Here is a 214,826-nt window from a genome sequence, read left to right on the forward strand (position 1 = left end):
CATCTTGGCATGTTGACAGAGCAAAGCTTTCTTATCCTGGACCATAGATTCTAGTTAGTATAAGCTAAAAATTTATCTGCTTCTATGAAAATTGGCTTGATAAATAGTTGCAATGCTATAACATATCATGTAAATTATAGAAATTAGGTTCAAAATTTGGGCAACTGTAAAAGATGCAGGTTATAATTGCCTATGCAAAACATATGCAAGTTAGGCTTAATATTATGCAGTTCGAAGAGATTATGTAAGTTGAAGTAATTATGTTATCGCCTAGGAAAATATAGATTCGAGTCATCATGTAAATCCTGCTCACTTCTATTGTATAGTAGTCGACCGATATGGGAGCTTCTACTCTAATGAGGGATTCAAAGATGACAAGTTTAATGGCTGAAACACTGATATTCCCCCCTACCTTCAACTTTAGGAAATGCATTTTTCAAGCAACTTTTTTATGCGCAGTTCTAAACTTTATTAGAAGCTGTAGACGAAATTCTGCAATTTTATTTTTAAAGTTTGTCCAACTGCTCTATACAATTGTGCAGTCTATGAACAAAAATTGTTTAATGAGTTCATTACCTTGTTTGAACCTGCACAATTAAGTTCCATAGTATTTGTGATGGAACTATCTCTAAAAATTTGTTGAAGGGCGATATCAGATAGGTTTATACTGCCCTCCTTGCTGAGAAATTGTTCATTCCTTTATTACAATTTCTGCATGCCTTTCTAGTAAATTTTGATATTAAACTTGTTAAATTGGCTAATTATCCGAGATTACAAAATATTTTTAAGGGTGATATGATCATATATATCTTGGAGTTGTTCATAATAATAATATTTCATTCACAGAAAAGTATTCATCCAGTATCATATATATCAGAATTTAAAATCAATATCAAATCTGCAAAATGTTAAAAAACAATGAAATCTTCTTCTCAAGGGCATTGTGAGCATTACAAGTGAATAATCCCTTCCAATGTTGGAAACAAGTCAGGCTTCAAAAACTAATGATGAAAAGTTCAGCACAACATATTCAAATAAACTCAGCGAATCGATTCTTGACATCCCTTTCTTTCCTCAGCCCTTGTGTTAGGGAGAGATTCTGACATCATATCTTCACATATTTTTTTGGTGAGACATCTTCACATATAAGTGATGCTGCCAATCTATGGATGGAAAAGAGTTTGTATGTTTCATGAGTCTAATCAGCTAAAAGACAACATTTTATTCCAAAATGTAAAACTGCATGTGAGAATCCATATAGGCATATGTTTTGAAGATATTTCTCTTAGTAAGATGATATAGTTTACAGCTTTTTTTTTTACTTTTCTCCAACCATATTTCTGTGTAAAATTCCCCAAGAAATTAAGGTAGCCAAGCAAAATATTCAAAGTTAATCATGGTCTTTGGAACCATCAATTCTGAAAAAAGCCGGTTGATCAAGTTGATGGCTGAGGAGTTCATCTCTGAAGGACGACGGCTAGTGGACAGGAACCAGAGTTAAAGGAAGGTAACAAATGTTCAAAGAATAAGAGATAGCAGTAGATTTAATGCTTTGTCCACTGAAAGACTTGCATCACCTAATTAAAGCATCTATAATCCCTTATGTTTTAAGTCTAAAAGTTTGCATCAAAAAAAGGAAATCAAAGGTCTAAAAGATGACGCATCACTGTTGAAAACATGGAACTCCAGAACTCATTCTTCCAAGGATGAAATCAGATAGAAAGCTCCATTACTTTGCAGCCAAAGGCAGAAGGATCCGACAATGACATGATACCAAACAAAGATTATATTTCAAGAAGAATGCAAGCTAAAGTCCGAATCCATCACCAAGTGGAGAAAAGAGCAGAAAACAAAAGAAAAACTTAACACTATCTTACATTTTAAGCTTAATAATTGAGTATAAATTATTATTATTATTATTATTATTTTGGATTCAAAATGTGGTCCTCCTTAAGAATATGAAGTGGGTTACATAGGGGGTTAATCCAATATTATTGAGCAAGAACTGTGAGCACACAACTAGAGTGGGGGATGACTCACAAATTATGGCTAATCAAACCACATTGAATTGTGCTCAACTGTGCTCTCGAACTGTGCCTTGATTAAAACGTAAAAAAAATCAAAAGACATGTTGGAATGGACCTGTTGATCCAATCAGCTTCTTGCAGTGAAGCCTAGCATAAATACTTGAGACAAAATTTATTGAGGCAGGGCCAAGCTGGGTCCAAGACTAATAGCATGGTCCAGTGCACAATCCACATCACAATGTTGCCCCAGTTCTTTAAGATAGAAAAACAAAGTTGATCTTTAGTAACTCAAAATACATAGCACAATGAGTCACATATTGAAGCAATGTGATTAGTGGAAAATAGTTGAGTGACTTTCTTGAGTGATTTCTTCCTAGTTATCATAATATTGCTCTAGAATAAATAACCAAGTTCGCATCTGTCATCTCTGGTGCCATGATTTGCTATTAGTCTAGAAATAAGAGTACTCGTCCCTCTGGAGGCTTTGCTTGCTTGTAACTTTAGTACCAAGAGTAAAGTTTATTATTTTGGTACCAGATTTCACATCGGTACCAACTATTGCAGTATCAATATATGGTATAATGAGGCAGCAAGATGTACTGAATATCGAATAATATTATATACCAATTTGATATCAGTATGATATGGTATATTTGAAATAATATGGTACTAATTGACAGTGAATCTTGTTTAGATGTTTAAAAAATCTATAATCTAAACACAGCAGATGTGGAAAAGGACAAAAGAGTCGTGAAGTTACACGCACGTGTGGATACATCTGGGTTTTCCAACCTAACCTCGTAGTACATGGGATCGCACGGAAGACAAATGACCGTGTATCATCCAGATGCGGTGGACCAATTTTTTGGTTTGAAGTTTTTAACATTCTGTAAACTTTTATTCTTGTAATAAACCTTCAAGTACAATTGGCAAAATCTAAAATTTTGTTCTATCGCAATCATGGTACCTCTTCAGAAGGATTTTTGACAGTTCGAAATATCTGTGACTCCTCTTTAGCTCAGATAGCATCTCGTACGGTATTCTTCACCTGGGAGCCTCCATCCCTAAGCTTTCTTAAGCTCAATTTCGATGGGCCGGTACTGGATAGAGGGTATAGAGGAGGTGCAGGTTTTGTCATCAGGAACCATATTTGAGGGTGGTGGCGGCTGGTAACTATCAAATACCTGATACCTCGATTTCCGGTGCTGAGTTGCGAGCTATATAGGCGGGTCTTCGATATGTGCGATGCGTTCTGCAAGCTAGCTCTATTATTATGAAGGGTAACTCGACCACAGTGATAGGATGGATTCAGAGGAGCCCGAGCGAGATGGGGGGACCACCCCTTATCCGAGAGATATGGGCGATGGGCAGAGATGGGGAGACCTTCCAGGTTAAACATATATTCAGAGAGGCCAACGGGGCCGCAGATTGGGTGGTTGTTTACTTGGCCAGCCGTTCGGACAGTACTCTGTGGATCTGGGAGGAAGAGCTGCATAGGGTACTTCGTGATATTTTGTTTTCATGCTTTATTGGATGTGCCCATAGTCGTGAAAAAAACATACACAAAAAAAAAAAACACTCTATTTTTTCATTAAAATTGGTAAGAAGACGGGTAGAACTTTTGGAAGAGTGTTTTGAAGAGCATGTATGCTGGAGGCAGGAAGATTTGGGGATATATCTGCGAGGCTAGATATCTCTCGGTTTTTTCTTTTTTTTCCATTTTCGCCGAGAGGTCAACGATGAGGGATTTTAACTGCGACAACATTGTTGGAGCATTAAACTCATAAAGCAATGGCTACATAAGTATTTGACAATGATATATGTGACGGACCAATAAAATTACAAATATGTCCATGGAAATTTTAATTGAACGCACGAAAACGGCCAAACGGGTGTCTAATGTCTGAATTATTTTATCCCGGTACCCGTATCCTGTTTATATCCTATCCCTAGTGTACCGGAGATGAAGAAATGGACCTCCATTCGTGCATGCTCCTATGCGCTTTTGGCAACCCTCACAAATTGCTCTTAAAGTATATTATCTAGTGTTTGCTTGAATGGTATCGAGCCAGATTAGGAGTTTGATTTCAATTGGGGTTAGTCTTCAAGAGATAGAAAAGGTACATAGTCAAAGGTAAGGATAAGCCTCTCCTAAATTCAGAAAAAGAAAATATACCATGACATCACTTAATTATGCCGAACATTATATCTAAATAAATTATATATAATGCTTCCTGTTGCTGGAAATTGGACCCGGGGGCCGCCGTGAAGCCGGGGAAGGAGGAGCTCCGCTGCTGTAGGAGGCGGGCGGCGGTGCGCCGGCTGGCTGCGTCCTCCGCCGCGGGGGGTGTGCAAGTCCTGCAAGGAAAACCGGTGGCCGGGCTCCCCGGCGCCGGCCCTCCGATGCCTAAGTCAGAGGGGGGCTTAACTTTGAAGAAGAGAGAGAGGATTGTATGTGGAAGTCCGAAATAATCTCCTTGGGAGGAAGAGGCCTCCCCCTTTCTCAGAGGGAGAAGCTCCCCTTTTATAGGGAGAGTGGCCGGATTACCTGTGATGTGACTGGGCGAATTAATGGGTTACCGTCACTGTCAGGGAGCTGTCACGATTGATCGGACCCGTTGGGGTGGTTGAACCGCCGGCCGTGGTGGGCTTGGGGTCCGTAGATGACAAGTGCATTGATTGCTGAGTGAACCGGTGGTCAGAAAGAGCCGTACGCGTTGATGGTTCAGTGATCCGGAGATCATCTTGAGCCGTGTTCATTTAATGACTGAGTGCATTGGAGGCCTGAGGGGGTCTCATGCATTAATGATAGGGTGTGCCGAATGCCTGCGGAGATCTTGTGCCTTGATGACTTGGGGATGGTGGCAGATTGAAGTGGAGTCATATATTTAGTCGTCAGATCCTTTGGAGGGTTAGGCGGAGATTGGATATTTGGCTAAGGCATGGGCTCGGCGGGGTTGCCTTTCTGGTCGGCGCTCTCTGGTCTCGGCTCTCTGGTCTCGGCCTTCTGTGCTCGGCCTTCTGTGCTCGGCAGCCTTTTGTGCTCGGTAGCCTGCTGTGCTCGGCCTGCTGTGCTCGGCAGCCTGCTGTGCTCGGCTCGCTGTGCTCGGCAGCCTGCTGTGCTCGGCTCGCTGTGCTCGGCTCGGCCTAAGAGCCCGATCACTTGGATGAGCTCGATCTTGCTGACGGATTTGGGTGCTATAATTGCATTTGTGGGGTGGTCCATTTTACCACCAACACTACCCCCCGACTTCCGAGTTCGAGCTGCTTTTTGGCTTGGACGAAGGAAGTAGTCCAGTCGTCGATCATCCTGTAATATAGCCAAATATGTATAAAGATGTACGTGCCAAGTAGGGTGTACCTCTCATGCAGTTGGAGTTAAGTGCTCCAGGTTGACTCAGCGGCCTTCTTTGGCTTGTCGTAGGAGGCGTCGAATGGCGTTGAAAGGCGTCGGATGGCGTTGAATGTCGTCGAATGGCGTCGAAATGTCGTCGAATGGCGTCGTTGTCGTTGAATGGCGTCGAATGTCGTCGAATGGCGTCGAATGTCGTCGAATGGCGTCGAATGTCGTCGAATGTCGTCGAATGGCGTCGAATGTCGTCGAATGGCGTCGAATGTCGTCGAATGTCGTCGAATGGCGTCGAATGGCGTCGAATCGGCGTCCCGAGCTTAGCTAGAGCATCATTGGAGACGCATACAGGAGACGGACCTCGTCCGTTGGCGATCGTGCGCCCTTTTGGAGATATTTTAATAGCTTCCGAGCTTCGAAGCCCCTTAGGACTTAGCTTGGCACTAGCTTTCTTTGGCTCGATTTTCTGGGGGAGGTGTTCTGCATTCGGGCTTCTGAGCTCGGGCTTCGGAGCTTGGCAGCCTTCTGAGCTCGGCGGCCTTTGGTGCTCGGCCTTCTGAGCTCGGCGGCCTTCGGAGCTCGGCCTTCTGAGCTCGGCGGCCTTCTGAGCTCGGCAGCCTTCTGGACCATGAAAGGATTTAGCTTCATAGTACTTTCTTGGGATCTCCTATGAATCTAACCAGAGGAGCGCTCATCCTTTGGAAGGCATACAAAATAAGGTATCAGCCGAGCTTTCATGATGTACTAAAATCCTTTTTTTTAAAACCTTGCAATGATGAGGGAAATAGCTACAGCGTCGTCATAAAGAGGGCTCAACACCCTTTTGGTCTTCATCAGAAAAGGAGATGTGACTTTCACAGAGCACGGATGCTTTGAGGAAGCTCCTTTTTCCGAGCTCGGAGCTTCTGGTACCTCTAGTTGCCCGCCCTCTGATGGTATTGATGATGCCCGTGAGAGGTCAGTGGTCATTCTGCTCCTTATGCGGCACTGGATTTTGTTCCTCGGGCTCTCTCCTGTAGGCATGATCACGGACAAAATAACTCAACCGACCTCGGCGGACAAGTGCCTCGATCTCATCACGAAGCTCGTAGCAATCCTCCGTATCATGGCCGCGATCTCGGTGGAAGCGGCAGGACTTTTTCGAGTGCTTCCGCGACTCTGTCGAACGCATTCTCAATGGAGGTCGGAGGTAGCCCCGACCCTCAATCTCCATGAGGATTTCTGCTCGGGTGGATGTGAGAGGAGTGTACGTCTGAAATTTTTGGAGGGGAGACCCCGGGCGAGCTAGGCTCTTGGGCCAAGGAGGCTCTTTCTCATGCCAGGGGAATCTGCTACTTGGTTGGGAGTGCTCCTGGTGCTTCTTCTGCATCTTGGCAGGTCGTTCGGCTTCCTCCCGCCGAGAGGCCATGGCTTCCTCAGCCTTGGCGTACTTGCGAGCTCGGGTCAACATTTCGGTGAGGTCCGCAGGGAAGTTTTTCTCGATAGAGAAGAGGAACCTGTAAGACCGGGCTCCAGTCTTTAGTGCCGACATGGCGATTGACTGGTCCAGCTCCCGGACTTCCCATGTTGCGGCAGTAAACCGATCCAAGTACTCCTTGAAGGACTCTCCCTCCTCTTGTTTGATGTCAAGGAGGGAGTCCGACGTCCGCCGCTGGGGCTGGCTAGCGGCAAAATTACTGGCAAACTGCCTGCCGAGCTACTCAAAGGAGGAGACAGTATTCGGCTTCAACCCGGTGAACCAAAGCCGGGCCGGTCCTCGGAGCGTTGCTGGAAAGGCTTTGCACATCATGGCCTCCGAGGCTCCTTGTAGGGCCATTAAGGCCCGATAACTTTTCAGGTGGTCAAGGGGGTCGGCCCTGCCGTTGTAAGGCTCCACCTGGGGCATCTTGAACCGCAGCGGGACTGGTTCGTCATCAATTTGCTGGGAGAAGGGGGACTTTGTGGTGAACTCAAAGTCACCATCACGTCCCGGTTTCCTTCCATGGAGTGCCTGGATCTGGCGCTCCAGCTCCTCGACCTTCTTGTCGAGTTCATCATTCTGGGGGATCGCTGCAGCGGTCCGTTCTGGTACAAGTTGCCCTGGAACTGACTTGGCCTCTGAGGGTTGGGGCCAGCCACCAGGGCCTCTAGCTGGGTGTTCTCTCCAAAGGGAGGCCTGGACTTGAGAGTCCTGATCTCGAAAGGGAAGTCCGCTTGTAGGAGGCTCCGGTTGAACTGGGGCCGGAGGGGGCGGTACCGTCGGGGCGCCCCTAGGTTGCAAGCCTTGGACAACGGCAGCCAAGGCCTGCACCTGTTGCACCAGGGCATGGAACTGCTCCGGTCGAACTTGAGGCGCTGACTCGGCCGGAGGTGGTGAGTTCCGAACGGAACGTTCTGGACTTGATGGAGGACGTCGGGAGGCGTTGGAAGCCCCTTTGCTTCTTAGCTTCATGGCAGCGAACTCGGGCCCTTCCTCTAGCGCCAACTGTTGCTGGAAATTGGACCCGGGGGCCGCCGTGAAGCCGGGGAAGGAGGAGCTCCGCTGCTGTAGGAGGCGGGCGGCGGTGCGCCGGCTGGCTGCGTCCTCCGCCGCGGGGGGTGTGCAAGTCCTGCAAGGAAAACCGGTGGCCGGGCTCCCCGGCGCCGGCCCTCCGATGCCTAAGTCAGAGGGGGGCTTAACTTTGAAGAAGAGAGAGAGGATTGTATGTGGAAGTCCGAAATAATCCCCTTGGGAGGAAGAGGCCTCCCCCTTTCTCAGAGGGAGAAGCTCCCCTTTTATAGGGAGAGTGGCCGGATTACCTGTGATGTGACTGGGCGAATTAATGGGTTACCGTCACTGTCAGGGAGCTGTCACGATTGATCGGACCCGTTGGGGTGGTTGAACCGCCGGCCGTGGTGGGCTTGGGGTCCGTAGATGACAAGTGCATTGATTGCTGAGTGAACCGGTGGTCAGAAAGAGCCGTACGCGTTGATGGTTCAGTGATCCGGAGATCATCTTGAGCCGTGTTCATTTAATGACTGAGTGCATTGGAGGCCTGAGGGGGTCTCATGCATTAATGATAGGGTGTGCCGAATGCCTGCGGAGATCTTGTGCCTTGATGACTTGGGGATGGTGGCAGATTGAAGTGGAGTCATATATTTAGTCGTCAGATCCTTTGGAGGGTTAGGCGGAGATTGGATATTTGGCTAAGGCATGGGCTCGGCGGGGTTGCCTTTCTGGTCGGCGCTCTCTGGTCTCGGCCTTCTGGTCTCGGCTCTCTGGTCTCGGCCTTCTGTGCTCGGCCTTCTGTGCTCGGCAGCCTTTTGTGCTCGGTAGCCTGCTGTGCTCGGCCTGCTGTGCTCGGCTCGCTGTGCTCGGCTCGCTGTGCTCGGCTCGGCCTATGAGCCCGATCACTTGGATGAGCTCGATCTTGCTGACGGATTTGGATGCTATAATTGCATTTGTGGGGTGGTCCATTTTACCACCAACACTTCCTGTTTTGAATAGAAAAAGAGAACGAACCCTAAGAAGTAGAGTACACGCACTTTTGGGCATTCTCGTTACAGAGAAACAATAGCTTGGATAGAAAACATGTCAATCGGATTTGTCTAGCAATAGAAGTAGAAGACCAATTTACAAAATAACCTGTTAAAAAATTTCTTCCACGACATATATGGTTGGCTTAGTAGCTATGCAAGGATGGAGCAAGCTGTTTTATAATGATAAGGTGAAGAGACGAGGAACTCGGTATGCCCTATAACAATATTATGATCATAGTCTACTCGCCCCTCCATCCAAACATATTAAGCTTTCAGTATGAGAATAGCAACCCATATATATATATATATATATATATATATATATATATATAATAGAACTAATATGTAATGTCCGGGCCCACAACCTACTAGGCCCAATAAGAAATAGGCCCAGTTAGGGGTTTGGGCCCAAATTTTTACTGTGGACAGTACTATCAGAGTGGCAACCGGGAAGAGGTTGCCACCTCATGCTGAAAAGAGAAAGGATAAGGCCACAACTGGCCGACAGGGGAGGGTCACCTCATGCCCCACGTGGCAAGGCCAGACGCAACGGCAGAGCAAGGGGGGGCAGCTGGAAGCTCCCGGAGCTAAGAGGGCAGGGAGGATGGGACCTCACTGAGGGGCCCCCCCAGCCATGCAAAACCTGGAGCCGCCACCTCAACCCCCCTACTGGCAGCCGATTCCGGCGCGCCTGAGACCGGGGGGGGGGAGCGGCTGACAGTCTCGAAGCAAGGAAGGAAGGAGAGGATGGGACCTCTCAGAGGAGGTCTCATCCCTTAAACAAATTATTTAAGCCTCTGCCGGCAACCCCAAGCCACAGACCCCCTAGAACACTGAACGAGAGAGAGAGCCGAAGCCCTGAAGCTCCAAGAGGAAGGAGGGACTACCAGGGGGGAGGTACTGCCCGACTGCAACCGGCTAAGGTAAGGAGTATTAGGGTAAGGGTTTAACAGGGGTAAAGAAACTCCACTGTGGGGTGCTCTTCCCCTCTGTGTCAACGGTGAAACAGAGGGGAGGAAGCCGGCACAGGAGAGGGGGGAAAAGGCCCACAGTCCACGGGTCAGGCCGGACTCAAAGGTCGTGCGCTCGACGACCACCTGGGCCGAGCCCAGCCGGGCTCGGCCTACGGACGAACAGGACACCGCGGCCTCGGCCGCGGGTCCCCTGGGGTTCGGGGGGCAACCCGGGCCGCCGGATCTAGCCGGGACGGCAACAGAGGCAGCCACAGGGCCGCCAGCCCCGGCCAGACCACCACCTCTTCTCCGGCAAGGGGTGGTGGTGCCGGAAGGAAGGACCAAGGAAAAGAAAAGAAAAGAAAAGAAAAAGAGAAAGAAAGAGAGAGGAAAAAATTAGAATGAACTCATCGGACCGTAGAGGCTTCATCCTCGGACTGCGGCCTCACCTCGCCGCGGTCGGAGCAGGTGGAGACCTCCCGGAGGAGATCCAGCCGTAACCCCACCTCCCGGCGCTTCTCCTCTTCTCCGGCATCGCTTCAGAGAAGAGGAAGGGCCGGCCCTCCTTCCGCCGGCCCTCCGGGGGGAAGCTCCGCCTCGATCGGTGGATCGGGGGGAGCCTCGCCTCCCCGGCCGCCTGCAAAAGAAGAAAAGGGAGAAGGTGGAGGGTTACGGAAGGGACGAAGGGCCGGGATCTAGGGTTTCGGTGGGAACAACAAAAGAAGGGAAGAAAGACCGGAGGACCGGCCGGAGGCGTGGGTTCCGGTGGAGACGAAGGAGAGAAGAGGGAGAGAGAGAGCGGTCGGAAGAGAGAGAGGGGAGCCGGGAGACGAAGAGGCGAAGCCTCTGGAAGGGGGGGAAAAACCCGGATAGCGGGTTCGCGGGTCGGATCCAAATCCGAACCCGCAACCCGTTAGGCCTAAAAGTCAAATTGGGTTAAGTAAACCCAAATAAACCAAGTCCAATCTGTTTGGGCGAACCCAAATGATGAATTAGGTCAAATCTGAACCCAATTGAGACCAATTTAAGCCCAGTCCGAACCCAATTAAGTATGTAGGTCTTAACAGACCAGATTGAATGAAAACCAGGCCCAATTCGAGCCCAAACCAACTAATTTGAGGCCAAATTGACCTCGGGCTGACCCTGACTCAGGCCCAAATAGGCCACATTGACCCTAAACCCAAAATTGAACCCAATTAAACTTGGGATTAAGCACATTGACCAAATCAGAGGATCCAATTGGCTAGAAAAGGTTGGACCCAATCATGAACCAGGCCCAATCCTTTAATTAAAAACCCAATTAACCTATGTGGACCTAATTTGGTTTTAAACTGAGCCCCAAAGGCTCTAAATTGGGTAAATTGGACTTGGGCTAGATCCTTGGATGGGATCCAAGCAAGTAAGTTCATAATATGATGAACTAAGAGATTTTATAATAAATAAATGGGGAATAATGTAAACCCTATGATGTTGTTTTAGGTGATTAAGGATTTGCCACCTGGACTTGAGCAATTTGGAAAGCGAATTGATGTAAGTAATCTGTCTTAATCTTATCGTAGATCTTGTTTTACGTTTTATAAGATGAACCAGTGTTTTTCATACAATTTGAATTGTATGCATGATTTGTGAAGAGAGTAAGTAACCTGTCCTAATCCTGTTATGGATCATGTCATGTTATTAATGTTTTCCTAAGCATTTATTTTAAGTATATATGTTTCATGCATGATATGTTACAATGCATAAGTAACTTGCATGATCTCAGAAGCTATGGCTATGTATGCAACATGATGATACTGATAGTTTAATCATGCATGTAAGTTTATAAAGTCTTAGCTAGCCCAGAGGCACTATAATGGGCTCAAAGATGCTACTGAGAATGACTGAGCCGCCAGTGGCTGAATAGTAACTGAGCTGCCCCGCCAGTGGCTGAATAGTAACTGAGCTGCCCCGCCAGTGGCTGAATTGGAATTGGGCCTGCCCCGCCAGTGGCTGAATAGTAACTGAGCTTGCCCCGCCAGTGGCTGAATAGTAACTGAGCCTGCCCCGCCAGTGGCTGAATAGTAACTGAGCTGGCCCCGCCAGTGGTCGAGTCTGACTTCGCAGTAGCATCCGAGAGAAAAAGGACCACGGCATGCCGGGGGCACGGTTTCATATGCATATTTTATGAAAATTTTTGTGATTTGCACTACTACTTGTTTAAATTGCATACATATTATGCCATGATGATTATTAGATAATACGCATGTCAACTTCTCAAACCCTGCATAAACATGGTTACCATTATGTTCGATCCGGTAAGATTATGTATGATTACTTACTGAGCCGTGTAGCTCATATCCGTTCATTTACTTTTTCTTTCAGATCCTTACCACTGATAGCTGCCAGAGACACGTTAATCTGGTATCAGGGCTTCTTTCTTTTGGGGTGAAGCAAGTATACTATTGTGTACATAAACTACATAGAAGCTCTGTATTTGGGTACTGACCAGCAGGTTGTACTAAGAATGCTTTCATATGAAAAGATTCGGTTGGTTTGACTACCCTGTTACCCAGGTATGAGGCTGCGTGCTATTATGGACGGTAGTCGGCAATAGCACGGCCGTGTCACGGATCCGGGTCCGGGGCGTGACATAATATGTAGGTGTCCATATCTTCAAATCATATGATTTTTTTGACAAGGTAATTTGGATATAATAAATCAAATTGAACCACTCTTGGTGCATATGAAGGTTGTCCAACAGGACTAGAGTTGGGCATCGGGCCGGGCCGGCCCCACCGGGCCCAAGGTCTAAACGGGCCGTGCCGGCACGGCCCATCTCGGGCGCAAAAGGAAGCCCGGCCCGGCCCGGCACGGCACGCCACGGGCCGTGCCAGGCACGACCCGTAACGGGCGCAAACGGGCCGTGCCTGGCACGGCCCGTCTAGAGAGGGGGGGGAGGAAAATAGCCGTTTCCAACGGCTATTTTGGAAAAATGACCTTTTTACCCCTCCCAACAGTCCAATAACGGCTGAATTGAGGGGTATTTTGGGAAAAAAAATTTGGGCTTCTATAAATAGCCCTTTCCTCCCTCATTCTCACCACACCAAACCAACTATTCTCTCCTTCTCTACTACTATTATTTCTCTCTTCTAAAGTGCTCTTCTAGCAATTTAATTTTTAGTTTGCATTTAGCAAGTGTTCAAGTGCTATACAAGAGGAGGTTCCTGTTGAGAAGAGGTCACTCCTGTTGAGAGCACAAGAGGAAGCTCAGAATCTCAGCTCTGCGGCTCTGCCTCTGCCCTCCGACCCTCTACTCAATTCCTCCAATCCTCCTTGTGGTTAGTTTTTATTTTTTGAATTCATCAATTTAGATATGTCATCTTTTGAGGAAAGTCAGTTTGGCATTCCTCCTGTTTCTGAGGGAGAAGAAACTAATCCCCAACCCCATATTCCTAGTTCCTCTAGAACTAGTGAACCGAGTGAAGATCAAACCTCTTCTCGTAAGAGGACTAGTGCTGTATGGAATGAATTTGATAGAGTTATGGTTGATGGAGTCTGAAAAGCTAAATGTAAAAAATGTGCCAAACTTTATAGTTGTAGTAGTAGTGGGGGAACAGGGCATTTAAAAAGACATCAAGAGAGTCATAGGATGCATGATTCTCATGCTCAAACTCAAAGTACCCTTAATATACAAGGGGGATTACTTATAGGTAATTTTGCATATAATCATGAAAATCAAAGAAAAGCACTTGTAAAATGGATAGTTAAGGATGAATTACCTTTTAGTTTATGTGAATTTTTTAATTTTGAAGAATATGTTCACTTAAACCTACAACCTGCTTACAAAAGAACTAGTAGGCGTACATTTAGAAGAGTAGCTATAACTAACTTTTTAGCAATGAAACAAAGTTTAATTGAAACACTTTCTACTTTAAATGTAAAAATTTCATTAACTTCTGATATTTGGTCAGCATCTGTAGGTAGTAATTGTTTTATTGCCATTACTGCTCATTATATTGATAATGATTGGCAATTGAATAAACGTATTCTTGCTTTTCGTGCTTTTGATTTTCCACATTCTGGGCAACAAATTTCAAATATCATTTATCAAACTGCATGTTTATATAATATTAATGATAAAATTATGTCTATTACTTTTGATAATGCATCTAATAATAATTCTACTGTTTTGCATTATTAAAAGACTCATTGCATCCCATGTTAGATGGAAATTTATTGCATATTAGATGTGCATGTCATATCTTAAATCTTTCTGTTCAAGCTGGCATGGGTATGATTCAAGATGTGATTGTTAAAATTAGAAATGCAGTTTCTTTTATTCATGCTTCAAGATCAAGACTTCAAGAATTTAAGAAACTATGTATAAATCATGGTAAACGTTTTAAAAAATTTAAACTTGATGTAATTACTCGTTGGAACTCAACATATAGCATGATACATGATGCATACCCATATAGAAACTTATTAAGTGCATATATTAATGATCGTGGATTAGGCTTTATATTGACTGAAACTGATTGGAATAAAGGAAAAATTTTGGAAGATTTTTTGCTTAGTTTTTATAATGCTACCAATGTTCTTTCTGGTATTTATTATCCAACTTCATGTTCATTTTTACAACAAGCATATATAATTAGTCAAAAATTTTCAGAACATAGATATGATGATGTTTTAATGCCTATTATTGACCTAATGGAATCTAAATAGAATGAGTATTGGGACAAGATATGTCCTATGCATAACTTAGCTGCTGTATTTGATCCTAGAGTTAAATTAAATGGCGTGTTAATTTTACTTGATGCATACTGTGAAAATATAATTAAAGATCCTGAACCTGCTAAAAATGAGGTAAAACAACTTCTTTATGATATTTATGCTATATATGATGAAAAAATTCGTGGATCTAGAACACAAATATAAACCTCTATTCCTTCTTCTAGTAGTTCTCGTTCGTCATCTATTTTTTCATTCATTGCACAGAGAAGACACACACATGCTTCAAGTTTATCTTCATCTTCTTCATCTTTAAGTAGTGAACTAGAATTTTATTTACGAAATGATCTTCAGTCTGCATATGATGAAAATCAAATAGAGAATCTAGATGTATTATCTTGGTGGAAGAGTGTTAGAAATCAATATCCTGTTATGTCTGCAATTGCACGCGATATTTTAGCTGTGCCGATGTCCACGGTAGCATCGGAATCCGCTTTTAGTGCAGGTCGGCGTGTTCTTGACGAAAAGAGAAGTAGGATGACGGGCGAAACGGTGGAGATGCTTCTCTGCTTCAAAGATTGGTTGGATGCTGAGGCAAGACTTCAAGATAAAGGTGGACATAATACAACATCCTCTGATGATGATGATACGAACACTACTGAAGACTGAAGAGTGAATACTGATTCACTGAATCACTGATGATTAGTAAGATTTCTTAATTTTTTATAATTGTACATTTTTATTGTATTCTGGAGGTCAGACCAAGGTCCAAACCTCGGCCCTTTCTTATTGTATTCTAGAGGTCAGACCAAGGTCCAAACCTCCCTTCATGTACCATTTTGATTTAAATTAATAAACTGGTAGGGGTCTATGCCAAACCCCCCACCATTAAGGTGGCTTTATATTCATAAATCCTTAGTTTTCAATATTTATTAATTTATTAAAAAAATTTATGAAGCATTAATTTTTATCGGGCCGGGCCGGGCCCAGGCCCGCGGGCCAGCCCGGCCCAGGCCCTTATGGGCCGGGCCGGGCTGGCCCGCGGGCCGTGCCGTGCTTGGCCCGCGGGCCTAGAGCGGGTCGTGCCGGCCCAGGCCCGAAGCGGGTCGTGCCGGCCCAGGCCCGAAGCGGGCCGTGCCGGGCCCGGCCCGCGGGCCGTGGCCCGCTTCGTGCCGGGCCATGCCGGGCCGTGCCGGGCCGTGGCCCGCTTCGTGCCGGGCCGTGGGCGGCCCGGCCCAGTGCCCAACTCTAAACAGGACCAACCTTATTTAAACTGTTGTATGGAAGCTCCCATATTAGCTCTACTCATATGTACATCCCTAAGTATATATACATACACATATATAAATTAGATATTATTCCTGATACATAACAGAAGTCTAAATAAAGCCCCATAATTATAATTAACACTGTATAATATAATTATAAAAGAAGATGATAATGTAGTTATAATTTTTTAATTATTTGACTAAAATTATAATATATATATATATATATATATATATATAGAGAGAGAGAGAGAGAGAGAGAGAGAGCTTGCATTAGATTATGAAAATCTAGAGATATAGATGTTCTCTACTAATATAATAAGTATCTAAATATCAAGATTTGAATGCAGAGAATAAAATACGATACTTTTTTTTGAGGAACAAAATGCATATTTATATCCAACAAATTTTTTATTTCTTTATCTGAATTCATATCCAAATATGATTGATCACAACTTTATGCATTCTTATTTGACTGGATTTGAATATGAATTCAGTTTTGATCAGAATTTATCCAATGCACTTTCAGCCTGCATGTTCTTTTATAAATGGTTTGAGTAAAAAATAAAGAGCCTAGCTTTTCAAAAATAATTTGGAAAAATTTCACGCATTTGTTCCTAGTCAACTGAACAGATGGAAAATTAATATCCTTTCTTCTCGTTCGGCCGTCATCCTTACTGGAAGAGGGAAACAAAAGCTTCACCAAGAGAAACGCGTGCGTTTGTTAATGTGCCTATCCATCTACTTCCCACTTTGGCGGTGAAAATCTAGAAATATAATGTAAGCAATTGAGCATCAAATCACAACGGATCGTACAACCTGTACAGGATCATGTGGCAGATTTCAACAAGGATGAATTTTCTAAGGTGAAAATTAAACATATACGTGGCAACCAAGCTTATCTGGCCAGCTCATTATAGTCCCGTAGGCGTCCGGCAGTACCGAGACACGTGTAGGCAGTGGATTCTTCGGAATTGGCCATGAGCTTGATGATTGTTGTCGGCAGAGGCGAGCTTGGTTCATTGTACCAAACGATAAGAGATTTTTTTTTTTGCATGAATATTTTTTAAAATCTTAAATTTTGCATAAATAATATTTTAAAATTAATATTTGTATGTATATTCTCATAAAATACTTGTTTGGCTATTCTATTTTTTTTATCTTTATTTTTGCATATGTACTCACGCCATCTAACATTGTTAAAAAAATTAACAGTTTCAAATTAAAACAACTAAAATATCCTTAATAGGTATATTTGCAAAACAAAATATTTATAAAACGATCGCGATGGAGAACAGAAGATAATTTCAAAATTTTATTTCATTTTTAATTAAAATAATTATAGTTTTTATTAACGTTGTTAGAGGAATCGTTATATTAAGAGTATTTGTGCAAAAACAGTATTTTATATAAGTACAAAAATAAATATAAATTTTAAAAGGATATTTATACAAATTTAAATTTTTAGAAAGATATTCATGCAAAAAAAAATTTGGCAAAAACCATAGGCCACCAGATTAAACCTGGTGGCTAAAATGAGAGAGGATAGCTGACACACAGGAAGAGCAGGTGTATTAAAAAAACACAAGGAAATCGTGCAGTTCGACAGCAAATTGAGACTAACCTGCTCAGCTTTCAGCTCGGCGCCTCCTTCAACATAGAAGACAAGTTCGATGGCCAATCGCCGAGCCCGCTTCACCCTGATAGATGATACAGGGGTGCTTAATGATTAAAAAAAAAATGGGAAAAAATAAAAGTGAGAGTACGCCGATCGAGAACAATTTTCCCCGAGAAAACAGGGTGGGAGTGCTGCTATCCCGGACCTCGCGAACTGATTGAGAAATATCATCGGGTGACGGTACGTTACACGTCCGAAAGGTGCGAGATCCGTATGAGCTTGTAAGCAAACAATCCTACAGGCTCCCAAACATTTCTGTATGCCATGTCGGTCCCATATCAGCAATTAGATGGAATACAAAAAGATGGGGTGTTTTGGAGGCGCAGAGCAGAAGTGCTTTCCTGCAGGTATGCAGATTGAATATTCCTACAAGAAGTACCATTATTAGTAGTACAGAATCTGACTATGACACAGCAACAAGGAGCAAGAAATGCTGAGTAAATGGTTTCACAAATCATAAATCTAGCCAACAGGCTCTCACCCGTTCCCTCCGACGGGAGACTGGTGATCCTACAGGGCCAACTGTTTACACAACTTGGGAGAAACCTTTTTATCAGCCAACGTCAAAAATCAAAATTCTATATACTAGATTCTGCTTAATTTTAGACAATTACCCATTTTTATTGAGCAAATAATTCAACAAATATAGGTGATAAAAGTTTTCCCATCTTTTTTCATCATAGAAACTTAATCAAGAGAATAATATGTTACAATAAACCACCATATAAAATATAACATCAGGACGGGAAAAGGAAAAGAAAAAGAAAGGAACTGAAGACCAAACATAATAGATTCTCTTCTAGTTATAAGGCCAATAATCCTCAAAACCATGGCACCTGGCTGGAATAATTGGAATAAAAGAAAGGATCAGTAACTGCACTCCTTTTGTGTGCATCATTCGGCATAGCTGATGTGAATGCCACTTGCTTTCACTTGCCCGAGAAGAAAAAAAAATTGCGCATAGGAAAAATATGCGATTTGGAATCAGAACTGTATGGTGAAATTTGTAATTAATCATCAATAAGGTTGGATGCAGCTGCCAAGATCCTTCAAAGAAGCATGCCACACAATTTACGAAGCCGCTTCTGGGCCACCTTTGAGCAAGCATCCAAAGGACCATAGCATTGTTTCAGGTACCTGCAAATGGACCGCAAAACGAAGTATGAGGAAGATCAACCATCAGAAGCCGATTCAATACTGGAGAAGCAACAGAAACATGTTAATTTTATGTTAGGCATGCACATTCCTACAACCAATACAGAAGGGTCCCCAGTCTGACTAGTTAGGTCTATACTAGCATGTCAAACGAAGATGCCTAATGTGACTCTAGCATTTTCATTATAATACAATCCTAATAAGAATGGAGAAAGGAGTCTGCCAACAAAGGAGAACAGAGATGGGGTAAACCTACTGCACTCAGTCCCAACAGGCGTTCGAAGCTTGACTGCAAGAACCTCCAGCCTCAGTCTACATATTCCAAATACTTGTTCCTGCCCTAGCACGCTATACCTTCTGCCCTAGTGCTAATAAGTAGATAATTCATTGAATTTATCAAAAAAAAAATTCTTTTTCCCCCCAGAAACCAGTGCTCCACTTTCTCCCACCTGTCTGTATCCTGATTCTAGAATCTTGTAAAAGTTAACTAATTTAATTAATTGTTAGCATGAATTATCATGTCTCAATATGTTAGTCCAATAATGCTTGGGCCCCCTCGTGCAACCAGGGACCATAGAAGTCAAATTAGAGATCGAAATCAAGGAAAGAAGTCAGGTTATTAATTTCAACAGCAACAACTTAGCCTGAAACCTCTAAAAACTAGGATATATCATCGACCACAATGAAAGCAAACAACTTAAACAAACACGGATATGAAAAATATACCTTCAGATTTTGTGTAAACTATGAATTTCTGCACAAGATAGTAGCAAACCAGAAAACAGAATTTTGGGGGAAAAAAGAGTAGCTCAGTGCTTCAAAAGAAAGAAATAATTATCAAAATGACATGAGGGCATACATGATGTACACTATGGCACACTCAAAGGAAAACTAAAAGGGCAAAATAAACTCATAGAAAGTATAAGAAAGGTGAAAGAAAAAACCAAGAGAATCAAAGTAACGATGGCAAGATGAGTATGAAGAAAAATATAACCAGCATGATGTACATGCCGCTCAAGGAAGAGCTCTTGCAGTCGTCCATGCTTTGCTAAAGACAATGTTAGGGATGACTCGTCCAACAGCACTGGAGCAAGAGCTAGAAACAAAGAGCATGGGGAAAAAGAAATCATCATTTGGAAGGTCTCAGAGCTTCCCACGCAGATTAGCAATGATAGAAAAGGGAGTGAACTGGTGCATGGATAAGAACAGCGGATCTCACATGAGAGAGAGAGAGAGAGAAGGGGCACCGCTTATAAAAGAAAAAAAGGGAGAAAGGAGAGGAGGTGAATAGCAAACAAGGAGGGAAAAAAAACAAAGAGTTGCATGGGTCAGAAGGGACACAAGCAGAGGATGGGAAGTCTGTACATTTTACCACATCAGCCCCTAAATTTAAGTTATGATGTAAGCGTGCTTGAATCATGGTCTATTCTCATCCAGTCTTGACTGTTAACAACACCTTTGCTTGGTGCTCCTCTTCAATTGTTAAACCATGTCATATCACTTAAGTTTGTCATCTGAAGGGCATGGACAAACTTAAGTTGGTGTAAAAGACAGAGAGGTGAAGAAAAAAACCAAAATTAAAGAAATGTGTCTGAGTAATAATCAAAAAGATGAGCTATAAAGCTAACAATTCTAGATCAAACTAAGTGGTAAACACAAGAAAAAAGAGCATGCACATATAGTTCCAAGCAAGGATTTAATTGCCAGAGCATACTCGTCCATACCACCAATACCAACTTTATCAGTAAGGTATCGGTAACTGTATGCCTCCTGGTACTGCTCCATACCAATAGCTGGTACATCAACTCATTTATGAGGTGCCTCCACCAAAAATGCTAGCAAATTCCTAGATCAAACTCAGTGGTGAACATAGGAAAGGAAAAAAAGAAAGAAAGAAAAAAGATCATGCACCATGGTTCCAAACAAGGATTTAAGTCCTGGAGCATACCGGTTCATACTAGCCATACCAATTTTATCAATAAGGTACTGGTACCTGTATGCCTCTTGGTACTGCTATGTACTGGTAGTGGTACATTACGTCATTATTGATGTGTCAGCATGGAAAGAACATGTGTTGGCACAACCAGTACAAATACTGTTACTTCAACTCTTGGTTCCATGTGAAGGTTTATGACCATAAAGCAATCAACAATCTTACCAAATAAATTGATTTGTAAACTCGACCTCATCATTTTTTTAGTTACTGCAAGTTAAACTCTCTAATCCCTTTTATACGACCTCAACAAGCCTCATCAGATTCATATGTCCACTAATCATGGTCAAAGCCTCATTGGATCTTATGCAATTTCTAGTCACTCATTCTGGCTACCTGGGAAGGGGATAGGGGAGAGGGAGGGAGGGAGGGAGATAAAGAAGTGGAGCTGGGGGGGAGGGGGGGTGGGGGGAAGTGGGAGGGAGGGAGGGAAGTGGAGAGAGAGAGAGAGAGAGAGCATTCTGCACCCATAAATTATTAACGAAGAAGGAAATCAGTTGCTCACCTCAGTTCGATTTTAAAATGGAGCCTCAAGTGACTCATCCCAAACATCTCCACTCCCATTAGAGGCATCTTCAGCTTCTTCTTCCATAGAGAGCCTAATGTATTCTCTGTGTGCAAAACGATCCCATTCAGTCAGAGTCGGTTCTTCGCGTTCCTGCATAAACCATTGCAAGCAGACTGAGACTCCATTTTAGGTGTAGCAACAGTCACTCGAATGTGTCATGCCACTGACTTTCAAAAGGTTCATCCAAACAAACAGTGCACTTACTTGACGAATAAGAAATGGATCACGAGTTTCAAATGCCATGAATTTGTTCAGATTGAAAAGGATGTTAAAAACATTTCCTGAAAGTTTATTGCCTTTTAAGTCACGTAGTGTAAAGTAACTCTCATTCTGCAGAGAAAGACATTGTCAGAAACATCTAAATTATGCCTAGATAAATGATAAAATATATGTTGTGCAGGCAGCAGCTGTAGGGTGACCTCTGGCGCAATCATATCAATCATCTGGCATAAAATGTCCTCAAAGAGTACAGGTTCTTGTGCCATGCATTCCATACGATGCAACTGCTCCTCATAAAAGAATTGCATTTCATTGGGAGTCAGAATTCCATTTCCATCCAAATCTATGCATTTGAACCTGAAAATATCAGTGTATAACTTTAGTTGATAGAGGCATTCAGAAAAACAAATTCAAATTAATAAAAAATCATATCACTTATTAAAGGCTGTCTTGAAGCAAGATTTAGTAATTGGTAGGCCCCAATCCACCAGCTATCACTGAGCAGAGATTTTAACAACTTTATGGTATGTTAAAACCCCCTGATGCTGATCCGTGCAGGTCTCTTAGAGTGATACAGTCCAACAGTCCATAGCTTTTCATTTAGTTTTGTCTAGCTGCTGTTTAAGAAAGTTTTTTTCCTCGTCATAGTCAATGCCTGTCCAGAGTAGTTCCCGCCATGGTAAAGAAATTTTTAATATGAACAACTATGTAACTATCCCATGTTGTCTTGATGTGGGGATGATCTCCTGATTCCCTCCTCAACTTAAAGTCAAGAGCCTACTAATAAAAATTCCAAACAACACACTAGAGAATGATCAAAGATATTCAGTAGTAGACAGGTGATCGTCCAGACTGACGTCTCTATATGATACACCAATTATACCCTCTTGCAACTCAGTTGCAGCCAGTCACTAAAAAATCATATTAAATACCAGAGTTCTCTCTCATTCATGCCTCTATTACAACTTAAGAAACAGAGAGAGGCCAGGTTTTGAGAGGGAAACAAATCTCGATATATTAAAAGAAGTTACCTATTAAAAGAGGGAAAATATTATCAAAATCTAATGTGTGTTGCAAGAGATCTTCCAACAAACAAAAATTGAACAATGTGATAATGCATTAGTTGAGCAACAATAAAATAATATTATAATAGAAATTCCAGTAAATCAAGTACAGAGGACTTGTAATCTATGAGTTATTTCCCAAGAGTTGAAAATTACCAATACTCAAGACTAGGCTCAGATGATTTATCTTCCTCTGACAGCATAAAAAAAACAAAATCTTCATAACCCATTTTTCCTTCAACCATACTAGTAAACTTCCTGGGTATCTATGGAAGTTAAAACATATACAAGGTTAGAAAGAATTCTAAGAATGTAAATCAAGCATGACCAAACCTTTATGTTATTTTAAGCAATGTCATGACAGCATTAAAAATACAAACCTGGGAAAAAATTCTATCGACGATTCTGTACGTCAATGCATGGTTTCCATATCTGATAAGATTCTCTTTGTCAATCAGGAAATCGTGATCTGTATCAAGCTCCCAAAACTTGCAGTATATTACATAGAAGTGCTCATAGGAGAAGTACCTGCAAGAACAGTCAAACTCAGAAAACTCTATCCCACAGCCAACCACTGATAATAACTTAAGAAGTCAAAGGTTCAAAACTGGCGCTAAAATTTAGCAAAACAAGCAACAATAGAAGAATATGTTGGTTCTTCTCGTTATAAACTTTATGGTTCATAATAGCCAACATTATTAGGTACATGACTGCATATGTGACAAACACCATGACGCAGTTTAGATTTGCTTCACTTTTAGATCTAGGTGATTTTAATTTAACAAGATCTATTTCCTGTTACAATTGTTGTTTTCTAGTGCTAACGAGTCAATATTTCAGCCAATGGGGTCAAATTGCTGCAACTTTCTGAATTAGGCATCTTTCAAGGTAGACTAGATTTTATATTTTTTTTGTAATTCTCGGACTGAGTTTTTGAACTAATTTATAAATGGGTTCTGAGTCTTGCTTTACTTGGGATCAGTCCTGCAGATTCTATTTAAGGTGTGTAGCTTGGGCTGTGGAAGTTTTGAAAACGTTAAGTTTGCATTTCAAAGTGATTCAAATGTTATTCTATCAAGGTTGTCAAACTACCCAGGCGAGGCCAAGCGGTGGACCCCTTGTCTGGTTTAGGTGGGCACCTAAGTGCTTAGGCTACCGCTTAAGGATGAAAGCTCTCCAAGTTTTTATTATGTGTACTTCTAATCATATGCATAAATAAGCATGTGCAAGTATCATATATAGACTCTTTTTTTACACCATATATGGGATCATCAACCTATTTTTCACACTTTAAACGTCTAAAAATTAAAATCATAAAGAAACCCGCAACAGCATTGCTGCCACTGCAGCATCCAGCAAGCTGCAGAACACGGCCAGACAGCTAGCACGTAGCAAGAAGCATAAGGCAAGCAGACTAGAGCTACCAAGAAAAAAACGGAAGGGAAAATTTAGAAAATTTAGAGGAACAAAGTGGAAAAATGGCCATAATAAGAAGAGGTATGCTGGTACTGCAGCCACAGCTGCGACTTGCTACTGTTGGCTAACCTGTCGGTAGATATGGATCAGTCCACTAGCTGTTATTATGTTGGTGGTAGCCCTTGCTACACTCCCAGATTGTCCCATATGGGCCTCAAATTGGGGGTTTTTTTTTTGAAGGGGGGTGGGGGTGGTAAGGAAAGTGGGACGATTGGGTTTCAAGCAGGCTTGGCCCAAGCCAGTCCAAACAAATTAAACATCTAGGCGGCCACTTTGACCAACATTGAATTCTATAAAAGCTTTCATGCAAAACCATATTTCACTATTTTCAGAAAGTCTTTGGTCGTCTTTTTTTAGGAAAGTTTGAAGATGAATCAATATGATCCTTAGAAATATTTGAGTCAGGTCTTAAGTTATAGAAAAGACAGAATAATTGAAATATCTGAATTTAGTTTTGAATCTCTGCAAAAAGAACGAATCTGGTGACAATGGTGAAGTGCTCTCAACAACATGAATTAATTATCTACATCTTTTCTATGCCACATCTTCTACAACAAGATGACAATGGTGAAGTGCTCTCAACAACAACCCCCCCCCCCCAACCGACCGGCTGGGGAAAGGGAAAAACACAATAACTTTATAATATTAACAATGCACTTTCATGTCAACTAGAAGGGACTAATGCTTGATTCTAGAGCCACCAAGCAGAACAAGGATATTTACAAATATTAAGAGCATACATGTGTATTGTATCACAAATGTGAGTCAACCAAAATTCGCCGTCTCAGTACCGGACCCCATATCGGTGCCACACTAGCATAGTATCGATACGGTATGGTACGGTATTTTTTGGCCGTACCAAATATCGGTACGCCGCCCGTACCGATATCGGTACGGTACGCTCCGTACCGTCTAGTTCGAGATGGTACAGCATACCATGGTCACAACCACTCTTAAGGGCACGTAGAGTAATATGGACTGAGCAAACCATACCAAATTCTCAATAAACCAGATGAACTGTAAATTTTTGTTTTAAGGAAAATTACCTCAAAACTTTGTTTATATCTTCCTCCTCATCAGCATGCTGCATTGCAGCAATTAAATTCCCGCGTTTCAATTCTCTGAGGGTAAGCTGGCCATTTCCCGATCTATTCATGTAGTAAAAGATTCTGTATATAACAGTTTCCGCTGGCACCAAGGATTAGAGATCATATGCATTAGAGATAGAAAATGCTGATGACATCAAGTTGAGAAAGTGTAATAAGCAGTGAGTGCCAAAAGTTCAGACTAAGCTACTATCCAAGAGTGTGAAATAGAATATGTGATAAGCCATTATATACTGAATGACATAACATTGGTTGCTCAATGTAGATGTTTTAGTTGCAAGAATTGATGAAAAAATAATTCACCAAGCAAATATTTGAGAAAATTCCAGCAAAAAATTGGAACAAGATATGAAAGAAAAACCATGCAGCAATATGATCAATCACATATCTTTCACCAAACACATCCACAAAATCGTGGGCAGGCCAGCTACAAAACATAGTCCAGTCTGATATAAATGGAAACAATCCTTCTATATGAACATTACTTCTATATAACGCCATTTGATGACAACTAACAGTTAGCAGGACGCATACCACCAATAGAGACAAGAAGATTGGCAGAATTGGAATGATGAGCATCAATATGCGAAACCCACCTCAATGGAACAGCATTTTATTTATTGAATCAATCAAGTAAAGACCCACTAATCCATGAAATGCAATCTTAGTATATTTTTTTAGGATTGTCATAATATTACATTCCTAACTGGATTAAATCCTAAAAAACGAAACCAACTTATCAGAAAATTTAATTAATAATATGAGACAATTTTGTTCTAGCTAATACAATGTTTTTTTTCCTATTTATGATATGGAAAGTGATATGGAAGAGGTATGCATATAAGCTGAGATGTACACAAGTACACAACTTGTGTCAAAATCTAGAAAGTGATTTGTATACGCGCCGACATTGCTTCACATGCCATCACGATCTACAGAAACTCCAGCCTACTACTCATCCAGTAATGAATGTCCTTGCCAACAACTCTCAGACTTTTTCTCTTACCAATTAACATCAAGGGAAACGTATGTTAAACTAGAAAAAGAAAATGAAGCATCAATGATTGGATAGAATGCTTACATGTTTTTCAGTTATCTCATGTCCACAATAAGTGTAAATGCTGGGACATTTTCTTGCATCACACATGTTAAAACTATATGCAAGTTGGAATAAAGTAATGTTCACAAAACCATGGACCTTCCACTGCAGGAGTATCCACTCTATATTCTTATGCAGATCAATTATTTAAAAAATAATAAGTGTGCCTTGCAGTAATCGACATGGCTGCTTAACTTATTCCACCACATGAATCATTCCCTAATGCATGACCTTGTTCTTTCAAATTATAAACTGACTTCTTACACTTTTAATTTTTTTCCTAATCACTTTATCATCCCAAGTCGTATAGGCCAGAAACAAACTTTGGTGGTTCTCAAGTTAAAGATTGAGCCTCTACAAACATAAGAATGTAAAGAATAAGAATAGCACCAGCAATGACATGTAAACATGTTTTTCAGCTTAAAAAGATGATGCTGTTCAGCCAAATAGTAAATCCCTCTGTCAAACACTAAGGATAAATTGGATTAACAATTCTGTGATTATAAACATGTAAAACAATAAAAGAACTCACCATATCTTTCCTGAAACTCAGGCGTGCCCTGTAAGAATTCCAACCCTGGATGGGTCACCAAAAGTTCTCGAAGGACAGGTTTAAAGTCCTCCTATATCAGATAAACTTGAATTAAATATATATATATATATGTACATATATACAAGTAGGTAAGCTCATGTAGAAATAAACTAAGCTATGCAACCCCAGCAACCCATTGTCATAGGTTAGCTGTACAATGATTAACTGTACAAGGGCCTCAGTCTTTATGGCATGAAGGTTATAGAGACAAAGAAGTGGTAGAAGTGGCATCTTCAAAAGCTTCAGAAACATGGAAGACAGACCTGAGTGAGGTACTTGCGATCAGGTTGCTTCAGAATGGTAAATATCTGGGTAGCTATATCTCTTGTCATCATGTTGCTATTGACCCAATAATCAACAAATGCATCCCTAGAATCATATCACAGTCCAGCTAGTTAAGTTAGGATTTAGGAAGAAGACCTGTAATGAGAAGATAGGGCAGGTAACTAAGAAATTAAGTCCCCAGCAACTCCAGTAAAATTGGAACGCAATATATAATTGGAGGGGAGGAAACTGTCATGACCAAGAATTCCAGAATTCACCTATACCAAGTAATTGCAGCATCTATTCATATGAAAAAAAGAAACAGCATTACGATGTTACCTCCTGGACTACATAACTTTCCGACCAACCATATAAAACAGATATAAAACAAAAGGCATTAATAATTCAGAGTTTTATACCAACTGAAATAGAACTACAGGATCAAAAATGCCTACCAGAGAAAAAAAAAAGAATCAAACAATAGCTGCAAAATTCAAACAAGATTGCCATACAGCTCCACCAGTCCAGTGAGTACACAATTATATAAAGGTTGTTGAGGCTTCTGAGGACTTGTACAAAGATAGGGATACAGTCCATCACACAAATCACAACTAGTTGCCAGAAACTTCAACACCGTCGGAGGTATAATTCAGTAGAAGTGAACTTGGAGAAGGCAACACTTTCAGACCTACCATGTCTGTGTGAGTAATGTGTCGACGTGTAATTCCAAGGAATAATTTGTCATTCATATGTTAATCTGGTAATTAGGTTATATCTAAGATTATGTCCAAGTTCTTTGACCAAGAAATCACATTTATGGGCCTTTTTTTTCCTTAAACCTACCATTCTACCAAGTCAGCCCATTAACCCAATGGGTCAGAACAACTTACATTGCATGCCTAGGTGTTAAGATGAATGAATGACATCATATCAATTTAGGAGCATAGCTTCTCAACAATCTAATAAATTAATGGTGAATGGTATTTTAATATAGTCCATTACTTGAAGTAGTTACTAGTCATTTAAAACAAACAACCCCTTAAATGGTAGGCCAGTAAATTTAGAGCCCTACCGCACAAGAAAAACAGTTAGGGGTTCAAATGCACAGATATAAAGGCTGGAAGCTACAAATACCTTGAAAAATGAAAGAAACATTTTTAGTTGTTAATAAGTTGCAGCTGCATATTTCAAAAAGGGAAAAGCCAAGTCTTAAGTTTGTCCTTAATTGACCAGAAAGGACCACTAGCACTCCCATAGTACAGGAAATGTGGGCAAAACAATCATCAGAATAAGGAAGATCTAAAGACTATCACCCAGCCAAAAAAGAGAGTAAACATGTAAATATTCGAAAATCATAAACAAAAATTGAACTGAGTTTAGCATATGAACTTGCATTTTAAATATCAGAAAATACAAAAATTGCATACCTCGTTACAACTCCAGTACAATCAACATCAATTTTTCTAAACAGAGAACTGGAAAAGAATGACGGTAGCTTGCAGATGTCCTTTGTGATGGATTTAAATTCTGATATGCAAAAACAGAAAATATTCAAATGCCTCAGATGCAGTTTAAAATTTGAAAAAAAAGGGGCATCTCAAATGAGTGATTCACCATGAATTTGTAGTCCATCCATGTGGGCAAAGAAAAGATGATCAATTCTAGATAAGCAATGCTCTTTCATTTCTTTGGGAGGTGGACGCCCATATTTGAAATAGAACTGTAACAGTATGAATCAAGCAGTGAGAACCAAATGTGGCTTTTAACTCCAGCCACTTGGAGAAAATGTTAGTGTCTACACATGGTAAAATTTAATCAGAAAATAGTACCTGAGGTATGACTTCTCTCATTGGCTCACTAACTAATTTTAGTGGAGATCCAAACGATGAAACTCCAGTTCCTGCACCACGTCTCACAGCACGAGGAGATCCAGAAGTGCTTCTAGGTGAAAGAGGAGGTGCACTGCCAGCAGGGAACATGGAAGGCAATGAAGTGCCTGCTGCAGCATTTGTAGTATTAGAGCTGCCAGGAACATTTAGGGGTGCACCAGTTTTTGCGTCCTCAATTAATGATTTCACCTACATCAAAAAGGAAAATGAAAGAAGCAAAATTTTGGCAGGTGTTGCCTTCATTTACTCTAAATTTACAAAACCAAGGAGGAATATAGAAGCATAGTGAGAAATGTAATGTTACAACAATTTGTGACCTCTTACCGCTTAATCACTTGTTAAGCAAGTTTGATGAACGATCATGACATTAGGATTAATACAATGGCCACCTTAAAATCATAATAGACAGACTACAAGTTACTGACATCCAAGGCTGGATGGACAGTGTAATACTGGATAGACAGATGGTATATAGCAAATCAGGCCTGAAGCACCCCATATTGTGTGGTATTTTGGCCTATCACACTTCTACATTTGTTACACCTTTTCTTTATTACTTGTATCCTCCATGCCACCCCATGGCAACATATATACCACATCAGCTACTGATTAATGCACGTCCATATATCAAAACTTAAATCATTGATCAGTCAAAAGTGAGGGAAAAAAAAAAGAGGGGCGGCATGTTGTGTGTCCATCTTGTTCAAGATTATTTGTTACTAATACAATGACAAAAAGTAAATTAAGCAAACAAAAGATTAGATTTATCAGGGCAGATAATCAAAATCACATGACAATTTGTGCATAGAAACTCTTAAGAGCAAGCTAACATTAGGTTTTTTTTTTTTTTTTGGGGGGGGGGGGCAGGGCGAGGTAAAATAAATTGTTTTGATAACCAAATATCAACCTTCCAGCAGGTGCTCCTCTAGCAGATCTTTAACTAATGAATTCTCTACATTTATTTTTTTTGCTTCTTTAGCAATTGCACTTCTGATTAGAAGACTGTCAACCATTAGATGTCACGACTAGATAGTCCTCAGATATCCGCTCCTCAAATAGAGCATAGCCTAACTCTTTCACCTTGAAGTTCACCAAAATATGAAGGAAATTATAATAATAAGCCATCCATATTCACATCAAAATTGTCAAACCTGCCAACATTTTCTTGCATCTTGTAGGATCTCTTTGCTCTAATAATAATGTGAATAAATCTATAAACAATAGGCATTGGATTCTCGGATTGAATCTTGAGGAAAGAGAGAAAGATAGATTAAATAAAATCAACAAGTGAATCCTTAAGATCAAAGCCTAAATATGAATATATCCAATTTGCAATAGAAAAGGAGGAAAACCAGAAAAATGGACTAACACTTATCTAATCTTCATCTAAAGAAGAAGGCTTCACTCCTACTTGCTCCATTAAACCATCTTTTATACTATAAATAGTCTAACTGAACCTCTCACTGTTTTCTGTCCACTGTCTATCATCTTACCTGTAATCAAATATCAATCTCCTTAAGCCAACCACTCCCTTTAAGTGAATAAGATGCTAACTAAGCTTCCATGCAATGTTCAACATTTCATTTCACAAATTTCAGCTACCAGCCTTCAGCCCAGGAGCCCACCAAGCATTGATCCCCATTGGCTTCATACCGCCGCTTCATTCAATCCATTTTATCTTTGAGCATGGGGTGTTCCAAACACAACCATTACAATCAAAAGGGTTTAGGGTCTTAACTCCCTCCATTGGAATCAAGCACAACAGAATTGACTAAAAATAAGCTTGTGTAATATCTCTATAATAATAGGAAAGCATGAATCCGGAGAATAGAATTTATCAAAATAAAAAATTGGATCCTTTCCCACATTGTTTGGAGTTGAACTATTTAGCAATTAGTATGAGTTGACTAATTCACTTTGTTTAATAGAATTCAAAAAGTCAGAAATAAATTTATTCAAAACGTAACAGCCGAAGGTTCAAGATTTCAGGATATGGTACACATCTAGCCACCGAAAGATTCACCAAAATAGTCATTTAAACACCTAAGCAATTTGATGGCTACCATGAACTGTTGTCAATTGTTTATTCCACTTGGATTCTAAACACTCAGTTAAATGTTTTGGCAGATATTGATAACCATTTAAATAGTGAACTAGCATTGGATTCAAATGTTCAATATATTTGATTATTGTCATAACAATTAATGTAAAATCTAATATATCCTACATAAAAAATCCTTCCTAAAATTGAAGAAGGCTAAGCCAACCAAATGATATCGCGAGCCATAGGAATTATGTGATGCTTATATTGCATCTTCTATTTATTTATTGCTGCACCCTTTTAAGATAAACCTTACCGTACATGTGCTAATGGAAGTGCACAATGGTATGCTAGAAAGAGATAAAATTTGTCGCTCATTGTACTTGCACCCAAGCCAACCTCTGTTCTCATGATATGAAACCCATTTTGATAGCCACAAAGGTAAAGAAAGAAAATGTCTCCTCCCTCCAATTGTATAACTAAATGGTGTGCTCACCTACAACCCCTACTTCGTTTTTATATCAATTTTGTTTCTTTTTCTTTTATCTTTATATTATATGCTAATTTTTTCTTTGACTAATGCAACTAAAACATATCTTTCATTTCTCTTCAGCATCATTGTGACCACCATCTTCTTCTTCTTTAGTCCTTTTTCTTCATCTTCTTCTACTTTCTTATTTCTAATCCTGCTCATCTATCCTTAAACCTTTACTGTTCAGGTCGATTTTAATGTTATGGCCCATATCAAATAGAGAACAGCTGACAGTTTAGTTGCTACTTTTGTTTACCTTGCAGAGATACATACATTTATTTGGATATTAGGATAGAAGACGTGCTCACCTTCTATTATGACCTCTACGCCATTGAGTAGTCCAATAAATGTTCAAGTGATTTAAAGATCAAAAAGCATTCCAGCTCGGGGAATTTGGACTAATGTAGCTCTAATCTTTCTAAACAAACCTACCATCAAGAAGGTCCTTAACTTTTAAAACGAGATTAGGAAGAAAAAAAAAAGAAAGAGGATCAGGTTCCTTCCAAAAACTCCTGCAATTATTAAATTCAGAATCTTGGCTTCCATGATGCTGTATGTGCTATTTTACCCTCTAATGACCTACAACTACAAGCTTGAAAGACCCGTTTTCGATACCAATTAAGTTAAGAACTTAGTCCTGAATCACTAATTTTTTAATGATTTTCTCCGAGTAAATGCCAAAAGAAAGCCAATAAACCAATATGCATAAAAAAATTTCGACCAATTTGCCCCTCCAAAATTTCCAGATGACAATACAAAGTATCCTAATCAGATGGAGCCAAAAAGACAACAAAAGATTGGAGAACGGAGTATATTCGTTATAGGACAGGTACCAGTCTGGAAGTTTCCGGTAGCGTCAGCCACTGCGAGTAGAGCCCTTGTGCAATCTCAGGGCTCTGTTTCAACGCCAACGGAGAAACCTCCGATAGCTGCAGCAGGTCCGGGTCGAGGGCCGCAACGTCTCTTCCTACTTCCGCATCCATGCCCCCCATTCCCTGTCTCTCTCATACACCAAGAACGGGAGCCGATGCAATAAAAGAACCCTAAATCCCCAAATCTCTTCAAGAAAACCCAACAATTCCCTCCTAACAATCACAGCGGGCAAACCCTAGATCTCCACACCGCTCCAATCCAATCCAGGCCTCCTCCATCCCCCGCCACTGGACCACCAGCATCCAAGCCTCCAATCCCGGCCACAGGAGGCGGAATTCAGCAGGGAAACCCCTGGATTTCAAGCTGGAGAGCTGGATTGCACCTCAGATCGTTCCGAATCCCCGTTTTCTCCGGCTCCGGGGCTTCAGCGATTGGGATCGAAAGAGGCCCGCTCGCTCGAGAAGCGGAGACCGATCGGAGGAGAAGAAGAAGACGCCGAGAGGTTAATGTATCGGAGATCGGAAGCGGCCACCCAGATCGCAAGACCCACCGCTCTCGAAGGAGGAGGATGAAAAGGAGAAGCTTTGGCCCTCGAAACCCTCGCAGAAAGGAAACGAAGGAGGGAGGGGGAGAGAGAGAGAGAGAGAGAGAGAGAGAGAGAGCAAGACCATCCAAATCAGCAAACGGGAGACCTGGAACGCCAAATATAACGGCAAGAAAATGCCTCCCACTCCCAGGCTCCGCACAGGCAAGAGAAGGCCAGGGGCGCGATCGTATCCCTTCGTATACATACATGCATCTATTTGTATACGGTACTTATATACGGTGTACGCGTCTGGGAATTGGTCGATGATCTGAGCCGTCCAACTAATAGCATCTCGATCTGGTCTCGTAGTATTAGCAATGGGAGTGATGGGAGAGCATTGATCAGAGGGGTAGGAGAACTTGCCCATGGAGAGACGCTGATCAAACGGTTAGGATTGGGCATGAGAATAATTTTTGTACCGTTAAAGAATTTTTTTTGCCTTATTACTTCCTTCCATAATTACTTTCTAGAGGCTTCACTCGGTCTGGGTTTTGCATGCCCAATTCAAATTCTCTTTACATAAAGAGAGGTATAGACGCTTTAGTTATAATCTCATCAATTGATAGGTCACCAACCTAGCTCATAAATAAGAATCACCTTTATATAAAGAGAATAAATTAGATCTTAATATTGAGGAACGAAGCATTGTTTATCAACCGCTTTGACCGTTAAAATGTTTGCAAAAGAAGAAAAAAAAGAGAGAAAAAATGATTTTTATTTTATTGTTCTAACATATTCGATACATTTCAGAAATTATATATACTTATGTACAGACTCCATACAAAAAAATAATATAGCTTGTTATAGAATCACACTAACAATAGAAAATATTACTCACTGATACAAGTTGTTATGTGATTCCTAAAATCATTTTAACATGATCAAGCTAATAAAAAATAATAATAGAGGTTGATACAGAATCACGTTATTTAAAAAAAAATACGATGCAGCTTGTTACATGATCCTTAAAATTATGCTAATATCGACATTTGTATTGAATTTCCTTCAATAGTAGATGCATCTGCTTTTGATGGCATTGTGAGATAACATAACTCGAAGCCAAAAGTTTTTATTTCTTAATATTTTGGCTGATCACTCTCTCCTCCGTTATCATTATAACAATTTCATGAGATGTTATTCTTAGGGTGAGGCTCATTTTTGTTACAATATTTCTTATTCTTCTTTTGTTATTATCTTATTTTTGTTATTCTTGAGATGTTTTTCTCTCCTCCATTTTACCTTGATTTGCCTAACATTGCTATATAAGACTTTCCTGCAAGGGGAGAGTAGCCGGGGGGAAATAAATGAAGAAAATTTCAAAAGTTGAAAATGATAGATAAAAAGTAAGACGGGAGAAATATATTATTTTGTTGCTAACTATAGATAAAAAAATAAAAATAGACCATTATAATTGTTCAAATGCCTTTAAAAGCATGTCTATGAGCCTTTATTACTTGCCTCTAATTATTACAATGTTTGCCATTTTAATTAAGGATGTTTTTTATCAGAAAAGATAAAAATAATATTTCATTATGTGAATAGTATCGATGTTATATAATTTAATATATATAATTGAAACTTTTAGAGTTGGTTATGTGAAGCTAGACTCCATAATAAAATTCCATTGGATTCATGAACTAAATACATATGGTCTCGTGAATATAGTATTTTTCTTGTCTTAAAAAACAACACCATCGAATCTGTCTCCTTTTCTCTCATAAATATGATACTTTTTTCTCTTAAAAAAAATCCATGATGAACTATCTCTCTATATCTCTCTCTCAGATACTCTCTCCCTTGGTCCCACTCCCTCTGTATTTTTTCTTTAGACACATGCACATCACATGCAAAACACTGGTAATATATAATTTCTATTAGTATCTACTAATTGATAAGTCATACTCCCATCGTAGTTGTGTATGTTCATGCTCGAGATCATCACGAGCAGCTTTAATCCTTTGATGCAAATTTTTATAATACTTCTTATCTTCAAAATTAAAATCTTCAATTTCAAAGTTAAACCTCCTCTTCAAATTGTTTATTTCCAATCCTGTAGCATTTTCATCCGACTCATTTCAATCTTTTTCAAAACGTCCTCAAATCCTAACAACCTCAGATGACATATCTTTACGTCCTAGCATAATGTCTGTATAAGATCTAAGACAACCAGTAGCTCCGATCTCCGTCCCATAATGCGGTAGACCTAATTTATCAGTGATTTCTTGTAGCATGACCTTCGACCAAATTTTTTATGTTTTTCATTTCTACAATTTTACTTAACTAAAAAATTGGCTATCAAACAACAACCAAACATTTAAAAAAAACAATAACAATTTTTGGTGCATTGAGACTATATCTAACTCAAAAGAATTAGCATTAAATCATATTAACATTTAATCTTTAAAATATAATAAATAAAAAAATGCAATAACAAAATTCTATACATTTGAGATATGTGCAACCCTTCTACGAATTCATGTTAAAATATACTATTAACAATTGAAATTTAAAATGAACAGGAAAATACAATTTCCAATTCAAACTTATAAAATTTTTTGTTGCATCTAGATGATATCTAGCTCGAGAGAATCAGTATTAAATCATAGTAGCATTAAATCTTAATTACATAATAAATAAAAAAATTGCAATAGCTAGATTCTATAGCTCCGAGATTTGTGCGACAACTATACAAATTTATACTTAAACAAATTATTAATGACTGAATTTTCAAATAAGAAGCAAAATATGATTTCCAATTCAAAATTCAAATGCATTAACAAAATTCTATACATTCGAGATTTGGCTAACTATTTTATGCATCGATGTTTAAATAAACTATTAACAATCAAAATTTAGAATGAGTGGAAAAATATAACTTTCAATTTCAAATTATAATTTGTTGCATGTAGATGATATTTAACTAAAAAAAATCAGTATTAAATCATACTAACATTAAATCTTGAATATACAATAAATTAAAAAAAATGCAATAGCTAAATCCCATAGCTCCAAGATTTGTGCAGAAACTATATGCATTTATATTTAAATAAATTATTAACGACTAAATTTTTATATAAGAAGCAAAATATGGTTTACAAATTTGAACCAACATAAGCATGCAACTAAAGCTTCTCTTTCGATGATAATGTAAATTTTTGATTTGTCTAGAGAGTGCTCTTTCACCAAATAAAAAGAATAAGTGCAAGCTTGGTATGGCTTGTCCTAATGAATTGGTCTAGTTAGATTAGTTGGAAATTATAGTCACCTATTTTGTTGGTCACACGTGCAGCTTCATATGTAATTTTTGATCTAGTTAATGTACTCTACATAAATCTATGTTCTAGAGTAACAAGTGTTATTGTTAACTTCAATACTTATTGTACTTTAAACTCCCAGTAGATTATTAAATTGAATTAAGTACCTCCAATTTATTTTACCTGAGTTACATCTTACCAAGTTTTAGGCAGCCCCTTAGCCAGGGTGCCTGAAACGAAGTTCCATTGTTAGGTTGGCCTAGGCAACTTCACTGCCAATAGGCAAGCACGTAAAAGGTCTTCATATTGTTTCCTTGGCATTTCAAAAATTGGCTCAAACTCTAGCTTGCAATGAGATTAGCCATAGGGGGTCTTCCCTGTACTAATTTTAAATCTGACATATACAAGTATCTAAAATCTACCCAACAAATAACTGATGTGGGTTTAAACACAAACCTGCACGGATCCTCACATATTTTTTCTATTCAAACGTTGACGTCATTGTCAGGTTAAGGGTTCAAATTTATTCAAATCTAATTACAAACAGCACGATCGGCTCGTGGTCAGTCCCAATGGATCCGTGCTGCAGTATTTCCTAGTCCACATAGGTTATGAATCGGATCCGCTTTGATCTCATTTGTAACAATTTATGATCTTGCCCAAAATGTCTAGCCGGAAAATATTATTTGGGTTATTTGATCCTGTATAAGTATTCAAGATCTATCCAGCGAATAATCGATGTGAGACTAAATACGCATCTGTATGTATCCTCACAGTAACTAATCATTTCTAATAACTATAATATTTTTTTTCCCTAAAAAGGTAATTAATATATGCTGTATCTCTTGACACCGTGACTGCTCTTCTAAAAACAAACGGTTTGGCTTTCAGAACCCGATTCTTCTGGTTTCTGAAAGCTTTCAATCCTATCGGCCTGTTGAATTTGTTCTTCGGCAGCTTCCAAGCTTATCCTATTGTCCTAAACCAAGGCTATCATATTTGACCGCAGCCTTTTATAGTATAACTTCGTTTATTTGAAACCATTTTTTTTCCAACCTTTGTGAATTGGACAGAGTCAAGTAAAATCTGTTGCCCACTATTTCTTAGCCGGTTCTCCAACGGGACTGCTTTAACACTCGTGCCACTATTTGTTAGCCGGTGGGAACTCCGTGGAACAATCCGAACACCGGCTTCCTCCCCACCTTCACCCTGCTCTCATCTCCCTCCCCACTCCATCCCTACGTCCTACAGTACCGAAACCATCTTCTCCACCGCCACCTCGGCGTCCCTCCCTATCCTAGCTTCTTTCCACGCCATCTCCTCCCTCCGCCAGACCTCCTCCATCTTCGCCGCCTGAAACCATCTCCGTCACCTTCCCTCACCGCCCCCACTTCTCGTCATCCTCCTCCTCCAAACGCTACCTACGGAGTTCTCACTCTCCCTCCCTACCCCAACATCTTCTCACCCCATCTCCCTCACCTACCAGACCCCCTCCATTTCCTCCGACCGAACCCATCTCCGGCACCTACCCTCCCATCTCCGACCGAAGCCATCGAGGTCTCCATCACCGGCGCTCTCCACCACCCGCCTGAACTCCGGCAACGTCGGCTTCCGTGGAGGTGCGCCGCCGTCGGTGAAGCAGAGCCCTCCACCACCCGGTTGAATCGCCCCCGCCACCGGATCGCTCTGAGATTCGTGCAAGTATTTCCCTCAATCTCACTTTCCTCTCATCTCCCTCCATATATAGGATCCATCCCCCGCTCCCAACCGGATCACTTTGAGATCATTGCCAAGGTAGCCTAACCCATTGAGCTCTTGGAAACATTCCAGAGAGCTCCGATTTGTTCTCTCACCCACCCTCTTTGGATCGCTTCGAGATCTGTGTTGATATTTTCCTCACATCTGCCAACCTCTTCCTGACACCAGATTGCTTTCAGATCCATGCCGATACAACCTAACCTATTGAGCTCTCTGGAACATTCGAAATAGTTTCGGTTTGTTCCCTCGCCCACCCCTCCCGGATTGCTTTGCGATCCGCGTCGGTATTTTCCACTCTTATGGGATCACTTTGAGATCCGTACCCGCTCCTTATATTGGCTACAACAGTGCTCTGAACTTTATACCGGTACGCTGTCCCCCTACCATCCAATCACTTTGAAATCTGCGCCGGTATAAGTTCAAATTTTTGAGCTCTCTGAAATGCCAGAGTTCCAGCTCATTTCCTCTCTCGCCCTTTTCTGAGACCCGTACCGATACGTTGATCCACCTCTTGTCGTCGGATCGCATTGAGATCTATGCCGGTATAACTTAAAATCTGTGATCTCTATGGTATTTCAGACAGATCCCAAGAAGCTCTAGTTCATTTCTTCTTAAGTGTTCGCCTCCAAACACTCTACCTTGCTATCGTACATCGCATTTCCATCTTCTCACGCTGCTTCAACTCATTTCCTCTCACATCCTCTCCTTTCCTCCCTCCTTCAAACCTTACTCTTTGCTATCGTACCTCACACTTTGCTGCCCTCCTTCCTTCTCCCCTTCCTTTATTGCGCATGCAGAATGGAAAGAGCACGGCGGTCATGGCAACCCCCCAATGTTCCAACCCAAAAAAAAAAGGAGAAGCAGAGAAGAAAACTTACGTTTTAGGTCAGCAATGTCCTCCCTTTCCCAAATGATGATGCGAGAAGAGGATGATTGCATGTCTCCTGCACCAACCCCCTTATACCTATTGAGAAGGGGACATAGGAGGGGAGAAAGAGGCTACGGTCACAATGCTTTCTAGGCAACAACATATAACGTCGCAGCAATCTCCACATCTCACTGCGGCTATGATGACGAAGTGACCGTACCTGCAGCTAGGCATGGCGACGTGACCGCATACACCAGCCTGGGAGCGGAATGACACAATCATGCATGCATGTAGAGTGATATTTTTTGGTTTTTTTCTCTGCCTTCTGTTTTCTTTTTTTTGTTTCAGAGGCTCCACATTTCGGAGGAAAGGCAGGTAGATCACTATTCATTAAAATAGGTACGGAACAGGAGAGACATTTCACCGTTTATTTATTGAGATGGGTACTGTTTCGTCAATTTTTTTCTCTATTTTGTGTTTTTCTTGTTTCCGTATCCGGAGGCAAGACAGACGGATCATGATTCAATTAAGATAGGTACGAAGTAGCGGAGGTGTTTTCCAGTTCAATCATTAAGACAGATACTATTTTTTTTTTTTTCAGACTAGGGTACAGAGTGATCTTCTTTGAACGGCACCGCGTGGGTGTGGTTCAGAGCAACCTCCTTCAATGGATGGCACTGTGTGGGGATTTTCAATGCCAGAAATCTGGGTAAACTTTAGTCCGATATTTATTATTTTCAGAGACCCCCGGGCTCTCTTGTATAGATTTTAGCTGTAGTTTTTCATTGGTTTTGAGTAGTGAAGCTTAGTTGCTGAAAAACACCATTTGATTGGGATCTTTTGATCCGTACTTGCCCTCGAGTCAACTCTCATGACCCGACTTGATCTCACATGGTTAACTCAGGCCTACAACCTGATTTGTTTGAACCCATATGACTGATGAATTACTATGGGGGAAAATCTAATCTTCACTCCAAAAAGATCCAGGCCCAGACCCAGACCAGACTAGGGCTCTGGACGGTGGAGATCAAAATATTTTGCTGTCTGCTGTGCCTGTGATTGCAGCTGATCTGATCGGACCATCCGGGTCCAACCGCGTAAGTCTTCGTTCTCCGGTGGGCCCCTATCTCCCTTCCCGCAGTGGTTAACTGCCCTCCCCGCGTTCGTAATTTTCATCGAGTCAATTATAAAAATCTTTCTTTAACTACACAAAATAAATAGGATTTTTTCTCGGGATCTCCAACGATCACGATCCACAAGCTTCTTCTTCGGGTAGTTCTATATACACCCCCCCTATTGCTCAGGACACCCCCCAAAAACCAAAAAAAAAAATACCCAAACTAACCTTTAGTGTAATTACCATATTGCCCTTGAAATTTTCTCATACACCCCCTTCCTCCTCCTCCGTTTCGTTTTGAAAAGAAAAAAAAAAAACACCCCTCAAACCCCCCTTAAACCCCTCCTCCCCCGTTCCCCCTTCTCCCTCTCGTCGCCGGCATTCTCCCGATCTCCGACCACCTCGCCGGCTTCTCCCGGAACCACCTCGCCGGCTTCTCCCGAATTTTTTTTTTTCACGGTTCGTGCTCCGTTCGGCACTGGATCGCCGAACAAAAGGCTTCTGTTCGGCTGAACAGTGCCGAACAGAAGCCTTCTGTTCGGCAACCCTCAACCGAACAGATCTGTTCGGCTGCACAGTGCCGAACAGAAGGCTTCTGTCCGGCACTGTTCAGCCGAACAGAAGCCTTTTGTTCGGCGATCCAGTGCCGAACGGAGCACGAACCGTGAAAAAAAAAAATTTCGGGAGAAGCCGGCGAGGTGGTTCCGGGAGAAGCCGGCGAGGTGGTCGGAGATCGGGAGAATGCCGGCGACGAGAGGGAGAAGGGGGAACGGGGGGGTTTTGGGCGTTGGCGAGGTGTTTTGGAGGGGAAGAGCGGGGTGGGGGGGGGGGGGGTTTGGGGGGTGTAGAGAGCAATTTAGGTGAGGGGGTGGGGAGGGTGGGGGGTAATTTAGGAATTTTTAATTTTTTAGGGGTGTCCTTAGCAAATGGGGGGTGTAGAGAGTATTTAATTTTTTTTTAATTTTTGGGGGGTGTCCTGAGCAATAGGGGGGGTGTATATAGAACCACCCTTCTTCTTCTCGTCTTCCATCTCTTGCCACCAAAGCCCCGATTCTCATCTTCGATTTTTCCCAAGAAGATGAACATTTTCTCGAAGAAACCAACATCCAGAGGTTTCCGTCTCTCCTTCCCATCCGCCTGTTCTTCTTGAATTATATGTAATTTTAATGAATTTTCCATTAATTTTTGTGTTCTTGGATTGTGTTTGCTTCCCCCTTTTTTCGATCTGTGCTAAGAATTCTAGGGTTTTCTCGCTCCCTCATATGATCAATTTATCGAGTTTACCTTGCAAGATTTCCCGATGAAAAATTCAATTCGATAAATGATTGTTTTGGGGTCTTAAGTTCATCCTGATGCACATTTAATGTGTCTTTTTTAAAATTTTACGCCGTACTTTCATAGATTGCAATTTTGTTGCTACCTTGATGTGTTTCCTCTGAGTCTCTTTCGTTTGGTTTGGATAAAATTCTTAATGCGTTGATAGTGTTCGATAGTTTATTTCTCGATTTTTTTTACATTTATTTTAATTCATGTTTATACATCTGAATAAGTTCTATTTTGCTTGACAACAGATGCGCTTCGAGCAAGCAAGCGAGAAATGTCACATGCCACAAGAGGTATATATGATTCTAGCTTAACTGAAGTCTCTATATATTGGCGCTTCCAAGCCTGGTGTTTTAAGAAGAATCTCTGAATTGCTTAGTTTTTGTTGCTTGCTGTAGAGAGAGAAGGAGAGAGTAAATGTTTCATATGAGAGTCTACTTACTTTATTTGTTCAATTTTAACACTAACAAGCATACGACTATGAGCTAGTAAAAGAAAAGATCCTTCTTAGGTGGTCGTTAATGATGAAAGTTACATCTGAAGAGTACGAACTGATATATCACATAAAAGAAGGTAAAAATCTCTTGTAAAAGGTGCATGCCATATCAACTAATAACTCAGGACTTCTACTTCCACAAAACATCAAGAATTTCAAATTATATTTACAAAATATCAGACTAGAATATATTAAATCTTCAACTATTAAAGATAAGCCAAACTAAAGCAGCAGTCAATATCTATCTGTACGGGTAGGCCTTATGGATCGGTATATGATTCATCATAATTAGGGAATATTTCTTAGTCAGCTTTTAGTATAAAAGGCAACCTTTAAACATTGGTGCCAAACTGTTGGTCATCGACCTCTGGGGGCACCATAAAATTTGGTGGACTGGGAGGTCTACTTTAATTATGCAGTTTAAGCTTGTGAATTCTAGGAACAAACGCCATATTTCTTCTATACTTGGAAAGAATCTAAACTTGGATGGTGAAGGCACTGCAGAGACGTACAATAAAACACATGAGTTTGTTTTTAGGTATTTTAGAATTCAGATATCATAGATCATTATCATCGGTATGCAACCTCAGTATAAAAGGACCATCACTAACATATAATTGAGCTGAGATCATAAACCTTTCAAATGATAAGGACTTAAACTTCACAATGAAGTTTTGGAAGAACATTTTACAATCAGCCAATTTTTGATGAATCCATGTAAGCTGCATAATTCTTTTCAGCAGCACATCCCTCAGTATTTTGGCCTTCTCTTAGTCACAATGTTCTTTCCTGTAGTTTCAGAGCATTAAGATCTTAATTGTTAGAAAAAAAGTGCGGGGTGAATTCAGGTGTGAAAGTGAAGAACTAGTACTGTCATAGTATGGGTGATCTGGGGAAAGGATACCACTCATGTGTTGTTCATTGTTTTTGAGGGAAAAAAACTTCTATTGCATGGTGAGCAAGATAACACCATCCACCTTTTTATCATATATGCAGTTGAGCCATCTGTAAGCTGCTCTGGCTAGGGGGCTTATTCATGCTCATATGTTAGAAAAGGCCGGATTCAATGCCAGATTCAAAACCCACACTTTGACGCATGTTTTTGAACAAGCCAACAAGCTAAGGCCTGGACAGTGTACTGCTTGCAAAATAAGTACAAGCTCAGGCTCTGTTTGAGAATTATCCTGTCTAGGTATAAAGCCTGTCCAAGTGGCTCGTGAACCAAACTTGAACTGCTATAGCTGATCTTGCCTTTAGGTCGACCCAGGCTTGAACACACTTTTAGCTGAACCAAGTTGAGCTTGAACAACCCAATGCTCTGCTTTGCTCAGCTAATCTCCTAGACAGCTTTATACCTCAAAACACTAGTGGACCAAAATTCATCATTTCTGATTCTTCTAAACCATGAATCATATCGCATACTAGTTTCTTGCAATTAGAAGCATGTCATTTTGTAAAGTGTTACAATTTGGAGATCATATTTTGGAATTGAATAGTTTTGGTTTGAATGAGTGTTTGTTTTTGATAAGATTATCTACTTAGTCCCCTTTTGAAATACTTGGAAATATTTAATTTGTTAAAGCCATTTTGCCCAGGGGCTAGTGCCGTTTTGAAATACTTGGAAATATTTAATTTGTTAGACCCATTTTGCCTAGTGACTAGCATAGTCAAGATAATACTACACACTACGATGTGGGGCTTGCCATTTAAATTTTCTTCAGGCTCTATTTGGTTGCTGGGAAATGGAAGACAGAAAAGAGTTAAAAAGGATGGAGTATGCCTAGATCGATGCATTCCCATCCTCATTTTCATTTCCTTTTCCTTATTTATATACCATCCAGATGTAGGTAAAGAACAAGCCACTTTCATGCTACACAATTATACAAACAATTAGCTGGTTTATGACTGTTTCTCTGACCTTAGCTCATCATTTGCTTCCTATATTTGTTGCATTAAATGTTTGACAAATTTATCAAGATCTCACTAGCTTACTTCTGCTGACTCTTGTTTGCTGCAACCATGTCTTCCATTTGAAACTTCGATGATGCAGCACCATCATTGTTGATACTGATCTTGGCTTTAGGTTTTGCCAGTACTGGTTTTAGTTGTCTTTCATATTCTGCAAGAAAAGATTTGCAGCTGGATTCATTCTGTTTTGGATTTCTTTCAGCAATTTTGTTATTGAAGTTAAGTGCTATTATGCATACTCTAACCACCTCTATTGAAAATATTTCATGTTGCAGGGCTTGAGAGGGAGATCACAGCATTGCAGCTAGAGGTACATAAACAATGTAGCTTGAACTGCAAGATAGTTTTGTTTTACCTCAGCATATTGGATGCTAAAGTCATTTCAAACTTAGTCACTTTGAGACAATACAAATATATCACCTAACTAGTTTAGACTTTAGGTACTGTTATTTCTGGTGAACTTGTACTGGTCTGCTTGTGCTTGATTAGGTCTGGTAATTTCTAGAAAATACACTTTTTCAAAATTTTATTTATTTTTCCTGTAAGCTTACGCCTATTTTTCTTTCTTATTCATGCTCATTGACTGCCTATCACATTGCATAGTTTGCTTCCTATGATCATACGGACGTCAGTCATATTTCTTATCAAGATATGTTTGGCAATCTATACTCTCAGTGTCATTTCTAATGTAGTTAAAGAAAAGTTATTTTCATTAAACTAATTTCAGTCCTTTCAGGAGCATAATTGCCTTTCCCTAATGTTTTGTTGCAATAAGATGAGTTCGTAGAACAGTTCACTTAATATAATACCCATAGATAGCATAACATTTTAATCTTGCGAGAAAATTAGAGCTGATGAATATTTTTTCTTCTTCTTTAGCTTGCAACTTTATTGGCGTAAAATATTCTATGTATCATGGATGGTATAAGTAATTAAGCATTTCCCAAGTTTTAAGATTCCCTAGACTGTTACATGATTGTAGTTAGGCCTCACACTAGCTAAGCATAATGGCAGGAAAAGAAGCTGGTTGCGGAGATAAAAAGGACAGCCAAAACTGGAAATGAGGTATGTTTCTTTATGTTAATCCCATTAGTCACAAAGTTTAAAGATTATACTATCGAATTCATCACCGCCACTTACAAAGTTCATATGATATTTAAACAATGGCATGATTACTTTGACTAAATGTTTGCAGGCTGCAACTAAAATTTTAGCCCATCAGCTTGTCAGATTAAGGCAACAAATTTCTAATTTACAAGGTAACCGAGCGCAGATGCGAGGTATAGCAACCCACACACAGGTAAACTAACAAGATCTCCCTTCCTTGTTAGTCATTGGCTTTCTTCTCTTTCATTTTGGCATTCATGCATTCTTATAAGTTTATCGTTTGATGTGGCAGGCAATGCATGCCAACACTTCAGTGGCTGCTGGCATGAAAGGTGCAAGCAAGGCAATGGGAGCTATGAATAAGGTCTAACACTGATTAATGATCATTTTCATAGTTAGAATAATTCATATTTTACCACTTTAAAAGATGTTCATTGATAGCGATGGACATGTGAAATGAAGTGTGATATATATAGCTTTATATCCTATTTCCTTGCAAATTGTTTATCTCTTGCAGCAAATGGCACCTGCGAAGCAAATGAAGATTATGCAAGATTTTCAAAGACAGTCAGCACAAATGGACATGACAGTAAGGCCACAACCATCCTTAGATACATGACAGTTTCATTGATGACAATGATATTGTTCATTGCCACATATATGTCACCCTAGCTTGTGGCAGAGTTCTCAATTTTGGCCATTCTTAAGTGATGCATGATGTTACAACACAAGCTAGGGTCTTCCCTACACAAGTGCTTTCATTTTTAAATGTGAACAAAACTGTTTTCCAATTTCTTTACTTAGAAGGAATTGCATACTTTTGTATGCACCCGCAGTCACACACAAGCACATATGAATGCATATATATACATTTAAATATACATATACATATACACATAATATATGTATGTTCATATTTGTGTATATATATGTGTTTATGCGAATGGTTTCCTCCAGTCTTACTTCTTGTTAAGAAGACCATCATTTGGGAATAGTTTTATGTTTGTGAATTTGACCGTTGTTGCTTAAGATAGCCATGCCTAAATCATTTTGCATTGGTTGCTAGCTATTTCTGGTCTTTCCTGCTCAAGCTAGTGCATGACCTTCTCCAATGTCTATGCATTAAGATATGCAAAAGGGCATTTCTTGGTTAGCTAGTAAAATCATGATACCTATACATATACATCTATGCAGAGTGAGATGATGGCAGACTCTGTTGACGACGTATTAGATAATGACGAAGCTGAAGAAGAAACTGAGGACCTAACAAATCAGGTAATGCTTCTAATACTGTCTCATAAAAAGTTCTGAAGAAAATGGTCGATATTTTACATCATTTTATTTTTAACCCCCATATATTCATCTTTTCTCATATTATTGTTTCTTGTTCGTTAGGTTCTAGATGAAATTGGTGTTGATATTGCATCACAGGTTTGATTTTCTTAATATCACTTCTAGGTTTCAATGTTACCTTTTCTGCTTTGTTCTATCATTAAAGTTGACCTTATTTGTGCTGAAAACTACTTAACAGTTATCATCAGCTCCCAAGGGAAAAAATACAGGGAAGAATGTTCAAAGTGCCGAAAGGTTTGACTACCTTGAATTTCTTTTTCTTACTTCTTTTTCTATCTTTGTTTTTCCATTATATGTGTTACTTTCTTGAGCCCATTTTGATACATCATATACACATGGACTTTAAATATGTTGTGCTAGATCCTTGGCAGAACCGCATTACCACAATGCAGTAAAATTGTAATCAATTTTCACTCACCCTTCGATCTTTGGACATATTCATGGCTTGCTAGCTCTGACTATAACCTGATAGCTTGATCCATTTCATTTAAGTGTAGTTGCATGGGTTTCTCATACAGGCTTCTTTGATGCAAATCTTTACAAATCTTGTTCTAAATTACAATAGATTTTTCTTCTCCTTCACACCATAATAATAACAACCATCAAGTGTTGTCCCAGGCATCTGGGATCAGATTTATGGATACCTGTTTGCCAAGTATTCCTATCAGGAAAACTCAAGGTTTTATGCAGTTTTTTCTGAATCCTTTCTCGCATTTTTTATTTATGTTAGCATAGATCTTCCTTTCTCCATTCTTGGTGATTTAAGGGCTAGGTTTGGGATTTCTGGAACTTTGTTCTAGGACATGTATTCTGAAAATTGGAGAAGTTTAAGGTTTTTCTTCCTCCCTTTGAGTCTCCAATGCTTCATGTCCATTCCTCCCTCTCGAATCCCTTCGCCATCCCATTTTTTCTCTTTCACATCTCCTGTTGTGCTCTTTTCATTTCCAATCTTGCTGTCTATAAGAGAATTTTTCAAATCTGACATGATCTGGAATTATTTCTGCACTTAAAAAGTCTTTCTTTTAGCCTTATTGCCAAGTGGTCGCATTAGTGGTATTGGGGGAAGGTTAACCTCTGTTGTGTAGCCCAATATTGTTAGCAGACCTTGTTTGCCAAAAAAATAAATTGTCATTAATTAAACATCATGCTCGAAGCAGCAGGTTCGGTTGTCTGTATCGACAAGTAACTTGTTATAAAAGCAGTGGTGCCTACAAGTCACTATGCAATTTAAATTGCATTTCTTTCATCCATTTCCATTGCACTATAAGTTTAAGCGGAAAAACTTGCACCATTATCACGGGATACAAAGATACCATTTCTATCTTTTCCATCTAGCATGGTGTTTCTGTAATATGTCTGATGTACCCCAAAGAAAAATCTGCACAAATGGCTAGATCTAATTGCATTAACAAAATAGTAAACATATTCTAACTTCTTTTATGCAACATGTGTGTTTGTAATTTTTGTTATGAAGGCCCAGTCCAATTTTGAACTTCTTAACTGTATTTTTGTTTGCCAAGATTTGAAATTCCCGTGACTATTTCTATGCTCTCCCTTGGTTTACATTATATGCACAATTCATCTGATCTGATAGGCTTTGTGACCAAATGTTGAAATTATCTATATCTGGTCATATAAATTCCAAAGTCCAAGGATTGGATCAAAAAATTATTACAGGATAACCTGCTTCAGTTGTAAATTTATTTGAAATTCCATGAAAATTTTGCTCTTCAAGTTTCATTAGAAGAAACCCACTGTCTTTATAGTACACTTTGACATGTTTAGACCCAAACTGGGACAGTGTGGTTGAGTGGGTTCACTAACACCAATTATATGAAGCATCTCTGAATCCTCTTAAACAACCAGATCAAGTTATGTTTTACGGTCCCAGTTGATCTCCTGCCCAACTCACATAAGTCAAAAGTTGATCTGTCTTAATTGTTCAGTTGGTGAGTTCTAGCCAGATTTTTGGACATGAGATTCGTCTTCCACTGTACTGACCTGTTTATACCATTGTCGAACCGTAAATTTCTCCCTTTCTTTTGTGAAATCCCCTACAATTTTTAGTGATTTTTATTGTCTCTGCTTGTGGGTCGGCTACTTAGAAATTGAGACCAGCTTTCCCAAGTGTTTTATCATTATTATACTATATATGCGTGTATGTTTTATTATCTTGCCTAAATTTTTCTTTGATTTGCAGCTCGGAGATGGATGACCTTGAGAAGAGGTTGGCTGCAATCAGAAACTCATGAGTCGAGGACTCCATATATTAGTATTCAGATCTCATTTCCTCATTTACCCAGCACTTCATGAGGTTTATATGATATGTAGAGGTGAATGCACATTGTGCACGAGATGCCTGTGTCAATAGTTTCTAACTGCAAATTCATTGTGAGCATGGATGAATCAAGTGTTTGAATATGCTTGAACCTGCAGTATTCCAATCAACTGGGTAAGCATGAGAAAAGATTGGTGGGATCAGATTGCAAGTTTGATAAATATTACAGGGCCATACATTGCTACTTCTTTTTGATCGGCCAGGAGGAATTGCATGAAACTTTGCAACTCTACTTTCATGTGAGAAAACTGGCTTCTTTGATTTTGATATAACCAGAGACTATATCCCAAAATTCCTTTCATATAATGGGCATAAAACCATGACACCTGGTGTACAAGAACATGGGTTAACCTGTAGCAGCTTCTCCCTCATTCAGTTATATGCTAGTTGATGTGGCTTTGTGAATAAGGCATGCCAAACTCATGCTTGCGAAAATTTACAGCTTAGAAAAACTTTGTAAATCCAAATCTGGAATCGAGTAAATTTATAACTGAGGCAAGAATTTATCATTTATAGCACAAATAACTTTAGGGGTTCTTTGGTACTTGGGACTGGTGTTTTACAAGCCCGATCGACCCACTTGGCTCATGACCTGAGTCTACATGGACTGGGTTAACCCAACTTGCAGATAAGCAAATCCTGAGAACTTATACATGTTGGTATCCATCCAACTTCATTTCCATCAATACCTCATATAACCGAACATCCAATTTTATTGGCAATTTTCGCTCCGCCTTATATAACTTTAATGAACTTTAAGGTAAAATAAGCAACAATGTATTAAGTAGTTAAATATTTGATTTATATCACTATGTATATGCATAGTATTAATATCTGATTTGTATCTGTAATTGTTTGCAGTAGATAGAAACTTCATCCGATCAATAGCTCTATCCATATTTGTCGACTAAAAGTGGATAACAATATAAATATATAGAAATCTAATCTACAGTTGGTCTATTTTCAACCCTAATTGAGCTATCCAGTTTGAGTTGTAATCTCTCCAAATGGATTACTTTATTAAGGTACTTAAGCTAAGCTGCGAACTATACTTATTGATTTATTTATTGAGGTGTTAGGAAAAATAAATGGAAAAATTATTTCTTTCGTAGTTTACTCTTTAGAATTGGGGTTCATCTTTAGACCCAGTAAAAACTTGCCATCTAACTTTTCAATTCTTTTTCATTATCATTTTTGTTATTGATGCCATTGATGCTTGCTATCTTGCCATCCCAAGTCTACTCATCCCCCGCAGTTTAGTATTTTTTCTATAAAAAAAAGCTAGCACAAGTAGAAGCATGCTAAATATTGAAGTGAGGCCAAGATTGAGCAATAGTCTTTTATATCGATATAAATTTCCATTTTGTCAATTGGCACCTTCTCATAATTTATCGTTGATTTTTACTACTATGGTATTACTATATTTGTTTAAGAATTTCCTGTTTTCATAGTAGATTGAGTGGTATATCCTTCAATTATATTTAGAACTTGTTACTCTATATAATGATTGAAGAACTTGGGGAATTTATAATTTTAGTTGAAAATCAATTGGAGATAATTAATATGGCATGTCTTGCAAGAGTATTAATAGAAAAAATTTCCGTTCTTTCTTTTTTCTTTGCAAAGTGAGGTAGCAAAAGTCTATAATTTTTTATGGTATAAGTATGACATTTAAAGTTGATTATCATTAAAATATTTTCTTTATTTTTTATAGTTTTGTTTATCTTGAAATGTATTTTATTATTTTAAAAATTATTTATTTGTGATAACATGAGTTAATGAGTCATCAACCATATGAACCGTTGGCAGCAACTTGAACTACAAAATTGGTTGATGTTTGAGTAGAGTGTTTAGTGAGAAGAGAATTCTGAAGTAGATATATTGTAGATTAAGCCCTCCGACTTAATAGATTTGTGCCTTATTATTCTCTAAAATATCTGGCAGATGGTATGTAATGTATAATTTTTTATTGCCATCTATATCTATCAAGAAGACAATAAACAAGCATATTGGGCTGCGAGTAGAGGAGTTAATGAAGAATTCTCCAATACCAACAATATCACTTTCTACTCTTTCCTCTCCACCATGGATACCATTTATCTTCATTTTTGAGGTTACTTGACCTCACAATGATACCAAAATAATGACTAATTTTATTGGAAACCGATTAATCTCAAGTCAAATAGAAAATATCATGGTATTTTCTTCAATTATAGAACCTATTTAGATTGATGGAGACGGTATATGTGTGAGATACGATCTCTACAATAACGATCACTACTCCATTATTGATAAAAATATCATTATTGGGATGCAATCTAAAAAATAATTTTTGAATATCAACTTTGTCAAATTACTGAGGCATAGATTATAGAATGATCGACATTACTTGGATGTACAATCGATTAATATATTTCTCATTTCTATCTCTACAAAAGCCGACCTTTTCAAGGGGTTTCATCCACATTTTCCCTTTAAAGAATAGAAACTTAAGTTAAAACAATATCCATACTGCACAAGATTTTAAGAAATATTGATATACATATATCTTATGCAAATCCTCAAAATATATTTAATTTTATGCAAGAGTAAGATCATTTTCTTTTTTCCCAACTTATAGTGAGCAAACCATGCATGGGAACATTGCACTGCAGTTGTATAAATTTAACATAAATTGCACAAATATAATATATATCTGTGGTAAGTTAGTTGGATGCATTTGGAGATCAATCTGGGGAATTTGTTTTTTTTTTTTGGGAAAATTTGTTTGGAAAGCCTTTAAACTCCCGTGTGAGATGCAGTGGGAGGGCGGACGCATCACCGACCGGAGGGGATGCTCCAGGAGAAAGTCTTGGGGGGGCAGCCTCTACAAATCATAATCCTCGGAAGATATTAGCTGCTGGCCACAGGCGCGGGTCCACTAAATGGACGGTCGAGATTTCCCATCGCTGTTAGGCGATCGAGGATCCACCGTCCATCATCTACGAAGGTTCGTTCCCATATCGAACGAGCAAACAAACTAGGATTAAAAAGAAAAAAAAAAGAAGAAAAAAAAAAACGCGAGACGACGGGATCAAAGCCGAGAAAAAGAAGAAACCCTCTCGTTCTTCTCTCTCCATCGGCGAAACGTCTCGGATCGATCGCGTGCGGGAGGACGCCGAGCTCTCCCCGGCCAAATCCCAGAACCCAAACCCTAATTCCGGTCTCTCTCTCTCTCTTCGTTCACGTTTGTTGATGAAGGATTCGGAGGAGATCGCTCCTCCCTGATTGATCATAGATTCGGGGTGAGTACGTACATCCGAGGTTAATTTTTCTTCCTTTTCTTCTGTATTCGTCTGTTTTTTTGGTTATTGCGAAGAATCTTGGCTACTCTGATGATCGCCATTCTCTTCTTCCCCATCCGGGAAAAAAGGGGTTTTTTGGTGCTTTGTTTTGGCTAGCTGGAATTAGGGCTTCTTTCTGTTTTACCAATTGAGGAGTATACTTGGGATTTTTTTTTCTTGAAAATATAGCGCTGCCAAATCATGAATTGAATCGGACTTTCTATCGTTATTTTTTTTTTCTTTTAGGTCCAGTGCTTCGATGCTTTTACTTTCTGGGATCCTGTCATTTTAACTCCAGGATCCGAAGTAGCTTAAGTTGCATTTCTTAAGTTCTAGGTGGAATTTTTTCGTGCACCATTTTGGACTTCATGATGACTGAAATAGGAAGAGCCAAGTCTAGAAAGTTATGGGGCTTCAAACCTGATTAGGTAGCGACGTCTTGAACAGGCAACCAGCACGTTGAGTCATGCTTAAAACATGCGGCAAACTTTGTATAGTACAAGATTTTAGATTTTCTATATTGTTTCAGTGATTCCTCGCGTCAAGCTTGCCCTTGTGCTTGTTTAGGACCCTAAACAGTCCTATCAAAATCTAGCACCAATCAGAATGTTTTCATATTTCATTGCATTCTTTGCAATCAAACTGGATCATAAGCATTATTCCTGTCTTAAACATATATTGACCTTTCAATTTGGACAAAGGCTGAACCATGTAATTCAAGACCATGGTAACAGATACAATAAGAACTATATTTCCAAGCATGCTCAGTCCAATTAGCACCATCAAACTCAGTCATGATGTTCTTTCCAACTCTGTCATGTATACGGTCTTATTCCATGCTTCAATAAATAGCAGGTGGAGCAAAGAAGCAATCTGAATTTTGACATCCAATAAAGAATGTAAAAATTGCTAAATTACTTGTATGCAAGTGACACTTTTTAATTTGCTAGCATGGTCATAACCAGCCAAGACTGGCACTTGTATTTGAACCATAGATTGCAGGATATGGAAAATGAGCGAATGGGAAATTTATTATGATGATTGAAAACAAAACAACCTACGGAGATGTCCTCAAAGATCTAGTTTCATGCGATCCTTAGAAAGTTGAAGCGCACTAGTTGATATGACTTTAGTTGGATAGGACTTATTACCACTTAGCTAATGAGGACTGAAGGAAGCATACAGTTTTCTTAGCTTGAGTGCCTCTTGATTCTGTCATATCATTCACTATCCAGCCGATAGAATTTCTTGCATTGCAAGATCCATCTAGCCTTTGGATTTGTCTTCACTATTCGACATTATAACATTAACTGGGATCTAAGTATCATATACCATGCTCGTGCTAATTGTGGCCCATCACACATTTGTGCGATGCTAATCAAGATGCAAGGGTGCTGTTTCCGAGAATAGGGTTAATGTTTTTCCATGCTGTTTGGCATGCACTGGTACTGAACTACATGCATGACACGATGCTGAGCGTTGTACCATGTGTGCATCTTGCTGGTGCAGACCTATGTATTATGGTTGCTCGAGCTTTTGCTACATTGTGGAAATGAACTAACTGCCTTTTGTCTCACATTTTTATGTGCTCCTTTGCTGCAATAATGCTTTTTTATGTATGTCCTGTTCCTTATACCATCCAGTTAGACATATTTTGCAAATTGCTTTAGAATATTTTTTTTCTTCTAAATCTGATGGTGACCCACATGACCTGACAAGGGAAGAGGAACTACCACTTTCTGATTTACCACCCACATGTTGGCATTGCCTCTTTTCCAACTCCCACTTTGTGATCACGAGCACCGCCATTTCTCTTTGTCAAGATTCATGAACTTTACCATCTCTATCCTCATCACCTATGATTGCCAAGTCTCCACCTCCAGCAAATCTTATAGCTAGAATTATAGCGGCAAAGAATGGGACCTTAAAGGTACACTTGCTGTGCGGCTTGATATCATTTTCCTTTTTGCTTCTTCTTGGAGAGTAGGAGCTCATGCAAATGCATGTTTTCTAAAGATGCCACTTTGTCCTAAATTTGGCCACAATGTGCTTCACTTCATCTTCTTAACCTCGATATCCTTCAAATCTTCACTTTGTCGTCAACTATCTCGTCACCACTATCTTGTTGACTCATCTATTTCCTCCAGCATCTTGCTCTTCTCATAAGCTAATTGTTTGCGCTTTCTGTTTACTGTTTCATTTGAAACAACATGATATATGTTGGCATCAGATTTGCCTCAGATGATGGAGAACATAGTTTAAGATTGGTTGGTCATGCTTCAACAAGAAGCTGATATAAGCACCACACGAGGTTGAACACTAACCTCCAGTAGTAGAGATTGAACCAGGTGTTAGCTATGAGTAGCTTTTGTGATTGAACAAAGTACAAAGTGGTATAAATATATTTGCCTGTATTTTATTGGACATGTGTCAACCTGTATTCTATTGGCCATACGGGTGTACTCTTGAACTGAATACATGATACATGTGACTGCTGAGCACAGGTAGTGATTGAATTGACAGATGCAGTTTACTGATTGTTTTATGTATTTGTATACAATGTATTATGCTGCATATATTTCTGTACATTGTACTTGAAAATATAATAAGTACTTGGTTCATGAGTGCAAGAATGCTGGTTTTTGTGGATTCAAGGCATTGATAGGGTGTTAAAATGTGCCTATCTCAAACATTTAATAAGATGTTACCACATAATTGAAATGTTTTTACAATATAGTAAATACAATTAACGTAAAATGCACATTCAAGCAGCCAATGAACAATGTGGGGTTGTTATGTACCTCCATTACAGCTGTTTCAATGATGTGATATGTGTATTTGAATAAGTGCATATTTATTAACGTGTAAATATTTCTTTTTTAAATACTACGTAATAGTTAATGTTCAAATTGCATATTTGTTGTTTTGCAGATAACAACATTATTTAAATCACTAAAGAACAAACTTTATGCCATTATTCCCAGAATCTAATCATACTTTTTCTAGCCCGTTAGTTCAAAAAAGTTGTTTGCAAATCTTTTGATTTCAATACCATATTTAGATTTTTCATAAGATTGAATTTCTTTTTTTGGCTCATGGAAATGGATCTCTTGCAGTTGAGGCTATTTATCTTAAAAAGGGCACTCAATTAAGATAGGTTTCAACTCTTTGGGAAGATGATTTGTTTTATGATGGTGGTTTTTTGATTGATTATCATAAGTAAATCCCAGTAACACTTATTGTTATCTTTTGTTTTACATAGAAATCTTTGGAGCTGAAGGCTAAACATTACTAGTTGATGATTTCAAGGAGCTCTACTTACTCTCCTTTAAGACCATGTTGGACCAACTTCGAGGCTTCATTGATTTCCTTATGCTTTTTTATCCGAGATCTGCATTTTGAAGTAGGAAATGCTGGTACATTGAACATGCACAAACTTATCCACACTTCTACAAAACCTATATATGTCAATAAAGAAACCAAGGTTACGCCATGTAGTTCTATTCTTGTCACATAAAAATCGACATCTTTAATTTGCTAAATGAAACATTGTTCAAATATGGTAACCAAAAAGAGTGGGGAATTGTTTACCATCGTTAAGAGCCTCTTGATTTGGTCCATAATGTTACCATCAATTGTGCCAGCAGTCAGTGCCTTCTTATCATATTACAGCCTCATTATTAATCAAGTAGTATGACCAATTTTTAGACCTCTTTTAAGCGAAATCTTAAGTGGCATATCCGTCATAATTCTTAAAATTTTATAAAAATCTGTAAGAGAATGTCATCGGATAAGTTTTCCCTACTGATTTAGATTGTATATGGTGTTTTGAGCTTGTTGATTTAGTCTTGTGTGAATTCATCATTAATCTCAACAAAGTGGTGCCTCACATTTGTAACCAGAAGCACCACCACTCAATTAAAGTAATAGGAACACAATTAATCCCAAATGGATTCTATACTAGGTTATTATGTATTTCTTAGAATTTTGTTGGAATCTACAGTGAATTGTGTTGAAAGCCATTGACTCTGAATTGCATGGCAAATAGTTTTCCCTGACCTATTTTTCCCTCTTCACATCGGATGGTAAGCAAGAAAAAGAGATTTTCCACATGCAATGCATGTGCATGGCCTAGTATTACCCTAGTGCACAAAATTCAACTTACTTCCCCAGTCATGCTAATTTAAGGTCTTGTGGATTCGCTCATTTATGTGGTTCTTTTAGCATTTTAACTCAGGCATTACACATACCTCACTAGAAATATTTAAATATTGCATATTGATGTTGTTAAATTATGAAATATCTGAATATTTCATAAGAGTCCAGCGTGCACGTGCTGGACTCTGGGGCTTTCCCATTATATAGTAGTAGATGTCAAGAGATCAAGTGAAAGGCTCATTATAGGATAATCATTAGGAGTGTCTGAGGGGCCAGAAACAGGAAGTGATTATTTTATGAAAAGTTTAGAGCGATCAACCTTATATATCCTTCCAACCAAGCAATTTTCTTATTTATGTAATGGTGTATGAAGAAAGAAGGTTCATGTTATATAACTTAATTTTGTTTCTACTCAATACTAAGCTATCCTAAGATTATTGCCTTAATAAATTATTGCAATTTCTACCCTTACTGCATATTTTTGGATTTAACACTACGGTATATTTGTAAGCTTGGTTTAAGAGTTACTTGCATTTGTTATCTGTAGCCTTCATTTTTTTCCCTCTGCGTTTGTGCTGAAGATGCTAGCAATGATATTTTTATTTCTTTTCAGCGATTCTTTTGAATATCTGAGGCTACTGTAGCATCTTCATTCACTTTCTTAGCTGGTCTCCATACCATGCACGTGTTTTTGCAATTAGTGACTGTATGAGTATGGCGATGGGGACGAGTGAGCAGCATTTACCGGCTATATTAGAGAATATGCCTAACAGTAATCAGCCTTTGACTCATCATATATCATCTTCCTCGGCCATTGGTACCATGATACCAACACCTGGTATGCCCCAAGGTGGATGCGCAAACTTGGTAGTTTCTTGTTCTTCTGACAGTTCTATTATTACTACTGTTGGTGCTGGTATGGTGCCACGGACCACAGTCGGCTCAGGAACCTTGCTACCGACTGCAAATGGATCAGCTGGTTTAAAACGCAATCCTTCGCTGAATGCTGTCAATGGTAATTATAGTTTTGTACATCATTACCACATGCTTTTAATGTAATTATACAATCTTAGGCTAATGGTGACTGTATTTGGTTGTGTAGGGCCAGGTCTCAATGGGTACCAGACTGCCAATGCTGCTGTTGGGTCTGGCGGTGGAAATAGTATAATATCGTCAATTGGCATGGTACAACAGTCAAGTCAGATGATTCCAACTCCGGGTTTGTCAAGTCAGATGATTCCAACTCCTGGTTTTAATAATTCAGTGCCACTTATGAGTTCTGATTGTTCAAATGGAGGTGCATTTTCTAGAGCCCAGACTACTACTGTCTCAAACCAACAGAGACAAAAGCAATACATTGCCAATCAAAATAGGCGTGTATTGCATAGTCTTGGAGGCCCAATAGGAGCTGGAATGAGGTCCAACATTCAGCACAAGCCTTCTCTTTATGGGTTTCCAAATGGAGTCATGGTTGGTGGCTTAGGGTTGGTAGGTAGTAACATGCAACTGGTGAATGGGCCTGCAGTGTCTGAGGGATACCTAAGTACTGCATCTTATAGTAGCTCCGCAGAGCAGCATTTTGATCAGCAACACCACCAACCAATGATATCGAGTAAACTCTTCCTCCTTTCCTTGCCCTTATCCTCACAGATGTTGCGTTCGTGCTTTTGTCTGTGCAAGCTTCCTAGTTGCTTATGGCCTTCTCGTGTGCTTTATCTGCTTGCTTGTGCTTTGTTCTTGTTGTTGTAATTGTTGATTATTTTGTCAATGTCAGAATTTTCATTAACATTCTTGCTTTTACAGCATCATCATCACAACAGATGTTACCTATAACAGGTGATGGATATACATCAGTTTCAGAAAACATGTGTGGCACTGCATCATCTGCTTTCTCTAGTATGAATAACCAAAATATGAACTCCACAACCTTGCGTTCCAAATTACTGCTAGGTCAACATCCAAATTTGGAATCGATGCAACAGACTGCACATATAAAACCTCAAATTCTTGATCATTCACAGAGGATGAATTTCCAGTCACCTCAGTCAACTAGAGAGCAGATTATGCTGTCACAGCATCAAATGCAAAATTTTAAGCACCTTCAGCTCCAACAGCAGTCTAACCAGCATTATGCAAGGATTGCTCAAAACCAGCAGCCTCAACAGCGGCAGCAGCACCAGCAACTTATTTCAAAGACTGATGTGCTGCAGTCCTCTATGACTCCTAGTCTTGAAGGACAGCTTATGCCAGACCAAGGTCTTGATTCCCATAACGATTTGTTGCTCCCACAAGCTGCTGAGCGGTTTGATTTTTCAGAATTAGGAAGTCGGTACTGCCGGGGCACTTCCAATGGTGAACATTCTAAGGGTGCTGAGTTGGTTGGTCTGTTACCTCAAGATTTCCCTCCCTCCTTTTCACAGGGTTCAGAACTGCTGTTGCCTCCACATCGACAGACTTCTGGATCTGTAAATGAGTTTAGTTGCCTCTTTAATGGACCACAATCTGATGCACTCCAGCATGGCAATTGGCAGCCTCAACAAATACAGAAACTTCAAATGGGAGATAAGTCTTCCTTTGGACAGTTCATTGTGGAGGAATTTCATCAGAGAATAACAGAACAGGAGGAAGCTCAACAATCTTGTTTCTCCCCGGAGGGTTCTATCAATGGTCATGCTGCTGTTACAAAAAGTGCTGCATTGTCAAAATCTTCAAGTGGGGTCCATTGTGGACCTGGAAAAAGTACAAATGAACAAAACTATTACAACCAAAGGAGGTGGATTTTGTTTTTGCTCCATGCTCGTCGGTGTTCGGCTACAAAGGGAGCATGCAAAGAAGTCAACTGTATAACAGTTCAGAAGCTATGGATTCATATGCAAACTTGTAATAATGAAAAATGTAATTACCCTCGCTGCTGTAAGTCTAGAAAACTTTATCAGCACTATCGTGTTTGCCGTGCAGTAGATTGTCCCGTCTGTGTTCCTGTAAGGGATTTTATAGCAGCCAACTGTAAGACAAAGACTTGTCCTCCAGCAGATACTGATTGTGCAAATCAGGTGAATGGCTCTTGGAGAACTTCTGATGATGCAGGTGCCGACAGGTTGACGTGTAAGTTGCGTAGATTGCCTGTTGAAACTTCTGATGATCCACAATCTCTGTCAAAACGTGTGAAGATGCACCATAATCTCCCCTCAGTTGTACCAAAGAGGGAAAAATTTTCAGTTTCTGGTCCCCTTGTGAATCACTCTCATACTTTCCAGGAGGGACATCCCCAAGAGTGCCAACAGGCTGAGACAGCCGTGACTATTAAGTCTGAGGTCATTGAAATGAAGCCTGACTCATCCATAGGTTTTGGACAACAAAATTCTCCTGTATGTAGCAACATAATTGGTGATGATTCAATGAATGCACATGCTGCAAAGCCTGATAGTGAAAGTCTTCTCCAAAATGAAGTTGATGGTTGTGCCAACCAAGAAACCAATCTGGCTGAGAAAGAGATTGACCAGACTAAGATAAAAGCTGAAAAGGAAGGAAATGCCGCACCAATTGATCCTGGAAGTGGAAGTAAATCAGGTAAACCAAAGATAAAAGGTGTATCTTTGACTGAACTGTTCACCCCGGAGCAGATCAGGGAACACATAACCAGTCTGAGGCAATGGGTTGGCCAGGTTAGCTATTTTATCAGATATTCCGTCTCTTTTCATCTATAATAATTTATCTATTGCGTTTAGGGTCTATCTAATGCCTTTTTTTTCACTGGTATGCTATTTGTTCTTGATCCATTCAGACACATCAGAAATGCAGTTATCTTTATTTTTAGTTTCCTCTAAGTTTGTTCCTGGTGTTTAAAACAGTTTTAAACTCTCTCTCTCTCCCCCCTCCCTCTCAGCTCCTGTCGGTTCATAACGAGAATAGTTAAATTTTGATTTGATGGGTTATTCCCCTTAGTACTATGCATAGAAGGGGGTGCCATATGAGATGAAAATCTCACTGGATGATTGAGTGGGGTCACTGCTCTAAGTTCAGGTGGTCAAATCTTTCCCCAACCTTGTCCTCCTTTAGGGATCTGCTCCAGGTGCGTGTCTTTCGATGCTTGCTTTCTTAGTAAGCCTATAGCCTTAGCCCTAGCTTCAACTTCTTTGTAAGTCTCTTTCATCGTCTCTCTCTCCATGCATGTATGTGCATGTTTTGACCAGTACAGAGCTAACCTTATTGGTGATTTGAGATTTTTCAATATGGGGATATTAGACGACTAGGCTAGCATTTATAGAATTTCAGTCAAAGAATTCAGTTAATGATGTTTGGAGCTGAGAAGTTGCAGTGTTTCTATTATGTTAGAATTAAGTCATCAAACTGTAGCAAAAGGATTGGTTGTTGAACAGATTTATGGACAATTAACTAGCTTAGAAGTACACTCCCTCCATTTGGGGTTTCTTATCCTGCAGATATAGGCCTTTGTGTGTCATGACTCACGATCTAACAAGTGTATCTTTACAGTTGCTGCATGGCGGGTTCTCTCTAGAGGGGTGAAAGAGAGGTTATGGGGCAGTAAGCAACTTGTTAAACATACAAACTTTGTAAAACTAGGGAATTGGGTAAGGTTTGGATTAATGGACAAAAATTATGAGTATTGCACTTTTGGTAAATGCTCATGAAGACTTGTTGAGGAAGGCTATATGCTCAGAGAGTTATGGGGTTCAAGCAACCTTTGCTAGGAGGCACCTTACTGGTGATGTATGTTGGTAGGTACCTATGCTTCAATTTGTTTTCCAATAGTTTGACGTAAATATAGGGAAAAGAAGAGAGGGTACATAAATGGGACTATGGGAGGCTGGTTTGCTCCATTCACACATTATATCCAGATATTGGTGTTGAATGCTAATGGTGGGAAAGAATGAATCTTTGGAACTGCATTCTTGATCTAGGCTATCCAATGCGCTACCCTGACATCCTTAAGTGCTATTTAAATTGTTATTGATTTTGGTAAATTGTTATTTAACTTGTAGGAGGTAGTTAATGAGATTCATGAGTTTTGGGTGCACTTGGCATCCCATCCATGGACCAGGAACTGATCCCAATCTCTAGGTCTCATATCCTTAGCTTGACAGAGCTCTAGTAGAGTTCGTTACGGGTCTCCAGTAGTTCCTGCCCGATATCCTTTACTCTATAATTAAATATCAGCTCTATACCTTCTATTATGTTCAGGCATTCATGAGAAGAAGGAGGGGGGGGGGGGGGGGCTGCTTTTTTCGTGTGTTCTCTTGTCTTGAAGAGAATCTGTAAGTACTATGATACTTGATAGACATGCCATCGCTGCTCTTCCAACAGAGGAAAACGACATAAATTTGGCAGATGTGAAGATGTACTTAACATATTGCATGCACTACATTTTCATTTTTTTTTTAAATTTAGCATTTGACTGTTGCATGATGCCAGAGGTCATCTAGTATTATCCTTTTACCAGAATTTCATTACTTTTTTCATATTCATCTTTTATTTTTTTCTTTTTTTTAACCCCCTTTTTGGTTCACAGAGTAAAGCCAAAGCTGAGAAGAATCAAGCACTGGAACATTCGATGAGTGAAAACTCATGTCAGTTGTGTGCAGTGGAAAAGCTCACATTTGAACCCCCTCCAATATATTGCACACCATGTGGTGCTCGCATTAAGAGGAATGCAATGTATTATACCATAGGGAGTGGTGATACTCGGCACTACTTCTGTATCCCATGTAATAATGAGGCTCGTGGTGACACTATTGAGGTTGATGGCACTGTATTCCCAAAGGCCAGGCTTGAAAAGAAGAGAAATGATGAAGAAACTGAAGAATGGGTAAATCCATACTTCTCACTGGGAGGTTTTGCATGCGTTTTCTTTTTAGGGGGGTTGGGGGGGGGGTGGTGAGGGGAGAGATTGAGGCAATAAATTGCACATGCAATTACTTATTACTGTCTTTGCCCATTGCAGTGGGTTCAATGTGATAAATGTGAAGCCTGGCAACATCAAATATGTGCTCTTTTTAATGGCCGAAGAAATGATGGAGGACAAGCAGAATATACTTGCCCTAATTGTCACACAGAGGAGGTAGAAAAAGGAGAACGCAAGCCTTTACCACAAAATGCTGTTCTTGGTGCAATAGATTTGCCAAGAACTATTCTTAGTGATCACATAGAGCAACGACTTTTTAGACGACTCAAGCAGGAGAGGCAAGACAGGGCAAGGCATCTGGGAAAAACTTTTGATGAGGTAATTTTGATTTAGGTGGCATCATAACGACATTGATTTTATTTCCAATGAACCTGATACCAGATTTGATGTGCATGCTATTGTTATGTACAGTATCTGAATGTTCATATGAGTTATCCGCAGTTTAGCCTCATCAGTTTCTTGCATTTTAAAGCCCCGATCTACTACATTTCCTTTCTTTTATGCTCCTGTCAAAATATTTCTAAGGATGCTTGTCTATACCAATCAGACTGACACTCCAAATAAAAATTTCACCAAATTAAAATGATGTGGCATGCCTATATAATAGCAGACTATATACGTTGTCTAAATCAGCTGGATGTTATAACTTTTAAAAAATGCTACTATTATATGCCAATGCTTCACACAAGAAAGGAATTGCAAGCTAGATATTCTGTCCACTTTAATTGTGGATTTTTGTTGAAGAAATAATAAATTTTTACTCTCTCTCTCTCTCTCTCTCTCTTCCTCCTGTATGTTGTCCATGAACTTTTTCCTTTTTTAGGTGAACGTTGTTCATGAACTTTAGACCAGCTATAAGCTGCCCATTCTCCTTCTAAACATCAACTGCTTCCTTAACAATTACTGTGATAGCAGGCGAGAAATTGAAATGATCATCTCACTTTGTATGCTTAATACCTTTCAGCAAGAACTACTCATTTTCCACTTTCCACATTCTCTATACTATTGGTAATCATTTGTATGTAGCATTATCAGGTCATTAATAATATTTCATTCTTGAAATAGGTCACAACCATTTCTTGTTACGGATATTTGCATGTATACCGTCCAAAAATTCTTTACTTCCTTATTTACCCCTTGTAAAGTTAAGCGTGCATACATATCCTTCCAAAAGGTTGAATAACTTGCATATAAGCGCCTTCGAGTATTCAAAATTTGTGTATATTTGTTTCCACAATTTAAAAATTGCATACATGCCTCTACAATTGAATGTCATCTTCCAAAATTACAGTAATGTCACTATATGTTTACCCTTTTATCCCTTCAGGGATTTTTGCATGTATATTTTCTAGAGGCACTTAAAATTACAGACATATGTTAGTATGAAATTTCAAAAAATTATGTATGATAATTTGGTGAAGTAGTAAATGAACAAGTTGATTACCTTTTAGCCCACCAAATAAAGTCTAGAATGATGAAATTTTATACAACATGGCAGGAAGGACATTTATGCGAATAAGGGATTTCCTTTAGGGTATATTGGCAAAATCTCTTCTTCCTATGCCACCATGCTTTTCTTCCATGTTTTATCTAATGAAATAAATCCATGAACTGCATCTAACTGCTTTTATATACTGGCTGGTCTAGGCATCAGTATTAGTTTCTGCATGAGAGCATTTGTATTTCAGTATATTTAGCCCGCTATTTGGACAGGGTAGCAGATAATTTCCAATGACCCTCTGGCAATTACTGCTGCAAGTGGACTTGCTTTTCTTGTTCTTCTTGCTTGCATACGACATGCACACATGCATATACATACGTATGCAATTGTGATATTTTGAAGGTGAAGGTTGAAAACAATGTTTTTTTTCATATTTTTTCAGAAGGGTGTATACAAAAGCTCTTCTTCCTATAGGGCTGTTAACGAGCCAAGCCGAGCCCGAGGAGAGCCAAGCCCGAGCCTCCTCGGGCTTGGCTCGGCTCGTTTCACAAAATCAGGCTCGGGCTCGGGCTCGGTACCGAGCCCTGTATTGGGCTCGAGCTTGGGCTTGCTTGGCACAGCTCGGCTCGGGCTTGAGCTCGTAAAGCTCGTTTGCCCGAGTCCGAGCCCGCCCCATCCCCATCCCCATCCCCGACTCCGAGCTCGGTTCATCGTCGGAGAGAAGGATGAAGGAAAGAAAGAAAAGAAGAAGAGAAGAAAGAAGGAAAGAAAGAAAGAAAGAAAAGAAGAAGAGAAGAAAGAAGGAAAGAAAGAAAAAAGAAAAGAGAAGAAAGGACTCACCGGTTCGTCGTCGCCTGCGGTGGCTGCCGGCTTCAGCCGCGAGCACCACCGGCACGGGCGTTGGCCGCTGGTGCCGCAGGCCATGGCCCGACCTTCCTGTGCGAGGGACTCCTCCTCTGATTCGCCGGTGGAGGAGGGCTTCTCCTCCCCTCCTCTGTTGCCGGTGGAGGAGTCGGCAAAGAGAAGAAAAGAAAGGGGGGAGAAACGGAGAAGAAAGAGGGGAAGGTTCTGGAGAAACCGAGAAGAAAGGAGAAGAAAAGAAAAAGAAAGAGGAGGGAACGGGTTAACGGGTTGAGTCCGAACCTGAACCAATCCAATCCGATTTAAAGAAATTAAATGGATTTGGGTTAGCTCGGGTTGGGTCTGATCTAAATCCAACTAGGTTCAATCATATTGGGATTTAAATTGATTAAGCCAAATAAAATTTAATTGGGTTGAGTCCAAGTTTCATTGGGACCTAATTAAATTGTTAATTGGACTGAGCCCTCATTTGGGCTCGTGAGTTGCTCGGGCTCGGGCTCGGATTTAAATGAGCCGAGTCCGAGCAGCTCGGCCCGTTAACAGCCCTATCTTCCTATATTTCCATGCTCTTTCTTCCATTTTCTAACTAATTAAGTATTACCATGAATTACATCTTATGCTTTTATATACTGTTGGTCCGTGCATCAGTATTAATTTTTGCATGGCAGCCTTTACTGTGCAGTATACTTGGCCTGCTATGTAGAGAGGGAATGCAGTATACTTGGCTTGCATAGGCCCATCTTGCCTGACAAGCTCTATGTGATAAATTTGGTTTATCTGTTTGCAAGTGTTATATCATCTGTATTATTGTTTCCTGCTATTTTTAGTAGAATGTTTGGTTTTGTTATGTATCACTTTATCTAAATGCTCGTGATGATGAGAACAATTCCCTGTTTAGGTCCCTTGTATATTGTACCTTAATGTGGATCTGCTTGATAATTTTGCTGCATCACCTAAATTGCTACCTTTCATTTCATTGATCTTGATGGAGTTCCAGTGCAAGAGATCTAGCATGCAATGATTTTAGGCAGCAACTGTCATAATATTGGTTGCTTCCATTTCAGATACCTGGGGCAGAAGGACTTGTGGTTAGAGTTGTATCATCAGTTGACAAAAAGTTGGAAGTAAAACAGCGTTTTTTAGAGATTTTTCGGGAAGAAAACTATGCGACAGAATTCCCATACAAATCTAAGGTAATTTATTCTTAATTTGGCTCCAAATTTGTCACCAGATAAATTCCTTTTCTTTCTTATAGTGAAGATTACTTGAGGGACATGTCTTGGACTCATGGATTGTATCAGTGGCTATTAGAATCTTATATGGTGTATTTGTTTGTCCAGGTCATATTGTTGTTTCAGAAGATTGAAGGTGTAGAGGTATGCCTATTTGGCATGTATGTCCAAGAGTTTGGTTCGGAATGCCAATTTCCTAACCAACGTCGTGTCTATCTTTCGTATCTGGATTCTGTCAAATACTTCAGGCCTGAAGTAAAAACAGCGACGGGGGAAGCTCTACGTACCTTTGTCTATCATGAAATTCTGGTACTTCAGGACTTTACAAGTCTACCTAGATGCTTATTTATGTTTAGGTTACCTTAATTTTTGATCACTATAATGATGTGCATGTATGCTGAGCTTTGTGGGTGTGTGCATGTGCGGATGCCTGTATGCTTTTGTGGATAGTCAAACTAGTTTGTGTTTTTCTATTAATTTATCAATGACAATCTATGTTGTCTAAGAAGCGTGGTGCATATGCATGTGTGGTTGCATATCTAGGTTTGTTTGTTGCATGTGCAAGTGCTCATGCATGTCTTTTGTGGTTGCATGGATGGTTTAGCTTGTTCATGTTTCTATCAATTTATCAGTAATGATTCTATGAAGTTATCGGTAATGATCAACATTTTTCTGGGGAGAATGCAGGTGCATGTGTATGTGGAAGTCTGTGCGTGTCTCTGTGCATGTTGATAGTTAAACCCACCCTTAAAAAAATGTTGATAATTAAACCTGTTTGTGCTTCCATTAATTTATTGGTGATGGTCTATAATTTTTGGGATTTAATTGTGACTTTTGTGCTTCATTTGTATATTTCTATAGATTGGATATCTTGAGTACTGCAAGAAACGGGGTTTCACTAGTTGCTATATATGGGCTTGTCCTCCTTTGAAAGGTGAAGACTATATCTTATATTGTCATCCTGAGATTCAGAAGACACCAAAATCTGACAAACTACGGGAGTGGTGAGACATTGCTTCTAATAATTAGTTCTGTCTTTTGAGCAATAGACGTTGTTTTCTAATATTGCACGTATGCTTAACACATCTAACTTGATGCATGGATTGGCAAAATATATACTGCAGGTATTTATCAATGCTTCGGAAAGCTTCCAAGGAAAACATAGTTGCTGATGTCACTAATTTTTATGATCATTTCTTTGTAAGTGCCGGCGAGTGCAAGGCTAAGGTAACTGCTGCTCGTCTGCCATATTTCGATGGCGATTATTGGCCTGGTGCTGCAGAGGATATGATCAATCAACTTCGTCAAGAAGAGGATGGAAGAAAACAGCAGAAGAAAGGGAAAACTAAAAAGACTATAACAAAAAGGCAACTAAAAGCTGCTGGTCAAGCTGATCTTTCTACCAATGCATCTAAAGATGCTCTTTTGATGCAAAAAGTAATTTTTCCTGTGATTTTGTCCTTACAGTTGTTGGTTACCATTGTAGGGAGTGAAAATATCTTCTTCATAGCTTTACCTCTTGATCTTTAATGCCCTGCGTGCAAGTGGGCAGTGACTTAATGGTGTTGAGCCCATTGGATTGTGATAGGCTGATTGGTGGCTGGTCAATGGCCCTTCAACTTGCTTACCTGACTGATTCCACCCCCCCCCCCCCCCCCCCCCCCCCCACCTAATGTCACAGTTTTTTTACCTTTTGTTCTTTTTAGTGTCTTCAGAATCATCTGACCTTGAGTTTCTTGACATATTCCTCATTTTTATTTTTATCATACTGAATTATTTCTTGCACAGCTTGGTGAAACCATCTTTCCTATGAAGGAAGATTTTATTATGGTCCATTTGCAGCATGCATGCACGCATTGCTGTCTACTTATGGTGTCTGGAACACGCTGGGTTTGCAATCAATGCAAGAACTTCCAGCTTTGTGACAAGTAAGTCATTTTCCAGTTATCTTATTATCTTGTGGACCAATTTGTTATTCGTCATTATCCTGTGTAATCATGCTTCCGGAAGGCACATCAGCGTGCAGTCAGTGCCCATCCTCAGTAGACACTGCAAGAATGATTTATTTAAAATATCACTACTCCCAGATTGCTAGATGTGATGGACTAATAATTTTATTCGATTGCCTTGTTACTATCCTATAACTGTTAGATACTTGTTCCATTTCTATTCACGTTCAAATATTATTTTTCATTTTTTGAGGTTGATAATAGAAAAGGTGTTTATGTTATTTGAATTTTGCTGGTTCAACCATAGGGGATTGAGATCTAAGTTGCAGGAACAAAATGTCTTTAGTTCGTTATTTTAATAATATGACTGACGGCCGCGAGTGAAGGCCTGATTCTGTCAATTGGCAAGACTTTCCCACCTCAGCCTGTAACTTCTCCTTGCACTAACTGGTTGCCAATTATATTCCACTAGAATTGTATTTGGTAACTATTACATTTGTTTCAATAACTTTTACTGTTTGTTATTTTTGTTCTCCAGGAAGCTATAATTCGTAAGTTCGTTTTCCCCTCTAGAATTCGAATATGACAGAATTCATCTTGTATTTGATCATTGCCTTGTCTCTTGTTCTAGAGGCTACTTCCGAAGTCTTGTTTTGAACTAATTAAGTGGTACTGAATTGGAGAGCGAAAGAAGAAGGAAAGAACAGTAATTGCATTAATCTCAGCAAAACTGCTATTCTCCACTTAAATTCTTTCATAATCCCAACTAAATATCAAGGACTTTAAAGACCAAACATGTTTAGATGACCATGATTGCGTTATAAGGGTGGGTTAGCCTGTAGGAACAAATGACCTATTTTCTTCTTCCTCTCTTCTGTTCCCTCATTTTGCCCCTTTATAGATCTGTTCTCCATTTTTTTCTCTATCTTTATGGTGCCCAAAAGTCTCTTCCTGCTAGGAACAACATAATTGTGCAGCATGCAGAATACAGTTACTGCTGTAAGAATTATGAAGCCGTTTGGTTTTCTATTATCAAAGTATGCTTCCACTGCCAAAGTTTTCTTTGCTGAGTGTTGCTTTTGATGAGTGGATGTGGGATAATCTCTTTTTTTCCGCCTTTCATTTTTGCTTTTTTTTATTCAATATGTCACAAGTATAAGTCTGTATAAGACTGGGTTTCCTTTGTAGGTGTCATGCTGCAGATCAAAGACTAGAAGAGAGGGACAGGCATCCTATCAATAGTAGGGACAAGCACATCCTTACTCCGGTGAGTTGCTGAATAACGAAGTCTCCTTATTAAATGTTACCACCTCATGTTCCATGTACATATATATGTAGAAAAACACAGGAACAACTATCAGATATGGGCCCTAATATGAAATGTCTGCAAGCAGGTTGAAATCAAGGATGTGCCTTCGGATACTAAAGATAAAGATGAAATCATAGAGAGTGAGTTTTTTGACACGAGGCAAGCATTCCTCAGCCTTTGTCAAGGAAACCATTATCAATATGATACTCTACGGCGTGCTAAGCATTCCTCAATGATGGTGTTGTATCACCTCCATAATCCAGCTGCACCTGCCTTTGTAACCACCTGCAATATCTGCCAGCATGATATTGAAACTGGTCAGGGATGGCGTTGTGAAACTTGCACTGATTTTGAAGTATGCAATGCGTGTTATCAGAAAGATGGTGGTGTCGACCATCCTCACCCGTTAACAAATAATCCATCCATTGCTGATCGTGATGCTCAAAATCAAGAAGCTCGGGAGAAACGAGTTCAGCAGGTATTTCCAATTTTTCATTTTATCTTTGAAATCCCAAAAGGATATCATCGTGATTCACTGGCTTGTTTCCCTTTTCTGGTCATCTTAAAAAGTTTGGATATCTTAGTTGTTTTACTTGTAATATATTGGTCAGCTTGCCCTTCTTTTTACATGAATACCGTTTCATTTTAAAGGATAATGTTGGCTGCAAACTTAGTGTAATAATCTTTACTCCAGTTACTGCAAAACATTGCAACATGAATTATGCAGTACTCTTTTGAATCAGGAGTCAGTAATAAGTAAATAAGGCACTTTCTTGGGGTTTGCTGGTTGATTTTTTTTCCCTAAATCTATTTCTATAGTGGGAATCACATTTCTGCTTCTCTGTGAATGGCATATTGAAAACCTTCTATATCATTACATAATTGAGATTGTAATATTCTTATTTGTTGAGTTTCAAATTTGGGCATGTTGTGGTAACTTGTCGGACTGCCCTGCATTATTTTAGTCTACTATTTTTTCCAGGAATCAATTGTTTGGAATTAGTTGATTATCTGTATAATTCTTGAAAACATCTGATTCTCTTTTAGTACTCCTTGGTAATTAGTGTAATACTGACTGCTAAATTTATTTCAGCAGTGAATTTAATTTCTTATTGTTCAAGATTGGCATATTTGAGACCCTTGCATATAGTTAGTACCTGAAATACTAAATGCTATTTAGCATGTTTTCTATGTGAGCATCCGACTGGACTAACTCTTGCTCATTAGTTTGACCTTACATTCCTTAACTCTGATAAAGAAACATCGAACATCCCCGTTCAATATTAGTAGCCTATCATCTGTTCTAATTTTTTGAATTTTTTTTTTCCTGCTAGTTTAGTCCTTGCTTGATTTCTTGTTTAGTATTGAATGTTGCTTTGCTAGAGGAGTATGATTATTTGATGAGTTGAAAGTGGCTGAATATCACTCTAGACCATATACATGCAAGGTGCATGTTGGAGAGTTAAAATACTACTGGAAATGAAATCAAATATCTCAGGTTAGGAAGCTTAGACACGTAGCTAGTTGAACAGTCAATTGTACAATTTTTATTTTATAACGCAGTCCAAATGTGAAAATAAAGAATAAAATGGTTTCAGTACAGTCGGTATGGTATCATCAGTATGCACTTGTATGCACTGGTACAAAGGGTTTCAGTGTCCCGGTTCCTGTAGCAGTGCCACTTTCGGGTCGGAGTGGTATGTTACTGATGGTAACATCCCATTGCGGTGAACCTAACATCTTGCATCTACAGTTAGGTTATGAGGAAAAGCCACAGCTGCCGATTTCATTCCTGAGATCACTTGCATTTTTGAATGCATACTCTATAATCTATATATTTAGCCTACTAAACTTTTGTCTGTTGCTTAGTCTTCCTTGTATCATTCCAAGTCCTGCAGTTGTAACTTACTGTTGTAGGTCGGCCTGAAGAGGCGTCGATAGATCTAAGGGATTAGAAAAGGACTGAGGTCTAAAACCACCTTCTTGTCCTGATACTGCAAACGGGGTAGAAGGGGCATTTTTTTTGGCCTTTTTAAAATTATGAAAATTTTTCAGAAAAATCTGTTTGAGGCTTTTGGAGGAGATATTGATCCTAGGTAAAGGAATACATAGTTGATTGGATGATCAGTGATGAACCGATGATCGGTAGTGGACTTGTAAGAAAATCTCAGGAATCTTGTGCAGATTCATGCAGAATCTTTAAAATATCCTGCAAATCTAATGTATTTTCTTCATAAGATCATTGAAAAATTATAGAAAAGAATGGATAGGATGAGGGCACTAACTTATTACATTAAAATATATGATTATTGTAATAAAGATCAGCGATAAAGATGCAGTAATATAGCACTTCGCATAAATATCATAGACATTAATGAGAAAAAGGAATTAAAGAAGGAAATGATGAAAGGGAGAGAGGAGAAGAAAGAACTTAGAAAGGGAAGGATAGAGGGGCTGAAACTGGCCTAGACTTTTTCTTCAAACAAAATAACTTTGATAAAATTCTAAAATTAGTTGCTTTAAATAGAACCTTTTTTGAAAGAACCTTGCTTTACATGGATGATAGAACCTTGCTTATTCTAAATTGCTTCCTGCTCAAGGAAGGGCTCTCAACTTGTTATGATGTTAGGTCTCTCTCAATATAATCCGGCACCAAAAAGAGTCCTCATTGATATAAAATTCTGCTGCATCCAAAACTTTCCAAATAACAGCTAAATAAAAGGGAAGAAAAGATACCATGAATCAGGACTCCTGAAATCTCTCCTTAAGGACTTTGAGAGCAAGTATGTCTTTTTTGGACCAAATCCTGGCCATTTTCAATTGCACTGGACACTGATATTGTCTGATTATGCTCCTAGCAGTTGAATTGAGTCCCAAATACTTTGGCACCAGGTTTTAAACACCGTTACTGAACCCTGCAACGGTTTTCCATTGGAATCATATGGTATCGGTACACAGTACTGGAAGTGTCGGGTTATGTACCGAGGCTTATCGATTCAAAAGGAATAAAAAACAACCAGGAACAACCAGTACGATTGGTTCAGTACTGTCGGCACCTATTTGTCCAGTCGGTATGTACCAGCACAACTGGTTTTAGCATCTTGAGCCCAGTTTTTTGTAGGAACATTATGGTACTGGTGATACCGTCCCATTCCGACACTACTGCAGTTCTTGCTTTGATGACTTGCTAATTTGATGATCTGAGCCTTCGGTTGGTCAGAACAGCCATCGTAGCACTTCCAGAGCTGATTCTTCTGGCTGTTGCATCCTCTCATAGGCATGAGCAGCTGATCTTCAACGATTGCTGCATCACGTACAATGACCATAAAGGAATGTTCAGTTCGTCATGATAATAAAAGAAAATGAATGGTTATTTGTTTAGGGCCCCCACAAGCACAGGCTGCTCTCTTATTTGTTGTTTATATTTCATTAATTGCTCGTGTTGCTTGGAAGATTTATTGACACACTCTTCATTTGAGAAGGGATATGCTTTGAATTATTTCACTGCAGTATGTCCGTAGATCTTACGATATATTAACTGCTGATATGAGCTTTCTAATTCGGGCAGATATGTATGTTTTGACTAACACAGTTAAGTGAAAGCCTTATGGTACTTGAAGCAGGGTAAACAAAGTACATATGTTGGGCTAAACCTTTCACCTGGATGACAAACTTTTAGGTCTTAGCACCTTTGGCATGATCTTTTCTCATGTTTTTAGGTTCTGCAGTGTTGTTGTGGAAGCACTGATTTCTGGTGGTGCAATTGAATATGATACACGGTCCTTTTTCTATTGTATTTTCACTATGCATTACTTGAAAACTTTTCTGTCAAATGTTATTTTTCGGACTTTCTTATAAACTTTTGCTTAGCATGAATTCTCGAAGTTTATGTCCTCATCAAATTTCTGGTGTTTTGGGCTTCAGCTACGGAAAATGCTTGATCTTCTGGTGCACGCCTCCCAATGTCGCTCTCCTCATTGCCCATATCCAAATTGCCGTAAAGTAAAAGGCCTTTTCCGTCATGGCATGCACTGCAAAACACGTGCCTCAGGAGGTTGTCAAATGTGCAAGAAAATGTGGTATCTGTTGCAAATTCATTCCCGAGCGTGTAAAGAATCGAACTGCCATGTACCACGATGCAAGTATGTTGAACAATTTATGATCTCTGACTTGTGTACATCACAGTGCCTTTTTCTGGTAACCAACCAAAATTGATCAACATTGACGTGTTTTTCATCCAGGGATTTGAAAGAACATATGAGGAGGTTGCAGCAACAAGCAGAATCCAGACGTAGGGCAGCAGTTATGGAGATGATGAGACAACGGGCTGCTGAGGTTTCGGGGACTGCCGAATGACTTTATCATGTAGTGAAATTTCCTAGGTGAAAGATTCGATGCAGGCTGATGCCTCCTGGACGCCCGAAGTAAATGGACAGTTCCATCAGGCAAAAGATTAAATAGAGGATTCAGCAAATCAGAGTCAGAGGAAGCTAATTGCCCAGCATGGACCAGTTGATTTCATGGGGAAACTGGACTTCCATCTTTATGTTCTTGGGGACAGAGGAGCAGCCAGTCTGGTATTCATTTTGAAGCTAACCATTTTCAGACAACCTTCAAAGGTAATTGTTCAGTCCTGACCTGACAAGGGTGATTCTTTGATTAGTCCTGCATTGTATTGCCGTCCATCATTGAATGGCAGTTGTATTATAGATGCCCTAATTTGTCGAAATGTAGCTGGAAACAAAAGTGCTTGTTTTTCCCTTCATGGTGGGGCGGAAGAAAGGGGGTAGACAGGCCCTGCATTTGTTGAAAGCTGTCCTTTTGTAAAATATTTTATATAAACGATAAAAAAATAAATAGCATGTTCATTTTGGCAGAAATTTGTAAGACCGTCATTTGGTTGTACATAGTGGGAGTTGAAATTTGTTTTCAACCAACAACTTGACAATGATCTAGATTTTGTTAATCCGTATGATAATGGTCTGGAATTGCATAAGAACTTACACGATCCACTAATGATATTTTTTCACCCCCGGTGGCCCTGTTCCCTGATCTCTCTCCCTCCTACCCTGCTATTCTGCTGTCCATCCATGCTCTTCCCCTCTTTTCTCTTGGCTCCAAACTGTTGCCTGTAGCTGCCCAACCGGGACAAAGATCTCAAACGGGTCATCCCTTCCCTTCCCTCTCTACCGACTTCCATGGGTACACCCTCAACTGGTAGAGCTGCCATGACCAGGTCAATTTGGGTTACATTCTTTTGTTTTCTCCATGCCGAGTAACTGGTGTTTGGCTGACCTTTTGCTAGTTCTGAGTAAAGGGGATCGGAGCTGCCATGACGAGTTCAGTTTTGGCCACATTCGTTTGGCAGACCCTTGCTAGTTCTGAGTAAAGGGTCTCTCTCTCTCTCTCTCTCTCTCTCTCTCTCTCTCTCTCTCTCTCTCTATATATATATATATATATATATATATATATATATATATATATATATATATATATGTGTGTGTGTGTGTGTGTGTGTGTGTGTGTGTGTGTGTCTCTCTCTCTCTCTCTCAATCTATATAATTTAGAGTTGTTTTATAAAAATAAAATAAAAGAAATACACCAATCCAAGATTATATTCCCTTTGCAGGGCTTGAAAATTGCGCTTCTTTCTCGGTTTGCCTAGCGTGCCTAAGGGTAGTAGCAATCCCTTCATGCATGACAGCCATTCCTTGCGCTTTTTTTTTTTTTTTTTTTTTTTTGCTAATGCGGGTGGATCAGACCTGACGAGACCGGATACACCCAATAAAGTCAGAAAATAAAATACCTCGGAGTGCCAAAGGCAACTCCCCATCGCCACTCCATAAGGTGTCTCCGGAGTGAGAAGCTACATACGCAGCTACCCAATCCGCAGCACCATTACCTTCACGGTAAATATGCTTGGCCCGAAAGGCCCATCCATCCCTCGCCATAACCCAAATGTCACGGAGCAAGGGATGGTCACACCCGCCACGCCTTGGACCCCCCTGGATCCAACTGACAATGGTGGCTGAGTCACCCTCCAGGATAATGGACCTAGCCCGTAAGACACACCGGGCATGGCGAAGGCCTGCCCAGGCTGCTGTCAGCTCCGCGCTGGGAACTGAAGTGTCAAATAACTGACTGCCACTGGCAGCCACAACCCTGGCACACGGGTCCCGGATAACAAAACCCGCGCCTCCCCGCGTGCCACCATCCAAAACAGACCCATCAAAGTTGACCTTGAGGAAACTCGGGGGTGGGGACTCCCAGGTAAAAAACACCGTACGAGAGGCTGCCGAAGCAGAGTGGGAACCCCAGGTGTCCCGAGCTATCAAGGTCCCTCCAACAGGGATAGTGTAACACAGCTCCGCCGCCTGAGCGCGGGCACTCTCGACAACAAATCGCGGCGACATACGTCGTTCGCTGAAGGTACGAGCATTCCTGGCCAACCAGATCTGGTAGGCAATACAGGTAGCTCGGACAGCCTCCTGACGCAGCACCAAGGACTCCGATCCCTGACGCATGGCCTGTAAGAACAGGTCCCTACATCGCCATATCACCGGTGGAACCCCTGCCAACCGCCAAGTGCCCCTAGCCCATGTGCACCGAAACAGGGCATGGTCCACCGTCTCGGCCACACCACAAGCCCCACACACCAATGGGATCCTCACTCCTCGACCTGCGAGTACAGCTCTCGTAGGAAGACGGTCCCAGGCCACCTTCCAGAGGAACAACGCGACCCTCGGGTGGAGCCCCAATCGCCAGATCCAGGCAAAATCCGGGCCAGGCTCATAATCCTGCCGCAGGATATGGGAGAGATCGCCCATCCTGACCCTGGATCTGGTTGAGGAACCCCACACACGTACATCTGGTCCGCCACTCTGTGGTAACGGTAGTGAGCGAACCCGCTCCGCCAAAGATTGCCCGAACAAACGGGCCAACTGAGTCTCATCCCAACCAGCCACCCCGGGGGTCATGAGATCACAAACCTGTAGACCCTCCCCAGCCTCGACACTAACCATAGTCGGCCAAAGCCGCAGCGGGAGGCCGTCGACCCATGGGTCACCAGCTACATCGATGCTACGTCCGTCGCCTATCAGCCATCGGGTGTGACTCGACACCAATGGCAAGTACGTCGCTATCTCACGCCATAGAAAGGAGCATCTCCGCCCTCCTCGGGCCCAGCCCTCCGGGCTTGCCCCCCCATAGCGGATAGTCATAATCCGGCTCCAGAGCCCCTGCGGCTCCAGGATGAGACGGGAAGCATGCTGGGCAAGAAGTAGCTCTCGTCTCTCCAGGAGAGACACCACCCCTAGACCACCTTCCCTGAGGGGAAGGCAGATGCGCTCCCATGCCACCATGTGCACGCCACGACCCCCTCCATGTGAGCCCCATAAGAAGCCCCGAAGAAGTCGCTCAATCTTCAATAAAACAGACCTTGGCACCACCGTATTTGCCATAAGATAGATGGGCATGGAGCCCAGTACAGCTCGAATCAGCATGACTCTGCCCATCATAGACAGGGACGCTGCCCTCCAGCCCTCTAGTCTGCTCTGAACCCGCTGCACCATCCCGGTGCACTCAGAAACTCGCAGTCTCCTGCCCGAGATCGGAACACCCAGATAGGTCCAGGTCCCATCCTGCTCAGGCATCTCCAGAATCCTCCGAATCCCCCGTCGAACCCTGAGTGATGTGCTAGGGCTAAAGGAGATGGAGGATTTCTGGCCATTCACTCTCTGACCGGATACCGTGCAATAGGCACCCAAAACCCTCCTGATAGCCTGAACATCAGCTACGCGAGCCCGGGTCAGGAGGAGACAGTCATCGGCAAATAGTAAGTGTGATATCGGCTGGGCCCCCAGAGCTGGGACATAGGCCCCCAACTCACCGGCAGCACACGCAGCCCGCAATGCCCGAGACAAGACATCAGAGCAAATAATAAATAGATACGGAGATAACGGGCATCCCTGCCGAAGCCCCATAGTAGAACTGAAGAAAGGAGATGGGGAGCCATTGACCAAGATAGAGAACCTCGGTCCCCGGACACACCCCAGAACCCACCCAATCCAAGTCTCATGGAACCCCAGGCTCTCCAAAGCTAGCCTAAGAAAACTCCACCTGATTCTATTATAAGCTCGTTCCATATCTAGCTTGACGGCCATCAAACTCCGCCGCTGCGAGGCCCGTCGAAGATCCCACATCATCTCCTAGGCCACCATAACGTTGTCGGAGATACTCCGACCCCTCACAAAAGCACCCTGCTCCTGACAGATAATGCCGGAGAGGAGGGGCTTCATACGATCCATCAGTATTCTTGCCACAACTTTGTATAAAGTATTACACAAGCTGATCGGCCTAAAATGACTCGGCTCGGCCGCGTCCTGACGCTTTGGTATAAGCGTGACAAATGTGGCTTTCCAATCGTCGGGCATACCTGCCTGATTGAAAAAACACAAGACCGCTTCCACCACTGCAGTCCGAACGATACCCCAGTATCTCCGGAAAAAGAAAGGTGCGAAACCATCTGGACCAGGGGCCCTATCCGCACCGAGTGCCTAGATAGCCTCACGCACCTCCCCCTCCGTCACTGGACGAACCAACATAGCGTTCTCAGTCGTATTGATTTGGGAAACAGCCCTCGGGAGCTGACCGGCAGGATCGGACTCACAATCCTCCGTCCAACGAGAGCGAAAGAAATCAAGCAGGATATGGGTGATGGCCGAATCGCCTTCAACCCGGTGACCCTGCTCATCCCGCAAGGATCGAATCATGTTCCTCTGCCTCCTGATAATCGTAGAGCGGTGAAAGAAACTAGTGTTTCGATCACCCTCTCTGACCCATTGAATTCTGGATTTTTGCCTCCAGAAGATCTCATGTTGCCGCAAGATCGAGTGGTGAGTGGCGAGGAGACCCCGAAGGCTGACCATATCGGCCTCGGGGAGCGCACCCATCTGGTCTTCTCTACTTTGGTGGTCGGCAATCGCAGCCTCCACCTCCTCCAACCTCCTGAAGATATCCCCCACTACCTCACGGTTCCAACGCCGTAACCGACGCTTAGTCAATTCCAATTTACGTGAAACCCTCTGCATGGGGTCACCACAAACCGGCAGACTCCAAGCTCCTCGGACAATGTCCCAGGATTGAGGGAGAGACAACCAAACCTTCTCAAAGCGGAAGGGGCACTGGTGAGAAGAACCAGATACAGTCGAAATCAACAAAGGACAGTGGTCCGAAGCAATCCAGGGTAGATGACTAACCCTGTAGGACGGAAATCTGGTAAGCTAGTCAGAGGAAGCAATAGCCCTATCGAGCCGCTCCCACACCCTGGCTTGGCCAGACTGGTTATTACACCAAGTAAATTGCGGGCCAGAGAATCCTAGATCCACTAGGCCGTTTCGTGAGAGAAAGTCTCTAAACTCCCTCCTATCCACAGTGTCAGAAAAAGCCCTACCTCCACGTTTCTCACTCCCCTCCAAGATACAATTAAAATCACCCACTATCGCCGTTGGAAGACCCTGAGCGATTAAGTGGGTGAGCTCATCCCACAGGACCCTTCTGGTCCGATGGTCAGTGCTAGCATACACACCACTCAGGACCCATGGTGCGGCGTTAGGTGCCGAAATAATCATCAGGACCTGTTGGGAGCAGTTATGGAACACATCGACTGTAGCCCCACCCCGCTTCCACAGAGCCACAATACCCCCGGACAGCCCCTGGGACTCAACTACATATGACTCCCAGTCGACCTCAAACCGGCGTACTACACGATCCAGTCCACTACCGGATAGTCGTGTTTCATAGAGAAGGCAGATCTCTGGACTATGGATCTGAACCAACCGCCTAAAGGAAGACATGAAGGCCGGCTTAGCCGCCCCTCTACAATTCCACGCAAGAATCCTCATGGGGAAAAATCCGAGAGGTCGGCCACAGGTGCATCCACCCTCTGGGCCGCAGGGTCCATCATCAACTCATGATCAGGGTCGTCTCGCAGACCCTCATCGACGCTAGCCCCGGACACGACTCGTAAGACTGCCGCCTTCACCCGTTGAACAACCGTCGAATGATCAGCGGACCTACTAACCGCCCCCTCAAGGCTACTCGAGTCCCCTACCCCTGGCTCCACGAATGCAGGCACGTCCCGCCCTGCCAGAGGGTCCCTCGCAGGGCAGTCTCCGCAAACAGGGAGTGCACTAGCCATAGTCGCATCGCCCAAATCGGGCCCACTCGCGACCACAACCCCCTGTCCCACCTCCACCTCTAGAGGGCCCAAAGTAATAGGAACCTCAGACGGCGGAACCACCCCCAGGGCCTGGGCCCTAAACTGGAACCCAGACTCACTGGGCCCCGCCAGCAAAGCCAGCGACTCAGGCCCAACAGCAGGCCCCAAGTGGGCCATGAACAGTGGAAAGCCCCCGTCCACAGGGGCCTTCCCTGAGTCCTCTACGCGTGGCCCAGCCAAACTGGGCCACGCTCTCTCCACCGCGCGACGGGCCTGGGAGCCCGTCGCGCGATTCACCGCGTGAACCACACGGTTCACGCGATCTCGATCTCCCGTGGGTCCCGCGCGCCCCTTACCGGGTTGACGGGCCACATCCAGTAGCGGCCCAGCATTTCTGGGCCGCTTCTTGGACAGGTCCATGTGCGGACCCACCCAACCAGCAGCCGGCCCGGCCTGAACCAACTGGCCGGCCCGGACCTCACACAGCCCACTCGAGCTCGAACTCGCCCCTGTTGCCGAGTCAACACGTCCCATGACCGTGTCAACACGGGAGCCCCCTCTCTGCCCACCGGAAGCCGGGGCCTCTACCACCACCGGCGGGGAGTGGCGACGGGCCACTTTGGTCGGCTTTTGCCAACCTTCTAGGTCCGGTGGTGACACCGGAGGCCTAGGCGAGGCGGCCGGCGAGGAGGGCCGAGAAGGGGGAAGCCCACCGGAGGGCTCCGACACCTTCCCCGCTTGCGTCGGCGGCCCACGCGAGGGCTCCGTCGCCTTCCCCGACCGTGGCACTTGCTCCCGTGGCTGCCGGGCGCGAGATGTCACCAACCACGGGCCATAGATCGGCCCGGGAGCCACCTCCCCCGGTAGGCTCACTCCCGTCGTCGCCGGAACCCCAAATGGGCATCCTAGCTCGAGGTGGCCGATCCTACCACATTGCTCGCAGAAATCCGGGATATTCTCGAAGACGAACGGCTGCCAGAGAGCCTTCGTCCTTCCGAGTATCCGGATTCCGGGGAGGAGGGGGGCGGCGGCGTCAATCGCCACCTTGACACGCGCAAACCCCATGGCACGGCGTCCCTCCATGACACCATCCACTGCCAAAGGCCGCCCTGCCTTGGCAGCTATATCCATGATGGTCGAAGTCGACCAGTATTCTGGAGGAAGCCCGGGCAGCCGGAGCCAGACCACCGCCGTGTTCACCGGATTTTCCCTAGGTAAGAAATCCGGCGACCACGGCTCCAGGGCAAGAAGTTGCCCCGCCACCACCCAGGGCCCCTCCACCAGGGCACGGTCCCGGCCCTCCGGCGACCTAAACCGCAGTGCGAAGTGGTCCTCGGCGAGGGAGACCGCCACCACTTCGCCTGCATTCTTGAGCCGGGCGGCCACGTCCTTGGCCACCCACTCGACCGGCACCCGCCGACCGAGGCTCCGGCCAACCACGGTGAGGCCATCCCACTCCCGGCGTGCCGCCTCGATGGGCTCCCCCGGGAGCTCAAAGACTGACGAGAAGTGGTGGCTCAAGCGAGCCACCTCCGACTCCGTCAGCCGGTGAGTAACCCACGGTCCAGGCCGAGCCCGGTCAGCGGGCCGCTCCCCTTTCCCCCCAATAGCGTACCTTTCCCTTGAGCAGCGACCTGCGCCCACGTCCTCTTCATCGGCTCCGCGGGCAGCTCCGTCGGACCATTTCCTTCCACCATCGGCGCCCCCGACGCCTGCTCCCCTACCGAGCCCGTCGCTCCCACCAACGGCTGCTTCCCCTTCTTCCGGCCCATTCGCACCTGCAAAGAAAAGAACCCTCGAACCAGGGCAGGCAATAGCTAGCCCGCCTCGTTCTCCGCCACCGAACACCGGCCAGCAGCAGAGCACTCCGACCACCGGTGAAGATAGCTGTTACGGAATTTTCTCTCTCCTCAGAGTTTCTCACTCTAAAGAGTCGTTCGCAGTCCTCCAATTTTTGCCATTCCTTGCGCTTCGCCACAAAAAGCTGCCCCTTAAGTTTCAACGGTAACTTTCTGCTTCATCGAGAAGGAATGCATTTTAAAAAATAAGGCCTGTCTGGTATCATTATTGATATTGTGTTGTATTTCTCTACAAATTAGTGAAACACTATATGCAGTTGATGTTGAAGATAGCACGAAACTCCTGCTATTTCTTGCTTTTGTTTCACTTTTTATAGGAGCAATAAATCTTTGCTACCAAATGTTCTAATCTCTAAAGATTTCCCAACCAATTTAGAAATTACAAGGGTTTCATCATACACGTTCAGTCTGCTTCATATTTCTTCTCGGATTTTTGGAAGAAAAAAAGAACAGAACACAGAAAGCAACACCAAACGATGATCCACAGCTCCATCGTTGTCATGGCATAGGGCATGTTGATATTGCACGAATATCCAGCCATCCTTAAATTAGCACTCTTATAAACAATTTTCAAGCAAAGAAATGATCGGTTAGCAGTAACAGTCCGTTTACTCTTGAAATGCTGAGTTTCCAATTCATCTTCATCTCCTACCGATCACCCTCTACTTGCTCGCTAGATATCATTGCTTATTGGCGCTTCATCGCCAGAGAGAGAGGAAGAGGGAGACATGTTGGCTGCAAGGTTGCCATCGCCACCACTCACCATAAAAGGAATTATGGCTTCAAGATCATTGACGCTGCCAGTTGAGGCTGAATGGATTCTACCATCTTGCAGTTGAAGTCCCCATTCAAGCCTCTTAATCCTTGGATCCCCTCCAACTTGTATCGAAGTTAGCAGGCATGGTGCATAAGTCACAAATGGATAGACCGGCTAACCACTGGATCAGTGACAAACCGGTTTCAGATAATTCTCACCGGCTTATCAAGATGGGATCAATTTGAAGAGTAGATACAAATGTAATCTGTAGATGTTTACAAAGAAAACTTTCTGAGGAACAGCAAAATACCATGAAACATAAGCAGTATTTTATTGGAATATGTCTCATATATAACGCTCTTGCGGGAACACACACATCCTTGTAGTGAGCCTACAACACACAAGGCCCGAGCAGACTCGGAATGAGAACATACTGCTCCTTTGATCCTTAAGAATAAGCAATGACAATAGTCAACCAATTGAAACGCTTTTAAGCACCTTATGACCACCAATTGGGAATTATATATGCCAATGAGAAGGATATTTTTGCCTATTAGGCAGATCTCATCCCCAATAGGTAGAAAATGATATGAGCAGACAATTAGTATGACATGCTCATGAAAATGTTGATGGAATGCCAAAGAATATTGAGTCCTTTAAAAGGGCAGCAACGCTTCTTATCAATTGACCTCTTGACCGCTTTCTTCTCACTTCCTCCTATCGCCACTGATCGAGAGGAACTCAAAGCTTCGGTGAGGAGGTTCATCACGGGAAACCCTTCCCGTGGCCTTTCGAGCGAGTGACGAGACCCTTGGCTCAGGTCCCGAATGATGGAGCCTCTGGGTGGCGGATGGACGGCTGCTGGTGCTGCTCGAGACCAACCGGCTTGTGCGACTTAATTGCTGATCATTAGGATCTGCGGAAGAACTTGGCCGGCTACTTGAAATGACCGCCCTCTTTGACGTGCTGCCATTTCGAGAAGAGGATGCATGGGTTTTGTCTGAATCATGGACCTAGAAGTCAAAGCATACCTTGTTAATCATACTTCATTGAGAAACAAAAAGTATTTAGAGAAGAATTCCATTTGTCATAAAAGCAGAAAAAAGGCAACAAAAATCATGTGATTTCCATTAATTGTGCTGTAATAATTCAAATAATAGCTAAATAAAAGGGAAGAAAAGATACTAGACTATGTATGGCATCCAAAAGTGTCAAAATTTCCATGCAATAGATAGATAAATATACATATGTATATGAGTAAGACTAAGTCAAAAAAATGATAGTTTATCACAAATAAAGAATTAATAGTTACCACATGTAAAGAATATTTATAAACATCTTCCCTCGACTGCAGCCATAAGTTGCTCCAAATGACCAAGCAGAGTTGTTGCATATCTAGCATCAAGACTCCTAAATCAATCTAAGATAGTGCTACCCTACTGCTCTTCATTTCTGCAATGTTTTTCAAGGAAAGAATCATATACATTCCTCCCATTTTTACTATCAAATGTTCTCTTAAAGATCACAAAGGGAAACAAATGTAGATCTCAAAAAGGCCATCCATAAGGTCAATCTTTAAAATCCTAATATTTAATAATTCAAGATAACTGCCCCTATAAAAAAGAGATTAACTTCTAAGAGCACTTCTTTAACACAAAATTAAACTAAACTTCAATATTGTACTTCATGGATGGCAAGGTTGTCAAATGACTCAAATTGCCTAGGCGATCCTAGGTTCTTAACCCTTTGAAGGCCCAGCTGCAAACTTAGGCAGCCAGCTGGTGCCTGAGTTACAAAAAATATAAAAGTTAATACAATTGTATGGCTTCATATATAGAGTCATATAAAGTTCAGAGAAGACATATTAAAGAAAATCATATTGATAAACAGGATAGTTGTCAACTACATAAGTTATGCAATAGTAAAATCTTTGATTTAATTACTTTAGTTTTACTTAATATTTTTTCTATTAGGTGACTTAAAGAATTTAAAGATTCCCAGAATATAACACATTCAAGCAACAATTACTACCATAGCGAACATGTTAGAACTTCTTAAGATTTAGTGCCTTCAAAAAATCAATGAACAAGGCGCCTGCCTAGGAAAAGCGGCCCTAGGCAGCCAGGCGCCCGCCTAGGTGCCATCTAGGTGCTTCGGGTGCTTCGGTGGCCACCTCACCTAAAGGCCCGGAAAGCATTAGGTGCCTAGGTAGTTGGGTTGTCAAAGCGCCGAGGTTGGACCTCCTAGGCACTTGAGCGGATGCATATGACGAACTTGACAGATTGTACATAAAGATGCTTGTAATAAGCTTGGCATGAGATTGCACATAAGATGATCGCAATATGCTTCTACATAAGATGACTGCACATAGATGTGTAGTAATTATGGCACAAAAAAAGGTGCAATACTTTTAATGGAAGATGAGGTTATGGAAATAAATGCTCAGTAAGCTTCAGTCAAGTATGTAATACACAAATATGCAATATAACAGTGGAGCACATAAATCAAAAACAAATACATGGATATCATAACTCTGCTCATTATTTCTACTCAATCAAGCATGAGGTTCATGGACAATTTTTGATCCATGGAAGAATGAATAATGTCAGAAACCACTGACTTACAGCCTCTTTGGGTGATAACAATGAATCCTCCAAAGCTTTGTGCTTCAAATTTTCTCCATGTTGACCAGTACCTGAACCATGTCTCCTAGCAAATGCCTCAACTGCACCAGAGAACCTATCACGAACTTCTTGCCCTGCTGAAAAAAAAGAGAAAGAAATCTTAAACTGTCAGAGATTCTGAGATCACGTGCTGGTCCTTCCCAGTTAATAACTTTACCAAAATTAGAAAACCAACCTGAAGTTCTTTCTACCCTTTCTGCAGATGGTACAACAGTTCCACCTGTTCTTCCACTGGGCTGCTGAAAAATAAGAAACAATGCAATATAAGCACATGAGAGAAGCAATATAGGCCAAATTCAGAACATGTAAGGCATCTTATAGCACATACTCTCACTCTAGGATTGGAACCAATCTGGGGATACTTCAATACGGTCCAGTCAAATACATAATCAAACTGATAACCTGTGTAGCGCTTTTGTCAGGAACTGGGTAGCATATTTTAGAAAAAAAGCAGACAGAATTTCACTGTTTGAGTGCAACTAATATTGGAAAATATTACAAAATCAACATGAAACATATTAACCAGACCAACCTTCTCGAACAAAGAGGTCACGGAAAAGTCTCTTCAAATAAGAATAATCTGGCTTGTCCTCAAAACGCAATGATCGACAATAGTGGAAGTATGAAATAAACTCTGATGGATATGATTTACACAGCACCTGCCTCACAATGTTTTGCAATATATCTATTAACCTCCCCATGATTCCATTGGAAATGCAATCATAGGATCATCAGACTTAAGATCATTAAATACCTTGATGTAATAGAAAGATACAAAAAACACATGAGAACATTTTGAAGTACCTCAACTGGAGTAAGCATTTTCTTTTCACTAATCTTGTCGTATTTCTGCTTTTTAGTGCCAGCTTTTAAACCCTGCCAGGGAAGGCTGAAGTGCAAATACCGAAAAAGTAATAAGAACATAAAAGAAGCATAACCATATAAGCATCCATCACATGGTAAAAGAAAAAGAAACAGAAATCACAGAACTAACCTTCCTCTTAGGAAATACATAAGCACATAACCAAGAGACTCCAAATCATCTCTCCTGCTTTGTTCTGCAGGAACATAAAGTAAGAACAAAGATATGCTGAAATATTGGAGGATATGAAACTGGCAGACAGTTAAAATATGCGAGGCATGACACAGACCAACTCCAAGATGAGTATTGACACTGGCATATCTTGCCGTTCCTGTAAGATTCTTGTTCTCCCTGTAAAAGAGGATTTATTACATCTTCAGTAAATGCACCAGAAGGCAAACATTTACTAACAAGTATCTCATGAAAAATGACTTGCACATATGGTGATATGAATTTTGAAAGAAGGCATATTCTCAAAATTATTGTCAATGAGACAAGCATACACATTAAGGAAAATGGTAGCCAAGGTATAACCATAACGAAACTGAATTATAAGGAACCATAACATGTTTCACACATCAAAGTATGAATAACATCGCATGAAACATATCAAACATGCATATATAAATGCATATGTATACTATACTGATACTTTTGCATACATGGGATCACAAATATAAATGGGAACCTCATATGCATTAGTTTACCAAAAAAACAATAAAAGATGGCATTGGAACTGTTTCAAATTTTAGACAAACAAACTATCAGAAATAACAATAACAGTTTAATATAGTTCCATGCATGAGAGTGATTATGGCACCATGGATCAAACCAAGTCTCATACTTGAGAAACTTATGTACTTGAGGCCCCAGTCCAACTAAAGCACAAAAATCTATTGGAACCAGGTCTGGGCAAGCCAACCATACATGCCAAGGCTGAAGCCCGGTCCAAATCAAGATCATCTTATTTCATACTCCAAATCAAGAGAAGCCATTCCAGAAAAAAAATCGGGCCATTCCTTCATGATCCCTGTGTAATAGCCATTCAAGAAGCCATGTGTCCATGCATGCATGCACACATGCATGTAATTGATACATTCATGCATGTGTCTGTGATGCACGCGTGCATGCATATGTTTCTGTGATGTTTGCTGCTTTGCAACTTAGCCTCGAACCAAACCAAAGAAGAGTTCAAGCACTAGCTGCTGCCATAAGTTGCTAGACTCCCACAGACTTTAGAGGCTGAGATCCATCTAAGAAGAAAATAATGAGGTCTACTAATTTAGTGAATTCTGGGAGACAAAGGATTCAGTCGAGTAATTAGCTAGAAGAGGGTTTTGCTGTGAAGTTGTGAACCTTTTTATCATCTCCTTTTTGTGTTGCATCTCTCAAAGTAATTTGTGTTGTATCGGGGGGTTCCTTAAAAATGGTCATACCAAATATCTGCCAAGTAATTTATACATAATCAGGACCCTGTTAGATTCCAGTGTAGCTTTATTTGGGTTATTTAAATATTAGGAATAAACTAGGGGCAAAATGAAGGAATAGGCTACACAACTTCAGATTAAACTATTCAACCATTTTCACGAAATAGCTTCATCTGAGTTAAAGTGGAGAAAGTACCTAAACGGCACTTTCAGCTTCTCTGAAATTCCAAAAGTACCCTTCCTTTAACATGCTTTCTTCTGAAGCCAAAAATGTTGCTTAGCAAAACAAAGCTAGATAAGTGGGTTTTATTCAGGCTTATCCCAGTTTATTGCAAAAAAGTTTGTTGGGAGAACAAAGCTGAAAAGGCAGGGTTTTTCCAGGTTTATTCCAGTTTATTCACAAACCAATAATGGCCTAAGTCAACCAAAGTGTAAGTCACGTTGGTGAGCTTCAAGTGGAAAGGTTGGGTAACCTGCCCAACTTGAGACAGACTCAAAGAATTCCTGCTATGGGCTCCCAACACAAAACACCCTAAAGCCGATGGTTAAGGCCTATTTGAAGGGTCCGACCAGACCCTATCCCTACCCAAACCATACAAATATTTGTCAAAATGGATCTTTTCTGAATCAACCTGTTCCAACCTAACCTTAACGAACGTAATCTGTCTTTGAGTTCAAGATTATGGAATAAAAAGTGGGATTTCGGTTTTGGTTCTGAGTTTGCTTTCAGGCTGGGTTTGCGCTGGATATTTTCTTGCTTGGGTCAGGTATGGTCTGGCCTAAACCCACCCAGTCCAACGAAGTTGCAGTCATAAATAACAGCATAGGCAAAGTATGAACAATCTATACACTATAGATAACAGGAAGGGCTTGGATATTTAAAGACCTTGAAAATAGATGATCAGACCACTGTGCGCATATGATCTGACTATTGTTTTATGCTTTAGATACAAAATACAGAGTATTTCGATATAAAGACCCAAGAAAATCCTATATACACTTCCAAAGATCATTTAAAGTATTAATCCAGAGCGAATGATTTTCCTAGTGACAGAGAAACACAAATGAAATACAAGGTCACTTTATCTAAACTACTTTTCTGGGAATCAAAATCTCATTTCCTCAAGCACAATCTTGACAGCGCTGTGTCAATCTCAGAAAACTCCAGAGATAAATTGATATGATTATTGATAACTCACAGTTCAACTTTTGGTTTTAATTGTTCACATAAGTTAAAGGTACACTTGCCACTACAATGTCTAGAAATCTTCATAAATCCCTCTTCAATGCCTCTGCCATTTAATTTCTCCTTAAGAGATAACTAAATATAGTGATGATGCATATGAATCAATAAAGGTAATGGACAATGATGAAGAGAGAGCAAGAAAATTGGTACGCACAAAGACTAGTTGTTAGCCCAAGTAAATAGTGTATGATAACTGAAAAGTATACGCAGTATGGACTACACATCTTCAAACAAATTGCTTATTTAACTTGCCGATTCACAAATTAAGTATTGACTGAACCTACTGGTTCACTTCGTGAAGCAGGTTTAACTCAAGGCTGAATTGAATTAATCTACTTCGAGGAACAGGAGAAACAAGGGGTTTGAGCCAGTCACATATGACTGAAGTCACTGAAGCAATTGGTTCACTTCAAAGCAGGCTGAATTAGGGGCTGAATTCAAGTAGTCTAGCATCAAAAACAAGAGAAACAATGGGCTTAAGAGAATCAATCTAGCAAAATGACCCACCGCCATGTCAATCATCAGACCGTTAATTGAAGTTAGCAACCCATGTTTGACCAACTTCAATAAAGTGGTTCACTTGTTTTTGGAGGATTTAAAGAGTTCTAGAGGGTGAAGGAATATGCCTCTGAAATGACTGTGAAGACTAATCAACTCATCTGAAAAATATCTAGTCTAGCTACTAGAGGTTTGCTAGATATCTGAACTTCGTGTAAGTTAACTGGAATGAAAATTTGAGAAGCTAGGCACCTTCATACAAAGGCTAGAAATAGTGTTTATGGAAGAAACCACCTTGACTCCATTTTAGTTCTTTTGCAGCAATTGATCTTGTGCTTTAAAGAATATGTAGCAACATGTATACAGCTCCTTTTCTTATTCCACAGTATCAAACATGACCTTCTTAAACAAAACTACAAGTTGAATGGCGTAATCAAATTCAAGTTCAGCTCATAAATAAATATAACAATAAGTACAAAATTAAATTCTTTAATACCAGTATGCAGGAAAGGCAACCTTTAATCTGAAAGTGATATAAGAAGTAAATGACTCCACCTGTAAGGTATGTGCCTATGAGTTTGCAGGTCTCTATATTTTTTTGCGAGGCCATAGTCTATAATATAAACCTGATATAGAGAGAAAAATGTCAAATTACCATGAAATGATGCTGTCAAATTTTGGGTTGGAATATAAAATATAATACATGAAGGTTCATTTATCCAGTGGCACTAGCAATTTAACATCAAATGAAGATGCATATGCAAAACCTTAAACTCTAAATACATAATCAGAATTCTTGATGTACAACTAATGAAAAGTTGAATAGGTAAAGGCAAACAATGCAACAGTGGGAAACCAGCAGAAACTTATATTGCATATATGGCACTAAATCAGAAAAGAAAAAAGCAAACCTAATTTTTCCCACTATCTGGCTTAGTTTGTTTGACATTCATGATGAATATCCTCTTTACTTTTACCAGTCCATTGCGAACAACAATACTGCAACAAATAATCAAATGCTGGTATTCTCTGATGGTTCTTGTTACAGTGCTCAAGTTTCAAGCATAGTTGTCACGAGCGCCCACCTAGGCGCCTGGGCCAGGCCTGCTTAAACAGCCCATAACATGGGCGATCACCAAGCAATCTAGGTGCCTTCCTGGGCACTCTGGTGTTGCCTAGGCCACCCAATTTTAATAGGCAATCAACTAGCCCAGCACAAATAGACTAACAACTAATACAAGAGACTCAGTCAAGATTGGGTCGGGTCAAGCCATATAAAAGAAAAGAATGAAAGGAAGAAAAGAAAGGAGGTAATTTCCTTCAACCTCATCATTCTTTCATTTGAGATCCAACCTACGGCTGGCTCTCTCCTACCCCTTGGATGATGCCAACACTCTACTCTCCACTCTCTTCCAACCATGAACGGTCTCCGACAAGGCTTGCATGATGGCTGGCAAGTTCTTCACAGTAGTTGACAATGACGCTTCATCTCATCCTCTCACCAATAAGTCTCTTGCTTTCTCTTTCATTCTATCTACCTCCCCTCCTCTATTTCTCCATCTGACTCCCTCTCTGTCTCCTTTTTTCTCTCTCATCTTGTTAAGTCCCCAAAGGATGGGGTTGCCTCAAGCCTCCGATCCTTATTTTGCAATGGCTGCTAGGGAGCAAAAGTCACTATTGGTAGTTGTTACCATTGTTCCTTCTCTTCAAATTACTTGAATGATTCTGTTCAAATATTTAGGGTTTAGGGAGTTAGATGAACCTTTTTTGGGGTGCTCCCGATGCTTCGAATTTTATTGTAAATTTTGCCCAATTAGAATTTTTTTTGGTTAAAATTGTTCTGCTCTGTTTATTCTGAAATTTTTTCTCTGTTTTCATATTTGCTGAATAGCAGTATTTGGTAGAAGAAAGAAAGCTTAAAAAATTCTGTTCAAAGGAGGGAAAGGGAAGTTTTCTTCAAAGCCAGAGAAAATTGAATAATCATGCTCTCCTTTATGTTAGAGATCGTTTTATTTTTATTTTCTGTTAGTCCTGTTCTGTTATGCTCTAGACTCTTACAAAAAATCTTACTTTCTTTTCATCTATCTTCGGTAATTGCTACTAGTGTCACAAAGATTGTCATAGTGGAAAGAAATTTTTTTCAACAATAGTATCCTGATGCTTTTATAATTAAAATCATTCTAAGTGCCTGCTCAATCATTTGAGCTAAGACAATAATGGTGTTGCATACTTGTGTTCTGTAAGTTTAGAATAAACAACAAAATTAGGATAGGCTAGGAAATGCCATGTTTTGAGCAGAACTCATGCACTAATTACTACCAATGTATTTATTGGTCAAGTTTATTAAAAACAATGCAAATCTTAATATTTAAAATAGATGAAGGTATAGATTATTTTGTAAATTTTGTACAAATTTTGTCGTCTGAGCGATCGCCTAATCAGCTAGCATATAGGAGGGTCCATTGCCTACAGTTGCCTGGCCTATTGGACAACTATGGTTGCAAGAGCAGTTGTCTTTCTTGTAATCAACATTTTTTACAAACAACAGATCAGGCACCCACCATACCAGGTGCACTAGAGGTCCAACCGGATTAAAAGGCACTGTCAAGGTTCCAGCAACAATGAGGATATGGATGCCACTACTAGCTGCCACTTGTGACTGCCACTCACCGACCTGACATTAAGATGCTCCCATCATAGGATGCTTCGGCAATTAAGTAATTAAATATTTATATTGCATGAAGCATCTGACTTATTCATTATAGTTATGAGAGACATACATACCCCTGCAAAGATACAGGGGTATATACCTCAACATGTCATAGTATCACTATTTTAGGAAATTTACTAAGTCAGAACACTCATAATTGTCTGCAACTAATGTCTTATGTGACACCTCAAGGAAAGCATCTCCTCCAACAGAAAATAACCTTTCTTTGTCCTAAATAAGTATGTGAGCGAATATTGATATGTTGTTGAGTCAGCGATGGGTAAGTGCTGGAGATGGTACCTGAAGTTTGGAGGAAAATTAGAATTACCAATAAAAATAAATGAAATATCTCCTATCACTTATCAATCATATTATATATATAATAGAATCATTTAATCTGAAATGCAATTATTTTTTTTAAAACTCAACAATACATAGAAAATGAAGAAAAAATGCAGATCAGTTCAAATTGTGGAAGGCCTTTATGGGATAAGATGACTAAAAAATGATGAATAGGGTTTGACACTAATCACGGGCCATACCGTCCATAATTAGAACACATAGTCAAAGGGTCAAACTTTTAAAGGCAATTAGGCTTTCTACAAGGTGTTGGGACTTCATAAGGTGCGGTGTCATGCCAATTAGCAAAAGATAGTCTAAAACGTTGGTGACTCTTTTCTGAACTGATCTGAGGGGAAGGTGGACCTAGGCTTAGAACACCAAATGGCGGGCCATCACACAAGTCTAGTAGCTCCTGGTGTGCCCCACATCATTGCTTTATCTTTGGAGAAGCCTATCATTGTCCAGGTGAAGTGATTTACTCAATCTATTGGACTGTTTGCCCATTGGGATAGAGTCATGATAGGGATGGGCTGCCCATCCAATACGAAGAGTCCTCTAATATAACTATTTCCCAAATCATACTTTGTGGGACGCTTTCACGCGTGACCTGATCTTACTGAGTATGGCCCAAGACTCTAAGGTATGGTATGCCATACAATACTGAACCAGATGGTACGGAACATACAATACCATACCGGTTTGATACCGGTACACAATATGGAAGGCATACCGACATTCGGTATGCCAAACCGGCCTCCGTACCGAACATAACAACACAGTTGCACAATCTGTTGTCTCTTGTTAACTGTCGATGTTTTCTCCTCATATCTCCTTAATTATTATCTCCAAATGTCATTAGGGATAGAAGACAAAGAGTTAAGGGTGAATTGACCTTTAAAGCCCACGCAGCCTGCCCCACCAAACCAAACTAGGCCCTACCCATCCCACATTCTCTACTCGATTCATTATTTCTACCCGACCAGCAAACAGCCATGCCACATGTATGAGCCACCTAGGCCTATTCAAGTACCTAAGTAATCACTAAGTGGTCCAGCCATCTACCAAAGCCAGCTAGGCCCAAGGGGCGTCTACACACCTATGCATTCATAGAGGCTGCATACATGGGCAGTGGTTCTGTTCTTAGTAAAGTCAGGAGTGAATATTATATGGGGTAAGCTATCTCCAATATATCACCAATACCACACCTATCTGGCAATCATTTTACTTTATGAATATAAAGCTCATCAACAACACAGTTCCATCACTTTTGCATGGGAAAAAATTGTACATCCCTGAAAAAATATATAAGAATCTTACACTTACTAAAAGAACATTGGTGTTGTATCTTGTAGTATTATTGCAAAAATAGATTTGTCATTTTCCTCTCGGACATCCTCTTGACCCCTTGAGGTTTTCTTCAAGGTTGATCTAAGTAATCACTCCCTGAGATTGTTGAGTCAAGGAAAGGGTCCTATATTTCTCAAATTTATTTTAAGAATTATAGGCATTTCTCCTTATGATGTGATTGCATTCTTGTCTAAATATTTGCTTATTTTTCACCACATTCGTAACAATCAGATTGATCAAATCAAGGGTCAATATTAGGTAATGTAACTTGGCTTACCTAAATCGGGAAGAAGCCAAAAGAAACATGTGATATTTAATTTTGTTTTGTGCGACAGATTCCAAGTCTTTTCTTCATGATGGATACCATTCTATTTCTTCATCTTGCAGCGCTAAAGCATCAATGGGCAAAATTATAAGCTCTTAGCCACTTGAAAGCTCAAATTTACTTGAACATTGGTTATAGTTTGGAGATGGAAAACATTATCATATGCCAAGAGTAGTATAATCAAGTACCATAATCCTGTTGTTGTTAACCATATATGTCCCACTCCATATTATATAAATGTAAACTCACTCTTCATAACTCAAAGAAGTTATTATGAGTTTTTAATTATTGGTGAATATTAATTCTACTGTTCAGAATGCAATGAATTTAGTGCATATGATATAACATGCTAACAGCAAATGCCTCTTGAATAAGCATAACAACAACATCAGGCTGGTGTGATTATTTGCTCTCAATCAAGGATATCAAACATAATGTCCCCACAAAAAAATGAAGAAATCGATCACACCCTCCATTATGTAATTCACTCCAAATCAAGTATATACTAGCTATATATGATAAGAAATGAATGCATTAAAAAAAGGCATTCAATTTGTTATCCATTTAACTCCTAGCCTGAAATCAATATATGCCACGTTATGAGAATATTATTCAATAACACCATTGACATACTAAGAGAACATCTAATCAACAAGAAGCAATAAGCCAACTTTTTAATTTAACACAATGGAAACGTTAATCAACTCTGACAGTAACCAGAAGTCAAGAGAACAAACATTTCATGTAGACAGCTACAAGTGGCATGAAAATCTGAACTCCTAGAATTCCAATAGGCAATCAAGTCTGGTGGAGACAAATATCTAGATATGCTGTTTAAATAGATAAGCCTATGAACTCGTTTTTCCTGGTTACGAAACTCCAGAAATAATAATTTCAAGGATAAACCAATGTAAAAAAGATTTTTTAAAAAACTACATCATTTTCCTTTAGAAGCTAAAATATGGAAGCCGACTATGTAATTTTCACATTAAACTGGTATCACCTCTAGGAATGAGATAGTCACCAACCTGATTTGCTTTACGACCTAAACCCATGAGGAAATTGTCTGGTTTAATATCACGGTGAAGAAAGCCCCTTGAGTGCATATACTCAACTCGGTTAAGCTGTGTACAAATGTCGTTCAGTAAGAAATACTTTTCAATCAGTAGCCAAGGGTTAAAGTTCTCTCTCTGTTTTGATAAATAGTCATCATCATTAAGAACGTAAAATAGTGGACAATGAGAAACTGATGCACTTACTAATTGATCAGCAAGCATAAGTACTGTTTTCAATGAAAATTTCCGGTTGCAATAATTAAACAGATCTTCCAAGCTTGGTCCAAGAAGATCAATGACCATGACATTGTAATCTCCCTCCACACCAAACCACTTCAAGTGGGGAATTCCAGCTTTGTTTAAATAGCATAAAACAAAGAAATCACCAAGGTTGATCATATAAACAAATGAGTCACATATCCAGAGATTAGAACTTACTTCCGCCCTGAAGCAGCATATACAATTTAGACTCGTAGTGAAGCTGGGGATGTTTTGTCTTCACAGATTCCTGATGATTTTAGTATATAAATGGAAATTAGAAAATAAAATTTATCTGTTGACACTAAAGATATAACATGTGAATAAAGACTATTATGTAGAAAAATTTTGAACAGATGTGAGATGAAGGCATAAATAAAGTTCTGTAGTCATGTTATACTCTCCTACCCAGTTTCATTGTAACCCACATGATACCACAGCTGTATGGATCCCTTAACAATGTCAGAAAACCATACATAAAAATTTACCAAAATCAATTTTCCATGGATCACTTCCATTACATGTAATCTCAGCTCATTCCTGCGAATTCAATATTGCAAAGACCCTTGTCCATGAACCAAGCCAGAAACACTAACTCAGCTTCTCATTCTACTTAAAGAAAATAAGATTTGACTATAACTTCATGCTCTACTAGGAATCTGCATGTTTTACTCTAAGACTACAACTCTAGGAAGCAGAAACCAGAAAGGCAGAGGGAGGAATTGTTCGATCACAAATCAAGTCACATGGTTAAGTAGGGAGAAAAAACTTCCTTCTCAAAAAGACAGTCAGATCCTTATAGGTGAACACCAGGTCAATTACATTTAAGAAGATATATGGAAGTAACTTGTTGCTCGATCTCATACTGAACCTATATATAATGCAGCACAATATATATAAACAGTAAAATATGAATGATGAAGAATATTGGCAACATAATTGTAGTAGCCAAATATATATATATATATATATATATATATATATATATATATATATATAATATTATAAGCAGCCTGCCTAGTGTCACACCAGCATCCCCCGAGTTGCTTAAATTTTAAGAGGAAAGTACTTTTTCCAAAACCAACAGAATGGTTTACTTTAGAATAACATCAGTAGCTATCTTGAAGAAGAAAAAAAAAAAGCAAAGAAAGAAAGAAAGAAAAACATGAGAAGTTTTGTAAAGAAATTTAGTCACTCCATTCTTAAACATATGGCATGCCACAGAAATGGAACACTCCCGAGAAATTAAGGAAGGAAAACAAACATAAAAGAAGAAAAACTTGAAAAGATCTCTAGACTTTATATGACTTCAGATGTGGAAGAAGACTTTCAGCACATACCAATTTGATGGCTACTTCTTCTCCACTCTGTATATTAACACCTATGCCAAATCAACCCAACAAAAAAAATTAAACTTTCTCATCAACGTACAATAATGAAAAACGAACTACAAGAAAGCAAATGAATACCCAAAAAAAAAAAAATAGCAATTAAAAATACCTAGATAGAGCTCGCCAAAGGAGCCACTCCCGATCTTCCTCCCGAGCTTAAACTTCCCCCCGATGACATGCTCCATGATAATTTATAAAATAAAAGACAAGATCCAAACAAGAAAACAGACAAAAAGCCAATCCAAGAACCCCAAAAAAGCTGCTTCTTTTAGACAAAGAATCCTCGAATATTTCAGAAAAATTTAAAAGAAAAAAGAAACCTTTTAGTGTATGACCAACCGAGAGACTCCTTAAAGATTCAAGAACTACAATCCCAACGAAACCAAAATTAGATGGATCAGATAAATGCTCCTCCAATCTTTAAAGATTTAGCGCCACCGCCCCCAACACCGAACCCTAGATCACCACCCCCGTAACTTCTCTCCTCGCATTCCCAATATGTTAGGGACCTACATTACCACCGAATCGAAACCCCAATCACCAGACCCTCCGCATTCCGATTCCCGCACCACCAGATTCCAGAATGCAACATCCCGAATCAGAACCCTAAGGATCCCCACCGCGGAAGCCGCCGGGCCCCACGAATCGATCCACATTACCGTGGAAACAACGCGCATGCCATCGATCCGACCCGGACACCCTAGAATCCCCCACCGCCGGCGCGAATCACGCCGTGAGATCGTATTAACGAGTAAGAAGGGGAAATCTGCTCCTCCGATCGAGGAGGAAGATCGAACGCAGCGAACAAGGGCGAGGAAAAAAGATCTTTGGGAGATCGTCGGGGGGCAGGGGAAGCGGGGGAAATTCCCAAATTTGTGAACGGTCGGTCGGTTCAGAGAGACAAAAAGAGAGGGGGAGAAGAGACGGAGGCGGAAAAGGAGGGAGTTGGAGAGGAGGAAAAGAATGCGATAATGCCCAAAAAGGGACAAAAGGCCGCTGGGTTTTTTTATTTTATTTTAATCCATTTTTTTATTCTTTTATTTGCATTTTTAAATATTTTTGTTTATGATATTTCCACCTGGCCCATTTCTTAGGATACACTCCATGAAAGTTCCTGGGGATGGGAGAAACGTGTCGGTTGCAAATTGATAAGAAAGGTTGGGCCACAATTCTTTAGTCCAAGCCATCTAATTCACTAAATTATAATTATCTAATTCACTAAATTTTGCTGGAAAGCAAAATTTATTTAAAAAGAATACATTTATTAATATGGTTCCAATTCTTGGAGCTGATAAGGTATCTGAATTTAGTCTTATTCTTATTTTTTGGTAAATAGTCCTATTCTTATTTCAATATCAATTGTACAATTTGATTTTACATAGAAAAGTAGCAGGATTTATTCAAATAATTTATCCTATGCTTGAAAATAAAGATAAAATGTGACACTAAATTATATATTTAAAATATTTTTCTAATTTACCGAGCGAACTCTACATGAAAGGATTCTAGACCCAAATGATGAATCGAACACGTAAAAAACCCAAGCCACATCTTGTAATTAATCGAGCTTGGCACGCGCAAGCAGTTTGGTAAATATTTTAACATGATTAGTTTGATCACTAAATTGCTTTCTCTAAAATATTATTATGGAGCACCTAGGATGATACAAGATTCCCTTTCCCCATAGCATGGCCCATGTTTACCATGCAATCACATAAATTATTGAGCAGGTATGCATAGATATGTTTGTTTGTAGGTTTCCTAGTGTACGACCGATGCTTATTGTACGAGCATGTAACTTATGAAGCAGGCATGCATAGATATGTTATTTTTGGTCCATCAATCATGTTGATTTAAGTGGCTATCTAGTCACTAAACTATTAAATAAAGGTTGATTAAGTTTAAACTGAACCATGAACATCCATTCAATTGCTCATGTTCATAAGCAAATGCTAAACAAAATTTTTGGAGATTACTTAGCCAATCATAATGGGAGCTGATGTGGTCATATATATATATATATATATATATATATATATATATATATATATATATATATATATATATATATATATATATATATATATATATATATATTGATAACTTAGTTAACATGAAATAAAGAAAATGCAATTTTTTCACTAGTGTTATAATTTCTTGGATACATCAAACAATGCAGAAATAAGAAACAATAACATGTTGTATTAACATAACAATCTGCAAAGTATTAGGTCTTTTATGAAGAGATAGTAGCATGAGAGCTTCAAAAACAAGGCTATGAAGTCTTTCTTGAATCAGTTGTGATGATCAACAAATGCATTTTGCATCATAAGCAGTGCAACTAACTAGAAAAATTAAGTTTGTTACCCAACAGTAATTACAGTTGGTGCATCACAATAAAGTTTTCTTTATTTGCTTATCATCAATAAGCCCTGGTCAACTACATTTTACTAAAACAAGTTTTCCATGGTTAACTAAATCTAAATATAGTGCAACTTTCTTTCTACACATAGCTAAGTTTAGTGTAGGTTGGCCATGTTTAGTTTTAAGAGCATTGGGTCATGTTGGCCAAGTTTATCCATATTTGGGGTATGACAATTGAGTTCGCTATAGTTGACCAAGAACAAGTACCACATACATGAGCATCATTTGCTCTCTTTTTTAATATTTTGCTATTGACTAACTATAGTTGACTATCAAATAAGATTTGTAATAATGATACTGGATAGAATGAACAAGAATATAATGAGGAATGAATATGAGGGAAAAAAAACTCGAATCAATCGAGGATGAAAAATTGATAACAATCAATTGACATTATATGAGCATACACATAAGGTCAAGAAAAGGTATTGATATGGTAAGATGCTTGAATTTATATTGAAGTGGTTAAAAACAAGAGTCAAAAAAACTAAGTTTACATGGATGTTTTTTTTTTTTCGATTTTATTTGTTTGCCAAACTTGGACATAGAAATCTGAATGAGTATCAAAGAGAGTGAGAGATCAAACCCAGGTTTCAGGTTATAATATAAGAGACTTTACCAACTTAGCCAGTTAGCACCCTCCCAACCTGGCTAATATAGATGATAGTTCTAAGAAAGCATTTTTCAAATGTATATGGGATATGCTATTGTATGTTTGGATGGATAGAAAATCGGGCTGCTCACTTTCAAACTAAATGATATAGGCCATCCAAATTCAAGATTCAAATTATTAAACATGATGTACACTAAAAAAATACTTGGAAATAAAAATTCACATATTCTTAGTTGTCTCTAACCTGTACATTAAACTGGTAAAAAAATAGATGGTGTCAATCGTACTAGTAAAATACATGATAAAACATTTAATTTGATATCCACTTTATGAATTATGATCTACATATCTTAAAACTAAGGTAGATTTAAGTTCACCAAGTTTTGATATTTTTTTGAGATGTACTGGATTTTAATGATTAGATCCTAGAATCATGTTGTTAAAATCGTTCATTTTGGCACCTGCTTGATTATTATTAGAGAGCACTAAATATACAAATTTTGGTGTCTAGACATTTTTTATAATATAGATGATATTCAATAATTTGGATATATATATATATATATATATATATATATATATATATATATATATATATAGACACACATACACACGTATATATGTATGGATATGGTATATGCTATTATGTCCTCAAGTGGACCGGAAATTGGTTTGCTCACCTTGAAGATAAAATGATGGGCCATCCAAATTCAAGATCCAAATCATGGAATATAATTTATTAAAAAAAAAGGCTCTAAATCAAAGTTCATATATTTTAGTAGTTTCTAGAATCTGCATCAAGTTGGGAACAAAATGAATTGCACTAATATAGCAAAATACATGATAAAACACATAAATTAAAATTCTGCTTTATGGATCATTATTTATGCATTTTAAAATATAGATAGATTTAAATTCACTATGTTTCAATAGTTTGATCATAGTAAAATATATTATCGTGCTATAAAAACCATCTATTTTGATACCCGATGATTTGGTTAAAGACTACCAAAATAAATGAATTTTGGTTTCTTGGCCTTTTTAGATATAGATCATTTTCAATAGTTGTATCAAGAATTTGGACAACCTATTATTGATTTTGAAAGTGCACATACTGATTGCCCAATCTACTGAAGTACATAATAGCATCTTCAATCCGATAGCATTTGAATACCTATAGTTGGGAAATGCATCTTTGTAAGCACATTTCTAATGTTTGGTTTAGTGGATTTGTAGTTGCAGTAAAATAAGATTTGTGTATTTGTCTGTAAGCTTTGGTTGTATTTAAAATAGTATTAATTATGTCTTGACAAACCATTGTCCTTTTTTAGGATATAAATTCATTATAAAATATTTTCTAGTTGTATTAGTTTGTCCTGCAACATTTTGGCTGTAAGACAAAAAGACTGCAAAGGGCTCTGATATGGAGTTTGCTTGTAGAATTTTGGCTAACATATAACAATCCAAACACTGGAAAAGAGCCACCTCCTACAACTAGGATTCACTTGTATACCCAGTTATAAATATCAAAAAGCACCATATATGTGGTGTGTCTGCATCTGTACAACACAAACACATACATACATCGGTTTGTGTGTGTGTACACATATATAAAGAATTGCTAGTAAAATCAAAAGTCCCCCATTGCTGGAGCAAGGGTTGATGGATGTTGTTATAGATGTGAGGAACATCATTCAATCATATCTGATCTAGTTTTCTCTTGGTAGACCATGTTTAACTACAATCTGATATCTAAGTATGCTTGATAATGGCAGTTCATGGGTTGGACACTGTGATCCAAATAGGTTACAAAATTGGTTTAAAACAAGCCATAACAAATATTGTTAACAACCAGACAACTTTGTTGGAAAAAAAAAACAATTTCAGAACCTCAAATACTAACATGGTTGGAAAGACACATGTATAAGCATCATTAGGAAAAGAAAAAGGGCACTAGAGAATTACATGCCCCTCTTACTCATGGGACAGCCATCGATCATAGTAACCAGTAAAGTAACATAACATGAGCACATGTAAGAACATCCATCTAATACCCAGAAATATGTCTCCATTATTATTTACTTCATAACAATCTCACAGCCCCCTGCATACAAACATCTGTGACATAAATTACACAACTGGACTGCTTTTATTAATGATATGAATGGAACTGTAGATTAAGAAATCAGATAGCCCACAGAAATGGTATCAAATGTATTTCACTTGCCAAACAATTTCATACATAAGAAAACATGATCATATGATACATGAACTTGCCTATGAAATTGAATAAACTCAGAACAATCACAACTCTCCATGCTGGGAGGATGACAGTAGTTGATAAACTGGTTGAGAAGGATTCAGCTTTGTCACTTTTGCTGCTGCTTTCTTCCAATACAAGCTCTCTCATGGTCATGATGTTTTTTATCGGGAAGCTTTGTTACAATTAAATGCTCGTAATTAAGCTGAACATTTCTCCTCCCCATTTGGAATTGCTCCAATACAAACTGTGGTCACGGCAAGACATACCTAGAAGCCTGTGGCTCAACCAAACTCTGACGAAAACAAAGCTTGGAAACGTAAGCAGTTTAATTGCACTAATAACAAAGACCCATTCACGAACTAAGAGTGCTAGAGTGAAACTTACAATGAGTATTAGTGAAAATGCAAAATATGGGATAACTTGACGACGTCTTCTGCAATCTCAACGAAAGCCACTGCTAATTCAGTTGCACATTAAACACTCACGTCATTAGATCTAAGGCCAGAGAAAAAGGGAAAGAACAGTCTTCTATAGTTTTCTTTTTCATTAGAGGTATTTCTTTTCTTCAATACCATAGACAGTTCGTAAAATGAAAAGTCCCAGATGCTTGTGCATGCTGTTAGGGAAGGGGTTGGCTTAATGGTTAGAGATATGGTTATAGCGAGAATTAATTGAATATACCAAGAAAAAAGGTATGAGCTTCAACACTTACTGTTCCCACAAATCTGATGGGAGTAGATATCTAGATGGCGTAAGCTCAGGAACTAAAATGGAAATTTCAGAGCTCAACTGCTTGCAGTTAGCTGATCACGCAGAAAATTGATCACTGATAAAAAGCCAATCAGGTCCCTGTACAGACATGCACAACATGTTACTTAACCTATACCTACACTAAAAATTGATTAAGCAACCTATGCAACCTTTTTTAGTTGAAAGATACATTGTTATTACATTGTTAAAGAGCAACCAGATGTAGTTCTCCATTAGCAACATCCAGTACAGATATGGAAATATTTTTTTATGAAACATGAACACCATTTCCTTCTAAATATGTTCCAAGTGTGAAAGGAAAACAGCAAAGGTGCCAAGAAAATATGTTGGTTAAAATTTATCAAGAAGACAGACTAGAAAAGATGAGACAAACAGCCAGTAATATATTTGAAATCTAGAATATGGGCCCTTTTATGTCATCAAGTAAGGTCACTTTTAGTGAACAAATTACTATTAGTAGAGAAGGCAAAAGATGATAATAAACAGAAGAAGGATACTAGTTAGATAATGCAGTCATTAAGCTACCAGATTTCAACACTCCTACGATTGATAAATCAGCATATGAAAGAAAGGTTCCATTAAAGAAATTCAGAATGCATGTAAATTACTGCATAAATCCAGTGTTGAAGATCGAGCATTCTTATATATAATAGTTATCGACGAATCTAACAGAGCATGACTGAATAGATTGCAGTACAAGAATTCTGAAAGACAATGAGTCTTTACCTGAGGTTTAGCACAAGGGCCATGTTGTAAAATAGAAAATACCACCCTTTGCTGATTCTCGATGAATATATTTAAGCATTTTGAACAGATAATTCTCTAGCAATCTGATTGGTGAAAGCTCAGAAACAAGTCGCTGTTCTAGTTTCCAGTCTGCCCTTGTTTTTTCAGAACAAAAAAAGGAAAGACATTAAGAAATGGAAGAAGAACCTTCGAAAGGGAGTGTCTTCCTTTGAAGCAAAGCTTGACCATCCACTGACTATTCATGAAGTGATGAAATGTGGAAATTTGATGAATAGCTCAAAGATTGTTCACCTTGTAGCACAACACCAACTTGCTGCTCAGAGCAACCTCAGGTTGAATCTGGACTTTCTTTTTCCCCTTGAATCTTACCAATAATCGCCACATGAACACATCCCATCCTTGAAGTGGTGGAAGCGGTTCACATCTCTCACAACTATCTCCCTCCCAACAATCTTTGATATAAACTTTGTAGCAGTGTGACAATCTACACATACTCGAAGGTTCTTTGTCACTCGAATGGTAGTTCCAGGAGGAGTACTTATGATGCCAAATGCAATTGCAAGCCTCTCGCTATGACCACATAATGCATATCTCTTCTGCTCTTCTTCTATGTCATGGAGCACATCCTCCGTGTTGGGTACATATCCTTCCCGTTCCATCTGCTCTGAAAAAACTTCCAGAGCTTCGCTTATCTTATCATAAAATGGATGGGATTTATCATGTGCCACAAATGCATGTACCTTGTTTTTTATTTCAACCCAGCTACAAGCTGGTTGCTTCCTCATCCCTTTGTCCTTCATAGCCATCCTTAACTTTGCTGCTTCTTTCCACTTACCAGCAGCTGAATAAATATTTGACATGAGAACATGAGCTCCCATGTTCTTGGGTTCAAGCTCAAATATTTTCTCAGCTACTTTCTCAGCCAATTTAATATTTTTATGGACCCTGCAAGCACCCAACAATGTGGACCAAACACTAGCAGTTGGTTTTACGTGCATGGTGGAAATGAAGTCATATGCCTCCTCTAACTTGCCTGCTCGGCCAAGAAGGTCAGCAACAGCCGCATAATGCTCCAAACAGGGAATGATCCCATAGTCCTTAGACATACTATTGAAATACTTCCAGGCCTCATCTACCAATCCAGCATGGCTACATGCTGTTAGAATTGCCACGAAGGCAACATAGTTTGGCTTCCCATTCTCCTCCTCCATCCGCTGGAACAAAGCAAGAGCTTCTTCTGCTGGCCCATGCAAGGCATGCCCCATGATCATGGCTGTCCATGACACCATATCAGGTGACTGCATCCCCTCAAAGACCTGCCGGGCAACACGAATATTACCACACTTGGCATACATGTCAACGAGAGAACTTGCTATGAACACGTTGCTATCAAACCCACCTCGGATCACATACCCATGGAGCTGCTTCCCAAGATGCAATGTCGTTAAGTGAGAGCAAGCCGGCATGATGCTCGAAAATGCGACTGGCATAGGCTTTACTTTGGCATGCAGCATCTGACGAAACAATCTTAGGCCCTCATCAAACATGCCATTCTGCACGGACCCTGCAATTATAGAATTCCACGAGATGGCATCAGGTTTTGGTAAAAGATCAAAAACCCGACGTGAATATTCCACTCTGGTGCACTTTGCATACATATGAATCAAGCTACTCCCAATGAATACATCTGAATCAAACATGTGTCTTATTGCAAAACCATGGATCTCCATCCCCTTGCGCACATCCACGAACTCAGCAAAAATAGGAAGCACGCTGGATAGAGTGAAGGAGTCGGGCTTCAAAGCATCTAGTCCCATCTCCCTAACCATCTCAAGAGCATCCCCGTACATTCCATTCTCAGCACAACCTGCAATCAACGTGTTCCATGACACCACATCTCGTTCAGTCATCTCATCAAACACCTTCCTCACTTTCTCGATCGAGGCCACCCGATCAAAATCTGCATCATTCTTCGCAGGTTTGCATTCCAAGTGAAAAGAATCAGCGAAAGATCCAAACTTTCTCGAATTCCTGCCATCAAAATCTCTGCTTGACATCCGGGTGTACGAAACCGCGCCATTATTCGAATCGACCAACTTGCAGTACATGTTCATGAGGGCGTTGGCGGTGAAGAGGTCGGAACCTGAGCCCGAACGGACCACGTAACCATGAATTGATTCCCCGAGCTTCGAGTCTCTGAGGGCGGCGCAGGACTTGAGGACGGAAGGGAGGACGTCTCCGTCCGGGGGAGTCCCGGAGGCCCGCATTTGGACGAACAGAGAGACGGAACGGTGGAAGAGGCCGTGGGAGGCGGAGCAGCGGATGACGGATTTCCAGGCGAGTGGGGGACGGGAGGGGAGGGAGGTGAAGGCGTGGAGGGCTTCGTGGAGGAGGCCGAGGGCGGAGTAGATGGGGATGATGGCGGCGGCGGCGGCCGCGGGGCAGCATTTGAGGAGCTGGGCATGGAGTTGCTGGGCGTGGGATTTTTTTCGGATGGAGGAGGGGTTGTGGAGGAGAGATTTGAGAACAGCTGTGCTCGTGGAGGTGGGAAGCATCGAAGGTTGAAAGAAATTTGAAGAGGGCAGCGAGGCTTTCCGAACCAGTATTAACGATAAACGTTCTCGGCAATTCGGATGACGGGACTTGTTCAAATTAGCGCTACCTCAAGATAGAGGAGTTTTCTGTAATTCTAAAAACTAGAACACCTTCTGAATTATATAACATGGGAGGGTGCCTTTGATAATAGTGTCTAAATAAAAAGTTTAAGCTAGTCTCGGCAAGTGCAATGACGGGGTTATGTCAAGTAAATACGCGTCTTATGATATGGGATGTTTTAAGTAATACTTGAAATCGGCAAGTGGAGTGACGGAACTTGTTGGAACTAGTTCAAAGCCGTGTAGGCATTACGTGGACCATGGAGATCCTCTCAGCACGCTGTTTGAAAGTATAGTTCTTTTTTTTTTTTGCTGTCAGTAAATATAACTTTTTCAGCCAGACAGGGAAAAACCAAGCCTTGCTGATCCAAAACAAGCTTTAATTATTTTTCTGCTATGCTATTTAGGAAACTTGTGCTATATTCTGGAGAGTAGGAAGAAAAGAGAACGAAGTTAAGGGTAACAATCATGAATTAAATCCAAGGAGGACATTCAGTAATGCAAGAAAGTTGGGATCTAAAATTTCAGTCCTTATTTAAGGAAACAACCTGTTGTGAGAGAAGGTTATATGTTGATTCCACATCTTGAATTTGACCTCGGTGGATTGGTTGCGATAACATATAAGGTCACCAGGTTTGAACAAAATTTCAACCCATGCCTGCAGAACAATGAGTGCTAAAATTGTTGTGTAAAAATCATTCATCAGTTTTAACGGTTTCTTCGGGCATCGACCAAGAAGGGTAGACTTGTTCTTTCCATAGCGGAGTTGCCTTCGCAAGGTCAAACCAGAAAATGGTACATGTCCCTCCTGCTAAATCACTAGCCCATGGCATGAGTCCAAAACAGAACATACTTGGCCAAACCACCAATGCTGGCAATATCCCTCAAGTTGATCTAAACAGTCTCAACCAAACACATCTTATGATAAAGATATAACATCTGACGATTTAATCAAAATGACCAATTTACTCCGAGAGCTCCTACTAGGTTTTCCGACAATAAGCTATCCCACGTACAATTATACATGAAGTATGTGGAATATTCTATATACAAATAACAGATTGACAAAGAATACAGAAAAATTGGTTGTATTCGTAAAACGAAAAATTGATATTTGCTTTCACAAGGATAAACTTTACAACTTTCTGATACAATCAGGAACATATGCCTCATGGAAGAAGCATGACTCAACCTCCAACTTCCTCTGATTTCTCCGCTGCTTTAACCATTTCACTGCATGCCATAAAGCTCAATCTCTTGTGCAAATAGTTGCCTCAAGTATACCACCTTAAATAGTTCAATAAGAACTGTACTTACTGAGATGTATGTGTTACTCTTGATGATGATTATTAAAGTCCTTGAGCCACATGATGCCATAGAGATCAACAGGACTTACGGAGATGACAACTTCTGGCTCTTTGAGACTTCTAGCTGAGAAGGTAAAAGACTGAGGAAGCTCCCTTGAACACATTGCCCAGGTTGATCCTCTGTTTCTGAAGATTCTGGAACAATTAATGACATGATAGGTCAGCAAAACAAGTCATAGCAAACTAGACATCTATGCTTGAAAATGCTCCTGAAAAAATTCCTGCTCAGTAATTTGAAAAATAAAGCCTTGTAGCATCCAATCTACTTTGCATCAATAACCCAGTCACCAAAAAATGAGATCAGATTTCTCCCAAGCAATCACATAGGTCCATTACTTCCATTATTGCTGCTAGTAAATGAAACAATCTCTGTAGATATTATTCATGGTTTGCGATTAAGACTCCATCCGTTCACAAACCAGAGTCATTTTATCTCAAAATGCATTCTGCCTTCTCGGTAAATCCTTTATGAGACTCACAATTTAAAAGATCAAAAGAAGCTATGATAGGCAGGAGGGCCTAGCTACGAAAATGCTCTCTCTCTCTCTCTCTCTCTCTCTCTCTCATCAATAAGGGTGTTTGGTTGCCAAGATAGAGAGACTGAGACCATTTTTCTCAATACTTTTTTTCTTTTGAGGAAAATACAGAATTCAGAAAATAAAATCCTTATGTTCTGAAACGATAGATACTTGTTCTCCAAGATCAAACCAGAAAATAAAAACTTCAAGTTTACCAAAGCTTAGAGGTTGTTTTTCCCTCATAGGAACCAACAGATTTTCAGCAAATGAAAGTAGAAAACTAATGTTGTGCCAGGCATTATTTCCAATCTTCTCTTTTCATCTATTATTTATGTTACCATCTGTTCTATTTCTGATATTCTCAAAACAAGAAAACATTTGGTAGTCAGACTTTTTATTATTAAATTAGTAAGAGTTAGAACATGTTTGGTGGTGGCAGCGGCAGCAGAGATGTGGATCAGCAATGGTGCTGGCGGTGGTGGTCAGATTGGTGCTAGAAACTATGGCAGTGATCGTGGAGGTGGAGGCAGCATTTGCCATTGTGGTGGCAGATAGCGGACAGAGGCAGCTAAATGGTGTTAGTGTTGATGGCAGGTGGCAGGCAGTCATAGATTGGCAGTGGTAGTGGTCATGGATAGTTCCATTATCGAAACTGAGACCTCGTCGCCGGAGGGGGAGAAGAAGGGAAAAGAGGAAAAGCCTCTCTTCCTTCCTCTCCCTATCCCTTCCCCCCCCCCCTCTCTCTCTCTCTCTTCCACTTTTTCCTTCTCCCTCTCCTCCACCTCTACTGTATCGGTATTGGGCTGGCATGGCACGACGCAGGGCCGTACCAACCCGTGCTGCCGGGTAACCAGTACACAGCCCAGTACCGGCACAATAGATGTTGGTAGTGGTGATAGCAGTAGTAGGATGGTGCAGATGGTGGTGGTAACTATTACCACTGTGATCAAGGTAGTAATCACAACATGGAAGATTGATGGCTGTGGTAGCTGGTGGTTATAGGTATGGCCAAGGTGGTGACGGCAACACCAGAAGGTGATGGTAGTAGTAGTGGAAACAATGGTGATAATAGCCGCAACAATTTTTTGGTGGCGGTGGTGGTGGCAGTTATTATAGTGGTGATGTTGATGGAAGTAGTGATGGCTGTAGTTGTAATAGCAATGCTGATGAAAGTAGTGGTGGTGGTAGCAGTAGGGGCGGCGGCAGTTGTGGTGGAGAGTAGTGACACTATGGCAATAAAGAATTGGAGGCGACTTATATTCTAATTTTTGTTTGCAAAATATCGAAAGTGAAAATTTTTTACTTCAAAAGGAATTCAATTTCAAAAGAGAAATCATTTATATGAGCAAAAGTTAAAAAACCAACCTAGCATACATATTCTCAGCCTTGAATTCTGTTTTTCTGTTTTTAAAAACAGGGAAAAAAGAAGAAGAAAAGGAAGTAGTACCAAGCATGCCTAAAATTCCTTGTCCAAGGAAAATATTTCCCCCATTTATTCCCACAAGTTCCCTTACAACGAAAGAGACCATAATAAATAACTCCTAAAAATATGGAATAAGAGATCCCTAATATTAAAAAATAAATTGTTTCACTAACATGTCCAATCAAAAGGTTAAAAATCATGGCAGCAGAGATTCAGAGGGACATATATACTCCTGACATATGGACCCCCGGCCCCAAACCCAAAACACACACACACACACACGCACGCACACACACACACAAATAGGACATCTTGCATAGGAAAATGGTAGCAATTAAATAGTGCATTTTCTACAATAAGTTATTGGATCTAGTATTAAATATATTAATGACAGAAATTTAAAAATAATCAAAGATGTAGTTAGAAGTGCAATTCTAAATAAACTTGTTATGGAAATAGAATTATATAATGAACATAATTGAGCCCTGATGCTCATTTTCCTCCAATATAAAAGCATTGTTCATGGATTGCATGAAGTTTGAGTGAGTTTTCCTCAAATGTCAATGGATGACCTAAACACCAGCAAGGGTGATAAATTATGTCTAAGATGTAAGGAAAAGCAGATGATACCAAAGAGAGACTTGATAGTTGGCCTCTTTGACTTGCTCTTCTTCTTCAATTCAGCTGCAAGAGAAAATGATGTTAATAGTCAGAGATACTGATAAGCAGGGATATGCTGCTCTATCACTCAAAAAGTATTCAGTTGCAATACAATATACAGTTTCTCAAAACTATCCATTGTCCGTTAAACTGATGCAGATCAGAAGAACAATTTCTCAAGGGGCCGACTTGAAGGGTGAAAAATCTTAACCAAGTGGAAAGCTATGTACCTAAGCATCTCCTTCAGTGTTGTTAGTGTTTAAATTTTATGCAATGGAATTTATAAGCAGAAAAGAAAACAAATTAAGATAGGAGCTTAAAGAAGTAAACCACTACTGAATTTTTATACTAAATATTGCTTCTTTGCTAGTTGGCAACTCCTTGAGTAGTTAAAATTCTATCAGGACCCTCAAAATAATGCCAAAGCAACTTCTTATGGTCAGAGCAGAAAACATTTTCACTAATTCATCTTCCAAGAGGTTCTAGAATTTTATCTGCCAACCAGCAGAACCTTTCCAAACTACAGGTAGCTGCTAGTTGATCCCTACCCTGATAATTATAGAAACACCATTAATAACTGGTTACATAAGAGAAACCAAGACAAGTCTTCTTGATCGTAAAACTTTACATTAAACATCCTAAAACTGTAAATTAAGACATTTAAACAAGGACTGCTGTGCCAAAACCGGGGTCCAGACTAGTTGCTTGGCGGCACATGTTGGTACGCCCCCGTGTCGTCTCGTGTCAGGCCTGTATCGACATGTAGAGGTGGTAGGAAAAAGCAAGAATGGGAGAGAAGAAAAGAGAGAGAGAGAAGGGGGAGAGAGGGAGGGAGAAAGAAGGTTGGTGGAGGCTAGTGAGTCGCAAGGAGGAGGGGCTCCATCTCCGGTTTCCTATTTCGAACGAAATAGAAAAACTGGAGCGGCTCGAAATAGGAAAACCGGAGGCAGAACCCCTCCTCCACCTCTCCGCACGACTCCCTAGCCCTCCACAACCCTTTGCCGGCCGACCTCCATCTCCCTCTCGCTTCCTTCCTCTCTCTCTCCCTCCCCTGCTCTCTCTCTCTCTCTCTCTTTTCCTCTCTTTCTTTCTCCTTCTCCCTCTCTGTTACCAATTTCTTATTTTGGTTGCCAGAACCGTCCTAGTTTGCCGTCGGTACGTCTCGAACCGAACGGTTCAGGACGGTTCCACCGACCATGCATTTAAAAGAACTCCCGTTTTATTACAATTCTAATCAAAATATGACAGCGAGATCACGTACTACACTAATTTTGATGCTCCTGGTGACCTAAACTGTAGATCCACCATTATTTACCATCTATTCACATAGTTTCATGATCAAGCCCATGTTAGTTCTTCAGAACAAAGTAGACTCATCATCAAGTTGATGGTTCATATGCTTCACTGTCACCCTTCTCACATGTTCCATGTTTATATACCTAAGTCAACTACAGAATATGCATCTCTCTCTCTCTCTCTGAATCCCGAATAAATCAGCCTGATTTTGGTGCTCAAATGCTTACCTTTGTTCACCCTGACTAAATTGAGCTGATTCTCATATTCAAATTCTCACCCTGTATAGCTGTCAATTTTCAAAGGCTTAAAATAATCTACTTAGCAAGGACATGTTCTAGAAAGAGAATACAAACTTGTTGCCATAGAGAGTCTAAGGCTGTAAAGTTAGGTCCAACAAAATTGAAAACTGCTAGCCAAGGCACTAACAATAAGAATTGCATCTAAATAAATGAACTAAGAAAATCTACTCTCATGAATATTTTGCTTGTTTCATTCCAGAGCAGAAGTATATTTTCCTATACCATTTGAGTGATTTCTCTTTGATTATTCTACAATTCCTCTCCCAAAATAAAGCATAGAAACTGGCAGCATCAAGTGATTCTGCCAATTTCCTGGACCTTAACACAATCCAAGCTATCATAATTAATATCTAGTTAAATTATTCTCCATTTTTGGTTGATTTCAAGCTACCCATGATCATTATCACTCCAGGAAGTACTCTTAATTGCATTCTACTCCATCAGTTAATAGGCCCTTAAGGCTCATTGATGCCACCTAAAGCATCCTACAGTGTTTAAACTTTTATGCTAACATTAGGAAAAAGGGAACTGATTCCTGAATTACATACTCAGGAAGGAGCAGACCTGAGCATCAGCTCTCAAATTTGTAATTTGAGCTATGTATGCATTGAAAAACTATATTTTTTTGCCTGTTATATACTTCATTTTGTCATGTGTTCTCCTTTTCCTGATCATGGATCACTTATTTGCTGGAAAGGTAATGTATCAAAAATAATGATCTGCAAACTTCTATAGGAATAATCTCAAAAATCTCAAGTTATTGATAATAGTAATCAACATAGCAATTAGGTCAGGTGCTTCCAGTCGGCATGTAGTCCTTGCACAGAGTGTTTGCAACTATTGCATCAATAATAGCAATAACACAAGTATAACAGCGCAAAACCTGACACGAGCCACATAATAAGGGGGAACAAGGTGAAGTGAAACATTTTTTAAGCTAGGACAGTAGGGATATGCACAAAGTAAAATACTGTTAAAGATAAACAGGCATACCTATCTCAGTCACTTCATGATCGTTGACAATTTCGAAATTTTTGTATGTATAACCCACAAAATTCAAATCCTTTGAAGAAAGCATCTGAAGGAATTAAAGAGAAGTCACGATAAGTGTTACTTGAAATATCAAAATGGATAACATCAACAAAACATGAAGTTCAGCATCATTAAATCTGAGATAACACAAACTATGCTTCGGCACTCAATACGATGATGAAGGGCTAGCATTACACCCACTTGGGGACTAACAAACTGTGTCAATATGCTATTTTGCAAATTAATCCGATATTATATATTCATCCGCTAAACCTCTAAGATGAGGGGGGAACTCTAAGCATACTAATTCACAGTTTTATGACAAACCTTTTTCTGAGTTCTGAGTCACAATATCAAATATTCTATGATCATAACTAAGCCACTTTTTCATCCTTAAAATTGTGCATCCATATTGCAATTGTGACATATATTTAATGAATACTTTTCAAAATCCTGAAAACTAGAATGAATGAATAGATATATATGATATATGCATCAAGAAAAATGTTGAACAAAGTCTGAAAGCAAAGAATGCAAGCAGCTAACATAAAAAAAAAATAAATCCCTATAAACATATTTACCTTTCTCCATGGGCCTGACTTTGATGAAGTCTGAATCTGATCTCCAGACTGCAATGCACACAGGATAAAAATCAATGCTCTATATTGATTGCTTAAGACTATCAGACAAATGAGCCATTTAGGTAGACACTTTACCTCTTCGAACTTTTCAAAGTTTTGTGTATCCAACTCATCCTTAACCTCAGGTATAAATGCAGCCTCCATTTGGTACAATCTGTCCCACTTAATGTCTTTAAACCAAGAGTGAGCCTAAGATTGCCAGAAAAATTAAGGTAAGCACAAAGACCCTTTGTAGAGACCCCACTTGGACAGGTCCAGAATTAAAAGAAAGCACAATAACAACCTTTATTTCATTGGCACCTTTTGTGCCAAGCCGTTGGTCGACATTGCATAAGAGTTTTCTGATAAGATCTTTCGCTTCTACAGATAGCTTTGCTTCTTCTGGAAACTTTAGGTGCATTCTCCAATTTACTATCTGTATGAATCATTAGAAATAGAGCAAAATAAATTTATTATGGAAAAGAAGGAGATTGTGCTAACAAGATCTGTATAGGTAAAATGATCTTTGATGTCCAATTACTTCGTCGATAAACTTCTGATATCATACCACTACTTATAAAAGATATGTTACAAAAGTTTTTTTTCTAAAAAAGAAACTTCAGTAACTAGAAAATCTCATTAGAGCTGATATAGATAAGTCATAAGAGAATATGGATTAAAACATGATACACATACATACGTATATATATTCTGGTAGGGTGTAGAGTGTAGACAATGGATATATTCAAGGTTTATGCATGAGAACAACACTAAATTACTATATTCATCTAAAGATTCAAGATTCAAACATGAGGGCAGTTCAACTCAAGTATGATAGACGCTTCCACCTTATAACATTTTTATTTCCAAAATGTAATGCCACAAAAATATAATGAGTCACTGACTCATCATAGGGGTTTAAAAATTTCTGAAAACAGAAAGTGGTCTTTCACGAAAACATGAGGAATTGATAGGTAAATACCCAATTCAAACCATTAGCTATTACAACAATAATAAATAGAAGGAAATAAACTTTTCAGTGACTTATTAGTATATAAAACAACAATCATGATACTTAAATTCAACAGATATTGAATCTTTTTTCAAAACAACATATATGAGCATCAATATTTTTATTAGTATAGTAGTATAAATTCACATTACCTTCCTACATGTTGCCATAGGCTCATCAGAATAAAATGGAGGATAACCCACAAGCATTTCATACATGATGGCTCCAAGCGACCACCTATATAAGAAAAAACATTGTTTCTACCTTAAAGATATCCAATGCCCTGGAATGAATAGTAAATGCCAAAAACAAGACTTACCAATCACATTCCATCCCATAACCCTTCTTCAATAAAACTTCTGGAGCAATATAATCAGGTGTACCGACAGTAGAGTATGCCTGTAGATTTCCAGTGGAAATTTCAGGGAAACAAGATAATGGAAGAAAATTCAGATCCTAGGCACCCGTAAAACCACAAAATTGTACAGTTAACAACAGCTTTTGAAAATACACATACCATATGTACATAATTTTTTCTACTTGAAAATCTGAGTGTGATTTCTGCTCTCTCTCTCTCTCTCTCTCTCTCTCTCTCTCTCTCTCTATATATATATATATATATATATATATATATATATATATATCTGAGCATCCCTGAGTCGTCGTCATAATTTGGATGGCTATAGGCTGGAAGAGTTATTTTTGACATGGAATATTGATTCATAATTTGAATGGCTCTAAGTTGGCAGAGATATTTTTGACATGGAAGACTGATACCAAATTAACTGATTATAGAGGGTTAAGGATACAAAATATAGGATTAACTTTGTGTCAGTTTTTAATGAGGAATTTTCCTTATTGATCACCGATCCTCCCAGCTGCTAGATAAAAAGGTGGGCCGCTTTGCTGGACAATTATCTGGCTACATGTCAATGGCTGCCTGTTGTTGACATTAAAATCAATGGGCGGTTTAAGGGGAATCTGTTGTTGTTGTGCCTGCCACTGCTCCCTCAATCATTGCATGCAAGTCTGAGTTCAGTCAAAGTCAATTCTGCACACCAGACCTATGAGCACGTGTCTGAGTTGATAGTTGAGACCTGATCCAACAGGCTGGACTAACCTAAGATGATTGACTCAGGCAAAACTGGTCCAGAAAACCAATACAGGCCTAAAGCACATAGGTCTGACCAGACCAAAACATATCGGAGATGCTGACAAGATCAACCGGCCTAAATCAGTCCATAAGAAGGCCGGTCCAAATATTTCAGACAAACACAGCTAGTCAATGAGAACTGGAAATCTGTAATAAACACTTATCAGGAAATAGTTCAGAAGGGCATGAAGATCAAATTATATGGCATATATATGTTGCTAATTCTGTTTCATAAAGATTGGGACCAAGGTTCGCTGTACCGGTCGGTACCGAGCGTACCGTATCCGTACCGATGGGTACCAGTATCGGTACACCAATGTCGGTATGGTCGGTTCCGAGCGTACGGTACCGTACCGACACTCGGTACGCCTATACTAGTGCGGCACCGGTACGGGGTTCGGTACCGGTACGGCGAACCTTGATTGGGACCATTGGGTGAATGTGATTGAAAATGGCTTGATTCAGTAAATAAGATAAATGTCATGCCATAATGTTTGGAATTTGTGGTGTAACAAATCTGTGATCTTTTGCATGTTTAACAAAATTTGGGTTAGCAATTCAATTTTAAATTGAATAATTTACTGACATATTGCTAGATGGCAACATATTAGCACAATAAAGGCATACACTGAGAAGACAGGTACATGGTAGCTGCCACCCATCTTTCTATGCTCAGCAGTATATGGCATAGTTATGAAGTTAAAAGATCGACACATGATAAAATTTATAATTAAAATCATCAATGATTGAAATGCTTTAAGCAAATCAAAATATATCGGGCCAATTATTTGTTCCATACATGTCTTAGAGATAAAAAGAAGCATAGATTGATGCTATCATGTATTGAATTGGTTGATTAAAATTTAATGAAATACACATTTTCTGTCTCTCATTCTGCATTTATGATTCCATGTGCATACGCAGGTGTGTTCTTAAATATGTAAGCATCAATCATATACATGAGCATATAATACTTTTGATAGCATGTCTCCAATCAAAACTGACAAACTTTACCCAACTATAAAAGAAGCATGCCAGCATAACTGTAACCAACAAGCCGTACCTTAAAAATTTGAATGCCATATCTAGCTATGCAGATGCCTTAAAAATGGCATGTACCAAGGGAGGGAAAAAAGTAGAATTACAAGTTATGGAAACCATTAGATAAGTTGTATTTGTGGTTTGCATGACAAAAACCTTATTCTTTATCACAGAACTTATACTGCAGATTATTTGATTGGAGAAGTTATTTGTTATGCAAATAATCTAATCACATGATGGTAAGAAGTTTACCAATGTCCTTCTATTCCTTTGCCAATGCTCTAATTGTTCCTGTTGTGTGCGCTTTGGTAAAGAAGGACTTTGTAAAGAACCACTATAGCTCTTTCCTAGTGTAATATCCTTTTCTTGTAAATCTGGAAAGTTACTGCAATCTAAAGGTTTACATAGTCCAAAATCTGACAACTTCAGGTGACCATATCTATCGAGTAACAGATTATCAGGCTTGATATCCCTGAATCACACAAAAGAAAAGGTTACCATCTCCAGAAAATTTAAAAGGGCAATGAAGGCTCCAAAGCATATTCGCTGCAAGTTAAGCAAACCTGTGAATGTAGTTGTGTTTGTGGATAGATTCAATAGCAAGAACAGCCTCACCAATGTAAAATCTAGCTTCATCCTCAGTGAGTGTATCCTTCCGCATAAGCAATGTCATCATGTCCCCACCAGGTAGGTACTCCATAATAAGATATAGATACTCATTATCTTGGAAGGAACAATAAAGTTTCACTATGCAATTGCTATCAACCTCCGCAAGGAGATTCCTTTCGGCTTTAACATGCTCGACCTGGACAAAATTTTGATATGAAATTGTAAAGATGAACATTGAGAAATCATGCTCAAAATATGCCAAACCTGGCCTCGACGTAGCATCTCTGATTTCTTAAGCTTCTTCATTGCATATACATTACCAGTTGTCTTCTCCCTACAGATCCTGACCTGCACTACAAAGTTCATATAAGATCAAAATCTTAATGAGTCAAAAGGGATGCCTGATTGTGAAAGATACAACAGAAGGAAAGAATGATATGTAGCAGTATTGACATTGGTTTCATTGTAGCATGAGTGTTGAACTTCATACAAGGAAGAGACTCTTGTAACAGGAAATTATACCAGTACAAGTCAGATTAGTTAATTTCAAGGTTAGCTGGACTAGTACCGGTCGGCTACCAGTTCGGTACAGGGTGAACCGTGCAGTTCATCCCGATTCAGCAAACTATATTTCAAGCCTTTTGAAAAGAAAAGGGGGGGGGGGGGGGGGGGGGGAGGTGAACCGGTTCAAACTAGTGCGAGCTGAGCGATTTGCACCGATTCTGCCCCAAAGGTTTGGAGCTGTTCACGGCATTCTCCAAAAATACTGGTTGAGCCGTGCCGGTTCCGCACTGGTTTGGTCGGTACGGACTGAATTGGGCGGTTCGGCAAACCATGGTTAATTTCCTTTAACATCCAAAAATCCTAGACAATACAAGGCATGGCTTATCGGTGCTGGTTCTGTAATCATGTTCTAGGAGTTCAACTGCAGTGGCACTTTACACACTACATAGTAGTACATTCACCCAACAGCCTCCAGTAAATCATGCATTAAGATCTATACAAACAGAAAAATTTCAAATATGGGAAAAGAATCAATCTTTATAATAGATGAATAAGTCATATAGCATCAAGATGTCAATAAAACACATCCTTAATGGTTATATTGAATTCAAAGGTAAATATTCATTCCGATATTGATGTCTGTGGGAAGAAAGAAAACACATTGCACTATGGAAACATGTAAATACGTAAACAAAGGACAATAGTGAGGCACAGAACCATGGGTAAAATAGTTATAAAGGATGTAGTCATTTGGTAAAACTGTCCCTATAATGTCACAATAGCACATGCCTGCATATGCATGTTCAAGTTTATTCACATATGATACACACAATTGGAGGAGGAGGAGGAGGAGGAGGAGGGGGGGCAGAGATAGAGACTAAAGCTAAATAAGAAAATCAAATGAAGCACAGTAGGTTTTTTCTTTTTTTTTAAAAAAAAAAAGAAGATACAAACAGCAGCACCACCTTAGGAAGATATAAAGTGAATTAACTGATAGTCTAGATAAAATCCTACTTGTTCTACCTGGAACTTTTTTCTAAATAAGATGCAAACAGTTAAAAACCACAGCCATCAACCCAATGCTCTAACATATATGGCACAATTCTCTTACTTGAGTGCATGTGCCTCTGCATGTTGGCACAGGCATGCATGTTTGTGCAAGTGCCAACATGTCAGCATTCTGATCATGTTTATAGAAGTATCAGAAGCATAAATTATTAACAATCCATCAACATCATGTTTATCGAACTATACTCACATGAATAACTAACATCCACATAACTAGGAGATGATACTAGAGAAAACCATCAAATATTTAACAAGCATGTCAAGGATAACATACAAATCCCACCTTCCTCCACAAATATGTTTTCATTTGCATGAAATCTGGATGCATGACATATCGCAGTTAATGTTGGATTAAATTAACTGCTTTCATTCAGAATACAATGATTTATGCTACAATTTTGTGAACAAGGCTTGAATAACATTTGAAAGGAAAAAGAACTCTTACAAAGAAATTTACTCTTTTCCGATAAACTAATCCTACTAACATACTAATGAAATTTACTCTTGGCTTTTTTCAACCACCAGTTATAAGATGAAATGCTTACAAAAGTAATGTTCTGTCAGAAGAAAAAGAGAGAGTTTGATGAATTTCTAAGACAACAAAAGTGAAACAAAAAATCTGATATACATGACCATATCTCATATAAGCTCTAAAGGGATATACCTCACCAAAAGCACCTTTTCCAATCATTGTCAGTAGTTCAAAATCGTCAACTCCCATTTTATGCCTCTGAAGGCGCATGTATTCTGTTTCCTTTTTCTCCAAATGTTTTAGAATATTGCTGTGCTCTTCTTCAGACAGATCAGCATCTGCTAGCTTCTTCTCCAAATTGTAACGTCTAATGACATAGTATATTTAGTTAGCTCACAACACAGCAAGAATATTTTAATCAGCAGATGATTAATTAAGATTAGTGTGTAATCCTTGTTCTTACTTCTCATAGCATTTACAAACAGTATGATATTGTCAAACTAAATTCGAGCTGCTAAAATGATTATGTATAAAATCCTAATTCTCAACAACGAAATATTATTTTTATGGAAAAAAACACTTCACCATCCACACAGATATCAGTAGCTATCTAAACCACCTTGAGCCAACTAAATGTCTTCTACCCCAGAATTAAATGTCTATTGATCTGTTCTAGGCAAAATTGCAGAATCTTTACACTGTTATTACCTTCTATTGTTTTCTATTCTACTATGGATATGTATTAAAAAGAATTAAAATTTTACTTCAAAAATAATTTGCCCATTTCATGGATCGATGTTGAGCATTAGAATCCAAGCGTTTTAGGTTAAGTAGGACCAAGACGGAATACATGGAATGCAATCTTTGTAAAATTAGAAATTGAGATAAAGGTCATGAGAAAATTTAGGAGTGATCATTTTCGATATTTAGGATTGATTCTTCATAATAAAGAAGTATAGTGGATAAAATAAAGAAGTACAACCGGGATATTATATGATCATAAAATACACGCCAAATTCAAGAAAAAATTTAACAGAATAGCCATACAACTAGTTATGCTTGATAGTATAGAATGTAGTTAGAAAACAATATGTACATAAGATGAGTATCGACAAAATGAGAATGGTGTGATAGATGTGTGGTAATACAAGAAACAATAGAATAAGAAATAAAGTCATTTGTAAAAAGATGGAGCTAGTACCAAATGAGGACAAATTGAGAGAAAGACGACTTAGCTGGTTTGGACACGTATAATATAGGCCGAGAGATGCACCGGTATGAAAGAGTGATATGATACATGCAAAAGAAAAGCAGGGTAGCGGTAGACTGAAAATCGCATAGAAGAAGTAGTAAGGAAGAACTTGATATCTCAATATCTCTCAAAAGTATGATCCTAAACCAAGCGGAATGGAGGAAAAGGATTTATATCGCTGATTCCTAGCTAGTTTCGAACTAAGGCTTAGTTGAGTTGACTTGAGAATTTTATTTTAAGAAAAATAACAACTTACTGATTTGGAGGAAATGTAATATGTTGAGACTTATAATAAAATAATACATATTATTTGACCATTTATTTTATTTATTTCTAGATTATTTTCTACCTTTACCTTTAAAAATACCTTTTCCTATGTTATTTTCTTCTTCCAACAATTTACCAACATAAAGTGGTGGCGGTGGTGGGGGGATGATGGTAAAGAGCAAAATGAATTATAATTTCATCTTTCATGAAAGTTAAGGAATATTAATCTGACCATGACATCTTTTTCAAAATGCAACATACTCGTCTAATACATGTTCTACGATCATGAATGCCCAAATGGGAGCCTTTACAATCAAGTTGATAAATCAAAGTGCTTTTCTTTATTCAAAGAAAGGTTTTTATCAAACTTTTTGAAGCAACTCGTAGTTGTTCAATAGATTCCAGAACAGTACATTGTTATTTAAAATTGAAAGTAAATAATAACTAAGACAAGGTTGCTCTAAAGTTCATAGATTCCCAAATAATACTTCTTGGCTTTTTGGGGCAATTGCAGGGTCACAAAGAAGAGAACCAGATTTATTCAGAAATTGGTGGGATCAAAACCTAGCTTATGGGGTACGTTTCTTATCCGTTCCCAATCAAATAGATATATGGTCCAGAATTGTAGGCAGACCACATATTGATGCTCATCCAAAGCCAGCACTCTCACAGGCTAATTGCCTTCCCTTTTTCTAACTCTCGAGCATTCTCTTTACTCCATAATTTTAATATGACTTCAGTTAACATACTGCTTGTCACATTTTACATCATGACATCATTCCTTGGTCTAAATAGCTCACAAGAAGAACACAGACATGAGAATAAAAATGTATTCGTATATACTGACAAAAATTTTCTTTTTTAAAATTAATCCTTGCACTTTAAAATAAATGTATTAGTATAGCTGTTCTGATCATGATTTTTGTTTAATTTGCAATTTGTAATTCCCCAACAATCATGGAACACTCAATATCCATGAGATAGATAAATAAAAGGAAAGGTCATATTATTATTTACATTGCTTTCAAAATAATAGATTGAAAAACATGTATAGTCTTAGAAGCCATACCGCACTTTACGCTCCTGCAGGTTCTTCATCTGCTCTTTGTAATGATTTTCTATATATTGCTTAGCAGCAGCAACTCTCTGCTTGGTAGCATTTGAAGGTGCTTCATCACTCCCTTCCTTTCCATCGGTTGTCGTGTCTTTCTTCTTGGTTGCAGATTTATCTCTAGGCTGAAACTTATGAAGCCAACTCCTTGCTGAATCCATCAGGCCTCACAAGAAAATAAACTCAGATGACTGACAGTTTAGAAAACCAAGATTCCCAATAGTAATAAATTTCCACGATAATTCTGTTGTGGCCGCAAACCCAAGCTACACGAACAACAAACTCTAGGCATGGAGTATTAATAGAACAAAGAATCTAAATTCCAACCACAATCTTGCAATCTTGGTTCCTCTCTTCATTCCCAACTACCATCCAACTACCAAGCAAACCAATTCAGTTTCCAGGAACAGAAAAAAGGATCTTGAGCTGTCAAACCATCGAACCTCAACTTCCCTTCTGCAAACTCCCGTGCCTGGCGAATAAAATCTTGAATTTTGCCAATCAAATGCTCCAAAAATTCAATCCCAGTATCAGAAGTCAAATCAATTACTGAACCAGAAAGCTTTAAATACCGCAGCAAATCAAAATGCCAATGCTACGGGCAACACCAAATCAACAGAGCAAACCCACTTCGAACGCGAAGCACAAGCCCTTCAAGAAATCAAACACCAAAACCGAATCCAATGAGAATCCAAACCGACACGCTATCCCGACCAAATCAACTAATCCATCTCACCAAACGCAACAAACCAACCAAAATCACAGGCAGCATCAGATCAAATCTTAGAAAAAAGTAAAAAAAAAAAAAAAAAACTAAAAAGAAACCGATACAATGTCACCCATCCCAATTCCCAACAAGAAGGGAGACGGAGGACAAGAAATAGCCTAAACTTGGAGAAGTCATGGGAGGTGAAAACTGAGAAAGGAAAACTTTTGGAGGAATCCCTCCAAGATCGGAGAGGGATTCGGGTCACCGCAAGAATGGGAGAGGGGAGAAGGAGAGCACCGAACCTAAGAAGAAAACCCTAGAAACGGGGCGCAGAGACTCGTCGGAGAGCGCCATTCCCGCTCCATCGAAGCCAACGGCTACTGGTCGCAGCCCGTAGTAACCGGATCCCCCTTTATTTAAAAATTATTTAAATAAAATAAATAAAAACTTTTATAGATTATTATCCCTAGCTCAAGATTTAAACTCAAAAAAAAAAAAAAAAAAAACCGCCTGCAAGGGCGTACCGTCTTACCGCACGATCTGAAATGATAAACCGTAAAGTTATAACGGCTCCTTGCAGATATTAGTAACGGATAAATAAATAACAGCTAACATTGTCTATTTACGGCTATTAGCCTATTATAGACGGGAAGAATGGGTGACATTTAATAATTTTTTAAAATTCAAAAATTTCGGACCAACTTTTGGAATACATTAGTTTCAATTATTTTATATTACAGTATCAATATATTATTATTATTATTATTATAAATATTTAATATTTGATCACTTAAATTATATAGATTGCATCAAATAATTATTGTTGGAGTCAAGAATTTTATTCGGAGCTCCCTTATATGCAAGCTGTTGCTGGAAATTGGACCCGAGGGCAATCTTCGGTCGAAGAGAGGGAGCGGATGTGAGTCCTCACGGCGGGGCGGTGGTCCGTCGGCGGGCGGCGTCCTCTGTCTGGGTGCCTGCACACGAACCGGTGGCCGGGTTTTCCGGCGCCGGCCCTCCGACGGTCAAGTCAGTGAGGGGGGCAAATAGTATGGAGAAGGAAGATAAACAGTGAATTTTTGGGGTACCAATGTTCCTCCCTCTTGAGAGGCCAAGGCTCCCTTTTATATGCGGGGGTCGGTTTACCTGTGATGTAACAGGGAGAGGCCGTAGTATGACTCGGCATGTTGTTCAGGTCGGTGCTCGGTCAGGCGAATCATTGCACTGATGTTGGCGGTATGGCCGAGATCAGAGACTTATCATAGTCGACTAGACCCTGCTGGGTCGATTTGCCGTGGAGAGCTGGGGATCCGTAGATGTCAGGAGCCACGCGCATTTATTATGGAGTAAGCCGGAGATCCGCATTAATGGTGGAGTAAGCCGGAGATCCGCATTTATTGTTGAGTGTGCCGGAAGATTACAGCGGCCATGCGCAATAAATGCCGGAGGGATGTTAGAGTACGGTCCTCGACATCGGGGTTTCTCTTAGGTCAGAGGTCTCGGGGTCGGTCGTCTCGTGGCCGAGCGTTCCGAGGTCGGACGCCGACTTCTGCTGTCCGGGGTCGGAGGTTGTACGGCTTCTCTGGGGCATTTATGTCATTTGGGGGGAAACTTTATTCCCCCCAACACTACCCCCCAACTTCCGAGTTCGAGCGGCTTGTGGGGCTCGAACGTGGGAAGTAAAATCTGTCACTAAGGTTGGGGGGAAGGTCTCGCCCGCCCCCTTGTGCTTTCCGGAGTCTTCATGGTGAGATATGCGCCCTCGTCTCGAGGCTGCTTTATTCGGTGAGCTAATGATGGGGCTCGTATCATCATGCTTCTTGAATCGCCAGGATCATTTTACGGCGGATTAATGAGGGGGGACCTCGAGCTCGTCGAGGCGATGTCTCGATTCCGTAATCGACGCTTCTGGCTCATTAATGAGTGTGCCGTTACGGGGTTTGGCGCGACCCGGGGTCGGACGCTTTCGATTTCATGTTACTGGATCACAATTCCGAAGAAGTGGAGGCCTCATCGGGGCTCCACGTGTCCCAGATCTTATTAAACGAGGGGAGCGGGGGTTACGTCCGCTCGTTCCTCAGGACGATTTGATTCTGTGGACCCATGATGAGGCCCCGAGATCCGATGGGACAACGCTTCGATTTCGTATCCGATTTATTAAACCGGAGTGAATACGGTGCCTCGGCTTCCGAGGTCGACACGTGGCGCAACTCAGTCGGGGGGATGAGAACCGACCCCGTCGATCTGGGCCGTCAGGGGGGTCCATATAAATCCCACGAGTCTGCCCTAAAGGTCTTGCTTGGCTGCCTCTTATTTTCGTCGTCTTTCCCCCCTGCTTCCTCCCTCAGCTGAATCTTGCTGGTGGTGCCCGGAGCGATTTCCGGCAATGTCCAGTAGGTTTTCTTCCTGTTTTCACTAGGGTTTCCTCTTTTTTCCTTCTCGTCAACTTCCATTTTCTACTCTTAATTTTTGCTCCACTCTTCCGTGAGAATGGGTTCCAGTCCCGAAGAGGTTGGGTCGAGTCTGTCGGGAGAGGAGCTGGAGTTAATCCGCTCCCATTTTTTCTTCCAGCCCGGGTTTCGCCTTGAAACCGCAGGGCCGGAAGACAGGGTGACGCAGCCGCCCCCAGGTCGGATCGCGGTCTACCGCGAGACACTTTGGGCGGGCCTGCGTTTTCCTGCCCATGAGTTCGTGAGCGACTTACTGGCCGAGTACCAGCTCGTCCCGGCGCAGTTAGCTCCGAACTCATGGAGGACCATAATCGGGTTTTTATCCCTGTGCCTCGGGCACGGGATCCCGATTTCGGTAGGCCTTTTTCGTCGGTGTTTTCTGTTAAAGAAAAACCCGGCGGACGTAGGGTGGTTGTACTTCGCCTTCCGGGGCGGTATGTCACTCTTCCGGGGCGCCCCTTCCTCGATCCACGAGTGGAAGAGGAAGTTTTTCTTTCTGGCGTCTGTGGCGCCTTGGGGGTTTGAGCCGAGGTGGGGACACCCACGGCTGAAGGCCCTCAACAGACTCTCCGAGCCCACGGGGAGGGAGCTGAGGATCCTAGACTCTGTGCGAGCCCTCGGGAGGGACAACGACCTGACCGAGCTCCTGCGGGAGGACGCCCTGGCGAGCGTGGGTCTGAGCTCGGCGCGCCCCGAGGGTAAGGGCGGCTACATTATTTTCATTCTTTGTCTTTCGCTTTTACTGCCACTGGCCTGACACTTAACAAAATTTTCGATTTCAGATATTCCCCGTATGCCGACCAGTAACACGTCGCTTTTTTCCCGCCTGAGGAGGCGGAAGGCCGGGGGGGCTAATCCCCAGCCTCGGAGGAGGGCGAGGACAGACGGCGCTTCCTCGTCGGCCGGGACGAGTGGCCCCGAGGCGGGGGCCCCTGCGGCCGACCCGAGGCGGAAGCGGGTGGTCAGTGGTGCGGGCCCATCGGCCCCTCCTTGCCCTGCCCCCCTTGCCCGGCGGGGGGAGTCGTCCGCGGCCCGGCCGCAGCAGCCAGGACCCGGGCCCGCCCGAGGCCCCGAGGCGAGCGGCTCCGGGACCTCGGGTTCGATCGTGCCGAGTTCTTCCCGAGCTTTCCGAGAAGAGTCGGTTGAGCCGGACTCTTCCATTCCTGAGGGGAGCTCGGCCTTTCAGGACGCCGAGGTCGCACGCTCCATGTTGCGGCGTGCAGTGCTTCCAGCGGACCGGGCCGTGTTCCGGGGGATTTCGCTGGAGGAGGTCGCCGGCAGTGCTTACTGCAGCACGGCCCGGGTAAGTTCCCTTCTTAATTTTCCGGAGTTATTAGCGTGCATACGTGCCTTTCAACTCACAATACCCTCGCTTCTTCTTCTCTTTTTTTTTTTCTTTTTTTTTTCAGCATATTCTCGAGCTCGACACCATGGCGTTCCTCGCCCACGGTATCGGGAAGAAGTTCGGCAGCTCGGCCAGCAGCTGGAGCCGGCCAAGAAAAGAATCGCCGAGCTAGAAGCGGTGTCGGCCGCTGCCGAGGCTCGGTGGGCGGCCACCGAGGCCGAGCGTCTTGCCGTGGTGGGGGCGCTTGAGGAGGAGAAGGCGGCTCACGCCATGACCAAGGCAACCATGCGCGGCACGGAGGCGCGCTTGGGGGAGGTCCAGGCCAGGGTCGCGGCCCTCGAGTATGAGGAGAGGGCCCTTCGCCTCCGACTCGAGCAACTTGAGGCCCGGGAGAGGAGGGCTCTCGAACGAGCCGAGCACGCCGTGGAGCTCTTCAAAGAGTCGCAAGAGTTCCGCGACATGTTGGAGGAGGAGACGGTCGACGGTTTCCTTCGAGGCTTCGAGAACTTCCGAGAGCAGGTGCGCCTGTACTGCCCTCAGTACGACTTCTCGACGGTCCGTCCGAGGGAGGACCGGGGCTGGGGGTCCGACGTGCGAGCCCTTCCCACCATCCTGACATCCGAGGCGGGAATATATGAGCAAGACCCCGCCGAGCCTTCGACGGGGGTAGCCGAGGCGGACGGTGTCATGGAGGTGGCTCTGGCGGCCGAGACGGACGCTGTCCCGGAGGTGGTGCCCGAAGCTCCTGCTCCCGACCCCGAGCCTGTTCCGGAGGAAGGTCTTGAGGTCATCAATGTGCCGGACGACCCCCCGGATGTGGCTCCCGCCGCTTAGGACTTAGCATATTTTTCTTTTCTTTTTCATTGTATCCGGGGTCGGCCCTTGAGCGGCCGACTTCCAATTTTGTAATTGGCCTTCCGGCCCTTTGTTAATGAAAAAGTATTTTTGCCATTCCGTGTTCATCTTTCCTCTGTTGTCATGACCGAGGTCAGGGCCTTAGCGAACCGCCTCGATGGCCTAGCTTCGCATTTTAATTTCCGGGCTGCTTAACGAAGTTGTCCTTCTTCCCGGGCTACGTCTTAGCCTTCTCGGGTTCCAGTCATCCCGACGAAGAGGAGCTCCGAGTCTTGAGTTTTTTAGAAAATTTCTCTAAGTCCTATAGCTCGGATTTGGGAGTCGTGGAGGTCATTGCGTTTAGCCTTTAGGGGAGTCCCAAGGCGTCGAGGTCGGGCCTTAGCCCTTTAACTAAGACCGGACTAGGTCTGTGCGTGCCGCTAATCGGGGAGTTTAGTCGGGTCTCCGAACTTAACTCCAAACCCCTCAGAGGGAGCGCGGGCCAATAGGCAGGTTATTACCGACGGTTTTCGTAGTTATTGTTCTCGGACTCTGCCGAGGCTTCGGTGAGCAAGGCTGGGTTTCCAGAGATTGCCTTGGTACCCGCGTTTGGCTGGCACATTCGTGGCCGGGACCACTTTTTCAGCCGGACGTAGGAGTTTACGTCGAAGAGCCGAGTTGGGCACTAATTTATGAAATCCTCTGTACCAGTTTCGGAGGCTTGACGAACGGTGCATGCATAATGTAATTAGGAGGTCGATCCTAAGCCGACCCGTTAGAGAGGCCCGACTTTGGGGCGAGATAAGGCTCCAACATTAAGATTCCGCTCAGTAATATGTAAATAAAATTTGACAAGGAGGGCGTTCAGTTGAATGTACCTCTTTCATTCTCAGAGTTATGCTTCGCATGGTGGAGTAGGCTGCTTCCCTTCCTCGTCGACCTGCGGAGTCATTTTTGACTTTAAGGGGGCTCGGGCTTCTCACGGACCCGACAGCACCCGCCGAGGTTGAGAGGGCTTGGGGAGACTTTATTGATTTGTAGCTCTTTGCGAGGTCGAGGGAGTTTGAGACCCTGTGGTCGGACCTCGGGGCACCTCAACCTTGGTCGAGGGGTCTTGTGTCAGGTCGGCGGGTCTGCGGACGCTTTGCTGACCTGTGGTACCTCCCGAAGTCGAGGGAGTCTGATTCTCTACGGTCGACCCTCGGGGCATCCCGACCTTAGTCGAGGGGGCGCTACGGGGGGCCGCGAAGGTACTACCCCGTTGTTGATGATGAGCGCCACGGGGGGCCGCGAAGGTACTACCCCGTCTTCCCGAAGTGTCGAGGGGTCTGGGTACGCACTGTCGACACTCGGGGCATCTCGACCTTAGTCGAGGGATCGCTCGCTTCGGGGATCGGGGATCGTCGACCGCTCCTGGGGGTCCACTTCGTGGCGCCCCAGGTGGAGCCACCCTTTCCACCCCTCACGGCGCCTTCCCGAGGTCGAGGGAGTCTGGTTCTCTACGGTCGACCCTCGGGGCATCCCGACCTTAGTCGAGGGGGCGCTACGGGGGGCCGCGAAGGTACTACCCCGTTGTTGGTGATGAGCGCCACGGGGGGCCGCGAAGGTACTACCCCGTCTTCCCGAAGTGTCGAGGGGTCTGGGTACGCACTGTCGACACTCGGGGCATCTCGACCTTAGTCGAGGGATCCTCCTCCATTCCACGTCTCATCGTCTTGCGATTCTTCCCGAGGTCGAGGGAGTTTGGGACTCTACGGTCGAGCCTCGAGGCATCCCGATTTTGGCCGGGGAATCTGAGGATCACAGACGACCCAATATTAAAAGAAGATTACAGTTATCAAGGTGAGAGAAATATTTGCAGAAAAAGGAGCTGAGTCCATTGTCCTGATTGTTTTGAACCCCTTAGGGTTTCATTGGTAATACATCCGTAGATTCTCGGAGTTCCAGCTTCGTGGGATCAGAGTCCCCTCCAGGGACTTCAATTTGTACGCCCCTGGTCGTTGTACCCGGGCGATTTGATACGGCCCTTCCCAATTTGGGGCGAGCTTTCCTTGCTCGGTCGGTTGAGAAGCCTCGGCTCTCCTGAGGACGAGGTCCCCTACTTTGAAGAGCTTGGGCTTGACTCTGGAGTTGTAGTATTGGGCCGTTCGCTGTTGGTATCTCGCCATGCGAACCCGGGCGATCTCTCTCGTTTCTTCGACAAGGTCCAAGTTGCTCCTTAGCTGGGAAGAGTTGGTGTCGGGGTCGTAATGCTCCACTCTGGGAGAAGGCAGGCCGATCTCCAACGGGATGACGGCCTCAGTGCCGTATGCTAGGTTGAAGGGGGTCTCTCCCGTGGGTAGTCGGAACGTGGTCCGGTACGCCCAAAGAACATTGTACAAGTCCTCGACCCACTGTCCTTTGGACCGATCAAGCCTAGCTTTAAGTCCCTGCAAAATAGTTCGGTTAGTTACCTCAGTTTCTCCGTTTGTCTGGGGGTGAGCGACCGAGGTGAAACGGTGATCAATGCCGAGTTCAGAGCAAAATTCCCTGAAATGAACATTGTCAAATTGTCGACCATTGTCAGATATAAGGATACGGGGTAGTCCGAATCTGCAGATTATGGACTTCCACACGAAGTCCCGCATCTTTTGCTCGGTGATCCGGGCGACGGGTTCGGCCTCGACCCATTTGGTGAAGTAGTCGATGGAGACGACCAGGAACTTTCTCTGTCCGGTGGCCAGGGGAAAGGGCCCCAGGATGTCGATCCCCCATTGGGCAAACGGCCAGGGGGCGATGATGGAGGTCAGCAGAGCTGAAGGTCGGCGCTGGATATTGGCGTTTCGTTGGCACCGATCGCACTTGCGGACGAAATCTGTTGCGTCCTTCTGGAGTGTGGGCCAGTAGTATCCCTGCCGCAGGATCTTATGGGCCAAGGCTCGACCCCCTAAGTGATTTCCGCAGATCCCTTCATGGACTTCTCGGAGGGCGTAGTCCGCCTCGGAGGGGCGGAGGCATCTGAGAAGGGGAGAAGTAAATGATTGTCGATAGAGTTTATTCTCGTACAAGACATACCGGGGAGCCTGGCGCTTGATTCGACGAGCCTCCGTCTCGTCATGAGGTAGGGTTCCGTCCTGAAGGTAGCAGATGAGCCCATCGATCCAACTTGGCTCGGAGTCGACGTACATGGTAGGCTCGGGTTCCTCCGTGCTGGGGGTCTGAAGATACTTGAGCGCTGTTCCCTTGGGAAGCTCGCTCATGCGGGAGGTGGCCAGTTTGGATAGCTGGTCTGCCCTGAGGTTTTCCGCTCTGGGAATGTACCGAATATTAAAAGAATTCAGGGCAGATGTGAGTTCCCGCACCTTTTGGAGATACTTTTGCATGGATGGCCCTTTAGCTTCAAAATCTCCTTGGACCTGGTTCACCACCAGCTGGGAGTCGCTGAAGGCCGTCAGATCTCCCACTTTTAGTTCTCTCGCCAGCTTGAGCCCGGCGATGAGAGCCTCATACTCGGCCTCATTGTTCGAGGCCGGGAACTCGAGGCGCAGAGCTTGCTCAGCCACCACTCCATCTGGACTGGTGAGGATAAGTCCGGCCCCGCTGCCCCCCGGGGTCGAAGACCCATCCGAGTGCAGGACCCATGGCTGCTTCGGGGTCTCCTCCACGGACTCAGATGGCAGCTCGGGGTCGTCCGGAAGAGTGCACTCCACGATGAAGTCGGCGAGTATCTGAGCTTTGATAGCCGGCCTGGGCCGATATTCGAGGTCGAATTCCCCGAGCTCGACCGCCCATTTGGCGACCCTCCCCGCACGATCCGACCTCTGCAATATTTGCTTCATGGGCTGGTCGGTCAATATAGTTATCGTGTGGGCTTGGAAGTAAGGCCTGAGTCTCCGAGCCGAGATGATGAGAGCGAAGATGGTCTTCTCAAGTTTAGAATATCGGGTCTCGGCATCCCTGAGAACCCGGCTGGTGTAATAGACCGGCTTTTGGAGCTTGTCCTCTTCCCGGATGAGAACTGAGCTCACTGCGGCTGGGGAGACGGCCAGATATAAGTAAAGGACCTCGCCTTTCCGGGGCTTGGTGAGCAGCGGGGGAGAAGCTAGAAGGCTCCGAAGCTCTTCAAAGGCCTGCTGGCATTCTTCTGTCCACCGGAAATCTTTCGGCCGTTTGAGGCTCTTGAAGAAGGGGAGGCAACGCTCGGCCGACCGAGAGACGAACCTTCCCAGGGCGGCTACCCGCCCCGCAAGCCGCTGCACCTCCTTAATTGTCTTTGGAGGCGACATCTCTTGCAGTGCCCGGATTTTCTCCGGGTTGGCCTCAATTCCGCGCTGGGTCACTATGAAACCCAGGAACTTGCCCGAGGTGACCCCAAACGCGCACTTCGCCGGATTGAGTTTCATTTGATATTTTCTGAGCTTGGCGAACGTCTCGTCGAGATCGGCTATGTGGTGTTCCGCCGCTCGGCTCTTCACCAACATGTCGTCCACGTAGACTTCCATGTTCCGGCCGATCTGGTTTTTAAAAATCTGGCTGACCAGCCTCTGATAGGTGGCCCCAGCGTTTTTCAGGCCAAAGGGCATCACCTTATAGCAGTAGGTGCCCTTGTCGGTGATGAAGGCCGTCTTCTCCTCGTCTTCTGGCGCCATTCGGATTTGATTGTATCCTGAAAAGGCGTCCATAAAAGTTAGCAGTTGGTGTCCCGAGGTGGAGTCGACGAGTTGGTCGATGCTCGGGAGGGGGAAACTGTCTTTTGGGCAGGCCTTGTTCAGGTCGGTGTAGTCCACACACATACGCCATTTTCCGTTGGCCTTCTTTACGAGGACTATGTTGGCGAGCCAGTCCGGGTAGGAGACCTCCCGGATGAAGCCGGCTCCGAGGAGTTTGTCCACCTCCTCGGCCGCAGCTCGTTGTCGCTCGGGGGCGGAGCCTCTTTTCTTCTGCTTTACAGGCTTGCTGGTTGGTTTCACCTGAAGTCGGTGGACCATGACCTCAGGGTCAATTCCTGGCACGTCCGCGGGCAACCAGGCGAAGACGTCGGCATTATCCCGCAGGAAGCTGACGAGGCGATCCCTCTCATGGGCGCCGAGGCCGGAGCCGACCTGCACAGTTAGCTCGGGAAAATTTTCTCGTAGTGGGATTTGAATAAGGAGCTCACCGGGCTCTACTTGCTTCTTCCAGGGGGTGTCCCTCGCATCGAGGGTTTCTATGGGGAGTGAAGGGCGCGTCGGGCGGTCTGGCGCCTCAGCTGGTTGTTTCACTGTGTGGGCCGCCATGTAGCATTGCTTGGCGACCAGTTGGTCTCCGCGGACCTCGCCTACTCCTTGGTCGGTGGGGAACCGCATGAGTAAATGGCGAGTTGAAACCACGGCTCGAAGGGTGTTTAACCCTGGGCGCCCAAGGATGGCGTTGTAGACCGAGGGCAGACGGACCACCAGAAAGTCCATCCTCACAGTGCTCTCCCGGGGGGCGAGGCCAACTGTGACAAGGAAGCTAGCCTCACCTTCAACCGAGACCGCATCTCCGGTAAACCCGACTAGCGGGGCACTGATTCTCCGGAGATGTCCTTCTGTCAACCCCATTTTTTGGTAGGCGTGGTAGTACAAAATGTTGGCTGAACTTCCATTGTCAACTAGGACACGCTTTACATCAAACCTATTTACAATCATTGAGATGACCACAGCGTCATCGTGAGGGGTCTCGACCCCTTCTAAGTCCTCGTCCGAGAACGAGATGACTTCATCGGTACGTGGGCGCTTCGGGGGTGTTCCCTGGGCGGCCGTTCCTGCCGAGGCCCGCCCGATCATGTTGATGGTGCCGGCGATGGGCCTGTTGTCGCCTGGATTTTCGGTTGGTGCGACATTCTCCGCCGGCCTTCTTTCCTCAGGTCGATTCCTCACGAACCGGTTGAGTACTCCCCGTCGGATGAGCGCTTCTATCTCGTCCCGGAGTTGGAAGCAGTCCTCCGTGTCGTGCCCACGGTCTCGGTGGAAGCGGCAATACTTCCTGGTATTTCGGGGAAATCCCGTGTCTCGCATAGGAGGCGGGGGTCGGAAGAAGTCCCGACCCTCAATTTCCATCAGGATCTCGGCCCGGGGAGCATTAACGGGTGTATAGTTCTCGTACCTCGCCTGGTACATCCGGGGCCGTGGTGGAGACCTCGGACGAGGAGGTGTCCTCTGCTGAGGTCGCCCCTGCTGACGGGGCGGACTCCTCAGTCTGGGGAGATTTTTCTCTCTGCGGGGCGACCGGCTCCTTTGTCGGCTGCGTTCCTCGCGGCGTTTCTTCTGTTTCTTCGAGGCGGGCTCAATTGCTCCCCGCCTGGAGGCGACTGCCTCCTCGGCCTTGGCGTACTTCCGGGCTCGGGCCAGCATTTCGGTGAAGTCGGCCGGGAAGCTCTTCTCGATGGAGAAGAGGAATCGGTAAGAGCGAACCCCAGTCTTCAAAGCCGACATGGCTATCGACTGGTCTAGCTCGCGAACCTCCCATGTGGCGGCGGTAAAGCGGTCCAGGTACTCTTTGAGGGACTCCCCCTCCTTCTGCTTGATGTCCAGGAGGGAGTCTGATGTCCGTCGCTGGCGCCGGCTGGCAGCAAAGTTGGTGGCGAACTGCCTGCCGAGCTGCTCAAAAGAGGACACCGTGTTCGGCTTCAGTCCAGAAAACCAAAGCCGGGCGGTCCCTCGGAGGGTTGCTGGGAAGGCCTTGCAGAGTATGGCCTCCGAGGACCCTTGTAGGGCCATGAGGGCCCGATAACTCTCCAGGTGGTCAAGGGGGTCGGTGATTCCGCTGTAGGGCTCCACCTGAGGCATTTTGAACCTCGCGGGAACCGGCTCGTCCTCGATCTGGCGGGAGAAGGGGGACTTGGTAGTGAACTCAAAGTCCCCTTCCTGTCTTGCCTTCTTGCTGTGGAGTGCCGCGATCTGGCGCTCCAGATGCTCAACTTTTCGGTCAAGCTCCCCCACCCGTGGGATTGTCGCTGTGGTTTGCGCCAGCCCACGGCGGTCCGGGGCTGACTCCGCCTCAGAGTGTTGGGGTCTCCGGTCGAAACCTTCTCCCGGTGACTCTCTCTGGGGAGAAGCTCGTTCTCCATTGTTGGCTCTGGAGGAGCCATGCAAATTTTGGCTGGGGAGAACCGGGCCGTTGGGGAGACACTCCGGCGGGGCCTGGGCCTGCGGGGGAAGTGAGGGTAAAACCTCCTCGCGCCGTAGACCTTGAACGACGGCGGCCAGGGCCTGGACTTGCTGCTCCAGGGCGTTAAACTGTTCCGGCTGGACCTGAGGAACTGGATCAGCTGGAGTTGGAGAATTCTGGACGGAGTGTCCAGGACTTTGCGGGGGACGCCGGGAGATGTTAGAGGCTCCCTTACTTCTCAACTTCATGACTGCTACTCGGGCCCTTCCTCTAGCGCCAACTGTTGCTGAAAATTGGACCCGGGGGCAATCTTCGGTCGAAGAGAGGGAGCGGATGTGAGTCCTCACGGCGGGGCGGTGGTCCGTCGGCGGGCGGCGTCCTCTGTCTGGGTGCCTGCACACGAACCGGTGGCCGGGTTTTCCGGCGCCGGCCCTCCGACGGTCAAGTTAGTGAGGGGGGCAAATAGTATGGAGAAGGAAGATAAACAGTGAATTTTTGGGGGTACCAATGTTCCTCCCTCTTGAGAGGCCAAGGCTCCCTTTTATATGCGGGGGTCGGTTTACCTGTGATGTAACAGGGAGAGGCCGTAGTATGGCTCGGCATGTTGTTCAGGTCGGTGCTCGGTCAGGCGAATCATTGCACTGATGTTGGCGGTATGGCCGAGATCAGAGACTTATCATAGTCGACTAGACCCTGCTGGGTCGATTTGCCGTGGAGAGCTGGGGATCCGTAGATGTCAGGAGCCACGCGCATTTATTATGGAGTAAGCCGGAGATCCGCATTAATGGTGGAGTAAGCCGGAGATCCGCATTTATTGTTGAGTGTGCCGGAAGATTACAGCGGCCATGCGCAATAAATGCCGGAGGGATGTTAGAGTACGGTCCTCGGACATCGGGGTTTCTCTTAGGTCGGAGGTCTCGGGGTCGGTCGTCTCGTGGCCGAGCGTTCCGAGGTCGGACGCCGACTTCTGCTGTCCGGGGTCGGAGGTTGTACGGCTTCTCTGGGGCATTTATGTCATTTGGGGGGAAACTTTATTCCCCCAACACAAGCTAATAACTATTGGTATATAGCTCCACATCTTAGGGCTCTCATCTTTTGAAATTGTACTTTTTATCTCGTCCATATGAGAGAATATCCCACTAAATGATGTTATTTACTTATATAGTTTGCATATTGGATAAGAAATTTTACCTTTGTAGTGGCCTCAAGATATTTGATTTATTTTAAAACTATTTTTATTTTACTTATATGAAACTGTTATAATGGTTGTTATATTAAATCTTGCTTGAAATTTAGACAACTATCAAGTCAATAGTAAGGTTTGGGAATAATAGAAACACCAGTACATGTCTCCGTGTTGAGGTTTATGAACCTGAGAAATAATGGCAGTAACAATAAATTCTGATTCTTGAAGAAAGGTGTGCTTGAATAGTTAGTTAAGCTAAATGAGTTTTTTTTGAGAATCAGCAAAATAGTGCTTGAATGCAGATTCCAAATGTTTGTATAGTTAAACCCTTAAATTATTTTAAATAAGTTGCAATGTTATATAAAATAATCAATTCTTTTTCTTTTTGGTAGAAAATTAAAAAAAAGCTTCATTTCATTCTCTAGAACATCTTCCAAAATTTATTTTCAATAATAATTAAAGATATAAATAAGTTCTACATATTTTTAATATTATATATATATATATTATAAATACCATAGAAAGATCGCATAATCCATTATTATTTCTCATGTATATTATAATTAAAAACCGATATTTAAAGAAAAGTCTACCAAAAAAAATGCATATGTTTTACATCAAGTTTATTTTTAAATTTCTAAAATTTGAATATGTTTTCAATCAAGACTTGTTTGTACCGCTTAACTTTGGGTGGTTGGACCAGAGAACTAGGCCATGTCTACATCATTTTTTGTGCAATTTTTAGTTTGGTTAGATTCAACATTGAATTGGTGGGTTAATCTAACCATGAAACGGTACCCACAATCTTTTTCTTTCATCCATCGTTGCATGTTTTCGATCGATTGGGCGGTGGACCTGGTCCAACAAATAACCACTCATAGCTTTTAGAGCGCCGACATTTCCATAGCAAAGGCCCTAGAAGGCTCTAGAAGGCATTTGAGCGTGTAACTGTTACTTTTGACATGCTATTAGTCGGACACGTGGCAGACAAAATGCTGTTGTCGGCTGTTTTTTTTGTAAGAATTTTTATAGAATTTATCTCCTGTTTTTCGAATCGAAGAGGAACACCATGATGCCATGCAACGTAAAAAAAACCTCCATGAGAGGATGGGTGTAATTCATGGGTGGTGCAATATTGGTCCCTCGCAAGAAAAGCTTCTCCTGCCGTCGCATCAACTAAAGTGGTAAGATGAGAGTGATCGAATACTAAATTGCCGATTGGATCTGAGAAATTTTTTATGTGCAATCACTGATTCTTCCAAGCACTCAAAACCTCACCCTTAATCATGGTGGGTCCCTTGATTAGGTTCAGCTTAATATGAGGCTCACCTAAGTTTGTTCGACTGGAAATAAAGGCCCAATTTGTAATTAGCAAGCCAACATAGTGCCTCTTGTTCCATTAGAAAATGTACCAAAGGCTGAACATGGTTGATCTTAGGCATGCAACCTTACACCAGGAGGCATCACTTGGACCTACATTGGATTCCACATGCAACAAAACACAGAAGGACTTCATTGTTTTATAGTTCTTTCCTGCATCAGTTTACGTACGTATCGATTTCTCCAAGAGCCTCGGTTGGCCAATAATTAAATCATTCATATATATATATATATAAACTAAACATCATCCTGTAACTAGGAAAAAATATTATAGCTAGGAAACTTCTTTGAGAACTATTACATTGGATCCCAAGGGATCCAAGGCGGTGGTGCGCCGTGCTACTTTTCGTTTCCTGGCCTGTCTTTGGCATTGATTCAGATGGAGACATCCAATTTGCCCATTATCAAGAACACCCATCAATGATTGGTCTCACGGCCATTTCTACGTAATTTCCTTTATTCTGGATCTAGGAGACCCGCCCATATGTTCTACGTGCAAAGAGTATCCTCCCTCTCTCTCTACCTTCTTTCTCAGCGCTCCATTGGATCCTAATGGAGAAAAGCAAGTCTGTCTTCTTTTCCTTCGCCTTCCTCTTCTTCTCTTTCTCCGGACCTTCTCCTCTCGTTACTTTCGGCCAGCTCTTGCCCATCGTCGAAGACCAAGAAGGCAACGCTAGCCGGATTCAGACCTACATCATTCATGTACAAAGGCCGGCGGGCACCAAGCTCCTCAGCGATGCGGACAGGGAGAATTGGCACAAATCCTTCTTGCCAAACACCACCCTGGACACCGGCGAGCCGCGGTTGGTCTACTCCTACCGCAACGTGATCGGCGGATTCGCCGCAAGGCTAACCCATGATGAAGTGACGGCCATGGCGTCCGTCGATGGATTCTTGCATGCTCACCGGGATGAGAGGCTTCCACTCCTGACCACCTACACACCCGCCTTCCTGGGTCTAAGCGAGCGAGACGGTATTTGGTACGCCAGTTGCTCCGGCAAGGGCGCCATCATCGGCGTACTAGACACCGGGATCTCTCCCACCCACCCATCTTTCGACGACAAGGGAATGCCGCCTCCGCCGCATGAATGGCGGGGGCACTGCGATTTCCGCGAGCCCCTCTGCAACGACAAGCTCGTCGGCGCGGCTGCGTTCCGAGGCGGCAGGCCGGCGCCGGTCGAAACCGACGACAGTGGTCACGGGACTCACGTCGCCGGCGTCGCGGCAGGGAGCTTCGTCGATGGCGCCGCAGTCCTCGGCGATGCCAAGGGCACGTCAGCCGGGATGGCTCCTAGAGCTCACCTGGCGATCTACAAGGTGTGCTCCAAAGATGGCTGCGACGACAGCGATATACTTGCAGGTATAGACCAGGCCATCCATGATGAAGTCGACGTGCTCTCCATCTCCATTGGCTCTCGGCCTCGATCATCCATTGCTGGCTCTCAGCCTAGGCCTTTCTATGAGGATAGTATCGCCATTGGCTCGTATGCAGCAACGAGGCATCGAATCCTGACGTGCGTTGCGGCAGGCAATGACGGGCCGTACCAAGGCAAGGTGGTCGGCGATGCCCCATGGATTCTGACGGTCGGAGCGAGCTCCACCGATAGGAGACTAAGGGCGACCGTGAGGCTCGGCAATGGAACGGAGCTCGATGGAGAGTCCGCCTACCAGCCAAGCTCGTTCGATTCAACCCTGCTGCCAATTGCATTCCCAGGATACGATGATCAGGGTGGGCGTAGAGGTTGTGGAAACGACTCGTTCGGTGGTATTGATGTGAAAGGAAAGATGGTGCTGTGCGAGACCGGATACAACGTTAGCAACATCGAGAAGGGTGAGTTTGTGAAGAAGGCTGGAGGGGCCGCCATGATAGTATTGAACCAACGAGAACAAGGTTTCACCACATTTTCTGAAGCTCATGTCCTTCCAGCAGCACATTTGAGCTTCTCCGATGCACTCGTAATTGAATCTTATTTCGATTCATCCACAAATAATACTCCCATGGCAACCATAATATTCAAAGGAACGCAATTTGGATCGCGTCCGTCACCTGCCGTTGCTTCCTTTTCTTCGAGAGGGCCGAGCCTGAACAACGGTGGCATCCTGAAGCCTGACATTATTGGCCCCGGTGTGAACATTTTAGCAGCTTGGCCTCCAAATGTTGCACCAACCAACCAAGTTAGCACTTCAACTTCTACGTTTAATTTTCTAAGTGGTACCTCCGTGGCCACACCTCACCTCTCTGGGATCGCAGCACTGCTCAAGAACACACACCCACATTGGTCGCCTGCTGAAATTAAATCGGCGATAATGACAACAGCCGATAGGGTAGACCGTGATTGGAAGCCGATCGCCGATGAGTACAATGGCGGCGCTGCTAGCCTCTTTGCCATGGGTGCAGGACAAGTGAATGCATCAACAGCCAACAATCCGGGACTTGTCTATGAGCTTCATTCGCATCATTACATTCGTTATCTTTGTGGGTTAGGGTACACAGAGCAACAAATTATGGCTATCACCCAACATCAGATCAAGTGTTCGAATCACCATGATATCGGCATCGAACGATTGAACTACCCTTCGATATCGGTATCCCTTGGATCCCCTGCAAGGAAGACCATCAGAAGGAAGGTGAAAAATGTAGGGCAAGACAATGCAGTTTACTTTGCTGAGATTGAAGAGCCAGCAGGAGTTGAGGTGGAAGTATCTCCTTACAGACTAGAGTTTGATAGATTGTATGAGAGAAGGCATTTTTATGTCATACTAACTACCAATGGCACGACTCCAGGCAAAGGTCAGGTATCAGAAGGACAACTATCATGGGTTTCTAGCAAACATGTTGTGAGAAGTCCAATCTCTGTTGTCTTCAGCTAAAATTCCATTCTTGGTTTCTATTTCTTGGTGTAACATGCACATTTTCCAACTCTTTGGCAAGAGAATGAAATGAAAGTCGGATCTTTATTCACTGAACTTTTTTTTGGGTAAATTCCTCGGCCCATAGGCTAAGAATGGGCAGTACAACTGGGGCTTGATCTTTGACATAGGCTCTAACCACCAATGCTGCAGAAAGAAGAAAGTACAAGGAACAAAAAGAGAAAAAGAGGAAGAAAATTTAATAAAAATTCTATGGATTGATCAAAAATAATTCTTCTGCAAATTAAATCCTAAGCTGTGTTGTACAGAAGAGCTTTATAAAGTCCTATGAAAAATAGGCAAGTCGATCCAAAAATAAAAGGAAACATGCTAAAAATATTCCACTAGGAAATATAAAAATTCAGTCTCACCCCACAAGAAACATAATAATATTAGGAAAAAGAAAATCTGAATGATATATAGTTGATTAATGCTCTCAGTGTTGCAGAGCCATAATAAGTGCAGCCTATATAGACTAATTTAAAAAAAAGTGTATGCTGTAAATAACTGAGGTTCGACTTCTTTTGTACTTGGATCAAATTGTGATATCGAATTGAGCATAATTTTGCTGGACTTGGTGAGACTCAAAGAATTTATAGATCCACACTCTAAACTCATGCCTACTCTCTGTCTTCTCTCACTTGCCATATCCCCTGCTCCAATCTATCCACCCACCATCCCTGCTACTTGCCTCCATTCTTATACCAACTTCCTCTTCTCCATTCTTCCATTAGTTGCAGAAGGTGATTTACACCCACCCATCTCCTCTACTTTTTCTTTCTCCTGATCTCCTCCTTCTCGCATTGTTTGGGACGAGATTTGTTCTGATGGAAATCACCTTGAAGCATATTTTCAGTCCAAACCATCAAAATTTCCTTTTAGGAAATAGCAATTAAATTCCACAAAAGATAGAAAAAGAAAACAAAACAAATTAAACTATAAGGAAATATTGTAAGATGTAATGAGGATTTTAAATTATAATTATGGCGGCAAATCAGTTCGGGCAAATTGAAACCAGTATATAATGACTTTGAAATAGTAATACGGCTTACAGATGTAAGTCATTGTTCACATGGAAAAGAACAAGGAATGTTTTGATAGTCATTCAGCAAGAAAATGACGAAAAACATTTACATCATGTATCCAAAGTTTCCAACTCCTGTCACCTCAAAAAAGTAAAATATTTTGTAAAAAAATTACTTGAGTATATAGAGGAATGCAATTCCACCAACATACCATCTGTTTTTTTTTCAGAAAAAAAGGATGAGAACAAGCGTTTGCATTCTTCTCCTAGAAATGTCTCTCTTTCTCATTGAATGGAAGACTGCATGCAGCGAACACTCCTGGGAACTCAAAATGCTGCCCAACCAGATGCAGTACTCTTTGCTGACCCGGACCCACTTGAAGGTAGGCTCCTCTGAAATCCAAAATGATCGGTCTCAAGTATAAAAACAGAAACATTGAAACATAGCATTTTCATGGATAAGTTGACAAACAATGTAATTAATGCCATACATTTGTCCGAAAAAAACAACTAGAAGTGATGTTTCTTGGCAATTAGTGGGGAAATGTTCATAGAACACTTCACTTAGAACATTTCAGTTACACCGGTGAAATTCTCTTCAAAGACCAAGTTTGCATGACTAAGCAGTCAAGCAAACAACTGTCCAAAGAGGCGGTGAAGGGGAATACTCTTTGAGTAATCAGGAAGCCAAACCCACTTGTATTCCAAACTCTGTTAACTAACTAGTGAAGGTTATATAGATGTGTCAAAACCAAATGGGACCTTGTCTTTCACATTCCAAATATCCGAGCTATTAGCTCATAAAATATCCTCGCACACCAGACAACAGGTTATAGTGCACTTTCACATGCATTCCACTAGGTTGCACAAACGAAAAAAAAAACAGAACTTTGCAGATGTATGTAGAGGATAGAAACATACCTCAATTGCAGAAAGATCTGCAAGAGGATTAGCAGGATGCCTTGCTGAATCTTTGGGAGCCTTGTGTCCAGGGTTGTGATCTGAGGTCATCCTAGCAACTGCAGGGTCATTAGGCGGGGGTGGAAGAGGAGATCTGATCTTTCCGGCTCCACCAGGCGGTGGTGCAAGAATTGTACTTGCTTTTTGTTTGCCAAAAGCCCCTCCCGATAGGCCAGCAGATGAAAGCATGCCACTTGCACTAGATGACTTGTTCTTCACATTTATACGGATGGTTTCTCCTTCCTAAAGTTAGAATCCCCCAAGAGTGGGAGGAAAAAAGAAACATGACTCAAGAAATATAGGAAACAGGTAAGGTTATAGGCATTCTGTAACAAATAATGGTAGATGACTGCAAGGGCAGTAGAAAACCAACTCCATGGTTATGTTCAATAAAAGGAGATGACTGAAAGGAGAAGCTACAAAATCAGGCTGACAAGGAGCATGGTTTTGGTATTGAAAACAGTCATACAATCTCTTGCAATCACAACACTAAGAACACCAAAAAAAAATATAACAAAGAAAAGAGGATTTGATAAACAAAGATGAGGTTGCATGCTTAAAGAAGAATGTAACTAACAGAAATTGCAAAAAGAAAAACATATCCGTGTTTATGACAAAGTCGAATTTAGTTTCCTGAGATACCATTCAGATCTTCTTTGTGGCTATTGGTTAGATGCAGCAAATCTTCTTTCAAATGTTTATTTCAAGATATTGAAAAACATTTCATCATAGAACAAGAAATATGGCATCATCCAATCATGTCTCGTTCAAAGAAAAAGGAAAAAAAAAGATTAATATATTGATGCTCACTGCACTAAATAATTAATTCTAAATATGATTAAAGAGAAAAAATAATAACTTCAAGACATGATGCTGAGGTCGCATAAATAAGCTATATCTATTAGTAGATATGCATAGATTAGCATTTTATATTTGATTTAGTCCTTCACTTGTAGACATGATTCGCCAAGAAAGAGTAATTCACTCCATCATAAGTACTATTTTAAGGTCTAGTTAAAATAACTCAACTACGAAGATACTAATAAATAAGGTATGAAAGTTTTCTGATTGGCAGATAGCTACAAGAGGCATAATAATAGAGTGCATGAAACTTAAAAGCACGAGCAAAGAAGGAGCCATACGAAATAAATGCAAATATAGGGTAATATTATATGAAATAATTAGAGGGCAATGTATTGGAGGTAGCACAGGAGTTGGACCAATTGAGGAAAAAATAATGGATTGAGAGAGATGTTGTGTGCGAGTGCAACAAAGATCAAAGGAGGCCCATATAAGGAATTATGCATGAAACTACGAAGAAAGAGAGCAAGACCTGACAGCAACATGGATGGAATTTGTGAGGATGGATTTACAAAAGCTTGCAATGATACCAAAGTTGAATCTTAAAAGGAATAAACCACAAATAAGGATAACAAACAGGATACACAGACCTTCACATTGCACGCATGGCTGTTACCAATATGTATTGAATACCTGATAAGCATTGAAAATGTCTAGGATGCATGCCAGACACATATATTTTCAGTATCCCAATTCTAAATTTTGATAAGTGCTCTAAATACTTCCTGCATTCTAGACAGTTTCTAGACATGCCTAGGGATGAGCTTCTTTTTTCACATGTCGTAATTTTAACTGATATATTAATCCTCCTTTCTCAGCCCGATCCCAATATAGTTTCCTTTTTTATAAAAAATGCTCAGGACCTAACTTACTTATATGTGAGACAAAATAGTCCATGTTACTAAGCCTCCTTTCTCAGCCCAATCCCAATATAGTTCAGTTCTCCTTTTAATAAGATGTGACTTACTTACAAATGAGACAAAATAGTCCATGTCGTCTAATTTATTATATATATATCTAAAATGAAGGCTCAGCTTATGCAGAATCCTCCATTCGCCGCGTAGAAACCATATTAATGACAGGTACTCAATGTTCTAGTTGGCTTGAAATTTGATTGTGGCATATCTTATAAACAGATGTTAAAAAACATGATAGATAAAATATGTTGCTTTTTGCCATTAATATCTACATTACTTTTTATGTGGATGAGTAAAAATAAAGATCAAGTTTTCTTGGGATTATGTCGAAAATGATTTAATTATGAATCGTAGTTAACATAGAAATCTTTATGGGAGCTAGGGCGGTTGAGTGAAGAAAGCAATCCGAGGCGTCGATGCTTCAGTGAAGCACCCGGCGCGCTATATGTTAGCATAAGAATTTTTATGAGAACTGGGAATGGGTAATCGAGTGAAGAGAGGGATTTGAGCATTTCAATTCTCCAGCAAAGCACCCAGCACATTCCATGGGATCGGGTCACAAGATAGCAACCCAAAGTGCCAACATTTCACTTCAAGAGAAGGTACACGAAATGTCGATCAGCAAGTGCCGACTAATTTTTGTCCAAATTAGATAAGAGATTAAGAATAGGATGATACATTCATATGGGATGAGTGTATCTTTTTTTGGCATACTCGATCAGATGATCTCGACCATAGGATTAAGAAAACTGTACCCCATGCATCATGTAGGTTATATGCTAGTTAGTAACTAATTCTGTTGATCCTTCATATCTAAGTGATAATTAACCGTAACCTATTCTGCCAATATAATTTAAAACAAGGAGAGTGGAGATGCAGATCAATGGAAAAGTTCATATTTTTATATCAGAAAAAAAAACTCAACATTATATTGTCTTATTTAATATAAAGATATTAAGGGAGTTAATCGCTAATTAGACAAGAAAGATTATTTTGTCCCATGTATAATAAACTACAGTCTTAATTGTCCTTTTATGAAAAAAAGAGGGCCGTCATGAAATTGGGTTGAAGAAAACCGACTAGTCCATCAAAATCCCTTTTAAAATTTTATATGCTCTAGATACTTCCTGCATCCTAGACAGTTTCTAGATATGCTTAAGGATGAAGGATTTTTTTTTGGAGGGGCAGGGTGATGATTATTAACCTTTGGTTGGGCATAATAAATGGTGAAATTTAGATTTTGTGATGTTGATTGTATTGTGTAAAGTATGGAGCATGATCAAAGGATATGAATAATGGCTATGTAAATAGAGCTTCTGTGTTTTGATGGTATTATATGGACTCCAGACTATGGAGTATGGACCATGGATTGAGGTGTCCCATGTCCATGCCCATCACATGCCAGCTTAGTACAAGCATTTTACCATGTTGTATTTGACATTTCCTTTTCGTGCACTGAGTCCCTGACACGACTGCATGCCAAGAGCTAGTCAATACTCTGCAAATGTTGAATGCCGCTAAGGCACTAGCATGATATGCATCATGTCTTATCATGCATGCTAAGTAGTGCCTTTGATCTCCATTCATCAATCCTATTCAAGATTGACCAAACCATAGACCGTACTATTAAAATAACCCATCATGCTTTATGGAATAATCCATATTTATATGAAAAAAATGTCATATTCCTAACCTTGTCACATCCTATTTTCCAAGATATGCCATATTGGCATATCCCTCTCTTGCTACATCCATGTCAATGCTTCATAGAACCAAAGCCAATCCCAAATAGTTGGGTCAAGACTGAACGAATATGGTTATGATTGTGTCCTAAGATGCACGGGTCATAATCAAATTATGTGGATCCTTACTTGTATATAAAGTTGTCAAAGGCTCAAGGCACACTAAGGTGCTAAGGCATCTTGGGGGCTAGCTACAAGGTGCAAAGCAAGGCACATGCCATATATTGTATATCTATACATCACCTTAACCTTGGTTTGGTTATGACAAACTTAAGGTAAGGAGACTTGTTGAAGCAATTGGCCTCCTTAGGGGCTTAACTCAGGGTTTAAGGTGCATTGAGAACAATTTAAGGCACCTTCATTCCTAAAGTCCTCGCTCTCTATCAGTTGAAGAAAGCGTGTATCTGGCCTATAGCTTGCAACTTGCACAATATACATCAAATTTGGAAGACTTACTGAAAAATGTGCCTACTCAGCATCTTAGAAATCATAGAAAATTGATGCATATGATCCGGATAGAGCAACACATATCTAGATAAGTTCATGATTGTTTGGCTATCTAAAAGTAGATGTCTAAATGAGGGATGGCCCCATTGGTTTCAACAAATATGTGCAAAGTCAATAATTGATATCAGTCGAACAAAACCAGAGTCTGCGATGGAGACAAGCTTCACATTAGAGGAAATAAGATCATTCGACATCTCAGCCATGGTAAGATGAGTCTAAATATTGACAAACCTATGAATCCAAGATGTTCACTATGAAGTTGATGATATCGCATAGAGATAGTAGTAAGATGCATTATAGTCTGATGGGCCAAACATGAGGTCAAGTTAAAGCATGTGAAGAAGAATACTGAATGCAGGTATTGTAATTTATAAATAAAGAGGACAAAGGAGCCTTCCAACACTCAAAAATACTAATAAGTGAGAAAAAAATAGTAAATGTAAAGTTAAATAAATCTAGGCAAATCAAAAGATAAGGGGTAACTAGATAAAAAAATTATAGTTCCGCTGGAATAGAAAAGAAATTGAAATGTTTCAAAACTCAACGGACAATTGAAATGAGCAATGTTAGAAGAAAGACTTGAGGAAAGACGGGAAGGTTATTTGGAGGTGCAGAAAAAGGAATTAAAAAGAATGTAAGAAGAAACCAAGCTCAATTGACAAGGAAAACTGAACTAGCACCCAGATTTTTGCAGAGAAAAACTCACAGCAGATCCCACCTTAAATCATAGTTAATTAGGACAATATCAACTCAGAGTACGACTGTCTAGGTGGACATTAGGATGATGGTGATATTAAGAGCGTGCTATGAATCCTCGCAAGTGGCTGACAACATCACGTAGAGGTGTTGGGCTCAGGCTTCATATTTTAATCATGGCTTTTAATGAGGATTAGAATGCTTACAGGAATGTGCTTCAGGCTGCATGCACAAGGAAAATGATGATGCAATGATATCAGTGGTTCACAAGATCAATTGGAGATATGATGGCCATTTTGGAAACAGACATGAGGGAAACTACCAGAGAAATATTTATGCATGAGAACTTTTCCAACTACCACAAGATCCAGTCACTGAAGTCCAGCAACAGCCAGCTATTTCATCGAAGAAGAGACCACCATTACATGATTGTCAAGGCAGATGGATCCAACAGTGGTTAGCTCAAAGAAATGTAAATTTATGATGGAATTGCATATTATTTGGCTTCTTATGTCCAATAAATGGAAAAATGTAGAAGTTAATGATTGTTCATGATTTCAACTAAGCAGAATCATTTTGTTAAGTAAACTTGTGTATGAAGATGCAGATGCTGCAGAAGGAGAGGCGATTCTTGGAAAACAAATTTAAGAGAAAACAAAAACAAATTTTGAACATTCAACGATTACCTACTATTTATACAATAGATGTCAGAGCATGGTACACAACTAGAAGCAAATTAATGGTGTAAACGTAACAAAGGAATCACTATGTGACAGTCTGGTAAGTACAGCCAAAGGGTCCAATCATCGTATCATTAAAAGGAATAGCAGGCTAGAAATCACAATAACAGCATTACATTGGTGTAGCTTAACTCAATCCTCAAGTACCAATATAACATAACCTAGTATTAAGGTGGCTAAACAAACTGCACAAGAACAGGAATCATTAACAACAAGTATTACGGTGATACAAAAATGAGCTGCAAAGCTAGAATCCTTTGACCTGACTAAACAAAAATTTTTCTCTCATAACAATGTATAAACAACAATAAGGATAAACAATTTAACCAACAGTTACTATCCTCCGGGCAAAATTAATTTGCCAAAACAAAATAGTTCTGCCAAATACATCATCAAACTAATGGTCACACAATATTTCTCATACTAAACTTAACACCCCATGAATGTGACTTATAGTTATAGTTCTATTGTTAAAAAAATTTAAAACAAAAAAAAAACTCCTAAAGCTCAATCTACAATTTATGACAATAAACCAACAAGAGAAGCAGGCCCAAAAACATGGATACACTCAGAGAACAAACATTGCTGCTGCTAATTCATGAGCTACAGATCAACAAGATTAGATGCAGTCTGACGAATCTATAATGCAGTCTACTTGGATACCTTCAGCCGATGATTCACTGCAGGATGGATATCAATGTGACTTTCCTCGCTCTCCTCACCCGTCTCCTTCTCGTGCTCCCTCCTCACATACTTTTCGTGGTCAGACAGCGCCACATTGAAATCGAACGCCTCGTTGCGCTCATTGAAGCCGAGGCCGATGAACGCGTGCTTGCCCTGTCCGTCCTCGATCTTGAGCACGAAGTAGCGGGAGGAGTCGAGCACGGTCTCGACCGAGCTGTCGCGCTGACCCGGCTGGACAAAGCAGGCGGCGAAGAGCTCCCCGGAGTTGGGGTCCTCGAGCCGGATCTCGCAGCGCTCCCGGCAGGACACCACCCGGAGGCGGCCCGACCAGATCTTGTCGGACTGGAGCCACTCCCCACACTTGTACCCGCCGCTCGTGCTCCGCGGCGGGATCTTGTACACCGACACCTCCCGCACCACCAACAACGTGTGTTCGAATGCCTCCTCCTCCTCCTCGAAGGACGACATCGTCGATTATGGATCCAAATCTCGCTCGCTCCCTCAATCGCAAGAAAAACAAGAAAAGATTAGTTTTTTTTTCTTTTTCAAAGAAACGCGATGAATATCGAATCGAATTGGGGCTTTTCTCAAGAATTGGACGGATCGGACATCGAATCTTACTGAAATCGGGTGCTTTCTCCCGAATTTGGCGAGATTTCAATGGTTTCTGGGGATCAGGAAGTGAGTCTTGGAGGAGATTTGTGTGGGATTTCTCAAGAGAAACAGGCCCAGGGAAAGACTAGTTGATGATGTATGAAGATTTGGACTGGAGGTATTGAAGAGAAAGGAAGGGCCGTGGAGCCCGTGGGGAATTTCAAGGATTCCGGCCGGTGAAAATCTAACAGAGAGACGTGGGCTTGAAGGGAGAGAGAAGGGAGTGGGAACCAGGAATGAGATGAATGAAATTACGAGTCTGCCCCGAGGTTTCCAAAGATCATCTTCCCTGTAACCGTTAATATTTTATGCTCTGTTGTACTCTAAGCCCTACCTCGCTTCTTGTATTTTTAACGGCAGCTCATTCGCAACGAGTATAAGTGCAGCCAACAACATAAAAAAAAAAAAAAATTACATAGCAGCCCAATAAAATTATGCCACAAAAGAGGCAGCTCAGTTCGTAACGTTGTTGATCTCTCTATGTGTGACTTAACAGGAGCCACGCTCTCTCAACAATTTACGGATATCACCGAGTAGGAGTTTTTCACAATCAGTGCTACCTTAACCCTAGATCTAGCCGATTATCGTAGTTGAATCCCTCTTGAGGAAAATGTGATCAATACTCAGGATAAGTCTTGTATAGGTGATGTCCTCTCATGCGGCTCTAAATTCTGCGCTGACGATGGAAGTATCAAAGATCCTCCGATCCTCTGTCGCCATTAGTCTGTTTTTTTTTTCAAAAATTTCTCATCATATCTAAAAATTTAAATTTTATTAAAAACTTGATGACATCATATTTATAAACTGACCTGGCCGCCAATATTTATTTCTCGTCTTTATATATTTTATTAGACAATAAGACCTGAAAACTTAATTTATTTTTTATCAATATGAATATAAAGAAGCAAAGCCAGATAGTCTCATTGTATCCACTGTAAATCATTCCATTAGTTGCAATGCTCTTTACACACCTATGTCCCTTATTGACTCATAGTTAGAAATATATTTATTAAAGTAATTTTTATTAAAAGTATTTAATTATTTGTTTTGCTAGTAAAATTCAGATTTATTTTATTTTTGCAAAATGATACTTATTGAGGATTTTTAAGATAACTTTACCTTTGTGCCCAAGGGTTTGATAAATGATGCACAAATTTAAAAGCCTAATATGCATAGCTTGAATGTTTGATGTATAGTTAAAGAATCTGGTACTAGGACGAAAGAGTAAAATCATTTAAGACTATCATTTTGTAAAGAAATGGATGTAATATGTTTTGAAAACAAAATAATTTTTTTTTGAGCAATTTTCAAAGTTGCTAGGGTTCAATGAAGAGCAATACTACCGTAATTCAAAAAAATTACTCATAAAAGTGATTGAGGTGCTTGCAATAACAATTCACTGTACTAATACTAGATGACCTTTTGAAATACTCAAGCATTTTAGTTAAATATTTTTTTATGCAAAACTCATTTTATTGAAACTTAGGAGTGGGGTTGCAAACAAGCATGCTTGATATTAATCCAACCTAATTTCATATTTGGGTCATGATTTTGGACCCAACTTCAATTCTTTAGTTTATCGAATCAAGTCAATATGGATCCATGCAAAGCATATTAGATCCAACAGGTTATTTGGGTCGGATTAGGGTCAAATATGAATTGGACACCATTCAATAGAGTGGTTTTGTAGTTCGAGACAAGCATTTAACTATTTTTTTAAAAATAAAACATAATAATTGATAATTAAATATATAATCACTAAAAAGGTTAAAGAAAATTAAAAAAGAGCCAACTAAAACTTGAATTTTCATTCAAAATTTTTTAATTTCTTCCAAATAATGGATCTTTTCTTGTTCAAAATTATAATTTATTAAATATATATTCACATTCGAGGATATTATAGTAAGATTCTACCAAACAAATATTTAAATATAAAATAATTAAATATAAGTACATAAAAATAGATGAGAGGATATGTAATTGTTGATATTAAAAAAAGAGAAATTAATTAAAATAAGAGTTTATTCAATGAATTGATAAAGGTATTTAGAGCGAAGAAAAAGGAGGTTTATATGGTTGGATTTTTCGATCAGATTAGATTAGGTTTGGTTTAGGTTAGACCTATTTTTTGTTGACACAAATTTGACTAAAATATTGTACCGGGTGAGCCATGTCACGCTAGATTGGGTTGAAAAATATAAGATGGAGGCTCAACCTGAGATTTAGATTATGTCCAATTTTTAAATCCAAATATGAGTCGGGTCCGATCTAATCGGATTAGGATCAGATCGGGTCAACACCGCCAGCCCTGTAAACCCAAACCCGAATCCTCGTTTATAAAATACAGTGTTCGGAATCTTCGGATATAAACATATCGGTGCATACCGGATCGGACTCATATCCGGCCCGTTTACTAAAGCCCTGGAGGCACCCTATCCGATCCATGTTCGCCAAAATCGACCTCATCGAGGTCGGAGAAGCGAGCGGAGAGATGCAGGAGAGGGAGCTCGGCTCCGCCGGCGAAGCGCGGGCGCACGTTCGGAAGCACCACCACCGACGGCGCCACTGCTTCCGCCTCCGCCGGCAGCGATTCGGCTGCTTCGGCCTCTTTCCTCGGCCATTCTCTCCAAGTCTCCGTATCCTTTTCGGGTTAGCTTCTCGATCTATTTCCCGTCCCCTCTCTTTCTTCCTTAAAACGCATGCCTCGTATTTTTTATTCAAATAGGAGAGCTAGGCGTTGATGTTCATCTCTTTTCTTGTCATTCTTTACATTTTTTTTGGCAATTAATCAGCGCTAAGACTTACTTAGAATTTGAATTTCCAACGCACTGTGACTCGATTAATTCCAAGTGTTTATTATCGTTCTTTTTTTTTTCTTGCAATAAGATTTAGAGCTTTTGGGACTGTCTTGTATAATTTTGGGTGTTTTTGCAGGGAAATCTTGGAAACAAAAGTCATGGAGTTGATGATTGTGTTAAATGTGCAAGTGAACACAGTTTCAACTTTCTTTTAGATTTTGATTGTTTGATGTCGTTGAAAGAAGACAGCACTGGGATGTCACTGCAAATCTTTGTCTTCTCTCATATGGATGTATTGAACTGCATTTTAATTTTTTGATTTGGAATTATTTTGCTGGTGTGAAGATCCGAACTGAAGTCGGCAAGGAGTGCCGACTTCAGTTGGTTCATTGTGGTCGTCCCCACGACGACCACGCCGGCCGAACGGCCAGCGGGATCTCCGCACACCCCCCCCCCTCTTCCCTCTTCCCCTCTTCCCTCTCCCTCTCTCTCTCTCTGTGAGGATCCGTGCGGGTGTGTGTTTAGTCCCACATCGGTTATTCGCTGGGTAGATCTTGGATACTTATACAGGATCAAGGAATCCAAACAATACCTTCCGGCTAGCCATTTTGGGTGAGGTCCTGGGTTGTTACAAATGGTATCAGAGCGGACCCGGCCCATAACCTATGTGGACTAGGGGACACTGCAGCACGGATCTATTGGGACTGACCACGGGCCAATCGTGGTGTTTGTGATTAGATTTGAATAGATATGAACCCTTAGCCTGACGAGGACGTCAGGGCTTGAACGGGGGGAGTATGTGAGGACCCGTGCGGGCGTGTGTTTAGTCCCATATCGGTTATTCGCTGGATAGATCTTGGGTACTTATACAGGATCAAGGAACCCAAATAATACCTTCCGGCTAGCTATTTTGGGCGAGGTTCTGGGTTGTTACACACTCTCTCTCTCTCTCCCTTTCTCTCTTCTCTGAGAACCCCAATCCTTTCCCATTTCATTTTTCCTCCTCATTTTTCCCTCTTCTAGAGACGGTCGCCGGAGCCGTAGTCGCCGCCGGAGCCGCCAACGCCGCCGGGGATCCATCGTCGACGACCGGAGGTGAGGAAGACAACCATCTATTTTTTTTTTATTGATTTAAAAGGGAAAAGAAAGAGGGATGTCAACCGGCTTTATTTCCCTGTTTTTGGGAAATTTTTTTTTGTGGGATTCGGCCGGCCGACGGTGGCCGGCCGAGGTCAATCCGGCCGAAACGAGTTCGGCCGGAGGTGGGTGAACGGGGGCCGGGCTTCCAGCCCCGGTCTCCCTCTCTTTTCCTTCCTTTCTTCCTCCCTTTCTTCCTCTCCTTCTCCTTCTTCTCTTCGTCTCTTTCCGCCGCCTGTGACAGCAGAGTGGCCGGCGGCGGCTGGCCGAGCGCCGCCGCCGAGGACCACGGTCGGCCGCCGAGGGCCGACCGGAGCCACCAGCCACCCCCCCTCTTCCTTTCTTCTTCTTCTCTCCTTCTTCTTCCTCTTCTCCTTCTTTTTCTTCTTCTTCTTCTTCTTCTTCTTCGTCCGGCTGGGTGCTTTCCCTGCATCGTTTTCCGTGCCCTATTGATGTCTCAAACCACACAAATGAACTTTGGGTGTTTCCCTTGCATCAATTTCCGTGCTCTGTTGGTGTCACAAACCAGACGCAAATGAACTTTGATTTGATTGAACCATCTTCTGACTGTGGATTTGGTCTAGACTTGGGTTGGTCTAATTTGAGTGTAATCTGGTTTGTTAAGCTTGATCTAATCTGGGCTGATCAGAGCTGGTTTGGTGTGGGCCGGTTTGATCTAGATCTGTAATGTGGCTTGGTTCAATTGGGCCTAATCTGGGTTGGGCTGAGTTGAACCTAATTGGATCTGTGGGCTGGGTTGGTTTGGGCCCGAAATCTGATTTGGACCTGATACCTGGTTTGGTTCAATTGGGCCTAATCTGTTTTGGGCCACAATTGACTTGGGTTTAAAGGGTTCTGATTTTAGGGTCTATGTTTGATCTTAGGGGCCCATTCTTGGATCCATGAACTTAGGAGTTTAAGGGTTTGAAAAATTGTTTAAATTAGGTTTCTTAGTTAATTAAATAATTAATATTTATGTTTAACCAGGGGTTCGTGATATCTGTGGCAGGGATTTTTAAGCGATCCCAGGTAGGTGACCTATTGCTTTAAAGTAGAATTTTAACATGTATCTTGCATATATGGATGTTATGATTTATTATTGGTATTATGTATTAGAATTAAAATTAAGTATTTAATTTCATAAACTGTTATGTACTTTACTATTGGGAGTATGATCATGACTTGATTTGGAAAGTTGATTATTGATTTTTAAAATCCGCGTGACTATAGTCTAGGCCCCGCCAATGGGATGATACGTTGGCCCTGTCGACTTGTACTGAGGAACTAGTTCCGACACCGCGACCACCGGTGATAGAATAGTGGCGGCACAGGGGTGCGTTTTGCTCTTCGGAGCGGCTCAGTGGAGCGTGAGTTTGGCACCAGGGGGTGCGGCACAGTGGTGCGTTGGCTCAGTGGAGCGGCTCTTCGGAGAGTTGTATTGGCACTTCGGTGTAACCATGCCACTGGGTGATGTGGCCGTAGTCATGCGGTGGAGTTATTTTGAGTCTCGGATCGGGTTTACGGATTGTCGTGTGAATTTTTGGATTCATGAGTTTTAGCTGCTTTTTATATGCATCATGACATGTTATATGACGACTTTATTGCATGATGTTGCCTACTGAGCTGTTAGCTCACTCCTACTATTTACATTTTTTACAGGTGATGATATATGACTATGGGGTTTACGGGATGGAGTGATCATGATGTATTTAGCTAGTGGATATTGACTTTCTCTTTTGACTTATGTATATATGGACATTTGATATGAAAACTGGAAGTTATCTTTATTTAGCTATTGATGTTGGATCTGATCTATCTGCCTTGCGTGCCTGCGGGGTCCGCCCTGCAGGTGCGCGGCGTCTGCTCGCGCCCCGGGCCCCGGGTTCGGGGCGTGACAGCTGGAATAAGAACGTTAGGTATTTGTAGACTTTCTTGGTCGAGCAAAATTAGGTGGCTGAAGTGGGGAAGAAAAATAGGATGAGAAGTAACTTTGTCTAGTAATGTTGGGAGGCTAATTCATGGTGCTTGCGGTCATGCAAGTCGGACACGGGTTGCAGGATTTTAGTCGTTAACCAAACTCTGGGAGTTTCCACTTTCTTGAGTTACATTACTTTCAGCTTGATCTATGTACCGGCAAACAAACCCTGTCAAGCCTTACAGTCTTAGGTCTCTAGATTGTAGGGTGACTCAGCACTATGGTTTTTCTTGTCTTCTATTTGGTCTTTGTTGAACCAAAATTGTGGATCTTGTAGTTGGGCTCGACCATTCTCGTTTCATCTTAGATACTGTTACCTTATGTCTAGGGATGATACCTTGTTTCTCGTTTTCTTATATGTTTCTGAAATACTTCATATTACTGTGAATAAGATGGTTGCTGCATGTTTAGGGAATCCTATGTAATTATGTACTTATAGCTAAATAAAATTTATGTTGAGCAGAAATGGAACTTATAAATGTTAATTTGTGACTCACTTGTTGCTTACCATACTTGTACTAAGCAGAAGTGGAACCAATAGATGTTAATGGGTGACTCCCTTGTTGATTGCTGTGCTTGTTTACTTTCCCATATATCAAAACCATTAGAGGATTGCCTTAGCTTTGGAAAGCGGGTTAAGGAGTCAGCTGACATGGGACTTGAACATGCTTATGTTTGCTCTCTTTTAAAGAGAAGGATGACCCCCATAGAGATGCAACACCCCTTGCTAAGATATCTGGACTACTAGATGCTCTCTTTCAAGTTGCAGGTGCTGTTATCTTTTATTTATCTTCTATATTTTACCTAATCTTTTGAACTATTTAATTCTTCTTGATGCATTTGCTGCATTATGCACTTGAAAGCTTTAATTCCTATTACATATATTGGTCAATTTGTCGATAACGAGCGACTTTCTTACCTAAAGTGACATTTGCTCAGTGGTTTTCCTTTGAGAGAAATTTTGTGATTGGTTATAATTTACCAATAAATGTTGACATTTTTTGACCTGCATATTATTCTCAAATTTCGAGAATGCTTTAGAATTTCCCTTCTTCAAGTACTTTGAGTATATTTTTAGTGCTTTTAATATGGTTTAAATATGTCAAATTGAATATTTTACTAGAATCTAGCACACCTCTGGTGATTTTAAATGCATTTAGAGCAAGGTGATCATGTCATATGTTTTCATGTCACAGATTGATGGCTGGCATGACATAGCTCTTTCTTGGGACTATACAAAGCCACCAAGAGTAAAAATATTGAGAGCAAATTCTGTGGTTACAGATTTTGGGAACGAGTATGAAACATTAAGCTGGACTGATGCCCTATTCTCACCAGGGTATGTTGTATTGGTTCTGTCTCTCCTTTCATGCCAACTTATCATGCTCAGACACCCTTTATTTACATTGACAATTTAAAAGTTCAAAATTGGATTATTTTAATGGCAGTCTTGGAAGTGGTCCATCCAATACAGAGGCTTCTAGCTGCAAAAAGCAGCAGTCTGTGGAATGATGGTTTGATGAAGATGGCATATTTAATTTGGATGAAGAAGGGTGAGAAGAAAAGCAACAATGTGCTTTTGCTGTGTCTAATATCATCCATAACTTCTTTTTCATGCCAGATAAGGAGGTTATTATGGCTCAACATAGACATTGCTTGGAAGCAGTATCTCAACGCATACAAGATCACAATACAATTGAAAAAAATATTCAATTTATTGTATATCTGATTCTTCATTTACTAGCTTGCTTCAACCTGTTTAAGATCTTTGTCAGATGTTGTCTCTTGTTCTCTTCCCATAGTTTTGAAAGGTGAACGGTTATTTTTCCTTATGATTATTGATACGGCGACCTTCAAGTTTCAGTTGTCCATAGTCTTGATGGTAGTGTATATATGCATACTTTCTACAGAGACATTGCCTGTTATAAATTGAAGTTCATATTACTACATAGGTTCAGCAAGATAATAACAAGATGCCTTGGCTCTTCTGGGGATTGAGGGCAATGTTTCATTCAATAGGATTATGTTTTGCTGCAATCTTGTGTTAGTAATATTTTGTAAACTACAATAATAACAACAATAATGATAGTAATATTTTTTTGGATGGATGATAACAATATTAATAACAATTACAACCAGCAATTAGTGTTTATTGCTTGGTACCTAATACCTAATAGCAATAATTATAAAAAAATTAGCACTACTAGTACCCTCAAGCCCACATCTGAAACCTACATTAATCCTAACAATCAGCTTGAACTTGCTTCCCCTGTTAGGGTCCACATAAGAGTGGGTTGTATATGTGGCTCCAGAATGCTGACAGGCTCACTTAATTACAATGATGTGTAACTTTTGAATTGCTTAATATCAAAATGCATTTGAAGCATTAGTGTGAAAAGTAATAACATTTTGGGTCAATAGTATAAACATTAGAAACCCTTGTTATAATATATATGAACGTTGTAGTACATATGCAAATAGAAGTTGATATTTCTTTTGAGCAAGAAGCATCGAGTTAGGTGCGAACCATGGTCTTCATTTAGATGCTTGGTACTGACATCATTCTGCTTGTTTTAATTGAGCAGAAGATGAGGAGCTTATAACTAATGCATTTGAGACATTTAGCACCATTACTGGATCTGTGGATATTCAGCTCGTCCAAACCATCATTTATCTCAAATGATGCCAAAAATCATGTAATCTGGAAACCTCTACTCTATTCATCAAATAGTTAAAAATTAGATAATTTAAATAAACAAAATAATAGATTTTTTTTGACCATTTGTTATATAGATTAGGAATCTTCAAATCACATAGATTTTGGTATATAAGTAGTTTAAAGATAGTAGATCATATCCAATAGTTTGGATTGTCAGTGTGAGACCCGCATCATCTGATCTATACTTGACTGAATCCGAGTAGAGATATATTCGAGTATATATGCATGTGTGTACACACACATATATGTCAATGAGATATGATTGGCTGATGTCAACCAATATTTGGACTAATCTGAAATGCTAATACTCGTATTTGCAAAAGGATTTAATTTTTTTTTTTTTTGTTTTCTTTTCTTTTATGTTCGCCTAATACCTCGTACGATATAAAAATATGCAATCCCAAAGCAATCTAATAAGGTATCTTTGAAGTAAATGTAACCAATTCCAACATTCAGATAGAGCATTTACAATTTATTGGAAAAAGTTAAATTTAAATTAATCAATTTTTTTCGGACTATTTCATCTGTTAACATACTTGCACAATCTTTAATATGCCCTTGACAGACTCATTTGCATGAATTATTTAGAAGATTATTTTTTTACGTTCTCTTCAAAATGTGTGCGGTTCCTGCATTTCCACAGTCCAGCTCCCATGATCTTTTGGGCGAGAAAAAGAATCCTGTTTCATTACTTCTGGTCCAGTATGTTCCCTCTGTCCTCTTTCTTCACGATATGAAGAGCTAAGAAACAAACAAAAGAGAAAAGATAGAGAAGAATAAAATTAGGTTCAACAGAAAAGTAGAAAATAAGGGTGTTTAATTTTTTTAATCCTATCTATGAGTTTTCTTGCAATACATTAATCATTCCATAGGCACTTACTTCCTAATCGAGCATATAATTGTTAAATTTTTCCTTCTTTATTATTTAAAGATCTTATACATACCCAAGCTAGCCAAACATTCTCCCTTCTGAGGATGTAACATTTTTTTATAAGCTAGGAGATTAGACTTGCACATGAAAAAAAAAAGGAAGTATATTAGAACATAAAATTGACTTATATTAATCTTTATGAACCTCTCCACTATCTACAAAAGAATAAAGAAAGAAAATAATATCCTGGGCCAGCTGTTAGGCTGCCTCAAACCTTTCACTATCACTGGTAATTGATTTGCTTTGCCTCCAAACTTGTTCTGGCTTTTGCATTTGGGATGAACAGCTCAATGGATGAGCAAGTCTTCCTTCTTGACTAATTCTGCTACATCAACTGCTTCCATGAAGTTGCCTTTGGCTTCTTTTTGTAACTTTCTTTCTGTGATTCATCTTTATCCTTGCTATGTACGTTTTGACATTATTTAGGTATAGATACCTCTGTGTTGGTCTGAGGCATCTACTTCAATAGCCAAGGCTAATCACATATGTACATGATGCAGCCATCTAATTGAGTCACCAAAACTTATCGATCATTTATGAAGCCATTTATTCAGGCCGAAGAAGATAATTAACCACATGTTCTTTATGAAGCCATTTCCATATAATGTTCTTTGTTCAAGATTCAACTAGGCAAATTCATGCGCACATAAGACTGAATACTCAATGAAATGATTGCGACATTTTCACCTTATTTTTAATAAAAGATGGAATGTTATATGGAAATGGAAAATGGACTGTTACATTTTTTTAAGTACTCATCCTTTCATTAAAGATGCTATTAACCAGTAGTATTCTGTGGAGACCTGTACATTTTGTCAAAGGACCTGAACATAAGTCATTGTACATCCAGGGACTTGAAAATAAAGGAAAGGAAAAATGATTGTTCTGAAATCTGAAAACCAATGGGCCTGAAAAATAAGTCCTCGTAAATCCAAGGACCTGATGATAAGTTTTCATTATTATAAACTCGATGGATCTTCATTCTGGAAATACGCCTTGACTTGAATTAATTTATCTTTTAACCAGGTCAACTCAACCTCAGTCCATGCACATGTATTGACGGACAGAGGAAGGTAGGCCGTGAGGCTGATGGCAATGAACGACTTGGTCTTGGTAGAGAAGAAGAACAAGTCCATGACCGTGAACCTAAGAACAAGTCCTTATACAAGTAAAAACCTTCTTTTTTTTTAAAAAAAAAAAAAATCTTTAGTTCCCCACATTTGCAGGCCGTAGAGTGCACAGCATTGCTTATAAGAACAACCCCTCCATCATTTAGTTTGTTCGATCTGCCAATCAAACAGTCCTTCATTCATTTATTTGGATGGGGGATCCTTCTGCCATTTGCCTCCTTTGTGAAGGCCTGCAATGCATCTGCCCAACCGTCTGGTCCCATTTAGAGGAACCCTTGGCTGAAGAGATCTGCTCTTTCCTTTGCCTGGAAAAAAATTGGTCCTCCCTTGAAACAGAGACAGATAATTTACAGGCCACACAGAAGGACGTTGATGCAAAGGTGCAAGCAATTCTGGTTCAGCAGAAGGTTCCTTCAGCTAAAGTCTCATTGTGGCAGGAGAGGGCTGCAAACCTCCCACAACAAAGTCCTACTCGCGAGGACTATGAAAACTTGGGGAGATGCCTCTGCCGCTGCACCCCAAATCTTCTTCATCGCTACCGGCTCGGCAGGAAGGTCAGCAAGAAGCTGCAGGAGGTGGTTCGCTTAGATGAAGAAGGGAATGGTCTCACTTCGGTAGCCAACGACCCACAGCAGCCTTTCATCGTGGAGCGTCCCAGAAGACCGACCTTTGGCTTGGCTTCGGTTCTGAAGCGGCTCCGGGACTACTTCGACAACGAGGATAACAGCATCATTGGCATCTGGGGGCTGGGGGGAGTTGGGAAGACAACACTTCTCAACGAATTCAACAATGCGTTGGGGACAAAAAGTAACGATTACCATGTTGTGATCAACATCGAAGTGTCCAACTCTGAGACACTGAATGTGGTGGATATCCAGCAGATGATCGCTGATAGGTGGGGTCTTCCATGGAATGACAACGAAAGCGAGATTTTACGAGCTAAGGTGCTGCTGAGGGCCTTGAAAGAGAAGAAGTTTGTGCTCCTCTTGGACGACGTGCGGGAGGAATTCAGCCTGGAGGCTGTGGGAATCCCCACCCCCAGCAGGGAGAACCACTGCAAGCTGATCATCGCCTCGCGGTCAAAGGATGTGTGCATCGCCATGGGTGCCCATCAATGCTTGATCAAGATGCAATGCTTGGAGGAAGCAGAAGCAAGGAAGCTGTTCCTCAGCAATTTGACCAGTACAGCGAAGAGCGTGGTTGAGGAACCTGCGGTAAAAGAACACGCCATGGCTATCGTCCGCAGCTGCGGGGGCCTGCCGCTTGCTCTCAATGTCGTTGGAAGGGCTGTGGCAGGCTTGAAGCACCCCAGGGAGTGGAGACATGCCGCGAGAGCAATGAAGGCATTTCCAGAACGGATTCCTGGTGTTGATGATCTTGTGTTTGCTAAATTAAAATACAGCTACGACAAGCTCGACCACACGTTGCAGCAATGCTTCCTGTACTGCACCCTCTTCCCGGACTATGGCTTCATCAAGAAAGATCAACTTGTGGATTACTGGATAGCTGAAGGGCTCATTGAACCTGCCGCACTATCAGACGGAGGGCGTCCCACCCACCGTGATCTATCTGATGAAGGGTACTTCATCATACGTAGTCTAATTTCTAAAAGCTTGCTGCAGAGCAGTGACACGGAGAAAGTAAAGATGCATGACATAATCCGGAAGCTGGGCCGCCGGTTGCTCGATCCGGGGAAGTTTCTGGTGCAAGCAGGTCAGGGTTTGGAGGAAGCGCCGGAAGTTGACTGGAAAGGTTTCACGAGGATATCTCTAATGTCCAATGATCTCATCAAGCTCCCTGTCTCACCAAATTGTGGAAATCTCCTCACCTTGCTGATCCAACACAACCCAAATTTGGAGAAACTCAGCACACAGTTCTTCAGATCCATGTCTAGTCTGAGGGTCCTTGATCTTTCTTACACTTCTATCGCTAGGCTTCCGGAGATTGATGCATTGGCCAACCTGGAGCACCTCAATCTATGTTACACGCGCATCACTGCACTGCCCAAGCGACTATGGGTTCTGAAGCAACTGAGGCACCTGAATTTGAGCAAAACCTCTGCCCTGAAGGAGATTCCTAATGGCACCATATCGAAGCTCGACAAGCTTAGAGTTCTGAACCTTTACAAGAGTAATTATGGAATGTGGGAAGTGGAAGACCTGAATCTAGATAATCTGAGAGAGCTGGATATCCTCGGAATCACCATATATTCAGAAGCAGTTCTTAGGAAGTTAAAGGGGACCGATCCACTTGCGAAATCAACACACCTTCTGAGTCTGAAATACTGCGAAGGCATGGAGTCCATCCTTCTCTCCGGCTTGAAGCATATGGTGCATCTTGAAGAGCTCTCTGTGGACTCCTGCAATGAGTTGAAGGAGCTGACAGCTGACGACAACGAACAGGAACCTTCTTGTCTGAAGGTGCTCACGCTGGCCATTCTTCCAAACCTCGAGAAAGTATTGGTGAGTTCAGCCGGCCTTCACCTTCAGAATCTTTGCAAATTAACTATCCACTCATGTCCCAAATTGGAGGGAGTTACCTGGGTCCTACATCTAGAATCCCTTGAAAGGCTCATTATATCTAATTGCCATGGGATGGAAAGCATTGTAGAAGAGAGGATCAATGGGAAGCAGACAACGAGACCAACTCTTATGACTGGAGACGATGGAATAGAAGGAAAGAAGAAAGAAGGCTATGATGCACTGAATGCCATGTCCGAAAGCGATAAAATAGAGCAAGTGAAAGAAGAGCAGACTGGTGGACCAATGCGCTGCAAGGATCCCTTTTCTAGACTCAAAACAATAATCCTGAACGACCTACCGAAGCTGGAGAGCATCTGTCCTGCAAGGGACTTTCCTTGTCTAGAGAGCATCAGAGTGGAAGCATGTCCAAATCTGAAAGAACTTCCATTGCTCCACAGCTGCAAAGCAAAGAAACTGAAACAGATATGTGGTTCTCGAGTTTGGTGGAATAATCTGGTGTGGGAAGAGAACTCAAAAGCAATTTTCTGTGCCCACTTTACCCCAATCTGATGGAAAAAATGGTTGTCCAATTCGGCCACCAAAGTAGGACAATTATGAGGTACATGAGTTGTTCCTCCATAGAGGTGCTTCCCTGGGCATTTCCATGCGTTTGTTCTTTCAGTCTTTATGCTTTGGCTTTTTGTTGAGTTCTCCATTTTTCTATTACATGAACATGTATTTTGGGATTTTGTGAGACATAAACATTGAAGTTTATGAATTGTGATGTTCGATTTGCGCTTACATAAAGCTCCGCAATAATCCATTTGTAGGAAGCTACATAAACCGTAAGTTTGGATTCTACTAGAGTTTTATTTCTTTTAGAGATTGGATTTCCTTCTATCGACATGTTTGATACCAAGGAAGAGATTGAGGTTATAATAAGTTGTGACCTAAACTGGTTCCAACTTGTAACTGAGATCTCTCATGAAAAGAGCTGAGCTAATAATGGTTGGCATTAAATATCAAAATGTTGTTTAATTAAGATGGAGAGTAAAATATGCAAAAAAAAAAAAAAAGGATGATGCGTGGCCTTCACGAAGTTGCCCTCGTTTACACCACAACCACCACCTCCCACCATTTTTCCTTTCTTCTGACATGGAAAGGTTGAGGAAAATCAATTTTTTATGGCAATTCAACTTAATTTTAGAAAGTCAACTCTACCTTGAGAATCTTGTAACCAATTCATTCTAATATATATATATATATATATATATATATTAATTTATATGATCATCCTATGAAAAGGATTTTTTCCAACTACATCAATTCTATAACAGTAGAACTTCTCGAGGGTGGAAATGGAAGATTAAACCAAAAGAAACACTGCCTTCCAGCACGCAGGAGTAGCAGATTTATCCACCGAGCTCCCACGGTTTTAAGCCCACAGTGCGCACGCAACGTCTTCCCGAGACGAAGGAATCATTTGAAATGTCATTATGTGGATTTGAGAGTAAAAAGTAAATTATCACTGTCAGCTTCTTTATACATCTAGTCTCAAGTGCTGCCATACAACCTGCGATTGGCTGCTTGTGGTGTAAAGGGGCAGCACTTCAGCCAATCCTAAATGAGTTCCAAAAATAATTAACTTGAGGAATGATGTTCTTAACTTCAGCCATCAGTGAATTTGTTTCTTAAAGTTTTTTGATGGAGAAAATGGAGTTCTTCCATGATAAGACAAGAAGTTCTTATAAGAAGGAAATGATATAAGTAAATTACTTAACTAGCCTTGCTTCAGCTATTTGGCAACTCTCCCATTTCACTTGTCCAAGACTGCTCACCAAATTTTCTTTGAAAAGAAAAAAAAAGAAGAGATAAAAACGTAGGGAATTCCAGCTGATTTGTGGGGGCACGCGTAACATCATTCTATCCGATCACGGCATTTCTCGTTAAATGATTTCTTTATGTGCACGGTTGAAAAGGTCCTCCTTTGAATTTTCTTCAAGTCTCATTCAACAAAATATTTAAAGGAAACAAGATTTCCGTAGTACACCAAGTAAGGAGCTGAATTATTCACTGGTCCCTAATTAATATTACTGTCGCTTAACAATCAGAGCCCGGTCTTCTTCCTTTAACATGTAGCACCCCCATATAATTCTTTTTCGCGATCCATACAATTAATAGTCCCTTGGGTAATATTACACAGCACGTTTACTCGTTCTTGTTTCTTCCCAGAAATCAAAGGTCGAAAAGAATTGACTTCAAAAAAATGGACAGGATGCTAAATTTTTGATCCATGGGTATGATTTAGAAAAGTTCCATACAAGATAAACTCTATCGGTCGACACGGTGCAGAGTATTGCAAGCTCTGCCGTCGAGCTATGGGAGAAACCAAGGCGGAGTCTGGGTGCTTCCCATTCCTTCGCAAGCACAGCATCACTAAATTCTGCAACAAGAAGGCAGCATCCGTCGCGTTTCCGGAAGGAAACTTAGCCTCGGGCGGTCCAAATCCTCGTAAGACCACTAGATCATCGACGAGTCACCGTGGCCACCCCATCGATCCAAACGACAGACGGGACCTGCCTACCGTCGTCAGCATTCCTGTCATGGCTCTGGGCGCAGAGCTCAGGTTGAAGGAGCTGGAGACTTACCTGAACGACCAAAGAGCTCAAATAATCGGCATATCGGGCCCGGCAGGAGTTGGCAAGACAACTCTCTTGAAAGCATTCAACAACACCTTCCTCAGCAGCGAGCATGGTTTCGACGTGGTCGTCTTTGCCTCGGCTTCCCTCGATTCCGACGTGGGGCGGCTGCAGGTGGCCATTTCAAAGAGGCTGGGCTTGCCGTGGCAGGCGAATGAGAGCAAAGAGCGAAAAGCTGCACGCATATCGCTCGCACTCGAGAAGAAGAGATACTTGCTCATGCTGGATGATATCTGGAGTAGGTTGGACCTCGACGAGGTCGGGATTCCCCTCCCCGATGGCAGAAACAGATGCAAGGTGCTCTTCGCCACGAGATACCAACAAGTTTGCAGAGATATGGGCGCTACTTTGACTATAAGGGTGGATCCCTTGGAGCTAGAGATGGCATGGCAGCTATTCCAGAGATTTGCCGGCAAGGCGTCCTCGAGCCCTGAAATAATAGATGTGGCCCGGGACGTAGCCTGTGAGTGCGACGGCTTGCCGCTTGGGCTGATGACGGTCGGGCGTTCCATGGCGACGGCGACGAGCAGAGAGGAGTGGATTGAAGGGCTAGCGATGCTGAGGCAATCAAAGGAGGAGTTCCAACAAGGAAAACACGAGATTTTTCCAGGTATGGAACCGGTGCTCTTCCACTTTGACTGCAGCCACAGAAGACTAGCCCCCAAGGAATTGAGAGATTGCATCGCCTATTGTTCCCTCTTTCCTAGAAACCATTCCATCAAGAAGAAAGAACTTGTTAGCTACTGGCTGGGAGAAGGCTTCTTGGACGACTCCTGTGGCACGGACAGAGCCTGTCGGCAGGCAGAGGACTATATGGAGGAGCTGAAGGCCATGGGCATGTTGAAGGACGGCGACAAACCTGATTTGGAGGTGATGATGCACGACATACTTCGCGAACTCATCTTGGACATAAAGAAGAATGAGTTCCTGGTTCAAGCAGGGACTGGGCTGGCCTATGTTCCTAAGGTGCAGAATTCTGCAGAGGCTGAGAAATTATCTCTGATGTGCAACTACATCCATGACCCTGGTGCAGCAGCAAGCAACCCCAAGCTTGGAACGCTCATACTCAAACGGAATTTTCGTTTGAAAAAGCTAGCAGATGATTCATTCACGGATGCAACAGCTCTCAGGCTGGTGGATTTCTCATACACGGGCATGAAAGCAATCCCGAGCAGCATCGGCCGATTGGTCCAATTGAGGCATCTTGATCTATCGTTCACCCAAGATCAAGTCACTCCCCAAAGAGATTGGTGAGCTGGTGAATTTGATGCAGCTTCTTCTCGAGGGAACGAATAAGCTCTCTGTGATTAGTGAAAACGTGATATCCAAGCTCTCCAAGTTGGTAGTGCTGAATATGTATGGAAGCTACGGGGATTGGGAAGTCGAAGGCAGAGAAGGCGACGTCAAGAGTCGTGGAGCGAGCATTGAGGAACTTGAGTGTTTGAACCGACTGAGCGATCTGGGAATCACCATTTGCAACACCACGGCTTGGGAAAGGTTCTTGAGGTCCCATACACTGTCTAAATCCACTGGCCTGCTGAATCTGAAGGGCTGCGGAGATCTGAATTCTGTGCACCTGTCCTCCAGTCTCGAGAACCTGAGAGAAGTCACCATCTCTGACTGCATCCTCTTACAAGAACTCAAGATTGGGGGTTATGGCAAAGAGATTGATGAAGAAACTTGGCAGCTCCCGCACCTTGAGGTCCTCTGTCTCAAGGCTCTGTATGAAGCAGAGATCGTCTGGTCCGGAGCAATTACTCCTAAATGCCTTCCAATGCTTCGCAAGCTAGACATAAGCTTCTGCCATCGACTGAAAGACATCAGCTGGGTTCTACTACTCGAGCATATGGAGCATATAAACATAGATACCTGCAAGAAAATGGAGGAGATGATAGGTGGAGAAAGAGATGTTCATGTGCCTGGCCATCTGCCAAGGCTGAAGACTCTCACACTCCGAAACCTGCCAAAATTAAAGAGCCTTTGTGAGCAGCCACTATCTGTTCCTTCTCTGGAGTACATCAAGGTGTTGGAGTGCCCCCAGCTGACTCTGCCGCATTTAACTGGTGGTTCCATTCCAGGGGTCATTCATGGTGAGAAAGAATGGTGGAATGCTTTGGATATGAAGACTAGCATGCAAGAATTTAGTTCATTCTGGTTTTTCCAAGTAGCAGAGTGAAGTTGGCAGATTATCTCTGTTCCTGCTTTTGGAGAAAAAATAATTATCTGTGCTCGATTCGACAGTATGCTAGCTTTCTTCTCCTCCTCCTTCCTCTTCTTTTTCTTGTCACATATTGCTTGGCTTGATGTTTCCTCAGTAGAATTGAGTGTTGTTCTTACTTCATGTAACTTATGTTCTTCAAAAAGAACAATCAAGTGTGTGACATGGAAACTATAATTACTTCAAGGAGCCTTTCTGGATGAGAAGGCTGTCCAGCTGTGACGAACTTCATGAGTTAGTGAGGCTAGAAGTAGTTTGGATTTGATACTGGTTATTTCCCCCTTCACCTTACAATACTTTTCTCTTGTAGTTAGCTAAGAAACTCTCTTTTTTTGCTTCCAGAATTCCTCCTCTCAGAGCTGTATGTCAAAATTCCTCTTACCTCGTGAAGAATCGCCCTAGAGGGTGAATATCGGATGAAATATTTCAACGTACACAATAATACAAATTCCCTATTTCTAAATGCTGCGGATGAGTTTGTAAATCAAAACCAAGAATGAACTCAGCAAAACCATAGAATAAACTCGATTTAATCTCGTGTCTGTACCATTTACTTTGCTGTTGCTCTCATATGTACTGGAAAGCATGAAAGCACGCCTTCTTGCAGCAGGCTAGCTAAGTATCAATCCTTGCCGTGGAAATTACCATACATAGCAATAGTCGAGTGGATGAATGAATCTTCAATAATACATATGAACATCCATTATGAACGTCGTCCCAGGTAACGGCAATTCAAAAAGCTATAATCCTCGTAGACATTTCGTCAAACACCTTTAATTGTAGCAGTAGGGTATACAATTAATCGATGCCTCCCTTTTACAGCAGGGTATACAATTCATTGACCAATGGATCGAACCCTTACTCTAAACCCTAAACCAATGTTTTATAAAAGTGATTTCTCAAATTCAATTTTTTCTTTTGTCTTCCCCGGATTAGGTGACGCAATTCTACAAGGAGTCGGTGACCCAATAGTACAAGGAGTCCTCCCCGGACTAGGTATCGTAATACTAAAAGGAGAGGAAATCCGAGCGAATTACACGATATAACCCCAACCCAACCCCCCCTTCCTCCCTCAAACTACAAGCTCGATCCTTGTTCAACCATAGAGTTTTGAAGACTTGGATATTTAAATGGCCATAGGTACAATTCGCTGGCATCCAAGAAGAATTTAATCATCAGCAAGCGCTTTTAAACTCGGTTACTCCCAACCAAAATTCAGATCAGCTAATGTGGAAGTTGGAAAGCCAAAAGGTAGTCTCTACTTCATCCTTCTACCAATTTCTAAATTCCTAACATGTTAAATACCGATCTGCTAGTTCTCTTTGGAATCTCACTGTCCCACTAAAAAGCAGATATTTCTTGTGACCATGCTGGACAAAGAAACTAAATGCTAGAGATAATCTTGGGAGGAAGATGAACAAATATCTGGATGAATGTGTACCTTGCAATCATCTGAGTGAAACAATGGATCATCTCTTCTCAACGTGCCATTTTTTCTCCACTATAGAGAAGTTAATTTGTTTATCATTTGGAATTCTTCATCCATAATCAATTTTTCAAGACCCATGCTTGGATTAGAGGTGTGGATGTTTTTCTAAATCAACCCAACCCATTATTTTTTTTATTCTAACGTTATGTGCAGTAATTTGCTGGGCTTGTTGGAAGAAAAGAGATGAATGAATCTTGCTTAACAAGCATGGTTTTTTTGTTTTTGCTGAAATGGATAATTTATACAGTTCTAGTACGGATACATCTAATAAGATCAAAAAAATTAAGTCTCGGAACGCTCTAGGTAGCTCTCTTTTTCCAATCTATAAAGTGCCCTCGGAGTGACTAGCCACATACGAAGCTACCTAGTCCGCGGCCCCATTTACCTTTCAAAAAATATGTTTGGCCTGAAAAGCTCCACCACCACTAAATATAGTCTGAATGTCCCAAAGCAATGGGTGGCCCCCTCCACCGCCGCAACAAGCATGGTTCAATACTATCGGTAGCTACTAGAAGCAATATTCAATAATTGGTCAATATTATGTAGTCAGAATCACCTTCCAGATTTTCTAAGAGCTTGGAACAAAGGAAAAACTAACCCTTCGCAGTTATTCAATGGATAGAGATTCCCGTTTCTTATCAACCTTCAGATTTGAAGAATATAATTGTTGGGAGCTAACATCAGTCTAAAATCTATATTTTCCTTGTAGTTCACTTTTTATGTATATTTATCAATTTATATATTATTTTTTTAAAACAAAATTTAGGTGATCTAGTCTTCCTTTTTCTCAAAAAAAGAAAGAAAAACAAAAAAAAAGGCCGCCCGACTAATTTTAAAAAAGGTATTGAAGATAATCCTAAGTTAAAAACCGAACAATGATGGTTCATGAGACATAAAAATTGGCCGGCTCAGGAATTATAATGTACTGAAGTACAGTTGACATTATTAGGTTTCAGCTTCATTTTACCACTGCTCATGAAAATTACAGTTTTAGACAAGAATTATGGGTGTTGTGGATCACAAGCGATTAACATCGAGAATGGTGCTGCATGAGCTCGAGTATCTCCCGGTGAGTGACCCCATTGTAGGAGGAGTCAAATTGGTAATGTGTTCGGAGTCTTTCTCCCTTCTCCGCATTTTCATTATTGGTTGGTACGTGATCTACGGGATCGCTGTGGTTTGGTCATGCATTCGATTGACCACCTATTTGTTCGGAAAAGTTGAATGGCTAAAAAAGAAAGCATCGTGATGGATGAAGCCGCGTTATAGGGATGGGAGCTGCCACGGCTGTAAAAGCATAGGTATAGTGGTTGTTGCCTTTGTAATTGTAGTATTTACTGTTGTGGTCTTCATTCTGCCCATCCTGTCACTTTTATACGGTTGTAAAACATATCTATCTTTTAGATTATTACTCATATTACCTAAAAAGTGTCAAAATCAATACTTATGCACTACTCTGTTATTATATAAGCCGATATTAACTACACATATTGACTTAATCAATTTATCAAGTCGTTGAAGCTCTTCGTACTTGAACTTAGTGATCAGGAATTGAATCTCACCTTTTCCAAGATTTGAAGAATTAGAGAGTATTTGGGAGAGGCCTACCTACCATTCATGAACTTTCGTTTATGTATTTTTTCAAGAAGTTATGCTGCAACAACTTAAATGAAGCTGGATTTGTATTTGGGAGAGGGCTAAACCACAGTTGGCGAACTTTTTTGTGTTTTTTTTTTCAACGTATAGGACAATAACTGTGCCCCAACTGTATTTGTAAATGAATTAGTGATGAGAAGGCTTTCTGGATAAACTATAATAACTTCAAGGAACGTCGTTTCTGGATGAGAAGGCTGTCCAGCTGTGACGAACTTCATGAGTCAGGCTAGAAGTAGTTTGGATTTGTGACGAACTTCATGAGTCAGGCTGGAAGTGGTTTGGATTTGATACTAGTTGTTTCTCTTGTAGTTAGCTGAAGAAACCGTCTTTTTTTGTCTTCCCAATTCTACAAGGAGTCGGTGACCCAAGGAGAGGAAATCCGAGCTTATCCCAACGTTTTGGATGGGTGTTTGTTCCGATTCTCAAGCCCTCAATCTTATCACTCCATGTTACGTGGCTTGAGATCGGATGGTGTTTCGCTAATATATATAACCCCAACCCCAACCCTTCCTTCCTCCCTCAAACTACAAGCTCGATCCTTGTTCATCGATCTTCTGCGTCCCGAAAAGAGTTAGAGATGGGTTGCTGGTCCGAGGACCTTCCTCTGGACGTGCTCTCGCTCATCTCCACTTTCCTCACCAAAAACTCCGACTACATCCGGTTCCGATCCGTCTGCGTCTGGTGGCGACGCGCAGCAGCAGCCGAGCCCCGCCATCTCCCTCTCCAGCAGCTACTGCTGATCCGTCCCAACATCCGTCCCAACACCGTCAACAGTGCGAATCGAGGCTTCTGCAGCCTCTCCACCAAAAAAACCCACTGGATCCAGCTCCCGGAAACCCTCCAGAAGCGGTGTTGCGGCTCCTCCCATGGCTGGCTGGCCTTCGTCGACCGCAGCCCCGACGTTTTCCTCTTCAATCCACTCACCAGAGCTCGGATCGACCTCCCGGCCATAACGACCCTCGACTGCGTGGACCAAGCTTCTAAACGTCGGGACGAGTACCGTGTTCGATACCGAACCGGCCGCGAGGAGGTCCGTTGCTCAACATGGATGCGCGACTACTGCATTGGAAAGATCGTTCTATCCTCGAGTCCGCATGCAGGTGTTCCTTGGACCGCCATGGCCCTTCTCGGTTTAACAGGCGATATCATGCTCTGGAGGCCTGGGGACGCGAATTGGACCGTCATCGTTCGAAGAGCGCCTACACTTGATATCGCTTGCTGCAACGGGCTGTTTTATTCTTTCGACCGCGCCGGAAAACTTGCGGCGGTGGATGCTGATCCCTCCGCCGATGCCAAAGCGACCGACGTCATGGGTGGCTTGTCCGCCTCAATCTGGTACAAGAACTACCTGGTGGAGTCCGGTGGCGAGCTCTTGTTGGCCGTCCGGCATGAATATGATTTGGACGCCCGGCCCGGTTGCAAGACCTGTTGTTTTGACGTTTGCAAGCTGCTCGATCTGAAGGGAAAGCCCAAGCGCTCGATGGTGAAGAGTTTGGGCGACCGAGCATTGTTCCTGGGAAAAAACCATTCCTTCTCCCTGTCCTCCGCCGATATTCCTGGATGCAGAGGAAATTGCATCTACTTCACCGACGACTTGCTGGGCTACGTGCATGGCCACATCCGAGGACATGATTCACGCAGATGCAGCATAGAAGATGATAGCATACGGCCATCGCCATGCCCCCCTATTGCTTCCTGCGAGCTTTGGTCGCCACCTGTTTGGATTACCCCTAATTTGCGCTAGACGTTATCGAGGCTTCGGAATTTCAGTTAGAGTTATACTTTTTTCTTTTTATCTTAGAGAGAGAGAGAGAGAGAGAGAGAGAGAGAGAGAGATGAATATTTTGTTTTGAATTTAATTGTTTGATTTTATCGTGTGATATGCAGTAAATAAACGACTTTCAATTTAAATATTTATAGCAGTTAAACCCCCATCAATTACTTTATTTTACATGTATTCCCTTCGTTTTTTTTTCTCTCATGCACTTTTTTATGCACGTATATCCATGCCATCTAAAGTTGTTAAAGAGTAGAATCATCATGTAGCCGACCCTATCTTTTATAGTGATGTCATGTCTCCAATCTCACTAGCTTAATTAATGGACATGTAATTTTGCTGGAGCTTCACCGCACCAAGTTCCATCATAAAAAAAGAAAATGCAACACCTCGATTTAAGAAATCAGTCCCGACAAAAATAGGGCGAGAACCCATATTATCTGAATGGATATGTTGCATGACAGTATGGGAGCCCCAATTTGGAGATGGGCAAATATGTCAAGGTCCTAATTATAGAAATACACCTAGGTCATATGGGAGAGTGGGTGTCTCCAAATCTTGCAGACACGTTTTGGGTGAAAAACAAAACTAGGGAGGGGACTAAGCAGCGCGTGCGGGCTCCGGAACCGGACAATATCTGGCAGAGAAGCTCCGTGTTCCCCCTCATGTGGCCCCCACGTGGGCACTGGGTGCCGCACGTGCCCCGTAGAGGCGGGGGAGTCCGTAATTGCCATTATTCATGCTTTGAAATCTGTACTTGGCATTATTCATGCTTTGAAATCCGTAATCACCATTATTCATGTTTTAAAATCCGTACTTGCCATTATCCATTCTTTGTAATTCATAGTTGTCATTATTCATACTTCGAAAACCGTGCTCTCAGATGGTAGTGCAGCTATGGTCAGTATTATTACCCGTGACAGGGTCGTAATCTTTACCAACTACTATTACCTGTTGGCAGGGCCATATGCCGAGCTATTATAACCCGTTGGCGAGGGCCATAATCTTTGCCAACTATTATTTCTCGTTGGCAGGGTCTACACCGAGCTATTATAACCCGCTGACGAGGGTCGTATGCTGAGTTATTATAATCCGCTAGCGATGGCCGTATGCCGAGCTATTATAACTCGCTGGCGAGGGCCATAATCTCTGCCAACTATTATTTTCCATTGGCAGAGGGCCATATTCGTTGGATGCTAGCTCCAGGGGATCGACTGACCTCTAAAACAACTCTATAAATGATTATGCTTAATTGATTCCTCTACCCCTATGTATCCATTAAGTTTCTACCTCTTTAGAATGCATGTACGAAGAATCAAATCAGTCTTTAGGTGTCAACATCTATCTTAAGAAAGTTAATCTTATAGATGCTACGAAACTAGGGCTAATGCAAATTGATATTGAGATTTGAGCCTTCGAAGAGTTGGACTAGATCAGAGTACGCAGCGGAAATGTGGTAGAATGTTAAATGAAAGACTAAGTATCTTCATTTGTTTAAGAATTAAGAAACATTAAATTTCGAGAATGAAATTTTTATTGAGTGGAGAATGTGAGAATAGGCCCCCAAAAAGGGCTGAAGCCGGCAGGCCCAGCCGACTCCAGCGTACGTTACGAGGGCGAAGACGTCGCGACCTCTTGAGTGGCCGCAGATCCCGCACAACCGCCGCGAGCATCGCGGCGGTGAACAAGCCATGACCACTTCTTCGTTTCTTCCCGCAGAGGGTTAGGAAAACCTACATATCCCTCATCGAGGGGCTTCATCATCTCTCTCACCGCCTTCCTCTCTTCTTTTCTTCCAGGGACGGCAGACCACTTGGATCCACCACCGATCCGTCAGAGGGAGTGCTCTCAGCTAGACGCTACTGCCGAGCTGCTGAGTTGCCGGAGGTAGCAGCCCAAGCTGCTGGAAGAAGTTTTCCATCTCCCTCTTAGAGCTAGGTAAGCTCTTGATCCCTTTATTCGTGCTATGTTAGATTAGATCTAGCCTACCCATGAAACAAAAATAGGAAAAGGAAAGAATTAAAAACAAAAGAGAAGAAGAGGAAGAATAGGAAGAAAAAACAAAACAAAAAAAGCTTACCGGTGGTTGATCCGTAGCCGCAACCGCGGGCGCCGACCGTCGGCCTCGGCCGCAGGCCGCGGGTCGCTGGCCACGGGATGCCGATGCGGCCCCGGACACAGCCATGGGCACGGCTACGGGCACGACTGCGGCACGACCGTAGGCGCGACCGTGGGCACCGTAGGCCGGCCGCTGCCCGTTCCTCCCGAGCATTCAGACAAGCTCGCCCTCCTCGCTTCACAAGAGAAGAAAGAAGAGGGAGGAGAAGAAGTCGGGAGAAGAGAAGAGGAGGAGAAGAAAGAAGAAAGAAGAAAGAAGGAGAAGAAGTTTCGGGAAGGAAAAAAGAAGAAGAGAAGAAAAGAAAAAGAAAAGAAAAGAAAGAAAAGGAAAAGAAAAGAAAAGAAAGAAAGAAAGAAAAAAAAGGTGGGCCGGGCTATTTTAAAGGAGAAATTATATGGACCATAGTTGCACCTAAATGTGAAATTGGGTTATTGGATTGAAGGCCCAATAACCCAATCTAAAACCAAAAAAACCCTTAGTGTGGAAGAAAGGACCTCAATAGGCCACGGGCCGAATTATTAAAATAGACCTATAATCAGATTGGGCTCGGTCTGAGCCAAGTAGTTGTGAACTCAAAAACTACTAGGCCTGAAGAGCCCAAACCTGAATTAGAAGGGTTAAATTAAATATAAGCGATATGGGCTGAGTCAAGGTTCCCCTTTAAATTAGCTAAAACTAATAGGGTCTAATTGTAAATTAGCTAATTAAGTTATGAGACCTGAATATAAATGGGCTTAGTGATTGAATCAGGCCAAGGGCTTATTCCAGAAATTTAATTAAGTTCTGGGCCTAAATGCAAACGAGCCCAGAGAAGACAATTGGGTCAGATCTGAACCAAAAATTGGATCAGACCTAAACCACAAAATTGATTAGACCTGAATTAGAAATTGGGTCAGACCTAAACCAGAAATTTGATTAGATCTGAACCAGAAATTGAATCAGCCCATGGGCCTGAATATAGATAAGCCTAGTACCTGAATCAGAAATTTAATCAGGCCATGGGCCTAAATAAAGGATTAGTTTATAATTGGGTCATGCGCCTGGAAATGAAATATGAGTTCTTGGGATGGGCTGTAAGTTATGAAAAATTAAAATAATATTAAAGAATTTAAATTAAGGAAAGGGGTGATTATATAGAAATAAGATATAATAATTAGAAGTGGAAAAGCAGTAGAAGAAGTAGAATAAAGGTTAAATAAATTAATAGGAAATTGAATGAGCAAGTAACAAATAATATAATTGTTTATGATACTGCTAGGTGTTGAAGAATTATCATCTAAACCTAGAAATTGGTGAGCGAATTGAGGTAAGTAACCCTGGCACAATCTTATTGATTTCAAATTACTGTTTAATTGGAAGTATGAAATAAAGAAATTGTATTGATAAGATGTATTTTCTCAAAATTAGGATCAAGTATATGATTGCATGTGATTCATGAATTTGATCAAATAGCATTCCTTCGTGAATATATGATTGGGTATGAATTAGAATTATGATAGATTGCATGGAAATGATATTTGTGGCATGATCATGAATTTTATGCATAATGATGCCATTTGTCACTTTTCAACCTATATATGAAGATATGATTTATGAAAAAGAATAATGATTTATAAAAAAATAATGATTTATGAAAAAGAATAATGATCTATAAACTCTCATATTACCATGTACGGCCCTCGCCAGCGGGTTATAATAGCTCAGTGTACGGCCCTCGCCAACGGATTATAATAGCTTGGTGTAGACCCTGCCAACGGAGAATAATAGTTGGCAAAGATTAGGGCCCTCGCCAGCGGATTATAATAGCTTGGTATAGACCCTTCCAACGAGGAATAATAGTTGGCAAAGATTATGGCCCTCGTCAGCGGATTATAATAGCACGGCATATGGCCCTGCCAACGGATAATAGTAGTTGGTAAAGATTACGGCCCTGTCACGGGTAATAATAGTGACCATAGCTGCATTACCTTCTGAGAGCACGGTTTTTGAAGTATGAATAATAGCAACTACGGATTTCAAAGTATGGATGATGGCAAGTACAGATTTCAAAACATTAATAATGGTGATTACTATTTCAAAGCATGAATAATGCCAAGTACAGATTTCAAAGCATGAATAATGGCAATTACGGATTTCAAAGCATGAATAATGGCAAGTATGGATTTCAAAGCATGAATAATAGCAAAAATTTTATATGATGCATATTCATATTTATGAGTTTTCATTGATGGAACATGCATTGCTTTATTATTACCTGATTTGTGTATATCATCTATAAAATGCTTTATTTTGCCATAACTGTTAGCTTCTTAAACACTGCACTGGCATAATTATGTTTGATCCAATAAGATAGTACTTTGTTACTTATTGAACTGTGTAGCTCATATCTTTTTATCTATTTTTTTTCAAACAGATGAATAAGACTTCTAGGAGCAGGGAGCTTGGTGTTATTCAGGGTTGGGGTAACTGAAAATGTTATGTAATAATCAAATTTTAGAAGCTTTGTACTGTTCCAATTTCATGAATAATGTTATGACATTAGCAAATGAAACTATTTATTTTTGTTATGAAATTTTAAGTGGCTTCGTGTTATTGTGTGCATAAGATTGCAATAGTACGGCCGTGTCATAATCCGGATTCGAGGCGTGACAAAAAATATAATTATTGGGGGCTGAAACCATTCTGAAATCTGCATTTTCTTTTTTGTTCCCTTCTTATGTATATTTATCAATCTGTACAATATTTTGAATAAAATGTGGATGGCTTAGCCTCTTTTTTCCTTACAAAAAAAGGTCATCCAACTAATTTACAAAAAGGTACAAAAGACAATCCTAAGATAAAAATTGCATAATGATGGACATAATTATTCGCCAGCTTAAAAATTTTAATGTGCTAAAGCAAAGTCGACACTACTAGATTTTTGCTTCACTATACCTTTGCTCGTGAAAATTATATTTTTAAGCATGAATTATGATGGGAGGCAAAATGGATTGTCCTACTTCGGCATGAAGTCACCCAATTCCAGCCGAGCAGACCAAGAGCCAGGCAGACCTTGGCCCCGTCAAGAGCCGAGCCGACCTCAGCCAGAGGCCAGGCCGACCTCAAACCCCCTGACGGTCGAGCCGACCTCGACCAGAGGCAGACCTTAGCCCGCCAAAGACCGAGCCGACCTCGCCACTTCATGGCTTGTTTCCTTTCAACACCTTGGTAAATCTAGTAAATGTTTACTTTTGAGACGGAGGAGAACCTTGAAAGCTAAGGCCCTATTTGGGGGAGCTTTTGAAGGGCCAAAAAGCACTTTCTGGCCCTCCAAAAATACTTTCTGTTAAAAAATGGTGTTTGGTAAAAATTTCGGAAAGCTGAAAACAGCTTTTGGGAAGAAGCTCCAATTTGAAGTTTTCCGAAAACGTTGTTTTCAGCTTTATCGAAAAGCTGTATTTTTGACAAAAATACCCCTATTTAAAAGCTCCTTTTTTCTTCCAAAATCTTCCATCCCACCGCCTCTTCCTCTCTCACCCTTCCCTCTCTCTCTCCCTCTCTATCTCCTTCTTCTTCTCACGCCGTCGGCCCTTTTTTTTTGTTTTGGGAGGCAGCTACCACACCGGCCACCACCCATGGCCGCCTCCCCAGCAGCCACTTCGGCATGTCACCCCGACGAGCCGGCACGGACGTCCGACTCGCCGCTGCGACCCACCACAACCGTCGGGCGGTGGGAAGCAAAACAAACAAAAAAAAGAGGAATGGGAGGAAGAGGCAGCCATGGCCGCCGCCTCCCCGGCAAGCGCTGTAGCCCGCCGTCCCAGCACACTCCCGCCCTCCCTCCCCGCCCCGCAGTTGCCGCGGCCCGCCGTCCCAGTCCCCTCTCGAGCCCCCTCCCACGGCCGCCGCGGCCCGCCGTCCCGGCCCCCTCCCATGGCTCGGCCCCCTTCCGGCGCCACCGGCCTCGCGGGAGGAGTAGAAAGGAGAAGAAGGAAAGAGAGGAAGGAAGGAGAAGAAGAGAAGAAAAAAGAAAAGAAAAAAAAGAAAAGAAAAGAAAAAAAAGAGAAGAAAAAAAGGATGAAAAAGAAAAAAAGAAAAAATAAATAAATAAATAAATATGTATATAAATGAATGAATAAATAAATTAATAAGGTAACAAATAAAAATATTTTAATGAAATAAAATAATAAATAAATAAATATATTAGTAATTATTTAACCAATTTTATCATTTAGCTAGAAAATTTGTTAGAGAGATAAATGGTCATCAGAAGAGTAAAAAATTAATTTACACTAATAATTATAATATTTTATACATTTATTATTGTATTATACTATAAATATAATATAATATTATATTATATCATAATACATTGATATGTTATGTTAAATAATTTAATATTATATTAAATTATTATCCTATAGTATATAATGTTATAGTACTATATTATAATAATATTATATTATATTACATTAATATTATACTATATCATATATTTATGTATTAATATATATTATATTTTATTATGCTCTGTTGTATAATACTAATAATGTCCTTTATGGTTATTTTGCCATATAAAAGTACTTTCTCAGATTGTTTACCAAACAAATGTTAAAGCGCCACAGCACTTTAGAAATGTAGTTACCAAACAGCAAACAGCTTTTTATAAAAAGTTCTACTTCCAATAGCTCTATTTTCAACAGCTCTATTTACAACAGCTTCACTGCCAACAGCTTCCCCAAACAGGACCTAAGTCATATCAGCTCTGGCCTTTTCTTGGTTGGGGGGCAGCTGATTGGGATCTGCCTCTTTGACTTGATATTTAAAGAAAAAAAAGAGAGTGGGGGATGGAGAGAATCTGTAGCACCATAAAAATTTTGGAAGTGCAAGAATAGCAGGAACTGCTTTTTTAGTTCACGATTATAAGAGAATCTATTGAACATTAAAATTTTGCATGGTTTGCGGAGAAATTAAAGGAATCTACTAGCAGCAAAACAAAGTAAAAGCATATTCTCCAAGCTGTCCCAACAATTCACAATCCATGAGATTCACCAACTGGTACATTACCTTTGCATCTTGGCAGAAATGCATTTAAATATAAAAAAGTTCGCAATTACTTTTACTTGCTAATATTCTAATGAAATGTTTCATGAAGGTGCGCCATCAAAAGTGAATTTCTAAGCGCCCCTTCTTGAGTGAAATAATTGAACAAAAATACTGGAATTTGTCAGGTTATGATCTCAAACAAAATAGACTTTGCACCAGCAGCTATAGATCTTGCTACGACTAAGAGACTGTAAAGCTAATAGAGTAGCCAGTGAGACTAGCAACTCAGCAACTGTATCTAAGTCCATAAGGATTTGCCAAGATTTTGAAGAATTAGAGAGTATTTGGGAGAGGCCTACCTACCATTCCATGAATTTCGTTTATGTATTTTTTCAAGAAGTTATGCTGCAACAACTTAAATGAAGCTGGATTTGTATTTGGGAGAAGGCTAACCCCAGTTGGCGAACTTTTTTTTGTTTTCAACGTATAGGACAATAACCGTGCCCCAACTGTATTTGTAAATGAGTTAGTGATGAGAAGGCTTTCTGGATAAACTATAATAACTTCAAGGAGCCTTTCTGGATGATAAGGCTGTCCAGCTGTGACGAACTTCATGAGTCAGGCTGGAAGTGGTTTGGATTTGATACTAGTTGTTTCTCTTGTAGTTAGCTGAAGAAACCGTCTTTTTTTGTCTTCCCAATTCTACAAGGAGTCGGTGACCCAAGGAGAGGAAATCCGAGCTTATCCCAACGTTTTGGATGGGTGTTTGTTCCGATTCTCAAGCCCTCAATCTTATCACTCCATGTTACGTGGCTTGAGATCGGATGGTGTTTCGCTAATATATATAACCCCAACCCCAACCCTTCCTTCCTCCCTCAAACTACAAGCTCGATCCTTGTTCATCGATCTTCTGCGTCCCGAAAAGAGTTAGAGATGGGTTGCTGGTCCGAGGACCTTCCTCTGGACGTGCTCTCGCTCATCTCCACTTTCCTCACCAAAAACTCCGACTACATCCGGTTCCGATCCGTCTGCGTCTGGTGGCGACGCGCAGCAGCAGCCGAGCCCCGCCATCTCCCTCTCCAGCAGCTACTGCTGATCCGTCCCAACATCCGTCCCAACACCGTCAACAGTGCGAATCGAGGCTTCTACAGCCTCTCCACCAAAAAAACCCACTGGATCCAGCTCCCGGAAACCCTCCAGAAGCGGTGCTGCGGCTCCTCCCATGGCTGGCTGGCCTTCGTCGACCGCAGCCCCGACGTTTTCCTCTTCAATCCACTCACCAGAGCTCGGATCGACCTCCCGGCCATAACGACCCTCGACTGCGTGGACCAAGCTTCTAAACGTCGGGACGAGTACCGTGTTCGATACCGAACCGGCCGCGAGGAGGTCCGTTGCTCAACATGGATGCGCGACTACTGCATTGGAAAGATCGTTCTATCCTCGAGTCCGCATGCAGGTGTTCCTTGGACCGCCATGGCCCTTCTCGGTTTAACAGGCGATATCATGCTCTGGAGGCCTGGGGACGCGAATTGGACCGTCATCGTTCGAAGAGCGCCTACACTTGATATCGCTTGCTGCAACGGGCTGTTTTATTCTTTCGACCGCGCCGGAAAACTTGCGGCGGTGGATGCTGATCCCTCCGCCGATGCCAAAGCGACCGACGTCATGGGTGGCTTGTCCGCCTCAATCTGGTACAAGAACTACCTGGTGGAGTCCGGTGGCGAGCTCTTGTTGGCCGTCCGGCATGAATATGATTTGGACGCCCGGCCCGGTTGCAAGACCTGTTGTTTTGACGTTTGCAAGCTGCTCGATCTGAAGGGAAAGCCCAAGCGCTCGATGGTGAAGAGTTTGGGCGACCGAGCATTGTTCCTGGGAAAAAACCATTCCTTCTCCCTGTCCTCCGCCGATATTCCTGGATGCAGAGGAAATTGCATCTACTTCACCGACGACTTGCTGGGCTACGTGCATGGCCACATCCGAGGACATGATTCACGCAGATGCAGCATAGAAGATGATAGCATACGGCCATCGCCATGCCCCCCTATTGCTTCCTGCGAGCTTTGGTCGCCACCTGTTTGGATTACCCCTAATTTGCGCTAGACGTTATCGAGGCTTCGGAATTTCAGTTAGAGTTATACTTTTTTCTTTTTATCTTAGAGAGAGAGAGAGAGAGAGAGAGAGAGAGAGAGAGAGATGAATATTTTGTTTTGAATTTAATTGTTTGATTTTATCGTATGATCTGCAGTAAATAAACGACTTTCAATTTAGAATCTCATTGTCCCACTAAAAATCAGATGTTTCTTACGGCTGTGTTGGAAAAAACGAACCAAATACTATGGATAATCTTGGGAGGAAAATGAACAAATATATGGGTGGATGTGTACTTTACCATCTTCTGAGTGAAACAATGGATCATCTCTTCTCAAAGTGCTATTTTTTCTCCACCATATGGAAGTAAATTTGCTTGTCATTTAGAACTCTTCATCCACAATCAACCTTTGAACACTTGTGCTTATATTGGAGGTGTAGATGTTTTTCTAAATCAGCCCAAACCTTTATTATTTTTAATTCTAATGTTATTTGTAACAATTTGCTGAGCTTGTTGGAAGGAAAGAGATGAAAGAATCTTTTAATTCTAATGTTATTTGCATCAATTGCTAGGCTTGTTGAAAGGAAAGAGATGAAACAATCTTTCTTAACAAGCATGGTGCAGTATAATTAGTAGCTACAAGAGGCATGATACATTATTCAATGATTGGTCCGGTCAGAATCACCATCTAGATTTCTTAAAAGTTTGGAACAAAGTAAAAAATATCCCACCATAATTATCCGATGGATAAAGATTCCCGTGCCTTGTCAACTTTTAGAGTTAAAAAATATCCGAGCCGAGGATGGCTCTTGTCCGATGGCGGGAAAGGTGTGAGGCCCAATAGTTCCAGATCCTAGGCATATGAGGCGGGTGTCTCCATATCCTGCAGATGCATTTTGGATGGAAAACAAAATCGGAGAGAAGTCTCAGCGGCGCGTGCGGGCCCCAGAACAAGACAATATCTAGTAGGAAAGTCCCATGTTCCCCCCTCATGTGGCCCCCATGTGGGCACTGGGTGCCGCACGTGCCCCGCAGAGGCAGGGGCATCCGTAATTGCCATTATTCATGCTTTGAAACCTGTACTTGGCATTATTCATACTTTGAAATCCGTAATCATCATTATTCATGTTTTAAAATCCGTACTCGCCATTATCCATTCTTTGTTTTAAAATATCCCTCCGTAGGTATTTGATAGATAGAGATTCCCATGCCTTATTAACCTTCGGAGTTGAAGAATATAATTGTTGGGAGCTAAACCAGTCTAAAATCTAGATTTTCTTTTTAGTTCTCTTTTTATGTAGATTTATCAATTTATATATTATTTTTTTAAAACAAATTTAGGTGATCTAGTTTTTCTTTTCCTCAAAAAAAGAAAGAAAAATAAGAAAAAAAAAAGGCCGCCCAACTAATTAAAAAAAAGGTATTGAAGATAATCCTAAGTTAGACACTGAACAATGATGAATCATGAGACATAAAAATTGGCCGGCTCAGAAATTATGAAGTACTAAAGTACAGTTGACTTTATTAGGTTTCTGCTTCACTTTACCACCTGCTCATAAAATTACAGTTTTAGGCATGAAGCAAGGGTGTTGTGGATCACAAGCGATTAACATGGAGAATGGTATTGCATGAGCTCGAGTCTCTCCCGGTGACCCCATGGTAAGACGAGTAAAATTGGTAATGTGCCCGGTGTCTCTCCCCCTTCTCCGCACTTTCATTGTAGGTTGGTACGTGATCTATGGGATCGCGGTGGTTTCGTTATGCATTAGATTCACTATCTATTTGTTCAGGAAAGCCTGATGGCTAAAAAAGAAAGCATCGTGATGGATGAAGTCGCATTATACGGATGGGAGCTGCCACGGCTGTAAAAGCATAGGTCTAGTGGTTGTTGCCTTTGTAATTGTAGTTTTTACTGTTGTGGTCTTCATTCTACCCACCCTATCATTTTTCTAAGGTTGTAAAACATATCTAATCTTTTAGATTATTACTCATATTACCTAAAAAGTGTCAAAATCAATCCTTATGCACTACTCTGTTATTATATAAGAAGATATTAACTAAATATATTGAGTTAATCAATTTATCAAGTCGGTGAAGCTCTTCGTACTTGAACTTAGTGATCAGGAATTGAATCTCACCTTTACCAAGATTTGGAGAATTAGAGAGTATTTGGGAGAGGCTTACCTACCATTCCATGAACTTTCGTTTATGTATTTTTTTAAGAAGTTATGCTGCCACAACTTAAACAAGCTGGTTTTGTATTTGGGAGAGGGCTAAACGACAGTCTGTGAACTTTTTTGTGTTCTCTTTTTTTCAAAGTAATCTGTCTCCATTATGTAGATTGCTGTCTTCCACACAGCAACTGTATTTGTAAATGCCCCAATGCAATCTGTCCTCGGCCTTCCACCATTACCAACGTTTTCATGACCTGTTGGGCTGCGATCTTACAAATCACCACAACTTGGGCATGCATGCCGTTCATCATAACGTTCAAGTCGGAAGCGGTCGAACTGCTAAAGGAGTTCCAACTGCTATGAAGGTGATTGCAGTTCATACTGTTGTGGCCCTCATAAATATGACAATAATGTGGCAGTTCTGGGACTAAGTCATTAATTTTGAGAAAACACAGCAGTATAAACAAACATGTCATATATTGTTCTCCATTTCCGTTTGGAGAGCGTAAAATCAAGTATACCAAGACACTGCAGGAATTCCTAAACAAGCTCAGCACACCCACACCATGAATCAACATGCAATTCCAAATAGGTAACATAAATTTTCTAAAAGGACATTTTCTCCTGTCGGTTTTAGTCAAATTTTTGAAGGGTTACTTTAGAAACTTTGAAAAACCAATTGCAATTTCAAATGCCCCTTGGCATAATCTGTCTTCTTGGTGTTTCATTTTCCTCTGAAACATGACTTTGGATAACACCCTAATCTGGGCAGCATTTGATTCATTTATAATATTTGCCGAGGCAAGGTGGATGATAAGAACCATATCAACTCTCGAAAGAGTTTTGGCTGCTACGGTGTCACAGCCGTTCTTCTTCCTAAGTAATTTCACAAAAACATAACAAAATTATGATTTTGTTACATGACAAAATTATGATTTTGCTTTTTCTCTTTGCTCTTCAGACGGCATAAAACCTGGAAAACAGAGGAGGTCCTAAACAATCACAGGTACACCCACGATATGAATCAACAAGCAATTACTCGTAATGAAAAAAATTACTATATGGAGCATTTTCTCCGGTCTAAGCTGAATTTAAAAGATCCCCTTCGAAACTTTGCAAGCTGATTTTAGACTTGATTCAATTCCCAAAGAATGTAGAAATTTTGCCTACCGAGTTCTCTTGAAATAATATGTCAGTTTGTTATCATGTCAGTCCACTCCCAATTGGCTTCCATAGAGGCATACCCAGCATTACAAAGAGGCAACGAGTTCAATCTCTTCAGCCTGGCTTACTCTGATTCTCATGTGGCCATTAAGCTGTTACAATCTATACGATTGAGATCAGTTCATTGGTACGGCATGTCTAAGAACACAAGTTTCTACCCCTTCATGACATATCTAAAGGGTATACATAGCTTATATACAAAGTGAAAAAGATATGTCCAAAACAATGTATAATTCACCCACAGGATGCATCACTACAAACACATCATTACCTAGAACTTTCCTCTGACCCATGATCCATCTTAGTCAACACTAGAACATCCTTTACAAACCTTCGCAAGTCAAATTACAACCTATAAATGGCATACCACATATATGATATCCTTCATGTTAGACCATATGCACCTCTTCAATTTAATTCTTTTTAATTTAGCAGCAAACTTTAATGTCAATTCCTGGTCTCTAGATATATTAAGACTTAACTCACTAAACATCAAAGATTACCATTTTAAACGTCGCAACAAGAAATTCATTGATGGAGACCTATCATCATCATTTATAGCACAAATTTGAGTATTGACTATGCTCCTGGTATACAGATTTACTGCTAGGAACTAGACTATACAAAGCTGAAGGAACCGACCCCCAAGCTTCCAAGAGAAAGTTCATCATCTATTTGAGTTCTGCAATTTTATTTTGATAAAGAGCTTTTCAAGAATACCTCATTATGTTTGAAAAATAAGTTTCTCCGAACCAAAATAATTATAGCATCATTGGTGCAAGAAAGTTACCATTCTTCTCTTCATATGTTTAGAAATTCCCACATATTAGATCTCTAGCCATATCTAAACTTTCCACAATGTTCATTACATGCTTCAATTTAAACACTAATATTGAAGCAGTTCTAGATATAGGCTCATAAGAATAATGAAAAACATGTTCAACCAGAGCCAGGAAAAAAATACAAAATATATATATGAGTATATGGAATACAATACAACTAATACAATCCAAGGGATAAAAAAGAACAGGAAAATGCTGACCCATCATTTCAGAAGAGATCTTGCTAGATGCTCTCTTGCTGTAGCGAGAGCTTGAGTTATCGTCTGGCAGGGGAAGATCAGGCAAAACACAAAGCATTTCATGTAAGTGTAGAAAATACTGAATTAGAGTAGGGTTCAGAATACAAGAAATGATGGATCAATTCTCCGAACTGATCAAACAAATTACCTGCTCAGAAAATGGAACAGCACCATCAACAGCATTGGCGGCAACCTTTCCAGCAATGGTGTTTGCATCTGTTTCCAAGATAATCCTGAAATTGTGCAGAAAAACCTGAGTCTAAACACTACTCATATGCTTAACGGTTTCAAGATTGATGTAACAAGGATAATGCGATAAGCTATAAAATCAATCTTTTATTATCAATTTAGTTTACAATCACATGTGTGTTATCTATTCAAATATATAGTTCTTTGGACATGAATGCATAATACTATCCACCATGAGCAAGTAAAATAGGTCTCGATTTGGCCTATTTTCTATGGTTATTCTGCTTACCAAGAACAGGATGATTTGTGAGGAATGTTTCAGGAAACTCAATAGATGACAGAGCATTTTCTGTGGGCAAAGCCACAGCGGCAGTTTATCATTTAAGAGAGAGAGGGAGAGAGGGATTAGGAAACTCCTGGAGGAAAAGAGGTGGCTAGTTAAATTGGTGGAGATGAAGCCTTACTTACCTAAAGCAGGAGCGGACTCTGTCACAGCTGTAAGGGCTGTGGGTTTCTCAAATAATATAGAATAAGGAGTCACTCAGAAAGCAGGTACATGAATGAGTTTCCAGAGAGAATACAAAGCAGATACATACCCTAGTAGAAATTTGCAACTACTCAATATCAACCAAGGTATGCTATCTCGGTGCCAGACCCTATAGTGGTATCAATCTATTACTGTCAGTATGCCCAACATGGGGGCCGGTTAGGCATACCAATACTTGGTATACCCCCTGTACTGCACACCAATTTAGTACTAGTATGATACGGGTCGGCACGCACCAATACTGACTGGTATAGCATTCCTCGGTACTATGAACACATCACCATCTTAGCCATTTGACAGCCAAGAAATTCATTCACAGCTAATAGAGGTTTGATCCCAACCTTAATTTTGCAAAATCAACCTAGGTAAATTGAACAAAATTGCCACTGAACAACAACTTCCATCATATGGTGCCCAAGCTAATATCTGCTAACTGGAACAAGTAATCTATGTAAAGCAGTAAACCAGAAACAGCCAACTAATCTTTCCATGGAAACCAAACCCTCCCCAAGAATTAGTTGTAAGGACAGTAATCGCATCAAGAAACCATGCTCTTTCCATGAAACAATCTGTGTCAATGCTTAACTTCTATCATGCCCTTTATTTAGTTCACTTTCCTTACAAACCAGAAACAGATGTAAAACTATACAAAGTAACAAGGTCTCAAAGCATAACATCCATACCCTCCATCAACAATTTCATCAATGCAAAGAAGTATCAAATCCAAGTTCTCAAGAGCAGTCCTCTTCTCTACGTCGTTCCTGGAAAAAGGGCTTTCAAACCATGATAAAATTGGCAAAAGAATCAAAACCAGGATATACAACAAGTAATAAGCAAACAGACCTGAGAAGAAGTCCAACTGCATCACAGAAGCCCTGAAGAACAGATGCTAAGATGAGCTCATTCTCATCATCTCCCGCGGTGACAAAAAAGTGCAGGTCATGAACAAACTTATAGACAACAACATAACCGTCAAACATTGTTATCTCCACTGCATATGACAAACAATATCCATATAATGCAGCACTGTGAATATCAGGCCCCAGGTAATCTCGTTGAAAAGGTAGAAATTATAGCAGAATACAGCAAACACCAATCTGAAGTTTTCACACAATGCTTCCAGACTGTAAAGTATCATTTGTAAAGACTAAGTATGTCATATCAAAGGCATTTTAGAGGCCAGCACCAAAAATCAAAAGTATGGCTATTACAGTTTCCTAAATATAATTTCATCAAGAGCATGAAGAAAACATAGTTTGGGAGTCTTTCGTAAGATGACTTCTTCAGCTCCTTGCATAGACACCAGAATTACATCAATGATTAGGATTATGAAGAGAAAATATTTACTTTGGAAAAAGTAACAACAACTACTTGTGTTACATATGAACAGATCAGAATTCATAGTTCAACAGATCAGCTGGCTTAATCATTTGTTCTCCTTACGTCCACCAGCTCTATCAGTAAATCTGAACATACAGTACTTCTCGTATATGTACTCATACACTGAAGGAGTACATTAATCATTCATCCCTTTAATCACTAACCATGCAGATGATATTGTGATGATTCATAGTGATATTGATGCATACCAATGCAATCCCACTTTAAACCTATGCATTTCATAGCTCTTCTTGGGGTTCGTTTTTTCTTTTAGGGTTGGGGGCTTGGGGGGGAGGGGTGGGGGCATGGATGAGTTGGGGGAGTTCCATGAAGTTCTAAAAGCGCAATCAATTGAGAAAGCAAACAATGTTGATTATAAAAAAATGCAGAAACCATTGTTCTACATTGCATAAAGGCTGCAATCATTGTAAGACATCCATGAGTTTCCTGCAATGCCTGACACATAAGCTTCCTATCATACTAGCAGCACATGCATTGCAATTATAATATATAGCATACGGCATAATTATGCATCTGCCAATTTATTTTAAACTTCTTTCTGTTCCAAATATGCAAAAACAATCGTGTAATTTTAGCTTGTAGAGTAGATTACTTAAGCACATATCAACCAGCAATAAGTAGATACTTAGGATGCTAAATTTTAGAGATTGCCAAAAGTTACACTCTGTCTACCTAAAAATGATATATGTAATAAAAAAAGATCAACGCATTAACCTCAGCATGTCCACTGTTAATACATTTTATATCGAATTGTGTAGCAGCCCTTCATTAGTATAAGGGGATAGGCATGATTTGAACTACTTGAATTGTTGGTATAAGGAGCAAGAATGAAAACAACAAGATTATTTATGCACTTAGAATCTACAAGATTACTTTTTTTGCTTGTATTACCATTTAAAAAAATAATATTCACACAATATCAAGGGAAATGGTTTTAATCTGGCAATGTCAAATGGGATATGTTTTATGAATTTTGATTCTCAGCATGAGTTAAACTCAGTAATATAATGATTACCTAAGGTCTCGTGCAACTTGTACAAGCCAATTGTTAAGCAACCACATTCAAAAGTACATTTAAACCACCGCGATAGTTTTGGATCATGTACATAACAACATTGACATGCTTAATTGCGATTGTGGCAGAGGAATGCATATATCAATCTAATCCAATTCTGAAGCATCAAATTGGATATGTATCACCTTCCGAGCGTGCATTTGTCTTCAGAGTTTTAGCAAACACAGATTTCTCAAATGCTAGCTTTGCACTGTGAGTAGGCCAATCATCTGAGAAGTATTTGACAGCCACACGCTTCCCTTCAGAGTCTAAAAGTAGAATGTTCTTCACTGAAGGGCAAGATTCCTGTGTAGCAAAACATACTGGATTACCATCTCAAGGGAAAAGTAACAAATGAAATTAGCATAAGTTTAAATGTGTTTCAGTAAGATTATTGCAATATATTTTGATCAAGGAAGCCTTCATAGATGCTGTCTTATATTGCTGAAGTGTAATATGCTTTATTCTACAATGTTACATCAAATAAATCACATATAGGCAAATCTCAAAATATGTTTTATTGCACTGTCTACAAATGAATGCACCATGATCTTTAGTGCTAGCCGGATAAAGTTACCTATGCTTCAAGGACCCAAATATCCAAGCTTTTGTTCTGGCCACATAATTCATTTCCCAACTTGCAACAATCAAGCAGCTCAACGCACAAGCTGGACTACTACTAAGCACAGCATTTGAGAACGAAGGAAACGAACCCCAAAAAAAACTAATTTATTGAACATAACCAAAACAGAAGATGGCACTTCTTAGATGGTAGAAATTCTGCTTGACAAGCAAATATTTTAGTTCCATCTGAAAACAAATAGAGAACACAGCCTCTACTTTTCTTTTAGTTTTCTGTCAAAAGCCTCAAGTATCGGTTCATATTATCAGATCAAAGTTAATCAAGGAGCCTGAAATTGCTCAACCCAATTATGAAATTTTTAATGTTCTAAAAGTGAAACGCGAGTGAGCAAAGGAAACGATAATTCACCACAAATAGCAAGATAAAATTGTAAAAATGTTTAACCTACTGATCAACAGTATACGGTTGACATCACCATCATCCAAACCTTTCCCCATAAAACATGGAATTGAGCAAACTTTATTACAAAGAGTCGACCGGACAAGAACCTTGTATAAGTTGATGCCAAATTTCTTGGCAAAGCAAAATTAGGCAGGAGAAGGGCCTGCCAGGAAATCTTATTCCTTTGTTTCAACTCATGCAATCAAGAAGCAAGTGTACAAAATTTTCATAGACTTGGGAAAAATTTAAACTAGGAAAAGATGATAAAAATGGCAGCTCAATGCACGAGGCTTCCACCATTATGAGGTCTAAGGATGGTTAGATAACACGGCCTTACCCAACATTCGAACCCGTGACCTGCATGTCACAATGGAGCAACCGTACTGTTGCACTAAGGCTCTCTTTGAACTAGAAAAGATAATAATTTTTGATATATCAGACTGTGATCATCTAAAAAGTATGAGATTTGTCAAATAAATTATTCATAAATTATATATATTTTTTAAAGATATCCTGCACAACTCTGGTGTACAGCGCTTCTCTTAGCATTGGTAAGAGATCGCGGCTCGGGTACGGTGGAGGGGGAGGGGAGGGTGAAGTATCGGTTCGATGAGTTAAACGGGGAGAATTTGAGGGAGGGCCTGCGGAGGGCGCCGCGGATTTTGGTGGCGGCAGGTGCGGTGGAAGTGGGGACGCACCAGAGCGACGAGCAAAGGATGAAATGCAAGGGGATCGAGGAGGAGGACTTGGAGTTTTTGGATGGGATTTCTGCGGTGGGAGGTCCAATGTCTAGGAGAGAATTGTGGACCATCTATGGCTCTGCTCATCAGATGGGGAGTTGCAGGATGGGAGCGACCAAGGAGGAAGGTGGGGTGGATGAGAGGGGGGAGAGTTGGGAGGCGCAGGGGTTGTTTGTGTGCAACGGAAGTGTGCTCCCAAGTGCTGTTGGGATTAATCCTATGATCACCATCCAGTCCGTTGCCTACTGTCTCTCCAAGGGGATTGCAGAATCCTTGAAGAGAGGGTCTGAATGAGAGAGATATTGTTATGGATTGATTTGGTTGTCCAAGACCACATCATTTACTAGTAACCTTTGACAACTACAGGACAATCTATATATGATAGATTTAAAATATCTATCATGGTTACTGTCTCTTGTTATTACCCTCCAAAATATTGAACCTGGAGTAGGTTTGGGTTTTAATATATTCCATATAGTCCCTTCCATCCGTAAAACCACAACTTCTATTACGACTGCGAATACTGCTCCTCAAAAATCTTGAAATCTTTTCGAATTCTGTTGCACGTCAAAGCCTTTATAGATCATTTTCTTTTTCTTTTCTTTTCTCCTTTATTTCTCTTCTTTCCCTATTTTCTTTTTTTCTTTTTCTTTTTTTTGCAGTGTTCGTCTGAAACATAATGTTTTGCCTTTCCCCTCATCTTTCAATATGAAGAAAAATAATTATATTTGGAGAATAAAGAAAAGTTGCATGACCAATAACATCGAAGAGGAGCCACGGCATCCCGATTCAGCCGTGGCCCATGAACTCCTCCGTCGGTCAGCATATTTGGGATGCACCATCAGACTAACGGAATGATCAAGAATAGCTATTGCACATAGCAAACTTGTTCTCAAATGTCAGCAATTCATTTAAAGGAATTGACTTGGTAAATATTACAAAGGACATGCTGATATCTATGAGTAAGTTATTGACACAATGACAGGTATTTAGACTCCTATAGATATTCACCAGAGTCTATATGGCGTAAGGATTAAAATTCAAATGTCACTAAATTATAGCATTGAATTATGCTCCAGCTCCAATTTCTCATGCCAAATAATATTGTGTAAAACATACAATACTCATTTCCCCCTTATAAGTTCATTTTTACTGTCAATCCTGGCTTCTAAGGGAGAGTACCATGTAGGTTGTGGGCCTGGGATCAAGATTCCGACAGATGGGTGGTGTGAAATGTAATAGTTTCTCTTATTGTAACAATGGCACTTGTTTGTTATTTATCCGAAGGCCAGGAGGGTTTGGGAGGTGGGGGGACAGGGAAGCTGGTAGACTCCCAAGTTTACAATGATCAGAAAGTAAAGTTTGAAGCGGATTGCTTGTAATCAGAGCAAAAGACAGTGTTATGTTTATGCAGTTCCTTTGCCAACAGCAATAAAATTGGTAGCTAGCATACGAACTCGAACTGCCATCTAAAATACAACCCTTTTTATCTGATCTAAATTGGGTTGCATCAGTGCATCAAAGTGTTGAATTGGTGATTACAATCAGCTCAGCCACAAAAGCAATTTCAACCGAACGATGTATCATGTCTCTCGCCATATATTATAAATATTAATCTCATCTTAACATAAAACCTACAGACCGAAGAATACAGAATAGAAGCTAATGGACTTTGATAAGCCATTTATTGAGCAAAATTTCAACACAGGATTCACAAAGGAGCATCAAAATCCTTGAAATAAAATATAAGAAACACGAAAATTACTAGGGAACTTAGTAAAGTTACAGTGTCAGACCTTGGAGTAATCTTTGTACTCATGCCCCATGATCTCCGATTTCTGGAAAGAAAAAATAATAAACATAAAACAGTACTCAGAATCAACATCAAAATTATCCAAATATCAACCAGATTCTCGATGCCTGGAGTGGCAATCAAGAACCCCCATGGGAAAATACAAAAAAACTGCAGATCGAAACCCTAGATCCGTATCCATTAACTACACTTGTATGGATCTGGCACTGGAGAGTACTGAAGAAAGAATTAGATCAAAAATGTCCCGGATCGGATGAAATCCAATATCCATAAACTACACTTGTATGGATCTGGCACTGGAGAGTACTGAAGAAAGAATTAGATCAAAAATGTTCGGATCGGATGAAATCCAAGGCAGTCGAACAAAACGTAAAACAACAATCGAGAACGCGAGACTCAAAACGATCATTCTAATATACAAGATCAAGAAAGAGAGAGATGCGTACATGGAATTCAAGGGTTTCCGAGAGAGAGAGAGAGAGCGCAGACGCCGAGGAATGGTGGGTGAGGCAGGCCGCTGAAAATGGATCCGATACGGATCAATATCCGTTCGGATATAGATCCGGGTTGGGCTGCAAGGACTCAAATCCAGCCCATAGTTGAACCAGATCAAAAAATTCGAATCCAAAACCTAGTCTAATTTCTTTGAAATTGCATGTTATCAGATTTAATATTAATTTGATCAAGTCATTAAATTTCTCACATCAAATCGGGTAAAGAATAATTCAAACATAAATCATAATGCATATTTAAAAATAATTATCTAATCATATTATACGCATACACTGAATATGTAAATATCGCCAAGATTATATTTTACCTAAATTCTTATATTCAACAAGGGTTTTGAGATATACAACATACTAGTTTTGAAATGGTTTGGGTTCGGATTGAGAATTTAAAGATCCAAATACAATCCAAGTTCCAGACAGGTCATGGGTTTGAATCCGCACATAATCTAAATAGTTTTGGTTTGAGTTGGACCAGATTAATTTCAAATCAGTTTCAAATTGAAAGTTACAACCCTAAATGCAAGTATTAGTCCAATACTGAATTTTATCTTCATATTTTATTTAGATAGATATGGATACAAATTGGATATTAAGTTTATGGATATAGATGTACATATAAATTAGATAGTTAATTTTTTGAACCACCAAATCAAAATTATCTTGAAAGAAAGATAAATAAAATTAAAATCATGTTAATATCATTATTTTCTGAATTCACAAGAGCATATATAAAACTTCATGTATGTTATATATAATATTTATATTTTATATAGACTACTTATTATGTAGGTATATTTTTATCTTCTTAGTTTATGTGTTAGCGCAGCATCCAGATTGATCAATGGTTGAGGTCTCCATCTTAGAAATATTAATCTCATAAAAACTTCTTAAAACTTTTTTCCTTATCTTAAAATTTTTATTCAACTTGATCTAACCTAATTAATGCGATGCACGGAATTTAGTTTAAGATTGGGTTGGGTTCAGTTGAGTTGGGTTAGAGAAACCCTAATCAGGATAGGGATGAGTTAGACTAAAGCTGCCAGATTTAGAAGTAGGATTGGCTAGAGTCTATCTACAACCTTACCCCACTCAAGTTGCATGAATGAGACTTGCTTGCTTGAACATGAAGTAAAACAATAATAATTTAGATATTCAACATATGATTCTTATAACAATTTATTTCCATGATCATCATCAAAGTTACCAGCTTATTATTCACCAAAATCTGCGTCGCATGATCTAATTTGGAAATAAAAAAATGGATACTATAAAAGTTGCTACCTTTATTTTAACGGTATATTAAAATTCCAAGAATGAGTGAGGCTTAAAATCCCTCCTCAAAGAGAAAACCTAGTATATACTACCTGGTGAATAGCCGTAAGTGTAGTTTACATCCATGCAGCTGCGTTGCCCATTGGCCAGCATGGATCCATATCAGAATTATAATTGATACCCTTATATGCTAAAGTAATGTAATTTTCGTAAGACCGAAGGGTTATAATTGATTCATGCTTTAATCCATTCCTAACAGTCCATCCCTTCATCTTCCATATCAGAATGAATGACTCCTTTAGCATTAGCAGTTTTGCCGCAAGTATGATTAAACTTTTATCAATGCTTTCATATAAGGAAGTATTATCTACATCAATTTTTTGACGCCATAATTTCTTAGGGAACGTACAGTTAGGTGGCGGCAAAATATAACCCGATCCGCCAATCCAACTCGTGTTCGACCCGCCATAAACAGGTTTGGATTTGGCCTAAATAGGTTCGGATCATAAATAGGTTGACCCGTTTAACCTGTTTACTAATTGGGTCAGATATATATTTTAGATGTCTGACCCGTTTAACCCATTTAATATATGGGTCGGGTTGGACCTTTTCCTTGTTGGCGATTAAGATTAGGATTTTTCCAACTTCTTTCCTCCTCAAAGATCTGGGGTTTGAACCTTTGAGGGCAGGGGAGGAGAGGCGGGAGAGGGCGAGGGCGAGGGCATGGTCGACTGGGATGGGGAGGGGGAGAGGAAGGGTCGGAGCTCGTCGAGGAGGTTCACGAAGAGAGGGTAGGAGAGGTCGTAGAGGGAGCGCCACCGAGCATCGCGGGCGGCGGGGTCCATGGACCAGATGCGATCCGAGTTCAGAAGAGAGAAGAAGGCGGTGGCGGAGGAGGACGAGGAAGATCGGCGGGGCGAGGAGGAGAAGAGGAGGAGGAACTTGCGTCGTCCTCATCCTCATCCTCGTCGGAGTAGGAGGAGGAGGAACGGCCGTAGCGGTGTTTGTGGCGCCGGCAGAGGGAAGAGGAGGCGTAGAATTCAAATTGTAATTCTTGACCTATTTAATAAACATGTTAGGTTCAAAATTATGATTTTCTGATCCGACCTGCATATGACCCGACCCGTTTATGTTTGACCCAACCCGATTGCCACCCCTACGTACAGTCTACCGACTTACTAGTATGTTTGATCAATCCGAAAAAGGTAAGTTAGTGATCTTGTGCAGTACCTTTTATAGATGCCCTCATTTGAGATGAAAAGGTTAAGGACTTTCACATGTGTAGTTAAATCTTTTTGTTCTCAGTGTTGGAATTTCTCATTTGATCTTTGACTCAAGATATCATGAATGTTAAACAAAAAAAAGAAAAAAGAAAAAGGAGATCAATGATGAGTTTACAATTCTATGCTCTTATCTCGCAATTCTCTGGTTGCCATCCTTATTTTGGATTTTTTATATAAATATAATCGACCCTGTGAAAGGTCATATTATATTTGGAAACCCAAGGAAGCGAGAAGAGAAAAGAAGGAAATTAAAAGAAAAAAAAAAGATAACAGGAAGTAAGTATTGCTTTCTTGTAGGAACCAGGCATGTGCAATGCATATTCATGGTAAAAGAATATAAATACAAAATTTTGAATTATGAGAGCAAGACTACTAAGAAAAATATTACGATATTTGGATGGAAGGTTCCAAATTGCATAACCATGAATAAAAACTTTTGAATTTAGTTATTAGTTGATTTTGAATGCTTTCATTGATTTGAAATTGGATAAAGATGAATGAATCAAGAGATGAAGATAGAAAAAAGAAGGCATTTCTATGACTAGCCTAAAATCTGTTTAGCTAAAATCTAGGATTCAATGAAAGAGAGATCAGTAATTTTGGAAAGTACAGTATATATTAATTGCAGATTAGGAGCTTCGAAGTAGGCAGAGGAATTAAAGCAAATGAATCGAACAACACACAAGGCACCTATTCTTTTCTCTCCGAATATCTCTGCTTTTAAAGCGATTAGAAAAGTGGGCCTGAAGAGAAGTCACCTCTTCTTCTCTGTATTCAATTATCTTGTTTCAAATGGTGTAAAAGAAGTATTGGAAGCAAGCTAAACCATAGACATCCAGCAGTTTGCCTGTCACACGCCTTTCCATGTGTCAAATATCGAGAACACCGTAAGAAAATATAAAATATATAAATAAATCTACCTCATCCTATTAGCTTAAGCTTTTGGGATAAGTGGTGATTTCAACATGGTATCAAAGCAGAAGTCCTGAGTTCGAACCCTGTCTCCGCACTCTTTAACCTCATTATTAAAAATTTCACATATTAGGCTCACTCATTAAAGGAAAATCCAACCCATATATGAGGAGGAGTGTAAGAAAATATAAAATATATAAATAAATTTACCTCATCCTATTAGTTTAAGCTTTTGGGATAAGTGGTGATTTCAACAAACACTAGTTTTAATGTCCAACGAATCCCGTCAGAATCTGCCTATGATCTTGTTAATGAGTCCCTAGAGTCCCTAGGTGCAACTCATTTAGTGCTTTCACTTCTCTCTAAAATCCTAATCAAACTGAAAGTCGCAATGAATCCGATAGGCCATTATCCATACTTCTCTCGTACTTGCTTTGGAGCAGAGCAGGACGGGTCAATAAAATTATATAAATCATTTTTTCAGATATATAAATCAATTTTTTATTTTAGAAAAAAAAATTGTGAAGAAATATATATATTCGGAGCGAGTTTTGCCGGTATCCATCTAGGATCCTTGCGGTTTGGATAAATCTATCCTCATTTGAATTGGATCGGGTGGAGTAAATTGCGGTCTCTACGTAGCCTATAGCCTATAGCCTATAGCCTATCGATCTCTCAACTTTTCCACCAAAGCCCAAAGTCTATCTCTCAACTTTTCCACCAAAGCCGAAAGTCTACATAGACTTCGTCGCGGTCGCGGTCCCAAAGAGCCGACTCCCACAGACTCTTTTGTTAGTTTCTACTTTCTACCAGAGAAAAATACATATATGGAAGGAGGAGGAGAAGGGAGGAGGCAAGGCCACCCCCGGCTCAGGGGAGGGAGGAGGACCGAGAAGGGAGGCCACAGCCATGGATTTTCTCCCTCCCAGATCCAATCGCTGGCTGCCATGTGCGAGGCTTTCATACCATCTCTTCCAATGGAAGAGCTCCACGTCAGCAGTGGCAAGGAGGACCCACCCACCAAGAGCCTCCAGGCCTTCTACCTGGCTTCCGGGTCTGAATCCCCAATACCAGATGAGGTGCTTCTTTTTATTTATTTTTTTCCCCAGTATTTCTCTCCACAAATGCTTTTGAGGTGCTTCTTGTTTGGCTTTGTTTTTTGTTTTTTTGGTCCTTTTCCTCTTTGAATACATCATGCATGGATAGTCGTGGGTCAGTATGCAATGGCTGCTTTTTCTCATACTTATTTTGTTTCTCAGTTAAGGTGGTTGATCTATTACTTTCTTCTTCTCCTTTCTGTGACATTTTTCATAAGAAATTTTTGAAGAGCATCATGATGTTTTTGGTTTGCTTTTATAATTTTATGATTAACTTTTTCTTTCTCCTTTGAGCACATTAACCATCTTGCATTACCTCCATATACAATTTTAATATAAAATTATAAGTGACGCTACTAGATTTTAAAGTCAACACGGGTGAATTTGAAAAAGATATAAACAAATTAGATTTGTAGTAGTTTATATGGTCGACTGTTGTTTATCTGTTGCAGTTGTTATCAAGGAGTTTGAATAACTTTCTGTGCTAATACCAGAACCTTCTTTTGTCATAGATATTTCCCGTACTGGGGACCCTATTTTCTGTCCCAATGTGATGTTTTATTCTTTTTTCAAGGAAAACCCACTGTGTTTTCAAAACATTAGCAAGTATTTTACCATTAGCTATTTCTGTTTGCTGTTCTATTTTATTGGCTATTTATATCTGGCCTTTTGTTCTTGTTTTTTTTTTCTAAATAGCAGATATAACTTAACTCCTTTTTTTTTGGAGTAGGTTGCAGAGTTGTTGGTCAAGAGGGGCATGAAAGAGGCTTTACTTTTGGTCAAATTGGTATTATGGCTCCTTGCTACCAAGTTGGGCACACTTGTCCTCTGTAGGTCCTTGAGCCTATGTGGGCGATTCCCATTCATCAACAAGTTCTCAGACATGCCCATAGAGAAGAGGGAAGAAGTTCTTAAGAGATGGAACAAGGAAAAAAATTTTGTACCTTTAAGGATGGTATTTGTCATGGTGAAGATCTTCTGCCTTTACATCTTTTACTCCATGGTAACTTCCCTATAACTCCTTTTTACTTTGTTTTCTTCTGAAGAAAGAGCTACATCAGTTTTTGGCATTCAAATACCACTTCTTCAATATTTTATCCTTCATGACTGCAACTGATGTGTCCTTGGAATTTAAAATTGTATCATGTTGTTTTTTTCTTCTATGTTCTAGAATTCAAGGTTCTTCTTATCTTTTGACATTCTTCCTTTATTTTTGTCTTTTTCATTAAGGTATGGACCAAGCCAGGGTTCAAGAGTGCAATCAACGAATCCAAAATAACCTGAAATGATAAAAAATAAATTTGAATAAGTATATCAAAACGTAAGAAGTGACACACACACACACACACACACACACACACACACACACACACAAAGTTATATGGGATAAAATTGGGTTCACATAGCTTTTCAGATAACTCGTACAGGGTTCTACTAATGCTAGAAATAAGTCAACAACCAAAAAACATGTGCTCTTTCAGAGTTGCAATAAATTCAAAGACAAAGTTTTAAATAACTCAACTGGGTTGCACTAAAATTTATATGGGACAAAATTGTTGGTGCTGGTCATGGTCATGACTTAATTTCATGTCCAAAGTAGGCCCAAGTTCACACCCTCTAGCAACTTTATTTGTACTACCATGCAGCACACATGTTTTCTATGAAGCAGATTATCGTCAAACTTTAATCATGCTGAAATGACCCAATTTTCCCATTCTCTAGATAAATTGAGCAGTTAGGGTAGTTGTGTTTATTGGAACATGATGCTCGTCATACATTTAGTGTGTGCAGTCTAATTTGATGAAACAAAAACTCTACCTTTGCATTATTGAGAAAGCAAGGGTATGTTTTATTATCTATGCTTTATTTTACTACTAAGAGCATTAGATCATCACTTAACTAACTATTTTGATCTTCTATGTTACTTTCTCTTTCTCAATTATCATTTCCAATTGGCACTTGCTGTAGATTGATAGGAACCTATAAGTTCTTCAAATACCAGTCTTAAGGAGAACATAGAACTGTTTAATGCTCTAAATTGTCTTCTATATCAGAAAAACCAAAATATTGAAGGAATGCTTGCTCACAACTGGTATAACTTCTGTGCTCATGATGCAAAAGATTACCCAATTAGAAAATATGCTTTCTATTTTGCCCCCCTTAAAACTGACTTCATCTATAATAAAGTCGGATCTATGAAGTCATAGAGAAAACTTGTATGATTCAGAAGAAATAAATGTGAACTTATTACACTAGATTGTAATAGCAATAAACTACCATAAAGTAATGTTGGCAGCTAATTAGGAGAAGCAATACTATCAACTTATTAGTTTCCTAGTCTTGTTTATATTTGATAGCAGTAACTGAAGAATTGCAGTTAATGCTCTCAATTAGCGGATTCGTTATTTTTTTTTTTTTTTGTGGGTGTACTTGTTCTTCTTCAAGAGAAATTCTTCTTCTCTACAGTTTCCTGTGGGGGATTAAATGACTCCTAACATTTTTCAATTTCTTAGAGGACCAAAGATGAGACCTAACATAGATCCGTTCTCTTTTTTCGCTACAGACTAATGAAAACTCTGAGAACCAGTCATGGAATGCCATTGGATATAGCTTACCCACTGAGGAAAAGCCACCAAAATCCCAATCAGAGAGGCCTCTTGAGAAGGGTATCATAGAAACCATGGATCAAACTGATTCATCCCTCCTCCAGTCCCTCACTATGAAAGGCCTGGCAGTCTCCCAAGACCCAAACCAAAACTTGTACGAAATTAAATGCGACGTTGCCATAGTTGGTTCCGGCTGCGGAGGAGGAGTCGCTGCCGCAGTGCTCGCAAGCGCCGGTCGCAAGGTTGTAGTCATTGAGAAGGGCAACTACTTCACATCGGAAGACTACACCTCCATCGAAGCCCCCTCCATGAACGAAATGTACGAGTCCGGCGGAATTCTTAGCACTCTCGACGGGAAGATTATGCTCCTAGCCGGATCCACGGTCGGGGGTGGCTCTGCTGTGAACTGGTCAGCTTGCATCAAGACACCAGACCATGTCCTCAAGGAATGGGCAGAGGAACGTCAGCTTCGTCTCTTCGGGAGCACAGACTATCTCTCAGCAATGGACGCAGTCTGTCGAAGACTTGGAGTCACGGAGAATTGCACTGAAGAAGGATTTCAAAACAAGGTTCTTCGCAAAGGCTGTGAGAATCTTGGTCTTCAAGTAGATTCCGTGCCAAGAAATACCTCGGAAAGACATTTCTGTGGCAGCTGCTGTTATGGCTGTCGAGAAGGAGATAAACGTGGGACTGATACTACTTGGCTGGTCGACGCTGTTAACCATGGCGCCGTGATCATAACCGGATGCAAAGCTGAGAGATTTGTATTCAAAGAGAATGAGCCAGGGAAGAAGAAGACGAAGAAGTGCGTGGGATTGATTGCCAAATCTTTAAGCCGTATGGTGACGAAGAAACTAAGAATCCAAGCCAAAGCAACCATTTCAGCATGCGGTTCTCTCTTGACACCCCCGCTGATGATTTCTAGCGGGCTGACAAATTCAAACATAGGCAGGAACCTGCACCTTCACCCAGTAGTTTTCGCATGGGGCTACTTCCCGGATTCGGCATCGGACCACCACCACCGAGGCAGAGCTTTCGAGGGAGGGATCATCACATCGTTGCACAAAGTGAAAGCGGTGGAGGATTCGGATTCGAGCTTGCGGGCGATCATCGAGGCGCCGGCAATGGGGCCCGCGTCCTTTGCTTCGCTGGTCCCCTGGGTGTCGGGGCAGGACTCGAAGGAGAGGATGGCGAGATACAGCCGGACGGCGCTTCTCTTTGCATTAGTAAGAGATCGCGGCTCGGGGACAGTGGAGGGGGAGGGGAGGGTGAAGTATCGGTTCGATGCGTTGGACAGGGAGAATTTGAGGGAGGGGCTGCGGAGGGCGCTGCGGATTCTGGTGGCGGCGGGTGCGGTGGAAGTGGGGACGCACCGGAGCGACGGGCAGAGGATGAAATGCAAGGGGATCGAGGAGAAGGACTTGGAGGAGTTTTTGGATGGGATTTCTGCGGTGGGAGGTCCGATGTCTAGGAGAGAATTGTGGACCTTGCATGCCTCTGCTCATCAGATAGGGAGTTGCAGGATTGGAGCGAGCGAGGAGGAGGGTGGGGTGGATGAGAGCGGGGAGAGTTGGGAGGCGCAGGGGTTGTTTGTGTGCGACGGAAGTGTGCTTCCAAGTGCTGTTGGGATTAATCCTATGATCACCATCCAGTCCGTTGCCTACTGTCTCTCCAAGGGGATTGCAGAATCCTTGAAGAGAGGTTCTGAATGAGAGAGAGATATTGTTATGGATTGATTTGGTTGTCCAAGAACACATCATTTACTAGTAACCTTTGACAACTACGGTACAATCTATATAATGATAGATTTAAAATATCTATCATGGTTACAGTCTCTTGTTATTACCCTCCAAAATATTGGACCTGGAGAAGGTTTGGGTTTCAATATATTCCATGTAGTCCCTTCAATCCGTAAAAACTACAACTTCTATTATGACTGCCAATACTGCTCCTCAAAAATCTTGAAATCTTTTCGAATTCTGTTGCACGTCAAAGCCTTCACAGATCATTTTCTTTTTCTTTTCCTTTCTCCTTTATTTCTCTTCTTTCCCTATTTTCTTTTTTTTTCTTTTTTTTGTTCAAATTTCCAAACACATTCGACCCCACACGCACGTCTGAAACACAACATTTTGCCTTTCCCCTCATCTTTCAATATGGAGAAAAATAATTATATTTGGAGAATAAAGAAAAGTTGCATGACCAATAACATCGAAGAGGAGCCACGACAATCCCGATTCAGCCGTGGCCCATGAACTCCTCCGTCAGTCAGCTTCGAGAATTGGTAGAAGCAAACCACTCTATTTCAAAGGGTTCGCCCAAAAATTCAGTTGCCCAAAAATGTAGCGAGTGCTCCTGGCAAATCATCAGAGCACCGGGTTTCTTTCTTATCCAAAAAAATTAGTCTTCATAATTCTTAGCTTGAAGCAGCTTGTACAGCTTTTTCTGCAGCATCGTCCAAATCTTCTGCCGCGATCAAGGTCATCCCACTCTCCTACAAATTGTAACACCACCACTCTCAATGTTATATTGGTTTCTTTACAACAGACAACAGAACAAAAAGGAGAAAAGAAAGTAGACAACAAAAAGATCTAAACTTATTGTTGGATACCTTGAGAATTCTCTTCCCCTGATCAACATTGGTTCCTTCTAAACGAACCACCACAGGTACTTTCAGTGAAACCTGGCAATTACAGGGGGAAAAAAAAGGTTTAGTTCACTTCAGACTGCAAATATAAGCATGAAAACAAATATTTATTCATGTCTCAGAAAGGTGGAAAGTAAATACGTGATTCAACTAGCCTCTGGTATCAACTAAAGCTATCCAATGACGAGTATCCATGAACAAGATAACTAGATCCAGCAAAATTTTACGTTCTTAAAATGTTGTCACAGGATGGCTCCTTTGAGAAGAGTACGTTTCCTCATGGTGGAATCAAGTTCAAGTGCAGCAGATATGGTGAATAATCTTAAGGTCCAGTTTTGAATGGAAAACTAATCAAATACAGATCAAGTGCAAATTCATTGATACAAGAATTTTCAGGAAAAATTAGGAGCATGAAGAAATAGGTAAAAGATTTTCTTTTTACCTTGAAAATTAGATAATGATCCTCTCAGTTTACATTTCTTATGACAAAAAAGTATAGTCCACGGGAAGCCATTATGACCCAGGACTTTAACAACATTTTGAGGATTTCTCAAATCAATCATCACAATCTAAATCTGCATCTTTCATAATCAATTCTGTTGAGTAACGTTTCAAATAAAGGAATAAGTTTCTACCACAATCATTTAAATAAAGCAAAGCATATTTTATTAGGAGCATATGTTAGGTTGCCTTCTGATCTTAAGGACTGCATAGCCTCAAGAATAAGGGTGCTCTCGCTAACACAGTTACAGATCTACTTGGCATAAAGGGAAGCAAAATATTAGTGCAAAAGTTAAAAAAAAAAAAGAGCGTTTAACAGAAAAGATACCTGTTTGGCTGCATTGACAATTCCACTTGCTATCACATCACATTTCATGATTCCACCAAATATGTTGACCAAAATTGCCTTCACTTTATCATCAGATGTTAATATTTTGAATGCTTCCACCACCAGAAGAACAACTTATCAAGTTAGGCATATCAATAGGAAATGAATCTTAAATGATGCATAAGCATGTTTATAATTAACAGAAAGATGAAGCACATACATATTAATGTGAATTACCATCTTAAAAATAAAAAAGAAAATACTCCATCAAGAAATCTGGTTACCATACTCGTAACCACCAGCCAATAATAGATCTACAAATATTTGTTTCTTCATTTTATCTTCTCAAGTTAAGGATAGATACTTAAAACATTGATTAGGCAGCTTTGCAGCTAAATAACTATAGTTGTTGAACTATTATTTGCACCTGGCCTTCTGAAGCATTTCCACCAACATCAAGAAAATTGGCAGGAGTACCACCATGCAATTTTATTATATCCATCGTAGCCATAGCCAGTCCTGCACCATTAACCATACAACCAATTTCTCCATCTAACCCGATATAGTTCAAATCTGCTTTCGCAGCAGCAACCTGAAATAGAAAAGAGAATTTACGAAAATAAAATGCAAGGAACACAAGGCTATGGTATGTTTCTTTGACAAGCAACGATATTAAATTAGTAAACCAGAATTTTTAGGCTTGTATATGTAGAAAGACTAAATGCTTAGTTCAATCATATCCATCAGGCATTTTTTTTATAAACAGTTTAACAACTTCACACCAAAATGACTAGAACATGTGTTACACCTCTCTAGGATCTTCCTGGGATGAATCACGGAGAGCAAATATCTCCTTCCGACGGAAAGCAGCATTGTCATCAAAGTTCAACTTTGCATCAGCTGCTACTAGCTGGTTATCAGATGTCTCGGCAATTGGATTTATCTAACCAGCAGAAGTATTCAAATGTTAAAATAGGAATGATAGCTAAAGAGTCGAAAGAGCATTAAAATTGACAAAATTCACAAAGAATTTTGCAGCTAGGTCAAAATTCTGTGACTAAGTTACCTCCAACAATGTGCAATCACATTCACAAAAGAGTTTGTAAAGCTTCTTCACTTGTTCTATGGAAGCATTTCTATCTGCTACCTTAGGTGCTAAACCATCAACAACTTTAGCTGCAGCTTCATCTGTGATTCCCTTGAAAACATCAACCGGAACCTTGCCATTGGAAGAAATGAGGTTTAGTATACCACTATACCAACCCAGAATCACTAAATTGTGAAATTAAAAAAAGACCTACATAGAAATAACAAACCAAACCTACTAATCATCTCCGAACAGTACTCTGATAAACAAGAATAGAAATGAGATGACCTTAATGATCATGTCAGGAAATTTTTCTGCGAGGTCCTCAATGCTAGTTCCTCCCTTTCTACAAGCTATGATGAGCTGAAAAGAATGATAACAAGTAAGACGAGCAGAAGATCCATATCTTGATTGGATAGTGCAGCTTAATATGAAGACCACATGAAAGTAAATAAACAAGTGACCAATCAAAAGGAATAAACAATTCCAGCTATATAGATTATTTAACATTATCAGTTCGATTTATGCATATGTATATTTATGATGTTTGTTAGTTTGCCCACAAAATCCACCTAGGTGTCTGCCTAAGTAGCCACCTTCTAACTCAGCACTAGGCAACACCCCAGCAGCGTACATAATGCAACTTACTTCCAAAACACTACTTAAGCCAAAGTTCATGATTGCTATAACCCATGCTATTGAACAACTAACCAGAATGCACTCAAAGATCACATACACATAAAAAAACTCAAATCAAATATTTCAAGTTGAGCATGGACTTGCATAGAAAGAATATTATTTAGCCATTTACAAATTGTAGCTGCCATATATGAGAATGTGTAATATGGAATAAATCAACCATTACCCTAGTAAATAGTTAACGCTTAGCACAAGAAGAGACTAAGACTCCCCTTGCATGAACGCTCCTTCAGCTCCTCCAGATAGCTCATATCTTTTGTCACACACCAGATTTTAAAAACTTAATTTGTCCATATTTTTTTTCTCCAAAGGGACAGGAAGTAAGACTAAAGTTACTAGCAGACGATTCCCAAATGCCTATACATGCTTTGAACAAACACCTTCCAAAAACTTTTTCAAAAAGTTTTTTTTTAAGAAAACATGATTTGTACAAAAAATGGATTAAGGCAGCATAAGGTTTCCATGAAAAGTGATTTCATTTTTTATTTACATGTTTTTCAGGAGTAAAAATGGTGAAAAAATCTTTTTACCAAATATTTGGCAACCTATACAAACTTAAAGTTATCTACTTTTGGCAAAATCATATATGCCACTTATTTTTTTGAGAAGCTTCATAGAAAGGAAACCTAAAATATGATATTTAATTTTTATTATTTAAATGTTGTTTCTGAATTGTAATTGAACAAGTCGCATGCACCAGTGTACTGTGCCCATGATCAAATATCACACTACATGCCATATGGCACACACCAACATGGCCAGGTTCAAGTCCATGTTTTAAAGGATACAAAATCCTTTCTTTCATCATCTCCTTGATTTCAATCTTCTTCCTGAAATAAAGATTGTTGAGTTGTATAGAGCCTACTTGTGTCTGAGAATGAATGTGTGACTGTGTCCTTGTGTTGGAGGGAGGGGGGGAGGGGGGGGGGGGGGGGGGGGGGTATGTGGGGTGTGTGTGTGTGTGAGAGAGAGAAAGAGAGAGGAGGAGGGGGGGAGCCAGGAGGAGTGGGGCCAGATGAATTAAGTAAACAAAGCACCTAGGATTTCAAAATTTTGCATTGATTTTTTTTCTAGAATTTCGATCATGAAACATGGCTCTGATTGGAGACAATATAGAAGTGCTTCTCTTGAACATTCACCTTCCAAAAGAGAAAAATATTGATAACTTTGAGTTAAAATAGTAATTTTATGTAGCAAAAACCAAACGAAAAAAATCAAAAATAAATATCTGGTGACAAATGAAACATGTAAATACACAATTAAAATTTCAGGTCAATAGATGAAAATGTCTTATAGATCATGCAAAAGAGAACTGAACAGGGTACCAGAAACTTCCAACATGATTGGAGGACATACCGGACCAGCAGTTTTACGGTCAAGGGTGATGGCAAAGTACATCTCATTAACAAGTGATAGCTTCTCACACAAGTACACCTGTGACAAAATAAGGTGTTATTAACATTTTTAATGCCAAAAAAATATCTACAACAATTTCAGTGAAATGGATTAACTTCTATATCTATTAAGAATGCAGCATATGACAAAGTGAGTTCGAGATTCCACCCTCAGTCTCTAGAAAACAAATTTAAATATGTTTAGTGTTTACAAATATGAATCTGGTATAATGATTATGATCATGACCAGAAACCAGTACCACGATATATATTACAATTTTAAAATTTGAATTTAAGACTAAAAATTCCTTTCAGTTCATCTAGCTATCTATAAGACTCGATGTAAGATCTCAAAAGTTGGGGCCCAAATCTTCCTTTGGTCCTTTTATTTTTCTTTCCCTTTTTCCCATTTTACTTTTCTTTTTTTGTGTGTGTATGGAGTTGGGGGTGAATGGGTTGGGCGGGCATTCTTAGCGACATTAGACTAGGTTCATCACTCATGAGTAGGCTAGCAATCTAGGCAATTAATTGTTCAAATCTTGAAATAAATTATTTATTTTTGTCAAATGCTTAACATTCTGAATAGATCAATACATAATAGCCATGACTTTCTCATCTTTTCTTTTTAATCTGTTTGTTCTCTGATATTTTCATTACTTTGAAATTTAACAGATTGAAGTTCACACTTTCCAAGACTTACGAGGATGGATCTATTGAATTATGTACGATAAATATATGATTAATTTATAAGGCCTACAAAGTCCAAAAATTGCTTGAATGAAATATTCGCATAGATAAGAAATGCTACCACGTGAACCAAGAACCACTCTTTTAACTCAAAATTTGAAAATCAATACTAAAGTGACACTAAATACCAAAAAAAAAAAGAAAGATCACACAATGACATTAAAGAGATAAACAATGGATAAATACAGTGTTTATGCTCAGTTTTTGTCAATTTCCATCAAAACTGACCGAAACAACTGAAAATGGCTTAGTGGACCAAAGCTTGTCGGTTTCGGCCAAAATTGCCTATAATCAGAAAATAACATATTTCAGTTGCAATGAATTGGGTTTAGGCTGAAACTAGAACCTTGATATGCAGATAGCATCAAATCTGGGGAAGGGTTTGAATAGCTTTCATGTCCTTCGCAACTCTTATTCAGAAAGACTAATATAAACAAATAGGTGCTGACACTTATTCATAAACAAAGTGCACATGTTACCTTTACTCACTTTCCATTTTGTTTTCTCAGTTTTGTATTTCTAGTTAATATTTTTTTTGCTTCTACTTAGTTATGTTCCGTATCTCCTTAATTCAATTTATTTATGTATTTTTTTTTGCATTTTTAGTTTAGTTTTAGTTTTGACTTTAATTTTATATATCTTCTATTATTTAATATTTTTTCCTAAAGTGCATTGCACATGTCTATTGGCTCAGTAGAACCTATTTGGATAAGGAGGATCTAAAACCATCTGACCAACTGTGCTTCACAATTTGCCATGCAGTCCATTTTTTCTTAACATGCAAATAATAGAGTTTTGCTTTCTCTTGTTACAAATTCTTGCAAGAAATATACACAATAACAAAGTAATATGATACAAAGCCACGACCTCCAAATAATATGTTTCACATGTCCCAACTAACAATGAAATGTGTTGTTAGAGGAAGATGATTTACAATAGAGAAAAGGAAGAATGTTTTATATAACTACATTCTAAAACCTTGTTTATGAAATCAAAATTTTTTTATGAGTCCTCATCCACATGATTGATATTTGCATGCATCCTTTTATCATAGTCAATTTTACTATAACAATTAAAGTTGCAAGAATTTGTTTATGTGCATCAAAGTTTAATGCTTAAACATCTGCTAGCATAAGAAGGCTGTCTTATATGCAGTCTAATTCAAACTGAGGCAAGCTAGTTGGGTACTTAGCTTTAGTTGGTTGTTATAGATTTTTAACTAATGTAGCCCAAACTTAGGTTCTTCTAGGATGAATGATGCTTTCAAGAGAAAATAAAGGAATCAACTGTGGTGTTATCAATATAAATTATTCAGTGACATCAAATGATCAGTAAACTTAAATTATTTGATGCATTCCACTGTTAAAGCTTAAAAGACTTAGATTTACATACCAAAACCATACTTTACAAAACTTAACACATACTCTATGAATCCTTTTTCATCACCCATTCCTATCACCTGCAATAGTACCTATTATTTATTATTCATTTATAGTGGCTAGAATTACAATCCTATAGACAAAGTAGCAAAAAAAAGTTGATTGCATCCAAATCAAGAACTTACAAGAACATAACTGGCAAGTTATAGTTTCACATTGTATTTCCAATGAGGCAGAAGATTTGAGGGAACCAAAAAAGAGAACACTCTAGGTGGGCATCTTGCTTTCCAACTGCTGAAAAGTAAGCAGGAAAGGACTCAAAACTAAGTATAATTTTATGCACCCCTTAAATATCTCAACTGAACATAGAAACCAGAGAGACTAAAACAGCTTCTATATAGACTGAATCCACCTCTAAACCAGGGCCATGAATAAGACCATGAACTTCAGGAAGTGTATGTCCCATTTAACATATAATTAAGAATATAGAATGAATAGACAATAACACGAAAGACTGTAATGAAGAGACATTATATTACCACTGATCATTGAGCATACAGCAAGAATAGAAAAGTTACCATGGAAATACCAAATTTAAGGTAAGGAACTGACTAATATACAAAGCTGTCTTAATCAGAAGTATTCCCTAACCTTGCTCACAATCTTTCCTTGGGGGCCAGTTTGTTTGGTGACCAGAATCTGGCCAAGCATTTTACCTGCAAAGAATGAGTGCATTCAGTTGAAACATAGAAGAATCCTGAAATGAGAATTAAATGACATATCATGAAATATATTCCAATAAATGTTCTAATCGTTTTATAAAAGCAAGCTCAGTAAACATCCTATTTTAACTGCTCCACAACATTCACCGTCTGCTAGGTGAATGCATCTCCCATCGGGCCTCTCATGTCTACGGAGAAGGCAACAGTGAAGCAGATTGGGTGGCCTCCTATGCGGTTCATCATTCAAGAGACTTCATCTGGGTGGACCAGGCTTATGTCCCGTCTTCCCTGCAGTCTATTTTACTTTCTGACTTTTTGGGCACTGCTCACACCCATTATGTGTGAGCCGCCGATGTACCAAAAAAAAAGCAATACCAAACGAGCCCTTATTTTTCTTTATTTGCCAATTTAAAAATCTTTGCAACTTCGAACTAATAACATGTTTGTAAACTTGGGGAAAAGAAAACAAACTACAATTTTTGTATCTCAAGTGATGGATTTGACCCTCCATGTAGACTGGCTAGAAAAGAAGCAAACCGTTCCTTGACTCATGCATTCCAAAACTCGAATCTCTACTTGCATCTGTATGCTGCATGATAGCAGTCGGCAAATTTACAGCGAGGGAACCAGACGGAGATGTATATATGTTTTACAGTTCTAGCTCTTCTACCATCCTTCTCCTATATGTTAACTTTATCCCTGCAAATCGTTAGTGTTTGTCTCATATATGGTACAGGCATTTGTTTTACATTAACTCATAATTTGCTGCAACCATTAAGCCTCCTTTCCCCTATGTTTTGCAATCTCTATGTTCATGTGTATTGCATACATTTTTCTATCATAACCATCAATGGTCAATACATATAGCTGATTGCGCCAAATGAGTAAATCTTTACAAATATATGGTACAAAATTAATGAGTGCATGAAAAAGCCAGCATCCAGATTTCAAAATTTTAACTTAGTTATCATGAATTCCTGTCATATATAGTGCTTGGGCAGTGTTAATGGTATGTCACATGAGTATGAATTTGTGTTAGAATCCAACATACACAAGATGTTGGATTGTAGACACCTAAGAAAAAAAGTAGGAAATAAATATATGACACAATTTCGCTGGATTTTTTAAAGAAACGTCAAATGGGTCATAACTCAGATTTCATATTTCTTTTCTTCTTCTTTTTTGTTTGGGGGGGCGGGGGGGCTTAAGATTTCAGAAAAATATATATTAACTTGCTGATATAGTGAAGAAATAAAGCAAGACTCTTGGCCATTAAAGGCCAAATTCCTGAAAAGATATGCTCAGTTGTATGGAATCTTACATACAGGTGAAAGATGCAGCTCCTCCCTGCCAAATGGCACACTAGGTCATGACAAGCCTCTGTCTTCCTGAAAACTTGCCTTTCCTGGGAATTTGCTTTGGAGAAAGTTAAGTGAGGTTAAGTTGAGATCCAGTCCTTGAACATTCCCATATTTTTGGAATGGATCATATATCTTGATCTCTAAAGTAGAGAGCATACAAAATGGTTAAGGCTGGTAGGTTAAGTACAACTGTAACAACTCAGAACCTCACCCAAAATGGCTAGCCGGAAATTATTATTTGGGCTCCTTGATCCTGTATAAGTACTCAAGATCTACCCAGCGAATAACCGATGTGGGACTAAACACACGCCCGCACGGGTCCTTACATACTCCCCCCATTCATGCCCTGACGTCCTTGTCAGGCTAAGGGTTCATATCCATTCAAATCTAATCACAAACACCACGATTGGCCCGTGGTCAGCCCCAATGGATCCATGCTGCAGGTCCCCTAGTCCACATAGGTTATGGGCCGGGTCCGCTCTGATACCATTTGTAACAACTCAGAACCTCACCCAAAATGGCTAGCCGGAAGGTATTATTTGGGTTCCTTGATCTTGTATAAGTACCCAAGATCTACCCAGCGAATAACCGATGTGGGACTAAACACACGCCCGCACGGGTCCTCACAACAACAAAAGTTGAAATTACATATTGTCAATGAACAAAAACTAGGGTTGGCTTATTTTGTGGTTTTATAGTTATATATGTTTAGAACAAACTCAAGGTTAACAAAATAATTTGTTGTAACCTGACAATTGACAGATGGTCCATCCATAAGAGAGCAAGTACAAAACAGAACAAGATGTATCTAACAATAGCTGAATCTGAGCCTAACTTAACCCATTCCATCCGCTTGCATACAACAGTCTAAGCTGGCAACATTTTTTTGTGGGGATTTAAATCATTTAAGTATCGGATAGATAACTTAAACTCTGGCTTCAATTTCAAGAAACATGCTAAATTCACAGGAGAGTTATTAAGAACAAAGTGACATGAGCGTACACTTACACACTGAAGGGCATAGTATTATCAAAAACATGATTAACTTGTCTTCTTATTCCTACTCCATGTGCAGTGCATGCACGCTGTTACAATATCCTATCTACACTCTATATGCATAAGAAGAAAGGGCATTTGCATCAAATATATTTCATTCATCTTCTTATCTTCATCTGGGTGCATTTCCCTGGAGATCTTATTGTATAATATGGCATAGGTCTTGCCAGGCTTCACCACCATTATATACGTCCCATATCCTTCGGGCAATGTATCAACCTAGTACCAATTATCATCTATCTCTATGCATCATAACCTATCAACAAGCAGGGTCTGAAACACAACAATGCATAGAAAGATGTATCAATACAATCAGTTCTTTTGTACACAAATTTTACTCAAAGTGTGTTTCTTGTAATATTCTTTCCAAAACAAAGTATTGTTATTATTAATTTGGTCGTAGTGTCTTTCTGTTGATACATGTCATCTATCACAATGCATAACCTAGTTGTATTTGTTACATTTATAAAACAAGTAGTTTTATGTATAATATTTTCCTCTTATAATCTTATCATAGAGCTGTCCAAAAAATTACATGTTCAAATTTGTCACATATTTTTGTGTGCTTTAGAGTATGCATCTATAGGGGTTGAGTACTGAATATAGCAGTGCTAGTGCATCCAGCATTGCGTACCTTGCAAGACCCACCTAGAATGAACACGATATACAACATTCCTGTCCTGGATATGTGGTACCTAAAATGTACTCTTCCTTTTTAAGTAACAATTCCCAAATAACTTCAAATAGGTTGTAGTTTTATCATTAAAAGAATGAGGCAGAGAGTTAGGCCTATTTAAAAAATGTAGAAAAGTGACTCTGGCTAGTCTCTATGATAGAAAAGAAAAAAGACTTACTCTAGCCTTCTTTAATATGAGAAGATTGCAAATATTAAAATTCTTATTTTGATGAGGAATGAGAGATGAATGAAGATTCCAAAAGCCCAACAGATATTGATTTCATATCATCAGCCAGCAGCCTAATGTGAGGTGCTTACACATACAATATAATACATCCTATCCCTGAATTTTCTTCCATCAGGGATCCTAATCTATATATTCCATTACCTCCATACAAGATCATGATTCCTAAGCCTTTTCCAGTATCAGAAAAACAAACACTATCAGATTGTCTAATTTATAGATCCAGACAGGCAGGCTTAAATGGTCATCCCATCTTTCCACAATTATACTGATAATAAACATATTATTAAACAAAAATAGAGATGAAAATATAGAATAGAATTATCCCTCATACCAGCCAAATCTTCTGCCTCGTCAATTTTAACAATATGCACTCCACCCTTAAGTCCACTCTTAAAGGTTCCCAAGCCTCAAGAATTTGACTTTTCACAACCACCTGCAGCAACAACGTTGGCATTGTTTAAGATTCATAGATTAGTTCAATTAGGGTAACCAGCATGTTGAGTATTGGCGCAAGAAAACCTGAAACAACGTCAGTGGATCCAGTAATCCATTCAACATACCAAAATAGATAAATGCAAAGAGACATTGCGGACAAAAGTTGTAACAACCCAGAACCTCACCTAAAATAGCTAGCCGGAAATTATTATTTGGATTTCTTGATCCTGTATAAGTACCCAAGATCTACCCAGTGAATAACCAATGTGGGACTAAATACACGCCCGCACGGGTCCTCACATACTCCCTCCGTTCAAGCTTTGACGTCCTCGTTAGGCTAAGGATTCAAATCTATTCAAATATAATCACAAACACCACGATCGGCCCATGGTCAGCCCCAATGGATCTGTACTGCAGTGTCTCTTAGTCCACATAAGTTATGGCCCGGGTCCGCTCTGATACTATTTGTAACAACCCAGGACCTCACCCAAAATGGCTAACCGAAAGGTATTATTTGGGTTTCTTGATCCAGTATAAGTACCTAAGATCTACCCAACGAATAACCGATGTGGGACTAAATACAAGCCCGCATGGGTCCTCACAAAAGTACTAATAACACCATCACAATATACAACACATCTTAGTATTGCCAGTGGCAGAGCATATAGAAAATGCTTCCTTGTCCCACATCAAATGCTCATATTTTAAAGCTGGCATGATAGCAGTGGTAAACCATATCTGGCAACACCATATGATGCTACAGAGTTTCATATGTCTTGCAAATAAGATGATGTCTTGTCCAAATTACTTAATGCTGATTACATATTTGTCATCATTTTTTCTTGAACTTTTGTTTCCATTAATTACTGATGCATCATTAAAAGATTACCATAGCGCATTTTCTATGCTTGCAGAGATTTATATAAAGAACACACAATATACAAACAATCGGAAAATGTTTCAAGAATCACCATGAATGGCATTCAGAGAGTCTCGTCACTAAAAAGGACAGAAGTGGCGGCTATCATTTGAAAAATCCTACACAGAACAGATCAAGAACCTGATATGCTATATACTAAAGAATAACTATACCTCCTTTTCATTGGGGAAAACATCTTTGATGGCCTTTTTCGCCTCCTCGGCAGAGCCAACAGCAACTCCCCTTGGAACATTTATTCCATGCTTTGACATCAATTCAGCGCCCTGCACGATACCAGTATTAGATTCCCAACAGAAAAACAGATCCAACTTAAAGATGAAGGTCATTAAAAGAATACACAGCACTGAAAGAATGAAACAAAGAAAGAAAGAAAGCAGTGAAAATATGCCAACAATAATTTAAAAAAAATATGAATTCTTTGCATGATAGCGAAAATTCTCGAACAAGACTTAAGGTATTGCCAGATCGAATAAAGATAAAAGCCAGTACGCATAAGAAAATCATACATCTTTCTCCTTTTTCTCTGATAATAACACAGACCATCGAAGTAAGATCTAAAGAAAAAACACAGAAAGGAAACACGAGGAGGATGGAATCTTGACCTGGTATTCATGGATGTTGAGGCGCCGGAGCTGTTGCTGCTGCCATCTACCGGCAAACGCGAGAGACCGGGACACGAGCTTTCCAAGCGATCCCCCGACCATTCTTCCCAAGAGCAAACCTTGGAATCGTATAAAACGTAGCGGAAGGAATAAGAGGAAGCGAAGAGGGAAGGAAGAAAAGATGCAACCTTTTATTTTCTTTTATTTTCCTTGGTTTTTTCCTTGTAATGAGGCCTCGATGTCGGAGTGCAAGGATTTTTAGCTGTACCGCCGGTGCAGCATAAATTAAGGTGGGCAGGCGCTGCCTTAGCCAGTCTGGAGCATGCCGACGGCCAATGTCATCCACCTCGAAGAGTCGAAGTTGATTTGGCTACCGGAACTGAGCGTGTATGGGTGCTGCCACCACATACTTCGGAATATCTCTGGTGAGTATCATACGGATATATGTTTACCTTTACATCGATTATTTATTGAATAGATATTAATATTTATATAAGATTATAAAATTCAAATAATATATATTGACTAGTTTTTTTGAGTAAGATTCTGAATTATGACAAATGGTATCAGAGTAGATCCGGCTCATAATCTATATAAACTAGAAGATATTGCAGTATGGTTTCATTGAAGCTGATTGTAGTGCTTATGATTAGATTTGAATGGATTTAAATAGTTAGCTTGACGATGACGTTGAAGCTTAAACAGCGCGCTCCACGGCTTGTTATATATTCACTTTTTTGAATATATTTATACTAAATTTATATTTTGATTTTTTTATATATTTAAACTAATTTTTTTTTTAGCTTTAGGTTTATACTAAATTTGTATAAGCCATTCGGTACAGCGATATATATATATATATATATATATATATATATATATATATATATATATATATATATATATATATATATATATATATAATTTTTTAAAAATTACATAATAGAATGAAAACAAATATGCTGAATTTTGTGCACTGTTGTTCATTTAGTATTAGAGCAGATCCAGCTCATAACCTATACAAACTAGAAGACACTGTCGTACGAATTTATTGGGGCTGATCGTGGTGCTTATGATTAAATTTGAATGGATTTAAATCGTTAGCTTGATGAGGACGTCGGAACTTAAACGGTGCTCTGCAACTTGTTATATTTTTATTTTTTAAAATATTATACTAAATTTATATTTTTTATTTTTTTAATATATTTCTATTAGATTTGCAGCAATATATATATTAAACTTTTTAAAAATTACATGATAGAAAAAAAA

At 40.7% G+C, this 214,826-nt stretch overlaps 17 protein-coding genes across 30 annotated transcripts; 9 read left to right on the forward strand and 8 right to left on the reverse strand.

The window, feature by feature from the left end:
• Positions 1–18,082: 18,082 nt before the first annotated feature.
• On the reverse strand, positions 18,083–33,056 carry LOC103717602 (probable serine/threonine protein phosphatase 2A regulatory subunit B''delta). 2 transcript variants are annotated; one of them, XM_008806055.4, is made up of 13 exons: positions 32,318–33,056; positions 28,852–29,100; positions 28,637–28,742; positions 28,450–28,549; positions 27,022–27,127; positions 26,699–26,789; positions 25,008–25,149; positions 22,866–23,013; positions 22,642–22,751; positions 21,622–21,778; positions 21,407–21,532; positions 21,140–21,292; positions 18,083–18,623 (listed from the first exon to the last, which is right to left on the reverse strand). In XM_008806055.4, exons 1-12 carry the CDS (start codon positions 32,474–32,476, stop codon positions 21,152–21,154), a joined length of 1,635 nt encoding a protein of 544 aa, XP_008804277.1. In that variant the 5' UTR covers positions 32,477–33,056; the 3' UTR covers positions 18,083–18,623; positions 21,140–21,151. The 2 variants fall into 2 exon arrangements, with proteins under 2 accessions (XP_008804277.1, XP_008804279.1); XM_008806057.4 differs by lacking the exon at positions 32,318–33,056 and having other exon boundaries at positions 27,022–27,178; positions 28,852–29,023.
• Positions 33,057–39,986: 6,930 nt separating this feature from the next.
• Positions 39,987–48,933, forward strand: LOC103717601 (vacuolar protein sorting-associated protein 2 homolog 3-like). Of its 2 annotated transcripts, XM_039116709.1 has the most exons (12): positions 39,987–40,083; positions 40,950–41,052; positions 41,512–41,556; positions 44,003–44,037; positions 44,742–44,792; positions 44,923–45,027; positions 45,127–45,198; positions 45,352–45,423; positions 46,029–46,109; positions 46,230–46,265; positions 46,366–46,421; positions 48,388–48,718. In XM_039116709.1, the coding sequence occupies exons 2-12, from the start codon at positions 41,019–41,021 to the stop codon at positions 48,437–48,439; spliced, it is 639 nt and encodes a 212-aa protein (XP_038972637.1). In that variant the 5' UTR covers positions 39,987–40,083; positions 40,950–41,018; the 3' UTR covers positions 48,440–48,718. The 2 variants fall into 2 exon arrangements, with proteins under 2 accessions (XP_038972637.1, XP_008804275.1); XM_008806053.4 differs by lacking the exon at positions 39,987–40,083 and having other exon boundaries at positions 41,019–41,052; positions 48,388–48,933.
• Positions 48,934–51,567: 2,634 nt separating this feature from the next.
• Positions 51,568–73,601, forward strand: LOC103717600 (histone acetyltransferase HAC1-like). 2 transcript variants are annotated; one of them, XM_008806052.3, is made up of 15 exons: positions 51,568–51,809; positions 56,620–57,021; positions 57,109–57,618; positions 57,843–59,671; positions 61,537–61,833; positions 61,969–62,247; positions 65,296–65,424; positions 65,572–65,772; positions 66,325–66,467; positions 66,588–66,900; positions 67,252–67,391; positions 68,601–68,679; positions 68,807–69,199; positions 72,646–72,863; positions 72,963–73,601. In XM_008806052.3, exons 2-15 carry the CDS (start codon positions 56,715–56,717, stop codon positions 73,075–73,077), a joined length of 4,953 nt encoding a protein of 1,650 aa, XP_008804274.1. In that variant the 5' UTR covers positions 51,568–51,809; positions 56,620–56,714; the 3' UTR covers positions 73,078–73,601. The 2 variants fall into 2 exon arrangements, with proteins under 2 accessions (XP_008804274.1, XP_008804273.1); XM_008806051.3 differs by having other exon boundaries at positions 51,569–51,809; positions 57,810–59,671.
• A 4,401-nt stretch (positions 73,602–78,002) lies between these two features.
• LOC120104507 lies at positions 78,003–78,623 on the reverse strand. Its single transcript, XM_039115756.1, has one exon. It carries the CDS (start codon positions 78,621–78,623, stop codon positions 78,003–78,005), a length of 621 nt encoding a protein of 206 aa, XP_038971684.1.
• Positions 78,624–81,863: 3,240 nt separating this feature from the next.
• On the reverse strand, positions 81,864–96,666 carry LOC103717599 (casein kinase 1-like). Of its 3 annotated transcripts, none has more exons than XM_039116718.1 (14): positions 95,811–96,666; positions 95,651–95,691; positions 94,491–94,560; positions 94,257–94,405; positions 94,026–94,121; positions 88,829–88,899; positions 85,392–85,453; positions 85,235–85,298; positions 85,045–85,129; positions 84,773–84,899; positions 84,569–84,642; positions 84,416–84,479; positions 84,181–84,314; positions 81,864–82,569 (listed from the first exon to the last, which is right to left on the reverse strand). In XM_039116718.1, exons 1-14 carry the CDS (start codon positions 95,884–95,886, stop codon positions 82,264–82,266), a joined length of 1,419 nt encoding a protein of 472 aa, XP_038972646.1. In that variant the 5' UTR covers positions 95,887–96,666; the 3' UTR covers positions 81,864–82,263. The 3 variants fall into 3 exon arrangements, with proteins under 3 accessions (XP_038972646.1, XP_038972644.1, XP_038972647.1); XM_039116716.1 differs by having other exon boundaries at positions 84,181–84,317; positions 95,811–96,665; XM_039116719.1 differs by lacking the exon at positions 95,651–95,691 and having other exon boundaries at positions 84,181–84,317; positions 95,811–96,664.
• Positions 96,667–100,868: 4,202 nt separating this feature from the next.
• LOC103717598 (putative pentatricopeptide repeat-containing protein At3g23330) lies at positions 100,869–105,316 on the reverse strand. 7 transcript variants are annotated; one of them, XM_017845301.3, is made up of 4 exons: positions 102,499–105,316; positions 101,714–101,850; positions 101,386–101,455; positions 100,869–101,293 (listed from the first exon to the last, which is right to left on the reverse strand). In XM_017845301.3, exon 1 carries the CDS (start codon positions 105,072–105,074, stop codon positions 102,885–102,887), a length of 2,190 nt encoding a protein of 729 aa, XP_017700790.2. In that variant the 5' UTR covers positions 105,075–105,316; the 3' UTR covers positions 100,869–101,293; positions 101,386–101,455; positions 101,714–101,850; positions 102,499–102,884. The 7 variants fall into 7 exon arrangements, with proteins under 7 accessions (XP_017700790.2, XP_026664445.2, XP_017700789.2 ...); XM_026808644.2 differs by having other exon boundaries at positions 100,869–101,455; XM_017845300.3 differs by having other exon boundaries at positions 100,869–101,617.
• A 782-nt stretch (positions 105,317–106,098) lies between these two features.
• Positions 106,099–122,037, reverse strand: LOC103717596 (serine/threonine-protein kinase tricornered-like). Of its 2 annotated transcripts, XR_005507213.1 has the most exons (15): positions 121,889–122,037; positions 120,836–121,528; positions 118,440–118,614; positions 116,468–116,551; positions 116,158–116,399; positions 115,847–116,066; positions 113,720–113,799; positions 113,553–113,637; positions 112,693–112,824; positions 112,485–112,598; positions 112,350–112,397; positions 111,730–111,814; positions 109,112–109,165; positions 106,491–106,675; positions 106,099–106,406 (listed from the first exon to the last, which is right to left on the reverse strand). XR_005507213.1 is itself a non-coding variant. In XM_008806044.4 (14 exons), exons 2-14 carry the CDS (start codon positions 121,036–121,038, stop codon positions 106,566–106,568), a joined length of 1,632 nt encoding a protein of 543 aa, XP_008804266.1. In that variant the 5' UTR covers positions 121,039–121,528; positions 121,889–122,037; the 3' UTR covers positions 106,099–106,565. The 2 variants fall into 2 exon arrangements, 1 of the variants encoding a protein (XP_008804266.1); XM_008806044.4 differs by having other exon boundaries at positions 106,099–106,675.
• A 14,120-nt stretch (positions 122,038–136,157) lies between these two features.
• Positions 136,158–139,660, forward strand: LOC103717613 (subtilisin-like protease 4). Its single transcript, XM_008806070.4, has one exon. It carries the CDS (start codon positions 136,444–136,446, stop codon positions 138,760–138,762), a length of 2,319 nt encoding a protein of 772 aa, XP_008804292.2. The 5' UTR covers positions 136,158–136,443; the 3' UTR covers positions 138,763–139,660.
• A 149-nt stretch (positions 139,661–139,809) lies between these two features.
• On the reverse strand, positions 139,810–147,867 carry LOC103717594 (uncharacterized protein At1g03900-like). Its single transcript, XM_008806041.4, has 4 exons — positions 147,554–147,867; positions 146,912–147,432; positions 140,747–141,028; positions 139,810–140,218 (listed from the first exon to the last, which is right to left on the reverse strand). Exons 2-4 carry the CDS (start codon positions 147,398–147,400, stop codon positions 140,153–140,155), a joined length of 837 nt encoding a protein of 278 aa, XP_008804263.2. The 5' UTR covers positions 147,401–147,432; positions 147,554–147,867; the 3' UTR covers positions 139,810–140,152.
• A 2,141-nt stretch (positions 147,868–150,008) lies between these two features.
• LOC103717593 lies at positions 150,009–155,364 on the forward strand. Its single transcript, XM_039116745.1, has 4 exons — positions 150,009–150,235; positions 150,521–150,572; positions 154,693–154,835; positions 154,945–155,364. Exons 1-4 carry the CDS (start codon positions 150,030–150,032, stop codon positions 155,006–155,008), a joined length of 465 nt encoding a protein of 154 aa, XP_038972673.1. The 5' UTR covers positions 150,009–150,029; the 3' UTR covers positions 155,009–155,364.
• Positions 155,365–158,212: 2,848 nt separating this feature from the next.
• Positions 158,213–161,485, forward strand: LOC103717612 (disease resistance protein RPS2-like). Its single transcript, XM_039116750.1, has one exon. The coding sequence runs from the start codon at positions 158,468–158,470 to the stop codon at positions 161,306–161,308; it is 2,841 nt and encodes a 946-aa protein (XP_038972678.1). The 5' UTR covers positions 158,213–158,467; the 3' UTR covers positions 161,309–161,485.
• Positions 161,486–162,841: 1,356 nt separating this feature from the next.
• Positions 162,842–165,680, forward strand: LOC103717611 (disease resistance protein RPS2-like). The gene is given in 2 exon segments (XM_008806066.4): positions 162,842–164,658; positions 164,660–165,680. Coding segments are annotated over 2 exon segments (2,496 nt in total). The 5' UTR covers positions 162,842–163,116; the 3' UTR covers positions 165,614–165,680.
• Positions 165,681–169,377: 3,697 nt separating this feature from the next.
• On the forward strand, positions 169,378–170,586 carry LOC120104508 (F-box protein SKIP23-like). The gene has a single exon (XM_039115759.1). The coding sequence runs from the start codon at positions 169,378–169,380 to the stop codon at positions 170,542–170,544; it is 1,167 nt and encodes a 388-aa protein (XP_038971687.1). The 3' UTR covers positions 170,545–170,586.
• An 8,068-nt stretch (positions 170,587–178,654) lies between these two features.
• LOC120104509 (F-box protein SKIP23-like) lies at positions 178,655–179,821 on the forward strand. The gene has a single exon (XM_039115760.1). The coding sequence runs from the start codon at positions 178,655–178,657 to the stop codon at positions 179,819–179,821; it is 1,167 nt and encodes a 388-aa protein (XP_038971688.1).
• Positions 179,822–183,980: 4,159 nt separating this feature from the next.
• Positions 183,981–191,617, reverse strand: LOC103717592 (coatomer subunit zeta-2). Of its 2 annotated transcripts, none has more exons than XM_008806038.4 (7): positions 191,504–191,617; positions 191,041–191,082; positions 187,627–187,786; positions 185,869–186,016; positions 185,709–185,786; positions 184,438–184,522; positions 183,981–184,313 (listed from the first exon to the last, which is right to left on the reverse strand). In XM_008806038.4, the coding sequence occupies exons 2-7, from the start codon at positions 191,068–191,070 to the stop codon at positions 184,254–184,256; spliced, it is 561 nt and encodes a 186-aa protein (XP_008804260.1). In that variant the 5' UTR covers positions 191,071–191,082; positions 191,504–191,617; the 3' UTR covers positions 183,981–184,253. The 2 variants fall into 2 exon arrangements, with proteins under 2 accessions (XP_008804260.1, XP_008804258.1); XM_008806036.4 differs by having other exon boundaries at positions 185,709–185,798.
• A 4,097-nt stretch (positions 191,618–195,714) lies between these two features.
• LOC103717610 (long-chain-alcohol oxidase FAO2-like) lies at positions 195,715–200,581 on the forward strand. The gene is made up of 3 exons (XM_008806065.4): positions 195,715–196,115; positions 196,864–197,136; positions 198,697–200,581. The coding sequence occupies exons 1-3, from the start codon at positions 195,864–195,866 to the stop codon at positions 200,449–200,451; spliced, it is 2,280 nt and encodes a 759-aa protein (XP_008804287.2). The 5' UTR covers positions 195,715–195,863; the 3' UTR covers positions 200,452–200,581.
• A 273-nt stretch (positions 200,582–200,854) lies between these two features.
• LOC103717591 (succinate--CoA ligase [ADP-forming] subunit beta, mitochondrial-like) lies at positions 200,855–213,785 on the reverse strand. The gene is given in 13 exon segments (XM_026808638.2): positions 200,855–201,230; positions 201,348–201,419; positions 202,213–202,335; positions 202,640–202,804; positions 203,021–203,155; positions 203,279–203,431; positions 203,588–203,662; positions 205,355–205,432; positions 208,170–208,234; positions 211,912–211,989; positions 211,992–212,013; positions 213,108–213,218; positions 213,558–213,785. Coding segments are annotated over 13 exon segments (1,257 nt in total). The 5' UTR covers positions 213,660–213,785; the 3' UTR covers positions 200,855–201,152.
• Between the last annotated feature and the right edge of the window lie 1,041 nt (positions 213,786–214,826).

The sequence above is a fragment of the Phoenix dactylifera genome, chromosome 2 (assembly GCF_009389715.1).
Source record: "Phoenix dactylifera cultivar Barhee BC4 chromosome 2, palm_55x_up_171113_PBpolish2nd_filt_p, whole genome shotgun sequence".
Taxonomy (NCBI): Eukaryota; Viridiplantae; Streptophyta; class Magnoliopsida; order Arecales; family Arecaceae; genus Phoenix; species Phoenix dactylifera.

Coding starts and splice junctions, on each gene's coding strand:
- LOC103717602 (XM_008806055.4), bottom strand. CDS start 32,476: ATGGGGGGCATGGATGCGGAAGTAGGAAGAGACGTTGCGGCCCTCGAC. Junction 26,790..27,021: donor ATCGCAAGTACCTCACTCAG/GTCTGTCTTCCA, acceptor TATCTGATATAG/GAGGACTTTAAACCTGTCCT. Junction 23,014..25,007: donor GATATAAACAAAGTTTTGAG/GTAATTTTCCTT, acceptor CTGTTCTTGCAG/GTACTTCTCCTATGAGCACT.
- LOC103717601 (XM_039116709.1), top strand. CDS start 41,019: ATGAACATTTTCTCGAAGAAACCAACATCCAGAG. Junction 45,199..45,351: donor CAATGGGAGCTATGAATAAG/GTCTAACACTGA, acceptor TATCTCTTGCAG/CAAATGGCACCTGCGAAGCA. Junction 46,422..48,387: donor AATGTTCAAAGTGCCGAAAG/GTTTGACTACCT, acceptor TTTGATTTGCAG/CTCGGAGATGGATGACCTTG.
- LOC103717600 (XM_008806051.3), top strand. CDS start 56,715: ATGAGTATGGCGATGGGGACGAGTGAGCAGCATTTACCGGCTATATTA. Junction 59,672..61,536: donor TGAGGCAATGGGTTGGCCAG/GTTAGCTATTTT, acceptor TTTGGTTCACAG/AGTAAAGCCAAAGCTGAGAA. Junction 69,200..72,645: donor GGGAGAAACGAGTTCAGCAG/GTATTTCCAATT, acceptor TTTGGGCTTCAG/CTACGGAAAATGCTTGATCT.
- LOC120104507 (XM_039115756.1), bottom strand. CDS start 78,623: ATGAGGATTCTTGCGTGGAATTGTAGAGGGGCGGCTAAGCCGGCCTTC.
- LOC103717599 (XM_039116716.1), bottom strand. CDS start 95,886: ATGGAGCATGTCATCGGGGGGAAGTTTAAGCTCGGGAGGAAGATCGGG. Junction 85,299..85,391: donor CAATACTCATCTTGGAGTTG/GTCTGTGTCATG, acceptor ATGTTCCTGCAG/AACAAAGCAGGAGAGATGAT. Junction 84,480..84,568: donor GTTCCAATCCTAGAGTGAGA/GTATGTGCTATA, acceptor CTTATTTTTCAG/CAGCCCAGTGGAAGAACAGG.
- LOC103717598 (XM_017845301.3), bottom strand. CDS start 105,074: ATGCTTCCCACCTCCACGAGCACAGCTGTTCTCAAATCTCTCCTCCAC.
- LOC103717596 (XM_008806044.4), bottom strand. CDS start 121,038: ATGGATTCAGCAAGGAGTTGGCTTCATAAGTTTCAGCCTAGAGATAAA. Junction 113,638..113,719: donor TATGGGATGGAATGTGATTG/GTAAGTCTTGTT, acceptor TTTCTTATATAG/GTGGTCGCTTGGAGCCATCA. Junction 106,676..109,111: donor AACTATCAAGTCTCTCTTTG/GTATCATCTGCT, acceptor TAATTGTTCCAG/AATCTTCAGAAACAGAGGAT.
- LOC103717613 (XM_008806070.4), top strand. CDS start 136,444: ATGGAGAAAAGCAAGTCTGTCTTCTTTTCCTTCGCCTTCCTCTTCTTC.
- LOC103717594 (XM_008806041.4), bottom strand. CDS start 147,400: ATGTCGTCCTTCGAGGAGGAGGAGGAGGCATTCGAACACACGTTGTTG. Junction 141,029..146,911: donor CAGTGAATCATCGGCTGAAG/GTATCCAAGTAG, acceptor TTCTAACTTTAG/GAAGGAGAAACCATCCGTAT. Junction 140,219..140,746: donor CAGATCTTTCTGCAATTGAG/GTATGTTTCTAT, acceptor TTTGGATTTCAG/AGGAGCCTACCTTCAAGTGG.
- LOC103717593 (XM_039116745.1), top strand. CDS start 150,030: ATGTTCGCCAAAATCGACCTCATCGAGGTCGGAGAAGCGAGCGGAGAG. Junction 150,573..154,692: donor TGATTGTGTTAAATGTGCAA/GTGAACACAGTT, acceptor TTCATGTCACAG/ATTGATGGCTGGCATGACAT. Junction 154,836..154,944: donor GATGCCCTATTCTCACCAGG/GTATGTTGTATT, acceptor TTTTAATGGCAG/TCTTGGAAGTGGTCCATCCA.
- LOC103717612 (XM_039116750.1), top strand. CDS start 158,468: ATGGGGGATCCTTCTGCCATTTGCCTCCTTTGTGAAGGCCTGCAATGC.
- LOC120104508 (XM_039115759.1), top strand. CDS start 169,378: ATGGGTTGCTGGTCCGAGGACCTTCCTCTGGACGTGCTCTCGCTCATC.
- LOC120104509 (XM_039115760.1), top strand. CDS start 178,655: ATGGGTTGCTGGTCCGAGGACCTTCCTCTGGACGTGCTCTCGCTCATC.
- LOC103717592 (XM_008806036.4), bottom strand. CDS start 191,070: ATGGGGCATGAGTACAAAGATTACTCCAAG. Junction 187,787..191,040: donor AGTACAAAGATTACTCCAAG/GTCTGACACTGT, acceptor TTTGCTACACAG/GAATCTTGCCCTTCAGTGAA. Junction 184,523..185,708: donor GATGAAATTGTTGATGGAGG/GTATGGATGTTA, acceptor GCACAATTTCAG/GATTATCTTGGAAACAGATG.
- LOC103717610 (XM_008806065.4), top strand. CDS start 195,864: ATGGAAGGAGGAGGAGAAGGGAGGAGGCAAGGCCACCCCCGGCTCAGG. Junction 196,116..196,863: donor AATCCCCAATACCAGATGAG/GTGCTTCTTTTT, acceptor TTTTTGGAGTAG/GTTGCAGAGTTGTTGGTCAA. Junction 197,137..198,696: donor TTTACATCTTTTACTCCATG/GTAACTTCCCTA, acceptor TTTTCGCTACAG/ACTAATGAAAACTCTGAGAA.